The 288358-nt window shown below is 36.0% G+C and overlaps 2 protein-coding genes and 1 pseudogene across 7 annotated transcripts; 1 reads left to right on the top strand and 2 right to left on the bottom strand.

Annotated features, from left to right (window-relative positions):
• Positions 1 to 9615: 9615 nt before the first annotated feature.
• On the bottom strand, positions 9616 to 10770 carry LOC116751716 (annotated as a pseudogene).
• A 39674-nt stretch (positions 10771 to 50444) lies between these two features.
• Positions 50445 to 77066, top strand: CCNH (cyclin H). 4 transcript variants are annotated; one of them, XM_032625931.1, is made up of 9 exons: positions 50445 to 50708; positions 52622 to 52744; positions 61043 to 61116; positions 62187 to 62397; positions 65591 to 65754; positions 68900 to 68970; positions 70991 to 71102; positions 74167 to 74227; positions 74806 to 77066. In XM_032625931.1, the coding sequence occupies exons 1-9, from the start codon at positions 50592 to 50594 to the stop codon at positions 74842 to 74844; spliced, it is 972 nt and encodes a 323-aa protein (XP_032481822.1). In that variant the 5' UTR covers positions 50445 to 50591; the 3' UTR covers positions 74845 to 77066. The 4 variants fall into 4 exon arrangements, 3 of the variants coding, with proteins under 3 accessions (XP_032481822.1, XP_032481820.1, XP_032481819.1); XR_004349097.1 differs by having other exon boundaries at positions 50456 to 50708; positions 74167 to 75459; positions 75691 to 77009; XM_032625929.1 differs by having other exon boundaries at positions 50456 to 50708; positions 74167 to 74242; positions 74806 to 77009.
• On the bottom strand, positions 76562 to 186281 carry RASA1 (RAS p21 protein activator 1). Of its 3 annotated transcripts, none has more exons than XM_032625925.1 (25): positions 185180 to 186281; positions 135517 to 135669; positions 134389 to 134524; positions 133670 to 133740; positions 129826 to 129943; positions 126679 to 126710; positions 122301 to 122353; positions 119825 to 119975; positions 115868 to 115946; positions 109387 to 109507; positions 108622 to 108778; positions 97104 to 97191; positions 94983 to 95060; positions 93076 to 93233; positions 92495 to 92571; positions 90985 to 91157; positions 90294 to 90453; positions 89028 to 89170; positions 87472 to 87587; positions 86625 to 86711; positions 84156 to 84223; positions 82537 to 82625; positions 81191 to 81268; positions 78819 to 78953; positions 76562 to 77680 (listed from the first exon to the last, which is right to left on the bottom strand). In XM_032625925.1, exons 1-25 carry the CDS (start codon positions 185695 to 185697, stop codon positions 77597 to 77599), a joined length of 3123 nt encoding a protein of 1040 aa, XP_032481816.1. In that variant the 5' UTR covers positions 185698 to 186281; the 3' UTR covers positions 76562 to 77596. The 3 variants fall into 3 exon arrangements, with proteins under 3 accessions (XP_032481816.1, XP_032481817.1, XP_032481818.1); XM_032625926.1 differs by having other exon boundaries at positions 76860 to 77680; positions 133670 to 133736; positions 134385 to 134524; positions 185180 to 186273; XM_032625927.1 differs by lacking the exons at positions 76562 to 77680; positions 78819 to 78953; positions 81191 to 81268; positions 82537 to 82625; positions 84156 to 84223 and adding an exon at positions 84249 to 84579 and having other exon boundaries at positions 185180 to 186275.
• Between the last annotated feature and the right edge of the window lie 102077 nt (positions 186282 to 288358).

Here is a 288358-nt window from a genome sequence, read left to right on the forward strand (position 1 = left end):
CATTTTTGTATTAAGAATAAATGAGCTTATAACATTTCCTGCAGGCTAGTATGTGGTCTATCACAGCAGATTCAGGCTGTGGGGTCTGGAGGAAAGTGGAGGTGATGACAGTAGGAAAATGTCATAGAGGGAGGAAATGGGGAACTAAAAGAATGATCAGGGGATTCCCTGGTGGCGCAGTGGTTGAGAGTCCGCCTGCCGATGCAGGGGACACGGGTTCGAGACCCGGTCCGGGAAGATCCCACATGCCGCGGAGTGGCTGGGCCCGTGAGCCATGGCCGCTGAGCCTGCGCGTCTGGAGCCTGTGCTCCACAACGGGAGAGGCCACAACAGTGAGAGGCCCACATACCGCAAAAAAAGAAAAAAAAAGAATGACCAGAACTCCATAAATATAAAATATCTCTGTATGTTCACTTCCTTGGACAATTTAGGTTCCAAATCAATGATTTACTATAAAATGTTTTCATCGGCTAGTTGAAATTCAGTTATTTGAGGTTTTGGCAGTGAATTGTAAGACCTGAAAATAGTTTGTCTCAATTTTCCTCATTCTTAGAAACTCTCTCAATATAACCATTTTGCTCTCTTATCCCACTCCAGCCTCCATCAGCATCTCCTTTTATATGAAGCATCTATAATATTCTATATATGCATATAATCACATACTGTTATCTTTGCCATCTCTTTTCACTTTGCGTGAATCCAGTTTAAGCTCTTTAAAGATCTCAGATATGTGCTAATTAGAGTGGCCACCCTAAAGGTATCAGTAAATCAGGCTGCTGCTAATTCAGCCCTCTCAGTATATTTGAAATGCCCTAGGATGCACAAGGGTAATGAAAAATATCAACCCTAGAGAACAGGATTTATCACCCCTGTCAAATAACACTCACACTGATGAATTCTGACATTCACCTCAATATAAGTCAGAATCCACTTATTATTTAATTAGCCAAATCTATGTAACTTTTGCCATTAAATTTGACAACATACGCAGCCTCTCTCTTTTCTTGTATTATGGTGTAATCTAACATGAATTAAAGAGGAATTTTAAATTAAGAGTTCAGTCTTCAAAGTCATATATTCTTTGACCTGGAGCTTGGCAGACTTTGGGTGATATGAGTTTCTCTGAAGAACTAAACCCTGTTGTAGCATTATAAGGTCTTGTGGCATTTTTAAAACGCAAATTCAAATTGAGAATTATTTCTAGAAATGGGTAGCTTATGAGTACATAACAGTTCATGAGGTGTATCTGAAATATGATTGTTGTTATTTAAATAATCTTTGGCTTGAGTATTTGTTCATTGAGAACTGAACCAGATCTTCTACCTCTATGGGAATGAGTTTGGCTGTAGAATTGAAAGTGCTTCTAATTCTATATCTTGCATAGTTGAGGAAGTCAGATCTCTTAAGTCAAAAGGGAAAGTGGATAACCCTTCAAACCAATACCACTTTGCCCCTAAAGCTTCCTTTTTTAAAAAAGAGGAACCCCAAAAATCCCAGTTTCTAGAAATGCTTGCATGACATACTGTACAGCAGCTGATTTGTTAAACTAATACCCTGCCCTGTATTACATTACCCTAATAGAAATATCCCCTTCTTTTGTGGAATTTCTCCTTCCCTAATCCATCCATATGTTTCTAGTGGGAACTGCCATTAATATACCACTTCCCTAGCCAAAAGTTTGGTGGGTCCCTGACTGATACTGAGCCCAACATACTGCCCCATCCCTGGGGCTACAGTGATTGTCCCAACACAAATTGGTGACTTAAGCTGGACCAGAGGACCTCTTAGTAGGGTCTAATTGTAAATTGTCAGGATCTCCTTTTGATTTTTGAGTTATATAGATGAAAGATTTTTGGTCTGGAGTTGTCTAGAGCCATGTTACCAGTCAGGTGTTTTATTTTTACTTTTTTGGTGTTGCTACCAGAAAAATTTAAATTATGTATGTGCCTCATATTTTGTCTTGGATGGTACTATGATCTGAATGTTTGTGTTTCCCCCAATTCATAGGTTGAAACCTATCCCCTAATGTGATGGTATTAAGAAGTGGGGCCTTTCAAGGTGATTAGGTCATGAGGGCTCTGCCCTTATGAATGAGATTAGTGCCCTTATAAAAGTAGCTTGAGCAGGCTTCCTTGCCTGTTCTGACATGTGAAGTTACAGTTAGAATACTACTTTTTATAAACCAGATGCAGGCCCTCAACAAACACAGAACCTAAATATGCAGGCAACTTGATCTCAAACTTCCAACCTCCAGAACAGTGAGAAACAGATTTTTGCTGTTTATAAGACACCCAGTTTGTGCTATTTTTTTTATAGTAGCCTTAATGGACTAAGAAACATTGTATCCCATTGGTCAGCATTGATCAATAGATTTAATGCAGTTCCAATCAGAACCCCCCAGGCTTTTGTTGAAAATTGACAGACTCATATAAAATTCATATTGAAATGCAAAGAACTAAAAATAACCAAAAGAATTTTTTAAAAAGAACAATGTTGAAGAACTTATACTCTCTGGTTTCAAGACTTATTATAAAGCTGCAGTAATCAAGACAATGTGATATTTGGCATAAGGATAGAGAAATAAAGCAATGGAACAAAATGGAGTACAATAATTGACTCACGTAATATAACCTCAATTAATTTTCTGCACGGCATGAAGGTAATTCAATGAGGAAAGGATAGTCTTTTCAACAAATAGTATTGGAACAACTAGACAGCTATATTGAGAAACACTGAGTCTTGATCCTCATATGATACACAGCAATAGTTTGAAATGAACCATAGTACTAAATATGAACTCTAAATGATGAAACTTCTGGAAGAAAACGTAAGAAAAAACTTTGCAACCTTAAGGTTGTTGAAAATTTCTTAGGACAAAAAAGTACAAACCATAAAATACAAAAAAAAATGGTATATTGGACATTATCAACATTTAAACTTCTGCTCAATGACAGACACCAATAAAAAAATAAAATACCACAAACAGAGAGAAAATATTTGTAATAAGTATCTCTAACTAAGGACTATATCCAGAATATAAAGAACTCTTAAAACTGAATAATAAGAACATATGCAATCTAGTTAAAATTAGGCAAATATTTTAACAGAAATTTCATAAAAGAAAATAGATAGCAAATAAGGAAATAAAAAATGCTCTTAATTATTAGTGAAATGCAAATTAAAACCACAGTGAGACATAGCACAAGCCCATCAGAATAGGTAAAATAATTTTAAACTAATAATACTAAGTATAAGCAAATATATGGAATAGGAATTCTCATACATTGTTGGTGGGGATGTACAGTGGTACAATCACTGTAGGAAACACTTGGGCAGTTTCTTATAAAGTTAAACATCCATTTACCAAATGACCCAGCAATTCCGTCCTTAGATATTCACCCAACAGCAATAAAAATAGGTCTACACAAAGATTTGTTTATGAAGTTTCATAGATTTATTCATAATAGTGTTGCCAAACCTGGCCTCTGTACACTGGCACCAAATCGAATCTTGGAGACAGAGTTTTGGGTAAAGCAGAAAAGGATAGCTTTTATTGCTTTGCCAGGCAAAAGGGGCCACAGCAGGCTAATGTCCTCAAGACTGTGTGTCCCCATCCTGAAGCAGGTAGTGAGGGGAGTGTGATAGTAGTGGTTCAAGGGCTGGGCATGATCGGCTTGAAGACATTCTTCTGATTAGTTTGTGGTGAGGTAATTGGGAATCAGCATCATCAACCTTCTGCTTCCAACCAGTCTAGGGTCTTGCAGTCAGCAGTTTTCATCTGGTGGGTGTCTGCTTCCTATTAAAACAATTTAGGAATGTGTGTCAGGCCTTTATATCTCTCAGGGAAGTGTGAGTTCGGTGATTCTGCTCTGTGGCGTATTTATGATCTAAATTGTGACCAGTTCCCCAGCCCAACAGCTATTCTTTGCTTCTACACCTTCACGTTTCCAAGTCATTAATTCTTGAGTCAGCCTTTTACTTTAAAAGGCAAGGACACAGGGGCTTGTACACAGTTTTAATAGCTCCAAATCAGAACAACCCACTGTCCATCCCCAGGTAAATGGACAAATAATGATATCCATACAATGGGATACTCCTTAGCAATAACAAGGACTGAACGTCTACTACATTCAACAACTGAATAAATATCAAAAACATTACGCTGAGTGAAAGACTTTAGATACAAAAGAGTATAAACTTTTGATTCATATATATAAAACACTAAAAGAGACAAATTTAATCTGTAGTGATAGAAAGATCACTGGTTGTCTGGGTCTAGTGAGGAGGGGAGGAACAAACTAAAGAAAAACACAAGGGAATCTTTTGGGGATGTTGGAAACGTTCTGTATCTTGATTGGTGGTTACATGGTTGTACTTATTTGTCAAAACTCACCAAACTGTTCACTTAAAATGAATGCATTTACTGTATGTAAATTACACTTCAGTGAAATTTAGGACATTTTTTTAAATTCAGTGAGAACAAAAAAATTTTAAGTAGGATTACAAGACTTCTTTTTTTGCATTTTATTTTAGTTTTTATTGAATTATAGTTGATTTACAGTATTATAATAGTTTTAGGTGTGCAGCATAATGATTCAAAATTTTTATAAGTTATGCTTCATTTAAAGCTATTATAAAATATTGGCTATATTCCCTGTGTGGTACAATATATCCTTGTAGCTTATTTATTTTACACATAGTAGTTTGCACCTCTTAATCCCTATCTTGCCCCTCCCCCTTCCCTTTCCCCACTGTAATCACTTATTTATATCTGTGAGTCTGTTTCTGTTTCATTATATTCATTTTTTTTGTTTTTTATATTCCACATATAAGTGATAACATATAGTATTTGTCTCTCTCTGACTTATTTCATTTAGCATATTGCGCTCCAAATTCATCCATATTGTTAAAAATGGCAAAATTTTCATTCTTTTTATGGCTAAGTAATATTCCATTGTATATATGTACCACATCTTCTTTATCCATTTGTCTGTTGAGGGACAATCAGCTTGCTTCCATATCTTGGCAGTTGTAAATAATACTGCTATGAATATTGGAGTTCATGTGTCTTTTCAAATCAGTGTTTTCTTTTTTTTTTTTGATATATATCTAGGAGTGGAATTGCTGGGTTATATGGCAGCTCTATTTTTAGTTTTTTGAGAAACTTCCATAAAGTTTTCCATAGCAGAAGCACCAATTTACATTCCCATCAACAGTGTACAAGAGTTCCCTTTTCTTCACATCCTCACCAACATTTGTTATTTGTGGGCTGTTTGGTGATGGCCATTCTGACAGATGTGACATGGTATCCCATTGTGGTTTTGATTTACATTTCTCTAATAATTAGCAATGTTGCGCATCTATGTGCCAGTTGGCCATATGTATGTCTTCTTTGGAAAAATGTCTATTCAGTTCTTCTACCCATTTTTTAAATCAAGTTGTTTGTTTTTGTTTTTGTTTTTGCGTTACATGGGCCTCTCATTTGTGGCCTCTCCCGTTGCGGAGCACAGGCTCCGGACGTGCAGGCCCAGCGGCCATGGCTCACGGGCCCAGCCACTCCGTGGCACGCGGGATCCTCCCGGACCGGGTCACGAACCCATGTCCCCTGCATCGGCAGGCAGACTCTCAACCACTGCGCCACCAGGGAAGCCCAAGTTGTTTGTTTTTTTGATGTTGAGTTGTATGGGCTGTTTATATATTTTGGCTATTAACTGCTTGTTGGTCATATCATTTGCAAATATTTTCTCCCTTTCAGTAGGTTGTCTTTTCATTTTGTGGATAGTTTCCTATGCTGTGCAAAAGCTTTTAAGTTTCATTAGGTCCCATTTGTGTATTTTTGCTTTTATATATTTTGCCTTAAGAGACAGATCCAAAAAAAATATTGCTACAGTTCATGTCAAAGACTCTTCTGCCTATGTTGAATTCTAGGAGTTTTAAAGTTTCTGGTATCATATTTAGGTCTTTAATCCATTTTGTTTATTTTTGTATATGTGTAAGAAAATGTTCTAATTTCATTCTTTTTCATGTAGCTGTCCAGTTTTCCCAGCACCATTTATTGAAGAGACTGTCATTTCCTTACTGTATATTCATGCCTCCTTTGTCATAGATTAATTGACCATAAGTATATGAGTTTATTTACAGGCTCTCAATTCTGTCCCATTGAGCTATATATCTGCTTTTGTGCCAATACCATACTGTTTTGATTACTGTAGCTTTGTGGTATAGTCTGAAGTCAGGGACAGGATTCCTCCAGCTCTATTTTTTTTTCTCAAGATTGTTGTAGCTATTTGGGCTCTTTTGTGTTTCCATATAAAAATTTAAATTATTTGTTCTAGTTCTGTGAAAAAAGACATTGGTATTTTGATAAGGATTGCCTTGAACTTGTAGATTGCCTTGGGTAGTATGGTTATTTTAACAATAGTAATTCTTCTAATCCATGAATACAGTGTAATTTGCCATCTGTTTGTGTCGTCTTCAGTTTCTTTCATCAGTGTCTCTTCTGAGTACAGGTTTTTTACTTCCTTAGATTTATTTCTAGATTCTTTAATTCTTTTTGATGTGATGGTAAACTGCATTATTTTCTTAATTTCTCTTTCTTCTAGTTCATTGTTAGTGTATAGAAGTGCAACAGATTTCTGTATATTAATTGTGTATCCTGCAACTACACCAAATTCATTGACAAGCTCTCATACTTTTTTGGTGGCATCTTTAGGATTTTCTATGTATAGTATCACGTCTTCTGCAAACAGTGAGTGTTTTACTTCTTCCCTTCCAGTTTGGATTCCTTTTATTTCTTTTTCTCGTCTGATTGCTGTGACTAGAACTTCCTATACTATGTTGAATTACAGTGGTGAGAGTGGGCATCCTTGTCTTGCTCCCAATCTTAGAGAAAATATTTTCATCTTGAGTATGATGTTAGCTATGGGCTTATCATAATGGCCTTTATTATGTTGGGCATGTTCCCTCTGTACCCACTTTCTGGAGAGTTTTATCATAAATGAATGTTGAATTTTGTCAGATTTTTTTTTCTGCATCTGTTGAGATCATACGATTTTTATTCTTCATTTTGTTAATGTGGTGTATCACATTGATTTGTGGATATTGAATCATCCTTGCATCCCTGGGATAAATCCCACTTAATCATGATGTATGATCCTTTTAATATATTGTTGAATTCAGTTTTCTAATATTTTGTTGAGTATTTTTGAGTCTATATTGATCAGTGGTATTAGCCTGTCATTTCCTTTTTTGTGATATCTTTGTCTGATTTTGGTATCAGGTGATGCTGGCCTCATCTAATGAGTTAAGAAACATTCCTTCCTCTGCTATTCTTTGAAATAGTTTGAGAAGGATAGGTGTTAACTCTTCTCAAATGTTTGGTATAATTCACCTGTGAAGCTCTTCCTGGATTTATGTTTGTTGGGAGGGTTTTTTGTTTGTTTGTTTGTTTTTTTACTGACATTTTCATTACTGGTAATTAGGCTGTTTGTATTTTCTATTTCTTCCTGGTTCAGTCTTGAGAGATTATACATTTCTAGGAATTTGTTCATGTCTTCTAGGTTGTCCATTTTATTGGCATATAATTGTTCATAGTAATCTCATAATCCTTTGTATTTCTTGAGCATCAGTTGTAACTTCTTTTTCATTTCTAATTTTATTGATATGGGCTCTCCTTTTTCTTGCTTAGACTGACTGAAGATTTATAAATTTTGCTTATCTTTTTGAAGAACCAGATCTTAGTTTCATTGATCTTTTCTAATTTTTTAGTCTCTATTTCATTTATTTCTGCCTTGATCTTTAATTTTATTGCTCTTGTTGTGCTACTAACTTTGGGTTTTTTGTTTTGTTTTGTTTTTAACAGAAGGAAGGTTTAATATTACCATAATGTATACCATTACATTTAGAACAGTTTTTCTTTCAAATGGTGACTAGGTATTTGAAGGATTTGCCAGGGAAATGTTGTGACTCTAACCTCAAAGCTCAATTTGTGGCCAATGGGGACAGGACATCATTTCAGATCTTTTAATCAAAGTTGTATTGCATTTTATTGGAGCACTGAAACTTCCACAAACAAGGACCCCCTTTTTTAATCCTATTTTTAATTGAAGTATAGTTAATATACAATATTAGATAAGTTACACATGAACAATGTAGTGATTCAAAAGTTTTAAAGATTTTACTCTATTTGTAGTTATAAAATATTGGCTATATTCCATGTATTGTACAATATATCTTTGTAGTTTATTTTATACATAATAGTTTGTACCTCTTAATCCCTTACCCCTGTATTGCCCCTTCCCTCTTGCCTCTCCCCACTGGTAACCACTAATTTGATCTCTATATCTGTGAGCCTGTTTCTTTTTTGTTATATTCACTAGTTGGTTGTGTTTTTTTAGGTTCTACATATAAATGATATCATACAGTATTTGTCTTTCTCTCTCTGACTTATTTCACTTAGCATAATACCTTTCAAGTCCACCCATGCTGCTGCAAATGACATTTCATTCTTTTTAATGGCTGAGTAGTATTCCATTCCATATTCCACATCTTCTTTATCCATTCATCTATTAATGGACACTTAGATTTCTTCTATATCTTCTAACTTTGGGTTTTGTGTTTTCTTTTTTCTGGTTCCTTTAGTTGTGAGGTTAGGTTGTTTACTTGAGATTTCTTAGACTTATATTTCTATACACTTCCCTCTTAGAACTGCTTTTGCTGCTTCCCATGGATTTGGATCTTTGTGTTTCCATTTTCATTTGTCTCCAGGTATTTTTAAAAATTTCTTCAGTAATCCATTGGTTGTTTAGTAGCATATTGTTTAGCTCCACGTGTTTGTGTTCTTTGCAGTTTTTTCATTGTAGTTGATTTCTAGTCTTATAGACTTGTGGTCAGAAAAGATACTTGATATAACTTCAGTTTTCTTAAATTTAGTGAGAGTTTGTTTTGTTGCCTAACATGTAATCTATCCTGGAGAATGTTCCATGTGCACTTGAAATGAATGTGTATTCTACTGCTTTTTGATAGAATGGTCTATATATGTGTATAAAATCCATTTGGTCTAATGTGTTATTTGAGGCCAGTGTTTCCTTATTAATTTTCTATCTGAATGATTTGTCCATTGATTTAAGTGGGGCTGTTAAAGGCCCTTACTATTATTGTGTTGCTGTCAATTTCTCCCTTTGTGTCTGTTAATATACGCTTTATGTATTTAGGTGCTCTTATGTTGAGTGCATGTGTATTTTCAATTGTTATGTTTTCTTCTTGGATTGATCACTTGATTATTAGGTAATATCCTTCTTTATCTCTTGTTACAGTCTTTGTTTTAAAGTCATTTTGTCTAATATAAATATTGCTACCCTGGCTTTCTTTTCATTTTCATTTGCATGGAATACCTTTTCCATGCAAGGAAAGGTATGCATACCTTTTCCAGCATCACCACACAGGCTACTTTCAGCCTGTGTGTATTTTTAGATGTGAAGTGAGTCTCTTGTAGGCAGCATATATATGGATCATGTTTTTGTATCCATTCAGCCACTCTGTGAAATTTTTTTTCAATTTGAAAACAGTCACTGTTTATTAACTGACTAGATTACAGAAATAATCATGGTAGATACCTTAGTTCATCCTTCTAATAAGCCTGTTGATCTGGTCTTTCCTGTTGCCAGCATCTCCACCTTCTACAAAACGGGTAGTCTTTTTCTTCCTTCTGCCTCATGGAGAAGACAATTTGAAGGGCCACAGAAGTTGTTTACTTCTTTGAAAAGTTTTCCAACAGTATAGATCTCATGAATCAGATCCTCCATGCAGATGATGCCATGTTTGCCAAGAGATCAAGCAATCAACACATTATACATCAGGGCAGTTTGCTTCTTGTTGATTTTACCAAAACCATGCTTGTAGATCAATTCATTTACTGACTTCAGTTTTGTGTACCCCCATGCAATGTACGGTTCCACAATTCTCAGCATGTTAATTGAAGCCTTGTTGAGCTTTACAAAGGTGCCATTGAAGATCTGACAGAGGTGAAAGAGCTGCAACACCTTTCAAACCTTTGGGCTCACACCATTGATACCTCTGATACTGATGACAAATGCCAATTTTGATTCTGTGGGTACCTGGAAGTTGCCGGCTTTTCTTGCCATCCTAGCCATTCAAATTTCAGTCTGCCTGTATTCCTTGTGATAGTGCTTAGCTTTTTCATAGATAAGCTTCCTCCTTGCCTTTCAAAACATCTTTTGGGCAGATTTCTTTCTTAGGCTCTTGATCTTAAGCTCTGTGAAATTCTTTCACTTTTTCTTTTTTTAAAAAAAATATTTATTCATGTATTCATTTATTTATTTATTTATTTATTTATTTGGCTGGATCGGGTCTTAGTTGCAGCATGTGGGATCTCCATTGCGGCATGTGGGATCTTTCATTGTGGCGCACAGCCTTCTCTCTAGTTGTGGCACATGGGCTCCAGAGTGCCCAGACTCAGTAGTTGCAGTGTGCAGGCTCTCTAGTTGTGGCATGCAGGCTCCAGAGCACATGGGCTCAGTAGTTGCAACACATGGGCTCTCTAGTTGTAGTGCACAGGCTGTAGAGTGTGCAGGCTTAGTTGCCCTGTGGCATGTAGGGTCTTAGTTCCCCAACCAGGGATTGAACCTGTGTCCCCTGCATTGGAAGGCATTCTTCACCACTGGACCACCAGGGAAGTCCCATCTTTCACTTTTTCTTAAGGGTTTCTGGCACAGCAGGAACCTTCTCTTTCTTCTCTTCTGCACCCTCCATGGTTCCAGCCAGGAAAGAGCACCGTATGACTTTTGATTGGAGTGTCTAGTCCATTTACATTTAAAGTAATTATTGATAGGTATGTACTTATTGCCAATTTGTTAATTATTTGGGGGTTGTCTTGTAGTTCTTTTTGTTCCTTTCTTCTTTTGTTCTCTTCCCTTCTGATTTGATGACTATCTTTAGTTTATGTTTGGATTATTTTCTCTTTTTTGTGTGTGTATCTTTTATGGATTTTTGGTTTGTAATTACCATAAGGTTTATATATAGCAATCTCTGTGTGTGTGTGTGTATATATATATATATATATATATATATATATATATGATTATTTTAAGTTGATTATCTCTTAATTTCAAACTCATTTCAACAAACCTACATTTTTACTCCCCTCACCCATGATTGCTGTTTTTGACATCATATTTGTGTTTTGTGTATCCCTTAACTACTTATTGCAGCTATAGATGATTTTACTACCTTTGTCTTTTAACCTTCCTACTAACTTTATATGTGGTTGATTTACTACCTTTACTGTACATTTGCCTTTACTGATGAGCTTTTTCCTTTTGTAATTTTCACATTTGTAGTTGTGTCCTTTCCTTTTTCACTTACAAAAGTTCCTGTAATATTTCTTATAAAGCTGGTTTGGTGGTGCTGAACTCTTAAATTTTGCTTGTCTGTAAAACTTTTGATCTCTCCATCAAATCTGAATGAAAGCCTTTCCAGATAGAGTATTCTTGGTTTTAGATTTTTCCCTTTCATTGCTTTAAATATATTGTGCCGTCCACTTCTAGCCTGCAGAGTTTCTGCTGAAAAGTCAGATCATAGCCTTATGAGAGTTCCCTTGTATGTAATTTGTTGCTTTTCCTTGCTGTTTTTAATATCCTCTCTTTAACTTTTGCCACTTTAATTACAGTATGTCTTGGTTTGGTCCTCTTTCGGTTGATCCTGTATTGGACTCTCTGTGCTTCCTGGACCTGGATATCTGTTCTCTTTCGCAGGTTAGGGAAGTTTTCAGCTATTATGCTCAAATATGTTCTCTGCCTCTTTCTTTCTCTCTTCTGGGATCCCTATAATGTGAATGTTAGTATGCTTGATGTCCCAGAGATTTCTTAAACTGTCCTAATTTCGTTTCGTTGTTTTTTTTCTTTTTTTCTGTTCAGCTTCAGTGATTTCTACTACTCTGCCTTCCAGCTTAATGATCCATTCTTATTCCTCTGTATCTTATAATCTATATTGATTCCTTCTAGTGTAGTTTTTCATTTCAATTTTGTATTCTGCAGCTCTTTTTGCTTCTTCTTTATATTTTCTAACTTTTTGTTAAACTTCTCACTGTATTCATTCTTCTCTGAGTCTCTGATAATCTTTATAATCATTACCATCTCCATTTTATGTAGTTCTTCTGGGGGTTTGTCTTATTCCTTCCTTTGAAATATGTTCCTCTGTCATCTCTTTTTACCTAATTTGCTGACTTTATTCCTATGTATCTCGTAGGTTGGTTACATTTCCCAACTTGGAGAAGTGGCCTTTTGTAGAAGACATCCTATGCATCTTAGCAGTGCATTCTCCTCTGGTCATCAGAGCTATATTCTCTAGTGGTACTCCCTATTTGGAATGTGTGGGTCCCTCTGTTGTGGCTGGCTGACTACTGTTTGCAGTCTGGTAGGCATGGCTGGCCCCTGGTCCAGTTGGTAGCCAGCCCTGCCTTGTGCAGAGGCTACTGGCCACTGGTTGGCAGGGCTGGGTCATGAGGTAGCTGGCTATGGAACCCTGGGGGAACCCAGGACTAGTGCTGGCCCACTGGTAGGCAGAATCAGGTTCTGGGGTGGGTGGTTGTGAGGCCAGGATTCCCAGATCTAGTGTCGGCCTGCTGGTGCATGGGGTCAATTCCTAATATGACTAGCTACAGGTTCTAGGGTGTCCCAAAGCTGGTACTGGCCCACTGGTAAATAGGGCGGGATCCTAGGCAGCTGGCTGAGGGGTCAAAGGTATCTCAGAGCTAGTGTTGGCCTGCTGTTTGTTAGGGCCAGGACCCATGGCATCCTGGGTCTGGTGCCAGCTTGCTGGTGGGTTGGCTGGGTCCTGACAAGGGAGGGTGAAGGGCTGTGGTTGTCCTGGGGTCGCTGTCTACCTGCTGATGGGTGGTGTCAGGGCCCAGGAGATCCTGGGCCTGGTACCTGCCCACCAATGGGCGAAGCCAAGTCCTGGTGTTAGTGCCAGCCCACTGGCATGCAGAGCTGGATCCTAGGGTCTCTGGCTGCAGGCCCTGGGGGTCCTAGAGCTGGTGTTGGCCCTCTTGTGGGTGAGACCTATTCCTGACATGGCTGATTGCAGGGTGCAGGGTGTTCCAAAGCTTGTGTCAGCCTGTTAGGGGTTGAGGCTGAATCCTGGGATGGCTGGCTGAGGGGTCCAAGGTATCTCAGAGTTGGTGTTGGCCTGATGGTGAGCAGGACTGGAGCCTAGGTGGTCCCAGGGTTGATGCCACCCTGCTGGTGGATGGGCTGAGTCCTGTCATGACAGGCTGTGGGGTTGCTGTTGTCCTGGGGCTGGTGTCCACCTGCTTGTTGATGGGGCTGGGGCCCAGGGGGTCCCAGGGCTAATTTCTATCCACTGGTGGGTGAGGCTGGTCCTGAGGCTAGTGCCAGCTCGCTGGTGGATACGGCCAGGGAGCAGGGGGTCCTAGGGGTGGTGCCTGCCCACTGGTGGGCAGAGCTGGGTCCTGAGGTCTCTGGCTGCAGGACCCTGGGGGTCCCGGGGCTAGTGCTGTTGCACTGGTATGTGCTGCTGGGTCTTGGTCCCTGTGGTGAACAGGGCTACGTCCTGGGACAGCTGTGGGCTCAGTGGGTCTTAAGGCAGAAGGCCTGTTGGTAGATGGTGCTGTGTTTCTAGCTGCTTGGCCTGAGGCATCTGAGTACTGGTGCCAACAGGCTGGTGGGCAGAGTTGGGTCCTAGTATTAATAACCTAGGGGGAAGATTCCAAAATGACGCTTACCAGCAAGAGCGTCCACATGGTAGAACAAGCTCCCCAAAATAGCTGCCAGCGGTATCATGTCCCCAAGGTGAGCTCCAGTTGCCTCCTGCCTGTCTGGAAGGCTCTCCATGATGAAAAGGTAGGTCTGACCCAGGATCCTTTCAAATTACTGCTTCTACCTTGGATCCTGGAGCACGTGAGATTTCTCTATTTCCCACAGCCCTCTGTGTCTCCAAAAGTAAGTCCATCTGGCCTTCAAAGCCAAACGTTCTGGGGGCTTGTCATCCTGGTGAAGCACCCCTGGGCTGCAGAGACCCATTGCTCCTTGGGGCAAACATCTGCAGTTTTGATTGTCCTCCTGTTTGTGTATCGCCCACTCGAGGGTATGGGTCTTAACCCCTACCTGTCTCATCATTGTGTTTCCTTCTTTATATCTTTAGTTGTATAATAGAAGATCTTTTCTGCTAGATTCCAGTATCATTCATCAATAGTTGCTCTGTAAATAGTTGTAATTTTGGTGTGACTATGAGAGGAGGTGAGCTCAAGGTCTTCCTACTCTGCCATCTTGCCAGGCACCTATAAGACTATTTTAAATTTGTATTTAAAGCTCTTATTATAATCTTTATTTAAAGATAAATTCTTACCAATAACATTCCCTTTGCAGTATTTCACTTTCCTATAAAATAATCTGGTCTCACTTTGTGGTTTTGGTCCATCTTTTGATATAGCGACAATGTTAAGATAGAGTCAAGTTTTAAGGATGCAAAAAATGAAGAAATAACTTGAACAGTACTTCATAAACCTAAGAAGTTGATGACTCACTAGCTATTTGCAGAACAATTTTGTTTTAAAGAAGAAAGGAAGAACCTCCCTCCAGAGTTCCAAGTTCCTGATGCATATCTATAAAGTAAAAGTTGCTTTTGTACATAGTAGGCTGAGAAATAATTTCCGGGCAGTCAAGTGCTATAACCCACAATGGTACATCTTTGTCGAAGAATGAAAATTCTATCTATAAGAAAAATTTTTATAGCTATTGTGTGTTTTGTCCACAAGAGAAAATAAAGTTATAGAACCTCAAGTCATAAATACATGGATCATAGCTTGTGAGCTTTGTAACATTTTATCAGCTATAAAAGAAGTCTAGTGAAGCTAAACATGTGTTTTTTGGTTACTCTTTTATGGTATCCTCAAACTATTATCTGTCAGTAGCCAAACAAAACTATTCATACTAACCAGCAGTGAGAATGTTCAACTTGTTTATCAAGAGAGAAATATTTTATTGCTTATGTTTTCCACACTGAAGCCAACTGATAAGCTTTAAAAGACGAAATCCACTCATGCTAAGAATATGATAGAAATTATCTTTAGGCTTAAAGTTCCTTCTTGGTAGAGGCATAAAGAATAAAATTTTCAAAATGTATCTTTTACATTATGCTAGGGTTTACATTTCTATACATTTAGCAAATAAAGAAAAGTCAAAAAAGTTTTCAAACTGTGTTGATGGATAAAAACAAATAATGTATATCCCTGTCATTTTTATTTGGCTATAGGGCTACTACCTTCACAAGTCTGACTTAAACTATAATCACAGCTTTGCCCCTAATCCACCATGTATCTTTTGGGTAGTCACTTCATATCTCTGTTTCTTCCATGTATATCTGACAAGATGAAGGAATTAAAGTAGACAATAAATAAAGGTCTTCTTAAAACATATATATTTTAAAGTTAAGGTCAGATGGTTTCTGATTCCACATTCAGGCTTATGAATATCCTGTACATTACAAATGATTCCTAGTTAGGATACATCTCACTGTCTCCACCCTAACTGGACACCCATTTCCTTTTTGTTTTTTCCTTTCTTCTACCCTCTCCCTTTCAATATAGCATTGAAAGTTCTCTGCAGTGGAAATCATTCTTCCTTCTTTTTCATAACCTCCACTAGCTGTTCAGCTAACAAAAAGACTGAATGGCTTCTGACTGTTGATATATTTTTATGCTTATGACTGCATATATACCTCCTCCTCTTTCTAAAGTTTCAGATTTAACAGGAATACTTAGCAATAGGTACAAAAACTTAGTGGTGTCTTTATTCTAACATTGATAGAATAATTGATTATCCATGTGGAAGGAAAACGCAATTAGGTTTCTACCTTATGCCATATGCAGAAGTCCATTACTGAAGAAATAAACATAAGTGTGAAGGATAAACCATAAACATTTTAGAGAAAATATATTTGTGACATCATAGGAAAGAATTTCTTAAGACATAAAAAGAAATATCCATAAGATAAAAAGTTTAGGAGAAAACTATGACCTCAGGATAGGGAAGAATTTTTCAAGCAATGCACAAAAAGTAATAATTATAAAGGAGGAGACTGCTAAGTTTAACCACATTAAAATTAAGAATCTCTGTTCATCAAAATACACATAAAGGAAATAAAAAGATACTACAAACTGAAATAAGATATTTTCAACAAGTAGGCAGAAAAGGATTAGAAAATAGGTACAGAAAAACTCTTGTAAATAAAAAGAAGACAAAAGAAGATTCAGAAGAAAAATTGACCAAAAAAAGAAAACAGGTATTTCATAGAAGAGAAAACATGTATATCTCATAAACATAATAAAAGAGGTTCATAACAATTATTAGTTGTTAGGAAAATGTAAATTATAAATAATTTGCTATCATTTGACATCATAACATCATTGGCATAAATTTACAAGCCTGACAATGTCATGTATTGGCCACAGTACAAATCATCAAAGAGACCTTAGACACTGTTGGTGTGAACATAAACTGGCACTACTACTCTGAAAACAATTTGGTAACTCTCTTGTTCTGGTGAGTAATCACATTCCTCATAACCCAGCAATTCCACTCCTGGGTACAGAGCATCTGTCTTACACACATGAAAGAAATACGTACAACGAGAGCAGCATAATTAATAACAAAAGACCTGGAAACAAGTTAAATGCTCTCAATAGGAGAATGAATAGATATGTATATGTATAGTCGCTTAGTGGAATATTATGCCGTAGTGCAATGAATGAACCTTACCTGCTTGCTTCAGTATGGATAAATCTTAGACACATACTGTTTAGAGGGAAAAGTCATATAAAACTATATACCAAATGATGCTATTTTTATAAAGCTCAAAAAAGCACAATGTATTGCTTAATTATATATTTATATGTGATAAATCTGTTAAAAAGCAAGTAGTTGGTAAACAAAATTCAGGATAGTATTTACTTCTTGAGGGGAAAGAGGAAGATAGAAGAAGGAGAACGCAGGTGGTTGCAAAGGTATCTATAATGCTCTAATTATTAAGCTGAATTGTGATTTCATTGGTGTTTATTTATTTACATGTATCAAATACTTTGTAACTAAAAATTTAAAGATAAATATGTGTTATGGGCTGAACTGTGTCCCTACCCCCAAATTCATGTGTTGAAATCCTAACCCCAAGTACCTCAGAATGTGAATATATTTGGAGATGGGGTTGTAAAAGAGATAATTAAATCAAATGAGAGCATTTGGAGCCCTAATCTAATATGCCTGGTGTCCTTATAGGAAAAGGAGATTTGGACACAGACATGTACAGAGGGAAGAACATGTGAATACACGGGGGAAAGGCGGATCTATGAGCCAAGGAGAGAGGCCTCAGAAGACACCAACAATGCCCACACCTTGGTCTTGGACTTCTGGCCCCCAAACCAGTGAGAAAATACATTTCTGTTGTTTAAGTTACACAGTCTTTGGTATTTTGTTATAGTAGCCTCAGCTAACTAGTACAGTGTGATTCCAGAAAACAGGATAAATTAAATTACATCTACTACTTAATATTTTAAGTTATTCACAAGCTTAATTCATTTCTGTTAACTGGGAACCGAGCCATCATTGTGATGTGTTTCCATTAGGAAATATATTCCAGGTTTAAAACAACTGATTTATAAATTAGCCCTTTAGTTACAATCCATTCACGCAGTGGGACTCAGGCTTTCTCATCTCAGCTTTCTTCTGAGGGGCTAAGTTCTTTAGTCATTTTGTTACTCAAACTTGATTTTCTTTAAAAAGTACCTACTTTTTTATGGGAATGGTGATATTTGGTTCTTTCACAAAACTGAGCCCAAAACAAGGACTTGGGTGCAGATGGTTTATTTGGGAGGTGATACCCAGAAGCAGGAGTGAGGGGGCTGGAGAGTGAGACAGGGAAAAAGACAAAGCCAGTAAAGGGTGCAGTAGTGAGCTATTAATGTTGTGGACAGCTGTGGCTCTGTACAGTTAGGGACTCTCTGAGCCCCCATGACCTTAGAACTTCCCTCCACATATGATGGAGGGAAGATGATGGCTGAAGCTTGTCCATCACCTCCCCTTCTCCACTAGTCGAGGTTTGCTCCCAGAGGTGTTAATTCCCCTGCAATTCCATACTGCCCTGCTCCTGGCTGAATGGTCCTTTGCTTGCAAAAATCCTAAACTATAAAAGTAGAGAGACTTGGTAGGCACTTGAGGTAGGGCTGTGGTGCTATGCATAGAAACTATCCACCATTGCTTGTTGCTTAAGTTAGAGGCAGGCTGAGGGGATGTGACATGGGGGCACAAAAGGCATCCCTTACCATTACATATCTCAACAATCTAAAACCAGTGTCCGTCCTGAGACCATAAAACTCATAGAAGAGAACATAGGAAGAACACTCTTAGATATAAATTGTAGCAATATTTTTTGGATCTGTCTCCTAAGGCAAAATAAGCAAATGGGACCTAATTAAAATTAAAAGCTTTTGCACAACAAAGGAAATCATCCACGAAATGAAAAGACAACCTACTGAATGGGAGAAAATATTTGCAAATGATATGACCAACAAGGGACTAATATCCAAAATATATAAACAGCTCATACAACTCAATAACAACAACCAAAAAGCCTAATCAAAAAATGGGCAGAAGACCTAAATAGACATTTTTCCAAAGAAGACATACAGCTGGCTAACAGCTGGAAACACATCACAATGATGGCTAAGTTCCCAGTTACATGAAAATATGCTCACTGTTGCTAATTATCAGAGAAATTCAAATCAAAACAACAATGAGATGTCATTTCACACCTGTCAGAGTGGCTATCATCAAAAAGTCTACAAATCACAAACATTGGAGAGGATATCGAGAAAAGGGAACCCTTGTACGGGTTGGTGGGAATGTAAATTGAGGCAGCCACTGTGGAAAACAATATGGAGGTTTCTCAAAAAACTAAAATTAGAACAACCATATGACCCAGCAGTTCTACTCCTGGGTATATATCCAGAAAAAATGAAAACATACATGATTTGAAAAGATACATGCACCCCAATGTTCATAGCAACACTACTTACAAAAGCCAGGATATGGAAGTGTCCATCAAGTGTCCATCAATAGACAAATGGATAAAAAAGATGTGGTATATAAATAGATATAGGCACACACATATATATATACATAAATACTATGGGATATTATTCAGCCATAAAAAAGAATGAAGTTCTGCCATTTGTAGCAACATCAGTGGACCTAGACAATATTATGCTTAGTGAAATTATCTATAGATCTGATATAGATAACATAAAAACAAAGTATCAGCAATAAAATATAAAGCCAAAATTTACTGGATAAAAATTGCCTGTATTTGTTACTGATAATAACATCAAATTCTAATTCATATTATTTTAACTAAGCTCCTTTCCCATTTGATATAAATAAATTATTTTCCTTTTGCTGGCTAAACCTTAATGTGGTAGAACTTTTTTCCATGCAGAACAGGATCTTTGAAAATGCATAGACATACATCACTACTTCTAGATCAAATTTTTCCTGTGTTCTCGTAAGAGTCTTGCCTTTGCTAACATTTTCTCTACCTAAATGCCTCCTCCTTTTTTGTAAGACTAAATTCGTTCCATTCATCAAGGCCCAGCTCAAATCTACTTCCCCTGGGAAGTTGCTCTGTCTACTTACCTGACAATACCAGCTCCTACCCTTGAAGCTGATCTCCCTTCCTCAGATCTCTCAAAATTCTTGGGCTTCCGTTATAGCTATTTATGGTCTTTTTCCACCCACTACATTATAAATCCTTAAATGTAGAATTCACATCCGATTTGTCTTTTGAGTTCCTGCTTCATCTAAGACAAGCAATTTGCTTATAGTAGGAGTTCTAAAAAATATCTGTTGCCTCAGTAAATTAAATAAATGATGGTATACCGGTAATGTACCACCAGTTATTTGTTGCTGCTTGCCTCTATATCTCACAAGCCACTTTCATCCCTGTAGAAATCTAGTTCTTCTATTAGTCTGATCCATTTTATAATAGATAATTTTTCACTTGAATTCACAAATTGGTTACTGTTAATTGTTGACAATTTGGACTTGTTCAAGTTGTCTAATGAGAATAGGTTCTCAGAAATCTCATTGGGCTGTTGATAGAATTAATAAATGGTAAGAGGCAGAATCACCAAATGAAACACTTGTCTCGAATTTTTTTGAAAATAGAAAGCTTATAAATGAGTTTGTGAGCTCACATAATAGTTCCTTATTTATTCCAAATATTTTTGTAATTATGATATCCATGGAAATTATTAAAAATTTACTTGTAATTCCTGCTAGCCAGGCTTTCTAAAAATGATTTCTAAATATTACAGCAAATTGGGAGAAAAGGACATTTTCTTCACTCAGCCCATTGGCAGAGATAAACCATTCATACCCTTTCTTTCTCTATTTCTTCTCTGTAATGTCATTCAGAAGAAGGCAAGTATATCTCTGTAATTTAGGAGACTGGAATGAAACCTCCTTTAGAAAAACTCATGGTTTCCTCGGTTTAGTCACTCAGTCCACAGTGTATATTTACATCCCCAAAATTTTGGTTATAATGAAATTCAGCAAAGAGCTGGTTTCTGTAAGATATTCTCAGTTCAATTATTCTAATACAACACGCTGATATACTAAATCTGCAAAGAATTTTTTCCCAAGAATATCTTATGGGATTAACAGAATTAGCTAAATTTGTCAGTGCTTTCTAGTCTCTGAAATCATATTATCATCAACTTAATTAATGTCTCTGGGAAGAACCTTGGAAAAGTTCTTATGATTATTGATTATTTAAACATTTTTTCAGGAGCACCTAGTATTTGAATCCAGAAAACACTGTCAATCTATTAACTTTTCCAAACAGCTCAAGAGATAGATTTTTACTTATAGGATCAGCATTTTAACTTTTAAGGAACTGAACCTCAAATGACTTGGGTGATATTTTATGTTCTAGACCTGTGCTGTCCCATATGGTAACCACTAGCCACATGTGGCTGTTGAACACTAGAAATACGGCTGGGCCAAACTGAGATGTGCTTAAATGTAAAATACAAGTCAGATGTTGAAGACTGCGTATGAAAAATATAATGTAAAATCTCACTAGTAACTTTTATATTGGTTTTATATGGAAATTATAATATTTTAGATGTTTGCTTAAATAATAGATTATTAACATTAATCTCACCTGTTCTCCCTTTTTATAAAAGCAACTATTAGAAAGTTTAAAATTTCACATGTAGCTTGTATTTGTGACTTGGGTTATATTTCTGTATAGTATAGAAATATAACCCAAGCATTGGTAGCATTGTCCTATACTTTTACCCAGTTTAGCTCAAATTAGAATTTTTTTCAGGAATGTATAACTATTCAGTACTTCAGATTTTACCAGTTATTAATAATAAGTCAGAAAATTTAAGAAAGTAATGGATAACGACTGATTTTTCAAAGATGGGTCAGCGTTTGAGGGGTAGTATTTTAAAAAGTGACCATTTCTTTCAACGATAGTTAGTTGTTTTTAGATATAATGACAGTTTTTTGACTTTAGGCTGTGTGCAATACTCTGATACCAAAATTATACCTGGTTGTGTGGGATGATACTAGATAGATAGATAGATAGATAGATAGATAGATAGATAGATAGGTAAATGTAAAGTGCTGACCAGCAAATATGGAGAGCATTATTCAGCACACTCCTTCCCATTTAATTAATATTTAATCAGCAATGACTAATAATCACATCAAAATGTTAATAAACTAATGTCAAGATACCAATAAAATAAATGCAGAGTTCAGAAAAGAATAATTTAAAGACTTTTTTAAAAAAAGCACTATAAAGAACTAGGATGAAGTTATTAATTTAGAGTGACTTTCTTGCCTTTCTTATCATATCATTTCATCTACAGATTGTTTTTGGCCACTGGTGTAGAAAGGATAATTTTGAAATGTTAAGAGATATAATTAGAGTTTTCTTATAATTTTTTAAAAATCTGGTATTTTTGCAAATTCTTTACCTGCTTTGTCTTTGAAAGAGAAAACTATTTCTCAGCTTCATGTCATGAAAAGTGCAAAAGCAATGACACACTAATAGAAAGGAGATACTTTGGGAGGTGTCTATTAACATAGAAAAAGTATATGGCACACTGGTCAAATATCCAAATTCTTTTTAAACTGTGCTGGTTTTCTGTAGTTCCATCCACTAGAAATGATTCAGAATCAGATACATAGCATTCAGGTCCTCTGTGTTATTTAAAGCAGAGAAAAAGTGACATGCGTAGTGGATAAGTAGTGTGGCTCCCCTCGCATGGTTATTGTTGCCAGGGAAACCACTTTCTTCTAATCCTTGTGTTCGGCCTGTCCATCCCAGTATCTGGCATCACTGCCTCTCAAGAAGGGCAACATCACAGCGTGGCATAAGAACAGGAAACAAAAAGGACAGAAACCAGTACATTATCCTGCTACACACAAATGTTTCTCAGAAAATCTGCATGGTAGTGACTTCTGGGAAACGAAAAACAGAATCAGTCCTCTGAAGCTGCTATGTGTACATGTGCTAGTGGCTACAAGTTACCACATTCACACATTCAAGCATGCAAAAACACCAATTTCCAAGTCAGACTTGTGATTGAAGAAGAGAATATCATGTGTCAGGCCCGGACAGGACAGGGCTTGGCAGATCAGAGTCCCAGGGCTTTCTGGGTCAGTATGGAGCCCTGTGATCTTTCTGAGAGGCAGAGTCCCTGGCAGGCAGTGTGATCAGTGAAGGGGCTTTATGGGAGTAGACTCTAAAAACCAGTATAGGAAGTACTGAGATTCCTTGGGTCCTGGGGTCAGGCTGAGTTATGAAACAAGCCAGCTAGCCAAATGAGAGCATCGTGAGTAAATAAATAAAAAGAAAGCTGATATGTGCTGGTAAAAGAACCATATGTCATGAGGGTAACTATTATTATAAATCCAATATTGGCTTCCTCTTGGACCCCTTAGCAACACACTCAGAGACCCAAACTGGTTCTACGAAACAAACAAAAACCAAAACTCTAAAAAATGATAATACACAGTAACTACTTTGGATGAATACAGTTAAAAGCACAGTTCTGTTATCACCTGTGCATCTATAAGATGCCATATAATCAATTCCTCTACTGCTTTTTGTTTTTGTTTTACTCTGGTTTTCTAGCATTTATTGCTGTGTTCTGCAAACATCCATTAAATTGAATTGAATGTACAAAATTAGTATGGCAGAGGGCAAGCAATGTTTACCAAATTCTGACGTCAGTGGTGCTATAAAAAAGCTGTAGCCATAGTAAATAATTATGCAAGTAGCTCACCTACAGGATTCCAAAAAAAAAAAAAATTTAATCTGAAAGAACCATAAAAATCAAAAGTTGCTTATGTGAACCAGATGTAGTCATGGGTACAGCTTGGTAAAAGACACTATTCAGTCAGTCAGCTTCCTTTATTCTTTTATAAACCTGGAACTTCATCTCATACTGCACTTACTGCCTTATAACATATATATATACTTGTGTCTTCTTGAATGATAATAGACGGTGGTCTCTGAACATTGCTACTATGCAGAGTACCTTAGAAGACCTCCCCAGATAACCATACTAACTTAAAATTTGTTTCGCTTAGGCTCTCAAGAGTGACCTTCTATGCAAACCTACATCCCCAAATGTAATAGTAACCTATCAAATTTACAAAAACGGAAGCAAGTTGTCTCCAAATCTTTGTCAGCCCAGTCAGAACCAAAATTCATCCATCAGTTTCTTGACTGCTCTTATAGGCAGTCTCACAAAACAAAGGTGCCCTCAAATTTTCCTCCTATAGACATCTCCAAATTATCTTCTGGAACTCCCTTTTTACATGTTTTTCTCATCATCTTTGAGAGTTTTAGATATACTTGAGGTCTCCGAGAGATAAATCTAAATTTATTTTTAAATGATTATGAACAGGAAAATAATAAATTTCTATTGACTGTACTAATTTTAATTCCCTTTTTTTTCTAGATAAAGATTATCTTCCCAGTAACCCAGTACTAAATACAGGATTCCCTTCCTGAAAATCTGAGAAATTAGTTGCAAATGTAATAAATACCCAATTCCCATGTAATGTAGGAGCTACTTAGTCATGCATGCCAATAGAGAGAGAGAAAAAAAGAGGCACGTAACATTCAAAAGTGTCTGTCTAAATCTGACCTGTTTCTGCTCCCCAAAATGTAGCTTTAATATCACAGCACCAAAGAGAGAGCCATATGCAACACGAGCTACAAAGTTGTCTGCCTTTATTTTAATCCATAATCTGATGCAAGTGTACAGCCCTTTGTGATGATGTCTTCCTCCTACCCATAATATTCCTAACATGAGTATAATCTTATCATTTTAATGTTAGGCACAAACCACAAATAAAATTTAGGAACTTTGTTCTGATAACCATCCATCATAAGGCATCAACTCTGTGCTTTGACGAATCAGGGCATTGACAAGTTGCGAAGGGTTGAATTACCTTTGTGGTTTGTTTGATTGGTTCAAAAGTCAGTCACCAACGCCTAAAACAGAGCTAATCAGAGTCAGCATATGTGATTACATAATGTTTGATAGTTTACGTAACCTCCAGCGGGACAAGCATTTATGAGTGAAATGTGTACCCTTTCCTTCACCATCTCGTGCCCCACGCCAATCCCCAGTGAAAATGCATTTGGTCATATCCCATTTAGCTTCCCCTGCTCCCTGCTCTCCGAGAGAAAGAGGTCTAAATCCACTCAGTCAAGTCTTGAGGGAAACAGTAAAAGACAAACTACCTTTCACAGGAGGCTGACAGTGGTGGGAGGTAGTGAAGTGTCTGGTGGGTTCCTTGTAGGAAAGCACAGTAGGATGGACGGTAAGTGTAATCACTGAGTGTAATCACTGTGTTGTGCTTATATAGAAAAATGTCCTATTCTTCAAGTTACATGAGAAAACATTTGGAGGTAAAATTTCATAATTTGAGAGTAAGTTACTCTCAAATGTTTCAAGAGTAAATATATATATATTAATACTTACATAGAGAGCTAAAGCAAACGTTGCAAGGGAACGTGGACGTTAATTTACTATTCTAGTGGATATTATGTAGGCTTGACATATTTTATTTTGAAATAAAGTGTTGGCAAAAAATTGATGTCTTAGTCCTAGCAGCCAAATTTTTAATTTAATTGATTGGGGTGAAGCCTAACCTGGAGAATTTTGAAGATCACCAGATAATGCTTAAGTTGAAAACCACTGCAGTGGTTCAAAAATATTATTTTACAGTTATGTCGGGGGTGGGGGATTACAGCTGCTTGAGCCTAGCAGTTCTTGGGCTCTGACTACATGCCACTTTTATAAGTGCTTAACATATATGAACTGGCTAGATTAATTAATAACACAGAAGATAGGCTTGAATAGATATTTGATTTTGGTCTGTTGTTCATTTTTACAAGATATATTTCTGCGTTATTTACTTTGCACCAGAAACCCAAACCATTCCATCCCATAAATAGGACCAAACCATTTAAAAGAGGATCTGCCTGGAATATACAAACATCCAGGACAGATAGTTAAAATCTGAGAAGCTTGTGTGAAAAACACTCAAAATTTTATGCAGTCATGATATATATCAGTGAAAGGGCAAGAGTTTTTCACACAAAAATATATTAGTGCAAGAAAAGAGATGATAAAATATGTACACAGTTATCCCAAACACAGAGTGATGGAAATATAAATTTCTGAAATCAATAACTTAGTAAAAAAAAAAAATCAACCTTTATATCTGACCCCAGAATAAGAGTTAAGGTGAAAATCTTAAGTTCAGTTATTATTTTATGTTACATTTCTCAAAGGTTTAAAGGATGATATAATATCAAAGGAACTTTATATCTCCCTGGCCAAGTATAACATTTAGATTTCATTTGGCCCTGATTTCAGGAAGTTGTGTTACTTGCTATGGGAAAATTAGACAACACCTTGAGCTATAATTACATCTCTTGTTTTTTGCCCGGATATTTGTCAGCTAGCTAGTCAATTCCTTGCTATTTCTATGATTTTGCGTGTCAAAAATTAACAGCAATGTTTCTATATAAGGGAAATTCACATGAAAAATAGAAAATATTCTACTTTTTAAATTTATTTGTTTGTTTATTTTTGGCTGTGTCGGGTCTTAGTTGTTGCATGCAGGATCTTTCATTGTGGTGTCCGGGCTCTTGGTTGCCGTGCGTGGGCTCTCTAGTTCTGGCGCGCGAGCTCCCGAACATGTGGGCTCTGTAGTTGTGGCCGGAGGGCTCCAGAGTGCATGGGCTCTGTAGTTGCAGCACGCAGGCTTAGTTGCCCAGCAGAATGTGGGATCTTAGTTTCCTGACCTGGGATCGAACCTGTGTCCCCTGCATAGGAAGGCAAATTCTTTTTTTTTTTTTAACATCTTTATTGGAGTATAATTGCTTTACAATGTTGTGTTAGTTTTTGCTGTATAGCAAAGTGAATCAGCTATATGTATACATATATCCCCATATCCCCTCCCTCTTGTACCTCCCTCTCATTCTCCCTATCTCACCCCTCTAGGTGGTCACAAAGCACCAAGCTGATCTCTCTGTGCTATGCAGCTGCTTCCCACTATCTGTTTTACATTTGGTAGTGTATATATGTCAATGCTACTCTCTCACTTCATCCCAGCTTACCCTTCCCCCTCCCCATGTCCTCAAGTCCATTCTCAGCATCTGCATCTTTATTCCTGTCCTGCCCCTAGGTTCATTAGAACCCATTTTTTTTCTTTTTAGATCCCATATATATGTGTTAGCATATGGTATTTGGTTTTCTCTTTCTGACTTCACTCTGTATGACAGACTCTAGGTCCATCTACCTCAATACAAATAACTCAATTTTGTTTCTTTTTATGGCTGAGTAATAGTCCATTGTATATATATGCCACATCTTCTTTATCTATTCATCTGTCGAAGGTTGCCCACTCTCACCACTATTATTCAACATAGTTTTGGAAGTTTTAGCCACAGCAATCAGAGAAGAAAAATAAATAAAAGGAATCCAAATTGGAAAAGAAGTAAAACTGTCACTGTTTGCAGATGACATGATACTACACATAGAGAATCCTAAAGATGTTACCAGAAAACTACTAAAGCTAATCAATGAATTTGGTAGAGTATTAGGATACAAAATTAATGCACAGAAATCTCTTGCATTCCTATACACTAATGCTGAAAAATCTGAAAGAGAAATTAAGGAAACACTCCCATTTACCATTGCAACAAAAAGAATAGAATACCTAGGAATAAACCTACCTAAGGAGACAAAAGACCTGTATGCAGAAAACTATAAGACACTGATGAAAAAAATTAATGATGATACAAACAGATGGAGAGATATACCATGTTCTTGGATTGGAAGAATCAACATTGTGAAAATGACTATACTACTCAATGCAATCCCTATCAGACTACCAATGGAAGGTGGATTCTTAACCACTGGACCACCAGGGAAGTCCCAGAAAATACTCTTTAATATAGCAGATTCACAGACACTCTCTGAGTTCTTCTAGTCTCAAATGACATTACTTCTTCATTGTTATTTCAGTAATTAAATTTATCATTTAAGAGAAGTTTATCCTTTAACAAAATGCAAATAATTGGTTCTGCCTGTTAACTACATTTGTGTTAAAAGGGTTACAGTTGCATAGCTAAAATTCAGTATCGAGTTTAGTGCTTACCTTATACTGTTAAGTACCCAAATAGTTTAGTTTCCAGTATTCCTAAAAAACAAATTTTATTTGGCTATTACTTCAAACATCATCCCTGTAAGTTCATTAGCCAAAACAATCGGTTCTACAGTTATTAACTAGAAAAAATGAAACCTCTCATCCCACTTCTTGCCTCTTCACTACGTCTACCCGCCACCCCACCCCCAGACCAGAGAGAGGAATGGTACATTATTTATGAGCAATAATGTCCCTGTTTTGGTTTTGTCATACATAGCTAAGGAAGCAGCCATAAGAAACATGAATCAGTTACTTACTAATCTCTAGTAGCTTTCAGAGACACAATTTGGAAATGGGAGTTAAATGAAAATGAGAGGTAAATGAAAAGAATTAATGCTAAGAAAAATTTTGGATAATGGGAAAAATTATAGGGAAGGAAATCAGTCCTCTTCCTCTTTATGGGTTTGGTCTTTCCTATCCATGAACATTAATATTTGCCTTTGGACAGGGGTATGTGCATATGTGACTGAGTGAGAGTGTGTGTGTGTGTGTGTGTGTGTGTGTGTGTGTGTGTGTGTGTGTATGTATGATTCAACAGCTACTCACTGAACATTGAGTGAAAATGCCCATCTTCAACTCACACCATTTAGGAGACTCTTAGAGACAAAACTTGGACCTTTCTATGAGATGTGGGCTGTGAATGCCAAATTGGAACTTCCTTCCTGAGCTCCCATGGGATTATTCTAACTCACACTGGGAAGAATACTCCAGAATCTGTTTCCTTCTGGAAGTGAAGGAAATAGATTCTGGAGTAAAACTAGCCCTTGTGGATAATATACAGAGTTTCTAACAGTTATTGGAGAGATTGTAAAGGAGAAACTCTTAAAAATCTGGGGATAGAATGAGGTTGGGAACTGGGATACCTTCCCAAGAGGACCCTCAAGAAAGGTGAAAATTCTTGGGTGCTTTCCCTTTGGACTAAGGGAAAGCCATATCTAACATACTCATTTACAATTCTTTCTCCATTACTTTTAGTTTTTGTTAACCCTTTAATAAATCCAGATTGACTTAATCACTTTGGTTGTGATATAGAAGTAAGGAAAAAGTAGGATCATAAAGACGATAGGCATGCACCACTTTTCTCACACACATCTTCTGCAAAGGACATTAGCAAGTAGCATCATTTTCCTGAGGGGGACCTAAAGTGCATCAACATGATTAAAAAAAAATGTCAAAGTAAATTCTCGCATCTGTTTTTTCTAATGTACATTGCCGGCCATGCCTCTTCTTCCTATATACTACATTAGGTATCATGGAAAAAAATGGTTTTTTTTAATTTTTATTGGAGTATGGTTAATTTACAATGTTGTGTTTCAGGTGTACAGCAAAGTGAATCGGTTATACACATACATATATGCACTCTGTTTTTTACTGTTTTCCCATATAGGCCATTACAGAGTATCAAGTAGAGTTCTCTGTGCTATACAGTAGGTCCTTATTAGTAATCTATTTTATATAGAGTAGTGTGTATATGTCAATTCCAATCTTCCAATTTATCCCTCCCCTGCTTACCCCTGGTAACCATAGGTTTGTTTTCTACATCTGTAACTCTATTTCTGCTTTGTAGATAAGTTCATTTGTACCCTTTTTTTAGATTCCACAAAAGAGTGATGTCATATGATATTTGTCTTTCTCTGTCTGACTTCATTCAGTATGACAATCTCTAGGTCCATCCATGTTGCTACAAATGACATTATTTCATTCCCTTTTATGGCTGAATAATATTCCATTGTATATGTATACCACATCTTCTTTATCCATTCCTCTGTTGATAGACATTTAGGTTGCTTCCATGTCCTGGCTATTGTAAATGGTGCTGCAAGGAACATTGGGGTGCTTGTATCTTTTTGAATTACAGTTTTCTCTGGCTATATGCCCAGGAGTGGGATTGCTGGATCATATGGTAGCTCTATTTTTAGTTTTTTAAGGAACCTCCATACTGTTCTCCATAGTGGCTCCATCAGTTTGCATTCCCACTAATAGTGTAGGAGGGTTCCCTTTTCTCCACACCCATTCCAGCAAGTATTGTTTGTAGACTTTTTGATGATGGCCATTCTGACTGGTGTGAGGAAGATGCTCAACATCACTAATTATTAATGACAAAAAATGTTTTTAAAACTGAACTTTTACCATCAAAAAGGGGAGGGGAAAAAAGAACTAGAAAGAAATAGTGTAGAACGTTGAACTTTTGTTCCCAGAACTCACTGATCTTACTTCTGTCCCAACCTTCTGCTGATGAACATGGGCTATCCTAAAACCACTGTTAGAACCTTGGAGATTTTGATGCCAAAGAAGCCAGTGTTTCAAGTCATTTCAAGAGGAAAGCGAAATGGTTTTCATTTGGGAAATTCTGTTGGAAAAATACATGTTGATGTGAGTACAAATGGATGTTAAACACATGACTTGACCATAACCCACAATTAGTAAATAAAGTAAGAGTCTGCTCAGTTTCATCAATTCCAGAACTCTTGCTGTACCCCACTATGCTGTACCACCCCCTAACTATATAAAGTCGGCCTGCACACCTAGGAGATCATCATGAACCTATCAGTTCCCTAGGATCTTATACAGTGACAAGAAGCTGTGCTGGAACCCGAAGGGCAGGTGTGACAGCATCACTTCTTTTGAAAATGTGGAGCAGAGCTCTGCTTATCAGTTACCAAGCCCATAAGGATACTAATACTCTTTGTTCTTTATGCAGACTTAAGAAAGGGGCATGAGGGCATCAAATCTGACATGCAGCAAGGTCCTCCTACCTGCAGCCCTGAGAAGCTGTGAGATTTAGGTGGTTAATAGGTGACTGGCAAGGAGGATCCACTGTGTTCATTGCATTGACATACATATCAGAATGTTGAGTAACAATAAAATTCTTAATGCAGGATATAGATTTCTTGTCATATATCATGTTTAATAGGTGTATTTAATATTCACTATTGAATATTAAAACTATATTCCCTTGAAGCAGTAGAGGCATCAAGAAAGAAAGAAAAATGACATGTTATCTTCTTTGATGTAGTGAACACTGGAAAAGACTCAGAATAAATACTAACCTTACTCGTGACAGGTGTGCCTGGGGAAAGCAAGTGGTAGTTACTAAGAGAGCAAGAGCATCAGATGAGGAGGTCCAGCAAGCCCAGTTCTGCTCATGACTGTAACACCAAACATGTAACCTTGGACAACCTTAAGTAATTTTCCTTAGTTTCCTCATCTGTCAGAAACAGCTCATCATATTCCCTATGATTATTGAGAGGAGCAAATAAGGTAATGGGCACAATCACAGCAAACTATTATAAAAATACAAGTTAGTCTAATGGTTTAATGAAATAATACATCTATTATAGCCAAATTCCACTCATTAACCACAGAATTATTTTAATTAGCAACTACAAATCAGTTGAGACACACATGTAAAATTAGAAAACACAAATATTAAATATGAGCATTTAAACAAGAGTGAGAGGAACATTGAAACACTAAGACAGTGCTCTCTGAGCTCAAATCATGAACCACAAGGGGCTTCAGTCTCCATTTCTCTTCTTTGGGGAATTCTCCAACCTTCCTCCCAAGGTGTAAAGTCAACCAAATGCCCTGAGGAGCTCTGGGCCTCACACTGATTCAGTTGTCCTGCACCCCAGAGTTGGTCACTGTTTCAGGAGGGTGGCCTGGTGAGTGGATAACTCCCAATGGTCAGTACAGCATTTCTTTTTGCAGGATCACGTGAGATTGGGTTGTCAGAATGGCAGTGACAAACAGCAGATGTTGGTTGACTCTATCATCAGATATAAGACAAGTTCAAGACTGGGGTAACAAGGATCCATTGGCAAACTGTGGAGTTGAGCTATGTGTGTGGGCTTGTGAATGAGCTCCCACTCATCTCTGCTCTGACCACAATGCCATGTCTGGTCTAGCATCCGAGGGTGCCCTTTACCCTGTGCACCTCTGGCTACTGGCCCCTAGTGCAGTCACCTGTCCCCTCTGCAGACTCCATGCTACATGTCTGACACATCTATGGAGGTGGTTGTACTTATCTATCCAAGGGATTTAGATGGATATTGCTCTTGCCTTTGATCAAGGTAATGCCATTCTCTTTTTTTTATTTATTTTTATTGGGGTATAGTTGTTTACAATGTTGTCTTAGTTTCAGATGTGTAGCAAAGTGAATCAGTTATACGTATACACATATCCGCTCTTTTTTAGATTATTTTCCCAAATAGGCCATTATGGCATATTGAGTAGAGTTCCCTGGGCTATAGAGTAGGTCCTTATTAGTTATCTAATAGTAGTGTGTAAATGTCAATCCCAGTCTTCCAATTTATCCCTCCCCTGCTTACCGCCTGGTAACCATAGGTTTGTTTTCTACATCTGTAACTCTATTTCTATTCTGTAGATAAGTTCATTTGTACCCTTTTTTAGATTCCACATATAAGCGATATATGATATTTGTCTTTGTCTGACTTACTCCACTTAGTGTGATAATCTCTAGGTCCATCCATGTTGCTGCAAATGGCATTATTTCATTCTTTTTTATGGCTAAGTAATATTCCATTGTATATATTGTACCACATCTTCTTTACCCATTCCTCTGTTGATGGACCTTTAGGTTGCTTCCATGTCCTGGCTATTGTAAATGGTGCTGCAAGAAACATTGGGGTGCATGTATCTTTTTGGATTACAGTTTTCTCTGGCTATATGCCCAGGAGTGGGATTGCTGGATCATGTGGTAGCTCTGTTTTTAGTTTTTTAAGGAACTGCCATGCTGTTCTCCATAGTGGCTGTACCAGTTTACATTCCCACCAACAGTGTAGGATGGTTCCCATTTTTCCACACCCTCTCCAGCGTTTGTTATTTGTGGATTTTTTGATGATGGATGCCATGCTTTTCTGAATTGAATTTCCTTGCACAAATTGGACTACTCTTCTGCTCCCCCTCCCCCAAGCCCCTTACCTATTTGCCGATGGCAGTGTATGGAAGGAAGACTGGCAGTCAAAACTGAAAGAGATCGCACTCTAGGAATGCAGTGATTGTGGCATAAAGAATTCAAGAGAAGACATGTTTGGAAGACATGTTGTTCTGTGTTTATAACATTCTAAATGGTAAATTTAACATGAGTGGGAAATAAATTGTTGTTCACATTTTCCTGCATGGGCTGAGTAAAGCTTACATTGTAGTCATTGAAGTATAGTGACAACATTTGAGAGAGTCCTCAGAAGCTGGCAATAATGAAAGGCACTGTGGATGATGCAGTCATGAGTAATCATGTAACCAGAATTAAATAAATGGTATTACGGAACTGCAGAGGCAAGAGATATATTTTTCAATATAAGCAGGTTCTGAAGAGCTATGACCCGTGAGTAATAACAACGTTAATGCCTTTTTTCTCAAGGAGAGATATGAAATTAGCCACAAATGAAGCATTTGACAATACAGAACATGAAGAGATGGTCCTGAACCTGAACAGGAAGAAATAATGCCTGGATATTATTGGGAAAGGCCGTTGGCCATGGGCCCTGAGCCATCCTGCATGTTGTTGCTCTGTGTGCTAGATTGCAAGGTTACCCAGCTCCTGATCAGTTTCTGTAACTAGTCACATACATACTAAGTAGGTCAAGGTGACTGCAGCAAGACTGGAGGTGGAGGTAGGGCTGAGTGGTTTGCTGCTTGCTGCAATGATTTTCAACTTGCTCAAAAAGTTCTGCACTCTTGGCCCTTGGGTCCTCTCCTGTAATGCAACCCACGGCACGTGCAGGTGTCATCTGGGCCCATAGCATCATTTGGTGGGACTTGGCAAAACAACCAGTACAAATATGCTGATGATCATGCTGTTTTCTATGCTGTGAACCAGTAAGTCCTTTGTCTCTGGACCAGGAGTCTTCTGTCTTCTGCTAGCACCCTTGAAATAGAAACAAATTAACATGTTAGATTGCAAGGAGGGTAAATTCTTCACAGCCTTCACAGGCTTTGGCAGATACTAAGAAGAATTTTCAGGTGCCTGGATTGGAGAGTAAACAAATTTAAAAAAAATCTCTTCTCTGCTCATTATCCTAAATTGTTATCAATATGTCACTATAACTTACATGGGCCTATGAATTTCGTAATACATTTTAAAATCAAACTAGCCACATAGAAGCCCAACAAAAAAATATTTGCCCTGGACTCTGTACACCCTAGGGATAGCCCTAGGTAGGTTTCCAGGATTTGAATGGCTACTTATGCTAATAAGTAGAAAATGTATCCAAGTCAGCTTTTTGTCCGGTGAAACTAAGAGTTCCAAAATAATATAATCATATTATTAAGTATTATAGTTCTCAAAATGTGTAAGTAACCAGGAAAGTAATAATTTTAAAATAATAACTCACATTTTATTGAATTATATTTCAGCTACTGATCAAATGTTTGATATATATATTATTTCATTTAATCCTAAAATCTTGTTATCCTCAATTTTTTTCAACCAGTTAACAACATGTCTGATGTTTCATCCTTAGTTAATATTTTAAAATATTTACTGAAGGATATGGGTAGATTGAAGCTTAGGGTAAGGAGGGTGTTAAAGAAGAGGGGTGTATCTTGTGGATGTATTTGGAGGACATTGGATTAGCTCATAGATTGGAACAATGGACCAGGAACTGCAAAAACCAAGGTTTTCAAGGACATCAGGTATTGGAAGGAGAGATGTGAATGTCCTCCTCAGGACTCAGTTTCTTGCCTTCTTTTCTCTGGTTCATTCTTGTCTTTTATTTCCTCTGCTTAGAATTCACAGTCCATGCCGAATGACCACCACTTGCAACTCCTGGATTCATATCCTCATGTCTTCACCACTTGAGATAAAATGGCCTATCTCTCTAACTTATTTTAAATTACTAGGAAGGAGTCTGATTGGCACAATACCTATCAGGTGCTCACTCCTTGGCACAGTGTACTATAATTTGCAACCTTTGCTGAATGGCAAGTTTAAATCCCAGAAGAGAAAGATGCTGGGCAAACCAAGCAAACAAATATCCACAACAATAGATTAGATCTATCTTTACTTTAAAATTATGAACTAATCTTACCAATATCGTTGGTTTAGTTTTTGCAAAGAAAGAAGTTCAACTGTTCCTCAAGTATGTAACTTGAATGCCATCTGGGAAGTCCGAACCTAAATAGCTAAGAGCCTCCTCATATTTTTGAGCATGATACAGGAGGTTAAAAATAATAATAATGCTCTATATAGCCAAGAAATATATTCTAAGCACATTGTAGTTATCAAGGATCATGAACCCTAAAATATTCCTATTACCAAAGAGGGATTGCCTGATAAGGCCAATAAAGGCAGTAGAGTTTTATTATTTATCTTTAATAAAAAACTATATTAAGCCTATCCAGTGTCACAGACACACTAGTTAATTGATTCAACAGCCTATTTGAATTTACATTAGAAAAGCAAAACCACTTGTTTGGGATTGCACACAAATAGCATCCATATTCTAATCACAGATTTTGATATCAAAGGTGCTCAGCTAAACATGAGCTCTTTGCAATGATGAACACTTTCAAAAACATTTTCATAAACTTGAAAACTTTGGCAACCTCTTTCACTAGAGGCCATTTTAGAAGACTGCTTTTGAAGGCTGAGTAAACATGACAGGACTGTATTTTTTTATGACTGTTTGCACCTATTGCTAGTATTGGCACTTTTCATCAGAGTAACATCGAGATGTGTCAGTTCAAAAAAAAGTGGTTTCTACATGCCAAATGCCTCACTTTTATCCAAAAGAAAGGTATATGCCATAGTAAAAATGCAGGTTAAGGGAATGACTAGAGGGACATTTTATAAGTTGTCTGGCATAATGAGTGCCAGCAGTGATCTCCACCTCTCCCCCACAAAACAAAATTGTATTGGGATAGATATTGATGGCTTGAAAGAGGCCAAGATTCACTGGTAGCCACTATAAGCATTTATGTCAGCTGGTAGGCACGAATGGGGAGACAGTTGAGGGCTGGAGACCCCTTCTCTAGTTTCCCTGAAATCAGGGCTACATGACATTCTGGGGCCCCAGAATGTATTGTATTGTATTTTATCACTCTGCTGGCATAAAGATGAGTATATTACTATCTCACATTAAAACACTTTCTTTGACCTGAAATTCTGATTTAAAAGACATTAAAACATGTTCATGGACCACTAAAAGCATTGTGGCCACCAGGCACTGTGCCCTACCGTGCCCAGTAGATAAGGTGGTCTTCCCCCAAACCACACCTCTTCTCTTCAAGAACATCCAACCTTGAAACTCTAGTTCAGTTAGGTTCTTGGCACTTCTGGGGTGAGAACTATCATAAGACCAAAGATTCTAAATGACTAGCCATGAGTCCAAGGATCCACTAATTTAAAAAGAGTAACTGAAAAGCATCATCACTCACAGGCAAGCAGTCCATTTTGCTGTTGACTTAAACACAAATGTTAGAGTTGAAAACTTTAGATGGAAAAGAAGTACAATGTAGAAGCAGCTATTCCTAGGGAAGCTTTCAAATGTTCCCTTTGGATCAAATAAGTTGGCAGAACACAGTTTCTACTTTAGAATATACTTAACATTTGTTGGTTAATCCAATGCCACATTCTGTAGCCCAAGCAACGAAAAATAAGCAAACACTTGGGAGCTGTTTGACAGAAATAAACATCCCTGTCTCAAGTAAGACGAAGCCATTTTACAGTATTCATTTAGTCATTCAATGAATATTAATTAGTGCTTACTGTATTCGTTGCTAGGGATATGAGCCCAAGCCTCAAGGAGTGAAAAACCTGGTGATTGTAGAGGCCTGCAAGTAATTCTGCAAGCTACGTCTTTGTGTGTTGGAAGGTGGGAGACGGTGATAACACTTAGAAAGGCAATGGTCAGTCTTTGATGGGGCTTGTTTGCCTTGTTAAGGAAGTTGATTTTATCCTAAAGGAGCCAGTGAATGATTTTAATGAGGAATGATGTGATTAAATTTATAATTTAGAAAGATATTTATAGTAGTAGTTTGGAGCACTGGTTTACAATCTTGATTTCAAGATTGAATCACTTGTGGAACCTTGAAACTTGCCTATGCAAAACCTCACCCTGCAAAGATTCCTGTTCAATTAGTCTCCGGTAGGGCCCCAAAGAGAAGGGCTTTTAAAAACAGCCCAGGTGATTCTAATGTGCAGCCAAAGTTGGAGAACCACTGCTACGGAAGAGTGGGATGGAACAAGACTGCCCTATGCTAAGTAAGAGATAAAAAGGAACTAAATTAATAGTACCAGAGAAAACTGTATGCAGGAACAAAAAATTTGGTTGGTTGGATTTACCATGACTTATTTCAAAACGGTGAGTATAAGAAAACTGGTGTCTCCAGGATCTAGCCACATAGCTCCACCATGTGGATGAACTGTGATGTATCAAATTAGCTGATTGCTTTTTTCCTTCAGATGCTGCTCGCTATAACATGAGAAAATTAGTAGAAATAAGTTAAAAAGCCAAAAATAATGTGTTGACTAGAAGAAAAATATGTATAGGCACCTGAAAAGATTTAGAACTCAAGTACTTCATTCAAATATGATATAATGCTTTACAAATGAAATTACTTTAGAATTTTTCCTTGGGCACAACCTTTATGAAAAAGGTATTTATTTGTTATTTATTAAGTCTAAAAATCTATTGAATTGTGAAATTATCACATTTGTTTTTGGGAAAAAGATTTGTAAAGAGTGTTGAAGACTTGAAATGCTAAACATTTATAATTGCTTTTTATCTTGATAGGATTCCATGAAAGTAGCTTCATAATCATACCACTCTTATTCTTGGGATATACTGAAATAATTCAGGTAGAAATTTTAAAGTGATTAGAAAAAGAGCAAAATAAATTGATTAATTTTTATGACTGCGGAAGTTTCTCATCTTATTTAACTACTCACATAATTCCCTTTAAAAGCTTGAAATGTGTGATTCTTAATGGCAAAATAAAACATCTTCATAGTCTGTAAACTTTCATACATGATTGGCTATTGTCATTTATCAATAACTCTTCAAGCAAATTCTGAAAATGAGATTATTAAACTAGTGAAATTAACATTGCATTTCTAATTCTCTAGCCTCCAGTCAATTTGCTCAGTAAGCAGTTTTTCAGTTCATAATTAAGTTGTACTTTTCATCTCAAGGTTTGAACCAAGTTTAAAATTTCAGTTTTATAACCTCGTTTAATACATCAATTCAAAGATGTATACTTTACTTCAAAATTGTCTCTGTTTTGGAAGAAACATGATCCTTACCACTGAAATGTATCAAAATCTATCAAAGAAAAAAATAAATTAGTTCTAAAAACATGAATGGATAAGAATATTGCCTCACTGTGATGACATCCTGTTAACAAAAAATGTCTTTTCTAGATGTGAGACAGTAATTAAGTCAATAAATATTTCTAGAATATCTGTCAGATGTAAGGTACTCTATGAGCGTCACAGGTGACAGATGTCTAAAAACAGGATCCCTACTTCAAGAGAGTTTAAGTCTTTGAGGGGAGGTAAGAGAGTCACACCTCCAGGAGTCAAAACAAACGGATTACATAAAAAAGCCAAAAGAGGGAAGTAAACTAAGTGCAATGAGGAAGGAGAAATCACAGTCAGCTGGAATGGTTAGGAGAAGTCATAGAAGTAACAGGGTTTAAGTTAGATGGACCTAAAAGAAATTTGTATAGGCAGAAGGAGTTTGGGGCATTGTAGTCAGGGACACTGACAAGAGCAAAAACTGAGAACTAGGATAGAATTTGCAGGGAAGCAGCATCGGCCTCACCCAGGAGCATGTTAGAAATAGAGAATCTTGGTCTTGGCCTCCTGAATCCAATTTTGCATTTTAGCAAGAATGCTAGGTGATTTGTACGGAAGTTAAAACATTTTAAAGCACTCTCTCAGAATATCATCAGTAAACTTTTTTCTGTAAAGAGTCAGATAATAAATATTTTTGGCTTTGCAGGCTACTCTGCTACTTAGCATGAAAGCAGCACAGATGACACCATGTAAATGGAAAAGCATGGATGGGTTCCAATAAAACTTTATTATTGTGATGGTTAATTTCATGTATCAACTTGACTAGGACAGGGGATTCCCAGGTATTTGGTTAAACACTGTTCTGGGTGTGTCTGTGAGAATGTTTCTGGATAACATAACATTTGAATTTGTAGACTGAGTGAAGCAGATTGCCCTCCTCAATGTGAGTGGGCCTTTCCAATCTGTTGGAGGCCTGAATGGAACAAAAGGAGAGGTAAGGATGAATTTGTTCTCTCTGCCTGACTGCTTAGAGCCTGGGGCGTTGATCTTCTCCTGTATTCACACTGCAACTTACAGCATTGTTTCTACTGGGTCTCCAGTTTGCAGACACCTGATCATGGAACTTTTCAGCCTCCATAATTACCTGAGTCAATTCCTTATAATAAATGCATATTATTATATCCTATTATAATAGGATATATAGGTGTGTATACATATATATATATATATATATATATATATATATATATATATATTCTATTGGTTCTGTTTCTCTGGAGAGCCCTGATTAATACAGTTATGGACACCAAAATTTGAATTTCATATAATTTTCATGTGTCGTGAAATACTATTTTTCTTTTGAGTTTTTTCAACCATTTAAAAATTTAAAAACCATTCTGAGTTTGCAGGGCATACAAAAACAGACATTGGATGGATTTGGTCTGTGAGCCATAGTTTGCCAACTATGTCTTAGAACATTGAACATAGTAGAGATCCCGAAAACAAGTTAGCCCTTCAATTATTTTTATTGTCTAAATTCGAGAGTCTACAACAATAGAATAATAATAACTATAGAGGTGTTTATTACTCTATAGCCAAAGGATAATTTTTATTACTCTATAGCCAGGGATATTTAATCCAATAATAGGAGAATAATATTTTTCTTCACGTTTTTTTTTAAGCTAGTAGGAATGTGGTTATTAATTTTTTTTCAAATGGGTATTTAAGCATCTTCCATTTTTTTCTCTCACAAAGGCAACCTGGAATATAAATATGGTTTCCTTCAATCAACCTAACAGAAAAGGTAAAGACTCTCCATGATAAGATCACTGTCATTCTCCCTATTACTTGGGCTTTAAAAATCAATCACATTGAAGCAATTGGAATGGTAGTTCTTGAAGCTTATCCAAGTTCCCAGCATTAGCTGGGAACTAGTTAGAAATGCTAATTCTTGGGCCTGCCCAAGACAGGAAGGTGGGGTGGGGGCAGACAGGAGGGCTGGGGTGGGAGGAAGGACGGGGCCCAGCAGTCTACATTTTAAAAGTTCTCCAAGTGGGTATGTTGAACATTAAAGTTTGAAAACTGCCAAACTCAAGACAACTATTGATAAGAATCCAGATTCCTGGGTTTCTTCTCCAGACCTATTGAGTGGGAATCTCTGGTTTGCATTTTAACAGGCTCCCAGATGATTGTTATGCTCATTCATATTTGAAAGTCACTACTTTATAGAGTTGCTGCTTCTCTTTCATCCCACCACCCCATCCAGCCTATAAGACCTTTGCCAAGTCCTATAAATTTTACATTTGCAAAAACTTCCAAACCTAATGATAATCGTCAGAAAAACCCCAGATTTTTAAAAACACAGGTTCCCAGGCCCTGCTCCAGAATTACACAGAAAAATGTAATATATAAATGTATTACATCTCAAATAACATGTTATATGATACATATGATATACATGCTATACTATCTGTCCATCTGGGAACATGGTGAGGAATTTACCCTTATAATCTTAAATCTGGTGTAGCTACTCAAGAGTAGACATTTGAGCCTCACTATTAGAACTGACCCCCTTGTTGTGTTTTAATATGTTTTAATTTAGACCTTATAAAGTCCTCATTATGAAAACAATCACAAATAATTTCCAGATTAAAGTTATGCAACTCTGATAATTTTACTCTCCCACTCAAAAATTTTTGACTCTATTACATACAGATTATTCAACTTGATATTCAAGACCCTCTGCTAATCTTCTTACAAATTCATATCTCAGTTAATTCACCTTCTTGTCCAGCCAACCAAGCTATGCTCTTTTTCTGGTCTCTGGATACACCTTGTACTTTGTGTTCCTCTACTTTGCCCAGTCACATCCCATCCACCTACAGCGTGCCCTCCCTCAGTATCAATAACAAATACAAGTTCATACAAATGTTATATCCCCCAACTAACCTATTCCATGTGTCAGTTAAGTAATAACTAACATTTATTGAACAATTTGCAGAGGCCAGTCACATTGCTATAATCTTCACATGCAGTAACTAATTTACTCCTCAAAACCACCTTATCAGGTAGCTACACTACTTTCTTCACCATTCAAAGGATGAAACTCAGGGTAAAATAGATTGAAGTAGCTCTCCCAAGAATACTCAGTAGCAAGCAGTAAAGCTAGAATTCTGATTTCAGAACCTGAGCTCTGAAACACTAGATCTACTGAATCACAAATGAGATCTTTCCACCTGGTTAAATTGCTGTAAAACTGTGTTGGAAATGACCATATGGTACTTTATATAATATAGTTCTATTCACTTTTGATGAATTGGTATAAAAAAAGGGATAAGGTGGTAACAAATCACTCCCAGTCATGGTTGTAACAGAACTAAGGCCAACTCTGTTTATTCATTTGTTTGTTGTTTTAACAGTGATTTTAAAAAGACCCCACAGGAATTACCTTCATGTTTACCACATACCCCTGGCTAGCAGAAGAGACACTGAGCCTTTGGACTAAACCATGGCTAGTTGGGGCTGAATGAACCCTGGGTCTTCCATTGGTTTCAAGCCACCTAAAGGGTCTTATCTACACTAGTACCAGGTATCAGTACTCAGGGATAAGAAATATTATTACCCAGCTCCCTACTGGGCCCTACTCAAGGTTACTATCATTGAGAAGGGGCTGTATTTGTCTATGTCATAATCGTGCCACTACACTTTAAGGACCCTGAGGTAGGACTGCGAAATAGCCATTTTCATGTCCTCATTGTCATCATCACCACCACCTAACAATTAGTACCAGGTCTGCAGTATAGTGGTGATTTAGTAAGACATTTTGAATTGAACATGGATTTATAGAATTTGCTCCTCAATATGTTGTCTTTACACCTTAATTTTCAATAGTCCTAAAAAATAAAAGAAAAAATGTTTCAATTTTGGGGGGTTAAATTTAGATCAAGGATATTTTTTAAATGCTATTTCTTCTTTTTTTACTTCTTTTCCTTTAGTAGTACTATGTTTTGGAGAAACTAGGTATTTACTGCAGGCAACTCCTTTTCTTCTCTTAGTTGTAACCTGACAACTGGTTAAAAAAAACTAGGAAAGGATATTAGAGCCAATGCTAATTATATAAATCAAATAGAACTGCAAGGGGCTTAATTGTTTTTGAATATCATTGCAATGCTATATTTAGAATGTGAGAAACCTGTGTCAGTAGCTGAAGGAGTAGTTTCATGTCAGATCTTAAAGTAAGAAAGACATTGTATGTTTTTGTGAGCATAGATGTGGTTTATTCCCATCCCCCACTACCACCCCTTTTTGTCTTTGTGGCCCTGCAAACTAAAACTATGAGGATATGAGTATGCTAATGTGTTTGAGAAATAAGAACTATAAATTAATCAGGGAACTTAATCATTTGTTTTATTAGACTGCAAAATTATTCCCAGTCCCACACATATTTATTGGTCACTCGCTCACCCTCCTAATTGCCCTTCTCTTCCTTTACTCCTAAGATCAGGCAGTCTGATGTTCTTTATTTTTCCTAAAACATTAAGATCACTGGGGCAGAGCCTGAAGAAGAGAGAAGATTGTCCTAAAGCAAGAGAGGAATTCCTAATACTCTCGTGGGAAACTTTGGCAAAGCATGTGGGTAAGTATAGAGCCTTTCCAATTTAATAACTGTAGCACAATGAAAGAGATTATGTTTATGTAAACAAGTCACTGTAATCTTTCCTGTTAACATTCACTTCAGGGTAGTGCCTAATGAAATACTACACCTTTGTTTTCAAGTTTTGAATATTTCCATTACTCTTCTAGGAAGTTTAGATACTGTCTGTTTGGGTTTTTGTTTCATTTTGTTTTGTTTCTTTGTTTGAAATATCTCATTCTAGTAGCAGGGAAATTGTGATTTAAAGGTAATGGGGATGCCCCATCAGGAAACTTGCTCAAGCCTCTTAGATAGCCTCATCCACCAGACGGCACACAGCAGAAGCAAGAAGAACTACAATCCTGCAGCCTGTGGAACAAAAACCATATTCACAGAAAGATAGACAAGATGAAAAGGCAGAGGGCTATGTACCAGATGAAGGAAGAAGATAAAACCCCAGAAAAACAACTAAATGAAGTGGATATAGACAACCTTCCAGAAAAAGAATTCAGAATAATGATACTGAAGATGATCCAGGACCTCGGAAAAAGAATGGAGGCAAAGATCAAGAAGATGCAAGAAATGTTTAACAAAGATCTAGAAGAATTAAAGAACAAACAAACAGAGATGAACAATACAATAACTGAAATGAAAAATACACTGGAAGGAATCAATAACAGAAAAACTGAGGCAGAAGAACGGATAGGTGACCTGGAAGACAGAATGGTAGAATTCACTGCTGCAGAACAGAATAAAGAAAAAAGAATGAAAAAACATGAAGACAGCCTTAGAGACCTCTGGGACAACATTAAACATAACGTCATTCACATTATAGGGGTCCCAAAAGGAGAAGAGAGAGAGAAACAACCCAAGAAAATATTTGAAGAGATTATAGTTGAAAACTTCCCTAACATGGGAAGGAAATAGCCATCCAAGTCCAGGAAGCACAAAGAGTCCCATACAGGATAAACCCAAGGAGAAACACGTTGAGACACATAGTGATCAAATTGGCAAAAATTAAGAAAAAGAAAACTTACTGAAAGCAGCAAGGAAAAAATAACATATAAGGGAACTCCCATAAGGTTAACAGCTGATTTCTCAGCAGAAACTCTACAAGACAGAAGGGAGTGGCGTGATATACTTAACATGATGAAAGGGAAGAAAGTACAACCAAGATTACTCTAGCCGGCAAGGATCTCATTCATATTCGATGGAGAAATTAAAAGCTTTACAGACAAGCAAAAGCTAAGAGAATTCAGCACACCAAACCAGCTCTACAACAAATGCTAAAGGAACTTCTCTAAGTGGGAAACATAAGAGAAGAAAAGGACCTACAAAAACAAACCCAAAACAATTAAGAAAATGGTAATAGGAACATACATATCAATAATTACCTTAAAGGTGAATGGATTAAATGCTCCAATGAAAAGACACAGGCTCACTGAATGGATACAGAAACAAGACCTATATATATGCTGTCTACAAGAGACCCACTTCAGACCTAGGGACACATACAGACTGAAAGTGAGGGGATGGGAAAAGATATTCCATGCAAATGGAAATCAAAAGAAAGCTGGAGTAGCAATACTCATATCAGATAAAATAGATTTTAAAATAAAAAATGTTACAAGAGACAAGGAAGGACACTACATAATGATCAAGGGATCAATCCAAGAAGAAGATATAACAATTATAAACATATATGCTCCCAACATAGGAGCACTTCAATACATAAGGCAACTGCTAACAGCTATGAAAGAGGAAATTGACAGTAACACAATAATAGTGGGGGACTTTAACACCTCACTTACACCAATGGACAGATCATCCAAAATGAAAATAAATAAGGAAACACAAGCTTTAAATGACACAGTAGACCAGATACATTTAATTGATAGTTATAGGACATTCCTGTCAAAAACAGCAGATTACACTTTCTCCTCAAGTTCACACGGAACATTCTCCAGGATAGATCACACCTTGGGTCACAAATCAAGCCTCAGTAAATTTAAGAATATTGAAATCATATCAAGCATCTTTTCTGACCACAACACTATGAGATTAGAAATCAATTACAGGGAAGAAAACATAAAAAACACAAACACTTGGAGGATAAACAATACATTACTAAATAACCAAGAGATCACTGAGGAAATCAAAGAGGAAATCAAAAAATACCTAGAGACAAATGACAATGAAAACACGACAATCTAAAACCTATGGGATGCAGCAAAACCAGTTCTAAGAGGGAAGTTTATAGCTCTACAAGCCTACCTCAAGAAACAAGAAAAATCTCAAATAAACAATCTAACCTTAAACCTGAAGGAACTGGAGAAAGAAGAAAAAACAAAACCCAAAGTTAGCAGAAGGAAAGAAATCATAAAGGTCAGAGCAGAAATAAATGAAATAGAAACAAAGAAAACAATAGCAAAGATCAATAAAACTAAAAGCTGGTTCTTTGAGAAGATAAACAAAATGCATAAACCATTAGCCAGACTCATCAAGAAAAAGAGGGAGAGGACTCTAATCAATAAAAGTAGAAATGAAAAAGGAGAAGTTACAGCAGACACTGCAGAAATACAAAGCATCCTAAGAGACTACCACAAGCAACAGTATGCCAATAAAATGGACAACCTGGAAGAAATGGACAATTCTTAGAAAGGTATAAACTTCTAAGACTGAACCAGGAAGAAATAGGAAATATGAACAGACAAATCAGAAGTAATGAAATTGAAACTGTGATTAAAAATCTTCTAACAAACAAAAGTCCAGGACCAGATGGCTTCACAGGTGAATTCTATCAAACATTTAGAGAAGAGCTAACACCCATCCTTCTTAAACTCTCCCAAAAAATTGCAGAGGAAGGAACACTCCCAAACTCATTCTACAATGCCACTATCACCCTGATACCAAAACCAGACAAAGATACTACAAAAAAACAAAATTACAGACCAATATCACTGATGAATATAGATGCAAAAATCCTCAACAAAATACTAGCAAACAGAATCCAACAACATATAAAAAGGATCACACACCAGGATCAAGTGGGATTTATCCCAGGGATGCAAGGCTTCTTCAATATATGCAAATCAATCAGTGTGATACACCATATTAACAAATTGAAGAATAAAAATCATATGATCATCTCAATAGATGCAGAAAAAGCTTTTGACAAAATTCAACACCAATTTATGAGAAAATCTCTCCAGAAAGTGGGCATAGAGGGAACCTACCTCAACATGATAAAAGCCATATATGACAAACCCACAGCAAACATCATTCTCAATGGTGAAAAACTGAAAACATTTCCTCTAAGATCAGGAACAAGACAGGGATGTCCACTCTCACCACTATTATTCAACATAGTTTGGGAAGTCCTGGCCACGGCAATCAGAGAAGAAAAAGAAATAAAAGGAATACAAATTGGAAAAGAAGAAGTAAAACTGTCACTGTTTGCAGATCACATGATACTATACATACAGAATCCTAAAGATGCCAACAGAAAACTACTATAGCTAATCAATGAATTTGGTGAGGTTGCAGGATACAAAATTAATGCACAGAAATGTCTTGCATTCCTATACACTAATGATGAAAAATCTGAAAGAGAAATTAAGGAAACACTCCCATTTACCATTGCAACAAAAAAGAATAAAATACCTAGGAATAAACCTACATAGGGAGACAGAAGACCTGTATGCAGAAAACTATAAGACAGTGAGGAAAGAAATTAAAGATGATACAAACAGATGGAGAGATATACCATGTTCTTGGATTGGAAGAATCAACATTGTGAAAATGACTGTCCTACCCAAAGCAATCTGCAGATTCAACGCAATCCCTATCAAATTACCAATGGCATATTTTACAGAACTAAAACAAAGAAATCTTAAAATTTGTATGGAGACACAAAAGACCCCAAATAGCCAAAACGGTCTTGAGGGAAAAAAACAGAGCTGGAGGAATCAGACTCCCTGACTTCAGACTATACTACAAAGCTACAGTAATCAAGATAATATGGTACTGGCACAAAAACAGAAACTTAGATCAATGGAAGAAGGTAGAAAGCCCAGAGATAACCCCATGCACCTATGGTCACAGTCTCTTCAGTAAGTGGTGCTGGGAAAACTGGACAGCTACATGTAAAAGAATAAAAGTAGACCTCTCCCGAACACCATACAGAAAAATAAACTCAAAATGGATCAGAGACCTAAATGTAAGACTGGACACTATAAAACTCTTAGAGGAAAATATAGGAAGAACACTATTTGACATAAATCATAGCAAGATCTTTTTTTACCCACCTCCTAGAGTAATGGACATAAAAACAAAAATAAACAAATGGGGCCTACTGAAACTTAAAAGCTTTTGCACAGCAAAGGAAACTACAAACAATATGAAAAGACAACCCTCAGAATGGGAGAAAATATTTGCAAATGAATCAATGGATAAATGATTAAACTCCAAGATATATAAAGAGCTCATGCAGCTCAATAGTAAAAAAACAAACAACCCAATCCAAAAATGGGCAGAAGACCTAAATAGACATTTCTCCAAAGAAGACACACAGATGGCCAAGAAGCATGTGAAAAGCTGCTCAACATCACTAATTATTAGAGAAATGCAAATCAAAACTACAATGAGGTATCACCTCACACCAGTTAGAATGGGCATCATCAGAAAATCTACAAACAAATGCTGGAGAGGGTGTGGAGAAAAGGGAACCCTCTTGCACTGTTGGTGGGAATGTAAACTGACACAGCCATTATGGAGAACTGTATGGAGGTTTCTTAAAAAACTAAAAAAGGAATTACCATATGACCCAGCAATCCCACTACTGGGCATATACCCAGAGAAAACCATAATTCAAAAAGACACATGCACCCCAATGTTCATTGCAGCACTGTCTACAATAGCCAGGTGAAGGAAACCACCTAAATGCCCATCGACAGACAAATGGATAAAGAAGATGTGGTACATATACACAATGGAATATTACTCAGCCATAAAAAGGAATGAAATTGGGTCATTTGTAGAGACATGGATGAATCTAGAGACTGTCATACAGAGTGAAGTAAGTCAGAAAGAGAAAAACGAATATCATATATTAACGCATATATGTGGAACCTAGAAACATGGTACAGATGAACTGGTTTGCAAGGCAGAAATTGAGACACAGATGCAGAGAACAAACGTATCAACACAAGGTGGGGCAAGCAGTGCGGGGTGGTGGTGGTGGTGGGATGAATTGGGAGTTTGGGATTGACATGTATACACTAACATGTATAAAATGGATAACTAATAAGAATCTGCTGTATAAAAAAATAATAAAGGTAATGGGGATGAAAGATGAAGGTAGTCAAAAGGTACAAACTTCCAGACAACTAAGTGCTTGGGATGATAAATATACATTTATCAACATGATAAATATAATGAACACTGCTGTACGTTACATATGAAAGTTGTTAAGAGAGTAAATCCTGAGAGTTCATATCACACACACAAAATTTTTTTCTGTTTCTTTAATTTTGTGTCTACATGATATGATGGATGTTCACTACCTTATTGTGATAATCATTTCATGATGTATGTAAGTCAAATCATTATGCTGTACACCTTAAACTTTTACAGTGCTCGTGTCAATTATCTCTGAACAAAACTGGAAGAAAAAAAGAAGTAATGGGGGTGGAGGCAGGGGTTAGGTAGGAATTGGCCATGAATTGATATTGTTGAAATGCATTTCTCTCTATTCTTTATGTTTGAACTTTTCCATAAATAAAATAGAGAGAAACACTTGCTGCTTTTTAGTTGGAAAGAAATGGAGATAAGTAAGGCACCATATTCTAAGTCCACAGTCTGCTTTCCACTGTAGAAATAGCACAAAAAGTAAACTTATGCTCAGTAGGCTGAACAAGGGAAGGTCACTCAGGCAGACTGAAAATGCAGCATCCAGCTTGCTCACTTTAAGAAGAAGAAATCATGTATGAGCCTTAATGTCAGGACATCAGCAACAACTTTATTCTGTAGATGGTTGATTCAGCTACAATTTCTTCTACATTTCCCCAGATATGGTCAATGCTTATTTTCATAGACTAAGATTTGTTAAAGGCTTAAAAAAAATAGCTATACCAGCAACACCAGGTTTTCATATTTGCCTTCCTAAATGAACTATGACACTCAGCAATTTTATTCTTATGCCTGTGGAAATCATATTCTGTCATCTCTCAAATGCCCATTTTTATTTCCCTTTACATGAAACTAAAGGAGTTGTCAAATGACTTTCAGAAAAACAAAATAAAAAGAATTGACAGGGTATACATAACTGTCATGGTTCTAAGATTTTATACATACATTTATTTATCTAAATCACTTCTGTTCCTGTCTTTCTGTTTTTCCTTTTAAATTATTCTTTCCAATTATACAATCTTAGGGTTCTCACAATCCACTGGACTCATAACTTGCCATGTCCTTCCTTAACATCATCACATTTTCTCCTTCTTTCTCTTTTTTCTCAGCCAATTTACTAGACTAAATCACTAACATATGTTTAAGGAGCGTCTGGATCTCCAAAGTTATTAACTACAAATGGTATAAGTTTGAGAAGGAATTCAAATAACTCTGGCAAAGTCTACCCTCAACTGCACCCACCCAAATTAAACAAAAAAGAATAAGTGTTCTCTTTCTTAAGCCTTTAAAAATATTTTCATTAAAAGCAAAGTTGGAAATATTCTGCCCCCTTTGTCCTGTGTGACCTTTTCAACTCTCTGTATATCATGTTTATCTCCTTTTTTGTTTGTTTTTAGAAAAACAATTTGATGTGGGTAAATCCACCTTTCTAACCCCACGTATGATGCATAGGTATGGCTAAATGGGACAAATTTCAAAACCGGTAAAGGCTTTTGTAATCAATGTAAACTTTGTATCTCAAATGCAATTTTGAAAGCACTAATAGTTTAAAAAAAATCTCTGAAGTGTTAATAATAGCTTATTGTAAGGTGTAAGGCTCCCTTGGGGTCAATAATAAAGATGGGAATCTCAAGGAAACCCTAAAACTACTATATATAGTGGCTTCAGAGATGGAAATGGGGGAGAAGGATTGGCTAGTTATCAACAGAAGCAGAAGGAAAAAGGCACAGAAAAAGAATAGACAGGGACACAGTGTCAGAACGATAAAGAACGATACACATGCACTGTTTCTAGTTTTCCTACCATGTTTCAGTCTCTCTCAGGTCAAGAATTTAGGTAGCGCTCCAGACACACTCTTCCTTAAAAGAGCCAGGAATGCTTCTGCCTTAGGATCTTGGCTGTTTCATCTGCCCCAAGATCATCCCCACATGATTACGTAGCCTACTCCCTCAACTATTTCAAGTCTTTGCTCACATGTCACCTTCTCACTGGGGCCTCCTCTGAACATCCTATTTAAAAGTTGACCTCCTCCAGAGTGCTTTCCTAACTTCTGATTATCCCTTGTGGATTGTTTAGGTTAGCCTCCACATGCTCTCAATGTACTTCCCTTTTGGACATCCCTGTCTGTCGTGTCTCCTTTAAATCTTGTCGGAAAGGGGCGGAGCTAGGGCCGAGGCTCACAAAAAGGGAGGAGCGTGTCGGTTGGCTACGCCCATTTGATTCGCGGGCCGTGGTCAGAGACCCCGCGAGACTTTCTCTTAATCCGCTCCGGAAACGCGATTGCGGACGGAATTACCACGTGACGTTGACGTCGCGCCCGCGCCAACCGGCCTGAATCCTTGGGCTTCCGCGGGATCCTGGTGGTGATTTAGCTGCTTTACGTTCCGGTTTTGTGCCGTTGGCGGTCTTCTCTGCAGACTCCCTGGGCCTTGCCTCCGACCTCACCATGTACCACAACAGTAGCCAGAAGCGGCACTGGACTTTTGCTAGTGAGGAGCAGCTGGCGCGATTGCGGGCCGACGCCAACCGCAAATTCAAATGCAAAGCTGTGGCGAACGGGAAGGTGAGGGCTCCGGCTGCCGCCCTTCTCCCTCGAGCTCTATAAACTCTTGCCCGTCCCTCTCCCCCGGGACTTCCCGCGCACCTCCCTCCCACCTCCTCTGCGCGGCGTGCGTTTATCTGTTTAATAAACAGTGAGCACCTTGCTAGGTGCAGTGGCTACGGAGGCGGACAAGGCCATCTATCTCCATAATCGAGTGGCAGACAAATAACCAGTAACATGGCGAAGAAGACTTTGTAGCATGCTAATGTAGTGGGGGGAGGCTTTTCTTAGTGCCTGTTGTGGAGATGATGGGGAGAGGACTTTCCCGGTGGACAGAGCCACAGGTGCAAAGTAGGAGGCCAGAAGTTTCAGGGTTGGTCCCCGGAATGCTCATGATTGTGTGTGGCGGAACCTGAGTATTTGTGTATGAAAGGTTGGAGAAGGTAAGCAGGGAACTTGTAAGCGGAGATAAATAGTTTGAACTTTGTGATGGAGGAATAGGGAAACCTTTGAAAAATTTTAAATGGGAAATAAACCTTATCAGAGTCTGTCCTAGAAAGAGCTTTCTGGGAAGGAATGGATCGACTGGATGGGGGCAGGGTGGAGGCAGGGGCATGAGAGACGGTTAGCACAAACCAATTGACCACAGATGGTTTGGACTATATGGTCTGTCAGCCACGTCCTTCCTGCTTTACTTTTACCTGGAAGTCTCGTCTGTTTCATATCACTTTATTTTTGTGCTGCACAAAATACTGCATATTGTGCTAAATTCTAAGTATTTAGCAAGTGTTAGCTCATATAATCCTCATAACTACCCCATGAGGTAGATACTATTATTATCCTTGCATTACATCTTAGGAAACTACAGAGAGGTTGAATAACTTTCAGGCTATATTGCTGGTAAGTGGCAGAGCCAAGATTTGAAACCATGGAATCTAGTTTCAGCATTCCTTCTGTAAACCACAGTGCCATGCTGTCTCTATAAAATTAGCACCTGTGTTAATTTACTAGGAAACTAGGAAAAATAACTCCATAAAAAAATTACGACAAACTGGGTGGCTTAAAACAACAGAAATTTATTGTTTCACAGTTCTGGAGGCTAGAAGTCTGAGATCAAGGTGTTGGCCGAGTGGTGCTCTGTGCAGCTTCTTTTCCTCTTCCAGCTTCTGGTAACTCCAGGTGTTCCTTTGCTTGTGGCAACTAACTCCGGTCTCTAGCTCCATCTTTACATAGTGTTCTCCCTGTGTTTCTGTCTCTTCACATGTTCTTCTTATAAAGCTACCAGTCTTGTTGGATTAGGAGCCCATTCTACTTCAGTAGAACCTCATCTTAACTAATTACATCTGCAGAGACCTTATTTCCTCCCATTCTGAGTACTGGGGGTTAGGACTCAACATACCTTTTTTGGTTGTCGTAATTAAACCAATAACAGCACCAAATAGATATTTGTTGTAAAATTATAGTATTTATCAACCGTGTAGTGTATTCTGTAGAGATTTTATAAAGATGGAGAAGAGTTAATGTGTTAAGGGTCAAAATTATCCTTGAGGCACTTGTTGATTTTTACCTCAACCTGTGTGACTTAATAACTGACTGAGAAAGGGATATTGTCCAACCATTGACAATGTGTATCTTCTTTTTGATTTATAAATAGTGACATCAAATCTGTGAACGTATGCACACACTCCTCACGATTGCTTATACATTAGTGAAGCAAATATTCAGCCGACATTCCGAGAAGTTATGCAATTACAGTATAGTTTTAGTTTATTAAATGTTTTCTTAAAAGCTATTTTGTGTAATATTAGCAATTCTATAAAGAGAAAATGAGGTGTGGTATATTTCCCTTTGATTGGAGATATAAACTTAATCTAGAAAGAGAAAAAAATATTAAGATTATCTAATTAAATTTTTGTTGTAACTTCGACCCAAAGGTTCTTCCAAATGACCCAGTCTTTCTTGAGCCTCCTGAAGAAATGACGCTCTGCAAGTATTATGAGAAAAGATTATTGGAATTCTGTTCGGTGTTTAAGCCAGCAATGCCAAGGTCTGTTGTGGTAAGTTATAGTGATGAAGTATAATGTCCTTTAGCTAACTTACAAAATCTGTCTTCTTATAAATATTTAAATCAATTTGCTATCCACTTAAAAATGCACCTGAGTTATGTATTTATATAAATATATAATTTATGTATTTAAGTTTTGTCACATATTTTTCAATAAAGGCATTAAATTATGAACTCCTGTGTTGTATCTTACACAGTGTTTCAAGAATCATTCCATATCTAAAGAATTTTGAGGTCGGCTAGATAGGTCATGACATACTCATTTTATATAGAAAGAAAAAATCAAATTACTTTCCCTCTAGGTTCTCATGTGGTTGTTTCAGATGTGTGGTTCTGAGGACCCTATTTGTGTGTGCGTGTGTGTGTGTACTGTGGTGCAGTAATGGTGAGGAGAAACAGGTAGTTAGAACTTCTTGGCTATATGGATTTGTGTATGCTGTCCCTGTAATTGTTCCTATTGTGTGTGTTTTTTTGTTTTAATTGCAGTATATTTGATTTGCAGTGTTGTATTAGTTTCAGGTGTACAGCAAAGTGATTTAGTTACACATATACATATATCCTTTTTAACATTCTTTTCCCATATAGGTTGTTACAGAGTACTGAGTAGAGTTCCCTGTGTTATACAGTAGGTCCTTGTTGATTATTTTATATATAGTAATGCTAACCTCTTAATTTATCCCTCACCCCCCACCTTTCCCCTTAGGTAACCATAAGTTAGTTTTCTAAGTCTGTAAGTCTATTTCTGTTTTGTAAATAAGTTCATTTGCATCATTTTTTTAGATTCCACATATAAGTGATATCATATGATATTTGTCTTTCTCTGACCTACTTCACTTAGTACGATAATCTCTAAGTCCATCCATGTTGCTGCAAATGGCATTGTTTTGTTCTTTTTTGTGGCTGAGTAGAATTCCATGGTATATATGTACCACATCTTTATCCATTCATTTTTCAGTGGACATTTAGGTTGTTTCCGTGTCTTGGCTATCGTGAATAGTGCTGCTGTGAACATAGGGGTGCATGTGTCTTTTTGAATTATAGTTTTGTCCAGGTGTATACCCAGGAGTGGGATTGCTGGATCATGTGGTAGCTCCATTTTTAGTTAGTTTTTTTTTTTTTTTTTAAAGAGGAGAGTCTTATAACACAGCGGTCCCCAACCTTTTTTTTTTTTTTTTTAAGATTTTGGGGGTAGGAGTTAATTAATTAATTTTTGCTGTGTTGGGTCTTCGTTTCTGTGCGAGGGCTTTCTCTAGTTGTGGCAAACGGGGGCCACTCTTCATCACAGTGCACGGGCCTCTCACTATCGCGGCCTCTCCTGTTGCGGAGCACAGGCTCCAGATGCGCAGGCTCAGTAGTTGTGGCTCACGGGCCTAGTTGCTCCGCGGCACGTGGGATCCTCCCAGACCAGGGCTCAAACCCGTGTCCCCAGCATTAGCAGGCAGATTCTCAACCACTGCACCACCAGGGAAGCCCCCGTTTTTAGTTTTTTAAGGAAACTGCATGCTGTTCTCCACAGTGGCTGTACCAATTTACATTCCCACCAACAGTGTAGGAGGGTTCCCTCCTCTCCACACCTTCTCCAGCATTTATTGTTTGTGGATTTTTTGATGATGGCCATTCTGAGCTGTGTGAGGTGATACCTCGTTGTAGTTTTGATTTGCATTTCTCTAATAATTAGTAATGTCAAGGATCTTTTCATGTGCTTTTTGGCCATCTGTATGTGCTCTTTGGAGAAATGTCTATTTAGATCTTCTGCCCATTTTTTGATTGGGTTGTCAGTTTTTTGGATATTGAGCTGCACAAGCTGTTTGTATATTTCAGAGATTAATCCCTTGTTGGTTGCTTCATTTGCAAATATTTTCTCCCATTCTGATGGTTGTCTTCTCGTTTATGTTTCCTTTGCTGTGCAAAAAGCTTTTCAAGTTTAATTAGGTCCTATTTGTTTATTTTGTTTTGATTTTCATTACTCTGGGAGGTGGGTCAAAAAAGAAATTGCCATGATTTACGTCAAAGACTGTTTTGCCTGTTTTCCTCTAAGAGTTTTATAGTGTCTGGTCTCACATTTAGGTCTTTAATCCATTTTGAGTTTATTTTTGTGTATGGTGTTAGTGTTCTAATTTCATTCTTGTACATGTAGCTGTCCAGTTTTCCCAGGACCACTATTGAAGAGACTGTCTTTTCTCCATTGTATAGTCTTTCCTCCTTTGTCGTAGATTAAGTGACCATAGGTGTGTGGGTTTATTTCTGGGCTTTCTATGCTGTTCCATTGATCTATGTGTCTGTTAGTGTGCCAGTACCATGCTGTTTTGATTACTGTAGCTTTATACTATAGTCTGAAGTCAGGGAGCATGATTCCTTCAGCTCCATTTTTCTTAAAATTGCTTTGGCTGTTTGGGGTCTTCTGTGTTTCAATACAAATTTTAAGATTTTTGGTTCTAGATCTGCAAAAACTGCCATTGGTAATTTGATAGGGATTGCATTGAATCTGTAGATTACTCTGGGTAGTACAGTAAGTCCGCTACATATGAACCTTCAAGTTGCAAACTTTCAAAGATGCAAACATGCGTTTACATGTCCAATCACATTAAGTTAGTTCCCATGTCTGGCATACATTGTCATATGTGTGCATCCTCTACAAGTGGTTGTGCTTTTGTGTACTTTACAGTACTGTATAGAGTACAGTGGTACAGTATCTTTATTTCAAACCCAGGATGTCCAGAAGCAAGCGAAAAAGCAGTGGAGATGTAACTGGTACTACTGTACTTTTCAAGGCACTGTACTGAAGATTAAAAATGTTTTATTTTTTGTTTTTTATGTATTATTTGTGTGAAAAGTATTATAAATCTATTACAGTATAGTACTTATATAGTTTCCCAATCGTGTTAGTTGGGTACCTAGGCTAACTTAATTGGACTTACGAACAAATTGGACTTACGAACGCACTCTGACTGGAACTCATTCAGATGTAGGGGACTTAACTGTGCAGTCATTTTGACAATACTGATTCTTCCAATCTAGGAACATGGTGTATCTTTCCATCTGTTTGTGTCATCTTCCATTTCTTTCATCAGTGTCTTATAGTTTTCAGAGTTCAGGTCTTTTGCCTCCTTAGGTAGGTTTCTTCATAGGTGTTTTATTCTTTTTCGTGTGATGGTAAATGGGATTGTTTTCTTAATATCTCTTTCTGATCTTTCATTGTTAGTGTATAGAAATGCAAGAGATTTCTGTATATTAATTTTGTATCCTGCAACTTTACCAGTTTAATTGATGAGCTCTAGTAGTTTTCTGGTAGCATCTTTAGGATTTCCTAAGTATAGTATCATGTCATCTGCAAACAGTGACAGTTTTACTACTTTTCCAATTTGAATTCCTTTTGTTTCTTTTTCTTCTCTGATTGCCGTGGCTAAGACTTCCAAAACTATGTTCAGTAACAGTGTCGAGGGTGGACATCCTTGTCTTGTTCCTGATCATAGAGGAAATGCTTTCAGCATTTACTTTTTAACATCCTCTATGATGTTAGCTGTACGTTTGTCATTTATGGCCTTAACTATGTTGAAGTATGTTCCCTTTATGCCCACTTTCTGGAGAGTATTTATCATGAATGGGTGTTGGATTTTCTCAAGCTTTTTCTGCATCTATTGAGATGATCATATAGTTTTTATTCTTCAATTTGTTAATATGGTGTATCACACTAATTAATTTGCAGATATGGAAAAATCCTTGCATCCTAAGATAAATCCCACTTGATGATGGTGTATGATCTTTTTAATATATTGTTGGATTCAGTTTGCTAGTATTTTGTTGAGGGTTTTTGAGTCTATGTTCATCAGTGATACTGGCCTGTAATTTTCTTTTGTGGTATCTTTGTCTACTTGTGGTATCAGGGTGATGGTGGCCTCATAGAATGAGTTTGGGAGTGTTTCTTCCTCTGCAATTTTTTGAAATACTTTCTGAAGGATAGGTGTTAACTCTTCTCTAAGTGTTTGATAGAATTTGCCCGTGAAGCCATCCTGTCCTGGACTTTTGTTTGTTGGGAGTATTTTAACCACAGTTTTAATTTCAGTGCTTGTGATTGGTCTATTCATATTTTCCATTTCTTCCTGGTTCAGTTTTGCTTGATTTTACTGTGCAAAGAATTTGTCCATTTCTTCTGGGATGTCCATTTTATTGGCATATAGTTGCTTGTAGTCGTTTTTTATGATCCTTTGTATTTCTGTGGTGTCCATTCTAACTTCTCCTTTTTCATTTCTAATTTTATTGATTTGAGCCCTTTCCCTTTTTTTCTTGATGAGTCTGGCTAAAGGTTTATCAGTTTTGTTTATCTTTTCAAAGAACCAGTTTTTAGTTTCATTGATCTTTTCTTTTGTTTTCTTCATCTCTATTTCCTTTATTTCTGTTCTGATCTTTATGATATCTTTCCTTCTGATAACTTTGGGTTTTGTTTGTTCTTTCTCTAGTTGCTTTAGGTGTAAGGCTAGGTTGTTTGAGATTTTTCTTATTTCCTGAGGTAAGATTGTATTGCTATAAACTTCCCTCCTAGAACTGTTTTTCCTGTGTCCCATAGGTTTTGGATCGTCATGCTTTCGTTTTCATTTGTCTCTAGGAATTTGATTTCCTCTTTGATTTCTTCAGTGATCCATTGGTTGTTTAGTAGCATATTGTTTAGCCTCCAGGTGTTTGTGTTTTTTACAGTTTTTTTCTTGTGGTTGATTTCTAATCTCACAACATTGTGGTTGGAAAAGATGCTTGACATGATTTCAGTTTTCTTAAATTTATCTAGACTTGCTTTATGTCCCATCATGTGATCTATCCTGGAGAATGTTCTGTGTGCACTTGAGAAGAATGTGTATTCTGCTTTCAGGTGGAATGCTCTAGAAATATCAATTAAGTCCATCTGGTCTAATGTGTCATTTAAGGCCTGTGTTTCCTTATCGATTTTGTTTGGATGATCTGTCCATTGGTATAGGTGGGGTGTTAAAATCCCCCACGATTTCTCCTTTTCTGGCTGTTAGCATTTGCCTTATCTATTGAGGTGCTCCTCTGCTGGGTGCATATATATTTACAATTGTCATATCTTTTTCTTGGATTGATCCCTTTATCATTGTGTAGTGGCCTTTTTTGAATCTTGCAACAGTCTTTATTTTAAAGTCTGTTTTGTCTGAGTCTTGCTACGCCAGCTTTCTTTTGATCTCCATTTGCATGGAGTATCTTTTCCCATCCCCTCACTTTCAGTCTGTATGTGTCCCTATGTCTGAAGTGGGTCTCTTGTAGACAGCATATATATATGGGTCTTGTTTTTGTGTCCATTCAGCCAGTGTGTGTCTTTTGGTTGGAGCGTTTAATCCATTTACATTTAAGGTAATTACTAATATGTATGTTCTTATTGCCATTTTGTTATTGTTTTGGGATTTTTTTTAAGCTGTGTACTCTTAGATGGAGTTTGAATATTTTTTAAAATTAATTATTTATTTTTGGCTGCATTGGGTCTTCGTTGCTATGTGCCAGCTTTCTCTAGTTGCAGCAAGCGAGAGCTACTCTTGTTGCAGTGCATGGGCTTCTCATTGTGGTGGCTTCTCTTGTTGCGGAGCACAGGCTGTAGGCACACGGGCTTCAGTAGTTGTGGCACAAGGGCTCAGTAGTTGTGGTTTGCAGGCTCTAGAGCGCAGGCTCAGTAGTTGTGGTGCACGGGCTTAGTTCCTCTGTGGCATGTGGGATCTTCCTGGACCAGGGATTGAACCCGTGTCTCCTGCATTGGCAGGCAGATTCCTAACCACTGCACCACCAGGGAAGTCCCTGGGATTGTTTTTATAGGTCTTTTTTCTTCCCTTCCTCTTTTGTTCTCCTCTCTTGTGATTTTATGACTATCTTTAGTGTTGTGTTTGGATTGCTTTTTCTATTGTAGATTTTTGGTTTGTGGTTACCATGAGGATTTGGTATAGTAGTCTACACACACACACACACACACACACACACACACACATAAAGATTAAGTTCCTGGTCTCTTAATTTCAAATGCATTTCCAATATCCTTCATTTGTATTCTCCTCACAATTGCTACTTTTGATTTATGTGTGGATGATTTCCTACCTTTATGTTTGCTTTTACCGGTGAGCTGTCCCATTTGTAATTTTCTTGTTTCTAGTTGTGGCCTTTTCTTTTCTGATAGAAAAGGCATTCTTTTGGCATTTTTTGGAAAGCTGGTTTGGTGGTGCTGAATTCTTGTAGCTTTTTCTTGCCTGTAAAGCTTTTGATTCTTCTGTCGAATCTGAACGAGAGGCTTGCTGGGTAGAGTATTTTTGGTTGTATGTTTTTCCCTTTCATCACTTTAAATGTATCGTGGCACTCCTTTCTGTCCTGTAGAATCTCTGCTGAAAAATCAGATGATGACCTTATGGGGATTCCCTTGTATGTTATTTGTTGCTTTTTCCCCCTTGTTGCTTTTAATATTTTCTCTGTCTTTAATTTTTGTCAGTTTGATTAGTATGTGTCTCATTGTGTTCCTCCTTGGGTTTATCCTCTGTGCTTCCTGGACTTGGGTGACTGTTTCCTTTCCCATTTTAGGGAAGTTTTCAGCTATAATCTCTTCAAATATTTTCTCAGGCCCTTTCTCTGTTTCTCCTTCTGGAACCCCTATAATGTGAATGTTGGTGGACTTAAATGTTGTCCCAGAGGTCTCTTAAACTGTCCTCATTTCTTTTCATTCTTTTTTCTTTAATCTGTTCTGTGTCAGTGATTTCCACCATTCTGTCTTCCAGCTCACTTACCCACTTTTCTGCCTTATTTATTTTGCTATCGATTCCTTCTAATCTATTTTTCATTTGAGTTAAGGTATTGTTCATCTGTTTGTTTGTTCTTTACATTTTCTGGCTCTCTGTTAAACATTTCTTGTGTCTTGTGTGCCTCCATTTTTTTCCCGATCTTGGATCATCTTTACCGCGTTACTCTTTTTTTTCAGGTAGATTACCTGTCTCCACTTCACTTAGTTGTCCAACTGGGGTATTATTTTGTTCCTTTGCGTGGATTTGTGTATTTTTGTTGATAGAAAATTAAACTGAAATTTAAAAGCTGAAAGATTAAAAAGGGGGAAAGGTGTATAAAATATTTTTCTCTTATCTCACAGGTTTGTTGTGAATATCAAATATGAAAGTTTTGTCTTAAGTGAAAGTAGATCATACATTTTAAAGTTATACCAAGTGAATAATTTATGGCCCAGAAAAGAATAAGCTCCTAGAAAATATTCTCCATTTTTATAGTTGAAAAAACTGAAGTATATTGAAAATACCAAGTCCAAAAGTATTCATAGTGTTTTCTGTTTTTTACTGGACCTTTATCTAAGAGATCTGATTCATGAAAAATTTTAGATGTGCTTGCTTTCTATTTCCAGATTTGATCTTAGTCTTTTCTGATAAGAAAACTGTAACACAAGGTGGTAGGTTTAAGTGATCTTTTCAGATGAAGAAACTGAATGAACTTCTTTGTGGAATTTGTCTTTATATAACTTGCTTATTTATAACTGTTAGTTTTGGTTTTTGTTTCACATAAAATGACAAAACTAAACTTTTAAAATATTTAAAAAGAAATGTATTTTTTTCTATTCTAAAGTAGATAAATATTTATTTCATTGGTTCTAACCAAATGAAATAGTTTTTTAAAAAGTACAGGCAGACCTTGGTTGAAAACAGCCTTGTCCCTTATTAGATTTGTGACCTTGAACAAGTCAGCTAACCTCATTGATACTCAGTTTCTTTTTCTATAGAGATAGCAGTACCTCACCAAGCTGTTATAAGAATTAAAATAAATGATAGTTTTATACTTGGCACAGAGTATGGCACATGGGGTGCAGTCAGTAAATGGTAGGTGCTGCTTCTCCTGTTTGGTGTGGCAGCAGGTTAGATCACAGAACCAGAGTGGATTTAGAGAGAAGGCTCATTGCCCTGACCATGTTATTCTGCCAGTATTTTACTAAATGGACTGCTTAAGCTGTGATCATTTGTATAAATTATACAAATATATATAATTGTGTAAACCCCCCACACACATTTTTAAAATTAAGCCAGTGACCATAGGAAGGATAAGCCAGGATAGGTGGGGAAGGACAACAAAGGCTTGGCTGTGGTTTTTCTGTTGTAATTTATCACAATTTATTTTGACTTAAGAAGTAGTAAGTTTTGGGGTTTTTTTAAGGTGACTTTTTCAAAGAAACCTTGGCATAAATAAGTTTTTTTTAAAATACAAAATTTAACTTGTACGTGTGAATAGGTTCTGATAATAAATGTATTTTTAATCTTAGGGTACAGCTTGTATGTATTTCAAGCGCTTTTATCTTAATAACTCAGTAATGGAATATCACCCCCGGATAATAATGTGAGTATAAGTATAATTTATTGATTTTCATTTAAGAAAACTTTTATACTCTTTGAGCATGTGTGTGTGAAAAAATGACTTCCTAATAAAGGGTAATTTAGACTTGCATTCTATTCTGAACTTAAGATCCCTCCTGATACTCATTAATATACCTGTATAATTCTTCCTTCCCTGTAATACTGATGGCATCAGTTTTGGCACTTGTCCAAATTCAAATTCTGTTTTTCTTAAACTGGCTTCCATAATATCCCTTTCTGTTAGCTGAACCTGTCTTCGCCCATTTGCTCTGAGAATCATTTACAGTAACTCCTCTTCCTGTACATCCCGTCAGTTTACAAGTCCTATAGTTCCATAGTCATTTCACTTGAACAAAGGTCTGTTTTGTTTCTGCCCTCTGCTAAGCACTGTGCTTATCATTAAAAATAAGGATGAAGTTAGTATGAGACTCATCAAAGAACTTGCTGTCAATCGTGCTGTCCCTGTATATTTTCTCTTTTTCATTTCCATTTCTACCAGTCTAGGTCAGGCCCTTGTTACTTCCAGTCTTGGTTTTTGTGGTAATCTTATCACTACTAATTTCTCACTCTGAAATTTATGTAGTAGCCATGAGAGTTTCATAGGTTTGTTCCTGAGGTAATAATCCCCTATTTAAATGTCCTTGGAGACTTCCACTGATGGCTTTCCATAATGTTTCTTTAACACCTTTCTTCTCAGGCCCATATGTACATATGTGTGTACTATTTTTTTTCTCTTCCATCTATATTTCATGATGCTGAGTACCCTTATTCTTCAGTTATTTTGTTTTTCCAGATACTTGGGCTGAACTATATAAAACTGGCATTAAGTTACTAATGATTGAATGCTGTAGCACTGTTATACAGTTCAACCTAATTTTTATAGTCTCCGTATGGATAAAAAGATTAAACAGGAAACTTTCTTTTTTTAAATCAATTTCCTTAGATGTCTAGTATAGTCATTGGTGAATATTAGGCAATTTTAGAACATATTTTAGAAATATTTTGGTATTTTTCAAAGTATATACATATCCTTCCCCTTATTTTTTCCTCTAGGCTCACTTGTGCATTTTTGGCTTGCAAAGTGGATGAATTCAATGTGTCTAGTCCACAGTTTGTTGGAAATCTGCGGGAGAGTCCTCTTGGACGAGAGAAGGCACTCGAACAGATTTTGGAATATGAACTACTACTTATACAGCAACTTAATTTCCACCTTATTGTCCACAATCCTTATAGACCCTTTGAGGGCTTTCTCATTGATTTAAAGGTAATCTTGCTGACTAAAGTAAACTGGTGGAGTAAACTCCTTTGCTATTGTTCTTTAACCAAAATAATCAAAATTTTATTATAACTAGTAATGATCCTAATTGTTACACAGTTAGGCTTGCTAAAATGTGTTTGGCCTGGACTTCTAGGGCAATAGTTCTCAAACTTCAGTGTGCATCAGAATCACATGGAGGGCTTATTAACTGAGAGTGTCAGACTGTAGTTCTTGAGCTTCTGATCTAGTAGATCTGCAAATACTGGTCCAGGGACCATAATGAGGACAATTGTAATGCTTTTAAAGACTTCAGGTAACTCTTCTAACTCCAGTATACTGTCTTGGATCTTCATACATACAAAATTCTTAATTTGAAACTACAAGATTGCTAACTGACTTCTATTTTTAGAAATTTTACAAAATTCTTAATTTTAAACTACAAGATTGCTAAGTGACTTCTATTTTTAGGGCGTTGTGAACTGAAGTCAATATGTGGGCATCAAAAATAACAGTAAATAAATGTTTTGTCAGAACATTGACAAAAGCAGCTTGTTTTGTTTTGGCCCTGAAGAAGGACTTTAGATAGTGTGAGTTAAGTGAACAGAAGTCAAAAACTGGTTCATTCATCTTGAGTGGCCAAATTTGGGTGCCTTCTATATGTCAAACATGGTGCTTGAGGATGTAGTCAAGAACAAGACAGGAACAGCCTCCCCTTTATAGGCCTTACAGTCTAATGGGAAAGACAATCATATATTCAGTGTGCTAAGTGTTAACAGAAGGGGAAATACAGGGTACTTTAGAAGGGGATAGCAGATTGAGAAGAAGGGGAGACAGTTCTGAGAAAGTGTAATTTGAAGTAAAATTCAGAGCAAGAGTAGGGATTGGGTGGTGGAAGAGCATCCCATTCAGAGAGACTTTTCTGGTCAAAGGCCCAGACGTAACAAACCATGGTGTACTAAAGAACCTAAACAGAACTTAGAGGTAAATGGGGAGGACTGCCACGGAGTGCTGCCTGAGTGGAAGGCAGAGTGTAGACTGTGGAGGTAACATTACAGATTTTGAGTAGAGCAATGGGATGCCAGTGAGAGGGTCAAGTCTGATGAGTGACGTGATTAGGTTTGCAGCTATAAAAAACATGTTGGCAAATTCATGCATCAGCCTGCGTCAGATGTTTATTGCACACCTGTATGTGTCAGGCATAACGTGCAGAATGGATTCGAATGGATGAAGGGATACCAGTTGGGATGCTGTTACAGTAGTTCAAGCAGAAAGACAGTGGTTGGTTTGACTCATGAAGTGGTAGTGGGTACAGAGAGAGCTTCTTGGGCTTTAGAATCAGTAGAGCTTGAGGAATGATTGCATACAGAGAGCGAGGACAGTGGAAGAACCCCCAGGTTTCTGGCCTGAGTGTATTGGTGGATGGTGGTACACTTATACAGGAAACAGTGGCACAGGAGAGATTTACTGATGGTGGTGGGGTAGGGATTTGATGAATCTGGTTTGGGACATGATGAATTTCCATTGCTTGCAAGACATTCAGTTTGGTACATATTTGTGTCTGGAGGCCAGAGAAGATGGCTAGGCTGGAGGCATAGATTTGGGCATCACTGCTGCCCCAGGAAGATTTAAAGTGGATTGGCCATAAGGACCATTTAAAGGGTAGCTAGAGAAAAGTAAGAAGCTAGTAAGAAGACTGAAGAATATCCAAAGAGGTAGGACTTTTGGAGAAGTGAAGGGAAGTAGAATACTTTTAGAATATGATCAGGGGAAGCTCTCCAATCCTGCACAGAATTCAGGCAAAGTAAAAGTTGACATTTGCTAGATTTAGTGCCAGAAAGGTGACTTGTGATCTTGGTGAAATTAGTCTTCTTGGAGTGTAAAGGAAAAAAACAGATTGGAGCTGGTTGGGGAATAGAAGGTGAGAAAACAAGTGTGTATATAACTTGGATTAAACAGCTTGTCTTTGAAGTGGGAAAAGAAGATGGGATGATTGAGAAGATGGGGGAACTGCTAGAAGTAGAAGAAAGGAACAGTTTTTTGTCATGTTTTGTTTTGCATGAGAAACTTTAGAACACTAGTAGAGAAAGCTTAATGGAACATGTGTAGCTCAAGTTTTCCTTTGGAGTGTGGTAGAAGGGCCTGGCATGGGATTTTGAAGCAAGGTAGAAAAACTGGCTATTTCTCTTAACGGAGGGAAAGAGGAAAGCATGGGTGAGGATAACGTTATGTTTGGGGATTTGGCCATAGCAGGAAATACAGTGTCTTTGTTATCAACAGAGATCATTTTCTGAGAGCAGTGGAGTTTCTGAGAATTATCAAAGATACTGAGTCAGGTAGAAAGTGTTTAACATAATCACTGAAAAATGGGAGAATATATTTTCTGTGGAATATTTTAGCTAGGCAGTGTTGAGCCTTGTTGAGGTCAGTGAACTTGAATTTATAGTAATATTACCAGACCTGTTGGTTGTATTGTTTTCTCTAGCAGCACCCAGAAATCTGGGTATAGTTGCAAAGCAGAAGGTTGGTTGAATTCGACCACTATTGAAGTTTTGCTGGAAATATGTTGGCAGCATACTGGGGCAGGGAATAGAAGAGGGAAATGAGAACCAGTAGACACTGGTGAGTATAAGCAAGTATAGGGATAAGGAACCAGAGGTCCTGAGGAGGAAGTCAAAGAACAGCTGTGAAGTAACTGAGCAAATGTACGTACTGGGAAAGGGAATGCTGTGGTCAGAGTAGAATGTTGGATTTGTCATATCAGAGGTCAGGCATTTGGGGATGACAGGACCTGTGTGTGATTGTACAGTTGACTCTGGCTATTTTGTTTCAGAGTATAGAAAAGATTTCTTACTGCTTTGGGACTTGAATGTAGATATCTGAAATATATCTGAGGGTTTAGGATTTAGGGTTCATTTTAAAGGGTAAGAATGGTTAGAAAATAGGGGATTATCCATACTTCTTGGGCATATACTAAAAATAGTTCTGTAATCAAACAAAGATTCATTTCCCAAAAGTAAACTTTTAGTAGAAGGAATTTCAAATCAAAATGAGGTGGTGCTTTGGTTTCTAAATGTGATCTTACAGGAGTTAACTAAAAGTATCCTGTGTTAAGCACTTCCTGGTTTATAGGAATAGTTTTGTACTGTTATTACTCCATGAGACCCTCAGAAGTGATAACATTTGCAAACTTTCTTTCTAGACTCGCTATCCCATGTTGGAGAATCCAGAGATTTTGAGGAAAACAGCTGATGACTTTCTTAATAGAGTTGCACTGACGGATGCTCACCTTTTATACACACCTTCCCAGATTGCTCTGACTGCCATTTTATCTAGTGCATCCAGAGCAGGAATTACTATGGAAAGGTATTATTTTGTGTTTTAACTTAGATTAGACTCAGTCCCTCAGTTTATTCCTTCCTGGAGTACCAAGTTTTTAAGTAAGGTTCACTTTGTAACATTAGTCCTTCATATCTCCTGTGGTTGAGGGTTGTTGAGGGCAACTGAGGGAAGAAATGGAATCACCTTTTAAGGAAATATTTAAAAATTCAGTAAAATATTTTTGAGCTAAGAGGATCCATTTATGACTGAAGTAGAATTAAATCAGGTGATCCTCAAAAGACTGATAACAGCTATCAATATATGGCAAATTTAGAAGTTTTATGAACTGGTAAGCAGCATGAGTGCAACAAATACGTCTGCCTTGTTTTATCATTAATCTCCTGCTGTGGAGCATGTATGGCACATGGAATTCAGTAAAGATTTGTTGAATGAATAATACTTTAGGGAATGTCCAAATGAATTTTAGTGAACTACAGATACTAATAGCTGATACATAAGTGCACACTGAGAACCAGGCTCTGTGATAAGCACTTTACATGAATTAAATTCACTTGATTCTTAGGATAATATCTTGTGTGAAGATTAATTACATATCTATTTTATTCATTTATAACTAACTCAAGCACAGGCTAGCAGTAAGTTAGCCTTTAAAAATCTTTACATTTAATTTCTTTCTAGCGATTTAATTTCTTTATACCTTCAAAGCTCTGCTTGATTCATTCGTAGAAATAGCTGAGGAGGAAAGATGATAAAACTTTCTAAATTTAAACTTTTCTGCATGTTTGTAATCCCTCGTCTGTAATTTCATAATCCATTGATACAGTGGCAGGAAACATGAACAGATGTGATTTAGTCTTTATTCAACTGAATGGGAATAGTTTTAGGTTTCTTTGCAGAAATATTAATGTTACTGGTTACATGATACTGCCCCAAAATATCACTGAAGTATTTCACATTTCATGGTATATGCACCATGTTAAGTTTCTAAGACATGAATAATTCTGAATTTCAAAACAAATCCAAGATAAAGGATTGTGGGTTTGTATTTTGTTTATGGTATGACTCTTCTGTATAAACACAGCTCACCAACTGTATATAAGCATATACATTTAATCCCAAAGTGATCTCTACCTTCATTTGTTTACTAAGCAAACCTTTATGGAGGTTTTTTTTACATTGCGTTCTATGTACCATGCACTGTACTATACTGTGGAAATGTAAGAATGAACAAGCTATCCTTGTGGGAAGGGTGGCCATACAAATTGATACCTATGGAGTTTGCGGGTTATGGAGCTTCCATAGTGTAAGGGAAAAAGCCTCTTTTTCACAATTCAAACAACCAGTTGTTTGCTTAATCTGTTTAAGCATTGTATCTTATGCAGGTATATGCTAATTTTTCAGTGGTGAGATTTTTCTTATGTCAGTAGAGAGGGATGAAGGATCCTAAGGTCCAAATTAGAGTGTATTTCATCTTAGAAGTTTAGTTAGTTATAATTTCAGATAGGCAGGTGAAAGTGAAATTGTGGTACCTTGGGCTCATTGCAAATTGAATACACTTTTGTTGCATTCCCAGGGACTATAGACATTTGGGCATTTTTTTCCCTTGAGGAAATGCTTTCAAATCATTTTTAGCTTCTGAAATCCTTTGCAAATTTTGAGATACATGGAAACTGCCTTTATATTTATTACTGATTTCAAAAGGGGGGAGTCCTTGTGCTGTTGTTATATTCTGAATGAGGCTTTAAGATTATTAGTCATAGAATGTTACCTTGTTGATTAGAGGTTTCTTCTTTTTCATTGGATTTAGAGCTTTATTTTGCATCTCCTAGTTTGACTTCTTAGGTCGTGAAAAAAAAAGATGTCAAAAGTGTGAGGAGTTTTAGGGAGAAAAGTGAAGGGAAAAAAACTAATTGTTATTTTGAATTACTGATAACAAGAAATGTATTAGTTGTTAGGGGAGGTATTTTTATTTTTTATTTTTTTTTGCGGTACACGGGCCTCTCACTGTTGTGGCCTCTCCCGTTGCGGAGCACAGGCTCCGGACGCGCAGGCTCAGTGGCCACAGCTCACGGGCCCAGCTGCTCGGCGGCATGTGGGATCTTCCCGGACCGGGGCACAAACCAGTGTCCCCTGCATCGGCAGGCGGACTCTCAACCACTGTGCCACCAGGGAAGCCCTAGGGGAGTTATTGATTTCCATATCTAAAATGAAACTCCCACAATAGACGATGAAGATGTAACAGCAAAGGTAGTTATCAAAACTTTGTAATGTAGTTTAAATGATTTTGATATTTTAAAAGACATACAGCAACAAAATTTCTTAAAGAATCGTCTTTCTAATTTTTGGAATTTTATTTCACCCAAGAGAAAAATTAATAGCTTTTTTTACATTCATGTTTGAAAGATTACGTTGCCTTGAGAATATGTTCACTTGGGCTTTTATCAGTTATAAATCAAGTTCAAGTATATAAAACCTCAGAGTAACTAAAAATTTAAAAATAGAAATTACATTTTTATACTGTCATTAGTTCCAAGAAAACAGATAGTTGGGCTTTATGTACATTTATGGAATAGTATTAACACCTTTGATCTGGACTTGATGCAAAAAAAGATGTAATAGATTTGTAAAGCGTGGGGTGATGTTCTTATTGGTTTGAATACCTGTTTGTCCCAAGAAGAGCAATTATAGTTAACATGGACTTGATATTAAGGGGAGAGAGAATCCTTACTAGTGCCAGGTTTTAGCTCTGCTGCTACCTGACTTTATTCATAACTTCTCTGTCCCTGTGACTCAGATTCCTCACCTGTAAAATGAGTGAGATTAGACTCATAGGTCTAAATATTAAACACTTAACGTTAAAAGTATTGAGTATTGCTCCTGTTAGTTTCATATCATTTTCTCTCTGAATATGTCATGGAAATTAAATTAACTTGAACATTAAATGTTTTGAATCTAGTATAAATTGTAGTCAATCCTTAAGACTGTAAGAGATACAGATTATAGTTTAGTAGAGTTCAAAGTATTGTCATTTAACAGTTTTAAAGTAAATTTATTTAAAAACTGATCTTGATGATGAAATGAACATGGAGGAAAATAATTTATGATGTCATATTTTCTCAAGATGCTATATGTGTTCAATAGATTTAAATTTTTTTCCTTTCTTTTCCAGTTATTTATCAGAAAGTCTGATGCTAAAAGAGAACAGAACTTGCTTGTCACAGTTACTAGATATAATGAAAAGTAAGTAAAACAGAACACTTTATAAAATACTCTTCTATCACAAAGCTACTTTCTAAGTAAATAACACCCTGGTATTTAACTTGAGATAACAGATTATTGTTTAGATTTACTTATATTGAATTATTGTATCATGGATGCATGAAGGATACATTGGTGAAGAACAAATAGAAGGTACATGAAAGAAAGTAGTTTTTACACAGAACTTTTTAGGAAAGTGAAAATATAATCAGATTCAGAAAGGATTGAGATTCAAAACAGGGTCCTTTTAAAGTATACCCAAATATGATGAGCACTGAAAAAGATCTCAGGGAATTAAAGCCTAATTAAATTTGAAACTTCCGTTTTGTAGGTAAATTAGCTTTAACTAGTTAATATGTGTCATTTGCTAGTTCTGCCAGTATTTTGAATTTGGCCCAATGAAACTGATTTCAGGCTCTTGGGCTTCAGAACTGTGGGAGAATCCATTCTGTTGTTTTAATAAGCCTTACTAAGTTTGTGGTAATTTTTAATAGCAGCCTCAGGAAACTAACACAGCTCCTCACAACAAAGAATTATCCAGCCCAAACTAGTGTCAATGCTGAGAAACACTGTCTTAAGCGTTTTTTTTTTTCTTCTTTCACTTTTTAAAAATATAGTTGGTTTACAGTGTTGTGTTAGTTTCAGGTGTACAGCAGAGTGATTCAGATTCCTTTCCATTATAGGTTATTACAAGATATTGAATATAGTTTCCTTAGCTGTACAGTAGGTACTTGTTGAGTCAGAACCTCCACTAAACTGGTTGGCTAGGTTAGCCAGTCCTTTCCATTTTCATACTTGCTCATGTCACGCTGCATGCTCATGGCTGCTAGACTACTCGTTAGGGTTAAAAACAGTGTGTTTGTTTGTTTCCAAACCTTTTGTGCCAATTGTCCTTGTTAATAAAATTTGTGGTTTAAATACTGAATAAACCAATAAAATACGAGATTGAATATCTTGATCTTGGATGACAGGGAGTACTTCTTACATGTTTTATGTTTCAAAAGTCAACATGCTTCAGGGTGTGGAAGTATTATTTGTTATTTCTTTGCTTGAAATGATCTTTGATACCTTCCCTCTTTGAGAAAAATGGATTTGTGATTTACGAATCATAAGGTAGGTTTTCAGTTATACCACTAGAGGGTTCACTTCCAAAGCTTATTGCAGTTTGGCCATAGACATTTGGATCAGGGAATTTAGTAAGTAGAAGAGGTCTTAAAGGTAACTCACTGTGCTCATTTTATAGCTGACAGTTTTATTACTGATTTTGTCTCAGTACCTTTATTTTATTCCATTTGTTTTAGTACAAAATAAGAATAGCTCTTGATAAAACATTCAGAGCTTTAGCGATATTAAGGTATCTTATTCATCATTTTTCACAAAAAGATATTGTCCTAAGGGTGTTAATTCACTAGTATTAATTCAGTTGCAAACACTGCTTTATTTGCATTATGAAATAAGTAACTCATTTGGAGCACGTGGATGGCTAATAGTAAGCCCTGGATCTCTCATCATTTCCCTAATAAATCTTGACATGTTTTTACTAAGCGTTTTCCCTTCATTACATGTTATGTAATAATGGTTTTCTTTGTAAATAAGTAGTACACTCTTGGCCTGCCATCTGTAGGATAGAATCTTATGAATCTGGTTGGTGGCAGGGAACAAAGCATGTTTACTAAATCACGTAGGGATTTTTAAAAAGCCTTATTAAAACAAAGCAAAAAGCGACCATGGTAGGATTTTAAAAAAAATACTGACTAGTAGAGCATGCTTATCTTTAGGCTGTACATGATGTGGGCTAAGCAGCAGACAGCTATAATAACTTGAACTAGAAGTATGGTGTTCAGTGGATTTTAATGTGGAACAGTATTAATCCTGGTAGGAATAATCACATTTCAAGAGTGTTTTTTGTTCCCAAAACTAGATGAGAAAACATCATTCAACTCCTTTATGAGAACAAGGCTTTTTATTATCTGGTATAAAGCCTTTTTTTATCTCCACATAGGCATGAGGAACTTGGTAAAAAAATATGAACCACCCAGACCTGAAGAAGTTGCTGTTCTGAAACAGAAGTTGGAGAGATGTCACTCTGCTGAGCTTGCACTTAACGTAATTACGTAAGTAGATGTGAGACTGTTAATTCAAGAATAGATATAATTGTTACTGTCTCTAGCTAGTCTTTAAATTACTTAATTGGTAAATGTTTGCTTATGTGGGGAAAACTGACTTACCCATTAAATCAGATTTTTTTTATTGACTGGAGATTTCTAACAGGATTAAACATGAGATAATAAATTACGAATTTGGCTTTCATAGTACATTCTGCTCCTGCTATGACTAATGTGTTCTTTGGCTTGTGGGCCCTGTCCCGTTCTGTTACTCCTTGTGGGGTCCCGTGGGCAGAGTTTTCCTAGGGAATTCCTGCACCTCTTCTTGCCCTTCTAATCTTTCGGTTCTCTGTAGGTCTGGTATCTCCTCTGAAGAACAAGTATACTGTTCCACACTTATTTCTGTTAGCTAGGGTGGGGAAACTTGGCATATTTTCTCTCAGTGGTAACTTTATATTGAAGACAGAACCAATAGGAAAATGTGCTGGCTGTTCGATCTCTTCTTGCAGCCATAAGGAACACTGTTAATGTGTCTTATTGATTTGTAGGCTGAAAGTGGAAATCACCATTTTCAGATTCTTTATGCTTTGCAGTTTGAAGGATCTACTTAACCCTTTTAGACATTTAAAACAATTGAGGATATGGGCAGGTATAGGAATGGTAAAACTATTATTTTCTATTCTGTGGAATTCATTCTGTAAAATTTACTGGGGGTTAGCTCTGGCATCTGAACAGTAAGATGCATTTGAGATGTTTTTGATCTCTAATCGGGGACTGTATCCTATTGCATAATATATGAGAAGCCAGAACAGCATTCCAAGGTCTTCAAATCAGGTACACATGACTCAAATTCTTTAACTATAAAGTTGTAGTAGTAGAATATCCAAGGACTTATCAGGTGTGCAACATACGGGACTATATTATATTTGTAGCTGTAACTGTAAAACATGGCTTAGCATAGAACTTTAAATTGGTAAATTTCATTCCTGGGTTTCAGTGGTAACTAGGAGGAAGGAAGGAGTGGTGGCAGAGAGGTAAAGAAAAATGTTGACCTTAATGAATGAAAGTATTAAAGCACTGATTTATAATCTTTTCACATTGATTTTGAAATGAGCTTAGACCAGGCGTTGGCAAACTATGGCCCATGGGCCAATCTGGGCCACTACCTGTTTATAATAGTAGTTTTATTGGAACAGAGGTACACCCAGTAGTTTGCATTATTGTCTACTGCTGTTTTCACACTATAGCAGAAGAGTTGAGTAGTTGTCACAGAAACTGCATGGCCTACGAGGCCTAAAATATTTACTCTCTGACCTTTTCAAAGAAAATTTTGTCAACCTCTGAATTAGACCATTGAACTATTAATCCTACCCTTCCACCTAGGTAATGGACCATAATCCAAAATTCCTAATTGCCAGAATTTACATCTTACTCCAGGTGACCATTTGCTTTGCACTGTGTCAAGCAAATCTTGCATATCTATGAGTACTTGAGGGGTGCTTCTCAAACTGTCTGTACAGGACTGTTGGGTTTCTTTTTAACCCATTACAGACCTATACTTCTGTAAAATATAACAACCAATTACTTAGAAAAACAAAATAAAAAGACAAAAAATAAGCTTAAATTTTATTAGAATCAACAGTCACAAATTCATCTATCAAATTGCTATAAAAGTTTCTAAACATACACTTAATTTCTGTACTTATCTCATTGCACACTGGAAATGGTTCATGGAGCAGCAGCATTGGTCCATGGACCACACTTATAAGTACTACCTCAGGGTAAAATATCTTTCCTTGGTCTTTAAAATTCTTTTATCTTTTTCAACACACAATAATATATTGTCATTATTCAAGCCAGTTAATACAGGTAAACCAAAGTTCTCTTTGACCAAAACCTAAATTCCAGTTTCAACTGAGAGGTAACATATAGTTGGTGTTTTACCTTTGCCAAGCTTTTCTCTGTGTATGTGTATATGAAATAAGTTTTCTTTTCATTGTTTTCATATAAATTGTATAACATTTAATAGTATCAATCTTTAACTTTTGCCAGTCTGGGTGAAAAAATAGTATCATGTTGGTATTTTAATTTGCATTTCCCCTAACACTTTGAAGCACTGATATTTCTGTGTTTAACAATCATTTGTGTTTCTTCTGTATTGCATGATTATAACCCGTGCGGAACTTTCTGGTGTTATTTTCTTGTAGTTCTTTTTATTTACCCATCTTTCTATATATATCATACAGGTATTTTCTTCTGTTGTTTCTTTCACTTTATTATTTAGGCACCTTGTCTTTTGCTTCACACTCTTACATCTGAACACCTTTCTTACCCTAAATTAATCAATATTTTATTTTGCCTTTTGTTCAGCTGTAAAAGCAATTTACAATTGTTTGTGCCTGGTTTGAGGTAGAAATCTCGTAATATTAATTTTTGTTCAAATAAGTTAACTGTTGTGCCAGCCATTTAAAAATATTTCATGATTTTTTCTAGTTATTTTAAATACTCATTTACTACAGATTAAATCCCTATATATACTTTGCTGTTTTTTGCCTGTCTGCTCTGATCATTGGTACTTGTAACTCTTTGCTGATAGTCAGCCCTCTGCATGTGCAGATGCAGAGCACCAACTGTCCTGCTGCCATTTTATATAAAGGACTTGAGCATCCAAGGATTTTGGTATCTATGGGGGGTCCTGGAACCAATGCCCCTCATACCAAGGGATGACTACCACACTTTTAATTTCTTAGTTTACATATATAGTGTGTGTTTTGATGTTAAGTGGGGCGAGCTCCCCATGCTTTGTTCTTTTTCAGATTCTTTTGCTATTTTTGCAGCATCTTTCCCAGGTCAGAGTTTGACTTGATAAGCTCCATGAAAATTTTTTTAGGATTTTAATTAGAATTGCATTGAATTCAGAGGAATTTGAAAGATATTGTCTTCCTGTCCATAATTTTTCACCTCTTTCCCTTTATCCAGGCTTTGTTCTCCAACAGATGTATCTCATAGCCTTGCTAGCTTATAGATTCTGTTGCCAGTATAAGATTGCTTGTTGATGGTTGCTTAATTACAGGAAAAAGAGGAAAGGTTATGAAGATGATGATTATGTCTCAAAGAAATCCAAACATGAGGAGGTATGTTCTCCAAAGGTAAATTTTAAGTTATCATTGCTGTATATTCTGGTACAACCATAATGTTAGGATTTTACTGTTCCAGAGTGCAAGCATTATAGACAGAGGTGTTGGGTATTGGAAAGCTTTCATTTCTTTTTTTGCATCCTTTATGTACATTGTCCATTATTAGAGGAATTTTTCTCACTTCTGTCTTGGCCTTTTCTGAAGCAGTATAATAATTACTTGATGAAGAATCCCTCCTAAGGTCATAGAAGGCAGTAGGGATATATTTTTTGATCTTCAAGGATTCTTCTCCTACCTTGTTTAAAAAAAAAATTGTACCTGGCAAGTCAGATAAAAATGAATAATCAGAGGCAGAAGTTCACAACTGTAACGTTTGTTCCTGTCACTGGACTAGTCTGGTGAGACCATGCCATATTATTATAAGGTTAAACTGCTACACATTTTCCTGGTTTATTTACCTTTTATAATCAGCATAGCGAAAGGAGAACATTTTCCTAAAGGGAGGCAAGAAGGTAAACAGTACTGGTTATGCTTCAGTATAATGTTATCCTTATAACATTTTCTTTCCTTCTTAGGAAGAATGGACTGACGATGACCTGGTAGATTCCCTCTAACCATCTGAAATTGATTTGTCAATGCTAACTACTCAACAGAAGGATGAAGCATATCTGGCATTTAACTTTAAAAATGAAGTAATGTGAAAGCATCAAAATATATTAAACTTTTCTATTTATGTTATTTAAAAGTTTTTCCTTTCAGGGTAGCTTTATGTGAAATAAAACATCTTCAAAGGAGCCAGAATAGCACCTGGTTTGGGTAATCTTGCCCCACCATGACTAATATCAAATCAGTCTTTCTGTGGTAGCCAAATTAAAGCTGTAATTTATTTGCCTATATTGTTTATACAAATTGTTTATACAAGATGTCATTAAGCAAACTTATCTTTTTCTGAAAAGGCACCACAAAAAATAAAACTTAGTTACTAGTCAGTTTTTAAAGTGCTAAGGAATGTTGGCTACTATAGCATTTATTCAGTTATTTAACTGTGATCTTATTCAGTTCCTAGAGTTGGAACCAAAGTATGAAGGTCTGTCAGTCAGATTGTTTCTGGAAAATGGGGTTGAAGGAATTCTGGGAAACTCAACTGCCCTAAATCGATTAAGTTTTACAGATGCAAACCTCTCCTCACCTTTCCTCAGTGCATCCCAGGATGTACTTTTCCATAAAGTGTAGGTACCATTTAATTACATTTCAGTATTTGAAGGTAGTATTTACTCTATGTATATCCTTTAATAATGCTTTATATTTTAGGTTTGCGTTGTTTTAATTTCCTTCTCACTGAGGAATAAAATTCACGAAGTGTGATTTTATAAACGTGGAGGGGAAGAAGCCGAAATTGACAGTCCTTCACTGCAGTCCCGGTGAAGCAGTGGTCCGAATTTATCTTGTTTCTTTTTTAGGTCACTAAAGTTGGGCGTCAGAGCAATCTCTGAAAATTTTCCTACCCAGCCCCTTTAAAAAAAAATGTTTAGAGGTTTCATTTCATCATTGACCAGCTAAGTTACTCCAAGGCCTACAAAGGTAAATGACAAGTTTCCTATTCCAGCTTAACAGAGTGTCTTTAGGTTTGTGGGGTTTTTTTAGAAGTAAAAGGCAGGAGAAGCAGTTCAGATTGAGAAATGGCAGGTCAGTATGGTTAAAACTGAGATGTGAGTAGTGGGAGAGAACAAATTGCTGGGCACTAGAATCTAGACCTTTTTGCATATTGTTGAAATGTTTTCGGAGATGTCCATATCCCTTTTAGTCTAACCTGGAAGGAGACCAAATGGCATACTATTGTCTAACTGAAAAGCAGAGGGGAAAATATGGAATTGGGTTGACCTCAAGAAAAAGCACCTGGTGTGTTTGTGTTTTGCTATCACTGTTCAGCTGTGATCGCAGCTACTTCAGGGCTAGCTACCTCTATATAAATAACAGCATTTAATACTTGCAGCTTACTGAGGGTTCACAAAATTTCTGCATAGTATAGTTTTAACACTTTAATGCTTAAAATACAGGAAGAAACAAAGTGTTGTTCTTAGAACCTAGGCCTTTAGAAGATTTTTTTTTTAGTGGGGAAATGCTTTTCCCAGTACAACCCTGTCTGGTTCGCCTTGTATGCCTTCCCTACCCTGCACAGTTATGGGAGGGAAAGAATCGTTAACAAATACATAATGGAATCCTTCATCTCCCTGGGCCTTGCTCTGGTACTAAATTTGAACTGCCCCTAAAAGGAGGAAGAAAATAATGAAATTAAATGTTTAGCTGTATTTAGACAGAAGTAATCAGATATTTATGATATCCCTTGGTTTTATTTTAACTTAACCCTTGTGAATACGTCACAAAAATACACATACAGAAGCAAATAAGACTATACAGTCAAACTAAATATCCAGCAGATACAACAAGTAGTCAGAAGGGCAAAGATGGATAGCTGTTCAGTGGCTGATGAAATTGTTTGCATAATTTAAAAAATCAACTTGGAATTAATGAATACTTTCAATGAAAGCATTCTAGGGTTTTTAAACATATATCATATATAAAAGAAATCGGTTATCTATAAAACAGTTGAATGGGTAACATGCGTTGATCAGTACACAGTGACCAATAATATTTATTGAATTCAAACTATTTACTGTTGTAAACATTTAACAAAAAAGCATTATGAGATCTAAATACAGTCTTTGACAATTCGAACAAAATAAGTGGCATGTTTAAAAAATAAAGCTGATGAGCAATAGATCCATTCTCTGTATTTTCTTTCAACAGTTCCAGCAAAGAGAAATAGCAGTTATTTTAAAAAAGTATACAGCAAAGATTGTTCCTATTGTAATGGTAAACTCTGGAAACTGTAAATACAAATAAAGTCATTGAACAGTCAAACGGTCATATTCCTAATTCAGGAAGAAGTAACAGTAAGAGCAGTCTGCAATCCAGTTATACTCAATTGTCAACAGAGAATGCTTTTTTTCATCGTTCTGTTTCCAAGAGACAGCAAAACTTTGGCAATTGAATGTATTGAAAATATATTTTCCAAGTTCAAGATACAGTCATAGCATTGTGTGAAAGGTGATCTGTACACCAAGGCTCAGAGGTTGGTAAAGATTCCATATGTGGAAAAAGTGCAAATATCCTGCACAGATAGCTTACAAAGCTGCTGGCGCAGTTACTCACCAGGAGAATCTCGAGTTTTGTTTGCATAGTTCACACATCACTGGAATGTGGAAAGGTGTGCTATTTTTTGGCAAGAGCAAAGGAGACGTTATACTGATGTGAATTACCATGTTGGGCATGCTGAATCCATGCAGAACACTACGGCGAAGGCTGCTACCTGACATCATTAGTTTTTGTATACTGGTTTTGTTTTTGCTGAAGCAGCTCTGTTATAGCCAGAAGCTTTTTCAGTACGTGCTAGACAAGGAAAAACAGTATGAAAATAATTAGTAAATAAATGAAAGCTTGATCAATCTCAGGGATGGGAACCTGGATTTGAAAAAAGCCATATAAATGCAAAGGAATAAATAAAATAATATTACCATTCTACTCAAAAAAAGCATAAAATTTTAAGTATGTATCATTCAGCCCTTGACTAGGTCATATTATTTTGGTCGAGATAGAAGAGAATTTTTGTACACTAAAGTAAACAGAAACTCGTTTGCGTTTGGCATTCTCATACCTACTTAGGCCAGAACACTCTCTAGAATAGAACACCTTACAGAAGAAAGATTTATCATTATAAATGACACATCTTAAGCCCTGTAGGAGCACATGAGGGCAGTCAGGTTACAGCCTAATAATTCTCCAGAAAGTTTTTTTTTAATACTTAAAGCAAGTCAGTGTGGCAAGAAGGCATTGTACATGCCAAGGGCATATAAGTGGGTCCATGGCACATATTCTGCATAAGTTTCTCAAGTGACTGGAACCTAAATGATCCATGCTGTTATCTAAACTCGAAAAACCTTGAGAATTTTAGAATCTCAGATTGAGAACTCAGAATCACCACTCTCAATGTGTTAATCTCTTCTATAAGGTCCTTGCCAAATGGTTGGCCACTGTGGTGACCGTCCTTAGAAACTGCCATTTTTGATAAGCTCTTCTAAGGCCACACTAAACAATCTCTGGATCTGGAGCTTAAAATACTTTTACCAATCTTCCTGAATAATTCTCGTGTGTTTGACAGTTTGAAAAGTACTTGGCCAGGCACCATGTGTGTGACAGAAGAGACAGAAAAAGCCACATCACTACTGACATCAGTAGCTCACTTACCATTTTCATACATGCCACTGAGGTGCATGAACACCACCATTTTTCAGTAGAGTTCACATTAACTTAAAAGCAAGATTTGATATTTTGCAGTATCAAAAATATGTAATCTTAGTCTGGGCTCATTATTCCTGTTTGCTGAGATCTTTGTGGATTATGATTCAGATTCTCAAAAACAATATAATAAGACTAATTCAGCTATTTATCACCTCCCAAAGAATCCTATGTTGACATTCTGCTTAAGTGTGAGGAACATCATTGTTAAAAAAGGTTGGCAAAAACCTACCTGCTGTGCACCACGCTCATTACTGAGCGTTCGCAGTTCATCTGAATGGGCCACACAAATCTCATGCAATGCTGCTAAATCACGGGAAAGGTCAGTTCTAGAATGCTCTGTAGTGTCCGGAAGTTCAGGTACATTCTTTAAGGGAATCATAAAACTGCATTTAGAAATACAACTCTTTATAATCTCTTCTGAAAAGATCCTAACTGGTACAGTAGATAAAATTTAACACATAATATTCTCTTAAAATGTTCTTAAAATTCAACTTGATAGATTTTGTGACCTCAGTATTCACACAAAACCAAGTTTCGTTTTCTTCAACCACATGGCAGAATACTGTGCAATATTATTTTTTTTAAACTGGAACATAAATAATGCAAGCATTAACTGCCAATCTGGATTAAACGCAACCTAAACTTAAAATTCCTCCACTCCTTCAGACTGAGTTTCATTATTAAACTGCTATAGTTTGTCCAAATTGATCAGCATATATAAATAAGAGCTACATTACGAAAGCATTGATGAGAACCTTTCGGGCCTATAATTATCTGCCCAAAACACTTGCTAATGTGTAGAAATGATGTGTTAATTACGGTATCTTTAGATAAGGTTCATAAAGTAAATTAGTGCCAATACAGTACTACCAACTTGTTATAGTAACTAAGTATTGATTTTATTTTGAGCACTGGAATAAAATTTAACATGAGTTTAGATTACCAGTGGTTTTAAACAAATCTATTCCTCTCCCTAATGGTGACAATATTTGCTATACACTCCTAAAAACTGCAAACACTCAGTTTTCTATGGTCTAAAAAACATAATTAGAATATAGTTCATTTTTATTCAGTGAATGAAGGCTTCTAGAGATGGGATGCTTCTAGAGATGGGATGAAAGACAACCACATTTGCCTTTAAAGAGTTCACAACCTAGTAGAGAAGACACAGACTAGATGTGAACTGATCACAGAGTTATATATATCAAAGGATATGCAGAGGATACTTAGGAAGCAGAACAAAAGGTATTATTTAGTTCAGGTTTAGGGCTCAGCAAAGCCTGCCTGAAGGAGATGTTTGAAGTGAGTCTTATTTGACTTATATAGGTGTAAGAGTGGAAGAGTATGAGGAGACTGGAAGAGTATTATAATACTGGAATTCTAAGCAATCTGAAAGGCTAGATTGTGTGGCATAACTAGGAAAGTGATAGAGAAAGCTGGACTGTAGACATGTGATTATGGAAAGTAAATGGAATCCTAATCTTGAATCTACACCTAGAAATGTGTCTTGAGATAAACTAGCTAGCCTTAAATATTGGACAGTTTCATACAGCTCCTTAAACATCACTATAGTAAAAAAAAAAAATTTCAGTCATGGACCAACTATATTTTTTTGGTAATTGGAAATACTTATATTCTTCAAAACTTCCCAGGAGTTCACATATAGGAACATGATGGACATTTAGCATCTGCTCCTTTATTTCTCAATTTCATTATCAATATGGACCAACACTATAAATTTCTTATACCTGAAGCTGCAAACTAGGGGCCCACAGGCTGTCCTGACTGGTTTGACTATACAGTGGTGTGGTGGTTGTTTACTTGTGCTTTTAAGTGAATCTGACTGTATTAAAGCAGAACATTCTCCTACCCTAGGATTCCCTAGTGCCATACACCTGGCTAAATTCACATCTCTTTTCTGGTTTCTATATATATGAACTGAATTGCTAATAAATTTATTTAGTTTTTAATTGATGCAGTATCTGAAAATCTATAACAAGAAAATTTAACTTAAGAAATCCAGGGTCTTAAAAATTATTTTTAAAATCCCATTCTTAATTTTATAATCACAACTTATTTATAAATGCCTAAGTAAGGCATATGTAGTCCCACTGAATGAAGTTTAACACCAAACCCAGGTATTTTATTCTTAGAAAAGCCACAGGAACATACATTCTCCAGTCCATTTACTTATTAACCTGGCCAGAACTGTGGGTTATCCATCTTGTTTCAAATTCCACACAGTAGCAGCAAAGTTAAAGTAGCTAAAGCAGCAACAGAATGTCATAGTGGTAAGGTGGGACAAACTAAAAATTGACACAGGCAGTTCAAAAGCCACAGTCCTCTATTCTTGGTGTAAATCATTCAGTGTAAGAATAAGTTGTTATAATTATATCAAATGAAGTAATTTGTTTAAGAAGGTAGACAAAAATATGCAGCTTTTTTGTTTTGTTTTGTTTTAAGCTCTGTATAGAAAAGCTTTCTAAAGGTTGTTGCTTCAATGAGTTATACTCAGCTATATTAAGTATAGATGTCAAAGTACTTGAAAAATTATATGCATAAAGTATAGATGTCAAAGTACTTGAAAAATTATATGCATACCCCAAGTTCATCTAAAAACATGATCATACGATGTTTGTTACTTTTGATGAATGGATTGACACCTTCCATGTAAGGCTCCTAAAAATATAAAAATAAAAAGCTTACTATATATGAATCAGAAACATTATCTGGTCCATAACAAAAACCATACATGTAGCAAAAATTCTTATAAATCAAATTATCAGTAGCAGCACATTATTCATAAGAATTAACGTAATTATACAATGACCATATTTTTCCTTCTAATATAAGCAAGCAGCTATTCTGAGGAATAGGAGTATGGAGTACTTTAATAAAGTACTCCTGGATGAAAAAAAGCACACATAGCCTAGCAAACACAATTTCTTATATGTAGGTCATTCAAAAATAATTAGTGAGAAACTGTCAATATTTGCCAAATACCCAGAGGTTACTAGAACCTAGCAGAGAATACAGGAAGTTAAAATATAGTGTGGTAGGGACTGCAATAAAAAATTGGTACTCATAACGTGCCTCAGGGTTCAGATAAATTCAAAAGCTGAGTCATACTATAAACTGCTTCATTCTAAAATCTTAAACCAATTCGAAAATATGCTATGTTGTAAAACGGGGAAGGGTTAGTATTAATACACACTCTCTTAAAATCAGTAAGATGAGATAAGGACCTCAATAGATGATTCCAAAGAAACAGACGTGAAAAGTCATACAGTTCTAAGAGTAATGAAATAATGATACAAAAAGTAACATGCTTATCAGATTGTCAAAAATAAAAAAATAATACTAGTTGAGTTTTGCCAAGGCTGTGGGGAGCAAAATGTCTTCTTACTTAGTACTTTTACTCCAAAGTTCATTTAAAGAAATAACTGGACAAGTTTGAAAGGAAGTACATATAAGGATACTTGTTATCTGTTAATATTAACAAAAGCAGATGACATAGTATTATCCCTACCAGAACATTAACAGTCATTATCTTTGGATAGTGGGATCACATATGGGTGTTTTAAAAACTCATCTGAATTTTAATATTTACAGAGAATGTTTATTATGCAATACATAACAAAATTGATTGGGTGCATTTAAAAATATGCTCATTGATTTTTATATTTAAAAGTGGAAGAATCTGATTATACTGGAAATTATACTGAAAAAATACCTTTCTATACTACTAGCGAAAATGGTGGTTTTTAAAATTCCACTATTAAAAAGTAAAATCTAAAAGCATCTAAAAATATGAACATATCAACAAAATCATAAATTATCTTTATGAAATATCCACTGTTGAAAATTTACTTATGCCATATTTTATGGTTTTATCGTGTCAAAGTTTCATTCATAAATGACATTTTAAAGTATCAAAATGTTTTTACCTTAGCTCCAAATTCCACAAGATTTGCTAAGTTCTGCACAGACTTAGCCACTAATATCAGTGTTCTTGCAGCAATAGGAGATGGGGAATCTATAAGAGAATTGGGCACAGCTAATGACACCAACTCCAAAGGTACTTCCAAGTAAACCATTATAAATTTAGCACTTTAATATTTCTTTACTGTTAAAAATACTAATATTCTTCCATTCAGAACTCAATGTTTTTTGGAAAAAGTATGACCTGTATAATTCAAAAGAGCTTGATTTAAAGGGGGAAAAACTGAATACACTTATCAGTGCTTTTAGTTTGTGAAAAGGGTACTACAGGGTATTTCAAAATACTTCAAAGCTTTATCTTATTGCTAAAAAGACTCGTTACTCCACATACCCTACAGGACAATTCACAAAGCTAATTTCAACCCATCCAAGGTTAGCAATTTGCAATATGAGCAATTCCTTTCTCCCAGCCTCCACTGACTCAAATAATTCACTTTAAAGCTCAATAACAAAGTCTGGAATCTCTGCTTTATTTTGAGGAGAAAAACATGCAATTTATTAATTTTTAAAAAATATTTTAAAGGTTAATCAGGAAGCACTGCCCTATATAGATAATAGGATGTAAATGAAAATTATTTGTCTCTATTAATTTTAAGCTCTGAAACATAATTATTTAACAGTAAAAACCTATAGATAGTCTATCTGGCTGCCTGATTTTAGACTGTATTCTTTTTATCTGAAGTTGCTAAACTATAAATAATATTGCCTAGTGGTTCAGAGTCTAACATTCAGATAAATAAATCTCTCCAAAAGAATTCTAAACCCTTAATTCTTAGTAGACCCATAGATTTAACCATTTTAGTAGCAATTGGAGATAACTACAGAGATATGATGGCTATAAAGGTAAGATACTCCAAAAAATTTTAATACAATTTTGAGCTTCAAATTATCAAGACAAAAATACTTCAGATTCCTTCTGCTAATGATGGCTCATGATTACATTTGTAGTCACAAATATCATTCTTACCCTTTATTTGAAAAGTCTACAACATCTGAAAGTCAATCCATAATGGGCATTTGGGTAATAAGCAAAACTGAATCTGGTTTGTTGGAGTTTAAAATGCCAATTAACATTATATAGCTGGTGACAAGAAATCTCTACTGGGAAATCTCAAAGGGCTGCTTTCTTCATAAGTATTCACAGAGTACTACTGCAACTGCAGCTATAATTTTAAAATCCGACTTGCAATGGTAGTGACAGGGTCTAGCATGGGTTAAAAGCACACAGGAAGCTCTTCTTCCCAACTTGAAAAAGCCAATGTTGCAGGCTGGAAAAAATCATCATCATAAGAGTTTGAGACATAGGTAGGGATGGGAAAAAAATGATTTGTGTCTAATCATGCCATCTCAGGCTTCAAATATTAGATGGAAAGAAAGGTTAAGAAACAAAATGGAAAGAGAAGGTAAAGTACCAAAAGGAAGAAGAAAGGGGTGCTTTGGAATGTTTTATACCAAGTCTTATAATTGGATTAAAAAAAAAAAGATTTAAAAGGAAAAATGAGTAACCTTACTAAAGAGTATGAAACTATTTTTTTAATTTCAAAATTTATCAAAAGCTGATTACCTGAGATGATATTAAACATCCGTGGGTTCAGGATGGCAGGACAGATAAGTCGAAGAAAAACAAAACCACTGAATGGGAGGGAAATTTTGTTTTTTTTAGAAAACTACAATATGTGTTACATTAAAATAATATATATAAACAAAAATGTTAGAACCATGAACTTTGAACTAATGTAGGGAAGACCAAATATGCAACTTTATGAAAATAATAAGCTAAAGTATCTTACTTTAAGAACATATATTTGCTGCTTAAACATTATTCACTTTTCTCATATTTAGATTTTTAGATTTACTTTGGGAAGATTTAAGTTGTATCTGTAACATTTACTGTTTTGGCTACTATTTACTTATTCCAAGCTAGTAGTGCATTTTATACTTACTTTGAGGAAGGTGTGTCCTTAGGAACACTAAGAATTTCTGAAATACTGTAGGAGTACAAATAAACCCTTTTAATAGACACATAGTCCTGTAAGGTCCTAAAACTAACATTCTCTAACTGCTCTTTCTTTCTTTAAACAGAACAGCTCAGTAAAGTCTGTTATAAATGAAGTTGGTTATACTGATTTTGTTGAGTTACATAAAAATTAATCCATTGTACTAGGGAAAAAGTGACTTCTTGATAAATGAAAATGTATACAATGTTGAAAAGCTTTTAAGGCAATGAAGAAAAAGACATCAAGCTTTCTAAAGTTAAAAAAAAAGTTCTCAAATTACAAAATATTAATAGCAAAGCCAAAAATTAGTATAAAAACACATGGCTTAGTAACAGTTGTCATATATGATTTTACCTGCTAATCTTACTCTGGGAACAAAGTACAAAGTAAAACTACAAGTGTATATAGCTATTCCTAGTCTGCTCCCTTCTTTGGTTACTGGTAGAGTTTATGTTTTTGTGTAGATAATATTTCTCTAATTTCCTCTTAAGAGGAATCCACACTAATAATTGACCTCGCACCTGCCCTTGTAAAGACAAGCATTATTTCCAAGTTGATAAAATTCCTTTTAGAGATTAAAATAATTGACATAGTCTCTGTTCTCTATTAGAGAATAACGCAATTTCTCAGCATTTACCTCCCAATGATGTTGTTTGCTAATTTGGGGGAGTCTTAGAAAAATTAATGTGTTGCTTCTCAGATAGCATTTATTCTTAATATACAATTATTAAGTCTTTAGATTTCTTTATAGCAGGTAATTTATGAAGAATCTTGCACAAATTTTGCTTGAAAACATTGATATGTTTGTCTTTGGATCTGAAATATAACCTAGCAACACCAAACCATAAAAGAATTTCAGTGTGCAAATCCACTTTCTGGGAATTTTTAGAGGTGATTTTAAATTTAAGAGGGATACTAGGTATCTACACATATATTTAAAAGCTTAACTAGGGATAGAAATCACCACCTTGGCCATAAATGCCCCTTAGAAGACCCTGTAGTATCAGATAATCCACATAGCAGAATTTGCAGCTATTTGCTTAACAAATATACTTGTGTGAAACTTACAGAAGTTTTCATTTACATCACACACAACTGTGCTGCAACATTATATGCTTGTAATACGTTTCTATTCCTCTCAATCACTACTAAAGTCAAGAAATACGGAATCTACAATTCTTAAACATTTATGTCATATCATTACTAACCAAGAAAGATCTTACAAAACTAATTATATGATATTGGTGCCTTCAGTAGTTGCCCAATTTTTTTTTAATAGTGTATAACATGATGGGCAGCATATATTCTATATGATAAATTTTATTATTAGACTCCTGAATTCTCTGATGCTTTTGCACTAATTTCCTACTGTCTTGAATGGGTTGGGGTGTGCTTAACAAAAGCGTACAGGAGTGTTAAGGATATTAGATTGGGTCTTAGATGTTTTGCCTTTAGTTCTGCCTTAGCTACTAACTTTCTGTATAACCTTAAGCAAACAATTTAATCTCTACAGATCTGCTTCCTCATTGGAAAAGTTACGGAAATGACAACAAAGTCCCCCTATATAAGCTACAAAATGCTGTGACTTGACAAAGCAATTCCTCCTAATTACTGCACAATGAACACACTGTAACAGCTTCAGAACTAAGTAGACTCTGGTTGGAGATCAGCCCTGAGTCACAAACTGTTACAAACCAATTAATTAATATCTAAATTGTACAATTATTGCTTTTCGTTCTCAGCACAAATCAACCAGTCTTTCTCTCCTCCCATCATTGAATGTTGAGGTTTTTAGAAAATGCAAAAAGTAGCTTGCTAGTTAAGTATCTCATAGTAACTTCAAAACAAAAACACAAAGTAAGTTAAAGTTTAGGAGCTATCTGAATTCAGAAAATATTCAACAGGACTCTGACATAAAAGTCAAAGAAAAAAGGTCTTGAAATTGTATACTGTATACTGTTAGTCTCCACATTTTCACAGTTATCCATTTGGCTCTCAGTGCAGGCTATATGATTTAACAAAACAGTAAGTCTTACCTAACAACTCTTGTTCTCATGGTGGTATTTGTAGGCCACTTGTACTGAACAGATTTCTGTAAACATCCATAAATATACCTCAGTGTCCTGCCAAAATAACACAACCATCTTAATACAGAAAGCACTTGAAAATACTGATCTCACTGCAGCCTAAAGCTTAATTTACGAAATCCATGACATTTTTAAATGCAACTGGCCATTTTCCCCAAAAAAGTTCTCTGTTACAAGTAGTGATATTTAGCAAAGGATAAGGAAAACTTTAAAAAGTTTGCATCATCAATTCATTTAACCAGTTCTTTACATCTACTTCGGAAGAAATCCTACCATTTTTAGATTACTTCTGTATTAAAGAAAAGTATGAAAACGTACTGGAATGCAGATATAGAGGAACTAATGAGTACAGGTTCCAGGGAGACAGATTTTAATGTAAGTTAACTTCTACCTGAATAAGCGAGCTAACACCGGAAGCCGCTAAGCAGACACCGAGTAATTATCTCGTGTACATTTTGAGCAAGATGTTCAACTACATACTGGAGAGATACATGTCTTTTATGACCTCCTCAAACCTGAGATAAGCTTCTATTCTTTCCCCAAGTTACTATATAAACCAGACATACTGGCCTGTATAAAAACATGATTTGTTTTATTTTAATGCAAATATTATACTTTGGTTTCTTCAAGTCACTGTTTCCTTAAACACAATTCATCGTGTAAAGATTAAAAACCCTAACTTCTTCAGAGTATAATAACATCAGGACAGTGGAAAAGCTTACACATGTTTTAGAAATACAATTTTTTTTAAATGCAAATATACAATTTCTTGTCAAATTAAAATTTCACCACTTACGGTGGAAGTATTTCTGAAGCCATGAATATTTTCTCCACAAGCTCTGAAAGTATGTTCAATAGGTGTGCTAAATTAGTGTTCACATCTTCATTTTTTTCTAACTTTGATGGACTTAACTAAGAGAAGGAATAAATCAATATAAATGCATCTTGGCAATGATAAATGCAAATGAATCAAGGTAATCAAGCAGTTTTTTTCAAGGTTCTCTATTTTTCCATTTTTCAAACTGTATTAGTCTTTTGGTGGTGGTGTGGGGCTAACTAGGGTTTGCTCTGTGGAACTCCTAATGGACTTGTTACCATTAATTCCCATCTACTCAACTGAAGAGCAATGATTATTCAACAGTTTTCAGTTGCTTTGGGTTAAATACCATTAATGAAGTTTTCTTTTATTCATTTACCACATTTTACCACAGATTTTTACAGGCACATAAAACTGTATTAGACTTTATTTTAAATATAATATTCCCAACCAGAAGACAAAAAAATCCCAGCTTCAGTGGCCACATGCACAAATATACTAGAAGTATTTAATTGGAAAGAAAGATCACCGTATATTATTATAAAACCTATCTTAAATCTATTTATTTGAGGAAAAAAGCTGATTAAAATAGAAAGGTTTTTCTGAATTAGATGACTAATAAAATACCAAATGCCTCAGAGGCAGCATCATGAACCCTTCTAAAAACTTTCCAGTAACTTCTAAAATCTAAGAATTCTTACCTAGAATTAATGGAGTAGATTTATCTATAGGAATCTAAATTCCCTAGCCTGGATTTAACGTCCAGACTTTCTGCAGACTTGCTGCATTTCTGTATCCTTTACACTTATTAGACCAACTATGGTGTTAACCCCAGGTTTCCAACACTAAATTATCCATTTCTTCCTCTTAAGTTAATTAGTAAAAATGGACAACCTGGTGCAGAATTAACATTTTGAGTGCTCCCAGTATACATTATCAAAAGCAGTTCCTTTATTTTGTATCAGACATAAAAAATATATTTAATATCCTCCTTCTATAGTTGCTCTGCCTTCAAAATAAAATGATGGAATAGCCATATACATGAGATTCTACTCCTTTTCTTAATGGTTTGTTATGAGTTTACACTGAAGCCTCAATAATCTAAAAGGATGTTTTTATTTGCTTTTGAAGGGGTTATCTTGTACCTCTGACCCTCCCACCACCACCCCCACTTCAAAAAAACCTTTGAGGAGAAACCTAGATGTTATTAGCAAGTGTCACACAAAACTTACACAACAGAAATCTCTAACAATAACTTCAATTTATGTTTGCACACTTTCTGAAAGTAGCATACACTTTTATCATTAGTACAGCAGGAGTACTTTCATGTATTTCTGGTGCAATTTGAGGTTTTTAATCTCCAAATAAAGTACATCTTTTTAAAAAAGTCTGTTTTGCATAACATTTTTCTAAACGTATTACAAAAGGTATAACTGTTCTGATGAACAGTTTCAGACAGCTAATATATTTGCCTTGAAGTGCAGTTAGCTATAAAGCATTACCTATTAAAATATGCTCTTTGCTGCAATACTCACCTCGCAAGACTGCTTGCTTTCCATTATCTTTAAGATACAGTCTTTCAAAGCGTGATGAACAAATTGTGTAGCAGTGGCTTTCATATACTGCTCCATCAAGGTACTCGCAAGTGTTGTAGCTCGAAATAGGGTAGTGGCTTCATCTACATAAATATATATATATTAAAAAATTATCTGTAAAGGATTGTACTAACGTGAATCAAATTGGAAATTAAGTGAATTCATTTTTTCCTCAAATAATTATAGCTCTTTATGTTTATTTGCATGTAGCATTAAATATTGATTATAATGACATCCTATATTACTATAAACTTAACTCTTCAAAAGACTTTCTATTCCTTCACTTCATTAGATCATAAACAGGAGAAGGAATTAACACTGCCACATTATATGAACAAAGGCTCTGGATGGTTATATGGATGGTTATATGACTTATCTAAGACTAAAGAGCCAAATAGTGACAAAACTAGGACCAGAATCCACCTTTGCTGTCCACTGAGCCCACGCTTTAAAAAATCTGAGTTAATTTACAAACAAGAATGTAACGTAAAACCCCCGTATAAATTAACTTATTTGCCTAAAATATGGCTATTCATGACTTCTAATAAAATCCTAAAAAAACACAAATATTGCCAGAAAAGACAATCTCAGTGTAAAATATGTACCACCACTTTATCTTTCCTGACAAATGTTTATATTTTCTATGATCAGGAGGAAATAGTTTTAGATTTTACAGTTTATTTGGGGAACCTAGAAGCAAGTACTGTTATTGAGTCAAAGGGCTGGTTTGAAATGGGTTATTCTGACATATTTATAAGCTGTTACAAACTACTGTGGGTCCAGCTAAATGGCCTGGAAACTACCTACCTATAGAAGGCAGAAATAAAATGCAGCTAACACCCAACTTTTGTGCAATGAATTTATAAGCAAAAAACAAACAAGAGAACATGATAAACATACCAAACTATTCTTAATAACCAAGCAGTATGAGCCATTGATCTGGACACGAAAGTCACTTTCTTACGGCTTCTAATTTGCCATGACAGAAAGTTGTATTAGAGATAATACCCCCCCCCCATATTAGCCAGCCTAAGAATCAGAAATGACATTCCAACTGTAATTTTTAATGAATGAAAAACTGAGTAACTTTGTAAAATGATTTACCTATTTAATATGTCCTAAGATAGAGTACATATATACTTGATATATAAAATCTAATCATTAACCAGTTTTTAAAAGTATCACACTAACACATCCATACTGTACCTTCCATGCTTATTTCTCTGTCATTTAGTGTACATAACAACAACGATTCAAGCCTTTCATGAAGAAAAATCCTCAGTAGGATGCTAGCCAGTAGTGTTCGGTCCTGTCCACATACATGTGATAAAGCATAGACTACGTGAAGCTCCTTTTGCAGTATAAGCTAAAAATGACATCAAGAAAGATTGTTGAAAGTACACAGCACTAAGCATTCTCAGTAACATTAACAGGAAATATGTTCTTCTATATGTATACATTTAGGAATATGTTCTACTGAATAAATTTATTAAAAACAGAATGAGTTTGTAACCTACATACTTATAGTCTCTTCAAAGCAATGTCCTACTGTTGCAAGGCTTTTCAACCTTCTATGCCTGTCACTGTGCCACTAAACTATGAAATTACTATATTTAACTCAATGGGTATGGTGGGAAGCAGCACATAGCACAGGGAGATTAGCTCGGTGCTTTGTGACCACCTAGAGGGGTGGGATAGGGAGGGTGGGAGGGAGGGAGACGCAAGAGGGAGGAGATATGAGGATATATGTGTGCGTGTGGCTGATTCACTTTGTTGTACGGTAGAGACTAACACAGTATTGTGGAGCAATCATACTCCAGTAGGGATCCTGGGGGGATAAAAAGTTATTTTTCTTAATGCCTTTAAAAATAATTGGACTGGTAAATAACTTTAATACCTCTTTAAATTCGCTGTACTCTTCTTCTGGCATGATTTTTTCCATAGAATATCGTGCTCGGACCCGCAGGGATCCTGGCTCAATACCTTTCAATGGTATATGGGAGCTGAGCAAAAACCATTCATCTGTGGCATGCCCTTTCTGCAGCCGGCTCAACTGGCAGCGCATAAATACTGTGACAGAAAAATATCAAATGATTACTGTCTGAAAAGATGACACTGTAATTAGTCACACAAATTTTCCTAATGTTCTATCTTATCTATAGTGTTAAATGCTTTTTATTAAAGTACTTTACAGTAATATCATAAATTTAATACTAAATGCTTACTTCATTCATTTACTGAATGCCTACTATGTGCCAGACTCTCTGATAGGCAGGGATGTAGGATACAGACATGATAAAGATACAGTCTCTGACTTGCATGGAGGTAACAGTCTAGCCAAGGAGGCAAGAAATCAATTATGATACCCCATGCTAAGTGCTGTAAAGTGGTGTATGCTAATGAAGTACAGAGCAATAATGTCTAATTCATTCTGTGGAAGTTAAACATCCATTCCAAACAGGTACCCCCTTAAGCTGACTTGTAACAGGATCTGGAATTGTAGCTAAGTAGAAACAGAGAAAAAAAGAGAGTGTGTGCAGTCCGAACAGAAGGTATGGTGGATGGTTTTAAAAATCCATGGACAATTTAAGAGCTATAAGAAAGCTGGTGTAGCTGGAGAGAAGGATATACAAAAGATTCCACAGTGAAAGTAAGAGTGGGGAGGAGTGGATCAGGAAAGAGCCTTCTGTATCATTGCTAGGGCGTTAGAGTTTATCTTAAAAATAATGGGGGACCACTAAAAATGTTAAGCATTTTAATAGTAGTACAGAAATTACAGAATAAATATATTTATAGCAAAAAATTCAGGCTTTGATTCTGTTAACACATATCACTTTTTTTTCCCCCTAAGCCTGATTTTTAAGAAGGTATTTAAGGATTAACCTAATTCACTCTGGTGTGAATTGCTAAATCCCATTGCCACCTGTTTCAGAAACAGACTGGGAAAAGTTGTGCTGCCGAGAACCAGTACTGACTACCAGAAGTGAGCAGTGTAATCTAGTTTAAAGAAAAAAATTTAACACAGTGCTTTTTTTCATTTACATGCAAAGTATAGGAAAGTAGGAGAAACCTAGAAAGTAGGAAGAAGGGATAAGGAAGCACCACAGAAAGATGACCACTGTTACTGTTTTCTTTTTCCTCCTATACGTTGTGGAGGGAGCGTGAGCAGATCCTACTTTAATCCTAAGGGCTTAAGTTTACAGTATATACAATTTAGCCTTTCTGGTCTTTTTATTTTTTCTTCTTTAGATACAGCAATCAATACTTGTAGAAGTATAAAAAGAAGCTATCTCAAGTTACACTGCTTACACACCTTTTTAATTTCCATTTTAGACTATACTTCATTATGAATTTCCAAAGTATATAAAACATGCTTTTTTACTTTAGAAATTTCTGTGTCAACTTACAGATATCAGGATCTTTGCTTTTCTTCGTTTTATTGCTAAGAGTTATTTCAAATCTGTTGATGTCAGGAGGAAGATCACTAAAGCAGCAAGGAGAAAAAGAATTTTAAAAAGTCCTGGCATAAAACTATCTAATTCCTTTATTAGTATTGAATAAACCCCCTATTTCTGCTGCTAACCCAGCTGAAAGTGCTAGATTTAAAACTAGATTCAAAACATGTTTTATTATTTGGTACACAGGAATACAGACAAGCAAATTACACTTTCCCTACTGTCTTTACCTTCCTGGAGTAAATCCTGGAAACCCTTGTAAACATTTTGTCTGTGTATGTTAGTAAATGTTTTTGGATTCATCAGTAATGGTAATTCATATTAATAACTGGGTGAAAAACCAAGGACATAGCACTTTACTAGTAAAAGTGAACAAATACAATAGAAAAAAAAAGTGTGTATTATTAAAATGCCTGAGCTTGGCACTGTGTTCTGAGTGATTTAGATACAGAGTTAAAAAAAAAAATAAAAAGGAAAGAAAATGCATTACAGCAAAAGAAAATCATCTAATGTAATGATAAAATAAGACTTACTCAAAGACAAACTCTTCTGACCATACAGGGTTTTGCCCTTCCCTTGCATGAGTTTTTGCTACCTGGACACTATTCAGGTAGATGTTACAATATGGATTAGTAAAATGTTTTACTGGGAGTTTATGGGCTTCTTCAATATGTAAAACAAGACTGCTGACCTAAAGAAAACACAGAAATCATTATCCCAGATTTCAAGAATTATGCATTAGGTTTCAAAGGCAATTATTATAAAAACCCAAAATAGTGACTTATTTTCCCCTTTTTTCAGAAAACATGACCTTCAGTTATATTTTCCCTTTTAATAAATTCTTCCCACTTAAAAAAATAAATACAATTGTATTTTACAAGTTATTCCTCCAATTACATTCCTGCAAAAATAATGAAATACACCTTTTCTGCTATAAAACAATGGTTCAGAGAAAATGAAGTTGAGGATTCTTTTTTTTCTTTTTTTTGAGGATTCTTTATTAATTTAAGTAAATAACTCTTACCACCCAAATCAAAATCTAACATGCTATATAATGCTCATCTGGAAGATTTTCTTTCTATACAGAGTTCCACAGCTAGAAAATATTTTTAAAATACTGATTCTACCTTCTTATTTTACAGGAAAGGATACAGATCCAAAGAAGCGAAGTTATTTTTCAGTTTTGATGCAAAACTTAAACCACCTTCTTCTAGTGTCAGGTTTTCTTTCCCTCTTGCCACGTACTACTTGTGTGGCCTTGCACAAGTCAGTTTCTATGAGCCCCAGCTTCCTCAGATATAAAATTAGGATAAAGTCTACACTGCAAGTTGCTGTGAAGATTAGAAATGATATGTATAAAAGCACAAGCAGAGTACCTGGCACATAAAAAGGGCTCAAGACATTGTTAGCTATTTTATCATTATTATTATATAATATTATTCCTACAAATAATAATTTCATGCCTGAAATTTCTCACAAGATACAATCTACAAAAATTGAATATGATTTTCCATAGCTTTCAAAATGTTAAAACATGCTTTGAGAACACATAGTGATTATGCATATAATTAAATGTCCCTGGGGAAAGTATCAGACTTCTGGTTACACAGAATAAAACTTTCAGTCATCTAAATAATAACCATTTATCCACTTCCAATAGAACAGTATGTTAAATTCACCAAGCTTATTGGAAATTCCCATAAGTAAAACAAGAGTCACTTTAGTCAGTAAATACTGTACAAAAAAGAAACTTTCCTCAAAACTCCAAGAATATTAAATTTACCTAACTTTTTCCAATTATCTGGGGATAACTAAAAGAAAAAAGCAAAGAAATGGAGGATATAAAGTTGAGTTTACATACCTAGAACGAAAGAGAAAGCCTAGCTTAACTCTCCATAAATGAACATGCAGGCATGTGAAGGTTTCAAATAAGACAGGATACTACCCATAAGTTATGTAATAGGTTTCAAAAGCAATTACTATAAAATGAAAAATCCTAAAGTTTACCAGTATTAGTACTTTCAGTCAGATGATTTTTTCAGTAAGTACCTTTCTGACACAGGCCAAAATAACTTTTTGAAGAAAAAAAATAATAGTGCCGAACAGAATAGTTTCTGTTGTTGTTGTTGGCTTGGTATTGTTACTTTAAGTGGAAGAAAAAAAGTCCTTGATATGTATTCAAAAGATGGCATTATGGGCTAAGTACCCAGCAAGTATATAAAGAATATTCTCTTTCATAAAGAAGTAACTATTTCTCCTGCTGCTGAAGCAAGTGGGAGCATGTCTTTAAAATGCCTGAAAAGATTCACCTCTCAAGAATTCTAAAGTGTTTGAAATGTTGCCCAAAATAGGTCATAGAGAAAAATAAAGAGCAAACTGATAAAGCAAAATACAATCACAAATTTGTGACAGTCACAAATCAAAGAAAATCAAGTTTCACCTGACGCAGGCGTTTATTAGCTGTCCCTGGACTACTTTTCCGTAAATTGCAAAATGCCTGCAGACCTTTCATCCAGTCCTAGGAAAAATAACAGCATTTCAAAGAAATATAGTATACAATAGTTTATGCAGTTTCCAATCAACAGTTTGGGTTTTTTCCCCAAATTCAATAGTTCCTTCCTTCTCTAGACTGCCATTTCTAAACTCAGAGTATCCTGTGCTTTAAATACATCTGTGCTCCAACAAAATAAAACAGTGACCAAAACAATTAATTATGTAAAATATTGATTGTATTATTGTAGAATCTCTATATTAATCTTAAGTACCAATGAGTGATAATTTATTAGCCAGAAAATAAGTTTACATATATTTAAGCAGTTAAACTTGAGGCACCCTAAAGCAGAATTGAACTTGATACATTTTGTGAAAGGAAGGCTGACTGCAAAACCAGTTGATAATGTGATGACTGATTTGATGACAAACATTCTAATCTTTACCTTAGACCATGATATAGGTAGAAATGTATAAGGGGGTCTGGGTGATTTATAAGCCTTTTAAATATAACATTATATTTAAAACAATATTTCAGCCTAATATTAAGTTGCAGCTATATTCTAAAATGTTTAATGATCTAGTACTCTGGAGAAAGGAGAGAACAATTTTAGGTTTACCAATAAATCTAAATATTTTATTTGGCATACATGTTTCTAGAAAGCTCTGTACTACTGCTTCACTCAATTAGGTCTTTAGTTTGTTGGCTATTTCAATGAATCTGAACTCTGTCAGTGTTTAGAGAACGTCTTTTAATGGAGCAAACTTAAGACTAAATCAATTACCATAGCTTTCAGAAAGAGAAGACAATAACCAGAGATACCACAGGCCACCAAAGTAATAAAAAACTGGGACTATCAGTGGTATTTTTGAACTTTAAGGGATATATGGAAACAGAATATGGAAAAAGTATAGATAAATCCAATAAGGTAATGTTATATTTATGTGAGGCATGCAAAACACATTGAAATGTCATCCAGGTATGTAAGTTAAACACATCTTTAGAAAGAACATGATAAAATAACTGGAAGATAGGATACTCAAGTTTAAGTTTCTTTTCTAACTCAATATCTAACATTAAAAAAAAAAAGTCAAACAGCAAAATATTATGAGCCCTATTTTTGCAAATTAGGGCTACACACCCACAAAACAAGGTTTTATGTGTATTATTAGTTAATAATGAGTATTCAATTGAGATATTTTTCCATGATGGAAAAATGATATTCAATTATAAGCCATGAAACACAATGGCTCATTCATCAAATTTATTCTACACCCTAAGTTATTTTCATAATTTATGAGTCAGGGGCCCATGCCAGGATCCAGAGTTTTAGAAGCATTTGCCTCATATCCAGGGTTGGCAAATTATCTTTTTTTTTCAACAAAGTCACTTTCTTTCATCTCTAAACTACCTTCGGGTTCCTTCCATAGAGTATAAGCAGAAGAAATATAGCCATATTTCTACAAAATACCTTTAAACACCCCAGAAATATTATGGTTCAAAGAAATCAAAGTACTTTTAAAAGGAGATTTTTAAAAACGTTTCTTCACAGCATTACTTAACACTTAATAAAAGTTTTAATAAGGGCATTGCACATGGATCAATGGCTAGTGCTGAAAGTAAACATTATATCTAGACTTAGAGAAAAACAGAAAATTCCTCAAAATTTTTTCCTTGTGATGACTGAATTTCTATTTTTAGACACAGTTCAACCAGTAAATAACAACAATGCTTATTAGCAAAACTAACTGGCTTACCTTTTTGACTGTACTTAGAATATAACCTTTCTGCAGAGAGGATTTTCAATGAACATTCTCAGTTGGACTCAACATCATAGCCTATTTAAAGGTCAATTTAAAATGGAGTTTTCCTAATAACCCTACACTGTGTTTTTCTGCATTTCTTTCAAAAAAAATTTTTTTACACATGAAAGTTTCTCATTCCTTAAAATAAAACATGATTAGATTTCAGGCATCCTTTTTATCCCATTATCTTAAATGCAACAGCTTTCTATTCCAGAAAACAAGAGCTGAATAAAGTTGACAGTAGTTGAAAAAACAGTTAACTTACCTCTGCTTGTTCTGGAGTTTCTCCTGCAAAGTAGAAGATGTAATGTTCTTCACTAAAGTGCTGAACCACTATCTGAAAACAGTTTGGCCTTTAAAATACAAACAAAAAGTTATTAGGAAGTTTAACATACCAACTTTACACTAACTTAAGAAAAAAAAATCAATATAATTATGTAATTTATATAAACTTAACAAAATTCTTAATTTAGAGAAATAATCCATTGTACTAGATTACTAAAAAGAAAATGTCAGCTGCATATATTTTAGAAAGCTTTTTGTCTGCACTATTGAAATTTTAACAAACTATCAAAGTTTAAAATATCTCACAGTACTGTGCAGATTAATTTTAAAAGGCATTAGAAATAGAAAAGTTACAATAAAATTGAAGCAGGAGTGCTAGAATTGCATATAGCTAATTTAAAGACTTCAAAGCAAATAAAATGTTACTAAACTCAGTGCTTCAGGATGATATATAATATACATTTATATGTACTGGGAAAAGACTAGACATGTTCTTTAGGCCTAAAATGTTCTTAATGGTTATCTCCCAGTAGATTGTGGGTGATTTTAATTTTCTTCTTTATAATTTTACTTACTTTCAAATTTTTTTTTACAACTGGCTGTTTTTCCTCATTCCATTTTAATGGAAACATCATCAGCTTATTCTGAGGATCAAATGACCTAACAGTGGTGTGCAATAAATATTAGTTCTTATCTTCCTATAGTATGCACTGTGGTATAATTCATTTGACATGTAAGTACAATATTAGATGGTAGCTTATATCTTTTTTGAAGATGTGCTGCCTTTCCAACTAGATTTGAAAATGTTTATAAAATGTTTAATAAGGGCCTTCAAGTTTTTGAAATTCAATAAATATTTCTATTTCTTGCTTTAACCAAAGAGTATATCTTACACTTTAGTGTTAGAAGGTCATAGCAAAGTATCCAGAGTACAAGCTTAACATCTATTAAAGATAAAACCATCTCTTCAATGCTTTGAGAATACCATAAAATAATGGAATATGTCAATTGAAAACTTCTGATTCTGAAAGTGGTTTGTACCAGACTAACCCTCCTGGCAGGATAAAATATAAACCAAACAAAACACAACTGTTTGAAGTCACTGGAGAACAAGCAGCTCAGACTGAAGGGACCAAGATCATAGTGAGGTGAGACTGACATTCTTCACAGCTTTTCTTTTCAAGGTGTTTGCCAATTCCTAAACCGTGTAGGGCAGGACTCTGGGGCGATAAGCAGAAAACAGCATCTAAGAGGCTAAAAAGCTAACGAAACACATTCAGTTTCACAGTGCTGGGAGAGAGAAATGAGTTCAGGGCCTTTAAAAGAGAAAGCTTTCAGTTGAGACCCCTGAAGAGCTATGCCTTCAGAATAAGAGCAAACCAGAAATAGTACAGCCTTCACCGATACCTCCAGTTGATCCCTGAGAGGATCAATATGAACTAACCCTACTTTAACTTATCTGGCAAAAGAATAGTCCTTTCTGGAGACAATAACATTATCCAAGCTTCCACAGTTTTTCATACACTGTATCCACTATTCAGTCAAACATAAGTAGACATTACAGGAATCAGGATCAAATGACTGAAAAGCCGAAAGAAAAACAGACAAACAAGAAAGACCTACATATGATCCAGATATTGAGGACAGATACAACTTTCAACTATCTGTAATTAAAGTGCTTAATAAAAAGATAACAAAATAGAGAATTCTGCCACATAACTAGATATTTAGAACAAGAATCAAATGGAAATTCTAAAGTGGCAAAAGTAATAAAATTAAGACCTCAACAAATGCATTTAACTACAGAAGAATAGATTTGTGAGCTGAAGGCAAATCAGAAGAAAACATCCAGCCTGAGGCACAGAGAGGAAAAAAATTATGAGAAACAGAGAAAACCGTTTAATAGACACATGGGACACAGTAAAAGGAATATAACATGTAACATGAGTCCCAGAAGATTAAAGAGAATGTGGCAGTAGAACTGTTTAAAGAGATACTAATGAAGAATTTTCCAAAACTGACAACAGACATCAGGTCTCAGATTGAAGAAGCTCTACAAACATTAAGATACATTTTTAAAATATATATTTTTACAGTAGGCATATTTGGTTTAACTTTTGAAAATCTAAGAAAAGGAAAAATCTCAAAGCTTGCAGAGAAAGATGAAATACAGTACATCGTGAAGGAAAAAAGATACATTATCTCTCAAAGAGAAACAGAATGACAAAATGTTGAAAAGTAGAAAATCTTTAAAATGCTGAAAGAAAATAATTACCAACCTAAAATTTAATATCCAGCAAAAACATCCTTCCTAAACATAGATAAAATAAATACTGCCACACTAAAAGATTCAGCCTAAGAAAAGATACAGGTATGAAATTCCCACATAAATATTCACTACAGTAATAACTCTGTATGATTCAATGTCTTCAAATTTGTGCTTCTGAAATCATTTATATTTAAAGTAAAGCAGGGAGGAGCTTCAAGATGGCAGAAGAGTAAGACATGGAGATCACCTTCCTCCCCACAAATACATCAGAAATACATCTACATGTGGAACAACTCCTACAGAACACCTACTGAATGCTGGCAGAGACCTCAGACCTGCCAAAAGGTAAAAAACTCCCCAAGTACCTGAGTAGGGCCAAAGAAAAAACAGACAAAAGAATAGGGACAGGACCTGCACCAGTGGGAGGGAGCTATGAAGGAGCAAAGCAAAGGTTTCCACACACTAGGAGCCCCTTCGTGGGCAGAGACTGCGGGTGGCAGAGGGGGGAAGCTTCGGAGCCACGGAGGACAGCGCAGCAACAGGGGTGCGGAGGGCAAAGCGGAGGGATTCCCACACAGAGGATCGGTGCTGACCAGCACTCACCAGCCCCAGAGGCTTGTCTGCTCACCCGCCGGGATGGGCAGGGGCTGGGAGCTGAGGCTCGGGCTTCGGTTGGATCACAGGGAGAGGACTGGGGTTGGCTGGGTGAACACAGCCTGAAGGGGGCTACTGCACCACACCTCGCCGGGAGGGAATCCGGGAAAAAGTCTGGAGCTGCCGAAAAGGCAAGAGACTTTTTCTTGCCTCTTTGTTCCCTGCTGCACGAGGAGAGGAAATTAAAAGCACCACTTAAAGGAGCTCCAGAGATGGGCATGAGCAGCGGCTATCAGCGTGGACCCCAGAGAGGGGCATGAGACACTAAGGCTGCTGATGCAGCCACCAAGAAGCCTGTGTGCGAGCACAGTTCACTATTCACACCTCCCCTCCCAGAAGCCTGTGCAGCCAGCCACTGCCAGGGTCCCGTGATTCAGGGACAACTTCCCCGGGAGAACACACAGCACACCTCAGGCTGGTGCAACGTCATGCCGGCCTCCACCGCCACAGGCTCACCCCGAACTCCATACCCCTCCCTCGCCATGGCCTGAGTTAGCCAGAGCCTCCGAATCAGGTGCTTCTTTAACCTCGTCCTGTCTGAGCGAAGAACAGATGCCCTCAGGCAACCTACACACAGAGGCGGGGCCAAATCCAAAGCTGAACCCCAGGACCTGTGCCAACAAAAAAAAGAAAGGGAAATCTCTCCCAGCATCCTCAGGAGCAGCGGATTAAATCTCCACAATCAACTTGATGTACCCTGCATCTGTGGAATACATGAATAGACAACGAATCATCCCAAATTGAGGAGGTGGACTTTGGGAGCAATGATATTTTTTTGTGAGTGTGTATGTGTATGCTTCTGTGTGTGATTTTGTGTGTATAGATTTGCTTTTACCATGCCCTAGGGTTCTGTTTCCTTGTTGTTGTTTTGTTATAGTATAGTTTTTAGTGCTTGTTATCATTGGTGGATTTGTTTTGGTTGCTCTCTCCTTTTTTTCTTTTAATTACTTAAAAAAAATTTTAATTATTTTTTATTTATTTTAATAACTATTTTATTCTATCTTCTTCTTTCTTTCTTTTTTATCTCCCTTTTATTCTGAGCCATGTGGATGACAGGCTCTTGGTGCTCCAGCCAGGTGTCAGGGCTGTGCCGCTGAGGTGGGAGAGCCAAGTTCAGGACGTTGGTCCATAATATCAAATGGTGAAAATCTCCCAGAGATCTCCATCTCAACGCCAAGACCCACCTCCACTCAATGACCAGCAAGCGCCAGTGCTGGACACCCTATGCTGAACAACTAGCAAGACATAAACACAACCCCACCCAATAGCAGAGACCTGCCGAAAATCATAACAAGGCCACAGACGCCCCAAAACACACCACCAGACATGGACCTGCCCATCAGAAAGACAAGTTCCAGCCTCATCCACCAGAACACAGGCACTAGTCCCCTCCACCAGGAAGCCTACACAACCCACTGAACCAACCTTATCCACTGGGGACAGACACCAAAAACAACGTGAACTACGAACCTGCAGCCTGCGAAAAGGAGACCCAAAACACAGTTAATAAGCAAAATGAGAAGACAGAGAAACACACAGCAGATGAAGGAGCCAAGGTAAAAACCCACCAGACCTAACAAATGAAGAGGAAACAGGCAGTCTACCTGAAAAAGAACTCAGAATAATGATAGTAAAGATGATCCAAAATCTTGGAAATAGAATGGAGATAATACAAGAAACGCTTAACAAGAACCTAGAAGAACTAAAGAGCAAACAAACAATGATCAACAACACAATAAATGAAATTAAACATTCTCTAGAAGGGATCAATAGCAAAATAACTGAAGCAGAAAAACGGATAAGTGACCTGGAAGATAAAATAGTGGAAATAACTACTGCAGAGCAGAATAAAGAAAAAAGAATGAAAAGAATTGAGGACAGTCTCAGAGACCTCTGGGACAACATTAAATGCATCAACATTCGAATTATAGGGGTCCCAGAAGAAGAAGAGAAAACGAAAGGGACTAAGAAAATATTTGAAGAGATTATAGTTGAAAATTTCCCCAATATGCGAAAGGAAATAGTTCAAGTCCAGGAAGCACAGAGAGTCCCATAAAGGATAAATCAAAGGAGAAACACGCCAAGATACATATTAATCAAACTAGCAAAAATTAAATACAAAGAAAAAATATTAAAAGCAGCAAGGGGAAAATAACACACAAGGGAATCACCATAAGATTAACAGCTGATCTTTCAGCAGAAACTCTGAAAGCCAGAAGGGAATGGCAGGACATATTTAAAATGATGAACGGGAAAAACCTACAACCAAGATTACTTCTACCCAGCAAGGATCTCATTCAGATTTGATGGAGAAATTAAAACCTTTACAGACAAGCAAAAGCTAAGAGAACTCAGCACCACCAAACCAGCTTTACAACAAATGCTAAAGGAACTTCTCTAGGCAAGAAACACAAGAGAAGAAAAAGACCTACAATAAAAAACCCAAAACAATTAAGAAAATGGTAATAGGAACATACATAACAATAATTACCTTGAATGTAAATAGATTAAATGTTCCAACCAAAAGACATAGACTGGCTGAATGGATACAAAAACAAGACCCGTATATGTGCTGTCTACAAGAGACCCACTTCACACCTAGGGACACATACAGATGGAAAGTGAGGGGATGGAAAAAGATATTCCATGCAAACGGAAATCAAAAGAAAGCTGGAGTAGCAATTCTCATATCAGAGAAAATAGACTTTAAAGACTATCAGAAGAGACAAAGAAGGACACTACATAATGATCAAGGGATTAATCCATGAAGAAGACATAACAATGGTAAATATTTATGCACCCAACATAGGAGCACCTCAACATAAGGCAAATACTAACAGCCATAAAAGGCGAAATCGACAGTAACACAATCATAGTAGGGGACTTTCACACCCCACTTTCACCAATGGACAGATCATCCAAAATGAAAATAAATAAGGACACACAAGCTTTAAATGATACATTAAACAAGATGGACTTAAGTGATATTTATAGGACATTCCATTCAAGAACAACAGAATACACTTCTCAAGTGCTCATGGAACATTCTGAAGGATAGATCATATCTTGGGTCACAAATCAAGCCTTGGTAAATTTAAGAAAATTGAAACTGTATCAAGTATCTTTTCCGACCAAGACGCTATGAGACTAGATATCAATTTGAGGAAAAAATCTGTAAAAAATAGAAACACATGGAGGCTAAACAATACACTACTTAATAACCAAGAGATCACTGAAGAAATCAAACAGGAAATCAAAAAATATCTAGAAACAAATGACAATGAAAACACGATGACCCAAAACCTATGGGATGCAGCAAAAGCAGTTCTAAGAGGGAAGTTTATAGCAATACAATCCTACCTTAAGAAACAAGAAACATCTCAAGTAAACAACCTAACCTTACACTGACAGCAATTAGAGAAAGAAGAACAAAAAAACCCCAAAGTTAGCAGAAGGAAAGACATCATAAAGATCAGATATATAAATAAATGAAAAAGAAATGAAGGAAACTATAGCAAAGATCAATAAAACTAAAATCTGGTTCTTTGAGAAGATAAACAAAATTGCAAAACCATTAGCCAGACTCATCAAGAAAAAAAGGGAGAAGACTCAAATCAATAGAATTAGAAATGAAAAAGGAGAAGTAATAACTGACACTGCAGAAATACAAAGGATCATGAGAGATTACTACAAGCAAGTATATGGCAATAAAATGGACAACCTGGAAGAAATGAACAAATTCTTAGAAATGCACAACCTTCCGAGACTGAACCAGGAAGAAATAGAAAATATGGACAGACCAATCACAAGCACTGAAATTGAAGCCGTGGTTAAAAATCTTCCAACAAATAAAAGCCCAGGACCAGATGGCTTCACTGGCGAATTCTATGAAACATTTAGAGAAGAGCTAACACCTATCCTTCTCAAACTCTTCCAAAATATAGCAGAGGGAGGAACACTCCCAAACTCCTTCTACGAGGTCACCATCACCCTGATACCAAAACCAGACAAAGAAGTCGCAAAGAAAGAAAACTATAGGCCCAAATCACTGATGAACATAGATGCAAAACTCCTCAACAAAATACTAGCAAACAGAATCCAACAGCACATTAAAAGGATCATACACCATGATCAAGTGGGGTTTATCCCAGGAATGCAAGGATTCTTCAATATATGCAAATCAATCAATGTGATACACCATATTAACAAATTGAAGGAGAAAAACCATATGGTCATCTCAATAGATGCAGAGAAAGCTTTCGACAAAATTCAACACCCATTTATGATAAAAACCCTCCAAAAGTAGGCATAGAGGGAACTTACCTCAATGTAATAAAGGCCATATATGACAAACCCACAGCCAACATCGTCCTCAATGGTGAAAAACTGAAACCATTTCCACTAAGAGCAGAAACAAGACAAGGTTGCCCACTCTCACCACTATTATTCAACATAGTTTTGGAAATTTTAGCCACAGCAATCAGAGAAGAAAAAGAAATAAAAGGAATCGAAATCGGAAATGAAGAATTAAAGTTATCACTGTTTGCAGATGACATGATACTATACATAGAGAATCCTAAAGATGCTACCAGAAAACTATTAGAGCTAATCAATGAATTTGGTAAAGTAGCAGGATACAAAATTGATGCACAGAAAATTCTTGCATTCCTACACACTAATGATGAAAAATCTGAAAGTGAAATTAAGAAAACACTCCCATTGCAATGAAAAGAATAAAATATCTAGGAATAAACCTACCTAAGGAAACAAAAGACCTGTATGCAGAAAATTATAAGACACTGATGAAAGAAATTAAAGATGATACAAATAGATGGAGAGATATACCATGTTCTTGGATTGGAAGAATCAACATTGTGAAAATGACTCTACTACCCAAAGCAATCTACAGATTGAATTCAATCCCTATCAAACTACCACTGGCATTTTTTACAGAAATAGAAAACAAAAAATCTCACAATTTGTGTGGAAACACAAAAGACCCCGAATAGCCAAAGCAATCTTCGGAAAGAAAAACGGAGCTGGAGGAATCAGGCTCCCTGACTTCAGACTATACTACAAAGCTACAGTAATCAAGACAGCATGGTACTGGCACAAAAACAGAAATATGGATCAACAGAACAGGATGGAAAGCCCAGAGATAAACCCACACACATATGGTCACCTTATTGTTTTGTGTTTTGTTTTTATTTTGGCAGTACGCAGGCCTCTCACCATTGTGGGCTCTCCCGCTGCGGAGCACAGGCTCCAGATGCACAGGCTCAGCGGCCATGGCTCACGGGCCCAGCCGCTCCATGGCATGTGGGATCTTCCTGGACCGGGGCACGAACCCGTGTCCCCTGCATCGGCAGGTGGACTCTCAACCACTGCGCCACCAAGGAAGCCCGGTCACCTTATTTTTGATAAAGGTGGCAAGAATATACAATGGAGAAAAGACAGCCTCTTCAATAAGTGGTGCTGGGAAAACTGGACAGCTATATGTAAAATAATGATATGAGAACCCTCCCTAACACCATACAGAAAAATAAACTCAAAATGGATTAAAGACCTAAATGTAAGGCTAGACACTATTTAACTCTTAGAGGAAAACATAGGCAGAACACTTCATGACATAAATCACAGCAAGTTCCTTTTTGACCCACCTCCTAGAGAAATGGAAATAAAAATAAACAAATGGGACCTAATGAAACTTAAAAGCTTTTGCACAGCATAGGAACCCAGAAACAAGACAAAACGACAACCCTCAGAATGGGAGAAAATATTTGCAAATGAAGCAACTGACAAAGGATTAATCTCCAACATTTACAAGCAGCTCATGCAGCTCAATATCAAGAAAACAAAGAACCCAATCCAAAAATGGGCAGAAGACCTAAATAGACATTTCTCCAAAGAAGATATACAGATTGCCAACAAACACATGAAAGAATGCTCAACATCATTAATCACTAGAGAAATGCAAATCAAAACTACAGTGAGATATCGTTTCACACTGGTCAGAATGGCCATCATCAAAACATCTACAAACAATAAGTGCTGGAGAGGCTGTGGAGAAAAGGGAACCCTCTTGCACTGCTGGTAGGAATGTAAATTGATACAGCCACTATGGAGAACAGTATGGATGTTCCTTAAAAAACTAAAAATAGAACTACCATACGACCCAGCAATCCTACTACTGGGCATATACCATGAGAAAACCGTAATTCAAAAAGAGTCATGTACCACAGTGTTCACTGCAGCTGTATTTACTATAGCCAGGACATGGAAGCAACCTAAGTGTCCATCAACAGATTAATGGATAAAAAAGATGTGGCACATATATACAATGGAATATTACTCAGCCATAAAAAGAAACAAAACTGAGTTATTTGTAGAGAGGTGGATGGACCTAGAGTCTGTCATACAGAGTGAAGTTAAGTCAGAAAGAGAAAAACAAACACCGTATGCAAACACATATATATGGAATCTAAGAAAAAACAAAAAATGGTCATGAAGAACCTAGGGGCAAGACGGGAATAAAGACGCTGACCTACTAGAGAATGGACTTGAGGATATGGGGAGGGGGAAGGGTAAGCTGGGACAAAGTGAGAGAGTGGCATGGACATATATATACTACCAAATGTAAAACAGATAGCTAGTGAGAAGCAGCCGCATAGCACAGGGAAATCATCTGGGTGCTTTGTGACCACCTAGAGCAGTGGGATAGGGAGGGTGGGAGGGAGGGAGACGCAAGAGGGAAGAGATATGGGGATATATGTATATGTATAACTGAATCACTTTGTTATAAAACAGAAACTAATACACCATTGTAAAGCACTTATACTCCAACAAAGTTGTTAAAAAAAAAAAAAGGTAAAGCAGTATTTAAAGTCAGAAGTTTAATACAAAGAGATAGAATGCTTAGAGACCTGTTAATAATACTGAAAATAAGCTGGAAAAATTGTAGAGCTGTGCAACTAAAGTGCCAGGGAAAACAGCCGAACGAGCAGTGCTGTCCAGTGTTCCACAGGCTAGGCGTGCATACCAGTCATCTCTACTGGTGAGGGCTGCCATTAACTTTCACATTAGACTTCACCTAAATGCTCAAGGTCAATCAGTGTATTGGGTTCTATGCTTACACAAAGCGAGAAATATTCAATGACTGCTATCTATTTGATAACACAACAGTGTATTCTCAGAATTTTCATTAGTTACTGGAATACACAATAGTGTATTCTCAGGATTTTCAATAGTTCAACTTCTCCTTTCTCTGGTACTGTTTGCCACCTCACTATCATGAAGGAAGCGGCTTTGTGAGAGGAATCCAGTACACACAAAGTAAGGCAGAGTAGTAAGACTGAAAAGCCAGAGGTCTGATCCAACTACATCTAAAGGCCAAGCTTCCCATACTGTAAAGGGAGGGGAAAAGAATCCTATGAAATCCTACCTTGCCCAAACTTCTTTTGCTTTTTTTTTTTGGGGGGGGGGGAACGACAGCTGTTTTTAGGAGATATTAAGAAGGGTTTGAGAGAAAAAAAGGGAGAGTATCAAGGTCCAATGAATTCATGAAATACTGCATATTATACTCCCCTCTTGGTGATTCACAATACAAACACTGGCTAAAACTCCAGAATGCCCCTCTGTAAGGAAAATTATTTGTTCAATTCAGCATTTCTCAAACCTATCTGACCATTTAAAAAATTAACTGTTAAAATCACTAATGCGATCTCCTAAACACACTTTGGAAAAAAAGAAATGACAAGTTTTATGCTCCACAGGTACTTCTCTTGAAGCTTTCCCAACTTAAATAGGATAAACTAGGGTTGCCTAGTAGAAATGCCATCCTGCCGCATAAGTTGTTTAACAAATTTGTTTTAATTGCCTGCATTTTATTCATCATAGCAATAGGTAATAAAAGTGCTAAATATATCTAAAAACACTCTAGAATGGATTATTGATAATTCTGATGGTGAAATACAAAGAAAGGCCCTTATTACAAAAAACTAGATGTAATCAAGAGCTGAATTTGCCTTGTGCTGTTCAGTATTTACCTTTAGTTTATACAATTATTTTATTTTTTTAAAAACTCTAACATTAAGAAAAAATGTTTTTATTTCTAATCTGAAATACTCCTCTTTCCTACTGAAATAATTGTTTTTATACTGTAGTTGTCTCTCAGTGTCAACTTTCTTAGGAATCAAGTTAATAGTACAACTGAGTGTATCTACTACCATCAGATGCACTGAGTTAACCAAGAATGATAAAATAGGGGAAAGGAGACAAGACTCAAAGTAAGTCACTCAAAAGAGTGGTGGTAGGTGCAGGCAGGAAACACACTACATACAGATCAAGTCTTACTACAGGAGAGGCATAGATTCCAAAGGTTTCTATGTGATATAGTGGAGTAGAATTTTATGCATAGGTTAGTCTAAAATAAGTAAGGAAGACAGAAATTACCCTAGAGAGTATATGTGAAATTTTCAGATGTCACAAATTGGTTTGCTATGCTTTGAAATGATCTGAACATACTATTTTTTTTATTAAAACAATTCCAAAAAGAAATAGGAAACCAATTTCTTACCTGCCAAAGAGACTATCATGAACAACATAGACAGAACACACGCTGAGATCTATTAATCCTTTTGGTTTTGTAGCTCGTTTTTCACTTTCAAAATAAATAAGTTGGGCATCACTGCCCTCTAAGATAAAATATAAATTTTTCCACCTTTTTCCTTTGCCTGTTAAAAAAAATTGTTTCCCCTTAGCCAAATAATGAACTATGAAGTCACATATAGTAAAATCATAAAAATTATTGTTGCTAAAACTAAAAATTAAATATTTTTATTCCAAAGCTTAAATAACACCAATCCTTACAAAATGAGAAAGTGTCTGTAATATATCTGTAGAAAAATATCTTTTGTTATATTGCTTGCTTTAATGAGTCACTGAGTAAGTGACAAGGGTACCTTAACAGTATGTTTAGAGATTTCATTATGATAAAATCTTTAAAATTCTTGCTTAGGATTCATTCTTTTCCAGTCATGAGAAAAAAAACTCTTCTTCTAATCATGCACCCCTCAATGCCCCAACATTTCTTAATGCCAAACTGAGGCAAATACATAAAATAGAAACATCAATACTATGAATGTGCCAAGTGCTGATAAGAATTTTCTCTTAAAAAAAAAAAAAAAGTTATGGGGTAGAGAGGGGCTCAAGAATCAGATACCAACTTATTAAATACGTATCTCAATGATAAGTTTTATGCCCAGTATTTACAATGCTTCTAATAAATGTTAACGGTAAAATACTGAAATTGAATCTTTAGTCTTAAAAGTTTCACACTTACCTTTTTTTAGAAGATAACCTTTTTTAACAATGTTTTTATAAAAGGCATCCTTCGTTTTACGACGAATTGTATTATAAATTTCCTTGCCATCCACTGTATCATTGAGTACTTGTTCTTGATCCTGAATTTTCAAAAATACTAAAATTATTTCATGAATTCTTGATGGAAATGAAGTAAAACCTACTAAACTACCAATTTAAAAACCAGATTATCTGTCTAGACATTAAAAAAATTTTAATACTAAAATCTAAAATAATGTAACATATTAAGAGATCTTTGCTTTCCAAAGAAATTTTCAAAAAAGTGCACTTACCATTTCTCAAGAATATGGACAACTAATAAGCTTTTTTTTTTTGAAAAATACAGGGTTTTTTTATGTTTTACAAGCAACATTGTTTTGAAAACATGAATTTGTCCAAGCATAACTGATAGATTAGAACCAGTCTAAGCATAAAGCAAATTCATGTTTGCTTACGGACAATTACATCCATGAGAAACTCTATGTGAATGCAGAAAATTGCACCCAGCTGAACTGAGATGCCTAGGAATATGCAAAATACATCTCAAAAGCCTAAAAGCCTCCCCAGCTTCACCGAGTGTTACACGCCATACCCATCCATTCACATCTGGTGTTCTAACGTATCTGATTTCAGATAATCCTCCTTGTACCACTTCCCGCTATTTACAGCCCTTCTGATGGCCTCTTCCACAAGTAAACTTCAGGTCTTTTCCAAGGTAGAGTGCCTTATTTATTGTAATATTTAAATATTTCTTACCCATTTAGCATGTATAAAAACTACGCTACATTTTTACTAGCTTATCTTTATGTGTCACTGATGAAGTTTTTGAGTGTTGTACCTTTAACCCCCTTTTTTCCATAATCCTGTGGTTTTTATTGCATGATTTCATATAACACCGTGACTTACAGGAACGCATGTGTGTTAAATGCTAAATCCCTGCCCCCCCTCCAAGTAACAAAAAGAATTATGATGTCAGGAAGAATACAAAGCGAAGAGTGCCTTTATAAATGATCTTCCCAAAATAAGTCAATCTTCAATATTACCACCAAGGTCCAATGGACCCAATTTTAGTTTTTTAGTTTCTTTCTTGAGCAGCTCTTACTATTTGCAAGAATTAATATTTTATGACTTTGTTTTCTTAGAGACTTATGGATCCAGCTGATCATTTTATAAGTCTAAGATATGCTATGGGATTTTCACGAATCATATTTTTCCTATATCTTGAAACACTCTGCTATTTCATCATCATAGGAACCATTTCATCATGACTTAACAATTATTCTGAAGTATGCCGAAGAGCAGGCACTGGCAAACCACAGCACATGGACCAAATCTAGCCTACTGCCTGTTTTTGGACATAAGGTTTTATTGGAACACAGCCATGGCTCATTCCTTTACATGCTGTCTGTGGTTGCTTTCACACTACAAAGGCAGTTTAGTAACCGAGACAGAGACTGAATGGCCCACAAAACCTAAAATGTTTATTATCTGGTCCTTTGCAGAAAAGTTTGCCAGCCCTTGGTCTAGAGGGTGATCCAACAGTGAAATAAATCATCTCTATTGCATCACCCTTTGGCATTTTTTACTGTGTGGCCAACTATTGTACCATCTTTCAAAAAAGTATAAAAGGCCATCTTTGTTATATTTTTATTAGTTTTCATTGAACACATAAGAAAATTCAGAATTCTTAATTTTCTGATCATAACAGCAAAGAGAAAAAAATTGACAAAGAAAGATGCTTGACAATTATAAAAAGACTCAGATGATAAATGCAAAGAAACAGCAAGACTCTGGGATCTATTGTGATAATAAAATTGATTTTGATAAGCAAAATCTCAGATTATAATTCTTCAGATGGTAATCTCCTTGGTGATTTTTTCTCAAACTAAGAATCGCTGAGTGAATGATATATTTCTAGGGGAAAAGAAATATAGTGCTCTCATATAGTTAGTGATTCAATAGGAAGGACATCATCATGCAATAATTTGTAACAAGAATCTAGATTATCCTGTTTCCTAAAAGGAAATGAGGATTCTTTAAATTTTTATGATTGTGCACCAAGATTTACTCAGTATGATTTGTAAATGGACAAAGGTTACTAGAAGGAAACATATAATGTAGAAATTTAAAAATTCACCATATTGATCATTCTGATGTTTATAAACCTAAACATAAAAATGTATTACACTTATGAAGCAATAAAGACTGTACTATCTAACAAAATTATGAACCATCAAATTTTTCAAAAGTATTGCAGTTGATGATGCAAGAAGAGCAAGAAAGAATCATAAACTAGAACCCAGTTGAAATATATTTAAAATCTGGAATCAGTACTGCATTTTGACAGTAAAAACGTAAGAAGAACCAGAGTAATCATAAGCAAGAACTTATAAAAGATGTATCTGAAATTTGGATTTACAAGATGAATATGTTCCAAGTTGTGCATGATAGTGGATGAGCAGTTAGCTGCCTTCTATTTCAACTATGTAACCCTTTATAACCAAGGAAATATGGGACAAAAATGGGGTTTGCTACATTTAAATTCTTACTAAATTTTCTAATAGTTTTTTCGTACTAAACCTTTATTCTTCTACAAATTATTCAGAAAATGACTAAGAATATAAAAAATTTGAAAAGATACATTGCACCCAGATGATAAATAGTGATGGCTACCTCCCTAGTTGTATAGATTTGTGCTTACCAGTCTTTATTACAGTAGTGATAATATTTACTGTTAGGTGCAGAATGGGGCACATTTGTAGTTTATTATTTAAACTATTATTACTACACTAACATTTGGATTTAAATATCTGATTTCAAGATAATCTATATAAGTCTTCCCTACTTATTTTAAGATAGGGGCTGATCAACTGATCTGTAACTCCTACATTAGAAGACACTACAGGCAAGGACACAACCTCACGGTCCAAGTTCTAGTAGATTACTGGATGACAGTAGGGAAGGCTTCTCAGCCTACTCTTTGTACACAGTTCTGAAGAAGGAAGTCTTATATATTACTCCCCAAGGGAAGTAGATAATCTGACGGGTGAGAGTTTAACAGCCACTGAAGCAAGCTTTTGCATAGCGGTTAGGTGTGCAGGCTCCTGTAACCAGACCTCAGTTGTAAATCCTGCCTTTGTCACGTAATGGCTAAGAGAACTCATTTAATAAATAAATTCAATAAATGTTTGTTGAGTGCCAGGTACTGTTCTAGTTCTTGAGATACATCAGTAAATAAATATCTTTACCCCCAAGGAACTTATATACCAATGAAGAAAAGACATAATAAACATAATAAGCAAATTGTATGTTAATAGGTGGTAAGTGCTCTACAGGGTAGGGCAAGTAGCAGCAATAAATAATGTGTACAAGTAGGTCTCAATTGTGAAGCTAATTTCTGAGCCAAATTTCAAAGAAATAACAGAGCGAGGCGAGTGGATATTTGAAGGAAAGTCATTTTGAGCAGAGTGAACAGCTGGAACAAATATTCTAATGCCAAGATCCTGGCATATTTTTTAAAATAGCGGAGAAGCCAGCGTGAGTGGAGACGAGTGAGAGAGAAGGATGGCAGAAAGCGTTCAGAGGACCACCATGGGATACCACTCTAGGGTTTTGCATGCCACTGCAGGGACTCTGGCTTTTACTCTGAATGAAATGTAGAACACCTGTAAGTGTTAAACAGAGGCGTGAAATGGTCTGACACATTTTAAATGGATCCCTCTGACTGCAGTGCAGTGTTAAGGAGGGGCAAAAGTAGAAACAGAGAGATGAAGCCAGATTCTGGTGATGGTTGTATTCTAGATATATTTTGAAGGCAGAGACAGCATGATGTTCTTGACAGTTTGGATACAGAGTGTAGGAGAGAAAAAGAAGAGTCAAGGATGATCTGATGCCTTAAGTAATTTACTCTCTGGTTCCAGTCTCCCTCTCTGTAAAATGGGCATAACTACAGGATCAACCTCATCAAATTGTTTAAAAAGTTAACTAAATTAGGGCTTCCCTGGCGGCGCAGTGGTTGAGAGTCCGCCTGCCGATGCAGGGGACACGGGTTCGTGCCCCGGTCCGGGAAGATCCCACATGCCACGGAGTGGCTGGGCCCGTAAGCCATGGCCGCTGAGCCTGCACGTCCGGAGCCTGTGCTCCGCAACGGGAGAGGCCACAACAGTGAGAGGCCCGTGTACCGCAAAAAAAAAAAAAAAAAAGTTAAATTAATACGTATAAGAAACAGTGCCTAAAACATAGTGCTCCAAAAATGTTAGATATCAATATTTTTAGTGTGGGGTGCATTGTCTCAAAAGGCTCCTTCTTTTCCTCTAATTCATCTGAAGTGTTAGTTCCACTAAGTAAGCACACCTAGCTAGGACTCTGCTCTTTCTCTTCCAGCATCTTACCCGGAGTGGGAGTATGCAGGATCACCTCAGGGGGAATGAGATGATTCTGCCAGCTAATCACTTTTACATTAATAGAAGGACATTATTAGCCTTTGGGTTCTCTAACAGTTAGAATCCTGCTAGGAAGGATAGGTAAGTGTTATGATTCTCAAACTTCTACTGTAACCTACTTTTACTCCAGGCCCAAAATAATTGACTTCAAATAGCATTTAATGGTTTTTGTGAAGTAATCAAATTGCTCTGTAATCAGCATTTGTTATTTCTGAAGTATTCAAAGCATTATAGGCATTTTTGCAGATGACAATAATCTGAGGTTTGTTCAGTTATGAAATAGTAACACAAGTAAGAATGAGGCTCACTGTATATTTGAAGTAATTCTTAAAACTATCTCATAACATAAGTATAAAGTTTAAGTTTACTAGATGTCAAATGCTATTTTTCCAACTGTAAAAAATTAAATTAGAAAATTCTAAGCATAAATTCAGGATGGGAAAAAAGCATGACTTAACTTGTGGGCCAATAAAATAAAATTTGTTTAAAAAAATTTTGTTGACTTAGAAACAATTTAAAATCATCATTAATTCAAACAGCCAATGTGAATCAGAATTAATGATATAGCAATGGGACTGAGTGGCAGGATCTGTCATTTGTAGGTAAAGGCACCTCTGATTCCTAATAAAAAGATCCTAAGCTGTGGTTTCTAGAAAGCACATACCGCACTATGTGGTTTTAAAAAAAATTGGTCAAAGTCCGCCAGAACTGCCAACAAAAGTGGTCCATCAATGCTAACTAGATACTAGGAGGGTGTCAACAAGGAAGTAAAACTTGAGATGGATCTTAAACTTGCAGGATTTAGATAGGCAGAGAGGAAGAAACTGACATGGAGATGGCAACAAACACAATAAGACACATTAGTGATAATTCAGAGGATGAAGTGAGTGCTTCCTGTTGGAGAGGAGCTATTCATTCAATTAATATTGATTGAATACCTAATGCCTAGTACTATTCTAGGCACTAGGAATACAACACAAAACACTTGTCCTCCTGAACTTTACATTCTACCAGAAAAGCATGAGGAAGTGAAGCAAGATACATTAAAATGTTTCAAGATGATGATTCTTAAATTTATATTAAGCATCAGAATAATGATGCCCCCCCCCTTCAGCAGCTGCAATGAATAGTAGGCTATAACCATCAGAAACTAACTTGTTCGGAGGAAGAAATATTGAGAAGCTCGAGACACTACAAATCACTGTGAAAGTTTAGTGGGGTACCCAAAACCTCTCACAATCCTTCTTTATGTCCCTAGAATATCACTACCTCCATTTTCCACATAGGAAAATTCTTAATCACTCCTTTGAAGTACCTTTTTCTAACCCTTGCTACAACCTTTTCCCACCACACTTTAGGAAGTATCATGGGCAAGAAACAGAAGCTAATCAATCACCCTATGCATTAAGCAACTAGTATTCAACAGGCCCTCTTGTTCAAGGCTAGTCTTATGTTCTGGACTTCAGCCACTCTTGCCTTCTCTAGGACCTTGTACGTGGGGTATTGCCATTACCCCATCCCTCACCCACCACTGTCACTCTCCTCCCGAGTACAGAGACATGCTCAGAAATTTCTCACCATAAAACTATGGGCAAATAAAACAAAGAAATAAAAAGTTTAAAGGCCTTTTGGCCCTACATCATCTTCTAGCTATCATTTTTTATTTATTTTCTTTTCTTACCAATCTCACCTAGATAAGCCTGGCTGTGATTTATCCTGGCTGTCTCCACTTTTGCCTCCAACAAACTCACTCCTTGACCCAGTGCAACTAGGCTTCTGTCCCCACCACTGCTTCTATTCTCAAAAAGCCACCAAGGGCTTCCTAATAATTATCTAGAACCAACATAAATAAAAACTAAGAGATTCGCTTACAAGTATTCACTTTCTGAAAGAATCTGAATAATCTGCAGTTTTAAATTTTATCCAATTTCAAATGCATGGATGTGTGCATAAACATATCACCAAAAATGCATTTTAAAATAAAATGCTAATTATTGTTCAAAGAAAAACAACACTGACCTGCATTGGTACAGGTTCCTTAAGATAATACCCTTCAACAATTTGTTCTTTTCGATAGTGATCTATGATGTCCCCAATGCTGTTAAAATAAAAATTACTAACATTGACATAATTTGTCTCATAAAAGTTGCAAATCTTAAAGATACACCAAACCTTGTTAGCAAGGATTCTATTTGCAAGTCTTTTCCAAAGCATATAACCAGAATACATTAACAGACTATATGATCATTACAGTCACATTACTTTAGAAAAACAAGAATGTTCCTAATATTGGTTTACAGATCAGAAATACTTGAGTCAGAGATTTCAATTTTCCATCAACGTACTCAAAGCACCACTATACGTGAGGAAATGATTAAAAGTCTTTTTTTTTTTTTTTTAAACAAAAGTATTTGAGAGACTGAGAAAGAAAAACCGACAGACAAATGGCATTTATTTTTAGCAAGTAGTGAATTCAGGTAAACTTCAAGAATTTTTATCATCAAAACATTTACATATTCTGCTTTTATATTAATCAGATGGAGTTAGGTCATGAGACATAAATAGCAGGTGAAAGCAGAAACAAATTAAAAAATAAAAAGAAGAAAAACAGACAGAAAGACCAGGAGCTAACCTTATAGGTAGAATTATCACTACAGTAGGAAGGGCCTATTGATGATTTTGATAAAACGTGCTATAAAATATTCTTAATATTTGGGAAATACTACAAATAAAACAAAACTGAAAGTAACATTATATAATGTATTTTAACACAAATTTTAACATGACATAATGAGTTTTTTAAATATAAAATGTTTCTCATAATCAGTTTGTCATTTTATTGTCCTGAATATGTAAATCCTAGAATTTTAAACTGTCCTTTAATACACTAGAGGAATTGGTATTTAACAACAGCTAGGCAACATTTCTCAAAAGAGATCTCATTAATTTACTCCTTGGTTTTTTTCATGTTCTTCCTACTGATCCAATACTTTGAATACACACACACATATATATTTATATATATAATTGGATATATATTTATCACTTGATTTTTTTTCACAGTTCTTCCTACTGAAAAAATAATTGGAACATATGTTGTCTTTTATCTTTGGAGATACATATACATATATACACACACATATATATCTCTGATAATAAAATATCTGCTATACTACAAAATTATTTTAAACTAAAGTATAATGTTAAAAAGCAAACAGAAGATTTGAAAGATTAATAAAAAAGTTATGGATGAATATGAACTAAATACCAGATGTAGCATTTAACAGGAGGGGGTAGGGGAATGAGAAAAGTAAAAAGGTATTATCACAGAAGGACAAAGAAGGTTATACGTTTTTAAAGGAAAAATGTTAACACTAGAGAAAAACGAAAATCAGAAAGAATACATTTGAAGATACCTAGGTACCACAACAGAGATGACTGACTATGTGTTTCAAAGCAAAAGGCACCAAATCTGAGAAAATATCCAAGGTCTCTGGCTCTACAACTGTAAATGCAATCTATTCTGTGTAGCACCTCAATGTTATGATATAATTCTTGACCATGAGCTGAAAGAACAGAATACTACTGCACGGAGTACATACAGTTCAGACTGTCCAGGAGCAAATTTACAAGCATGTGGCAACCAATCAGATATATTTTTTACCAATGACCTGGACTTCCAAGAAGTTTTTTTTTTTAATTACTCTTTAGTTCATAGTCTACCCAGATATGCCTAAGGAAACAGTCAAGAGAGACACAACAAACAAAAATTTCCTAGACATTCCATAGTTCTAGCCATGAAATCAGATTTACAACTCAGAAAATTAAAACATGCTAACTATAAATCTGTAAAATAACTGTGAGTTTCTAAAGATACTATATCCTGTACTTTCATTTTAATAATTTACTTTTTAATAAATACAACTCTCTCTCTTCTTGAACACTACATGTTAGTAATCTTAAACGTCTGACCAAAATCTTCCCTCTCCCTTCTTAATCACCATCTCAACTACTCTCTTCCCACTGATTCTCCTATGCATATTTGTACATCCTTGAACTTATCAGTCAGCTTAACATCTTTTCTAGAAGACCTGAGCACTAATAACGTAGGAACAGTATCTTTTTTCTTTACTATATATGCACAGATCTGTATAATACACTTCAAAAAGTAGACCACTCAATAAATGTTTACTGAATTATATTTGTTGTTAAATGCCTCTCCTACTTTTCTAAAATTTAAAATATAGGAATATTAAAGTTATGTCTCAACAATGTAGTTTCTAAATGAAACGGACATAACTGCTACTTCTCTTTGCCCGAAGACTAATGTAGAGTTAATGTGGAGACAGGTCAGCAGAATTTGGCTCTGTTACATAGATTTATTGGATAATCCAACTTTACACTTCCATATCTAAACAATAAGTGATCATCATAAAGGTGTATCTTCTTAGAAATTACTTCATTACTGACATTAATGCTGAAATGGAGTATGTATTTCCAAAACAATTATAAAAACTGCCATTTTCTAGGCATGAGGGTCACATAGTTCCAGCTTTCCTTTAAAAATGATTTTTTTAATATTAAAGCTAACAACAACAATACTCCTGAACTTTATAAGATGAACATATACAAGGGGAATAAACAGTCTAATTTGGGGGAATGACCACGGACACTACATTAACATATATTTGAAAAAAATTTAAATCATAATTTTGCAAGCAGACTAATAATTTGGAAAGAAATATACTTCAAATATGTATTTCTTCCTGTTTCATTCTGGTCTTTATCAACAAAAGAGACTACCTTTATATATTTTACAGGCTGCCTCCATTATGGAGGAAGAATTTTCATCTTTACAGAATGTGTATCATAAAGAAGTTTAAATCAAGCAAAACAAACTTCCACCAGAATTAATGTAAAATACTTTATCTTAAAAAAAACTCCATGCAAACATCAATTCAGTTAAGAATGTTTTCAATTTATTGTTTTATATATTCTATGCCCCTAGAAACCTGGACAATGGGAAAATTTAATTTACCTTCATAGAGAGCTCAAATTGCACCTAGCTAGATTTTCAGTGAGGATGTCTAGATCAGACTGTAATGCTAGAAGGGGTTCAAGCAGCTCATATATGAGGTGTGTGAAAGGGTCCAATCGTCTACATTCATCTTCCATTTGATGTCGTATCACTATCCACTGAATAACTGGCAAGCAACAGAACTTGTTTTAGGTTTTTTGCTCTGTTTTATTTTAAGGCATTAAACTAGGAAAATGCCAGCATTTTAGCTTACACTAGCCTCCAAAAGAGGAAAATCATGCTACTCCAGAGTTATCCGGAATGGGAAAACATTTACACTCAGAAATAAAATGAAAGACTACTTTCTATTATGCAGAAAAAAAACCAGCTGACATTCTATCATATGTTTTTTTCTATTAACTGGTTTTCCTAATCAAGTGAATGAAGTCCAACCTGAGTTTTGGGACAAGCAAAGAGTTTACCAAGAATTTTAAAGGTGAGAAGTAGGAACCAATAATTACAAATAATACCAACTTGAGAACAACCCAATTATTTTGGGGTAACATTATTAATAAGTCTCAGGTAAAAAGGTTCTTAAAGAGTGACCTATTAAAATGTCTCATTGATAAAAAACGGTAATATATTTTCTTTTTCTTAGATTAAATGTTCTGCTGTCCTACAGATAATGTATGGATTTAGCAAATTTGCTGCAAATAACTTGTGCATAAATAATCAAAAAATTACATAATTTTGGAAGGAAATAAAAAGTTATTAATTTATATTCACATTTGACACTAGCTAAAGAATTCTTGGATATGACTACTACTAAATTATATTAAATGTCTTATAATTTTAAATATTACAAAGTCAGAAACTTTTATATAATTTTGATTCTGATATATTATCAAGATTTCAACTCTCCTTGCCAAAAGTAAAACTAAAAATTTCTCACAACTTACCTGTTATAATATCGACCTCCCATCATAAACTGATTGTTTGGTGTTGGACATATTTTAAATCGCTGAATATTTTCATTGGTCCGAAAATAAAGTGAATAGTCACCAGGAGTATTATCTGATGGCCTCACAAGAAAACTGCAGACTTGACCAACTATAAAAATTAAGCTGTTAGTTTTATTCCCTAATTATCAAATTAAAAAAGAAAAAGCGTTAAGTAGTACAATTACAAAATACATTCAAAAGTCAAAAACATATGTAAAATTTTCACCAGGAACTTTTGATTGTTTTGGTTTGTTTTTTTTTTTTTGGCTGCACTGCACAGCTTGCAGGATTTAGTTCCCCGACCAGGGACTGAACCTAGATTTCATTGCCAGGGCAATGAAAGGGCCGAGTCCTAACCACTGGACCACCAGAGAATTCCTGAAACTTTTTAAAAATAAAGATAATTTTAAGGCAATTTCTTTTTGTATTTTCTGGTTTATGAGGCACAACCATCCATGATGTTGCTTGTCTTTATTACATAAAAATACAGGGCAGAAATGTGCAGCACTGACTTCTGGTTAACAAGTCTACACCTGTCATAACTTGGAAAGAACACTCTAACCACAGATGGGGTTACTGGCTAAAACTACTATATTCTGTTTGCAAAAGAAAAGTCTAAAAAAGTTAAAGTGAATTTTACTTAAGAATACTCTGTACTTAAGTAATGCTTCTGATTAAACATTAAAAAGTCATAACTATAATAAAATAGTACCAAAAGCTTACAAAAGTAGATTCAAAACAACTGAAATATTTGTGTACCCAATCAAAATCAATACACATGCACTATATTTCATTTAACAGGCACGATCTTGAATAGTCATACAGAAGCAAATTATCATGTATTAAATATTTTCATATTAATTTTAGAGAAGTCTTTTTGACATCTGCAATTGGCAGTGACTTTTACCACTAAGATGCTTTTTTACCTTTTCTCTGTTTAAGTCCTAATAACAGAAAAGATCAGAACTTGATGGCTTTTAGGAAAGCACAATGAACACTTAGAATATCAGACATCATTTTTATGTAAATTACTAATAGTTCCAATCATCTATCCAAGGCATTTACTACCAAGTAATTTCATGTTCAATACAAAAAATAGGAATTACTGCAAAACTGTGCATGCAAGTGCTTATGTGTATTTTTCCTGGGAGAAAATCATCAGACTCTTAAAAGAGCACATGACCGAAAGAAAATAAAAACTAACGTAAGGAAATTAAGTTTAGCTCTTTTTCAATTTACATGTCTAAAACAAGACTGAGTGCCTCAGGTATTCGGTGGTGCAAGTACAAAATCATAAGTGTATATTCAAAATTCAGTAAATTCACTAAAATAAATATTTTGGTCCCACTTTGAAAGCAGGTACCATGTCATTTTGGTTGAGCATTTGGTCTCTGTTACTACCATATAGAATTACCATGTTCTTTAATGAATTTTTAACCTATATCCCCACAATAAAATTGAATACTTCCTAAAACTGCCATAAATCTTTCAAAAGAGCTAACTATTAATTACATTAAAGGCAATGCCTTATGGCTTGAACAGTAACTCAGATAAGATCTTTAAATGATCAGTGGTTTATTCATCATATACATTGAACTCTGGTCATTTTTAAAGAACTAAGATCTTCTAAATTACAGATTACTGCTTAAACTTCTCTCAAGTCCTTCTAAAGTATGGTTTCCTGAAGAGATATTTGGTAACTAAATTAATTCAGTCTTAAATTTTAGTTAGGATAAGTGATAATGAAATAGTTTTTGTTTTAAATAATAAACCCACAGTACAATTCAATTTTTATTTTGCATATCTCTGTAACCGCACAGTTTTAGGAAATGTTAAAATCAACATATTTTAAATAAGGCCCAATTTTAAAATTCTACAAGTATACAAAGATAAATGCAAGAACATTTGCTGCACCTGAACAGCAAGAAAATGAAAACAACATGATATTCCTCTATAAGAGACTGATAATAAATTATGGTATTTGTACAATGGAAAGCTTATGGTCATTAAAAAGAATAATGAAAATTTATATATGCAGATACGGAATGATTTCCCAAAATACATCTTAACATGAAAAAAGTGTGTTGTATGTTCCTGTGAGAGCATGTGGGGGGGTATGTGTAGCGGGGTAAGTAGGGGTGAGGAAGACAGACATGAAACTTCTGGAAAAAACACTCATCTGGCACTGCTTCTAAGGAAGAATACAGGGACCTGGTGCAGAAGGAAAACGCACTGCACTGAATTTTATACTGCATGTTTTCAACTAAAGAACACCCAAAACCAAGAACACCAATTTCTCTATGCTGGGCAAGAAATTACAATATACATAAATATCAAGTGAATGCTAAAGGCAAAATACATGATAAATGGTTGGTTCACTTTTTTATTCTTTTTAAATAACAACATTAGAAAAGGAAAGTGAATATATAAATACCTGTCATTAGTAAATTATAAGCTTCTTGTTTGGAAATTTTCCCATGGAACCATCTTGAAAAAAGAATATATTAAATATGTAAATCAAAAGTCTTTTTTGCTGTTATACCATCAAAACTAAACAACTAACATAATAAGTTTAATTCAAGCTGACATAATGAAATAAATGCAATGCAATTGATCAAATGACCTCATTCCTTTTACATTTGTTACTACACTTTGTAAACATGCCTAAGTTCAATAAAATATAGAAAAATTAGGGACTATCTATTATGAACTACAATTTCCATGTTATTTACCAATACAAAAACAGCAATGATTTTAATTCTGATAATGACAAATTGTTAAGCTTACATCATAGCTAGCATTCTTTTTTCTTTTTATTAGGAGGGGGGAGTGGTGGAGGTAGAGCCCACCAGAACTGCCCAGAAAAAAAATTAGTGGATTAATTTTTCTCATACTTCTCTCAAAGTGAATTTCTCTATAAGTTCTCTCTTCAAATCAACATGGTTGATTCATACTTTACTGAGAGCCAGAAAATAAGACTGAATGATGAGAAATAATAGATACCAACATCAAGAACTGAAAGAAAAGAATGACTTAGTATTACTAATTCTATTTGAGCTAATGGCCTATCATATCAGATTGCTAGAATATTTAATATTCTGCATACTTAAAATAAGCCTTTAGTAATTATTATAAAAGGCATTATAGTCAAAATCTACTGCATATAATAACTAAAGTATTTAAATAATTTACCTTAAAATGATATATCTGGTTTAAAAAATTAATTACTAGTAATTACTTAAAATCTCTCATCTGAAGAACTATTATCTATCTTGCTGATTAAGACATGTTATATGTTAATACCAAGCTGACAACTCCAGATTACCTCTCTACCACTTTGCCATATATTCTTAGGGTCTATAATTATTTTAATTGTGGCTTAAAGAACCAGTTGGAAAGTAAAAATACTACAAGACTAAAATATATAAATGCCCTAAAATCCAAAGTTACAGGTTTAGAGGCTGTTCATACTGTTTTAAATTATCCATATTATTACTGGTCAGAGTATAAAATATAACTGAATTTTTACCTTTTCACATGAATAAAATGTTAAACTTTTACTTTCTCTCTTTAACTTTATTCCAACCCTTAACTCACTAATTCAGATTTCCTGAGGCTCACAAAGCTAATTATGAATAATTTAAAACAAGTATACAATAACTGGAGCAGTCCAGGCTGCCTTAAAAGGCAGTAAAGTTCCATACTGCATTCAAACACAGCTGAAATGACCATTTACTACAAATGCTAAAACAACATTTCTATATTCTAGTAGATAGTTGATCAGATGACCTCAAAGGCCCATTCTATATTTCTCTATAGCTAGAATAAAGGAGAAAGGGGGAATCTGAAAGGGGGAAGGGGCAAAAAATAGCGTTTAGAGAACAAATTGGCAATACTGTTTTCTGAAAGGATTGGATCTGAGTTTCCTCATTCAGGCATTACCACATGTAAAATGAGTATATTTCAAGCACATGGTTTGTACCAATAATAGAAAAATGAGACTGTGACCTTAGGAAGTCCCCATTCTAGTAAGAAAAAGGAACATAAATACTGTATAACTATAAAAAGAATGTAGAAAATATAACAAAGCACAGTGATAGGTACATGCTGAGGGCATTTTTAGAATAACAGAGAAGGGCACCAATTCTGTAGGGTGTATAAGGGGGAAGATAACAGAAGACTTCTTGGGAAGAGTGATAAATGGGTTAAGTCTCTAAGTCAGAATAGGCACTAACCAAACACAATGGAGGGGAATTCTGGCCTAGGAAGTAGCTTGAGCGAAGGAGAAAAACAGTACTGAGCATTTGAAGATCTACAAGCCGGAGAGTAGAATATAAAACTGGAAATGACAAGAGATAGAGCTTATAAAGGACACAAGACCTGGATCAGATCTTTTCAGACTCTGCTAAGGTAAAGAGAATCAGGCAAGAATTTTACGTGAGAAAGTAATACAGTCAGACACATGTTTTAAGTAGATTATTCTAGCTGTTAGAAGAAAGGATTTGATGAGACTAAAGTGTCAAGCAAGACCAACTTAGAGGTTTTCGCTACATCAAAGTCCTGGTACGAGATGAAAAGGGCCTGAACTAGAATATGGTTGCTTAAGACTGAGAAGAAGGCACACATTCAAGACATATTTTAGAAGATAAAAACAGCAGGACTTGGTACTTGTGTCATGGAAATATGGAGCTGAAAAGGAACACAGCTAAAGTTATACCATCTATTTAGTCTCAAAAGGCACTCGGGGATGTTACTGAGGATGCTTCACTGCCAGTCAACACCTTAAGAAATCAGAGGGAGCTGACAAATACATAAAATAAACCAACAATGCAAATTTAGCTTATGCTAAATACCAAATAAGTTGAAAACTATAAAGTTCAGAATATGGAATGATCACAAATGTATTAAATTTTAAAAAAAGATTTCCCAGTGAAACTGGGATTTATATTTTATAAGAAAACTGGATATAGCTTTAAATGTTTATTGGTATTTGACCTCTCGTTTTTTTCTTTTCTTTTTAAAAAGAATTTATGGTATTATTTTAAATAGGGATAAAAATATAGATTTCTTGCTTCTCTTGAAAATCAGGAGGCTTTCATAACACTAGACTCACACACTTTCACACATCAGTTAGACGGGTCACCTCACTGCCGGCAAACACTGTCTAGTTTTTGACTTCCTGCAGTCTTCTGTGATACAAACAGTAAATGTTAGTTTCCATTTACTACCACACTTGCAGTGTTATTTTCTTACAGTAGCCAAACATTTCCATGTTCCTTGATTGCTATCAAAGTGGGAAAATAAGAAAGATCAAGATTATTGTAATTTGAGAAAAATGGGAATATATACACCTGACCCAGTTCATTTGCTTACATTATCTGTACGCCTCCTCCAAACATTAATTAGAATTTGCAACTCCTCACATAGGTAGTGAGAAGACTTCAAACTAGTACTATCAACAAAGTACAGTCTCACTGATGAAGCCTACTTTGCAGCTACACAGAACAATAAGGAAAATGAACTCAGAAAATCTCATATGTTCCACTTAAGAAAGGGTGGGAACTAAATTAGATGACTGAAAGTGGAGTATTCAGTTTGTTTTCATGTTCTGATGGTTAGAATTCAGAATAAGCAAACCCTCGAGAGGCAAGCCTTAAATTCCATCCATAATTGCCGACAGGAAGGAAAGAAAAAATATTCCACTGAAAACATTAGATGAACAGTTTATTAAAATAATATGAGCAAAACAGAATTTGGATTAAGAGTTAAGCCCTTTAGATATGGGGAGGGGGAAGGGTAAACTGGGACGACGTGAGAGAGTAGCATTGACATATATACACTACCAAATGTAAAATAGATAGCTAGTGGAAGCAGCTGCATAGCACAGGGAGATCAGCTCGGTGCTTTGTGACCACCTAGAGGGGTGGGATAGGGAGGGTGGGAGGGAGATGCAAGAGGGAGGGGATATGGGGATATATGTATACATATAGCTGATTCGCTTTGTTATACAGCAGAAACTAACACACCATTGTAAAGCAATTATACTCCAATAAAGATGTTAAAAAAAAAAAGAAAAAAAATTTTTTTAAAGTTAAGCCTTTTAAAAGAAAACATATATACAAATAAATATCAAGAGGGATGAGAAGGACACTAAAAATATCTTCAAGGACATTAATAAAATTAGAGCAAAGCTGAAACACCATGTGGAGTGATCTCCCATAAAAGCAACTAATAACTTCTGGAATATAAGAGAAAAATGTAGCAAATAGTAGGAATATAAAATAAGAATGTGGCAAGTAGTAGGTGTAGTAATACCTGGTCTTTGAATTAGTCCTTATACTTAAAATCAGCCTGAAAAAATTATGAAAATAAAGTCCTTGCAGAATCTTATTAATATGGTAAAGAACCATAATTTGGGGGAAAAGCTCTCTGACTTTAAAAAAACAAAACAAAAACGGAACCATAAAGTACATAAAAGATAATGGCAATAAAAACAAGAAACACTATGAATAAATCAATAAGAAAACCAAAAAAAATGTGAGGAATTATGACATTCATAATGTTATTAATGTACTGTTTATCAAAAAGTCTTTAGTTTGGTGATATAAGAGTTATATGTAGGTATAAGCCACCTTCATTATCACTAGGTCCTTAAGAAAATAGTTAGAAATCAACTTAAGCCAAATAAAAAAAAATGTTTAAGTCAGCTCAAGAAGTATCAATTTTCTTTTAAAATATTTTTAGATCAAAGTTTTCCAATTAGTAAGTTTACAATATATTTTTTTCCCCTTTAATAGTTAACACAGACTTACATTTTGCCTTCATGTGGATCTTCTTCCCGGCCCTAAAGGGAAAAACATTAAGACAGTTTTTATGTAATTATTAATATATTTTTATTAAAATTAATAAAATCTTATCTTCAAACATATCTACACCCTGACCTTCATATTTATTTATGTATATACAAGAAAAGGTGCTTCTATTCATGAAAGGTCTTTCCAAAACTCTCCCCCTTAGTCCTCTTCTCTTTTTGTTGTGATTACTCTAATCCAGGCCCTTCTCCTCTCTTTTCTTAAACTATTAACAGCCAACTAGTATAATTATCTCTGTGCCCCATCCCACCCCACCACTCCAATCTGGATTCATCAGTTTCAACTGCAACTTTGCCCTGCATTAAGAAACACCAAACCACACCAAACAAAAATAAACGAATTTTAAAAACCAGACCTTTAGTACCTCTCTACTGCCCACAAACTCCTCAGTTTACAACCAGAATCCTTTACCAAATGACTCAAGTCTACGTTTCCTGTCTCATACTACCATTTCTCTTTAGGTATCTAGACCATGGTCACTCATAAACTACTTCTTTGCTAATCTACATTTTCCCACCACTGTAGCTTGCTCTTTTTTACTTAGAATGTCCTTTCCACTCACTACTTCCTACCTGTTAGTTAAAACCTAAACCATCTAGGCAGGATCTATCTCAAACACTACCTCCTCAGTAAGACACTGAGTCCCTAAAACATAAACATGAACTTTTACTCTGAATAGAAAAGACATCCTTCTTTTTCATCTTTTGAACTTTACCCTACTCTATTTGATATTGCCATTATTTAAGATATACTAGGTGATACTCATTCCATTATCGTGGCTATAAGCATCTTAAGACCTGAGCCATTTTTTTGTTAACACTGACTACCACAACCACTAGCACAACGCATGGCACATAATTTTCACTGAATATCTGTTGAATTGTAGTCCTAGTACCCAGCACAGTACCTGGCATCAAGTTTCCATTGAATAACGAAGGAAAGGGTAGAAAAATGAACTAAGTACACATGGATTTACTTCTCTAAATTTGGTCCTCACTCAAATATCAAATATCTAACCAAATTAAAATCAAACACTTGCTAAATGCCTTCTATATTACAAAATGCTAAAAACAAATTACATAAAAACAAAATGCATTATCCCTGCCCAAAAGGAGTTAATCTCTATATAAGAGGTTTACAGAATAAATTAATTTTAAATGTAATGGGATATAAAGTTAACAAGGTGCTATGGAAACACAGGAGGAAACAACTTAGCCTAAGAAAGGGTGTGAAAAAAGGGGCAACATCTGAGCCGAATTGATAGATGAATCAAATTTTACAAAGCAGTTTAGCAGGGCAGGAGTGTCAAGGAAGAGGGAAAAGAATAGGCATAGAGACATCCATTCATTCAACAAACATTTACTGAATGCCTGCTAATGCCAGACATTATTCTAGGCAACAGGGACACATTGAATCAGAGACAAAAATCCTCACAGAGCTTACATTCTGGAATTAAGACATAATATAGTACAAATGTGCTTGGAGAACAGTAATGAAAATTAGAATTTCAGGGTGGGAACTTCCTTAAATCCATCCAGCAACCAAATGTCTGAAATCTAGACAATCTCCAAATGGCTCTCCAATCTACAAGGATTCACTATGTTTCAATGAAGACCATTATGAAAAATTATTCTAAATACTGAAGTAAAAACTGTTTATAATTCTAACTTGGAACCATTCCACTACTAATTCAAAGTATGACCATATTCATTTTTAACAGCCACATCACATTGTTCACTCACACTGAGTTGTTAACTTGTTCTCCTTTTTTTTTTCTTTCCTTGTATGTTAGGTCATGTCTCCTTATCTTAAACTGGGCTTTTGTTTTCCTTTTTCCCCTATATTCAATGGATAACTTTCACTTATCCTTATTAAAATTTATCTTGTTAAATTTGACCCAGAGTTCCAAGAGCTTGAGAGAAAAGTTCAACTACACCTCAATTCCTTTAAATAATCAGAATAATGGGGGTAGGGGGGTTACAGCAGAAAGAAAGTCCAACATACTACTAAGAAACTTTGTAGTAAAACTAACGTAGATGTTAAGATTCTTCAGTTTGAACACTTCCTGTCCATACAGAATAAACATCACTCTTGCTGTAGAGTACAGAATTCTAATCTAGGAATTAGTTCTAATCCCAGCTCTTCCACTAAGTAACTATGTGACTATGAGTATGGAACGTATCATACCATTTCCTCAACTCCTCCCACTTTTCCTCAGTATGTTTTACTGCTACATATCAAGATCTGGCTGCCAGAATAGGCAGACAAGAGAATTAATAGCAAAGAAAAATATTCTCCACTGCCGTCCTCCTGGAACAATAATAGAGCACACGTTTCAGCATATTATCAGGTTCAAGGCATAATTTAAAAACAGTCACTCTGAGGGTTGTAAAAAATAACAGACAACCATTCCATCCTGCTGGACAAATCCAAAAGAGAAGAGTGAATTCCAAAACTATAATACAATGTTTAATATGTTTCAGTGATACTCAATACTGTATCTGAAATGCATATGCCGCTTGAACGCTGATCTGTATCTAAAAATGCACAAACACGATTATTTATAGTGTCTAAGACTACTGATAATGTATTTTGTGATGACATTGAAAACAAGGGAAATATTCAAAATACAGAACCATGTGATAATATATGTGTAATATAACTCCATTTTTCCAAGGTTACTAGAAAATTATACATATATTTGGGAGATAAAGTGTTTGAAAGCAAACGTGCAACCATTTGAGATCCCATGATCAGTTGGACATAACATCATTTATAAGGAAGACCAAGAAGACAAAAAGGGATACAAATAAGCACACATGTTAATACATTTTTAATTCTTAGAAACTCATGAAAACATCCTGAAAATTGGCAACCACAGATTAAAACATGATAGCTTGGTTGTGCTATTTACAAATAAATAGCATTACCAACAGTAAATACGTTTTAATGAAAAATTACTTGTACTTATGAATTGAGGTTTTTCATAAAAGAAATATATCCATAGCTAATTTCCCTGATTATGGACAAGTTCCAAAATTTAAAAAGTATTTAGAATTCTGAGGAGAAGAAAAGAACAAAACTTACCACCTCTTCTACTAGGTCTTCAACAATAAGACCTTGTTCATCTGTTCTTAGATTTGTAACCCACATCCATCCATCTTCTAACTCGTTATGAACAATGAACATATCTCCTTTTAAGAAACTGAAAATAGCAATTATGAAGTTATTAAAATTAAATAAAATTTTTAAACATGGAAATTTAATTGATTATGTAACCACCTCACAGAGATAATATGATACTGGAAAATGCAAGGGGTTAAAGTCAAATACTCTAGATTTTTGTCCTGTTTCTGTCATCATCTACATGTAAAAGACACTTATCTGAATCTTAATTTCGACACGCATAAAATGGGTTTAATAAAGGTACCTATACTATCTGTATCACTGGATTATTGTTAGATTCAAACTGGAATTTATGTAAACAGTAATTATACATATATTACAGGCTTTAGGGTGTAACTACAAGAAAACTGAACTTTAAAATTTAAGTTTCAATGTTATTACTCTTTTAGATATAGGTTAGACATAAAATTATAAACATAAACTAAATATTATTAACTCATTCCACATATACAAGATAAGGTTACTTTAGAAGAAGTTTATTTTAAATAAGCATAATTAGCCTTATCACACAGATGCTTATGAGAGTAACGTTTTTCTCATAAAAAAGCATTAGGGTTTATTTAATTCACTCAGCTATCCATGGTCCAACAAGTATAGCATTCTTTCTCCAAAAGTGGTACCAAGGGGTATATATAATGAGAATGCATGCATGTTTTTTCTGTTACCAATACCTGAGTGGAGGGGTGTATACACAATCTAGTTTCTTTTAATTGGAATCTAGATGTTTTCAACCTCCACACAATCACAGGATTAAAAAGCTGTTGATGTATGTCATCAATATAAAACCATCAGTAATTCCTTGAACTTTTCCTTTTAGGCTTGAACAAATGCCTTTGAGTGCTTAAGGTTTTAAGATTGACTGGATGCTACCATTGACCCTGTATCTATATCCCTATCTGTAATATATATGTATTTTTAAAATAGATTTTCCTTTAAGTCTTAATATTCACAAACCAAAGTTATAGTAAGTAAATCTCTTCTCATACCTTTGAAAACTTTGTTTTTCTCTAAAATATCTGAAGCTTCACTGTTACTTGGACCAGTTCAAGGATAAAAACTTGTACACGATGCTTCAGATGCACTCTTTTTGAATAAGCACAGAATACTGCATTCTACCTTGATTCTACAACTCTTAACAATGACCAGTATTTCACTAGCTGAAAGGGGGCAGACATTACCACTTAGCCAAGCATAAATTGTTCCTTTCTGGAACCAACCACCTAAATAAATACATTAAAATAGAAGTCAGAGAAATGAGAAATGACAAGTTTCACTTTTGGTCAAAAGCAGTCCTAAGATTTTTTTTTTTAATTTTGACTTGTTTCTATACTACAAACTTTTTATGATGCAAAAAACAAAAACATGAAAAATAAAAAGCTTACTGGCAGAAATATCATAATCCTAAGATTAATTATGCATTATTTTGCATTTTTCCTCAAAACAGGTTAAAGTGCTTTATTAAATCTCATTAATCTTCAGATGTTTTTACTTTAAAAAAAAAACAAAACACTTCTCAGGTATATATAAATTTAAAAAGACTCATAACTTCATACATATTTCTGTCATTCTAATTCTTGTTTAAATTTTCATCTTCCTAGATCAGAAGTACTCAATTTTTGGAAGGTCTCTCAGGACCCCTTCAGTTTTAAAAAGTGATACCCTACCTAACAGGCTTTCATTTATTCACTTACATGGATTATATCTATTGATAATTACCATATTAGAATTTAAAATGTAAATGTTTAAAAATATTAATTCCTTTTAAAATAATAATATACCCTATTAACATGGTAACATAAAAAATGAAAAATAATTATAATCTTTACAAGTTTAATAAGAATGTTATTGTCTTGCATTTTTGCAAATCTCATGTCTGGCTTAACTGAAAACTATTGGATTCTCATATCCATTTCTTTATTCAATCTGTTGCTATATCGTTTTTTTGCTTAAAGTATATGAGGAAAATCTGGCTTTATACAAATATGTAGTTGTGAAAGGGATGAGTATTTTAATAGCCTCTCAGATAATTATAGATATTCTATTACATTAACCCCAAAACTTGACTAGTGGTACTTTCTTGGAGCTTGGTTGTAATGTGGAATCTAAAACTATGTATCAATGAACTTTCTGTACCATTCTAATAACCTCTATTGGTCTATTTTGCACTGTGAATGGATCTTTTACCCAGCCATAATTTTGTAACATCATGCATTGATCATTTAGAAAATACTGGTTCACTGAGCTATGCAGATCATCCAGATATAAACACATTATACAGTATCAAAACATCACATTCTTCAACATCAGCACATTTCATCAGAAAAGTCATTAAGTATCTAGGAAGCTGTCAAACTCCTGATGGCAAATATAGGGTCTCCAAAATACTAATTTTTCCTCGAAAGCTCAAATTGTCATTGGCAACAAATATTGCCAGTTATTTCCCTTGAGGTAACAGATTCACTTTGTTCTTTAAAAAAATAAAAAAGTCAGATATTCAAGTCTGAATAACCATAATTTGCCTGTCAGCCATTCTCCTTAGTGAAAATGATGTGCACAAAAAAAAAAAAGCAGCTAGTTCAGCTCTCAAAGCACCTCTTTTCCTCAAGACATTGAACCGTGGTACACGGTAGAGGTGCTTTATGAGTATGTCCCATTTCATCACAAAGATATTAAAAAGATGTGTAGCCATAGGTTGAGATTTATAAACAAATATTTTTTATTGTCTCACCAGGAACATTCATAAGCGAAACTGGATTTTTTTGTTTAACTGCAAGCATGGGGCAGTGAAAAACGATATACATTTGTTACCACTGCCTTGATTTGTGCTAAGACACCAGCAGTTTTACTATCCATGGCTTCTGAACCATCATGTAAATGTCACAGTGAAAAAGGCAAATTATGTCCTAGTATTATTATAAAAATAGTTTTGATCTTATGAATCTTCTGAATGGATCTCAAGGATCCCCAGGGTTACATGGATCACACTTTGAGAGCTGCTGTCCTAGATGATCCCACTGGGAATTTACAAATTACCCAAAATTCCCGAATTTGCAGTTCAGTGCTGTTTTTCTTTCCCTTCTCTTTCTTTCACTGGCTTTTCCAGCTTAGATCACAAAAAAAGGTGTGCCAATAAGAACTAAATGAGAAGTTATTTTGAGGACAATCATATAAAAATGGAATGCCTACTTGGAGATTTCAGATAGTTGAATCTTTGTTTTTTAAAATACCATATTTCCAGAAATTTTTAGTACCTCCCAAAAGTTATCACTACATTTTAAATACTGCTGTTGATTTCAGTGAGAAGCTGTAAACTCAGAATCAGTAATTATTCAAAGTAGCCTTAACATTTTACCAATAATAAACAAACTTTCTATCAGAAAGCTAAACTTATAGAAAGATACAGATAATTTGATAATAATTATCCAATTATATAATAAATCAAATTCGATAGAAATAATAAAAACAAATTATATATAAGAACTCTCCTCACTTTGTCACAGATAGTCTAATGAAAGCTAAGTTATTTCTCCTGTCATCTTCACTGTGGCCTCTCTGATCCAAATTCACAGTCTGAACAGATAAGCCAACACAGGGGGACAGGAACAATGGACTTGATATTAAGGGCATGCTTTGCTGGATGCTATTTCCTCAATTTCCAAAACCTTCCTAGTCCAAGAGCAACAGATTTTCAGTCTTTCAAATGCCTGTTTCAAATGCCTATAAACGAGATTATATTATAAAATACCTTATTTCATCAGTGTCTGGTACTTTTGTGTAAGGGAGAATGGCTCGAACACGCCTTCTATCTTCTACTGGCTAGAAACCATAAAAAAATTGATTTACAAAAGATAACCTTTCAAAAAAAAAAAAAAAAAAAAAAAAAAAGATAACCTTTCTATGTCAAAGTCAAATTGGGTATGTCCACACAAAGTTAAAGCCAGTAAAACTCCACATTATAAATTCTGTAGGATCATTCAAACTATTTTTTACTGAGGCTCTAAATACCCAAACCCTGGAAATGCTCATCTTGTTTTGTTGTTGTTTGGACAGAAATTCTTTTAACAGTATAACCAATATGTTTTTAATCAGGTAATATGAGTTATCATTTAATTTTAAATACACTACGCAACATATAAAGTAACCTTTCTCCAATGATACAGAAGACATTTCAGAATCTTGCAGCAACTTCAGCATTAGCACTGTGATATCAGTAATTACTCCTAATTCATTCAGAAATATTTGTTAGGGTATCACCATACAGTACGATAAAAAAAATCTAGTAACTTAAATACAAAGTAACAGAAAAATTACTTTCTTTTTTTAAAGAAGTTGCCAGTTATGGTCTGACACTACAACCAGAATTAAATCTTGAATTATATTACAATAAACGTCACAAGAAACTGAACAAGAGCTAAACCCATTAGTAAAATGAAATAATAAAGTTTTGAAAGGTATTTTACTTGCCTCTGGAGGTGCAACTGGATAAAGCAATTTTTCTCCTTTAAGCAAACAGGAAACATGACTGTAATAACCTATTAGGTCTGACAGAGAAGAAAAACGTCTTCCACCAATGTAGTAATCCCCACACATAGCAATAATCCTATTTGTACAGGAAAAAAAATACAGTAAAACAAAAACCTTTATAACCAATTTTTAAGACCAAGTTCCATATAAATTATAAACCGATAATTTTCATACTTTTCCTTTATCTGCATCCTTATATTAAAATACCACTTATTAATACCTTCACCATATGCAAATTACTTGAGGTTATTATTTCTTTTGAAAAGATATATGTATGCATTTGATATGAAATACATATCTGACTTATAAACCTCAATTACATAATTCATTAAAATATTTATAAATCCATCCTCAGATAACTCTTCTTACTTTCCATATTTAAGACAAAATAGCAATTTTAATTAGTTTTCTTTGGCTAAAAGTAGTTTACAGATCTCTTGAAATATTTACAGAGTATAATAATAATTTCACATTTTACATGTGATATGACAGTACTCTTAAAGTCTATTTTAAAATCTGAAAATTAAGGGTATACAAACATTTTATCAGTTAACTTTACAGGCACTAGATAATTTTTTTTCAATGGCTCCCATAAAAATGAAATCAAAGACAATAATATATGTAAATATATTGATACAGACTTTGATATCTGTACTTGAAAATCTAGACGCCTGTTTAATTGAAATGAATGCAAAGAGTTTCAGAACAGTGAAGCTAAAATGAATTAAACTGCACTCTTAAAATACTGTTTCTATATTTTTCTGTTACTCTGTGGTCTGAAAGTATACATTTCCTTTGTCTCTGCTTTACCACTCAAAGTTTCTTTGTAATTCTTTATACTTTAAAAGTGATAACTACACTTATGATTAGCACAAAAAAGTCCAATGATACTGTTTTTTAAAAAAAAGTAAGCATTCAATAGTATCTACTCTAAATCACTTATTAAATCATTTCATTGAAAACACATTTCTTTCTCCATTATTTAAATGTCACTAAAGCAGGTATATTTATGAATACTACAGCAAAATAGCTACAGTATGTAGCCTCATAGTAGGAATAAAGACTTACCTAAAATGGTTGACAACATTTGTCTGGCTAAGAAATGAAAGTACAAAGGACCCTGGCCTCCGATCACTCTCTCTTATAAGGTAACTTCCGGACTTCCCTGCCTGCCTGAGGCGTTCTTCTGCTATAGTTCTATCAAGTTTTCCATGATACCACCTAAGAAAAAAGGTTTAGAGATTAGAATAAAAATAGCAACCATAAAATTACTATTGGCAGTTGAAAAACATACTACTACAGATTTTACATACCTACATGTAACTTAGACATTTACATTTTACTCTGAACCAGTCATTCCAATTTTAACTCAATTGTTTTTAATTTCTCAGTCTCTCAAAAATAATTCATTTACTCAGTTTTTAATCTGTTCGATAAGCTCAGGTCTAATCACCTCACATATTCACCTCTTCTATTTCTGCCCATCTCTCTACCTCCAGGACTGTCTACCTGTTCAAGATAAAAACATTTATTACAATCTAATGCCTACCTAGAAAAATGAGAGTAAGATGGGCAAATGGAAACAAATGGTTCATTTACTACCTCTCTATATACTAAGGAACCAAGACTTGATATAACAAGGCACATGGTACCTGGGAGAAAATAAAACTTTATTCCATTTTAATGTTTGTGCCCTAAAATAGAAAAACAGAATGACACTGTCTAAAGGCTGCTATTCTAATTTCCTATTTCAATATGAAGCTGATTATTCTCTTTTGTCTTAAGATAATCCATTCCATAACCACGCATTTGAACTCTTCACATTTATTTAAAAAACATGTGGGAAATACTGGGTTGGCCAAAAAGTTCGTTTGGTTTTCCCATAACATCTTACAGAAAAACCCAAACGAACTTTTTGACCAAATCAATAAATAATACCTTTGTCCCTTTAACTTTCCTGCTCTCAATTTAACTATCTTCTACCTACCAGACTACTAGATGATTTGCTTAAATGACTGGCTATACCATGGCTACAATTCTAGCATTATCCATACTACCAATCTACGCCTATAAAAGCCACATGGATTGATATAAACAGAAGCACACTTAGAAACAGACTGGAATTTTCATATGGTCATGGTAACAAATCTACAAAGCAATTGTTATGAAATATTTTTACACTTTCCTTTGGTACTTGTCTAACTTGAAACATTCAGAGGAAAATAATAAACATTCATATTACATTGATATACTTAAATATCTAGCCATAAGTTGACAGTCAAGACTATAATAGAACTATGACTATTTTTGTAAGATTGCTGTAATGAAAGCTTACATTGACTCCTTAGTTTATTTAAAAAAAAAAAAAACTTAGAACTTCCCCGAAGAATTATTGTTAATTTTCTTCTAAAACCCAACCCATTTATTTGACAGTTTGTGTATAAGACAGAAATAAAATAAATGATGAAAAACAATCATGAAGCTTCAGTATAACTCAATAGAAAAAAACATAATTGTAAACCATTAGTATTAGAGGAAGAAAGGAAAGAACAATAAACATTGCATTCCTCTAAAATTCTAGTCTAGTTCAACCACTGTCTTTGAGGCTACTGACAAGCAAATTTAGCTTTTAAGAGCTGTTTGTAGTTTTTTTTTTTTTTAATTCTAATAGGAAAAGCTTGGACCAATGATCATTAAAAGTTCCTTGAAGAGCTAAAATTTAATGGTAGATGATCAGGACAATATTTTGAAATTCTAGGCTAGAAATTTATTTAACTGTGAAAATATATGGGACAACCTTGGAATGTGAAGCTGGTACATTCCTTATTACCTTAAGTAGTGGAGCTAACCCACAGAGCAGATTTACACATTGAACAAAGACAAAATTAAGGACAATTTTAAACAAAGTACCTATTTTTGTATACTTGATACTTGTTAAATTTCTGGTGTGTTTTAAGCAAAATGTCAAGATTAAAAGATTTTTTAATCTCATTCATCTTGTGAACTCACCATAAGATGATACACAAAGGTGCATGAGGCATTACACAACAACTAATTTATAATAAATACCTGACTAAAGACTTTTATATATTTGTGATTTTCAGTTTTTACATCTATGTACTTTCTATAAGATTCTGGCATTAAAACAGGTATTCAGTTCAAGACAGAGACATAAATCTTAATAAACAACTTTGTTTCCTGATTATTAGTAATTCCTTTTATGCCCAAAACTCTTAAGTTTTGAACACATTAGGTAAAACATGTCAATTCTTGATTATGACTATAAACTGAAATTAAGTTATCCAATAATAGGCTTATGAGCACATATGTAGTTGAGCGTGATCCTCAAAACATTCCATTGTTACAAGTCTCCAGCTGTTCTAGGAAAAAACTGAATGGTCTTAATCAAAACTTAGAATTTCTTGAATTATCTTTATTGTTCACTTCAAATTATCAAGGTGAATCATACTAACAAGAATATTTTAAATATCTGCACAGATAGGATGGCTGCACTGATACCTCCTAAACGTCTTCAGAAGAGATTAAGCTGACTGGTGAGACTAGGACTTATCAGAAACCTCCATAATTATGGTCAAGTCTCTATACTTTGTACCTCATTACTATCACTTGTAAAAAAAAAGGAACATAATCTCCATCTCAGCCTTAGAACACATTAAATATTTGTCCTAAACTCCTTCAAAGAAAAACAAAACTGAAAAAGCACTATATAGGCTGTATAGTATAATGGTTAAGAGTAAAGACTCCAGAGTCACTGCTTGTGTTTGAATCCTAGCTCTGCCACTTGGCTGTACAAATATAGGCAAATTTCTTAATTTCTTAGCCTGAGTTTCCTCATCTAAAAAAGGCACATAATAACAGTACCTGGTTCATAGAAGGCTGCATGATATTATTATAAATGAACTAATACATATAAAATTATATACATATAAATTATATACAGTATACACAGACTATGGGGCTAATTCAGCTTCATCAATGAAAATATCAAATTTTATACTGTTGCATAATGGATGATTAGATCACCTAAGCCTCTGTTATCTTCCTACCTTCCAGTCCTGTTTACACTGCATCTAATTTTGGGAAGAGAACGGGAGAAACAAATCTTCATTTCTGCTAAAACATTGATTTTTAAGAGGAAATTTCTTTTTCCAAAGCGCCTTTTTTGAACAGTAACAGATCATACATATTAATTGACATTGGAAGCTCCAAAGTATTCACAAACTAGAAATTCTTCCACTTCTGGCAATTCTAAAAGGAAACCCTCAAATAGCCCCACTCTTTCCCCAATGTGGATATATTCTTTGGAGGAATGGCAAAGACAATATGCATTTGAGATACTGTGACTTAAATTTGCCTAAACTAATAATAAAATATCTAATGTTCTATTTAAAAGTAAACTATCCCTCTCTCTTGTTCTCTCTCTCTTTCAAGGAAGATTGGGAAAAGAAACCGCAGGAAATTTAAGAAGTAAATACATTTTTCTCAGCTAGTTTTGCAATTTTTGGTTGCGAAATCTTACAGACAGATATGGAGTCTCTTGATTTCATTTTCTTAGACACTACACAATCAGTTTATATAAAATAAAACATCCAAGATGAAACTACGTATTAAGTAAGTCAACAAGAAAAGAGACAAGTTGGAGAAGCTGCAGGAAATCATTTTACTTTTAAATTTGGAATCACATGAATGTTTTTATAAACATGTTGTACATTGGTGCAGTATATTTAAGGGGCCTTGGGAGGGCTTTTGTGTTTTTTAGTCTCTCCTAATCAGGTAGAATAATATAGAAATCTATACAATGAGAAAACAACCTGGTGTGAATATAGACAGATACAACTCAAACTACACAATTATTTAAAACTAACGTGACAATACTAAATGGAAACTGTCTACTACAGTAGAAAACAATTAAAATAGCACTACCATCAACAAGCTTCCTTTGTCTAAAAAGGAAACTAAATTGAAGTTCCCAGCAGATCACTTTTACTTTCCACTATGCTCTTCTTCCTAGTTATGTCACTGACAGGCACCGAAGTTCTCAGAGAGAAACGTTAAGTGCAGAAATCTAATTGCCAAACAATCTCTTGTCACCTGAATTACCTGGAACTCTGTGTGCCTGATCATACCATGAACTTTTAAAGTTTTTCTGTAACTCTCAAAGATGTTAATCATATTTTCTCACACATGCTGTCCTTTCTGAAATTAAATTGGTTATTTCAGTCTGGTTAAGACATATACTAAAAACATTTGCTATAACTACTATAAATCTCCTGAAACCTCCATATTTCTTTTTTTTTGCGGTACCTGGGCCTCTCACTGCTGCGGCCTCTCCCATTGCAGAGCACAGCCTCCGGAGGTTCAGGCTCAGCGGCCATGGCTCATGGGCCCAGCCTCTCCGCAGCATGTGGGATCTTCCCGGACCGGGGCACGAACCCGTGTCCCCTGCATCGGCAGGCAGACTCTCAACCACTGCACCACCAGGGAAGCTCTCCATATTTCTTTTTAACTAACATAGTCCCCACAGTCATACAGTCTGAGCTGGTGGTCAAGAAAAATAAACTGACTTTTTAAAGTGAAGGCAAAGTAAAGATACCTTATAGTAAATGATTTTATTGTCTTTTTTTTCCCCCACGTTGTTATGCAGACAGGCTAAAATTTGGTCACTAGTAAATTCACCTGAACAACCACTGGACTAAGCATAAGAGGTGTAGTGCCCCTTAGACCACTGCATTACTTAATAAATATTCATGTGTATGTTTGACATCTTGAGTATATTTGTGTGTCCAGGCAAATAAGAAGTATGTATGTATGTATGTGTGTGTTTGTCTATGCATTTAGTTACATATCTCAGATCAAATTAGCTCAAGAAAGGAAATTGTATTTCCTTTTGCCACAGGTAACATATTTATAGGGTCCAAAGAAGGAGTATTTTTTAAAGAAACAACACTGTTACATGTCCATCCACCCAAAAATTCAGTTTACTGAAAGACTAATATACTAAAGGTGGGACCAACAACACAATGCTTATGCAATCACAAGTTTATGCTGGACTTCCCTGATGGTCCAGTGGTTAAGACTTTGCCTTCCAATGCAGGGGTGCGGGTTCAAAGCTTGGTAGGGGAGCTAAGATCCCATATGCCTCACAGGCGAAAAACCAAAACATAAAACAAAAGCAATATTGTAACAAATTCAGTAAAGACTTAAAAAAAGTTTATATTGAAGTACACTTGACCAAGATAGTCTCATTCTCACTAACCTTAACTCCCATCACCCTAGAAAACAGATAATGAAGAGTAGAAAGAGCCACACCCTCTCCGAAAAATGTTATACACTAATCAAACATATTTATTTAAAAAACCAAAGAAAAAGCACAATACTTACTAGCCCGAGGCTAACATCAGTTCCTACCTCACAGCCTCTAGCCCTTATATCAGTGAAATTTCATTTCTCAAAAAAAACTACCAATTCTTACAGTTGACCTTTTCTTAGAACTTCAACAATTACAGGGTCATATCAGTAACTAAGTACATGAAAAGAGGGCAACGAAATGACTTGTGACCATCTGGTCCAATGAATGCATTACTGCAACATAGTTGTAAACTATCTTGAAGGGTAGTTTTTCTACTTAAAGAGAAACACTGTGATTTTTTTGTTTTGCTTTGTTTAATTTCACAATGTTCAATCTAAAACTTTGGAGGGTATGGTGATTCAGTGGCTACCTACTGCAACCATAACATTTCTTAACCTGTATTTTAAGATATACCTTTAAAACACTGAATCTGAAGTTGAAAAGCAAACTTTAGTCTGGCATGGCCTTTTATTTCGTCCATCTCCAACAAACTATGTGTCAAGCATTGGGCTACATGGTAGAAAAACAAGTTAATACCACAGAACTCCACGACATAGGTCTCATGGAGAACACAGACAAATCAGGGAACTGCAATCTGTTACAGCAAGTACTAGAATGCGGGGGTATATGGAAAAACTTCAGTCTTAGCATTTTAGTATACACTTCCTGAAAAAACTGATGGCTAAACGGAAACCTACAAGCTAAGTAGCAACTAATTCAGAGAAAGCAAGGGACTGAGAAGGTGAGAAAGATGTCACTGGCAGAGGGAAAAAGTAAAGACAAGCAAAGGCCAAAAAAAATTCATATACAGATATGGGAATATGAGAATACTTTAAACTTTCAAAATATATTTTGCAAGCCTAATTCTTATCAGATAATATGGAAAGAATATAACCTTCTGAATTAGACTAGATTTATAACCTTACTTGCTGAACTTCTTTCCGTACCTCAAAGAGAAATGTATCTCAAAGAACATTTTAAAAGTTCAAAATATTCTCAGATCTATCCACTCATTTGCTCCCAGCAATAACCCAAGGTGGGGGCAGTGGGCAGGCATTAGAACACAGCACTCAAAGTTCTCCACCGTAAGTCCATTTTTCTCTCCTATGTTCCCTATATCCCAGACAAATTGCATTTATTCATTCAACAAATATTTTTTAAGCACCTGCTATGTTTAGGCACTGTTTTAGACATAGGTTTTCTCCCTATGCTTTCTCAAAATGTTTTTCCTATGTAACATTTTTTTAAATAAGGTGAAAAGATTATGCAATTTAGCCAAAAGTCATCCTAAAATTAAGGTATTTTCTATGTTTTTTTTTCCCTCAGAAATTTCTATTTCTCTATTCTCACTCATAGAAATATCAGTATCTCTTCAGCTCAAATTATAACTTCTCTATGAGGATAATTCCCAAATTGTTCTCCCTAAAGCTGGCTTTCCTCCTAAGCTTCAGGCCTAAGTTACCAAGTACCTGCTAAGAAGCTTCACCTTAAGATGACTATAGCCAAATCTAAAATATCAGCAACTATCCTTACAAACACACACATGAGCGCACACACACACACACACACACACACACACACACACACACCCCTCTTCCTCTTTACTCCTCTATCCTGTTAATGGCACCAGCATCTTTCCTAGTGTTTAGACTCAAAACTTCAAAAGCAACACTGATTCCTTCCTATCTCTCTACCCATAACACTACTGCCAACTTGCATACTGCATCTCCAACCTCACCAATTACTGTCATTCAGGCCCTCTTTTTCTCTTTCTAGTTCAACCCGTCCTACAACTGTGCAAAGATTATACTCCAATAAAGATGTTAAAAAAAAAAAAAAAAGACTTCCCCATCATTCTTTCCCACATCCCTTCTCTTCTTTCTCTCCTGCTTCTCATCTTGACTTATGTCACACATCAATCCACTCACCCAAACTATTAGGTAAAACTATATACTGCTGTGTTTTTTAAGGTCAAAAAAACAATTACATATGGTTCAACCTAGTGGAAACCTCTCATCAGTACCTCTGACTTATTCCTCTATTCTGTTTACCTCATATCCAATTAGTCAAAAAGCCTTAACAATTCCAAATTCTCAATACCCTTTTATCTATCTAGTCTTTTCCCTTCTCACTGTCAACATTCTTCCTCATCATGTCCTGTAGTAATTCCTGCATTAGGTCTTCTAGCTTCACTGCTCTTCTATTTCCTTATACATCTGTAATAATACCTCCCCAAACAGCTATGCTTGAAACCACATCTCAAAAACTGAAATGGTCCCATTGCTTATAGAATAAAATCCGAACTTTTGACATGACATTCAGTAATTCTTATGACTTTTCCAGTCTTCACAGGACTACTTGTCACTTCCTAAACACATCAAGCACATACTTTTGAAGCCTCTATCCCTTTGATCATGCTAGTCTTTTCATTTGAAATGCCCTTATTGCCTGCCTACGGAAATCCATGTCATTCTTCAATGCCTACCTCACGTGCTATCTCCTTGAACCTCTGGGCATAATTAATCTTCTTCTATCGTACTACCAGCTTATTTCTTATATTCTTTTTTGATATTTTATCTTACTGTAATATAGTTAGTCATTTTCACATCTCTTTTTTCCATTAGATTGAAAAGTACTTGAGGACACTGGGCACGTTAAGTCATCTTCACATTCTCTACTCTAGCCCTTGGCACAATGCTTTCAGCATGGTAGGCATTGACAGGTGGGAGGCCAAGAAAAACAAATTTGTCAAAAATTCCTGCCTACGCTGAAATTCTCAAGTCATAATCCCTTACTGGAATCCACACAGAGAATGCCTTGCATTCTCTCATTCAAACTATTTCCTCAAGCTGCACTGTCCTCCCACCTGCATTCTAGAGATCTTTTATCACTCTTCCCTCCAGGGGACACCGTGACTCCAGGCTGAGCCCAAATGCCAACCCCTCAAAGGAATCTTCCAAAGACCATTCTGCCCAAAGTGATGTTTCAAGTCTAAAAATCATCTAGTATATGCCTTGTAGTCACATCTATTTTCTCAGTAGAAAAACTGAGTAGAAATATTAGTTCCCTCACCTGAATACCCCAATACCCCCAACCTCTCCTACTCTGAACTTTCACAATATTGGCAATTTATACAAATTGCTGACACTCAAAGACATTGATTTGGTTGTTGCCTATTCAGCACCCATCCCATTCGGGGAAAACATACTCACACCACCCTCTGGATACTCTTCCTCCCCCACTTCTGAGGAAGCTTTCATTTTCTTTGAAGAATGCAGCCTAGTCAAAATCTATCATTCCATGATGAGCATCTGAACCAAGCAGAGTTCTTCACGCTGAAACTGACAGTCAGTCTTTTTCTGAAGGCAAAAGCTACAGGAAGTAAGGTCAAAGAAAGGGTTTTTGTTTATTTACTTGCTAGGTTTTCCACCACTTGGAAGACCCAGTCTATAATAAGAAAGAATGAAGGTGACAGGGCCAAACAGATAAAGAGATGGAACTAAAGATTCATGAGAACATTCAAACCCCTGTTGCACTTATCTCTGAGATCCCAGTTACAAGCCTACCCTTCCCTTAGTTTAGCTGTTCATCTCACCCATCTATTACCTCTAGACCAGTTTTTTGATCTCCAGGTCCTTTCACATATTTAAAAAATTACTGGACCCCCAAGAAATGTGTTTATGTAGGTAGTTTCTATCAATATTAATAGAAATTAAAACTGAGTACATTCTAAATGTTTACGATTAATTTTAAATTAACACATAGTGGAGTTAATATTGTCAATATAGAAAACATATTCCTTATATAAGATAACTATAATTTCCAAAAAACATTTAGTGAAAAGAGTAGCCTTGGGCTTCCCTGGTGGCGCAGTGGTTGGGAGTCCACCTGCCAATGGAGGGGACACGGGTTCGTGCCCCGGTCCGGGAGGATCCCATATGCAGCGGAGCGGCTGGACCCATGAGCCGTGGCCGCTGAGCCTGCGCGTTTGGAGCCTGTGCTCCGCAATAGGAGAGGCCACAATAGTGAGAGGCCCGCATACCACAAAAAAAAAAAAAAAAAAAAAGAGTAGCCTTAAATTTTATATACTCTTTCATAGCTCACTGAATAGAAGACAGCTGGATTCTCATATCTGTTTCTGAATTCAATCAGTTGCTGTATATTGTTTTGGTTCATAGGTTACGAAAACTGCTACTCAATGAAGCTACTTAAAAGTTAAATAAAATGTACAATCTAACCACACCTATAAATGTTCCACTCTGCTATTAAAATCCATTGGTGTACCATTTATTCATGCGTATTTTGTAGCATTATGCAATAGCCACTTGGCAATGTTGGGTCACTGAGTTATGAAGATCTCCCAAGTGTTAACATGTTTTATAATATCAAAATATCACATTCTTTATATCACCACTACACAATAAGGTAGGCTTGGGTTGTCTAAACTGCCTATCTCCCCCTTGCCCAGCTCCTAGGAGATAACCTCGAAGCCCTTAAAATATCCTGCCCAGTAAGAGTCTCTTTGTTTACTGAGAACCTTGGGCCATGCCAGATCATTTATGCTAATATGATTTTATGGTGGGGGATTTGGTCCACCTGTAGTCAAACTGATGCAGTAACTAAGGTCTGCCACAAGGGGGCGCCAGGCCCACATGACTACACCTTAATAAAAATTTTAAACCGCAAGGCTCAGGTGAGCTTTCCTGATTGGCAATACCTCACATGTGTTGTCCCACACTGTTACTGAGAGAATTAAGCACTGTCTGTGTGACTTCACTGGGAAAGGACAACTAGAAGCTTGCATCTATTCTCTCCTGGACTCTGCCCTATGCACTTTCTTTCTTAGCTGATTTTAATGTGTCCTTTGGCTATAATAAACTGCTACTGTGAGTGTAACAGCTCTGCCGAGTTCTGTTTGTCCCTCTAGAAAATCACCGAAACTGAGTGTGGTTTTAGGAACCTCCAACAACAGGCATCAATATAACATGGGTGTCACAACTCTTTTCAGGTAGTAAGTGTAACCTTGAAGAAAAAGTGGCACTGTCTTCAAAAAAGTGATCTGACCCTGGGTTTGGTGGGGTGTTCTTCAAGAAATAAAAAGCATCACATGTGTACATTATATATCCTTTCTAGGTGACCACAGATTTGTTCTAGAGTTCAGCATAATAGTTCTAATTTTTGTTTTGTTTTAGTGAAATGTCATGTCCGTTGCTAATTCTAGCTATTATAGTTGCACATGTGAAAAATATCTATATTGTAGTTTATGGATTAGTAGCATTTCAAATAAATGGTATATTTAAATACTGACCTGAATTTTTTTGAGATGCTTATCAATTGACATTTTTTCTCAGATCAAGAGTCTGGATTATTTTTTTAATTATACCTTTTAATATTAGATTTATTCTTTTAAATATATTAGGAATTTAAATATAAGCATGCAATTTTATCTTGGAACAAGAAAAGAATTCCTCACAAATGATTTTTCTCTTTGGAAAAAATAAGCTGCAAAAATACCTGTTAAACTATATACAGTCTGTAAATGAGCACAGCTCATGGAAGCTTCGTATACCTTCATAAGGTATATGAAGCTTATAGGATGTAATATTTCATCCAACTAGTTCTTATATTTTGAAAAAATGTTAAATAGTTTAATAATGCCATAAGAAATCTTTGCCCAGAAAGAAAAATATCATCAGAAAAGACATTAAGTATATAGGAAGCTCTCAAACTTACAGTTGCAGATAACAAGGTTTCCAAAATTCTAATTTTTACTTGTATGCTCAAATTTTGCTTGAAAGCACCAAATACTGTCAGTTATTTCCCTTAGAGTAAGAGGCTCACTTTGTTCTTTTCCCAAAAAAGTTTCTTCCAAATACTCAAGTTTGACTAACCAAGGTTTGTCTGTCAATCATTCTTTATAGTAAAATAGTGTGCCATAAAAGAAGGGGCCAGTTCAGCTCTCAGCTCAAATAATCACACAACTTCTTTTCAAGACAAAGTACTTAGGGATGCAGCATTATGTGAATTTTCCATTGCATCACACTAAATATTAAAAAGACATATGCTCAAGAATTGTAACTTAATAAAATTAATAATTTTCACTGCTCCATCAAAGACATTCTTAATTGAAACTGCCTTTTTTCTTTTTCTTTACAAGTGTATGGCAGTGATAAATAAAATGCCTAGTAGTATATAGTTTGGTGACACTGCATTAATTTATATTGAAGTACCAGAAGTTTTTACCTCCTATTGCTTTGCACCATCAGTGCAAACGTCAACAAAATGGAAATGGTAAATAATGACTTAGTATTATGAAAACCTTTACAGACCTCCGAAAGGGTCTCAAGGAACCCCAGGGTTCGAAGCCAATATCCTAGTCAAAGCAGACTACAAGAGTCCTAGGGAAGCTATTCCAACTTCTTGAAGCATCTCAGCTAAGCCTGTCACCTTTAATATGGAAGACAAAGTCATTGCCAATATTATAACCAAAATTTTAATTCTTCCCTTTCTATTTCTTTATGCCAAGCTCACCCAGCCTCCATTAGTTATGAATTTTCCGTTGTCATTGTTTTTATATAAGATCAACTCTGTTATGAAGCACCCTATTTCCAAATATTTTATTAATTCAAACATTATTTTATTTTATTGACGTTTCAGTTTTTTTTAACTTCCTAGCTTTGACATCTTTCTCTACTAATATTTTGATGAATAATTCCATTCTCTTTAGATTAGTAATTATTCTTTAGTTGAATTACAGGCTTATGGAATTCTTTAAAAATTCCTTAGTTTCCACTTGATGGTTTGATTCCTTACCTTTAACATAATTTCAGCAATTATTTTGGAATGTCTTACAGATCACTCTAAATTATGCTCAAAGAAATCAACTTCAAGCCAGCCAATTATCATCTAATTGACCTTCAAAGTCAATAAGTTCCTTGACATGACTTGCCATAGTGAACAATCTGAGCCTTTCCTCTAGTCAAAACATTACATATGCCTCTTTCCTCTTCCCCCCCTAAAGCCTTCTCTCCAGATCACCCAGCCAGCAGCACATCTGTCAAGCACCTCACACACATCAATTCCAGAAAATGACCCTGTGGCACATAAAAACTGAATGCAGTGGGAGGCATATTACAAAAAGTATTCATTAATAGTCCTGCCACAACCAATTAGCTGTTTGGAAAGTCATCAGGCAAAGATTTCCAAACAAAATACACAAAATAAGTGGAGAAATTAAATAATTATTTTTTAAATCAAACTATAAAAACTATAGGTTTACATATAAATCTTAATATGATAATCCATGCTTAAAAGCCAAAAAAAAAAAGCTACAAAGATTGAGATTTGACAGCACAAAAACTTAGTATGTCAAAATAAAAGCAAAATTTTAAGTGCACACATGTGCTCATATAACACACACAAGGAACATCACTGTAGTTGTTTTCAATTCCAAAAGATTAGATAAAAATTAATAACTAGAGATCTGAGTAAATAAACTATGTACATCCAATAGAAAAGTATGTAGCTACTTAAAAGAATAATCCAAATGTATACAAGTACAAAATCTCCTCAATGAGTCCTATTCTGACTACCCTAATTAAAATTTGCACCCTCCTTTCTGGCACTATTAATACCTCCTTTATCCTATCCAATTTTTTCTGTTTTTTTTTTACCATAGCACTTATTACCGCTAATATTTTGTATGATTTATTTACTACGTTTATGTCTTTCCCCCAGCAAAATGTAACCGCCAAAGAAGCAAGTATCTTCATCTGTTCATTCATTTATCCTAAGCATCTAGAACAGTACCTGGTATATGATAGGTTCTAAAACGTTTATCTGTTAAATAAATAAATACACAAAAAAGTGACATAGTTGAGCTTAGAAAGTGTAACTAGAGAACTGAGAGCCAATGGTAGACAGGGATTTTTTTTTTTTAACTAAAGAATAATTCTGTATACATTTCTATACATACTGCATTTTTTAACCTGTGTGCAAGTATATATTGCCTACTGAAAACTTAATAATCTTAATGCTCATAACAATATGTATTCAATATTATACATAAATGTGTGTAAATAAAAATATATATTATGTATATACTATATAATAGCAATGGCTACTACTAAGAACAGTGAGATTAGGGAGGTATGAAGAAATGGAGTAGACATTTTCCTTTTTTTTTTTTTTTTTTTTTTTTTTTTTTTGCGGTACGCGGGCCTCTCACTGTTGTGGCCCCTCCCGTTGTGGAGCACAGGCTCCGGACGCGCAGGCTCAGCGGCCATGGCTCACGGGCCCAGCCGCTCCGCGGCATGTGGGATCTTCCCAGACCAAGGCACGAACCCATGTCCCCTGCATCGGCAGGCGGACTCTCAACCACTGCGCCACCAGGGAAGCCCTGTATTTTTTTTTTTTTTAACAAGAGGTATTTACTAATTCTTGTCACATTACTTGCAGCAGAATAATCCTCCAACTAAGAAAACCAGAAATGGCAAATAGAATACAAGAAAAAAAAAAAAGAGGTTTGTCCATTTGAAGTCATCGAAGAACTGGTAAGGCAATTAGAATCTGAGGAGCCAAAATTTCAGAGAAAGTCAGAGTGCCGTTCAGTAGCCACTTGCCTACCTTTCCCCTCTGAGTATTTGCTGATTGCAGTCACAAAGCAAGAGGCTGATAAGCCATGCAAAAGACCACTTCTTCTGCCTGGGTCCTAGTAGGAGGAAAGGGATCCAGTAGAGCTTTTCGACAGTCTCACAAAGCTAGTGAAACATTAGAGACTTGAAGGGCCAGGATTCCCGTTATAAAGGAAACAGAAAATTGAACCATAGTCTGAACTAATTCCCTCCCAGAGACTGAATTCTGAAGCTACAGGGATAAGAAGCTCAGCAAAAACTGCAAAGCAAAATGAAGTACTGGAAAATTTTGTGATTAAAGTAATTTGACTGCATTCTATCTGCTTAGCAGAGGAAAAGGTGAGGCACCTTCTCTATCAAATTATCATTCATATCTTCTATAAATTGTCAAACAGGTCTGGCACTTAATTAAAAAATTAACAGCATGCCAAGAGACAGGACCCAATAAAATGAAACAAATAAGCAAAATAAAACAAAGATACAATATAAAACTTCAGAAAAAATTCAAAGTTGGTTCTTGGAAAGACTAATAACTTGGAGAAATTCTAAAAAGACTGATCAGAAAAAGAAAAATGTCACAAATTATCAATCTCAGACTCACAAGTGAATTAATTTGAAATTAATAAACAGAGACTTTAATAATCCAAGAAAATATGTGAAACGGTAATGCTGGAATTTAGCCACAAAATTGGAATGATTAAAAAAAGTAGTTGAGGGGCTTCCCTAGTGGCGCAGTGATTGAGAGTCCGCCTGCCGATGCAGGGGACATGGGTTCGTGCCCCAGTCCAGGAAGATCCCACATGCCGCAGAGCAGCTAGGCCCATGAGCCGTGGCCGCTGAGCCTGCGCGTCCGGAGCCTGTGCTCCCCAACGGGAGAGGCCACAACAGTGAGAGGCCTGTGTACCGCAAAAAAAAAAAAAAAAAAAAAGTAGCTGAATTTACAAAATTAAGGACTAAGTATATATTAGAGTAACAGCAGATTAGGTATATTTTTAAAAAGCTAATAAATGGACAACTTTCATAGAAAGTATCCTTACTGAAGCACAAAAAGAAAAGGACAGAATATAGAGAAAAGAGCATATAAGATAAATGGGACAGGGACTTCCCTGGTGGCGCAGTGGTTAAGAATCCGCCTGCCAATGCAGGGGACACGGGTTTGAGACCTGGTCCGGGAAGATCCCACATGCCGTGGAGCAACTAAGCCCGTGCGCCACAACTACTGAGCCTGTATTCTAGAGCCCGTGAGCCACAACTACTGAGCGGTGTGCCGCAACTGCCAAAGCCCACGTGCCTACAGCCCATGCTCCGCAACAAGAGAAGCCACTGCAATGAGAAGCCCACGCTCACCACAACGAAGAGTAGCCCCCTCTCACCACAACTAGAGAAAGCCTGTGCGCAGCAATTTAGACCCAAAGCAGCCAAAAATAAATAAATAAAAAATTATATGAAAAAAAGATAAATGGGACATAACTTTTTAAGTGGTTATTTATGTGGCATCTCAGAAGGAAAAGGAAGAGGAAGAGAATGGAGCAAAGGCAAAATATGAAGAGAAAATAGCCAAGAATTTTCCAAATCCAATGAAAGATATCAACCCAAAGATGAGACACAGAGACAGATATAAAGAGAAAAAGAGAGAGAGAGGGAGGGAGGAAGGAAGAAAGAAAGAAAAAGACAAGACTGCCTCATCTAGGTACATTACAGTAAAGATGCTAAAAACCAAAGACAAGACTAAATTTTAAAAGCACTCAGAACAAAAAGACATTATATTCAAAGAAAGAATAAAACTCCTCACTGACTCTGCTGGAAGCAAGAAACTAGACTATCTTTACATTTTTAAAGGAAAATAACTGCAAACCTAGAATTTTATGCCCAAGACAATATCCTTCAAAAACCAAAACTAGCATGCTTTTAGATAAACAAAGCAAATTTGTTGACAGTTGATGTTTAGCAAAAGAAATACTCGAAGTTCTATAGGAAAAAAAAAAAGATTCCCACGGAAAAGCATGGAAATGTAGTAAAAAGAAAAAAGGTAAACATATGGGTAAATCTAAATAAACACTGACTGTATAAAGCAATACTATCTAATGAGTACTGAAGCATAAATGAAAATTCACAACAATAATGTAAAAAGCAGGAGAAGCACATGTAGTGTTCTAAGTTCTTAGCGTTGTTAAGGAAGTGGTAAGAGTAAATATTTTACGTAGATTGCAATAAGTCAATGATATGTGTTGTAATCTCTAGGGCAACCACTAAAAGATCAAGATTGTCAGAAAGGATAAAAAATAAAACACACTTGTAAGAGATATATCTTAAATGAACAAACACAAGAAAGTTGAAAGTGAAAGGATGGAAAAAGTTATACCATGCTAGCAAAATCAAATAAAAAATGATGTCAGACAAACTAGATTTTAAGGCAAGAAGTATTATTACAGATAATAAGGGGCATTTCATAATAATTAAGGGACCAATTCACCAGGAATTTAAGCTAAGCTGGTGGTGCATATACACGATAATGGAACATCAAAATATAAAGCACAGTAGGTTGGGAAACTTTAACATGCTCCTCTTAATAGTTGTTAAAAGAAGCAAACAGGGCTTCCCTGGCGGCGCAGTGGTTGAGAGTCCGCCTGCCAAGGCAGGGGACACGGGTTCGTGCCCCGGTCCGGGAAGATCCCACATGCTGCGGAGCGGCTGGGCCCATGAGCCATGGCCGCTGAGCCTGCACGTCTGGAGCCTGGGCTCCACAACGGGAGAGGCCACAGCAGTGAGAGGCCCGCGTACCGCAAAACAAAACAAAAAGCAAACAAACAAACAAAAAGAACAGTAAACATATGGCCAAGATTCATAAATATAATGTAAAGACCTACACAGAAATAACATCTGATTACAAAAAAACATACATTCCTTTCAAGTGAACATGCAACATTTATCAAAACTGCCATATGCTAAATCAAAAAGGAAGCCTCATTTCAAAGGACTGATATCATTCAGAGTATGTTCTCTGGACTTAATGATACTAACAAGTCACTAAAACAAAATTTAAAAAAACAAAAAACACTACATACAGCTATTTGGAAATTAAGCAATATACCTCCTAACTACTGAATCAAAGAAGAAATCACAATGGAAAATAGGGAGTATTTAAATAAATGATAATGAAGATAGGACATATAAGAAGTTGTGACATGCAGCCTAAGCTATACTTAAGAGTTAAATCTGTAGCCCTAAATGCTTATATCAAAAAAGGAGAATGACAATAATTATTTAAGTATCTACCTCAAGAAATTAGAGGAAGAACAAAAAGTTAAATCTGAAAAAGACAGAAAGTAGAAAATAACAGAATTAATGAATTCAAAAGCAAAGGTATAACAAAACTTCAGACAGCAAATCAAAAGTTGGTTTCAGGAAAGAGTAACAAAATTGTTAATTCTAGAAAAACTAATCAAAAGAAAAAAGTCATAAATTCTCATTTTCAGTAATGAAAAGGGAGAAAAGCAAAGGTCCTACAGAAGAACAATTGATACAAATGATAGTTACACTATCATTTATCAAGACTTATTGAAAAGACAAACAAGTAAACCAAAGGAATAAAATTGAGTTGTAACAGGCTCACACATAGCCTGCCATTAATTTATGACAATAATAAACCTGAAAAATATGGTCATTCAGATAATGTTGCTGGGTCAACTGGATATCAATATTTTAAAAAGGAGGAGGGGGGAATGAGGGGGGAGGGGGAAGAAAGGAAGAGGAGGGGGAGGAGGTGGAGGAAGGAGGATGAAGCAAGGTACAAAATTGCTATCTATAAGATGTATATCCAATGAAGGACTCAGGCCCAGGAAAAAGACCAACTAGAAATCAGGAAGGAGAAAGAAGAAAAGCCAACAGAAAAAATGGCAAAGGACTTGAACAGCCAATTTATGGAGGAAGTGATCCAAATAAGTCAATAAATATGAAAAGATACACACCATCATTCATCATTACATCTGGAAAATACCAATTAAAACCACAAGGGCTATTTCATTACACACCCACCAAAATAGCTACAATAAAACAATACCAACCATTAGCAAGAATGTGGAGTAACTGGAATTCTCATATATTGCTACTGAGAATGTAAACTGGTATAAGCCCTTTGCAAAAATAACAGTATCTACCGACCTTATCATATGAACATCCTACGACCAGCAATTCTAATCCTAACTGCATATATATGTTGATCAAAAAATACAATAAAAATTCATAGTAGTACAACAATTTGTAATAGACAAAACTGGATACAACCTAAATGTCACGTCTATCTATAGCAGAAAAGATAATAAATGTGTTAGTCACAGTGTAACAATACAAGCAATGAAAGAGTGAAATATTGCTACATGCAACAACATGGATAAACCTCATAAAGTTTATGAAGTAACACTAAAGAATTCATATTATATCACTCAATTTATATAAAACTCAAAAATTCAAAAACCCCAAAATAATCTCTGGTATAAGAAGTTAGTATTGTGTCTATCTTTGGGATAAGTGGTATGGGTATTAGACTGGGACACAAAAGGACTTCTAGGATGCTGCTAATACTGTTCCCTGATTTAAAGCTGGATTACATAGGTATTATCAGCAAATAATAATGCATTAATATGTATTAATACATAATATTATGTACATACAACACCTATTAATAACATTGCTAAAATTCATTGAGATGAAAACTTACGATGCTATGTACATTTTATGTACATTATATGTCAAAAAAAAGCATACTTAAAAAGAAGTAACTTGATTGGGATTGACATATATACACTAATATGTATAAAATAGATAACTAATAAGAACCTCCTGTATAAAAAATAAATAAAATAGAATTCAAAAAAATAAATAAAAATTTAAAAAAGAAGTAACTTGAAATACAGAAAAACTCTTTACACTAAAACTTTAATTTTGATATTAAAGGGGAACATGCTTAAATACATTTTTATACACATGCAAACAACATTATGTAGTCAAAATTATATCTATATTACATACCTCATACCAGTATACTGTACAACTGTCCAGCATACTGTTGCCCTCCCCCTCATCTATTATATCTTGGACCCAAACTCCCTTAACCCCCAATACCACCAAATGTTTGCACAGGTCAAGACTGTGGTAACTTTTGCAAATTTACATTATCTTCTGCTCAACAGCCTGAGAGTCTATGGTCAGTACTAGCAGAGTCAATGGATGACACAGAGCCAGGCTCTAGCCCCATCTCACCTGTTGTCTTCCCATGACTTATGACCACTGAGGTCAGAGATATGATGGGAATACATGCTTTTGCCTCTTTGGCATGCGTATTTTTATACCTCTAGGGATTTTGTCACCATTTTTCACTTTATTCATTAAGTAATTATGTAAACGTTACTCATATCCATCACTTTTAAGCTTTTTCAATAATAAAAAAAATTGTGAATACTTCAGTCTCTCTCCATATAGAAAGCTCTTCCACCCCAAATTATTGTAGGCATTATTCTAAAACTCAGTTTTAACTTCCTTAGAACAAAGCAATTAAAAGTGTGTAAGTCATCTCAAAAACAACTGCATGATTTTACCCCAAAATGTTCTATCCTGTTTCTATCATATTTGTGTCATTAATAATTAGGATAAACTTCCTTGCTAAGGAAACTTCCTCTTATCCCTGTAAATCTTAATGAGTAACACTAAAATGTATATTTACTCTTGCTTTATTGTCATCTTATTGTGGTCACATGTTATAGTATGTACAAAGAAAAAACCTACATGAAACCATAAGTTCTTAGCACTCCTACTTCGACTTAACATTAACAAGCCATTCACTTATGTACTTGATTCATTTACTATTTCAATATTTATACAGGTTTCTGGTTTCTATGACAATTCACATCAACGTCACCTGCCCCCAGAAGGTAGGCGTCAAATGTTCACCTTCTATAAGAACCATATACAAACCTTATATATGTTTTACTAAAGCTTTTTTGATAATTATAAAACATCAACATCACTGAATTAGAAAAGGAGAAAAGTTATCATATTTCACAAAAGGAAAATTAAAGCATGAGGAAATTAAATAAACTTTCCAATACAGTGATTCACTAAAAGCATTAAAAACAGAAACTCAACTTTTCCAAAGACTAAACTATGGGTTCTTCCTCTATACTACACTTCCCCTATAATCACCAAGAGGACAGAAACCTAGCTACTTGCTATTACTATGTTTCTCAAAGCATGCTCTACAAAGAATGTTCATCAAGCGTGTACTTAAGTTTAGGAAAAGCAGAGTTAACAAAAAGCTTTGCTTAGTTTAAAGACTCAGGAATCTTGTACTGTGTGCATTCTGGAATTCCAAAAACACAGACCCAAATTATTTAACTGTCAAAAAAAAGTCATAGAATACCAATTCCTATAATTGAACAATGCAGTGTGCAATTTATAAAACGCTACAAGACACAAACAGTGGACTCTTGTTGGCTGGCTAGTAATTACCTCTTTTTTCAAACTACTTTCTTCTAATGATAAAGTCTCTGCCTTAATTCTCTAGATTTTGATTAAATGTATTAACATAGATTGAAAAATAAAGCACAACTTGCTTTTGAATATACTTGAGTAAAAACAAGAAATTCAACCCAAGTGATTGCTTCAAAAGACACCTAAATATTTACTGTTAGGAATAAAAATATTCTCATTCTGCTTCTACTTTGAAAAAGTTGCTCCCCTTACTTTGCTATCTCCTCTAGCTACCATTCTCTTGAAGGATTTATCCTCCAAATTCCCATAAACCAAACTATTTAACCTCTTTAAAACTTTTAACTTAAGGACTTCCCTGGTGGCACAGACATTAGGAATCCGCCTGCCAACGTAGGAGACACGGGTTCAAGACCTGGTCCGGGAAGATCACACATGCCGCGGAGCAACTAAGCCCGTGTGCCACAACTACCGAGCCTGCGCTCTAGAGCCCATAAGCCACAACTACTGAGACCACATGCCTCAACCACTGAAGCCCACACGCTCTAGAGCCCATGCTCTGCAACAAGAGAAGCCACTGCAATAAGAAGCCTGTGCAACGCAACAAAGAGTAGCCCCTGCTCACTGCAACTAGAGAAAGCCCGTGTGCAGCAATGAAGACCCAATGCAGCCAAAAAATAAATTAATTTTTTTGAAAAAGAAAAAAATGTTTTTTTAATTGCTAAAAAACTTTTAAGTTAAAACCTCTTTAAGCCACTTCCAGTTTCCAATCAGGCATATTATGAACTAAGAAGTTGCTACTCTGTCCTAACAAGTAAAAAGCTGCACAAACTGAGAAATCAACAATTCTTCTTAGATCCATCAGAGAAGTGAAGCCATAAGGCAAACTGCTGCCCCGCAAATTGAGAGACAGCCAGCCAGATGAAGCGAATCATACTTTACCTGAGCAGAAATCTCCCCAGGGAACCAGCAACAGAGTAGGGAAACCTGAACTGTATCTGACAAATTACTGAAGGTTCAGTGTGGACAACTTATGGAGTTTTAACTCCAGGGTGACCCAGGCATTAAGGGGGCACCCCAACACTTTCAGAAGCTCTACTAGGTCCTCACAGTGAATATCTGAGAAAAACCACCTCATGCTTTTGGGAGGCAGAAGGAAAGAAACCATTTTGAAATATACCAGAGCATTCTGTTTTTCTTAACAAGGCCTGTCCCCAGGAGAAATTAATTTACCAGAGGCTAACTTGCTAGGATTTTATCAGGAGTCCCAACCCACCTGAAGGAAGGGAAATACCCAAGTCCAATCCTCTAGAGCCATCCTGTTTTAATAAAACAACTGAGAGGCACTGAATTTCACAATCCAGGGGCATGAGATCACCAAAAGACTAAGACTTAACCATAGCACTATAGAACACTTCCTCCCTCTGCCTTCCAGACCTTAGCACTACCTAATTAAAGGTTTATGTACCACAGTTACTTTTTCCCAGTACATCATGTCCACCTTTCAACAAAAAATTACAAGGCACATTAAAAGGCAAAAAAAAACCAATTTGAAGAGATAGAGCAAGCCCCCGAACCAGAGTCAGATATGGCAGGAATGCTGGAATTATCAGACCAGAAATCTTTTTTAAAAAACCATGATTAATATGGTAAGAGTTTTAACGGAAAAAAGTAAACAACATGCAAAAACAAAAGAATAATGTAAGCAGAAAAATGCAAATTTTACAAAAGAATCAAAAAGAAATGTTAGAGATCAAAAACACTGTAACAGAAATGAAGACTGCCTTCGATCTTTGATAGGTTCATTAGTAGACTGGAAACAACTGAGGAAAAAATCTCTGAACTTGAAGATATGACAATAGAAACTTCTGAAACTGAAAAGCAATGAGAAAAATAACTGGGGAAAAAAAAAATTTTTTTAATATCCAAAGAACTTAGTTGTGAATTTAGTTTTTTTTTTCTTTTTAATTTTTCTAAAGGATATATATATATATATATATATATATATATCATGGGCAATAAAGTGCTTCTATGTGTTTATAAGCCGTCATTTTGTTTAAGCAAACACAAGTAGAAAGTAAAATAAAACCACAAAACAATGAACTGCATGTTGCCACCTACAGCATTCTAATTCCTAAATATATTTATAAATTTACATTTTCAGTTAAAAAAATAGACTTTTGAGAGTTCAGATTTTTAGATTTAGTTGTGAGACAAATACAAAAGATATAATATACATGTAATGGGAACACCGTAAGGAGAAACCAAAGAGAAAGGAGGAGAAGCAATATCCAAGCAATAATGACTGAGAATTTCCCTTAATGTCAGACATCAAACCCTAGATCCAGGCAACTCAAAACACCAAGCAAGATAAATGCCAAAAGAACTACACCTGGGCATAGCATATTCAAACTTCAGAAAATCAAAGACAAAGAAAAAATCTTGAAAGAAGCACGAGAGGGGGAAAAAAATAAACACCTTACACCTAGAGAGGAGCAAAGATTAAAATTAAATCTAACTTGTCCTCAGAAACCATACAAGCAAGAGGAACACGGAGTGAAATATTTGAAGTGCTGAGAGAAACAACCAACCTAGAAATCTGTACCCTGCATAATGTGCAAGAGAAACACTTTCTCAGACAAAAATTGAGGGAATTTGTTCACAATGGATCTGCTTTGAAAGAAATGTTAAAAATTCTTCAAAGAAAAGAAAAATGATATAGGTCAAAAGCTCAGATCTACATAAAGAAAGGAAGCGTATGAGTGAAGGTATGGCTGAAAGTTGTATTTTTCTTATTCTTAACTAATCTAACAAATAAAAGTCTGTCCCAAATAACAGCAACAATATATTTGACTATGTATGCTTATGTACATATCATATATATAAGCTTATATATAAATAAAATGAATGATACAAGGGACAGGAGGGAGGAATTAGTAATACTTTGTTATGGTAAAGTACTTGCACTACCTGTGAAGCAGCATAATATTATTTGAAAGTGGACCTGGATTAGTTGTAAATGTATAGTGCAACCTCTAGGGCAAAAACTAAAAAAAGTAAAATGAGAATTATGACAGACATGCTAAGAAAGGAGAGAAAATGGAATCATATAAATGCTCAGTTAAAACCACAAAAGGCAGGAAAAAAATGTGTTAGACATAAATAGAACAAAAACAAGGGCAACAAATAGAAAACAGTAACAAATATGGTAGATACTAATCTAATCATAGCAATAATTATCAATACTTTAAAAGTCAATTGTCTAACGTACCAATTAGAAGACAGAGATTGTCAGAGCAGATCAAAGAGCAAGACTCAACTGTATGTTTCCTACAAGAAACCAACTTTAAATATAAAGACACATAAAGACTAAAAGTTAAAAAGATAAAGAGATGGAGAGCTTAAACTTTCTCATTACCCACCCCCACAAAAAAGTAACTAGGTAAATATGTGTTAAAAAAAGAAAAAAAAAAAAGTAAAGAGATCCAGAAAGATATACCTTGCTAACACTAATCAAAAAAAAAAAAAAAAAAAATCTGGAGTAGCTATATTACTTTCAGACAGAGCAGGTTTCAGAGCAAGGAAATTTATTAAGGATAGAATAGAGAGGGGCATTAAATAATGATAGAGATCAATATTCCAAGAAGACATAGCAATCCTTAGTGTGTACATGCCTAACAATAGAACAGCAATATTTGTGAGGAAAAACCTGATGGAACAGCAAGGTGAAACACATGAATTCACAGTTACAGTTGGAAGCTTCAGCAATCCTCTATCAGAAATGGACAGACCCACCAAGCAGAAAATGAGGACACAGTTACACTCAACAACACCATCAATCAACTGGATATAACTGACATCTATACACTACTTCATCCAACAGCAGTTAACATGTTCTTCCCAAAGCCCACATGGAACATTCACCAAGACAGACCATATTATGGGCCATAAAAACATCTTAAATTTAAAATAGAGATCATACAACAATGGGATTAAAAACAGAATTAGTAACAGAAAGATAGCTCAAGAATTCCAAAATGCTTGCAGACTGAACAACACACTTCTAAATAACACATGCATCAAAGAAGAAATCTCAAGATATTTAAAAATATTTTTAACTAAATGAAAATGAAAATACAACTTATTAAATTTTCAGGATGTAGTATAAACAGTTCTTAGAAGGAAATTTATAGCACTAAATGCATAAATTAGAAAAGATATAAAATCAGTGATCTAAACTTCCATGTTAGGAAACTAGAAAAAGAAGAGCAAATTAAACCCAAAGTAAGAAGAAAATAATATAAATTAGAGCAAAACTCAGTTTTTTTGAAATTGAAATTGAAAATAGGAAATCAACAGAGAAAAATCAATGAATCCAAAGCTGGTTCTTTGAAAAGATCAATAAAGCTGAAAAACCTCTAACCAGGCTAAGAAAAAAGGAAAGAAGACACAGACTATTAATATCAGAAATTAAAGATAGGATATCATGACTGATTCCCTGGACATTAAAAGGATAATAAAGGAACACTATGAAAAACTCTACACCCACAGTTTGATAACCTAGATCAAATGGATCAATTCCGTGAAAAACACAATTTGCCAAAATTCACACAAGAAAAAACAGATGATATGAATAGGCCTATATCAACTAAAGAAACTAAGTCAATAATTACTAACCTTCAAAACCAGAAAGCACGAGACCTAGATGGGTTCACTGATTAATTCTACCAAACATCAAACATTTAAGAAAAAAATTATACCAATTCTCTACAATCTCTTCCAGAAGACAGTAGAGGGAATAGTTCCTGTTTCTATGAGGCCAGCATTATCCTAAGACCAAAACCAAAGACATTTCAAGAAAAAACTACAGACCAATATCTCATGAACACAGATGTAAAACTCCTTAACAAAATATTAGTAAATCAAATCCAACAATACATTAAAATAATTATACACCATGGCGAAGTGAGATTTATCCCAAGTATGCAAGGCTGGTTCAACATTTGGAAATTAATCAATGTAATCCATTACATCAACACACTAAAGAAAAAAATCATACGAGCATATAGATTCAGGAAAAACATTTGACAAAGTCCAACACTCACTAATGATAAGAGAAAATTGCTCAAATATCTAGAAACACAATTACTTCCTTTACGTAATAAAGATCTCACAACTTTAAAGAACTTTACAAAAAACCTACAGGTGACATCACACTTAATGGTGAGAAAATTGAAGTTTTTCACTAAGTTTGGAACAAGCCAAGGATGTCTTTTCACACCACTCTTTTTCAATATTGTACTGGAAGTCTTAATGCATTAGACAAGGAAAGGAAATAAGAGGCATACAATTGGGAAGAAAGGAATAAAACTGTCTCATTGTTCACATATGGCATGATTATCTATGAAGAAAATTCAAATCAATCAACAAAAAACCTGCTAGAACTAATAAGAGATTTTAGCAAGATTTCAGGATACAAGGTTAATATAGCTTTCCTATATACAAGCTATGAACAAATGGAATTTTAAATTTAAAACACATTACCATTTATATTAGCAAAAAATTAAATACTCAGGTATAAATCTAACAGAACATGTGTAAGATCTATATGAGGAAAACTACAAAACTCTGATGAACAAAATCATGGAGGAGCTAAATAAATGGAGAGATATTCCATGTCCATAGATAAGTAGACTCACTATTGTCAAGATGTCATTTCTTCCTAACTTGATGTATACATTCTAGGAAATCTCAATCAAAACCCCAGCAAGGGGCTTCCCTGGTGGCGCAGTGGTTAAGAGTCCGCCTGCCGATACAGGGGACACAGGTTCATGCCCCGGTCCAGGAAAATGCCGCAGAGCAGCTGGGCCCGTGAGCCATGGCCGCTAAGCCTGCGCATCCAGAGGCTGTGCTCCGCAATGGGAGAGGCCACAACAGTGAGAGGCCCGCGTACCGCAAAAAAAAAAAAACACAAAAAACCAAAAAAACCCAGCAAGTTATTTTATGGCTCTCAACAAACTAAAGTTTATATGGAGGGCTTCCCTGGTGGCGCAGTGGTTGAGAGTCCACCTGCCGATGCAGGGGACACGGGTTCGTGCCCCGGGCTGGGAAGATCCCACATGCCGCGGAGCGGTTGGGCCCTTGAGCCATGGCTGCTGTGCCTGAGTGTCCGGAGCCTGTGCTCTGCAACAGGAGAGGCCACAACAGTGAGAGGCCCGCATACCGCAAAAAATAAAATAAAATAAAGTTTATATGGAGAGACAAAAGACCCTGAATAGCCAACTCAATATTGAAAGAGAAGAACAAAGTCAGAGGGCTGACATTATTTGACTTCAAGATTTACTACAAAGCCACAGTAATCAAAACAGAGTGGTATTGGTGAAAGAATAAACAAACAGATTAATGGAAAACAAACAGAAAACCCAGTACCAGACTCACATAAATATAGCCAAACTGATCTTGGACAAAGGAACAAAGGCAATATAATGGAGGAAAGATAGTCTTTTCAACAAACGGTGCTGGAACAACTGAATATTCAAATGCCAAAAAAAACAAAATAAGATAAAGGAATCTAGGCTGATTTTACATCCTTCACAAAAATCAACTCAAAATGGATCACAGACCTAAATGTAAAGCACAATACTATAAAACTCCTGGAAGATAACATAGATGAAAATCTAAATGACCGTGGGTATTGTGATGACTTTCAAGATACAACACCAAAGGCATTAAAATAATAGGTAAGCTAAACTTCATTAAAATTCAAAATATCTGACCTGTGAAAGACAATGTCAACAGAATGAAAAGACAAGCCACAGACTAAGAGAAAATATTTGCAAAAGACATTTACCAAAGGACTGACAACTATTAGAATGGACAAAATCTGGAACGTTGACAACACAAATGCTGGCCTGAATGGGGAGCAACAGGAACTTCCATTCACTGATAGTGGGAATGCAAAATGGTACAGCCACTTTGGAGGGCAGGTTCAGGGTTTCCAAAAACTAAACATACCTTTACCACATAACCCAGCAATTACGCTCTTTGGTATTTACTCAAATGAATTGAAAACTTATGTCCATACAAAAACCTGCCCACGGATGTTTACAGCAGCTTTATTGGTAACTGTCAAAACATGGAAGCAACCCAGATGCCCTTCAGTAGGTGAAGGGATAAATAAAATGAAGTACACCCAGACAATGCAAAAATATTCAGCACTAAAAAGAGATGAGCTACCAAGCAATGAAAAGACATATAGGAACCTTAAATACATATTACTAAGTATAAGAAACCAAGATGAAAAGGCTACATACTATAGGATTCCAACTATATGACCTTCCGGAAAAGGCAAAACTATGGAGATAGTACAAAAGATTGCCAAGGATTGAGGGGGGTTGGGGAGGGATGAACAAACAGAACAAGCAATGAAACTATTCCCTGTGTTACTACAGTGGTGGACACATGTCATTTACGTTTGTCAAAAACCATAAAATATACAATACCAACAGTGAATCCTAATGTAAACCATGAACTTTGAGTGATAAGGATGTGTCAATGTAGGTTCATCGAGTGTAACAAATGTACCAATGTGGTATGGGATGCTGATAGTGGGGGAAGTTGTACATGTGTGGGGACAGGGGATATATAATAACTCTCTGTACTTTTTGTTCAATTTTTCCTTGAACTTTAAATTACTGTAAAAAAAATAAAGTTTATTAACTTAAAAAAAATGAGTTGGAAAATAATACTCCTTTAAGCCTATCTAAAAGCATTTACTATTTTCTAATATCCAAATAGCATTCCTATTAATTACCCATCACCTTTAATATTAAATCCAACACCTTTTCTGATATGCATTCTTCCAGCCCTTATTATTTTGAAAAGATCACTGTAAAACACTGAAACAAAAGGGTAAGGTGCTGGCTGCCAAGAGACTCATAGAGTAGCAATAGCCAAGGTGACTTCTCCAGGATCTGCTACTCAAATTCAAATTAGTCAAGTTTCGATAGTAGACTGGATTCGAGACTGTTGATCCATCCTAACAAAGCTCACAAGTGACTAATACAGAAACCAAACTAACAATTTTTCTATTAACAACAACAAAAAATGCCTCAGGGCTTCCCTGGTGGCACAGTGGTTGAGAATCTGCCTGCTAATGCAGGGAACACGGGTTCGAGCCCTGGTCTGGGAGGATCCCACATGCCACGGAGCAACTAGGCCTGTGAGCCACAACTACTGAGCCTGGGCGTCTGGAGCCTGTGCTCCGCAACAAGAGAGGCCGCGATAGTGAGAGGCCCGCGCACCGCGATGAAGAGTGGCTCCCGCTTGCCACAACTAGAGAAAGCCCTCGCACAGAAACGAAGACCCAACACAGCAAAAATAAATAAATTAATTAATAAACTCCTACCCCCAACATCTTCTTAAAAAAAAAGGAAAAAGCCTTCACACATCTTTTTCCAGCTTACTTTACTCCTGAAATCCTGTTAAGTGGGAAGCCAAATTATAATCACAAGGTTGTGTAATGAAGAATGCTAACTAATACATTTCAAAGGAATGATAAATAGGAAAAAATAATAATCACCTTTTTACCATACCATTACAACAGAGTAATAACTGATTCAGGTAAAAATCATCAATGAATACTAAAACCCCTGGGTACTTATTATTTATTAATTACCTTTTAATAGCAAAATATGGTAGAATCTACCTAAACCAAGCTCAAACTTATCTACCTCATCCATAAGACAACTGACATCATACGCCCTGGACGTGATGTACCAAGAACCAATGGAGTATTCCTGCCAAGAATGGTTAACCTGAACCTAATTATGAGGAAACAATCAGACAAATACAAATAGAGATATATCCTGCAAAACAACTGTCCTAGACTCCTAAAAAAGGTCAATATCGTGGAAGAAAAAGCAGTTGACGGGACTGCTCTAGGTTAAAGGAGACTAAAGAGATATAACAATTAAATGGAATTAAACAAACAAAAATAAACATATATAGGACATTACAGGAATAATTGAAGATACATGAATACTATGTTAGTGTTTAATTCATTATATTTGACTATGTGAGCTACTGCCCTTATTCTTAGGATATGTAAGATAAGGTATTTAAGAGGAAAGTGACATGATCTCTGCAAGTAACTCACAGTTTAGTAAAAATAATATACAATATGTGGATGTATAACGATAAAAGGATAAACGAAATGTGGCAAACTGTCAAGGTAAAGGATATATAGTTACTCAGGGCACTATTCTTATAACTTTTCTGCAGATTTTTCAACTTAAAAAATTGTGGGGGGAGGTTGCTTACTGAGCACAAAATCTGCACAAAGGATATATATAATTCATATATAGCATGAAAACATTTTTTAAAAACATTAAAAAAAAAAACTGCACCAGAAACAAAGGGGTTTCATCCTTGGGCTCCCACTCCCTTGAACGTATAGATGATCACTGACACACTTATCCTGAATAAGGCTCCATTTTCTATGAGTCCAATATGACTATGTCACTTGCTATAATCCCCATTCTTTAAATATGTCAATACCACCAACTTGTTACTGTCAGATCTTTCTAAACAGAAAGCGTCTTTAAGTCACCACGTTAATTTGAGATATTGTGGTTTACTTCTCTAAGAAAAGATTTCTTTCCAAGTTTGTCTGATGAGATCCCTGTCATCATTTCTTGAGAAGAAACTTTTATTTTTGTCATTCTCCACCACCTTCAGTAACATCTCAGCTAAATTCAGAAGAATGAACAAAGTTTGTCACACAATCAAGGAAGAGAGAGGGCACCCCATACAGAATAGTAAATGGAGTAACAGAAAATACCATAGCGGGGCTTCCCTGGTGGCGCAGTGGTTGAGAGTCCGCCTGCCGATGCAGGGGACATGGGTTCGTGCCCCGGTCCGGGAGGATCCCACATGCGGCGGAGCGGCTGGGCCCGTGAGCCATGGCCCCTGAGCCTGCGCATCCGGAGCCTGTGCTCCGCAACAGGAGAGGCCACAACAGTGAGAGGCCCGCGTACCGCAAAAAAAAAAAAAAAAAAAAAAAAGAAAATACCATAGCAAGTTTAAGGAATAAACAGCATAGTATTGATGAAAAATTAAATATTGGAGAACAGTGTAAAATGGCATTATATGTCGTAATAAAGCTTTAATTTTCTGATCTCAACCTGCAGGTCTCAAGCCATTGGGTCAAGAAATCAATTTAGTAGGTCACAATCAGTTTTGTTTTTTTTTCTTCTAATGAAGTGAAATAGAAAAGAACAATAAATAGAGTGCATCCCAGGTAGTACTGTTTCATTAAACTTTGTTTCTGTTATATATGTTTGTTTATATGTGTGCGCTGGGTCACAAATGTAAAATCTATTTCTTTTGGTGAGTCATGGTCAAAATTAGGTTTGAAAGCCACTACTCTCTTAGACAATGGAGACTCACAGAAAGGTCTCAAGAGAGTGTACAGTAAAGTCTATATTTAAAAAATCATGCTGGCAGTAATATAAAGCAGTTTTGAAAACTGCTGGGAGTCTTGAATTCAATTTACTCTCCACCAATATGTCTTTTTTTTTTTTTTAAGTAGAACAGAGTTTAAAAAATGACAGCAAAATGTATCATAAGTAGTCATTAAAAAGGGTATTTTTCATGCAATTTTTGGTTTTCTTTGTATTTACACACACCCAAGTTTTGTCACAATGTACAATAAATTTCTTAATTTTTACTTGGATGAAATTAGAAAATTCTGAAAACCACTGCAAAACGAATTATTAATTGGCAAAGAGAGAGATCAGGGACAGGGAAAAATTAATGACTACCCCAACAGAAGGAAAGAGAAAATGAGGGTTTGAAGCCACAGGAGGTTTTAAAAAAGTTAGATTCCAAAGCAATTTAGGAAGTAGAAAAGAACCATCACAGTAAATGATTACATTGAAGTGGGAAAGGAGAAAAGGGCAAATTGACTGAAATCTTAAAAAAAAAAGTTTTGAAAACTTTAGTAGAAAAAGATTGCTTTCTATGGATTCCACATGCCTACAGGACAATGCTCAGGCTCCGCTCCTTCCTTACCATGGCATTTACAACATATCAAGATATGTCTGCTAGCTATTACATTTCAACCTCTCGTCCACTGTACTCATTCACAGGCCCTGTGCACTAGGCAAAATAATATTATTTCCATGAAAGTTAATACTAATTTATTAAAACGTATTGTACTATTTCTCCATAGCACTCTAAGACTTTGTATGATTTCTGACTCTGTAGTGATAAATGTCATTTTATCAAATTACACAGAATAGGTCCCTAAAAAAGTGTCAAATAAAATGATTAGGTATTTTAAATGCTATTCACTTTTATAATTATTTCAAAATGGTTTCATGATGAAAATATTCTGAGGATAATATTCATGAATTCTACTATTAACTAGAGGATACAGCCCCTGTCAGTGTGTTCCTTTTTCCTGAATTCCATGAAAAGTCACATTTATGTAATGACTAAAAGCAAACATCAAACCACATCGTTAACTCATCTTTAGTTGCCAGCAATGACAAATGTAGAGAATTCTAATAGGATTCCAAAGAATTGCTGAAGATTTAATTTCTCTTGATATTTAATTTCTCTTACCATCATGCTACCATTGCTGTGTCCCATAAGTAAATACATACAGTAGCAATTGCACTTTAGATAACTGGATTAGTTTTCTTAGGTAGAAACTAAAAGGTAGTGAGTTATTCCTAAGCCCTCATACAGTCACTATTTAACCCAATAATTAGGAATTTCCCCTAAATCAATTCTTAGACAGCTACCCTAAAACTCGCTGATATGGATAAACAACCAAGCTCACTACATACACGTGATGGGTGACCTTACAGTCACCTAAGTGAAAAAATGCGTGGAAGAACTTCTACACAATTTGTTCCTCAATAAATGAGTAAGGAAGCTAACAATGATTTACTTAAAACAAAAACACAACTTTCTTTTCAAGGAAGATAAAAGCCTGTAAAAAGAAAAAAAAGCCTGTTATTGCTTCCCATTCAAATGGAAGGAGGTATTCATTTATTTAAATATTCCCAAGTGGATGCCTAACAAGAGGTATCAAAACTCCTTTCTCTACTACCTAAGATAATCTTCCAAAATGCATATGTGTGTGTGTGTATATATATATATATACACACACACACAAACACACATATGTGTATATATATGTATATAAACACATTCAAGTATCTATAGACATATTTATTGAACTACTTAAACACTATTCAAAATGCCTTTTAGAGGGCTGTTAACCTATTGATTATCCCTCCCAAAATAAGTTAATTCTCCTACTGAAACAATTTTTCTGAAGTGGTACAGGGGGAGAAAAAAAAAAAAAAACAGAACAAGAGAGACTGTACCACAGTGGTTAAACACATAAACCCAGGAATCAAAAGTTTGCGTTGAATCATTTGGTAGTTTTGTGATCTGGGAAAGTTACCTAAAACCCTCCTTACCTCAATTTCCTCATCTGTGAAAGTGTTAGCTACAATTATATTTGAGGGGATGGGGATATACACAGGCATATCTCATTTTATTGTGCTTTACTTTATTGCCCTTTGCAAATAATTGTTTTTTTACATATTGACGGTTTGTGGTAACCCTGCATGGAGCAAGTCCATCTTTCCAACAGCATTTGCTCACTTTGTGTCTCTGTGTCACATTTTGGTAATTCTCACAATATTTCAAAATTTTTCCTTATTACTGATTTGTTACGGTGATCTGTGATCAGTGATCTTTGATGTTACTACTATGACTTGCTGAAGGTTCAGATAAGGGTTAATTTTTTTTTTTTAGCAATAAAGTATTTTTTAATTAAGGTATGTGTATTTTTTAGACATAATGCTATTGCACTCTTAACAAACACTATAGTTCAGTGTAAACATAACTTTTTTTTTAATGATCGCCTGTATTCTCTGAATTCATATATAATTTTCTGTACCTTTTTTTGGAATTTTACTTTATTTTTTATACAGCAGGTTCTTATTAGTTATCTATTTTATACATATTAGTGTATATATGTCAATCCCAATCTCCCAATTCATCCCACCACCATCAACATAATTTTAGTATGGATAAATTAAAATTAATTCAATAGGATATCAAAAAAATTCCTGTGACTTGCTTTATTGTGATGTTCACTTTATTGTGGTAGTCTGAAATGGAACTTGCAATATAATACCTCCAAAGCATACCTGTACATATTTCCTTTCAGATAAATGTTATGTATTATTCATAACAGGAACTATCTTTGGCAATAGAAAAGTGATTTTTTTCTTTGTATTTCTCAATAGTCTCCAAATTTTCTACAGTAAATATATATTAATCACACTTATTGGGGGAGTTCCCTGGTGGAGTTCCAGTGGCTAAGACTCTGCGCTCCCAATGCACGGGGCCCAGGTTCAATCCCTGGTCAGGGAACTAGATCCCACATGGTGCAACTAATAGAGCCCACATGGCACAACTAAACAGCCCACATGCCACAACCGAAAAATGATCCTGCATGCTGCAACTAAGACCCAGTGCAGCCAAATTTTTAAAAAAAAATCATACTTACAGGACAAACTGATTTTAAAAACATTACATGGAAGACAAAATGTCCAACATACAATCAAAAATCATCCATCATGCTAAGAACCAAAAAAATCATTACTTGAATGAGAAAAAGATAATTAACAGATGCCAACACTGATATGAATCAGATATTGGAATTATCTGACAAAGACTGTAAAGCAGCCATCATAAAAATTTTCCATCCATCAATTACAAATTCTCTTGAAACAGACAAAATTCAACCCAAGAAATAGAAAATATAAAAAAAAAGAACCAAAAAGAAATTACAGAGCTGAAAACTACAATAAGAAAGAAAACCAAAAACTTATTAGATGGGCTCAATAGTAGGAATTATGGAGAACAGAATCAGTGAACTTGAGGACAGATCAACAGAATTTCCCCAATATGAACAAAAAAGAAAAATCACTGAAAACAACAAGGTCTCGTAGATGGATGGGACAATAATGAAAGATCTAGATCCATATCATTTTGAGCCCCATGAAAAGAAGACAAAAAGAGTGGAGTTGAAGAGTATTCAACAAATGGCTGAAAACTTCCAAATCTGGAGAAAGACGTACAGCTACAGATTAAAGTGAGCAAACCACAAACAGGTAAACCCACAGAAGTTACACCTTGACATACATATCTGAAACGAAAGACAAAGAAAAATCCTGAAAGCAACCACATCGAAAGGATGCATTACCTATAGGGAACACCAACTCAAATGACAGCAGCTTTCTAATCTGAAACCACAAAGGTCAGAAGAAAGTAACAAAAAATTTTTCAAGTGCTGAAAGAAAAGAACTGTTAACCATGAATTCTGTATCTGACAAAATTATCTTTCAGGAATGAAGCAGAAATAAAGACACAGCAGACAAAGGAAAACTAAAAGAATTTGTCACTACCAGATGTATCCTTCAAGAATGGCTATGGAAGTTCTTCAATTGATAAAACAAGGACTCTTGGAACATCAGGAAAGAAGAAAGCACAATGAGAAAAGCAAAAATATAGGTAAATACAATAGACTACCTTTCTACTCAAGAGGTTTTAAAACCATAACAGATGAATGGAATAAAAATTATACAGGCATAAAAAACTGGAGTTCATCAAAATTAAAAACCTCTGTGTATCAAAAGACACTATCAACAGAGTGAAAAAGCAATTCCTTAGAACAGGAGAAAATATTTGCAAACCATTTATCTGAAAAGGGACTGATATCCAGAATATATAAAGAGCTCCTACAACTTAACAAAAACAAACAACCTGATTAAAAAATGGGCAAAGGACTTGAAAAGAGACATTTCTACAAAAAAGATATAAAAAAGGACAATAAGTACATGAAAAGATGCTCAACATCACTATTCATTAGGAAAATGCAAGTCAAAACCACAATAAGAAACCATTTCACACCCATCAGAATAGCTATTTCATCTCCAAAAAAATCCAAAAAACAAACAAAGAAAAAAAAAGAAAATACAAGTGATGGTGAGGATATGGAGCAGTTAGAACCCTCATACATTGCTAGTGAGACTATAAAATGGTATAGCTGTTATCAAAAATGATATGGCAATTCCTCAAAAACTTAAACACAGAATTACCCTATGACCCAAAAATTCCTATTCCCAAAATGAAAGCAGTGACTAAAACAGATATTTATATACTATGTTCAAGCAGCATTATTCACAATATCCAAAAAGTGGAAGCAACCCAAGCGCCCACAAATAGATAAATGGATAAACAAAATGTGCAATAAGTCTAGAATGTTATTCAGACTCTAGAAACAAGTTCTGACAAATGCTACAACACAGATGAACCTTGAAGACATGCTAAGTGAAACAAGTCAGTTACAAAAGTAAAATATTCTATGACTCCATTTATGTGAGGTACCTAGAGTAGTCAAATTCATAGAAACAGAAAGTAAAATGGTGGTTGCCAGGGGCTGAGGAAAAAGGGATTGGAAAGTTAGTGTATAATGGGTACAGTTTTAGCTGGGGAAGATGGAAAAGTTCTGGAGAACGATGGTGACAATGGTTGAACAACAATGTGAATGTACTTTATACCACAGAACTATACACCTAAAGATGATTAAAGTAAGTTTTATGTCATGTATATTTTATCACAATAACAAAAATATTAACACCATCTGAAAAGCTGCCCAATGTATGTAGAAGAAATAGTCAAGAGAACAATATTTACAAAGTGGGAAGGTAAAGGGATCTAAGTGGAAGAATAGTTTCCCCACTTCACTCGAATTGATAAAATGCTTATACCCACAGACTGTGGTAAATTACATATGTTATTTTAGTATCTACAAAGTGATATATTGAAAAAACACTATAAATACTTCAAGATGAAATCCTAACAAATGTTTGAGTAACCCATAGGAAAGCAAGAAAAGAGAAAAAGAGAAATGAGAAAGAGAACAAACAGAAAACAAAAAGTAAAATGGCAGACTTAAGTCCTAAAATATCAGTAATTACTGTAAACATATTTAATACAGCAAGTAAAGACAGATTAACAGCATGAACTAAAAAAAAAAAAAAAAAAAGACCCAACTATAAGTTCTCTATAATTAGATCACTTAAAATAAGACACACTGAAAGTAAAATGATGGAAAAATGTACAGGCAAACAAAATAAAAGCAGGAGTTGCTATATTACTATTAGATAGACTTTAGAGCAAAGACAATTGCTAGAGACAAAAGAGGGACATTAGATAATGATAAAAGGATCTATCCACCAGAAATACATAATAATCCTAAATGTGTACACCCAAACTACAGGGCCCCAAAGTACATGAAGCAAAAACTGATAGAGCTGAAAGAAAAAATAGATAAATTCAAAATTATAGTGGGAACTTTAAGATTCCTATCTCAGAAACTCACAGAAATACTAAACAGAAAATGAGGAAAGATTTAAAAGTTCTGAACAAAACAGAAGAATCTAATTGACATATATAGAACATTCCACCAAAGAACAGCCAAATACACATTTTTTTCAAGCATCCATGGAACATTCACCAAGATAGACCATATCCAAATCCCGGACTATAAAACAAACTTCAACAAATTTAAAAGTACTGAAATCATAAGGGTATGTCCTCTGACCATAATGGACACTAACGAGAAATCAATAACAGAAAGATTATTGGTAAATCTTAAAACACTTGGAAATGAAACAACACACTTCTAAATAATTCATGAGTCAAAATGTAAGTCTCAATGTAAAGTTAAAAAAAGAAACACAGAACTGAGTGAAAATGAAAAGGCAACATATCAAAAGATGCAGAATATGGCTAAAGATGGGTTAAGAGGGAAAAGTATAGCATTAAATGCTTACTCTAGGAAACAGGAAAAGTCTCAAATCAATCATCTTAAATTCCTTCCTCAAGAAGCTAGAAAAACAGGAACAAAATAAACCCAAAGCAATCAGAAAAAAAGAACAATAAAAATAAGAGCAAAACTTAATGAAATTGAAAACAAGGCCATAAGGAAAAAAAATCAATGAAACAAAAAGCTAACCCTTTGAAAAAATTAATAGAAATGATAATGCTTTAACAAGACTGACAAAACAAAAAAGAGTTAAGACACAAATTCAAGTATCAAGAGTAAAAGAGAATATCACTATTCTACAGCCATCAAAAGGGTAACTAGGTAATAATGCAAACAAGTTTATGCTGCTATGTTAGACAAATTAGAAGAAATGAACCCACTTACTACCAAAATCCAACCAAAATAATATAAATAAGATGTATAACCCTATAACCATTTTAAATGAATTCATAATTTAAAATCTCCAAAAAAAAAATAAATCCCATGCTGAGATGTTTTCACTAGAGAATTCTACCAAATATTAATACCAATACTTCACAAACTCTTCCAAAGAACAGAAGAGTAGGGAACATTTCCTACCCCATACTATGAGGCCAGTATTATTCAAATACTGAAACAAGACAAAGATATCACAAGAAAACTACAGACCAATATCTCTCACGAACTTAGACACAAACATTCTCAACACATCAAAAACCTGAGTTTCAGCAATTCTTGAAAAACATTATACACCATAACCTACTGAGATTTATTCCAGCTATGCAAGGCTGGTTCAACATTAAAAAAATCAGTAAGCTACCATCTCAACATGTTACGGAAAAAATCATATGATCATATAAATTGACCCAGAAAAAAGAATTTGAAAATAGCCAGCACCCATTCATGGTAAAAACTCACAGTAAACTAGGAAGAGAGGTGATCAACCTCAACTTGATAAAGAGTATCTATCCACTCTCCCCACAAAACAGCTACTGTTAACATCATATTTAATGGCAAAACACATTTAAATGTTTTCCACCTAAGACAAGGAACAAAGCAAGGATGTCTGCTCTCACCACTCTCATTCAATATAGTACTAGAAATTCTAGCCACTGCAATATGACAAAAAAAAAAAAGTCATACAGATCAGAAAGAAAAAAACAGCCCCTATTTGCAGTTGACATGATTGTCTATGTAGAAAATCCCAAGGAATCTGTAAAAAGTCTCTTAAAACTAAAAGAGAAGTTTAACAAGGTCACAGGATATAAGACCAACATACCAAAAATCAATCAGCATTTCTATATACTAACAAGAAACATGTGGAAACTTAAAAACATAATAACATTTACAAAACTGCTCCAAATAAAACAAAACCAAAAAAAAAGTACAAATTAAACAATAGGCATACAGGATTGATATATTAAAAATTACAAAATGCTGATTAAAGCAATCAAAGAACTAAATAAATGGAAACATATCATGTCAACATAGTAAAGATGTCAGTTCTCCCAAAACTGATCTATAGGTTTAATGCAATTGCTATGAAAATTTCAACAAAGTTTTTGTAGACATGGACAAGCTTGTTCTAAAATTTATACATAAAGACACGTCTTAGAATAGCTAAAAACATATTGAAAAGAGAATCACTCTACCCAATATTAAGGCTTACTACGTAGCTACGGTTATCAAGAGTGTGATATCAGCAAATGGAGACATACAGACCAACAGAATACAATAAAGAACCCTGAAGTAAACCCACACATATATGCCCGATTAATTTTTTATCAAAGTGCAAAAGCAATTCAATGGAAGAAAGATATTTGCCTTTCCAACAAATGGTGTTAGAGTAATCATATATTCCTGGGCAAAAATATGAACCTCAATCTAAACCATACCTTTTATAAAAAAGAAATCAAAATGGATCATGGACTTAACTGTAAAACATAAAAATACAAAACTTTTGGAAACAATCATAGGAGAAAATCTTTGTGATCCAGGCTAGGCAAAGAGTTCTCAGACTTGCCTCTAAAAGCACAACCTATAGAAGAAAATATTAATAACTTAAGCTTCATAAAAATTAAAAACTTTTGCTCTGTGAAAGACCCTGTTAAAAGGAGAAAAAGACAAGCTACAGAATAGGAGAAAATATTTGCAAACCACATTATCAGATAGAGGACTAATATTTAGAATACATAAAGAACTCTTAAAACTCAATAATAAACAAACAATCCTACTGGAAAATGGGCAAAAGAGATGAACAGACATTTCACCCAAGAGGATATACAGATAGCAAATTAGCACATAAAAAGTTTCAATATCATCAATCATTAGGAAAAATGCATATCAAAACCACAATGAGATATCACTAGGCATCTAGTGATCACTAGGCAATGAGAATTGCTAAAATAAAAAATGGTTAGTAGTGAGGACATAGGGAATCAGGATCACTCATGAATTGTTAGTGAGAATGTAAAAGGATACAGCTATTCTAGAAAATAGATCGGCAGTTTCTTATAAAACTCAATATGCAATTACTACACGATCCAGCAGTTGCACTCTTGGACATTTATCTGACAGAAATGAAAACTTATGTTCACACAAAAACATAAACACAAATGTTCATAGCAGTTTTTTTTCATAATAGCTAAAACTGGAAATTACCCAAATGTTCTCTGATGAGTGAATGATTAAACAAACTGTAGTATATCCAAACCATGGAATACTACTCAGCAACAAAAAGGTACAAAGTATTGATACAAGCAACAACTTGAATAAATCTTGAGGGAATTGTGTTCAGTGACAAATCCTATTCCAAAAGGTTACATGCTGTATGAACTATTTATAATAGCCAGGACATGGAAGCAAACTAAGTCTCCATCGACAGATGAATGGATAAAGAAGACGTGGCACGTATATACAATGGAATATTACTCAGCCATAAAAAGAAACGAAATTGAATTATTTGTAGTGAGGTGGATGGACGTAGAGACTGTCATACAGAGTGAAGTCAGTCAGAAAAAGAAAAACAAATCTGTATGCTAACACACACATATATATATGGAATCTAAAAAAAAATGGTTCTGAAGCACCTAGGGGCAGGACAGGAATAAAGACGCAGATGTAGAGAATGGACTTGACGACACGGGGAGGGGTAAGGGTAAGCTGGGATGAAGTGAGAAAGTGGCATGGACATATATACACTACCAAATGTAAAACAGCCAGTGGGAAGCAGCTGCATAGCACAGGGAGATCTGCTCAGTGCTTTGTGACCACCTAGAGCGGTGGATAGGAAGGGTGGAAGGGAGACGCAACAGGGAGGGGATATGGGGATATATGTATACGTATAGCTGATTCACTTTGTTATACAGCAGCAACTAACACAGCAATGTAAAGCAATTATACTCCAGTAAAGACGTTGACCAAAAAAAAAAGGTTACAAGCTGTATGAGTCCATTTATATAGTCTTTTGGAAATGACAAAATGAAGAACAGATTAGTGGTTGCCAGGGATTAAAGATGGAGAAAGGTGGGTTTAGTTATAAAAGGACAACACAAGGGATCCTGGGAGTAATGAAATTGTTCTGTATCTTTACTGTGGTGATGATTATACAAATCTACCCATGTGATAAAACTGCATAGATTTAAATAAACACCACACACACACACACACACACACACATAGTGTATGTAGAACTGGTGAAATCTGAATAAATGAACTATATCAATGAAATTGACTCCTAGTTGTGATATCACGAGATATTGCCATATATCTGGAAAAATAGGTGAAGGAAACATCTCTGTATTATTTCTTACAACTAAATATGAATCTACAATTATCTCAAAATAAGAAGTTTAATTGGAAAATCTGAGAGATAAATCAATATTTAGGTAGATAGACATGGATGGAAGAGAGGTATGGTTCTCCTATTATACAAGTATCTTAACTGTGAACCCAGTGTAGTGGGCTATACCTACAAAGAAGACTTAAAAGAATTGAGAGGGATATCTCTAGGTCTTTCCCTTAGCTAGACACAGATACATAAAAGAGAAGAATTTTAAAAGTAACACTGAATGTTACAACAATGAACACAGAGTGAATACAGAAAATCTCCTGGAGCAATGTCTCACCCATAGGTTTTCTACAGCTACCACCCACAGTCTTCTGTAGGATCTTTTCACACTATAATAATCAGACATGCATTTAAATGCTTTCCAACTTTCAACACAAGTATAGCCAAAAGAGGAGATGTTAAGTCACGAACTCATGAAGAATGAAGCTAAAGTATAAGGAAAGGTTTTCTTTCCTACAGTGAAAAATAGGAAATAAAAGCATGAAGACCCTGTTTCTCAAGTAGTAAATGAGCATTTAATCTGCTCCAAATCCTCCAAAGCCATTTTTAAAGATGCAGGTTTATGCAGTGTATCAGTCAGCTCAGGATATCATAACAAAATTCCATATACTAGATGGCTTAAACAACAGAAATGTATTTTCTCACAGTTCTGGAGGCTGAGTCCAAGATTAAGGTGCCAACAAAGTTGGTTTCTAAGTGAAGCATCTCTCCTTGGCTTATATATAGATAGCCACCTTCTCACTGTGAACTCATATGGCCTTTTCTCTGTTCACATGTGCTCCCATTTGTCTCCTCCTCTTCATATGAGAACACCAGTCCTATAGAATTATGGATCCAACCTTTATGACCTCATTTAACCTTAATTACCACCTTAAAGGTCCTAACTCTATACACCGTCACACTGGGGGTTAGGGCTTCAATCTATGAATTTTGGAGAGATAAAATTCAGTCCAACACCCCATGACTAGCCAGTCCTGGAGTATATTAAGTTTCGTATGGGTGCACGTATATATGTGTGTGTTATATGCACTGGAATGGAGCAAGTATTTGCATGAGAATTCCAGTTCTACCAGTTTTCTCAACAAAAAAAAATGTGGATAATATCTACTCTCACTGTATAGTTATGAGAATTAAATGAGATAACCTATGTAAACTGCCTAGAATCTAGTAAATGATTATTCAATAATGGGCCTGTGCCTCTCCACTTCCTCCCCCCGCAAAAATTAATTAAATATTACTCAAATCGAAACATATCTAAAAAATCATGGGAACTGGATTCTGTCCCAGATCCACCTAGCTCTTTGACCTTAAGCAAGTCACTCTACCAGAGTCTGCTTCTGCAATGGTCAATGAAAGAGTTTCCTCGTTTACTAAAATACTATGTATCTATGCATATCACTCTCCTGACTACACAGTAGTCTTCTCTTATCCTCAGGGGATACATTCCAAGACTCCCAGGCATGCCTGAAACCTCAAATTAGTACCGAATCCCATACATACTCTATTTTTCCCATATATAGATACCTATTTATAAATTAGGCACAGTAAGAGATTAACAACAATAACAATAACATTTATTATATGTTCTATAATAAAATAGAACAATTATAACGATACACTGTAATAAACATTACATGAATGTAGTCTCTCTCAAAATATCTTTCTGTAAAATGTAACGCCTTTTCCATCTCAACTAAGCACTATCACACACTGTGGTCATAACTTTTGCAGTTTGAGGTGCAATAGCAAAACTATCATGAATTTCTTTTTCCTTCACAATTTCACAGATAGAAGATTCGTTCTTCCTGTAGATCTTAGTAATCTCCGCATATGATTTTTTTCATCCCCTATTAAGTAGGAAACTTTCACCTTTTCACTTAAAGTAAGCACTTTACAGCTTCTCTGGAATATCCGAATTGCCAACATCACTACTCTTGCGCTTTGGGGCCATTATTAAGTAAAATAAGGCTTACTTGAACACAAGCACTGTGATAGTGCAACAGTCAATCTGACGACCACGATAGGACCACTAAGTGATGGCAGGATACGTTGGACAAAGGTATGGTTCATGCCTGGGCGGGATGGAGCAGGATTTCATCACACTACTCTGAAAGGTGTACAATTCTTAAAACTCATGAATTGCTTATTTCTGGAATTTTCCGCTTAATATTTTTTGTTTGTTTGTTTTTTTGTGGTACGCGGGCCTCTCACTGTTGTGGCCTCTCCCATTGCGGAGCACAGGCTCCGGACGCGCAGGCTCAGAGGCCGTGGCTCACGGGCCTAGCCACTCCGCGGCATGTGGGATCTTCCCGGACCGGGGCATGAACCCATGTCCCCTGCATCGGCAGGCGGACTCTCAACCACTGCGCCACCAGGGAAGCCCCGCTTAATATTTTTGAGCCATGGTCAACCGAGAGCAACTGAAATCGTGGAAAGTGAAGCCGTGGATAAGGGGGAACTACTATAACATCAAATACTGATGCTACAAAAGCTAATTAAACTTGCTATAAAGCTTTAGTAAAAGAGAATTACAGTATAAAATTTCAAAATCACTTTCATACACTCTCATTCTTTCAACTCTTCCAAAACTATCCTCTAATTTGAAAAATTAGTACAATGTGTCCGTAGATTAATTTTATCATCTTATTTCTATATCATTAATGCCTTATTGTCCAGCTACATTGTACTTTCTTTTATATTTCTTTCTGTCCCCCGCAATGTTCATTGTTTTACTCACAAAATCATGTAATCACTGGAACACCTAAAAGCATACTCCAAATCCCACTGAGATGTGATTAGACATATGGAGAAGTTATCCATACATTTTACCTGATAACTATTTTTTATTTAGCCCACAACTGAAATGTACTGCAGGTGATTTCAAGATAACACACCTACCATACATACATTGGCATATTCAAACAATGAGCCATAACCAACATCCATATTCAGTATCTTTGGTTTAAAATTAAGATAATGGTGGTCAGAAGCAAAATATATTGTGGGGATATTTGGACCATTCGATGAAAGACAATTTACCATGTAGACCCTAAGGGAAAAACTTCAAAGTACTTGCCCTTTCTCCCACGCTCTCCCTAACCACTAGTATTCTAATATTATCTAATATTTACTTGTAAATGAATAATACATGCAGTAGGCAGCTACTCTGATGTCCCCAAGAAATCTCACCTTCTAATATTGGTGCCCTTTTATAGCCCACTCCCACACTAAATCTAGACTGACTCACGTGATTAGCATTTGCCATTGAAACGTTAGCAAACATGAAGAACAGAGAGGCTTAATACGTGTCGGCAGGTGAGGCCTGTCCTCTGGGAATGCTCCCTCATGGAACCCATCTGCCATGCTGTGGAGAAGTTCAAGCTAATGAAATGGAGAAGTTGGGGTGGGGGGAGACATGGACACAGATACACACATACACACACAGATGCCCAGCTATCCACCAGCTGTTCCAGCCATCCCAGCTGAGGTACCAGACTTATGAGTTAAAAAGATACCTTGGACATTATAGCCAACAGGTGACACATGGAGCAGTCCCCAACAAGCCCTGCCCAAATTTTAGAATCAAGAGCAACTAAGCAACTAAGTTTTGGAGTGAAGCAACAGGCAACTACAACAACACATGTAAACCAATTAGAACAGTTCCTGTTAGGTAGTAAGCAACCAAGAAATGTCATCAGTAATACCTGACAATAATCGCTCTAAGTTCCATCACCTGCCCCCACCAAGGTACTGTTTGGAGTATTTGAGCTGCTCTTAAAGGCATTCTCTCAGTTCCCTAATGGCTAGTAAAGAGATAGGGAGCAAAGCAACCAAAAGACCTCTTTATTTTCCCCTTCTTCTTCCTAATTTACCCCTGTATGGTTTTTTTGTTGCTGTTGTTTTGGCTTTTGGGTCTTTTTTTTGGCTCTGTCGATAATGTTCACCTGGTTTCCCCAGAGTGGCTAATCAATGATCCAGACCAATTCAAGCCTTTGGTAGTGCTGTGTATTCTCAGTTAACTGTAGGCACCCCCTTCAACCTACCCCAGACCACAGGTAAATAATTAAGAGTTCAATAGGGGCTTCCCTAGTGGTTCAGTGATTGAGAGTCTGCCTGCCAATGCACAGGACACGGGTTCATGCCCCGGTCCGGGAAAATCCCACATGCCGCGGAGCAGCTGGGCCCGTGAGCCATGGCCGCTGAGGCTGCACGTGCAGAGCCTGTGCTCCGCAACGGGAGAGGCCACAACAGTGAGAGGCCCACGTACCGCAAAAAAAAAAAAAAAAAAAAAGAGTTCAGTAGGACAGACTCCTCACTAAAGGTCAAAAGTTTATACTCATTAATTTGTAATTCTTTTCTACCTGACAGAATCTTTAGGCAAAGGGCATAGGAACCAATTACCTCTTGTTCAGAATAAATTAAGCAGCATTGAAAACATACCTGCTACTTTTCCTCTAAGACTTTACTGATTCTAATTATATAAATATCTTATTCTTTTAACCCCCATGACCCTTTGCTCATAGTTCACTCATGATATTTATCTTAAGCTAGCCTGAATGACAGTAATTGGTAACTTAACTTTCTACTAGAGAGACATTAAGAAAAGGGGTATCTTACTCATTGTTGTATCCCTTAAATTAAGCTCCTACTACATTGCTCTACTACTCATATAGCAAAAATATCTGGTCCTGGTCAGAAACCACTTTGTCCATAACTAATCTCTTCAATTCTCACCCCCATTTTTATTAAGAAATAATGACTCAGCCAGAGTTACAATGCAATCAGTGACAAAGTTAATGAATGCTACATGTCTTAGTACTAACATTTAACAATTATTTGACTTAAGAATGATTTTATTTTTGTAGAAACAGTAAGATGATTCTTAAGGAAAAGAAAGGTATTATTTACATTCCTTATTTCTTTTTTCCTTCGACTTTCAGGCTTGAGAAAGCCTGCGTTTTAGGTCCAAGGTAAGATCTAGTTAAGCCAGATGCCAGGCAAATAACATCAAAGGCAAAGCAGGCCTGGTAGTAACCACAGTTAACTGTAGAGCTCAGAATTCACCTAAATGGGGCAATCACTACTCAGCTCTAGAAATCTATTCTCAAGCAGGAACAGCAACCAGGTAGAGCCAACTCCTCTGATTTCTCAAGTGATGCTAGAAATCGAAACTTCTTAAACATGAAGTTTTCCTATTTTTAAATGGTGGCAAGTAATCACTAAATGCTCCAAATACACTACGAGCAAGCAATATATATCTGTCAGTTGGATTCAGCCCAAGAGCCTCCTGCTACTGCAGGCTCATAGTTAAAAATCTCTGTACATAACTGATGGTGGACTAAGGGAACTTCTCCTTTCCTATCACCCCTCACCCCTGGGGAAAAGAGAAAGAAATAACAAGGACCACGAAAAGCAGCTACATAACAATACAGGGAGTACCTGTATTGAAAAAAAACTTTTTCAGCAGTTTTAGATACAGAACCTTTTATAGCATAAAAATATATGGAGAGAATTCTTTTTCTTTTTAAAATTTTTTCCTCAAAATTTGCACCAAAAAAAAAGAATATTCAAATACATGTAATAGTTAAAATTATACAAACTTTTCTGGCCTTAACCCAACTAATGAAAATGCTCAGTAATAAACATGAGACTAATGATTCACCATGCACACAGAAAAGCAAGGTACAAAATACTAATAGTGTTATTATATTTGCACTGGTCTATCTACATATTGTCACTTGACTCTTGTGACCAACAGCACTGAACCAGCTGGACACATGGTTGAACTCCATGATCAGGGAGCCCTGGTCTATCTAACAAACCCACTGTGGATGCGATCCTATGACCTGAACCTCCTTAATATCATGCTATCAATAACTAAGGTGACCAGTCACTAGTAATCATGTATTAGTCCAAAAGCATTTCTTCAATACTTTTATGAAAGATTTGACATTATTTAACAAAGTCGTTAAGGCTTTTCCTTTTATTTAAAAATAGGAATTTATAGAAAACACTTGAATTCCATCTCTAAACCTGCTTAGCCTGCAAGAAGCCTTTATGAATTTAAAATAAAATTTTTGATATAATCAATCATAGTAGACAGACCTTCGGAGTTCAAAACATTCTCTCAAATAGTTATTAGTAAGGGAGTTCCTATAGCAATAGAATTAGTAGGCAATTTAATGACAATAAAATAATATATTATTATTTGGGGAGACTACTAATTTATTGAACACTTACTATGTGCCAGGGACTGTGCTGAATATGTTCAGGGGGTTCTCATTAACCTTAAAAACGACCATATGGGGCTTCCCTGGTGGCGCAGTGGTTGAGAGTCCTCCTGCCAATGCAGGGGAAACGGGTTCGTGCCCCGGTCCGGTAAGATCCCACATGCCGCGGAGCGGCTAGGCCCATGAGCCATAGCCGCTGAGCCTGTGCTCCGCAACGGGAGAGGCCACAACAGTGCGAGGCCCGTGTACCCCAAAAAAAAAAAAAAAAAAAAACACACGACCGTATGAGGGAGACACCATTATTGTCCCCATTTTACAGATGGGGAAACTGACCTTTCCAAGATCACACAGCTAGTTAGTAGCAGAGTCAGGATTCCAACCCAAATCTTGTCTAACTTCAGAATTTGCACACTTAACCACTACACTGTATTGCCTCCAGTGACTTTGGGTTGATATCTAAGATAAAGAAAAGAGGGAAATTTGTACTTCTCAGTGGCAAATTTAAAAAACATACTAGAAATGGAGGATACCTTTTAGAACAGGTACAATTCTTGTATACACAGTCACACAAATAATATTTTTATTCCCAAATATAAACAATAATGATGAAAATCTCAAATGGACTTCCCAGAAACATAATTTTTCCTCTTTACTCACTCATGTTTATTATTAAAAATTTAATGGGAACACTATGTGTTTTCTGCTTAATTCTGCCGTGAAGCTAAAATTGCTCTACAAAATAAATTCTACCTTTAAAAATATTTAAAACTGCAATATACTAAATATGCCTAATTCAATTTAGTTAATAACTGGCATAAGCCTATATTCTTTCATAATGAAAAGTTGCACTTTATCGTAACCACAGGAACCTTAATGCTTAAGTGATTTTTTCAAGAAGGCTTGATTGAAGGTGTGTAAGCAGTGCAGTATATTTTAAATTTTTAACACTCTCAGAACACCTTCAGAAAAGTCTGCAATATACAGATGTGAAATGATAAGTTGGTATGAAATCAGACCAAAAAATTGAACTCACAATGAATAATATAAAAGGAATACAACACCCCTATACCATGCCTGACCCAAGTAAGACTAACTTTACTTTTCCATCAAAAGATGTAGCCTTAAGTCAAAAATGTCCTAATTCGTTAAGTCCTTTTTAATTCTTCCAAAGAAGCTTATCAAAAAAAACAAACGAAAACAAAACCCACGAAAAAACAAAAAAACCTGCAATTGTCTAGAGTGACTGTCAACACAGAAACCAAATCTTTCTTCTTCTGATACTCACCAAGGTTGTCAACATTCTAAAGGAAAATTAAGACAGATATGAGGGATCTATAAAGCAAGTTTTACCTACTATTACCTCTTCCCATCAACATTTTCCTCTCATCAAGGTCCAGCTTTATAAATACATACCTAAGTTCACTTATGAAGAGAACAAGGGGGAGGTACTATATATAGAAAAGTCATTAGTCATATATATTCCGCAGTAGACTGGCAAAATTAATTTTCAAATAGAATACTGTATTTGCCACCAACAAAGTGTTGAAGGGAAGCACACTATTGATTTTGTTTTGCTCCAATACTGTGTTTAGAAAGCTTCAACTTATAGAAGAATTACACTAATATTAATAAATGGGAATTCTACGGCACAAGTTACAAATATTGTTGGAGTATGAGCCCTTAACCACACCTGTAATTATCAGAACTCCTTTCCTTTCTCGCTGACCCACGTTTTCAAAAGTGATCCAAAGACTTCTCTGCATCGCAATGATTTCAACAGGCAGAAGCTGGGATTTGCAGTGCAACAAAAACAAAGCATTCTGACCAATGCATGTTTCGAATGATATTAACACAATACTCATTTAAATGCTTGTATTCCAAGCTTCTCACTAGTCATCTAGCTTCAACAGGGAACACAACCAGGTTAATATAGACTACGACTGCCTTGGTAGCTGCAAGCTCAGCTGAATCCCAGGACGCCACCTCAATTTGGAAGGGGCAGAACCATATCCGGTTCTCACTGGATACACATTTTCCCATGCTTCCCATCTTTAAAACTTTACATCTTCCCAGAGGAGCAACAGATATACCAAGCCGCCAGGGAGTGTGCCTGTAGGGAAGATGAGTGATCAAATTAAATCCCTATGCACAGAACCATAAGCTTCAAAACTTTTCACAACGAGTAACAGCTGAAAGAACGAGGCATGTTTTCCCACTTCTTTCCAGGAGTCAGCTTCCCCCAAAACACCGGTCTTGACTTACTGGTTGGTTGGCGGAGCGGTCAGCGGGATGGCCACCTCTTCCTCCTCGTATTCTGGTCCATCCAGAGAGTCACCTTCGTCCACTGTTCCCAGGCCCGCGCCCAAAGGGGGCAGCTGAGGAGGAGGCGGCAAAGGAGGGAATCCGCCGCCTGCCCCGAAGGTCTCAGCAGGCAACGAAGTGGTCCCCTTGGTGAAAGCCATCTCCCCGCCAGGTCCGGCGGCGGCAGCACCAGCCACGCCAGCAGCAGCACCTCCCCCTGACAGTCCGGCTCCCCCCAGTGCCCCCGCCACAGACCCGGGTCCCAGGAACCCTGACCCCAAAGCGGCTCCGCCACCCAGAGTCCCGGCCACTCCAGCCTCCGCCAGCCCAGGAAAGGGGGCGGCTGCCACAGACAGGGCGGCGGGTATCTTCACCCGACACACTGCCGGATAGGCACTGGAGCCCGCGGCCCCGCCGCCTCCTGCTGCCCCGGCGGTGACCGGGCCGCCCTCCTCACTGCCGGCCTCGGCCGCCATCATGTTGAAGCCCGCTCTACTCTGCCCTACCCTGCCCGCCCGGGAGCCCCGGGGGCCACCAGGCCCGGGCTCCGAGCCGCCCCACCCAGGCGCGTCCCCTCTTCAGCTCCCCAGGCGGAGGAAACAACAACAAAAGGAGAGAGCCCGCCGCCGCGCCCCCTCTTCGGGCCACAGCCCAGGCTCGGGAGCTACCCGGGTTACGGGAAGAGAAGTGGGCAAAAAACCCAACGCCTGCACAAACGCCGCCCAAATCTTCACCTTACACACCCACACTCACGCACACACACATGCACAGAAGCGAAAAACTTCCTGGCTGCACTCAAGAGGAAGGGAAGCACAGGGGAAGCGGCTGGGGCGGCTGCTGCTCCTTCAGCCACCGCCACGGCCGCCGCCGCCACCGCTTCTTCACCACCCCAGTTCCGGCCACCCCCACCGCAGCCACCGCCGGTGCCGCTGCTGGGGCTGGGGCCGCTGCAGCCGCTTCATCCTCCACGGGGCTGAGACGCGAGGGGTGGGGAGAAAAGAGGAAGGGGGGCGGGGTAGTGGGAAAACGGACTGAACTGCTCGCAACCTGGAGCGCTCAGTGAAATCGACGAGAGAGAAAGGAAGGCGGGGCACGGGAGGAGGAGCAGAGGGAAGGAAGGGCGGGGAAGGAGGAGGGAGAGGGCAGCTTCTGCGCAGGCGCCTTCCCGGAGCGGGGGTTGGGGGACTGGGCCTGGAGAAGGAAAAGGAAGAGTCGGGAGGGAAGGAAGCGGCGGGGACGCGCGGTGCGCGGCCGCGCTCGCTGACCCGCTTTGGGTGGAGCGCGTGGCGGCGCGGCCGCAAATCTCGCGCGCCGGCCTCCCTGGGCTTTGTTTGAAGGGCCGGTGAGGCGGAGGAGGGGAGGAGTGGGTCCAGAGCGCGCGGCCGTTCAGCGCGGTGAAAACCGGAGAGACGGGAGAGACAAGGAGGGGTTGAAGAGGGAGGACCGGGGAGAGGGAAAGGAAGATGCCGCGAAGCCAATTCCTTGCTTCCTGACCGGTAGAACAAACACCCGTGGCCGGCGGCGCAGAAACCAGACATTCAAGGCCCTCGGAGGTGGGGTGTTGGAGGGGGCGGCCCGCTTGGAAGGTCGAGACCGTACTGTTACTGTTTCCGTTTTCTTTTCATAGTATAAATTACTATATGACTCTTACAAGCTAAAAAATAAAATGAAATTTTAAAAACTGGGTTCTGAAACTCAAAGGAAGCGAGATGGATAATGGGGGGGCCATATGGGGAGGGCTAAGAATTTTAGTAGAAATAGTGGTTGTTTGAAGTCAGATTTCTACCACCGTACACGTTTTTTCTTCTCCCACTCTCCCCCTCTATTCCCTTTCTCTTTTTCTTTCTCTTTCACACACACTACCTTGCCATTGCAAGTCTGTTGGGTAACTAATAAGGTGTGGAGAGGAGAGGTGCCCCAGACATCATTAATCAACGCCCTTTTGTCCTCGTTTGTGTGCAAAACACGGCAGGGCATACTCCACGATGTACATGTGAATGCACAGAGCACTTTCAACTGGCAGATATCAAGGTCCCAAAGTGTCAGTTACAATTATGTATGGTTTCAAAAATTATCAATAAACTGAAATTTCACTCTTAACATATAGCCGAAGAGAATGGTTTTTGTTTTGTCTTTTCTACTGGAATATGTATAAACATAGGTGGAGGAATCGTTCCCATTTTTTGAAATTCCAGTATCTGATTTGCCCTTTTGGATTCATATATTATTCTTATATTTTGCATCTCCCAGGAGGAATCCCACATCAAATACCATTAAATATTGATTTTTGAGATCAGTATTTTCTCTGCTAAGGATAGTCAAACCAACAAGAAGCACATTAAGGATGGGAAGGGTCTGAAATAGAGGCCAAGGGAAAAAGGAAAAGACCAGTAAACGAGGTGGCAAGGTGCACACAAGACATTTTCCTTTAGAAATGTCTATTTCCATAACCCTATTTGCCAAATCAGTGACAATGTGATTACCAGTAATCCTAAGGACTCCTTCATTCTGCTCACCTCTTATGCAGTGTACTACCTGGGAGAGTGAAGATGGACTGACTAATCGCAAGAGTGGTCTCAGACCAGCAATATCCTAGGAACTTGTTAGAAATGCAAATTCTTGGACCCCTCCAACCCTAGACCCTCTGAATCAGAAAATGCAGTAATCTGTGTTTTAACGCGCCCTCCAAGATTTGCACACTTAAGTTTAAGAACCACTATATTATAGTACGCTAAACAAGAAAATGGTATGCAACACCATCATCAGCCTTTGAAAGTAAGACATTGGACTGGTAGGTAATCACCAGCTCTGGGTTATCACTGATATTTTCTAAGTGCTCACACACCATAGGTATTCTTCCTGAGATTCCAGGTAAGATTCACTACCCTAATTTGCGGAATTATATCCTTCCCCTTTTTTGAAAATTCTTTAGCATCTAAAGGCCAATATTTAATGTAGTCCAACATCGATTACATACTGATTTATATTGTTTTCTAGTTACTACAAAGGTATACTGCAGATACAACCTGTAGTCTATCCTACTGCCTAGCCCAATGCTTGCCAACTGCTTTGAACAGGTCTCCATTCTTTTAACAAATCCTGGATTAGATCAGCTCACATCTTTAGACATCAATTGCTCAACCAGTGGGATCTACTATGTCTATTTGTGTATCAACCTAATACCAATATCTTACATTATATTCAGTCTTAGAGTAGTGTTGTCCTTTTCATCTAAAGAGATTACCAAATATTTTTGATGAGATATTTTCAAATTTTTTTATATACTCCATTTATTGGATGGATCTAGGCCTTGATCTTTACTGTTCTTTGTGTATTTCCTTAATCTCAAATCAAGTCTTCTATCTTCACTGACTTTCAATTTTTTCCAAAAGGGCTAAATGTTTTACCTCCTTTATTTTTATCTATTGCCTTTTTTCTTTCTCTATTCACCTTGACCTGCCCATCTCTCATTTACAGTCTCTATAGTCTCATGTTTTTGTTTTTGTTTTTCTGCTAATTTCTCTCTCAGTTTCTTCTGTGTTTCCCTTTCCTTTTCTTCCAAGCCCCTGAATTTCCTGACATAGATACACTCCTTGAAGTTTCATGAGTCAAAAACTGAAGAAAATTTTAAAAGAACAAAAACCTATGAAATATTTATTTGAAGAGGGGCATTACAGGGTTTCTGCAGGGACTGGTGTTAGGTGTGGTGTTATGTAACATTAGTTAACAAAGGGAAGTAAACAGTCTGTTAATTAAATTCACAGATAATATTAAACAGGGAGGCACTGAAAAACAGTATACAAAAGAGGAAAATTCAAAATAGCTTTTACTTTTAGTAAAACAATTTTTGATATCTGTGATTTAAGAAAAGTGATTCCAGATATGGAATTAAACATAGTATTTAATGAAGAATAAACAATCAGAAATGCTGGGCAAAGACATGGGTAAAAGAACCTGAACAGGGGCTTCCCTGGTGGCGCAGTGGTTGAGAGTCCGCCTGCCGATGCAGGGGACACGGGTTCGTGCCCCGGTCCGGGAAGATCCCACATGCCGCGGGGCGGCTGGGCCCATGAGCCATGGCCGCTGAGCCTGCGCTCCGCAACGGGAGAGGCCACAGCAGTGGGAGGCCCGCGTACCGCAAAAAAAAGAACCTGAACACAATTTTTTAAAAAATGAATTTGGCTCATTCTGATTTTATTGGCCACTCAAATATGAATGTAATACATTCCAAAACATTTTGCAGTTTTGATAACTCAATATGTGAAAAGGTAACTCTGACTCAGTAATACAATTTTAGAGAAACTCAAGGAATTTAGATCAAATATCTGAGTAGTTTCTGAAGGGAAAACTAAGCAAGAAGTCATGATGAGTATTATTGTGTTTCATGCCCTAGTGCATACTCAGCTAAACAAATAGGCTTCCAAGTTTCTCTAAAGAGTGTCAAAAGGTTTCATTGACCTCAGAATTTTGAAAAGAAGCCTTTTCTCCTAACCCCTAATATCCTTACTGCATTTGTTGACCTCATCTTAAAATTTTCAAGAGCACAAATTTCCTTATTAGGGAGATGTTTTGAGCAAATAACATTGAGGAGATACAGGTTAATGGAAATTATTTTGATGAAAAAGTAAATAGCTCTGCAGAGGTTACAGTATGTGGTATAATAACTAAGCTTGATGAAAATTATAAACACCATGGAGAAATTAAAGAAAAGTACAATCTCTGAGGCAGTAAAATAAACTTCAAAGAAAATTATTAGGAGCCCTCTTAAAACATTTAAACTTACATATGGTTAAAGGAGCTTAGATCAGTTAGATCTAAATATCCCTTCTCTTGAAAGAAGAGTAGAAAAATATCTTTATTTTTTATTATTTAGGTTATTTTTATCCTTTGGTCTTTATTTTGCTGATTTTTCATTATTCTATATCAGAAATTTTTCCCCTTCATCAATTCTAGTCTGTTTTTCTTTGCCTACTAGTTTCCTCTAACCAGGAATAGTTCTATTTTTCCTATCTGCACCAGGTTCCTTTACATGATAGTGCTCCATGCTAGAAGTAAGAAAGAAAAGGAAGTGGAATGGTTTCAGGGCAAGGGAAATGGGGGACTCAAGGTGGTATAGGACTCCAGTTCACATTCTCCTCATCATTACACTCCCATTCTTTGCCTCTGTCTGTAACAATTTAAATACCACCTGAAACACAGTCATGGAATCCAACTAACCTTTGGCCTCTTCACCTTAGGAATCTTGCAAAGTCTCTGAATTCAGGTTGCATTCTTGGGTCTACCTGAGAATCTCCCAGTAACCCATTCATCTCTGAATTTAGTTAGTACATCAAATACACAAACCTTTTTAATAGGCTTTAAAGTAACTATACAATGAAAGGGTTAAATAGAGCCTTGAGATAATTACAGATAAAATAAGGTGAGTTTTATGTACATCAAAAGAAATTGTGAGTAATGTAACTTTACCTAACTAAAACTACCTTTCTAAGATATTTCTAACTATAATTATTTCTTAATTCACATTTTCGAAGAACTCAATTTCACTTATCTTAACACAACTTTTTAATATTTTAACTTTCTCTTCATTCTTTAATTGTGAAAATAACAATGAAATATAACATGTAGTACAGCAGTAACTTCCAGATCTCTGGATTTTACAGACAACTAAAGCTTCAACAAAATTGAGAGACTACTAAATTATGAATTTTGTGAAGTGAGGAGTATTTTGTTATTATTAACTATCATTTCCTACAACTCTATTTCATAAAAGGAAAAGACATTTCTAGCAGAAATAGTGAAAAGCAGGGTCAGGGAATAGGGGACAGGAAGAGAGAAAGGAAGGGAGAGAGGGAAAAAAAAAGAAAAGGGAAGGAAATAATTTCAGCAAAAAAGCAAAGCCTTTTGAATTACATAAATTTAGCTTCATGAAATGTGCATGGTATATTATGTCCTTCTTTTTCATTTTTCCATGGATTTTTAAAAATTGGCATTGGTTTGCAGACCAGGTATCCTAGTTTGGGTTTTCCCAGAAGCAGACTCTGAAACTAAGACTTGAGTGTTAAGTTGTTTATTTGGGAGGTGATCCTGGGAAATTTCAGAAGGAGAGTAGGGAAGGGAAGGAAGTTAATACAAGATGTGTTAAGGATCTGGTCACTGCTGAGAGCAGCTGGGGCTCGATCCTACCGGGGAGCTCTGGGAGATAGCACAGAACTCCTCTGAGAGCTGACACACCTGAAGGACACTGAAACTGGTTTTTATTCTTGAGCTCCTGTTTGTCATTGGTTGAGGGCTGCTTCTGAAAGCATCTCCTTTCCAACACCTCCAGACTGCCCTGTGTGCAGCCTGAGCATCTCCCCTGGCCAGAGAAAGCCCACAGGTAGAAAGGAACTGGTGTTTGCAGTGAGAGACCACTGCCTGCATAGAACAGATGAATGCCAAAGGGTAGGGGCTTCGCACTACTTACACCAGGGTTTGAGAACCCCTGTGATGAAGAATTTATTTCTGTTAAATATAGGCATGTTGTTTGTTATACTGGAGTCGTTTTGTATTTCAGTTATCCTATTGTATGGCCTAACTAAGGCTATTTAGCACAAATGGCTAAGAAGCTTATTCAGTGTTAGTCATGGTGTGGCTGGGATGAGAACCCATTTCCCAGTCATGAATGTTATCACTGGAGCAATGCTGACCAGAGGGAGTGACTTTCTAGGACTATTTATTGCTTGATTCAAATATATTTTGTCTTTTTTTTAACATGTATTTTCAGCTAAATAATAGGATAGAAGCAAAAGTGGTTATGCATTGGACATAAAAGAGCTCATTGACGACCAAATGGGAAAAATTCAAGAAAAACTATCATGGGTATTACAGTGGCATTCGTGAAGAAATAATCTGATAATATGTTTTGTTTTGTTAAAAGTTGTACAAAATTCATGCCTTATATTTGTATTGATAGAAACTTTTAAAGTTGTCAAAGTGTTCTCTTGTGCACTGTCTCTTTCACAACTCTGAAAAAGTATGACAATATTATTATCTTCAACAGACAGATCTGTAAGCTTTTGAGTTCCAAAGGTGTGGTCGATTCACCTTAAGTGATGAAGGTTTATTATAAGGATTTCTAGGGAAGTAAGGTAGGAGAAGCAAACTGTCCCCCAACGAAACATCTAGTCTTATAGGGAACCGTTAAGATCACTAACAGCCATGCTTGTGGTCATGTCTGAAGAATGGGGACCATGTTATTATCTCCTTTCACGGTGCCACCATTCCCATGGCTCAGGAGCCCTGTCACTCCTTCACTCTATTTCTCTGCTCGACACAGCCACTGATTCTGACTCTGCCCCCAGTATCAACCACCCCCAACCACCTCTCTCTCACACCTCTCTATCTCAGGATTCCTGCTTACTCATGGCTTCCATTACATCTTTCCTTCCACTTAACAAATATTTATTAAGTTCCAAGGAAACAATGCTGAGCCAAAATAGGCATGGTCCTTGCTCTCATGGATCATACAATTTAGAGTGAGGCAAACATTTAATCATCTAATAAATAAATGCAGCGTTTAACACTAAGATAAATGATATTAGGGAAAGAAAAGCTAAACTGACTTGAAATCTTTATGGTTTTTATAGTCACTTGACAGATTCTTTGTTGGGTGTTCACAGAGCGTTACAGTATGATAACATAGATAGTAAATCAGCTCCAAACCTGAGTTGCTTGGACAGAGAGATTGTATGTAAATCCCTCCTCTGCCACTGCTAGCTCTATAACTCTGGTCAAGTTGCTTAACCTCTCTGAGTCTCAGTTTTCTCATCTGTTACCTGTGTGGGTAGCAATACCTATTGTGAGGTTGGGTTCCCCCAGAATCAGACTCCAAGACTAGAACTGGTTTATAAATTATTTGAGAGATCATCCCAAGAAACTCCACTGCAGAGGGAAGTGAGACAGGGAAGGGAAGGAAGCCAATAAAGGGTATGTCATCAAGTAGGTAATCAGTGTGGGCAAGGGGTGCGAGCTCAATCTGATGGGGAACTAGGGGAAATCTTGTTAAACACACCTCAGAGTTATACTACATGAGGAGTGAGGAAGCTGAGGTACTTATGCCCCAACTCCCTTCCACCTTTGGTGAAGGCTGCTCCTAGATTCTTTAACTCGCTGTACTTCTGAGATGTCCCATGCTCACAGGTGAGAGAAAGCAAAGCTGGGAGTTACCAGGGAGATTCCATGGCCATGCACTAGAATGGTGAGTGACAAGGGAATGTGGGTGAGGCGATGAGAGCTTCTACACCCTACCTTCAGGAGGTTTTTATGAGGATTTGAGATAAGAAGATAATGGAACAAAGTAGGAACTCAATAAACTGTATCTATTACAATGAATAAAATTCTTGTTGAGAGGATGAGATATGACGTGGTAACATAATAACACACTACAATGTAAAATTCAATATGTGATTGTTAACATGAGCTAACATGTTATATTTCCACAATGGCAGTTCAGAAGAGTCTGATAGATTGTGTCCTAGAGAAAAAGGGCAAAGCTTTTCCTTGAGTTTCTAACTCCTTTAATAGTGAAAGAAAAGGGACTGGATCTCTCAGGCAAGGAGATAAGAAAAGGTAAGAAGACAAGATGAACATTTTTCTGTGGTAGAGAAGGAAGAAGCAGCCTTACTAGAGCAGAGAATTCATAATCACAAAGGAAGATGAAGTTGTAAGTTAGGGCAAAGTTAAGGAAGTTTTTAAAAGTTAATCAGAGGCATTTGGATTTTATCTTGAGGCAAATAGGCACCTTCTGAAGATTGCTGAATAAGGAAAACCATCATGAAAACAAAAATTGAAGGATGAACATTGAGTCTTAAATCTTGAAAAAGACATTGGAATTTATATAGAATAAGTCCTACCCAATACAAAAGGCCTTTCTAGAAAGTCTGTGACTTGGTGAAAATATGAACATTTGCAGTGATTCCATGTTCATAAGATATGGCATTAGCTATAAGTGTTAAAAAGTGGTTCCCTTTATTGAACAGAAATGTGCTCCTGGTGACTTCCTCACATTAGTCCTGATTCATGTTTCTAAATTTATATTAAACATAGAGCCCTTATAATACTTGAAGATAACTAATAATTCCTTCAAGACACCTTTTTAAGTTCTAAATGTAAGGAGTACCCTTGGCTTTTTCACTGTCTACTACTCTTCCTAAATAATTTGATCTAGATCCATGACTTTAAATACCATATATATGCAAATAACTCCCAAATTAATATCTCCAACCCCAGCATCTCCTCTTAACTCAAACTGTCCCTTGGCAGCTCCATTTGAATATCTCATGTTCAAACTAGAACTCTTGAATTTCCTATGCATAAAAGCTCCTCGCCCAGTATCCTCATGTAGCAAATGGTATCTCCGCTCCCTTACTGGCCAAAAACCTAAATAACATCATTGATTCCTCTCTTTTTCTCACATCCCACATTTAATTCATCCGCGTGTCCTGTCAGCTCTGCCTTCAAAAGATACCCTGTATTTAACTACATTTCAATCTTAATTGCTAACACTCCAGTCTAAGCTACCATCATCTCTTACCTAGACTTTTATAATAGAATCTTCTAGCAATCTTCCTGTTTCCACTTTTACTCCTCTTGCCTATTCTGCACACATTAGCCAGAATGACCTTTTTAAAATGTAAATCAAGTCACCTCACATCCTTTTTTAAGATCCTCCTATCACACGTAATAGAATGCAAACTTCCTCCTTACAGGAGGATATGTAAGGTCCTCCATGACATGACCTCTTCCTCTCTCATAACCCTAAGACCTACCACACTCCTCTACCCCTCTACTGTAGTCTTCTCACACTGAATGTCTTGCTGTTTACCGAATACACCAAAAAGTCTACTATCTCAGAGTCCTTAGACTTACTATACGCTCTGCATGAAATGCTCTTCAACAGAGCTTTGCCTGTCTTACTTCCTCCCTTCCCTGAAGTCTGCTCAAATGTCATATCCTCATAAAGTCCTGCACTGACTACTTTAACCTCCACTTACACTGTTTGACTTTCCTTCTTAGTGCTTTTCAGTGCCTGAAGTTATGGCATATTTTCATTTGTTTACTTGTTTCTTGTCTACCTCCACAAATAGATCATAGGCTTCATGAGTGCAGGAATTCTGCCTGTATTTACTGCTATGTTCTGCTTGCCTAGGGCAGTGCCTGCCACCTAGTAAGTTCTCAACAAATCTCTGTGGAAAGAGAGAAGAATAGTAAAAAAAGGAAGAAGGAAGGAAGAATGGAAGGAATGAATAGAATTCTTGGCAATTCACACCCATTGTTGAAAAACATTGAGTTTAGAGTCATTACTATTGAAATATTTTCCCTCTGAGTGCTCACCAAGTGAAGTCTCCCCAGTGCTGTGTTTATGCAGCTCATAGAATTTAATCTGGTGCATTCTTTTAATTTAGGTTTAATATTTCAAGCTTTCAAGATATTTTTTAAAAATCCACATTATGTAATAAAATATGTTGACTGTTTCTTCCACATTTTTGGTATCTGTGCTGACTAATTTTATGTGTCAACTTGGCTAGGCTATGATACTTAGTTATTTAATTAAATACTGTCTAGGTGTTGCTGTGAAGGAATTCTGAAGATATGGTTAACAGCTGACTATAAATAAAGAAGAGTACTCTTAATGTGAGTAGGCCTCATCCAATCAGCTTAAGGCTTTAAGAGCCAAAACAGACTTCTTGATGAAGAAATTCTGCCTCAAGACTGCACTGTCAGCCCCTATCAAGTTTCCAGCTTGCTGACCTGCCCTATAGATTTTTAGCTTGCCTTCTCCACAATTATGTAAGGAAATTCCTAAAAATAAAATCGCAATCCCTCTCTCTGAGATATATATATATATATATATATATATATATATATATATATATATATACACATATATACACACATATATACATCATATATATCATATCACATCATATATCTTATATAGATAGAGATAAATACAGATTTATAGAGAGATCTCTTTAGAGACATATAGAGAGATATCTAGGTCTATTTATCTATCTTTCTATCTATCTATCTATTTATCTATCTATATAACTATCATCTTTCTATTTCATATTAGTTGTTTCTCTGGAGAACTCTGGCAAAAACAGTGTCCAAATATGTGAAAAGCAAATCATGTATATCATCACTCAAATCCAAATCAATAATACAATGAAAGACTACAAAGCAGAAACCTTTCTGTGTGGACATGAATCCATTTTTAAATACTATTTAGGAGTATTTTTTCAACAAGCAATATATCCTCTTAACCTACCTTTATCTTATTTCTATGTATATTACAAGTGATTTTGAAAAATACCTTCTAATTTCAAAAAGAATGTCTATAGCATTTTTCCATCTATCAATTTAATAACTTTATCAAAATAAACCCAAAATAAAACAAAGGAGAGCTTCATATATTTTGTTATGAATTTCTTCTTGGTGAACATAACTAATCATTGTTTTCATTCTAGACTCAAGACAATTGGTTAATGATGTTTTCTAAAGTTTTGTTAGGCACTGATATATTTATTATGCATTTCTGGAAACTTTTTTTTTTAATAGAGGAAAGAGCTAATATTTTAAAATTCTACTCTGTGTTACATCTCATCTCATTTAATCCTGTCAGTGAACTTATGGAAATAATACTATTCCCATTCAGTAAATAAGAAAACCAAAGCTCCCAAGTTTAAACTACTTGCCAAGTCACCCTATACTACAGTACTCTTCTAATCAGAACATATATCCAACATCTATCTTCTGGTTTCTCTTGTAATCATTACAACAACTCATTCAGCGTATCAGGGAATCCATTATCACATCTGTAAATTCTTTCAGTAGACTAAGATGTAATTTGTATGAAGCTATTTGTTGGAGTCCATTCAAAGCAACCATGTTCCCATTTAGTATTCTCTAACTTGTCTTGGATTATAGATCCTTATTAGGATGATCTCCGAATCAAGCAATACTCCAGGGGAAGAATTAAAGAGAGTTTGTAACTGACTGGGTGTGAGAAGCAAAGAAGACAAAGGCTTTTCTTTTCCTTTTTTTTTTAATGACTCCAATATATTAAGCCTAAGAGGATAGGACTGGTAGATTATATTCCTCCTGAGTTGCTCCCTGCTTATCTGTAAGAGGGATTATGTGTCCCTACTCATTACCCTGGGACTTGCAGTGCCCCCTGCTCAGTGAAGTATACTTTCCTGACCCACTGTCAGGTTTGGTCATGTGATTTGCTTTGGCCAATGATGTGTAAACAGAAGCGACACATACCACTGGACATTTCTGCCAACAATCTTGCTCTTTCTCATTGCCAATAAGAACAGAGTGTTCTACCCAGAGACTGTTCCTCCAGTCGAGGTACCAAAATATGAATAAGAAAATATACATGGAGTAAAACTACAGGCAAACTTGTTGGCCAACGTGTAATGTGAACAAGAAATAAGCCATTGTTATTTTAAGTAACAGATTACTAGGATCATTTGTTCTTGAAGCAAAGTTGACTGATAAAGGTGATGGGCCTATAATGAATAGAATCAAATATAGTGAAAAGTAATGGTGATTTAGGATTATGTTAATGGACTGAGAATGCTGCAACTTTATACAGCCTAAAATCTGAATTATAAATGAGCTTTTGTTACCATATGGAATAACAAAAAGTATCTTCCATAAGATTATGAAGATTATTGAAGAATGAAAAGGCTTTAAAATCTGATTTATCTACATAACTGTCTACAGAGCCATTGGTAGGTCAAGATGCATTAATTTTCTACAGATTTTGAGCAATCGTAATAGATACCATAGATAATTAATTTTTGTTTGGAATCTAGATTTTTTTGTTCTTTTAGACCTTGGTATTCAAACTGATTTTATGTTTTCAATTTTGCCATATCTCCATTCACTTTGCTTATTAATAAGTCCTAAAGCTATTGAGGGTTTCTGAATTTGTACTTTGATATTTGGTATAAATACTTTTTATGTCTTACCTAATAAAAAGGATATCCATTAAATTTCTATACTTTTTGGAATGCTTGAACAAACCAGAAAATCTGGTCAAGAACTTTTTTGCTGAAAGATCAAAACAAACATAGTAGGTTGAAAAATACAGTGCCATGTTATTTTCCTAGTAGTTAAAAATTTATGACTTATTCACATAGTCTGATTTGTTTAAAATTGTGCTTTCTTCAAGTAAAATAAACAGAATTTTAAGACTTGGCATTAACCAAACCATGAGATGATTTTGGCCTGAAGATTCTTAAATGCATTATATATTGATGAGCTTATTTCCTGACCTTTCTGACGGAAGTCATGGACAATATGCTGCTTATATAATCTTTGTTCTTAGATGATGTAAATATATTTAGCTTTATAAAATGTTCTACTAAACCAATCATTATAACATCACAGTAATAAATTTAAAACTAGTTAAATAATTATTGGAAGATTATATGGTTATACTTGTTTTCTTTTCTATATTTTGCAGCTATAAAGTTTTCATATTATATTATTCCTCTGATGTGAAGAAGAGTTCTGAGATTTATTAAAGGAATTACTTTTCTGTAATTCATTTTTATCTGAAACAATTTGCTCTTCCTTATAGTAATTATTTTTAAATTGATTTGAAATTTTTCTTTTTTGGTCAAGTTGATAAAATATTAACATTTTCTTTCATTTTATACAGACTAGGTAAATATATTTTCTTTAATTAAGACTTCCATTGTTCCATGTTATAACATTAGTACTTATCTAAAACTTTTATGTTAGTCTCATATTCTATCATAGCACATATTTTATAACATATTTTTGATTAATTTTTTGATACAGTAGCATTTATTTCTACCTCTGTAATTAAAATATTAGGAGAAGATAAGATCAGGAAATATTATGACAAAATTTAAGGATTCTGCAGGGAACGGACACAGTGATTATGGCAGATCCTGTTAGTTGTTTATCCACAAACCTCTTCTCACCTCCTTTCCTGCTAATTGAATCATGAATTCTTCAGGAGAGCAATGAGCCCTCTTGAGCAAGGAATCCTAACTGCTCCAAGCAGTCTTTAACAACCCTGTTCCCATTTGACAGAAACTTAATTCCCACACACCCTTACAACTAAACACAGCCACGTGATCCATATGGGTTTCTTAATGGCTTCTAGATTTTTGTCATTGTTAAAAAGACCTCCTTCATTATAAGACTATTTTTAGAAATTCTCCCAAGTTATCTTCCGGTGCTTTTATGGTTTCAGTTTCTGTGTTGTTCAAATCTTTAATTCATCTGGAATTTGTTTTGGAATAAGGAGTGAAGTAGTCATCCACCTTTTTTCTCTCTCTCTCTCTCTAAATATAACTTCCTCCTTTTCTGCACTTATTACTGCCTGCTTTTTCTCCCATTACACACCTACGCTGCTTTAAAAACATCTTTGATTCTCAGAGTGAGGTATTATTAAAAAGAGGAAGCACCAATAAGCCTCTCATATTATAATTATCTTTGGCATTCGGGAAAGCTTTTATTATATTTAAAAGTTTGGATAATGGGAGATCAAAATCGACCTTCTCAAAATGCCTCTTCCTTCTTCCACCTCATACAAACATCCACTTTAGAGTGAAAATACCAAGGAGGAAAAGAGAAACTTCCATAAATATATGTGAAATATATTGATTTATCCAAAATTTTGTTGAAAATTTTTGTGTGTGTCAAAAAGATTTCTGGCACTGCACTTTTTGAAAATTAAACAGGGGCTTTTTGTAGTTAAACACTGTATTTTTTAACAAAAGAAGGAATCACTCACTGCTTTCTGCAGTGGAGATATGCTTCATGCATCCCCTTTTCCTCTGAGTGGATCACGATTCTCTTTACAGATGGACTACAACCATTTACAGTTTTGTTTTGTTTTGTTTTGTTTTTTTGCGGTACGTGGGCCTTTCACTGTTGTGGCCTCTCCCGTTGCGGGGCATAGGCTCTGGACGCACGGGCTCAGCAGCCAGGGCTCACGGGCCCAGCCGCTCCGTGGCATGTGGGATCTTCCTGAACCGGGGCACGAACCCATGTCCCCTGAATCGGCAGGCGGACTCTCAACCACTGCGCCACCAGGGAAGCCCCCCATTTACAGTTTTGATCTAAGTTAGGCACATAGATTATAGGAAGAGCTCCTTTAAAATATTATGCATCTTTATAAATAGATTTGAGAAAACATAATTTTTTATAAAATTGGCAAAACGTGAATACTTGTTGAAGCTGGGTGATGATGGTACTTGGAGGTTTATCATCCTATTCATTCTACTTTGATGTACACCTGAAAAGTTCCATAGAAATAGAATAAAAAACAGTAACATTTTAAACTTCGATTAGTTATTTATAACTCACTTTGTATAAAGACCCTTAGAACAATGGGGGAGGAGGTTCCAGCAAGAGCTGAGAAGGGCTCACCTCAGAGAGATGCACTCATATCAACCAACAACTGAAATAAAAAAATTATCATTTCCCAAGCATTTGGAAATAACACTTGCCCAGCCCAGAAGAAGGAAAAGCCTGAAAGGAGGACAGTACAAAATGGATCTGAAGACATCTACCAAACGTTCTTGAAAACACAAGGTCTTTTCATTACACTGAGGTTACATTACAACACTCCATTAGTGTGACTGACTAGATGCTATGAGTCAATATCACACCCCACTTTTAGGACATTATGTCATAGTTTTGTAGCTATTTATTATTTCTTTTGGGTCTTTCTCTTCACTATACATTTGACTCGTTAAGGCAAATTGAGAATCTAAAATAAAATCAGCATGACATTTATATTAGTTAAGAACCAAAATAAATAAAGCAATTAACACACACACACATATATATATATATACCTCCTCTAAGTTCCATTTCAATTCTAAGATTCAAATACTCTTTGATTTGAAATGAAATAAGACAAATAGCATGATGTACATTAAAGCCACGCTTGTACTGAATTCTCACTCAAATTTTTCTAATCATATAGCTTCATTTTTACCAGGATTCACTTCTGCAAAAATGTTAATTAAAAGAACAAGAGGCAAGGGTTATTGAATGTGGTATGGTTTGATGCTAAGCCAAATCACTCCTGTGCGTGATTCAAACCAAAAGCTAAATAATGTTTATTTTCATCTCTATCTAAGAAAACAATAAAAAAAGGGAGACAGTGGGGTAGAAGGGACCAAGTAAAATCAAAAATTAAACATCAAAATTGTTTTCAAGTATGTCACAAAGATGTAAATGAGAGGAACTGGAATAAGATTTTATACAATAAAGAAATGGCATCATAATGAAGGAATAGACAGGAGAGAAAACAATACGAAGGGGAGTAGAGTTGTGTTTTGTTATTGTTGCTTGTTTCATTTTATTAGGCAGAGAAAGTAGTTTGGGGGAAAGCAAGATGTGTAAAGAAGGTTATAATGAACTTTTGAAGGGTGATCAGAATACGCATAATTTGCTTTTAGAGTTACATCTACATTTATTTTGGATGTGTTTCCAAGTTGATATGGGTCTGAAGTTGAAATAAGGTAGTCCCAGTTTTATTCGAGTTTCAGTTCTATAAAATGAGCTTCACTCACATTAGCCTAAAGCACGTGTGTTAATGCTGCTTTTTAAGGCCACCATTATAAAGATGTTATGTTAATTTCATTATCAATGACTCAAATATTAGTTAATATAAAATCAAAAGACTGGAAGGAGACATTATATATGGAAAGCCCTCTTTGCTCACTCATTTTCCCACTAAACTCAGGATTCAGTATAATAAAAAGATCACAGGCATTGTTTTCAGATTCACCATATACAAGTAGGGTGATTTTAAGCAAATCAAACTTAACAAACTTCTATTTCTACATATATAACTAAAATTACTATATTTTTTAGTTCTAGAAGTTCCACTTGGTATTTTTTCAAAATTGCCTGATACTGTTTGAGAATGTCATTTTTTCTACTTAAAAAAATCATGAATTATTTGAAACATACTTAAGTTGTAGTCAATATCTAATAATTCTACTTTCTAAAGTTGTTGGGGTATAAGCATGCTATTTCTTGTGTGTGTTGACTAACACACGATGGATTATTTCCTCATGTGTTTTGTAATTTTGGATTGTGAGTGCATCATAATGAGAATTTTATTTGTGGTAATCCTACATGGTGTGTCCTTCTACCATGGACACACCCTGCCTGTCCCAATCCTTGTCCCCCCCATATCTATGCTTATGCTTCTAGAATAGTTTGTATTTTTACATGTAGGCAAGATGAAGTAACAGGGACTATATTTATCCTCCTGCCTGAAACAACTAAAATTCTGGACAAAATATATGGAGCAACAGTTTTTAAAGACAACAGACATTAAGAACAAAGACAATTGACCTCTGAGAGATAGGAAATGAATGAGGTGAGCTCCACAATTAAGAAGGCTTCCAGAGAAAGGGCACACAAGAGGAGCCTGGCAGTTTTTTGAGGTAAAGAGGTGGAACTGGGAATGTAAAAGGCCAAGGAGACTGGAATTTAAACAGCACAGTATCAAGGAGGAGAGAGCTTCATAGAGAGAGTTCTAGAGACCTGTAGAGTCTCCTCAACTCTAAGAACCCTAATTACAATAAAAGGCAGAGATTGACAGATTGGATAAAAAGCAAGACCTAACCATGCACTATCTACAAAAAGCCCACTTTAAATAACAAGACAGTTTTAAGGTAAAAGGACAGAAAAAAAATATACAATGCTAACACTAACCAAAGGAAAGAAGGTTGGAGTGGCTATGTTAATACCAGATAAAATAGATTCCAAAGCAAAGAATGTTACCAAGGATAGAGAAATTTTATAGACTGATTCGGTGTTTGCTTCTGCAAGTCCCCCTATGAGTATTATTAGCTTTGATATTAATGGACACACAGGGAGAGGAGAGTGGGCCTTAGACAAATAAGAGGCTGGGAGTTGGCACTGAGGCTGGGAATTTCTTGGCTTAAAGTTTTCCAGGCCCTACAGAGAGTAAAAATTCAAATCTCGAATCTGAGTGCTGTTCTGAGGTAAATTCTGGGGAGGCTATTTTCTCAAGCAGAAAGCAGGGAGATGACATGCTTTTCTGTCTCTTAGTGTTACTGGGTTAATTTTTTCTACATCACCCTTTCCCTGGATGACCGTTAGTCCATCTTTTTGCAGAGGATCAGTTCTAACCCCCAACCCTGCCTGGCCCAATCCTTGTCTCCCCCATATCTATGCTTATAGTGAGTGAGAACAATTCCTGTGTCCTCCCTCAGACAACCCCACCATCAGCTCACACTTTGAGCTTTAGTTTTTAGTTTTCTCTTCACGTTTGACCTCTAGGGATTTCCTCTACTTTGTTGCAAGCTCAGTTATGTGTTTAAAAGGAGGTTTCTTATATTTTATCAAGCATTTTTTGGTGTGTTCTTTTGGAGGTTTTTCAGATATAGATTGCCATATTGCTGGTAACAGAAGTCTGTCTTTATGTGACTTGGCGGTAATAGCAGATATCTTAGGATGAGTGTAAGATTTGAAGACAATATTCATAAAATGCTTAGAACAGTGTCTGGAGCATAGTTAGTGCTCAATATAGCTAGTTATTATGGGGTGAGTGACTAGGGTGTCAAAGTGATGGTGCTTTGGAGATGACAAAATTCTGGAAAGAATGCACTCTGGGGAATACAAAAATAGGTTGGACACAGAGGTCTTGTTATTTTTATAGACTTTCTATAGGAATTTTTCAAGACTTTTTTCCCACAAATTTTTTATTTTTGTATTAGTGATTGTAATTGTTTTCTTTACATGAAGTACCCCTCCATTTTTGTGAGGAAAAATTATATATAAATGATTTAATTATCTGACAATGACTACTGTCTAAAGGGACTATGTATTGGATAGGAGATTAATTCTGAAAGACAGAAATGTTCATTTGTATCTTCAACAAAATTAGTATTAAAGATTCTGAGACACAAAAGAAACAGTTCTTACCCTAAAGGAGATGGAGACCTGGTGGAAATATGAAACATATATACTTGCAAAAAAGCAACTAACAATATTACCAGAAAATATGAGCTTTAATACTATGGGTAGGTCAGAAGAGGGAAAGCACCTTGAGTTGAATCAGTCAGGAAAGATTTTGTAATGAATGAGAGAATGTTTAGGTAGAATTAGGTAGAGGGAAGAAGGAAGCCAGAAGAGAGGGAGGAAATGTAGGCATGGGCTTGTAAGCTGTAAAATGAAGTCAGAAGGCTAGCCTAACTAAAGGGGATGATTTGTAAAAAAGAGCAGTGAAAAGGAGGAAAAAGCACACTGAGGAAGGTCCTAAAGTTAAGGACTTATTTTTTAAGCATTAAAAGCAAATGAAGATTGAGATGGGGTGACACAGTGAAGGAGACTCTATAGAGTAATTGTGGCTCTCCGATATTATATGATACACTCTTTTACATATGTATCCTCCTACTTGCTAGAACGTATGCTCCCTGAGGGCAGGGACTTTCGCTGTCTTCTTCACTGCTGTAGTCTTCGCATTTAGACAGGTGCCTAACAGAGGGGTCACTGAATGAATGAATGATTCATCTGGCAGCAGTATGCAGAGCAAACTAGATAAAAGCAGAATTTAGAGGCAAGGCAACTAGTCCAGAGGTTTTTGACATAAAGCAGGAGCAGTGACAATGGGAATTAAAGGAAACATTGTAAAACCACTATACTGGGCCCTGAGGTCCTAGAAGCAGGAGTTATGACTTACTCATTGTGCCAGTTTTGATGCCTGGCATGGTACCTAAAGACAGCAGGTCCTTGGTAAGTGTTTATTTAATGAATGAGGAGAATGATATAACGAACTGACTCTATTTGTTATGGGGATAAGGTAGGGAAGGGCATGGAAGATAACTTTGAAGTTTCTATTATTAGTGACTGGGAGGATGGTGATGCCATGAATAGAAATAGATAAATTAGGAAGGAACAGGAGTTTCAGGGAAGAAAATGCTGCATTTTATTTTAGAAATGTTGACTACAATTTAAGATATGTGTAAATGCTTGTAGTTATTAAACAAATTCAATGACAGTTTATGTTTCACAGATATGTTAGCTACAACAAAATTAGTCCTATTTTTTTGTGAATGATCTCTAGAGTTATCCTTTGTGTAAGATATTAGAAAAATTCAAAAACATCCTTGCATGGCTTATTTCTCTTAAAATGAACTATTTTAGGGTAAAAAGTACAAATATTGGTAACCCAAATGGGTTTCTTTTCATTTTAAAATTGTATTCTGTACTTTAGGACAATAATGTTCAATTTATATCATTTTATGTTTGCGTTGTTTTATCTATGTAGTTTTTAACTTTGAGCCATCACTGTTTCTCCTCCTTTTCCTCCTTCTTTAAATATGTCTCTCGCGTTCTTTTCTAATCTTCACATCATGACAGAGTGGCTTATTAAATTTGCTCCTTGTATTGGAAATTCATATATGATTAATGTGCGCCTATGTAAGCAGGATTCTAAAACAAACCTTAGGATCCACTCTCCCTGGTATACAGACCCTCCTCTCGAGTATGGGCAGGACCTATGAATATGACAAGATATTTACTCCCTTGATTAGGTTATATTATATATGACTCCACCTAAGCTGACTAATTCTCCTTCTGACCTTGAAGAATTGCCATATTGTGGAGAGAACCATGTGGTAGGGAATGGTGGGCAGCCTCTAGAAGCTGAGAACAGGTCCCAGCTGACAGCCAGCAAAAAAGCAGGGAACTCGGTCCTGCAATGGCAAGAAAATGAATTCTGCCAATAACCAGTGAGCTTGGAAGAGGATTCCAGAGCTTTATATGTGATCAGAACTCCATCTGACACCCAGGTGAGAGCCTGAGTTGAGGATGCAGTTAACTCATACCTTGACTTCTGACCCACGGAAACCATGACAAAAAGCTTGTGCCTTTTTTAAACTGCAAAACTGGTGACAATTCGTTATGCAATAATAGAAAACTAACACAGGACCTATAACTCTATTATAATCCACCAGCTTCTTTATCTTGCATATTAAATGTTAGTATCATTATCCTACTTTTGAAATTTTGGGGCACTGATTACCCCAGTTTATATATTTCTTTGTCCTTAATTATCCAAACCTTAGACTTTATGGCCTCTGGCATAGATTAGTAGTTGAATTGCCTCTGGATTACTATCATTTTAATTTTTTAGAACATCCTATTAGAAGATTAATTATCACTGACAAACCATAACCTTCTCCTCAATATTTGTTAATCATATAATTTGATTGATAATACCTTTAATCACATGTTTAAAGTACAAATTAATGTCCAGATATTAATTAGTTATAAACAATCATCTTTGGTACTACAAACAAAGGAGTGAAAATGTTTGTGCGTATGTGTGTGATATCTATAGATTAGTAGCATGCTTTTTGATTTCAAATGAATATTTAGTGCTTATATAGTTTTATCTGAAGTTTTAGCAATAGGCTTAACAACATTTTTAAAAATTTTCTAATAGTTATTGAGTATATTTTAATTTTTTATTATTTTTTATTGAAGTATATAGTTGTATAATAGTATATAGGTTACAGGTGTACAATATAGTGACTCACCATTTTTAAAGGTTATACTCCATTTATAGTTATTATAAAATATTGGCTATATTCCCTGTGTTGTACAATATATCCTTGTAGCTTATTTTATACCTCACAGTTTGTACCTCTTAATCCCCTACCACTATATTTCCCCTCCCTGCTTCCCTCTCCCCACTGGTAACCACTAGTTTGTTCTCTATATCTGTGGGTCTGTTTCTTTTTTGTTATATTCACTAGTTTGTTTTATTTTTTAGATTCCACATATAAGGGATATCATACAGTATTTGCCTTCCTCTGTCTGGCTTATTTCACTTAGCATAATGCCCTCCAAGTCCATCCATGTTACAAATGGCAAAGTTTCATTCATTTTTAATGGCTGAGTAGTAGTCCATTGTATATATGTACCACGTCTTCTTTATCCATTCATCTGTTGGACACTTAGATTGCTTCCATATTTTGGCAATTGTAAATAATGCTGCTATGAACACTGGGGTATGTGTATCTTTTTAAATTAGTGGGGGGTTTTTGTTTTGTTTTGTTTTTGGGGGATATATACTCAGGAGTGGAATTGCCAGGTTACACGTAGTTCTATTTTTAGTTTTTTGAGAAACCTCCATAATGTTTTTCCTGAAGTGGCTGCATCAATTTACATTCCCCCCACCAATAGTGTATGAAGGTTCTTTTTTCTCCACACCCTCACCAACATTTGTTCTTTGGGTTCTTTTTGATGATAGCCATTCTGACTGGTGTGAGGATGATATCTTATTGTGGTTTTGATTTGCATTTCCCAGCTTAACAAGATTTTAAGTTTAATTTTCAGTTAATCTACATTTTCAGGTACATAGAGACAGGTAAGTGAAGTGCTATTCTGTTGAAGTTTTTTGCTGGTGAGACGGATGGTGCTTTAGTTTTGCTTTTTAATAAAATATTACTGACATATAACATATGCATAGAAGTATACAAATAACTGTACTGCTCAGTTGACTTTCACAGAATGAGCACTCCCAAGTAACCTGTGACAAGGTCAATAAATAGAACAATGATAGAATCTTAGAAACCCCTTTCCAGTTCCTACACCCTTTATCCCAGTGGTAACCACTAACTTGAATGCAACACCACAGATTCATTTTGCCTGTTTTACACTTTTATCAATAGAATCATAGAGTATATTCTCTTTAATATCTGGATTCTTTTACTCAGCATTTTGTTTGTGATATTCATTTATGTTGTTGTAGTTGTAGTTCATTCATTTTTATTGCCATATATTATTCTATGGTATGAACATAGAATTATGGATTCCACTGTAGATGGACATTTGGCTTGTTTCCAGTTTCTGGCTATTATAGATAGTGATGTTACATTTTACCCATTTCTTTTGTTGAACATGTATATACATTTCTGTTGAGTTTATGCCAAGAGGTGGAATTCCTAGAACATATGATATGCATATATTCAGCTTTAGTAGATGCTGCCAAACATTTCTAAAGTGGTTGCTCCAATTTACACTCTTAACAGCATGTATGTGTTCCAGTTGTTCTGCATCCTCACCAGCACTTGATATTGTCTCTTTTTAATTTTAACAATGTTGGTGACATAGAGTGTTGTCACTTTATGGTTTTAATTTGCATTACCCTGACAAATATTTAAGTTGTTCACCTACTTCACATTTTATTGGCTATTTTTGGTGAAGTGTTTTATTAAGTCTTTTGCTCAGTTACCTATTGGATTATCAGTCATTTTCTTTTTTATTTGTATACGCTCTTTATGTATTCTAGATATGAGGTATTTGTTAAACATATAAACAGCAAATACATTTTTCCATGCTATAACTTGCCTTTTTACTTTCTTAATGGTGTCTTTTGGTAAATAAAATTTTAGGCTTTAAAGAAGGCCAAACATCTTTTTTCCTCTTAGTTTATCATCTTTTGTGTCCCATTTAAGAAACCTTTGCCTACTCCAAAGACATGAAGATATTCTTCTATGTTTTCTTCTAGAAGCTTTATAATTTACCTTTCATATTTAGCTCTACAATTCATCTGAGATTAATTTTGGTATGCTGTCTTTTGGATATTCTGTGTACACAATCATATCTGCAAACAATGGCAGTTTTATTTATTCATGATCTTTGTGCCTTTTATTTATTTTATTTCATAGGCACTTGAAAATAATTTGTATTCTGACATTGTTGGATGCAGTGCTCTATCTATACTGATTAGCTCAAATTTGTTCATTGTGTTGTTTAAATTTTCTATACCCACAGTGATAGTCTATCTTCTCTTTTTATTGACTCTTGAGAGAGTTTTATTAGTATCCTATTATGTTTGTGGCTTTGTATATTTCTCCTCTGAGATTTGTCAATTTTTGCTGTATATATTTTAAATATATATTCTTAGGTGCATACAGATTTAGAATTATGATATTTTTCCGGTGGATGAATCCCTTTATTGTTATAAAATTTCCTCTTTATCTCTAACAATACTTCTTGCCTTTATATCCACTTTGTTCTGATATCATGACAGGGATATTTTAGTTCCATTTCAGGATCTCTAAAGCAAGGCTGTTTTAATCCTAGATTTCCACAAAGCGAAAGGTAAGTACATTTTCTGGTACTATGGGACAACATAATACATTTAAGTGCAATAATAGTAATATCTTGTTTTACATGATATTTTTAACTTTTTTCAAAGTACTTTCACATATGTCATATTATTTTCATAACCTACCTTTTTAGGCCAGGCTTATTTGAAGGTACTAATACCCAAGTAACTGCAGTCAATATATTTAACTACTAGTAATGCATGGATGGCAACCAATCAGAACAGATATTGTTAAATAGAGCATAAATAACTGAATAACAGCTCTGGTTACACTCCAAACACTCTTTCTTCAACTATTGAACTTATTCTAATAAAACCAGAGCAGTTTGTATTTCTGTATAATGAAAGATAGGATCAAGATAGGAAGTTAACTGAAAGTGAAACAATGGAAGACCAATGGTATAAAAAGAGAAATTTAGAGACCAGAACAAAATTTATTTTTTACCTGTCCTTAATGATAGCTTTCAGTATTTTATTGATGAGGACCCCACTGACTAGCCTTTATAGTCAATATGCTTTATTCATATATATATACTGTTAAATAAAGAGTATATATATATACTTATATTAACTGTTTAATGGAATATAAGTATTATTCTGTATAGAATAGAAATCCTTAACAAATCTTTTTTTCCTTTAAAACAATCACAGGTAGGACTTCCCTGATGGTGCAGTGGTTAGGAATCCACCTGCCAATGCAGGGGGACACGGGTTCCATCCCTGGTCCAGGAAAATCCCATATGCCAAGGAGCAACTAAGCCCACACACCACAACTACTGAGCCTGTGCTCTAGAGCCTGCGAGCCACAACTACTGAGCCCGTGTGCCACAACTACTGAAGGCTGTGCAGCCTAGAGCCCATGCTCTGCAACAAGAGAAGCCACTGCAATGAGAAGCCTGTACACCGCAACGAAGAGTAGCCCCCGCTCACCACAACTAGAGAAAGCCTGTGCACAGCAACGAAGACCCAACACAGTCAAAAAAACAAAAAAACAAAAAACATCACAGTTAAAGAACTCAACCAGGCATTGTTATATTTAAATAATTCAAATAAGAAAATCTTCTCGTAATCAGTGGCCAAGACAAGGGGAAACATATCCCTATCAGAATGTTGTTTAGCAACTTTTCTTTCTGCCTTTATGTTTTATTAATGTTTTTCATTGTACCATGTTGTCACTTTCATAACATGTTCTTTGACTTTTCTTCCCAATTACTACATATAAAGTTGCTCAAAATATATCTGCCAAGGGTGGTAGATCTTCTTTCTTGATTAAAAAAAAAAGGAGGTCATAAGAGTGGCCAGATCAAAGGGAACTTGTAAGTTCTGTAGGTCAGAAGTCCAGGCACGACATGACAGGATCCTTTGCTTAGGGTCTCATGGGCTGAAGTCAAGGTGTTGCCTGAGCCTGCACTTCATATCTGGGGCTCAGGTTCCCATCCAAGCTCATTCAGGTTGTTGACAGAATTTAACCCCTTGTGGTGGCAGGACTGAGGACCCTGCTTTCTTGCTGGCCTTCAGCTGTGGGTTGCTCTTAGCTCCTAGAAGCTGCCCACCATTCCCTGCTACATGGTCTTATGCACAGCTGGCTTTTGCCATCTTGTAGACCAGTCAAAATGTGTCTCTCTGACTTCCTCTTCTGTGATCAGCAGAGAAAAACTCTGTTATTAAAGACTCATATGATCAGGTCCAGCCCACCAGGGTGGTTTCCCTATCTTAAAGTCAATTGATTTGAGACATTAATTACATCTGTAAAATCCCTTCAAACCAACACATGGTTTTTGACTGAATAAGTAGAAGAAGATATGTGTACATCAGGAGCCGGGAATCTTGGAAGGCCATCTAAGAATTCTAACTAAGAATCAGATATTTACTATGTGGCCAATTACATGGGACACATTAGAGGAAAACAATATAAAAATACCATACCACATGAAGCATGTGAAGCATACATTTCTAGAAAGTTTAGGACATATATATATATGTAAGATACTAGTATGTTACCATTTCAGAAGCTTTAGGAGATAAGCAGATATAAATTGTCATCAGAATAGGCCAATATAGGTGTTTTACATGTTATTCTCTGCTAGTATTCAGTCAAATAATTTTAATAGATGGTATTTTTTAATGTGCTTATAAATATGTATGTAATGAAAATGTATAAGTTGTCATTTTACTATTTGAGCACTCCTTTTTTATTTCAGATTCATGGAATTTGAGAGAGGGACCTCAGAGATCATGTCATCCTTTGTTAGCACTTAAGGGTAAGATAGTTGAAAGGAGATTTTCCTGTTTATAGTTAATAAAATATCAAGGCTCTATTATATGTTTTTTTAATATGTGTACTTCTTTTCAAATGATAACAGATGTGACCATCCTAATGAGTACATTTCTCGAAATAGAGCAGAAACTTAAATAGCTAGAATGGGCAGGATACCAAGGAAACAGACTAATCAGGCAGATGGTGACTGTTTCCTAGGGAAAGTCTGAGTAAACCAGTAACTTTGCAGCAGTGATCTGAAAATAAAGGAACATTTGTGGGCATGGAAAACTTACTGCTTTTTCATATTTTTTTTTCCTTATAATAAATAATTAGATATACGTACATATTTTTATGTATTACCATTGATCATATGAAATTTAGTCATTTCCTTCATTATAATGTTTTCTTTTCATATTAACCAAATTTTGTCAAAAATTTTTTGTAATTAAGATTTCCTTTTTTTTTTGCAAAACCTTTGGGGTATTTCTATTAGTCTTTTAAAATTATTTAATCATTTTGAAATGAGTTGATTTTTAAATTTAATAAAATAGATTTACAAATGACAGAACTCTGGTAGTATAAAAATAAAAACTACAATCAACTGAAGTGTATTTGCTAAAGAATGAAATTTTGCTTAAAAACAGAAGTAAAAAAACACATCCTAGCAGGAAACCAGGAACGGAATAAAAACACAAAAAGGTATCTCTGGCACAATGCCCTGAAGGTCAACAACCATGGCCAAGAGCATGAGGTAATGTCAGAAATAAGAAAACACCCTGGATCAGATCCTTGTCACTCTGATCCTAAGACCATTAGTGATCATGTAAAAATGTAATCTGTATAGTGATTTATAAGGTTGTCATATATTGTATTTCATTTCTACTTCATAACATCCTGGTGAGGCAAAGTAGTTCTTGTTATCCCCATTTTACAGATGAATAAATTATATAGAGAAATTAGGTTGCCAAAATTCAAGTTACTAAGTGGCAGAACAGGAACTAGAACTGAGTCTTCTAATTCTGAATCCAATACACTTTTGGAATCCCATACACTTTTGGATTGAAGAATGGAACAGTCAAGACAGAGTGGCTATAGTTGCAAAAATGAATTTGTTTCCATTTAGTATCTTAATATATAGACAGCCCATAATTTGCCTGTATTCTTACTATAGCACGCTGTATTTCATTTATAAAGATAATGCTTGGAGGTTAGCATTATTAAAAAATTGTATTCATCTTCTTTCCAAAAGTGGTGAAGGGTTTGCATCTTCATAGAAATTTCTTTGCATGAATTTCTTTGCTTTGTCTCTCTTAGTGTCAACTGAAAGAAATCAAAAGGAGCAACTACAAAACAAAGGGAATCTGATGGATCTTGCAAGGGATGAATCCTTCACATTGATTTCATGATGCTTAAAATACTTCACACAACATCCAAGTTCATTACAGAAGGATAGGAAGGATGAATTTGAAAAAGGTAGTGAAGAGGAACCAACTTTGGGGGGCTTGCAATCCAGTGCAAGCACCAATACCCTCTCATGGTCTGTTCTTCTAAGAGAGAACAACTCTTAAGGACTACACATATTTCGTACTTTGTCTGACCTCCTCCCCATCTGTCATAAAAAAAAGCTATACCTTAGGAAGAGTAGGAGTAAACAGAATGCTTCCAGTATCCCAACATCTATAATCCCTGTAGTCTTCTAGAGAACAAAGACTCTGATATATATATATATTGCACCTAGAAAGAAATGGTAAAAATTTAGTTGTTTACAAAGCATATGCGTGTATGGGAGTCTTTGGCACAGGCACAACCTCTGCTCACTATGACCTTTTCCTTTTATTCCAGGACAAACCACTAAGCACTACCCAGCATTCCTTGCAATTAGGTATGTCCATATGACTGAATTCTAGCCAGTGGAATCTAAGAAAGTGTGGTGTGTCATTTTTAGATCAGGTCCATGTGATCCTACATTCTCCTTTCCTCTTTCACTTGCTAAAGGATGATCTTGGAAGGCGTAAGTGGAAGTAGGCAAAGTCTGCTACAGTTTGAAGTGCTGAATGACTGTGGTGGGGCAAATAAACCCCAATGCAACCTAAAAATCTTCAGCCGCCTTGGTCTGTTTATGTATGAGAGAAATAAATTTCCATTATGTTTGAACCATTATAAATTTGGGTCAAATTATTACAGGTCTTAGTCAGTTTAGTTTACCTTAACTAAATTCAGTACCCTAGACAAAGTGCCCCATCAGAGAATACACTTCTGATTTTCTTTTTTAACAAATGAGAAAAGTCATCAACTCTTTTCTTGTAGCCCATCCTTTCCACCTGAGAGTCTTCACTATTGCCTCCTCTCTGAGCTTGTATCACTTATACAGAAAACGATGTGTTCGCATTTCATCTTGGGCTCAACAGCACTGGTCCACTCTATCCCTAATCTCAACTGTTCCATGTCCTTTAACTCAAAGGACCCTGATTAGTTCAGGTAAAAATTCTGTTAACTGAATATAATCCTGGATTAGGACCAGTCAAGATTGCTGGAGACAATACGACCTTAGAATCTGAGGCATTAGAAAACCCAAGACGTCACCCAGCTTCTATACTGCACTCTTCTATAGCTAATGCTTGGAGGCAGACTGGACTTCCCTGTCTCTCCAGACACTAAAGAGTCTGAGAGGAATACCGGAGACATAACTGAGAGAGTGTGGGTACTTCCAAACACGTTAGATTCGTGATCTGGATGCCTGCTATTGCAGGACTGTTAGGGATTAAACACTTATATTCTCAGGTAAACGTGTGTGTTAGCTACACTCCAGAAAGGGTAGGGGTCACCCTAGTTATTAAAAAAAATCACACGGGTGCGGCTAATCTAATGATACTCTAGATATAGGATGAAAAACAAAGAGTAGTGGCACCTGAGTGGTCTTCACAATACTTTTTATGTCAGACAACAGCTGTCCATCTGTGTGGAAGCATGATGGGACTTAATTTGCTTATTCATTAAAAATTTTTTTTTCATTTTGGAAAATTTTCAGGATTATAAGAAATTATTAAATATTACAAAGAATTTCTGTATTTACTTCACCTAGATAGTTCAAATGTTAACATCGCAGGATGATTATAGAGCAGGAAATTAATAACTATTAATTAATCTGTAGGTCTTATTAAAATGTCATTAATTGATCACACATTACATTTAGTTGTCATGTCTCCTTGGTCTCCTCCAATCTGAGAGATCCTTGTCTTTGATGACCTTGACACTTTTGAAGAGTACAAGTCACATATTTTGAAGAATGTGACTCAGTTTGGGTTTATCTGACATCTCCTTAGGATTACATTCAGATCAGGCATTTTTGGCAAGCTCACCACAGAAGTGATGTGCCCTTCTCATTGCCTCATAGCAGGAGGCTCATGACGCTGACACGTCTCATACTGATGATATTACTTTGAGACGCGTCAGCATCATTGCCTCCTGCTATGATACATTGAGAAAGGCACAACATGCTCCTTTCCTCCTCACTGGATAGATGTTGATGCTCAACGTGGAAGATATGAAAAAGCCTTCTTCTGCCTGGGTCCCTGAATGATTGCATGGAGCAGAATCCCTTTCATCTCCACCCAGGAACCTGCAGCTGTCTTGGTCGGTTTTACTGTGAGAAAAATAAAGTTTTATTGTGTTTGAGCCATTGTACACTTTGAGTTCTTTCTTCAGAGCTGTTAGCCTACCTTACTATATTACCTAGAATTACTCTGATTCATGTCCGCTAGAGAAAGTGCTTCATCCAAAAATACTCCTGTGACTTTCTTCCTTCTTTATTAGTTGCCAAACCTATTCCTGTAGCCCACAGTTTCCACAAATATTTTTCTTCTGTTCTCTCCAAAGTCAACTACTTTGAAATATTTTAAGCTTGATATCCCACTCCTATATTTAGTTATACTGTATTTTAAGTCCTCCTTGTTTTTAAGCACTCTAAGATTAGTCATTTTTTACAGTGCTTAGTAAGATTTATCAACATGTTTACCACGTTTTTTAAAACACAAATATTGCTTCTTGCATCCCATATACTTTAGCATTTCTTTTAAGGAGGGTCTGCAAGTGGTAAACTAGGTTTCTTTTCCTGATAACTGTCTTTATTTTGCAATAAATCTTAAAAGACAGTTTTATCCTTTGAAGATATTTGTTTCCTAGCACCAAACTTGTAAAAATGAAAATGGATTAACTTCACCTGAAAAAATACAGAGATTCTCAGACTAGATTTTTAAAAATCTAAGTTTAAGCTATACTTGTTTTTTTTAAGAAACACACCTAAAATATAATAATCTCAGCAAATTGAAAGTAATGAGGTGATAATAATGGGGTGAAAAAGGTTACACAAAGAAACCAAAATAAATCTGGCAGAGTAATATTGATATTAGAAGAAACACTTTATAGCTATATCATTATTAGGGTTAAAGAAGCTGACTACTTAATGATAAAAGGATCAATTCACTGTGAAGACAAGGACTGCTGGAGCCTATCAATATTCATTTTCTTCTCTTCTTTTTTGGTGGGCAGCTAAAATCCTTCCATAGGCTTCTTATAATTTTATTAGAACAGTGTAGCTGAATTTTAGCCAATGGAATATATCCAATTACATTTGCCACTTCTAGGTCTGGTATATTAACTCTTTTGATGTGTGACCTTTCAGACTCTTCCATTCTGCAGTGATATTTGAGATTTGTTGTTGAAGACAGATATGCTTTATGTATTGCTACATGTCTTCCATTTCCCCCCATACTGATCAGAGTTTTTATCACAGTTATCCTGTTTGTGATCCATTATTTTATACTAGATGTGTGTTTGTGTGTTTGGGAGTGGTCGTGAAGATAAGCTTGTCTTTCATTCATAGGATTCCATTTTAGGAGAAGCCAAATAATCATGTATTGGAGAAGACTGCACATTCCTCGGATATTTTGGACTTAGAATGCACTGACTGGAAGGCACTTTGTGCTGTCTTCCCTGGAGAGAAGATGAGTATATTCTTCATGTAGAACTAAGAGTGAAATGATCACATAACATTCCTTTTCTCCTTTTCTTCCGGACCAGCAGTTCAAATACATTTCTCAGATGTCTTACACTTGGGTTGGGGTGATGTGGACAGAAATGACCTATGCCACTTCTAGTCCTAGTACACAGAAATAATTTATGTGCCCCATCCTCCATTTTCTGTTCCCATTTTGGGGTGATCGTGGAGACCACATGATGAAGATTGTATGCCACAAGAAGAAAGATGACTGGGTCCTTGACTAAGTACATTGATCAATAAAACAAAAGCTGGATCTTCCCAAAGAGTAATAAAAATAAAAGACTATCAGAAAGAATGACCAATAATGCAAAGAGAGGACATTAATAAATAATATTAAGAATAGAAATAAGATAATGACAGGTATAGTACAAATTAAAATACCAAGATCATAAAAAAATTATATGTTAAATTTTATAAAAGCAAATTTTAAGACTAACTCAAATGGAAAATTTTCTATAAAAATTTAGATTACCTAAATTAACTCAAAAGGAATAAACTTGTATCTGATGAAACAACCACCAGAGAAAGTGAATTAGCAGACAAAAATCTATAGCAAATAAAGACACCAAGTCCAGAAAATCTTACAGGCAGGCTTTACCAATACTTCAGAGGACAGAAAAATTCCTTTTTTGTGCAGAAAAATTTTTTAAAAGTACAAAAAGAGGGAAATTCTACAGCTGCTTTTATAGGGTTAATGTATTTTAGGTACCAGAACTAGAAAAGCAAGTAAGAGAAAGAAAAATGATAGCTTAACCTCCGTTATGAGTACACAAGCAAATATCTTAAAGTGTTGACCAATTGAATCAAACAAATATTTTAAAAAATACATTATGGTTGAGGATGGTTTATCCCAGGATTAATGTTTGAGCATTATAACATTCCCATTAGTATTAGGAATGAGCAAATAATACCTATTATCTCCACCAGTAATCATCATTGCTCTGGAGTTTCTAACCAGTGAAATAAAATAAGAAAGAAATAACAGTTGTATGAATTAGGAAGAATCAAATATTTATTATTTGAAGATTATTTGTATAGAAATCCAATAATATCTACAACCAAACAACTAGAACTAATATGACAGTTAAGCAGAGTTCCTGAATATAAGAGCAAGGTACCAAAATCAATAGAATATCTGTATGTCAGCTGTTAATGAGGTTTATACGATGACTTAATGTTTTCCCATGCAATGTGTAAATGTGTCACTGATTTTGCCCTACTAAATATTGATATCCTAAAGTTAAATTAGTAAAGCTGTGTTGTTGTTTCATGAATAAATTTATAGACCAATAAAACAAAACCCAGCGATAGGAAGAGACACGCATATGCGAGACCTTGGTATATGACAGGCATGATGTTACAATTCAGGGCTAAAAAAACCCAAAAACAACAACAACAAAAAAACCCTACTCAATAAATGATGCTGGGATAACTGTTTACTACATGGGAAAAAATAAAATCTTTGCTTTACATTATTTCTGAGAATATAATCCAGATGAATGAAATTTAAATGTAAAGAGCAAAACTTTAAAAGTTTTAGAACAATACAGGAGAATTTATGACTTGAGGATAGGGAAGGATTTCATAAACCAGGCACAAAAATGAAAATATTGACAATTAGATAACATTAAATTAATAATCTATGTTCCAATAAAGACATCAAAATAAAATTGAAAGACTAGTCACAGACTTGTTATATTTACAATGTATACAATTTATAAAATACTTCATGTCTAGACTACATAAAGAGCTCCTCAAACAGATGAAGAATAACAAAAGAGACATAAACATGGTTCACAGAAGAGACCAAGATGGCTAATAAACATATGAAAAAATGCTCAACTATTTTAGTATCAGAAAAATGCCAGTGTGAACAATTGAGTTTACCTATAACACAGAACAGATATACAAAACTCGAATTAACTAGAAAACAAAAAGCCTTAAAGTGTCAGCATGTAAAACACACACACACATATATACTCCCAAATCAAACAAAACCAGAAAGTCACTAATAAAAGCATGAATTTGAACAACTACTATAGCAGACACTGTTAACTGCCTATCCAATATTCATCCCTCCTTCTTCCTAAAGAATAAACACACAATACTGTCCAGAACCAAAAGAGGTAGGGTCCCAATGATGACTCATGACTAGTCTGACCCAGACATGACTTCTCCCCTCTCTCTCAGCCATCCTTGCAGATAGCAGCTCTGTGTGAAACTTTTCTGGCCAATGAGACATAAGGAGAAATATTTTGGTGTTGTTTCTGTGCAAACTTTTGCTGTCTCTGTCCTATCCACTCTACTTCCTTATTTGTACTTAAAAATGATGGCTGGAGCTGTGGCAACTATCCTGTCACCAAGAATAAAGACAAAGAGAATTGCAAACATATCAGTTGCTATAGTTAGGTTCTTTTACACATGCAGCCAAGTGCCATCTTGTAACTGAGCAGGACCCTATGGGGCCTTCCCAGGACAGGACCCCGCCCCTCCCCATTTCCTCTACCTGTCTGTTGTTTGCAGAAAAACTTTAGCCTCCTAGGCCTTCCCCAAGTTCCAAAAAATAATTTTAATCAGAGAAATGAGAAAATGCAGAAAGGAAAACAGTCAAGCAAGACCTTTAGTTCTCCCTCAAGGGATATAGATAATATTCTGAGCCATGTCCTCTGAGCTGTTTTGCAGATACTGAAACCCCCACACAGTGGAAGAATTTAACTGTGTGTTGCCCACAAGCACCTAGACCCCAGACGGGTTGGAACCAGAAGGCTGATGATACTGACTCCAGACTACCTCACCACTAACCAATCAGAATGTCCACGAGCTGATCATGCACCCCACAACCCCTCTCCCTTACCCTGTCTTTAAGAACCTTTCCCTGAAAGCCAGAGGAGAGTTTGGGTCTTTTAAACACTAGTTCCTTGTACTCCTTGCTTGGTGCCCTGCAATAAATGTTGCACTTTCCTTCACCACAACCTAGTGTCAGTAGATTGGCTTTATTGCATGGGAGAGTTGACTTAAGTTTGGTTGGATAACAACCCTATTTGGCAAACTGTATTGGTGAGCAATTTGTCAATATATAGTAAAGCTGAACATGTTCTTATCCTAAAAACTGGAAATTGGGTATCTATTTTATAACCTATAGGAAATCCTGCACATGTGTACAAGGAGATATGCATAAGGTCCACAATGCAACATTGATCATAAAACACTGCAAACTATCTAATTGTCTCTTAATAAACAAATAATACATCTTTTAATATTTACACAGTAGAATGATACAGGTCAAGTTAAATAAGTGAACTAGACCTATATGTATCCATACAGATATTTCTCAAAAATGTATTTTTGAATCAAAAAAACAAGTTGCAAAAGGATAATATATATAATATATCAAACCTTTTATATAAATTTTAACATACAAACTAATTTTCATATTGTTTAGGCTCCCATATTTATCTAGAAAGCATAAAAATATGGGTAAGAAGGAATATCAACTTCAGACTAGTGATTAGTAATGTTGTGAAGGAAATGGAATTTGGGGACAACTACCAAAGGAGTAGCAAGTGTATTCAAATGTTTTATTTATTTAAATAAAAATTTAAAACAAGCATGGGAATACATTTATATTGTTTACATCTGAATTCTGAGTATATGGTTTTTATACTATTCTACATATTTGACAGTATGCTTGAAATATTTATGATTTGAGAATAAAAGTAAAGAAGAGAATGTGTATAATTTCTATTAAGAAAGTTACAAAACTTTTGGAACAACATACATAAAGCTCTGAATCACTGGGAAGATTTGCCTTATTTCTGGAGGGAAAAAATAATTTTGAAACAATATCAATTATTTAAAATACAAATTTAATGTAATCCAATTAAAAATTCTAATAGTATTTTTAATGAAAATTCACAAGATAACTTTTAATTTCATTTGGAATATGAGAATAACCATGAAATATTTATGAGAAGAAAATAATGAAAGAATTCCTACTACTGTAGTAGTCAGGATTCTCCAGAGAAACAGGATCAACAGGATATATACATAAAAAGAGAAAGAGAGAGAACTTTTAAATAAATTAGCTCACACAACTGTGCAGGTTTGGCAAGTCCAAATCTGCAGGTAGGGCTGGCAGGCTGGAGACCCAGGGAAGAGTTGTGATTCAGATAAATCCAGCCAAACCAAAAAAAAAAAAAAAAGAAAAAATTACAATACAACTCAGGAATGGAGAAATTGTGATAAAAGGACTCTAGTGAATATTAAATCCATTTAAATATAGAACTAAGACTAAGCAATGTGGATATTATGTCAGAGGACAGAGGGTAGATATTATTCAAACTGATGGAATAAATACCAATAGGATTGGGAGATGATAAAAAGGAGACAGGAGGAAGCTTTTAAGCATGCTGGTTTCCTCTATTTATTATTAGGGAGTCAATCAAGAAATGGCTAAAATTAAAACAAGGAATTAAAAAAAATACACAATGACTTCAAACTCAATGATTTTAATATTTCCTCAAGCTAGAGTGATTTAAAAAAACCTTAATATCTTTTGGAGATCAAGAAACATTTATCTGATGTTAATTGTTTCAGTCACATTAGGACCTTTCACCTTTGGTAAATTCCAATAAAATTAACTTTAATATTTTTACTTGAAACAGGCTGTGTCATCCCATTATAACATATTTCTTCTATCAAACTATTCTCTCATTTGTATATATTTGTGTAAAGAGATGTCTGGGATGATTTTTATTCCAATGTTAAATATGATTTTTGACCTTCTAGAATATAAGTACCATGAGGGCAGGAAAATTTATTGGAGTTATTCACTGCTAGATCTTCAGTGTCTAGTTCAGTGTACAAAGTAGGCACTCAATGAAAATTTGTTGACAGTGGGAACTGGGGTGATGTTTTTATTTCAACTTTCCTTATTGTTTAAACTTTTTATATTGAGAATGTATTATTTTAATAAGAAGTCACCCAAGTGCCCATCAACAGACAATTGGCTTAAGAAGATGTGTTTTATATATATATATAAATGTATATATATATATAAATCTTATGTATATGTATATATATACATATATATAAAACGAGATATTACTTAGCCATAATAAAGAATGAAATATTGCCATTGCAGCAACATGGATGGACCTAGAGAATATTGTGCTTAGTGAAATCAGTCAGACAAAGACAAATACTATATGATATCCCTTATATGTGGAATCTAAAAAATAATATAAATAAATCTATATACAAAACAGAAAGACTCACAGACAAACTTACGGTTACCAAAGGGGAGAGGGAAGTGTGGACAGACAAATTAAGAGTATGGGATAAAGAGATACAAACTACTAAACATAAAATATCAATAGATAAGCAACAAGGGTTTACTGTATAGCACAGGGAATTATATTCAATATCTTGTAATAACTGATAATGGAATATAATCTGCAAAAAAATGAATCACTATGCTGTACACTTGAAACTAGTGCAATATTGTAAATCAAATATACTTCAATAAAAACAAAAAATTATTTAAAAAATTTAAAAAACAGTGAAGGAAAAGCAGAAGTGGAGAATTGTTTATGTGATTATATTAATAGATCAGTGAAACAATTAAAAATCTTGAAGCTTAGGCCATACACACAAAAAACTTCAAGACAAATTAGCATTAAATAAAACCAATGGATATAAATATATTAGAAGAAAATATAAGAAACTATTTTCATAATTTTTACATAGGGAAATCTTCACTAAGCCAGACCCAGAAATCAGAAACCATAATGGAAATGTTGGTAGATTTGAGCACATAAAATTAAAATGTCTGGGACATCCCTGGTGGTGCAGTGGTTAAGAATACGCCTGCCAATTCAGGGGACATGGGTTCGAGCCCTGGTCCGGGAAGATCCCACATGCCACGGAGCAACTAAGCCCGTGTGCCACAACTACTGAGCCTGCACTCTAGAGCCCACGAGCCACAACTACTGAGCCTGCGTGCTGCAACTACTGAAGCCTGTGCACCTAGAGCCCATGCTCCCCAATAAGAGAAGCCACCGCAGTGAGAAGTCCACGCACCGCAACCAAGAGGAGCCCCCGCTCACCGCAACTAGAGAAAGCCCGCACACAGCAACGAAGACCCAACGCAGCCAAAAAGTTAATAAATTAATAAATAAATAAATTTATTTTTAAAAAATTTAAAATGTCTGCAAGATAAAGGAAACCATTGAAAAAACCTTAAAAGACAAACCACTGACTGAAGAGAAATATTTGCACTATACATATCGATTTTTAATATCTATATTATATAAAAAAGACCCACAAATAAGATCAAGACAACTCAATGTAAACATGGCCAAAGGATATGAACAAGCAATTCACAGAAGAAGTATAAATGACTAACAGCTATGAAAACATGATCCAAATTTACCAGTAATCAGGAATATGCAAGAATAAAGTATTTTTTTATTCATTGCACTGACAAAAATTAAAAGTGATAATATCCAATACTGACAAGATGTATGGACTTGGGCACTCTCATACATTGTTAACGGCAGTTTAAATTGGTACTGCTTTTTTGTGGAGTAACTTGGCAGTATCTATACAAAGGTATAATGCATATACCCTTTAACTATCCATCCTACTTAAGAAACGTATCTACAGAAATACTTGCATGTAATAATAGCTAACACAAATTGGATGCTTCCAACGTGCTAGAAATTTTCTGAATGCTCCAAACTTATTCTCACAACAACTATCTATCAGGTAAATACTACTATTGTTTATTCTACAAACGAGAAAACTGAGGACCAGAGAGGTTTTCCACATGTTCATGGTCACACAGAGTTAGAAGTAGGAGAGCTGGGATTTGTCAGAACCCATACTCTTAAAAAATAATGTGTATAAAGACACACATACAAAAATATTCATTGAGGATTGTTTGCAATAGTGAAAAACTGAAAACTTCACAAATATTCATTAAAACGTTACTGCTACATCCATTACATGTATTCATACTATGTAATACTTTAAAACTATTAAAAAATTGGCATATTTTGAGGTATTCTAACATGGAAATATATCAAAGATGTAATTGAGTAATGCAGGTCACAGACTATTTATGTATATAAAATCTTACTTATTAAAAAATAAAGTGTATAATTTATACACTATATGTGTATATATGTATATATATGTGTGTGTGTATATATATAGAAAATGGCTTGATAGAATCCTACACCAAACTATTATTTTGGACAAGGGTGAGGGTTTGGGGCAAGAAGGCTAGAGAAATGAAGGTTGCTTTCTCACTTGTAGCTATATTTTTCTGTATTTTTGAAATTTTACCATGAGACTGTATGTTTATATACTTAAGTAAATAGTTTTAGAAAAAGTTAGATATCCATTATGTGAGCAATATAAAGAAACTACAATTTTGGAAGAGAATTCAACTAAACATAAATAGTAATTTTTGGCTGTGTTTTTCTTTCTAAAATATTCCTTTTCTATGTTGGGTCTGTGTTACTTTTTGAATTTTTTTTTTTAAAGTGAGGAAAATAGACACACAGTTGGCAACTCCATAAGACAACTCTTTGGCATTTCCTCAAACATTCTTGTCTTACCCCAGCCACTGCTGCTGTCATGAACTCTCTATAGGCTGTGCTCTGCTGCATCCACATAACCAATTCCTCAGGGCTACAATGCAACATCACTTCTCCTCAAGCCTATGTCATTTGCCTCTCACCTTCTACACCAGGACTTCCCTGTTACCTCTGAATCATAAGAGGCTATAGGACCCCCTCATAACCCAGGCAGGCCCAGCTTGGGAGAGCAACAGAGTAATTTCCTGTGCAGAGAACTTCTTGCAATGGGAAATAAGAGCTGGCGTGTAAATTCTTCTCCCTTCTTTTATGGAGTGTCTGGAGAAGAAGTGATTTATATAATATCTTGGAAGACAGTCCTATGACAAGCAATCAGTTGTGCTCAGTACCAAACAATGGCAACTGGGTAATGCACTCTTCCTAACACGCTCTGCCTCACACCCTATTTTTCGCACTCTTGCTTCCTTGGAACTGGAATCGAAGATAAAGTAATAGCCCATAAGATGTTACCAGGCCATGGTTTCCGGCGAACCCACGCTAAGAGAGTGGCCTAATTATGAACCATCTTTCTGGAAGGTTTAATCTGAAAACAGTTTGTTTGCTTTATAAATGTTACAATGAATAGTACATTACTTGTAAAAACAATACTATGGCTGCATAGGGCAGTCATCTTAGACTAGAAAGATGAGAGTGAACAAATGAACATTTTTTAAAAGATCTACATAATATTCCTTCTAATTGGAGGTTATGATTGGAATGTCATCTGTTGATATACAATTATTTAAGATAAACATCAAACTTGTTAATATACTTAATTATGATTGGTATTTAAATTATAACTTTAAACAACGGTATTTACTTAATCTGTGATTTTTGATCTTTAGCCAGTATGTAGCTGTTAGAATTTTGCCTGTTTTCTGAGGTAAACTTTCCCTAATGTCTGCAAAACTTATTATGAAGTAAACACATATTCTTAAAAATTTGTGAAATAATATTACTTTTTATAGAACAGAAAATATCAGTTTAAATGCTAAAGTATAAATGAGTTGAGCAGGAGATGACTAATATCAGAGGAGATATAATTTGAATAAGTCCGGGTATAATGCCAAATATTTTCAATTGAGGCTCAGAATTAATAGCTATACTTAAAATATGAAATTAGTGGTAGATGATACACAAAATCTTTGATAGAACAATTTATCTCAAAATGAACAATTAATTTATATTTAGATGTTGAGTAAGAAATTAGCAAATACTGTTTAAGAAAATAATCCTCTGCTCTAAAAAGCATTGCCTTGTATCATTTCAGGAAGCAATTAAAATTAATTTTGGCAATTTCTGAATATGATTTTTCCCACCTATTTGGCTATAACTCTTTCTTTGTGGGGAATAGATGACTAATGACTTCACTACTATCATGGAGGTAACTGTTGCAATAGAGACATTGACTGTAACTTCTAGAACTCTTATCTCCCTAGTGAGATGTATGTCCCCAAGAAGGGGTGCGTAGTCAACTCAATACAGATAGAGATATTAAACTTTACTTATGTTTAATATATGGATTGACTGGAGATCCATATATATGTATCTGACTAAAATCAGACCTTCTGACAGATATTCACTTTACTTACAGAATGTGAGGTATGACTGAGGAAAGAGTCCCACAGTGTGGAAGATTTTACGCTGGCACCCACATTTGTGTAAAATCATATTACCACGTAGTGCAGTTTATATGTTTTTGGCTGGATAGATCAGGTGGTTATACTTCCTATATTATCTGAAATAGTATATAATTAGAAGTATTACATGAATATATTTTATACAATAAAAGGTTCATAACTTATCTCAGGGAAAAGTATTTATATTACATTAGGTTCAGAGTCTGAAGGGAAGGTTTATGTGTTATAGTGTCATGTGACAGAACAGGGGAGTGTGGCAGGGAATGAGAAAGAACCAATACAAAGTTGCATTATCAAGTTTGTCACCATTAGTATCAAATGCCACAGCTCAGTCTATGAGATCATCTTCCATGAAACAGTATAAGTGACTTCATCCTCCATCATCCCTTGGGAAGACAAATTAGGAAGTAATAGTCTTCTGGCCTCCTTCTTTTAATGAAAGATTGTGATGGTTATCTGTCCACTTATCTAGCCACTGGATGTCCAGGCACCTGGTTAAACATTATTTCTGGGTGTTTCTGTGAAGGTGTTTCTGGAAGAGATTAGATTTGAATTGGTGCACTAATTAAAGCAGATTGTCCTCACCAGTGTTGGGGTTGGGGGGACCATCTGATTTGTGGAGGGTTTGAAAAGAACAAAAGGCAGACAAAAGTTGAATTTACTTTCTGCCTGAATGCATACATGAGATGGGACATGGATCTTCTACAGCCCTTGGCGATCCTGGCTCTCAAAACTTCAGACTCAGGGCTCCAGCTCTCAGGCTTTCAAACTGCACCACTGGCTTTCCTAGGTCTTCAGCTTGCAAATAGCAGATTGTGGGACTTCCTAGCCCCATCATCACACAAGCCAATATCTTATAATAAATATCATTTTATATATGCATATATACTATTGATTCTGTTTCCCTGGAGAACTCTAACTAATACAAAGGTTCAGCCTGTGGGGCTTTAATTCCCCCACACTCTGACTTTTGCATGACTGCCAAGCAGTCCTGTGGCATCTTACGCTTCAGCATCAAAAGAGAGTCCCAGGGCTGGAGGAGAGGCACTGTTAGCTTGTATGTGTGTGAAGTTGGTTGAAGTCCACAGAGAATGTTGCTGCAATAGCTGCTGGAGTAAGTGCACAAAGGTCCCAAGGACTGATGAGGCCAAGACGAGTAAGTCATTTTTCATCACAAAAAGACAATTGTTCCAAGTATGTATTTTACCCAGAAGTTTTTTTAGAAAAAAAAATGCTTGTATTTAATTTGTTCCTTAAAGATAAAAATAGTACTTTAGCAGTTAGTGAAAAATCAACTTATTTTTGAGAGAAATGTGTGTTATAGGGAGAGAATTTTGAATACAAATCTTTGCAAAATTTTCCATGTTTATGGGATATCATGGCTGAAAATGATTAAGTACAGCACCTATAAAGCTCCTTTATCTGCACACTTAAAAAAGAATTTTCCAACTTATTCTAAATGATTCAAATAATTTATTGAGTTTTAAATTCATTTGCTACAAGTGTTAAAATATATCTTTTGATTGGTTTATAGGAAAGCTGATTGATACCAATGTAAATTGAAATTTACTGTCAATGATGAAGTCAAAGAGGAAATTTAAAAATACCTTGAGACAAATTACAATTAAAAACACAATCATACAAAATCTATGGGATGCAGTGAAAGCAGTTCTTAGAGGGAAGTTCATAGCGATACAGGCCTTCCTCAAAAAACAAGAAAAATCTCAAACAACCTAACCTACCACTTAAAAGAATTAGAAAAAGAGGAACAAAACCTAAAGTCAGCAGAAGGAAGGAAATAATAAAGAACAAGAGAGGAAATAAATAATATAGAGATTAAAAAAACAGTAGAAAAAAAAAATCAATAAAACCAAGAGCTGGTTCTTTGAAACGGTAAACAAGACTGACAAACCTCTGGCCAGGCTTATTGAGAAGAAAGGAGAGAGAACCCAAATGAACAAAATAAGAAATGAAAAAGTGGAAATAACGACCAATACCGTAGAAATACAAAAAACCATAGGGAGTATGATGAACAATTATATGCCAACAAATTTGACAACCTAGAGGAAATGGACAAGTTTCTAGAAACGTATAGCCCACCAAAATTGAATCAAGAAGAAATAGATAACTTGAACAGACTGATTACTAGAGGTGAAATAGAATCTGTAATTTAAAAACTCTCTACAAACAAAAGTCCAGGACCAGATGGCTTCACAGGTGAATTCTACCAAATATACAAAGAAGAACTTACTATACCAATCCTTCTCAAACTCTTCCAAAAAATTCAAGAGGAGAGAACACTTCTAACAACATTCTATGAAGCCAACATCACCCTGATAACAAAACCAAAGACACCACCAAAAAAGAAAATCACAGGCCTATATCTGTGATGAATAGAGATGCAAAAATTCTCAACAAAATATTAGTAAACTGAATCCAACAACACATAAAAAGATCATACACCACAACCAAATGGGATTCATCACAAGTTCACAAGTTCAATATATGCAAATTAATCAATGTGATACACCATATAAATAAAAGAAAAGACAAAAACCACATGATCATCTCAATAGATGTAAAAAAAGCATTTGACAAATTCAACATCCATTCATGATAAAAACTCTTACCAAAGTGGGTACAAAGGGGATGTATTTCAATATAATAAAAATTATTTATGACAAACCCACAGCCAGTATAATACTCAATGATGAAAAGCTGAAAGCCTTCCCACTAAAATCTGGAACAAGACAAGAACGCCCACACTTACCTCTTCTATTCAACATAGTATTGGAAGTCCTAGCCACAGCAATCAGACAAGATAAAGAAATAAAATGTATCCATATTGGAAAGGAAGAGGTAAAACTGTCATCATATGCAGATGACATGATTCTATATGTAGAAAGCCCTAAAGACTCCACACAAAAACTACTAAAACTGATAAATGAATTCAGCAAGGTAGGAGAATACAAGATTAACATACAGAAATCAGTTGCATTTCTTTACACTAACAATGAAATATCAGAAAGGGAATGTAAAAAAACAATACCTTTCAAAATCACACCCCCCAAAGTAAAATACTTAGGAATAAACCTGACCAAGGAGGTGAAAGACTTATATGCTGAGACCAATAAAACATTAATAAAGGAAACTGAAGATGATTCAAAGAAATGGAAAGATATCTCATGCTCTTGGATTGGAAGAATTAATAGTGTTTAAATGGCCATGCTACCCAAAGCAAGCTACAGAGTTAATGCAATCCTTATCAAATTACTCATAACATTTTTCACAAAACTAGAACAAATAATCTTAAAATTTATATGGAACCATAAAAGACATAAAATTGCCAAAGCAATTCTGAAGAAAAAGAACATAGCAGGAGACAAAACCCTCCCAGACTTCAGACAATACTACAAAGCTACAGTAATCAAAAACGTGTGGTATTGGCACAAAAATAGACATATAGATCATTGGAACAGAATAGAGAGCTGAGAAATAAACCCACATACCTATGGTCAACTAATCTTCAACAAAAGAGGCTAGAATATACAATGGGTAAAAGACAGTCTCTTTGGCAAGTGGTGTTGGAAAATTTGGACAGTCACACGTAAATCAGTGAAGTTAGAACACACTCTCTCACCATACACAAAAAAACCCTCAAAATGGCTTAAAGGCTTAAACATAAGACATGACACCATAAAACTACTAGAAGAGATCATAGGCAAAATATTCTCTGACATAAATTGTACCAATGTTTTCTTAGATAAGTCTCCCAAGGCAATAGAAATAAAAGCAAAAATAAACAAATCTAATCAAAATTACAGGCTTTTATAACAGCAAATGAAACCATAAACAAAATGAAAAGACAACCTATGGACTGGCAGAAAATATTTACAAATGATGTGACCAACAAGGCTTAATTTCAAAAATATACAAAAAGCTCATATAACTCAATAACAACAACAAAAAAACAACACAATTGAAAAATGGGCAGAAGATCTAAACAGACATTTTCCCAAAGAAGACATACATATGGCCAGCAGGCACATGAAAAGATGTTCAACATAACTAATTAGTAAAGAAATGCAAATCAAAACTACAATGAGGTGCCACCTCACACTGGTCAGAATGGCCATCATTAAAAACTCTAAAGATAACAAATGCTGGAGAGGATGTGGAGAAAAGGAAACCCTCCTACACTGTTGGTGAATATGTATATTGGTACAGCCACTATGGAAAACAGTATGGAGGTTCCTCAGAAAACTAAAAATAGAATTACCATATGATACAGCAATCCCATTCTTGGGCATATATCCAGACAAAACTCTAATCCAAAAAGATACATGCACTCCTATGCTCATAGCAGCACTATTCACAATAGCCAAAACATGGAAACAACCTAAATGTCCATGGACAGATGAATGGATAAAGAAGATGTGGTACATATACACAATGGAATACTACTCAGCCATAAAAAAGAATGAAATAATGCCATTTGCAGCAACATGGATGCAACTAGAATTATCATACTAAGTGAAGTAAGAGAGAAGGAGAAAGACATAGACCATATGATATCACTTATATGTGGAATCTAAAATATCACACAAATGAACCTATCTACAAAACAGAAACAGACTCATGGACATAGAGAACAGACTTGTGGTTGCTAAGGGGGAGGGGGTTGGGGGAGGGGTGGAGTGGGATTAGCAGATGTAAGCTATTATATATGGAACAGATAAACAACAAGGTCCTAGTGTATGGTGCAGAGAACTATATTCAGTATCCTATGATAATCCATAATGGAAAAGAATATTAAAAAAAGAATGTAGGGCTTCCCTGGTGGCGCAGTGGTTGAGAGTCTGCCTGCCAATGCAGGAGACACGGGTTCATGCCCCGGTCTGGGAAGATCCCACATGCCGCAGAGCGGCTGCGCCCGTGAGCCATGGCCGCTGAGCCTGTGCGTCCGGAGCCTGTTGCTCCGCAATGGGAGAGGCCACAACAGTGAGAGGCCCGCCTACCGCAAAAAACAAACAGAAAAAGAATGTATATGTATGTATAACTGACTCACTTCGCTGTACAGCAGAAATTAACACAACATTGTAAATCAATTATACTTCAATAAAAAATAAGAAATTTACTATATAAAATTATTGAAAATATTTGTATACTTGGTAGATGAGATTAAAAAATGAGTATCAGAATTTGGTAAACAGCCAACAAAAAACTTCTTTCATTTGGATATAAATATTTTTGTGAAGTTTCTCTTTCAGTTAGGAAAGTCATTAAAAAATATACTGATATAAACTAAACTTAGTACCAGACTGTCAGATCACTCAGTTACAAAGTTTAAATCAGGATGTAAAAAAAATATTTTTTACAGGATGTAAAAAAATATTTTCAATTATAAAATGATTAATAGTAACGTTCTAGTGAGAGCAAAAAGATTTTATAATAGTAATAATGAAATAGGTTTAAGTATAGTTTATTTCATGTAAATTTCATCCTTTAAAATCTTTCATAATAAATATCTTTAGAGTAGCACATATGTAATTTATAAATAAATAAATATTATAGTATATGCTCAAAATTCTTGATTGATAGGAGTATGTGATTTACAAAAATAAAGACACTCACTTTAGAAAACATTATTGGTTATGTAATAGTATATATATATATATACATTTTTCTTTATAGAGCCATGCTGCATTGTCTTCAGGACAATAGACTTATAAACTTAGCTGAACATGTACTCTGTGGGTTCCTATCTAGCTTTACTACCTATGACTTCTTGGTGATAATTCCTAGCTACCTTCCTAATCACTTCTCCTCATTCATTTAAGATTTCAACTACTGACTCACTGCCTTCCTGTATATCTTAATTCCTGTCATTGTTCTTAGTGATTGTAAGAACCATGTGGATGAAATACCCTTAACTTAAGCCTCTCTGTTCCTTGACCTCTCCTTCACTCTCTTCCTCAACTCCACCTTTGCCACCTACTCACATGAGCACTGGAATTTGTCATCATCAGTAAATAAACCACCTCCTAAGACTTTATTTAAAGTATCTTACTTTATGACCATCACCTCCTGCTCTATTTCACTCATCCTGTTCTCCCATTGCTGCAATTCTTTAACCCACTGTAATCCAATCTACAGACCCCTCTCCTTGCTTGCACTTCAGTAGGTGAACATTGATGGAATAAAGCAAGACTGACTGATAGTACTTGAAATTCATGACCAAAACTTCAAATGCCCATTCAATCCTGCCTAGTACTCTTGTATGTTTTCCTAGTAAATTTGCTTTTCACTTTTTCAGATGACTGTTTTAAACCTTCTCTTTACCCTTAACACCTGTTCCCTGAGCTTAACTGAGAAAATAGGATGCGTCAATGGCAAACTTCCTCATCTTCCCACCCTAAATCTAGCCAAACAGAACCTATGCCCTGTGGTTCCAATGAAAGAAATACCTCTGCCCCGATCAAGTGCAAGCCCTTCTATTTTTCTCTGGATTTAATCTCCTCTTGCTTTCTTGTGAACTGGGATCTACATCTGTCTCCTCTACCTCTCACCCTCTCTACTGGATCATGCCAATAAACATACTAACATGTCCCATGTTAAAAAAATAAACACACTTCTGCTGATCTCACATTCTTTTGCAGATATTGCCTAATTTCTCTGTATCTTTCTGTTAAACATGTGGAACATGTTATCATTGCTCACTATCACCTCTTTATTACTTCTAATTAATTCTTCACCCCATTCTAATCTAGCTTCCATTTCCACCTCTGCACTGAAACTCCTTTTGTCAAGATCTCCCACAATCTCCATATCGCCAAACTTAACTCCTCTGTCATCTCACTAGATGCCTTGACAACATATGGCACAGCCAGACACACCCTCCTTGGAATCTTTTCTTCTCTTGGCTCTCTGACACCACGCTCTCCTGATTTTTCTCTTACCTCACTGTTGTTCCTTCTCTTTGCCAAAGCTCAGAGCTAGTCCTCTTTCAAATTCAAATAACAGAACTTTTTTCTTAAGTGATCTTATTCACTTTCATAGATTTAAGTATTTTTACAGTTGTCCCTTGGTATCCACGGGGGATTGGTTCCAGGAGCTCCCACAAATACTAAAATCTTCAGATGCTCAAGTCCTTTATAAAAAATGCCATAGTATTTGCATATAACCAACACACATCCTCCTGCATACCCTACATCATCTCTAGATTACTTTAATACCTGATACAATGTAAATGCTATGTAAATAGTTGTAAATTAAATGTAAATACTATGTCAGAGTTGCCAGAGCAGCAAATTCAAGTTGTGTTTTTTGGGGCTTTCCGGAATTTTTTTTCTGAATATTTTTGATCCATGGTTGGTTGAATCCGTGTATCCAGAACCCATGGACAGAGAGGGTTGACTAAAGTATGCTAACGGATTTCAAAATTAAATTTCTTGCCCAATGTTCCAAACTGAGATTTTGATTTTCTTCACAAATCTATCTTCACCTACTCTTCTTCATCTCAGCATTTGGCACCACTATTCATCCACTTTCTTGCATAAAACTTAGTTATCAGCTTTAATTCCTCTCTTTCTGCAATTCCCCACGTCCAAACATCATCCAGTTCTTTTGTTTCTACGACCAAAAAATATCTGACTTTGCCACTTCCCTCAACCTATATACCATCATCCTAAATTAAGCCACCATAATCTTTTTTCTGTGCAATTTGAAATAGGTCTCAACTGGTCTCTTTGATTCCCATCTTGTTCTTATTCAAAAATATTTTTTCACATTCTAATCAGAGGTGTCACTTAAAAACATGAATCAGGCCATGTCTCTTGTTCCTTAGATCCATTCAATGGCTTCTCAGCATCTTAGAAATAGAGCCATACTTCTTAGGCTGGGCTACAAGATTGTATGATGTGGCTTTCATCTATCTCTCCATCACATTCTCCCTTGATTACATATGCCAATCCCATTGGCCTCTTTTCTGTTTCTCAAATTCCCCAAGTGCGTTTTGACACCACAGCCTTTGCACTTCCTGTTTTCTTTGCCTACAAAGCTCATACCTCAGCATTTTGCACATCTAGCTCGGTTTCATTCTTTAGGTCTCAGCTTAAATGTCATCTCCCCAGAGAGTTCTTCCTTGACTATTCAAGACATACCTACATCATATGTAGTTATTCTTTATTGCATCTCCCTTCAGAGTACTTATGATCTCTATCTGGTTATTTATTTGTCTATTATTCCTTGTTTGTGATTCATCACAGAATATAACTTTTATGTAGGTAGGAGTTGTGCATTATTTATTATGTATTATGTCTTATACAGTGTCTGGAACAAGATAAATTCTCAATAAATATTTATGAATAAATAAAGTCTTTTTCCTTGGCTTCCTTGCTGTTACATTATCTTGGTTTTCTTCTTACCACTCTCTTATTCACATTTCCTCATTTGCCCTCTTATGATCATCTGTATTAGTCTGTTCAGGCTGCCATAACAAAGTATCACAGGCTTAAACAACAGAATTTTATTTTCTTAACAGTTTTGGAGCCTAAAAGTCCAAGATTAAGGTTTCAGTTGATTTAGTTTCTGATGAGGGCCCTATTCCTTCTTTGCAGATAGCTGTCTTCTCACTATGCCTTCACATGACTTTTCCTTGGTGTGTACCCAGGGAGGGGGAAGGCGGGTAGAGAAAGGGCTCTCTGGTGTCTCTTCTTATAAAGATCCTAATTTTATTGGATCAGGGCCCCTCCTTTATGACCACATTTAATTTTAATTACTTTCTTAATGGCGCCACCTCCAAATACATCAACATTGTATTAGGACTTAAACACGTGAGGTTAGGACTTAAACACGTGAATTTTGAGGGAACACAAACATTCAGTTTATAACACCATCTGTTTCCTCAGAGATCTCATTTACACTAACAAAGTGTGCATGCTGGGGAATCTATATTAAACTCTTAAATGCTGCTTATTTTTCCTTTCTTATTTGACACAGGCACTTTTTTCTGTTGTTCCCTCTATGTAGACATAAGCCTTGACTCTCCAATAATTTGCATGTTAGTATTCACTCCCTTCCCTTTCTTCATACAAGGCCTTAAAAGCATTTGTTCTATGTATATTTGTTGGTTGACTGATTAAATCTAAATTCACATTTCCATTCATGAACTTTTACCCAACATCAAATTCTTTATCTCCAGCTACTGATTATATTTACACTTGAGTTATCCATTTTTGTCTCAAATTTATTATGTCCCAAATTTATCGTTTGCTTAACCACCAGAAAGCTTCCTTTCTCATTTTTCCTCTTTGTCACTGGCATTACATTCTCCTGGCCATTCAAGCCTTATCTATGACTCATTCATTATTTTTTCATCTCCTTTATTCAATTAATCACCAACCCAGATTTTACTTCCTCTAAAATCTTGCATAAAACATTTCTTCCTATAAAGTCTCTCTGCCATTAAAAAATAACCCTTTTATCTTAGAATAGCTTTAGAATTACAGAAACATTGAAAGCTAGTACAAAGAGTTCCATTATATCCTATACCAAATGTCCCTGATTATTAGCATTTAACATTAGTATGGTACATTTGGTACAACTAATGAAACAATATTGATGCACTATTAACTAAAGTCCATACTTATTCAGACTTCCTTAGTTTTTACCTGTCTTTTCTGTTTCAGAGTCCCATCCAGGATACCACGTTACATTTATGTCTCCTTAGGCTCCTTTAGGCTGTGACAGCTTCTCAGACTTTCCTTGTTGCTGATGACCCTGCAGTTTTGAGGAATACTGGTCAGGTATTTTGTAGATTTCACCTCAGCTGGGGTTTGTCTGAAGTTTTTCTCATGATTAGACTGAGGTAAGTTTTGGAAAGGAAGACTACCAGAATAAGGTGCTATTCTCATCACATCGCAAGTAGATGCTGTCACACGGGATGGGGAAGGGTAAGCTGAGATGAAGTGAGAGAGTGGCATGGACATATATACACTGCCAAATGTAAAATAGATAGCTAGTGGGTAGCAGCCACATAGCACAGGGAGATCAGCTCAGTGCTCTGTGGCCACCTAGAGTGGTGGGATAGGGAGGGTGGGAGGGAGACGCAAGAGGGTGGAGATATGGGGATATATGTATATGTATAGCTGATTCACTTTGTTATACAGCAGAAACTAACACACCATTGTAAAGCAATTATACTCCAATAAAGATGTTAAAAAAAAAAGTAGATGCTGTCAACATGACTAAACTACTGTCAGTGTTAACCTTGATCATCTAGGTGAGGTTGGGTTAGTCAGATTTCTCCACTATCAAGTTACTCTCTTTTCCCCCTTTCTATATTTTTTGGAAGAAAGTCACTATGTGCAGTCCACACTGACAGAGTAGGTAGTCATGCTCCCCTTGAAGACAGAGTATCTAAAGAATTATTTGGAATTCTGCATGGAGTGTGGATAGTCTTCCCATTTATTTATTTAATTTATATCAACATGGACTCATGGATATTTATTTTATACTTAGAGTTATAATACTACACTATGTTATTAATTTTCTTGTTCAAATTGTTCCAGCTTCAGCCATTGGGAGATCTTCTACTTAGCTCCTATTCCCCTTTGACATATTTCCTTGATGTGTGTGTGTGTTTTAAATGCCTACTTACTTTCTTAAAAAAATTGTTTTTTATGGAAGTATAATTGATTTACAATATTGTGTTAGTTTCAGGTGTACAGCAAAGTGATTCATAATATACACATACATATATGTATGTGTATATATATATATATATATATATATGTATGTATTTTTTGGTTTCTGATTCTTTTCCATTATAGTTTGTAACACTTCCTTACTTTCTGACACTAAGATGCGCTAGGGTCATCTTGCATATTTTTTGTGGTACTAGTTTCAAACTACTATTGCAAAAACTTACCACAAACTTACTGGCTTAAAATAACACAAAATTTATTATCTTATAATTCTGGAGGTTAGAATTCCAAGATGGGTCTCATTGGACTAACATTGATGTATAGGTAGGGCTGCATTCCTTCTGGAGGCTCTAGAGGAGAATTTGTTTTTTTCTTTCTTTCTTTTTTTTTTTTGCCTTTCCCATCTTCTAAAGTTTGGTGGCATTCTTGACTCACAGCCTCATTCCTTCATCTTGAAAGCCAGCAATGTCAGCTTGGATCCTTCTCATGCTGTCATCTCTTCGGCTCTTCTCTTCTGCCTCCCTCTTCCACATTTTATGACCCTTGTAATTACATTGGGCCTACCTGGAAAATACACGATAATCTCTGCATATTGAAGTCAGCTGATCAGCAACCTTAACCCTGTCTGCTACCTTAATGCCTCTTTGTCATTTAAAATAAGATTCAAAGGTTCTGGGAATTAGGATGTGAACATCTTTGGGGGGCGCATTATTCTTTCTATCATAATGCCATAGCTATTGAATTAACCATTTCTCCAAGGAGTCCAAGTTCCTTTTATTGGAGAATGGTATTAGAAACCAAGATTTGGGCACTTGGTGTACCCATTGCTGCTGGGATATTGTTGCTTTTAGAACCTCTCAACTGACAAAGAAAGGCAATATATGTATGTATACTAGTCTATGTATATACACATATCTATAAATATTTCTATATGTATCCACCTGTATCTATATTAAGCTAAACCTGAGTACACACTAATGTCTCCAACTCTAGTCTAGTATCTGCCATTTTTTTGAATCCAGCCTTAGGCACTGTAAGCATAAGTTACTCTAAAACCTCCTGCAGAGTGGTTGCCTTGGCTCTTTCCCTCATTTATTGTACATATTGATGGCAGATCAATGTCCCTTAAAGACCACTTTTATCAGGTTACCATGCTGAGAAACACCCAATAGCATTCCATTCAACAACAATTTGTCCACAGTTTGGGCAAAAGTCTTTGGCAGGCAAAACTTTCTATAATCATTAACCATCTGAATTTATTTCCCAGAATTCCCTACTATCGCCACTGTCTTCTCACAGCTTCATCAGCACCCCTGCCACATGTTAATCAAGTTAGTTTCACAGTCCCTCAAAATGCAACATTTCAGTTCTTAATAGTGTATATTTGCTTTTCTAAATACTCTCATTCTTAGCACTTTATGTTCAATCCCACTTGTCCTTGAAAATCCCTTTAATCTTTCCCATTTATTCCAACTAACATTAATTGTTCTCTCCTTTAAATTCTATTGCACTTGAATAGAGAATACATAATATCGAATCCTTTATAAAAAGTTTAATAATCCTAGTAAAAATTGTTCAGTAGAGACTTTCAAGATGGTGGAGGAGTAAGATGTGGAGATCACCTTCCTCCCCACAAATACATCAGAAATACATCTACATGTGGAACAACTCCCACAGAACACTTACTGAACGCTGGCAGAAGACCTCAGTCTTCACAAAAGGCAAGAAGCTCCCCACCTACCTGGGTAGGGCAAAAGAAAAAACAGAGACAAAAGAATAGGGACGGGACCTGCACCTCTGGAGGAAGCTGTGAAGGAGGAAAAGTTTCCACACACTAGGAAACCCCTTCACTGGTGGAGATGGGGGGTGGGAGGAGGGGTTCGGAGCCATGGAGAAGAAAGCGGCAACAGGGGTGTGGAGGGCAAAACAGAGAGATTCCCGCACAGAGGATCTGTGCCAACCAACACTCACCAGCCAGGGAGGCTTGTCTGCTCACCCTCTGGGGTGGGTGGGGGATAGGAGCAGAGGCTCAGGCTTCGGAGGTCAGATCCCAGGGAGAGGACTGGGGTTGGCTGCGTGAACAAAGCCTGAAGGGGGCTAGTGCGCCACAGCTAGCTGGGAGGGAGTCCGGGAAAAAGTCTGGAGCTGCCGAAGAGGCAAGGGACCATTGTTTCAGGGTGTGCATGGAGAGGTGATTCAGACCACTAACTGCTAACTTTGGTTTTTTTTGTTGTTCTTTTTTCTCTAATTGCTTTAGGTGTAAGATTAGGTTGTTTATTTGAGGTGTTTCTTGTTTCTTGAGGTAGGATTCTATTGCTATAAACTTCCCTCTTAGAACTAATTTTGCTGCATCCCATAGGTTTTGGGTGGTCGTGTTTTCATTTTCATTTGTTTCTAGGTATTTTTTGATTTCCTCTTTGAGTTCTTCAGTGATCTCTTGGTTATTTAACAGTGTATTGTTTAGCCACCATGTGTTTGTATTTTGTACAGATTTTTCCTGTAATTGATATCTAGTCTCATAGCATTGTGGTCAGAAAAGATACTTGATACGATTTCAATTTTCTTAAATTTACCAAGGCTTGATTTGTGACCCAAGATATGATCTATCCTGGAGAATGTTCCATGAGCACTTGAGAAGAAAGTGTATTCAGTTGTTTTTGGATGGAATGTCCTATAAATATCAATTAAGTCCATCTTGCTTAATGTATCATTTAAAGCTTGTGTTTCCTTATTTATTTTCATTTTGGATGATCTGTCCATTGGTGAAAGTGGGGTGCTAAAGTCCCCTACTATGAATGTGTTACTGTCGATTTTGCCTTTTATGGCTGTTAGTATTTGTCTTATGTTGAGGTGCTCCTATGTTGGGTGCATAAATATTTACAATTGTTATATCTTCTTCTTGGATTGATCCCTTGATCATTATGTAGTGTCCTTCTTTGTCTCTTGTGATAGACTTTATTTTAAAGTCTATTTTGTCTGATATGAGAATTGCTCCTCCAGTTTTCCTTTGATTTCCATTTGCATGGAATATCTTTTTCCATCCCCTCACTTTCCGTCTGTATGTGCCCCTAGGTCTGAATTGGGTCTCTTGTAGACAGCATGTATACGGGTCTTGTTTTTGTATCGATTCAGCCAGTCTATGTCTTTAGGTTGGAGCATTTAATCCATTTACATTTAAGGTAATTATCAATATGTATGTTCCTATTACCATTTTCTTAATTGTTTTGGGTTTGTTATTGTAGGTCTTTTCCTTCTTCTGTGTTTCCTGCCTAGAGAAGTTCCTTTAGCATTTGTTGTACACTGGTTTGGTGGTGCTGAATTCTCTTAGCTTTTGTTTGTCTGTAAACGTTTTAATTTCTCCATCGAATCTGAATGAGTTCCTTGCTGGGTAGAGTAATCTTGGTTGTAGGTTTCTCCCTTTTGTCACTTTCAATATGTCCTGCCACTCCTTTCTGGCTTACAGAGTTACTGCTGAAAGATCAACTGTTAACCTTATGGGGATTCCCTTGCATGTTATTTGTTGCTTTTCCCTTGCTGCCTTTAATATTTTTTCTCTGTATTTAATTTTTGATAGTTTGATTAATATGTGCCTTGGCATGCTTCTCCTTGGATTTATCCTGTATGGGACTCTCTGTGCTGCCTGGACTTGATTGACTATTTCCTTTCCCATATTAGGGAAGTTTTCAATTATAATCTCTTCAAATATCTTCTCAGTCCCTTTCTTTTTCTCTTCTTCTTCTGGGACCCCTATAATTCAAATATTGGTGCATTTAATGTTGACCCAGAGGTCTCTGAGACTGTCCTCAATTCTTTTCATTGTTATTTCTTTATTCGGCTCTGTGGTAGTTATTTCCACTACTTTATCTTCCAGGTCCCTTATCCATTCCTCTGCCTCAGTTATTCTGCTATTGATTCCTCCTAGAGAATTTTTAATTTCATTTATTGTGTTTTTTATCATTGTTTGTTTACTCTTCAGTTCTTCTAGGTCCTTGTTAAAGGTTTCTTTTATTTTCTCTATTCTATTTCCAAAATTTTGAATCATCTTTACTGTCATTATTCTGAATTTTTTTCAGGTAGACTGCCTATTTCCTCTTCATTTGTTTGGTCTGGTGGGTTTTTACCTTGCTCCTTCATCTGCTGTGTGTTCCTCTGTCTTCTCATTTTGCTTAACTTCCTATGTTTGGGGTCTCCTTTTCGCAGGCTGCAGGTACATAGTTCCTGTTGTTTTTGGTGTCTGCCCCCAGTGGCTATGGTTGCTTCAGTGGGTTGTGTAAGCTTCCTGGTGGAGGGAATTGGCGCCTGTGTTCTGGTGGATGAAGCTGGACCTTGTCTTTCTGGTGGGCAGGACCGTGTCTGGTGGTGTGTTTTGGGGTGTCTGTGACCTTATTATGATTTTAGGCAGCCTCTCTTCTAATGGGTGGGGTTGTGGTCTCATCTTGCTAGTTGTTTGGCATAGGGTGTCCAGCACTGTAGCTTGTTGGTTGTTGAATGGAGCTGGTTCTTAGCGTTGAGATGGTGATCTCTGGGAGAGCTTTTGCCGTTTGATATTACGTGGAGCTGGGAGGTCTCTGGTGGATCAATGTCCTGAACTCGGCTCTCCCACCTCAGAGACACAGGCCTGACACCCTGCCGGAACACCAAGACCCTGTCAGCCACATGGCTGCTAGTGTTGGAGGGTCTCCTGCAGCAGCGGGGGTGGCTGTGGCTCACCGTGGGTACAAGGACCAAAAATATCTTTAACGTTTAAAAAAGGACTCAAGTCTAGTGTTAGAACTCAAAATAGCATTAGGTTTTCAAATGTTAGAGTACAAAGGAATCACCTGGGAGAATGATAAAAAAGCAAATTCCTAGGCTTCCCTGGTGGTGCAGTGGTTGAGAGTCCGCCTGCCAATGCAGGGGACACGGGTTCGTGCCCCGGTCCGGGAAGATCCCACGTGCCGCGGAGCGGCTGGGCCCGTGGGCCATGGCCGCTGGGCCTGCGCATCCGGAGCCTGTGCTCCGCAACGGGAGAGGCCACAACAGTGAGAGGCCCGCGTACAGAAAAAAAATAAAAAGCAAATTCCTGTACTTCATATCCAGAGATTTTGATTTGGTAGGTATATTATTTTCCTGCTGCTATTATAATAATTTCCCACAAATTTAGTGGCTTAAACAACACAAATTTATCTCTCAGTGTTGTAGGTTAGAAGTCCAACACTGGTCTTACTGGGTTAACATCAAGGTGTCAGCAACACTGTATTCCCTTCTGGAGGCTCTAGAGGAATGTCTGTTTCCTTGCCCTTTCCAACTTCTAGAGGCTGCCCACATTCTTTGGCTCATGGCCATGTCTTCCATCTTCAAAGCCAGCAACAGTGCATTGCTTTGTACCGTTCTTCCATAGTTTTTCTCAGACTGGTTTTCCTTTTCTGCCTCCTATTCTACTTTTTAAGCACACTTGTGATTACAATGGACCCACCTGGATAACCTAGGATCCTCTTCCTACTTTAGGATCAGTTGACAAGCAACCTTAATTCTACCCACATCTTTAATTCTCCCTTGCGTGTAGCATAACATAGTCATTGGTTCTGGGGATTAGAATGTGGGCATCTTTAGGGGGTCATTATTCTGCCTACCACAGTAGGATTGGGTGGTGGAGCCCAGGAGACTGGCCTTTTAACAGTCGTCCCAGCTGATTTTAATAAAAACAGTCACAACAACACACTTTGAGAAACACACCTTCCTCTAGATATTTAAACATAACAGGAATATTTGTTCAACTTTGGAATTCAAACAAACACAGTAGAGGTGGTTTAAACAGCAGAGTTGATGCAAAGAGAAAATTAAAATTAGACTCCAATCTTAAACATGGTTATCTAAAAAAAGCTGTTTACATGGGAAAAAGGTATTGGTAGATTTCTTGATTTTTATACGGGTTTTATTCTGAGGTGCTGTAGTATGAAAATATAGTTTTACAATTCATTTTAAGAAATATTTTATAGCCCAAATACCAAACATCAGAAAGACAACTATAATATAATTAAGATATGAAAATAAAATCATTACTCAGTTGTAACACTATACTTGGCTAGATGTTCTTTATTCTATGATTGGTCCAACTTATTTCCACATATACATATTATTTACCTCCCCTCCCCATATATATTCAACATTCTCGGGACATCCTGAAGTACTCTTTTCTATTTTCCCAAATCTGTAAATGTGCTAGGAATAGTCTCTAATCCCTTAATATGTATTATTGAAAAGATTGAGTTTGCTGAGAATTATATTATTTACAAAGATGAATTCAGCAATTTGTTTGTAGAGTTTATCCCAGTTTAACCACCTACTTTTGTAGAGTCTGTTTATTAGTCTATGGTTCACAAGTCATATTTTTCAAAACTCAAGTAAAATTACTTTAAAAAATTCTGTTTGGAAAAGTGGTCATGAGATTTAGTAAGAGATGAATGATAACAATAAGCATAATATGTTTGAAGAGTGGGTTTCAACATTTTAGTTCCCCTATTGTTTAAAATATAAAATATTTAAATCTACTTATATGCTTAATTTTTATAAAGTAAAGTATCTTGTTAGAGCTAAAGCACAAAAAAGCTATTTATAGTATTGCTGTGGCAGAATAAGAACTTTAAAGAACCAGTGAAGTTTTAATGAATGAACACATCAAGTAATTTAACCAATATTTAGTCAAATCCAACTAACCTGAAATGTTAACTCAATTTCATTCTCATAATAATCCATGAGTAAAGTATAATTATCCATAATTTCTTAATGCAGAAATATGCTATGTTGAGTGATTTCTCCTAGCTCTCATAACTATTAAGTGGTAGAGCTAAGTAACTGTTCAAACTTGGGTCCCTGATTCCAAGGTAAATCTCTTAATAGTATAGTCAAGCTTCTATATGTTTTTTCACTATGCTAATTATTATTATTATAATTTGGAGGAGAGACAAAGTTTCATTTTATTTATAACTGAATGAGTACTCACTAATACACAAGAATAGAAGGCAGATTCTGGGTGGGGAAAGGTTGGCCAATATTTGGCCCAGGAGTTGAGAGGTGATGCCTTTTAGGGCTGGCTCTGTTACATGCTGAACTAAAGAGCTCATTTCCAGAAATTAGTAATCATTATAGAGTTAGTATTAGGGCTTTTAGTCCATAATTTCAAGTAGTTCAGTATCCTGCAAGTCACTGGAAAAAAAATGTCCTTTATATTTAGTGATTACTTCCATAGGAAACTTTTTTGGGTAGTCAGGTATTTCAGTTATCGAGACATACGTTTACTTTTACTGTTTTGTCATCTAGCAGCTGTGCTGTTCCCAGCTGTAGAAAATGGAGCCCAGCAAAGTCCAGTTCCTGAGAGCATGGGATGTGAACATATTTCTGTACCAGACCATGGCCTGGTCAGTAGCCATGACCCCATCAGGATGAAGCATCTGGAACAGGCCCTCCCACAGCGCCTCACGCTAGGTGCTTTGAGGGCCACAAATCAGTTCCTAAGATGCTGATTATCCAAACAATCAGATTAGTATAATTCCTGAAGCCCTCTAAGGTGGTAATTAAGAAACTTTTAAGTCAGCACCAAATAAGTCAAATCAGGTAATTAATATGTCTTTTGGACCTGGAATTCAATCAGCATTATCCTATGAAATTTAAGTATTATATAACTCAGTTTATCAATCTAGAATACCGTTAAGCAGTGTCTTTTTGGAAGTATGGGACATTTGCCACTGATAACATCCAAGATGATATTAAGAGGCACCAGACATGACATAAAATTCATGAATATGGCATTAACTAGCACTGGGTCACATGAGGACAACGTTATTTTTCTCTGCAAACATCTTTCAATCCTTGTGATTATATCAAGGAGGAAGTTGTAGTTTGGTGTTAATCTGAATCTAAGTTTCTCAAATCCTCCATTTTAACAAGGCAGAGCAGGCTCTGACAGAGTTTTCGTCAGGTAAGATAATAGCTAAAATATATTACCATGTTTTGTTATTTTTATTACATTGTATTAATATTTACTGTTACTTTCTATTTATGGCAAATGGTTCTGGTTTTCTATTTGTGGTAATAATGCAAAGTTTCTTATTTATATAAATGTATTAAGTAAAGAACAGTGAATAAATTTCAGAAAAATATGATAGTACTGGTGATAGTAAGATGAGGCAAAAAGTAACAAGGAAATAGAAATGACTGAAGATTAGCAAACAACACTGGCATAGAATAACAGGAAGAAAGCTGACCTCATTGTCTGGAGCAGATTCTGCCACAAACCTCTTAGTAAACTTGGGCACATCACTTAACATTTCTGGGTCTCAGTTTTCATGTCCTCTATTCGAACAGTTTGCAATAACATCTGAAATATAATTTTAGTGGTAAAGCTAAAAGTGAGGTTAAGATTAATTCTGTTGGCTGGAAATATATTTTCAGGCCTATTAGATGTTGTGCATATGTGTTTTCATCCCTGATTTTGGAGCAAGTCTCTCTAGTGATCAAGTCTCCAAAGTCCATTTTCTGTCTTCCTTTTCTTTCTAATCAATGTTTATCAGGAGATTAGCACCAATTGGATTTCCTCTCAGACAGTTGCTACTATGGAATGTGATCTGGTGTACACATCATATGGGAAAGGGGTACACAGTACCCCTACTGTGTACCCTTAGGAATGACAATCCAATGAACTAAGGGATGACTATAATGATGGAGTATTGGGCCCGTGGAAGAAATTTTGAGAGGATTTTCTAATGCTCCTTAAAAAATATCATTTAGGCAACTATCCATGTCATTTACATATAGCAAATCCAAATTCATCTTATTGCAAGACAAGGAGAAAATGAATACTAGAGTTAAAAAGATCTTGGGTTCTAAATAGGAGAAAGAATTGGGATTCTGAATAGTAGAATATATACCCTCTCTTCTGTTAGACAATGTCTTTTTTATCCCCTAAATGAAGGCAGAGAATCTTTGTTTTTCTTTTCTTTTTTTTTTTATGACCAGGTAAAATTTATTGCAGAAAATAAGGAACCATATTAATGTAATTCACTATATTATAAATTCAAGTAAAAACATCAAACAATTATCTCCATAAATGGTAAAAGATCTTCAACACAATTTAATACTTATTTAAAAAACCTATTATATATACATTTACATAATGAGAACTCACTAGGTGTCTTCCATGTCAGAAGTAAGGCTAACATGCCCTCTACCACCACTACTATTTACAGCTGCGCTGGAGTCATGAGCCATGGTCATTTGAAAAATGAAAACAATTAAAAGCATAAAAAATGGGTGGCAAACAAGTAAAATTATCATTATTTTGTAGAAGACATGATAGTGAACTTTCCAAACCTAGAGAATCAAAGATAAAACTAACACAAACATTAAGGAAATTAAATAATCTCTCAGGATATAAGATTAGCACACAAAAGTAAATAGCCTTCACAAACACAAATTGATACCAGTTAGAAGATATATTGAAAGAGAAAAACCCACTTACAGTAACAAAAATAAAAGACACTTAGATATAAAGTTTAAAGAGAAACTTCAAAACTGTCCTGAAGCTGAGAGAGAGGGAGAAGGAGAGAGAGAGACCCCACAACAAAAAGAAAGACATTACCTCCTCTTGGATAGGGCAATTTAGCATCATAAATATACACCAGTGAGAATCTTTGTTTTTCACCTGCTATATTCCCATGATTTCAGAGTTTATATGAAAATATCTTCATGTTTTCCATAGGCTCAGTTTCTCTGCAAATTTTTTGAAAGATTCCATCTAATGATATTGTCAAGGTCCATATGTTAGTATTTATTGGAAAGTGGAAATGAAAGCATCATTTCTCTTCTTAATTTTAGCCTAGAATTTCCAGTTCTAGCACTACCTCTGCCTCAAACATACTTTTTTTTTTTTTTTTTTTTTTATAACGGAGCACTCTCTGCCACTAGGCTAATCCCAACACGGTCCCATCACACAAGTACTAGCCTTCAGGTATGGGTTGGCAAAATACTTGCCAGAGATTCTTCTTGTTGCTTTTGGCATTGAGCCAGGCCTTACATCTGAAGGACTCACCAAACAATTTAAAGAAAGGCAATTTTGGGCTTCCTTGGTGGCGCAGTGGTTGAGAGTCCGCCTGCCGATGCAGGGGACACTGGTTCGTGCCCCGGTCTGGGAAAATCCCACATGCCACGGAGCGGCTGGGTCCGTGAGCCGTGGCCGCTGAGCCTGCGTGTCCGCAACAGGAGAGGCCCTTGTACCGCAAAAAAAAAAAAAAAAAAGTCATTTTTTTCTCTTCCCACATACATGTTTCATTGTCCTCTTCTCTTCCACACCATTAATCAAAAGTTGATTTTGGGACTCCTATAATTTCAGCCTACTTTTTTTTTTTTAATTTTTTTTGCGGTACGCGGGCCTCTCACTGCTGCAGCCTCTCCCGCTGCGGAGCACAGGCTCCGGACACGCAGGCTCAGTGGCCATGGCCCACGGGCCCAGCCGCTCCACGGCACGTGGGATCCTCGCGGACCGGGGCACGAACCCGCGACCCCTGCCTCAGGAGGCGAACTCCCAACCACTGCACCAGCAGGGAAGCCCTCAGCCTACTTTTGACTGAGAGCAGTGTGATCTTCCTTAACTACATTTTCCCTTGGCTCTGCTCTATGTGATTTTGTCTCTCCTACACTAGAAAGTTATTTCTTCTTGGTTGGCTGGCTTTCTAGTAGATCCTGATATTCGAAAACAGGTTAGATTCGTTTAGTCCATGTCTGTCAAGGTCTGGTTCTTTGGGTGGAGGAAATTATTTAAATGAATCTCACCCACTTGGAAACAGCTCCATCAAAGGCTGCTTACAAAATAAGGTAGATGGATTTCAAAATTGCTGTCTTGAATGTATACTATGGCCAAGTATACTGCCAAATTTTTCATTACCTTAAATGTCTATTTGTCAATTCTAAGTTCCAGCTGTTTCTCACCATCTAGAACATGAGACTTCAATGAGAACTATTTCTACATATTCCACTGTTTGCCCATTGAGCATTTTTATTCATAATTAAGAAAAACATTGCAAGTATAAGCCACCCTAAAAACACAATTTGTATTAGGATTACCTCCAAAAGACACTGGCAGTGGGAAAAGTAGCCTCTTTTCCTTTTATATATTTGTCATGCTAAACTGTAACTTCATCTTGAGTAAACTATTTTTCTGAAGTAGGGGAGCAAGATACTGTAGGGAAGAGGAGGAGTGGAATTTGGAAACTGTTTTTACATCCAATTACTCAGCTGTACTTGGTTGTAGTTTAAGATACTACAAATCTGGCTTATAGTGTGTATGTATGTATGTATTTAATTTAGACCATTGGTCACGTTATAGGATTTTCTGGGACTGTTTAGCTAACTCAAAGAATTCAAGAGAAGGTTATCTCCAAGTACATTCATAATAAAATAACAATGACTAAGGGCTTAGTTGTGATTATCTGTGTTTTCAGGCTCATTCCTTTTATGGATTAATGTGAAGAAAAGTTAAAGTAGAAAGCTGAGGAAATAGGTAGCTTCTACCTAAAATATCTCAGACACTAATACAATTAAAAATTTTTTCAAATCATTTGTGTTGCTCCAGTTGACCGAATTATATGCTGTACTACAGACTTTCTACTTTGACATCCAGGCCTGATTTAGTGTGCTTGGTAGGCTAAATAGTTACCAGTGAGTTTGGTACTTTGGGGGCAAATGAGCCAATGGTTCAAAATGCACATCCTGAATGTTGTCTTTGCTCTATGGTTTTGAACAGGTCACTTCACCTGCCTTAGTTTCAGTTCCCTCATCAGCAAAATGGGAGAATAATGCCCATCTTGTAGAGAGGCTTACTGTAAAGAAAAAAGATGATGTATATGAAATGTACAGTGCATGGTAATATTGGTATTTTAAAAATGTTATTAATTATAGTGATTCATTTTATGTAAGAGTAAGATAAAGTCTGGTATATATTATTTCTAGATGTCAGTAGAATAATTATCATTGCTCAAACCAAAGCCAATTCCCAGTTTCTAGCCCTATGGCTGGGCATTTTTTCCTGCTACTGTAATAGTGTTGGAGTCACAAGCCTTGCTTTTAATTCTATGTTTGCAAGTGGAACAATTAGTAATGGCTTTATAAAGATGACAAGTTTGTAAAGATTTTACAAGTCTACTTGGAAAATAAATCAAGCACATAGGAATGCTTTCAATACTCATTTTCTTACCTTGGTAACTGATTCTCTTACTTTTAAGACTCATAATGTAATTTCAGTTCTATAAAAGCCAACTAACAAATAATACCTCTGACTCACAGACATCAATCTGGATTATCATGTATATTGTTCAACAAAAAAAGAATGGAAGGCTTTCTCTTTCTAGGACTTATTAGACTCCTTGATGGATATTTATTAACAGTCCATGGAGTATGACATATGGTCTGATTGCAAGATGCATAATCGAAGTTCTACGAGCCTATGATAAAGATAATCCAGAAAACTACAAGACTGATTCCACAGCATTGCATTATAGTGCTAAGTTCCATGAAGGCAGGATCTCTGTTTAGTTAACTGCTGCATTTCCAGGGCTTAAAACAATTCCCGGAACAGAATAAGGATTAAATAAATATTTGTTGAATAACTGAGCTTAGACTTATGATATTAATAAGCAGATCTTTTGCATTTTGTGTTTGTGTCTTAAAGCCACACCAATGTAATATGTGAATTTGATATTATCACTTAAAAAAATCATTGAATAAAAAATGCACTTTTGTAATAGAAAAGTAAGCCCTTCTTAAGTAAGCCTTTATCTATCTGAAATAAATTATAACAGCATAGGTTTTCTCCAGAAAAATAATAAAATATAAGTAATTAAGTAATTTTAAAGTGTTTTATTTTGGCATTCTCTGTGTGTGTGTGTGTGTGTGTGTGTGTGTGTGTGTGTAGGGAATATTCCCTATACACATACATACTAAATACTTAGGTATAATAGCTAATTACTTGATGAGATGAAGATACTCTCTAAATAAACATTTATTTGAAGAGATCTATCACTGTGCCTAGAACATGGTAAATGCTCAGTGACTATTTCTTGGCTGGATGAAATGTCTTTTATGTGTGTACACGTTCTGTTTCCAGTATACCTGTTTATAATACATATAAATTTTTGGTGTATTCTGAGAGTATAGAGTAAATCAAATAATATTACAAGTAAAACTGAAGTAGAATATTCTGGAACACAGAACACATTAGATTAGCCAAATTATTTAAATCACTAGACTTTTAGCCTCTAGGATATAGAATGTAGATTCATAAGTTTATTTTTAAGGATGAAATGGGTAATTAAAAAAATATTACTCTAACATTTCCAGTGTTAATTTAATTTATTTATTTTTATAAACTTATTTATTTATTTCTTTTTGGCTGCATTGGGTCTTTGTTCCTGCGTGCGGGCTTTCTCTAGTTGCCGCAAGCAGGGCTATTCTTTGTTGCGGTGTGCGGGCTTGTCATTGCAGTGGCTTCTCTTGTTGTGGAGCACGGGCTCTAGGCGTGTGAGCTTCAGTAATTGTGGCTCATAGGCTCTAGAGCACAGGCTCAGAAGTTGTGGCATACAGGCTTAGTTGCTCTGCGTCATGTGGGATCTTCCCGGACCAGGGCTCGAACCCGTGTCTCCTGCATTGGCAGGCAGATTCTTAACCACTGTGCCAACAGGGAAGTCCTCCAGTGTTAATTTTAAAAGCCAGTAAGAATGTATATATTCTAAACTACTAAATGTAACTTAGAGCAGGATTTAATAGTTGATACATCTTATTTTTAGTCACATTTTTTCCCTCATGAATGAAAATACGCCTGACTATTTTTTCATCACAATGTTAGGGAACAAATTTAAATTCTTTTCGTCTGAATTTTTCTGTTTTAGCAATAGCATTCTAGCACCCTTGAAAGCTTAGATAGAACAAGTGAAAACATTCAAGATGTTTTTAATTTATCTCATTGGATTGAAGCAAATGACAGCAGTAATCTTTGTTTTTGCCTCTGCAACTCTAAACTTTATACATTTTAAGTCTGAATCAAATTACTACTTTTGATGTTCTTGATAACAGGTCCAGGAGATTGTCCCCTAAATGTGGCTTTGCTTGGATTATCAGCTATTGAAGTAAGAGAATTGCATAGCTTCCTTAAACTCAGAGTAATAGTAAAATATTACGGTTCTCTTTGATTCTCTCTCTCCCTCTCATGATATTAAAAAAAATTAGCTGCTGCTCTTGAGGAGAAAAGAAAATTCCCTTTTCTCCATTTTGGCATTGTGTGTGTGTGTGTGTGTGTGTGTGTGTGCACAAATGTACTTAAGAAATTGGGGGATATGTTTCCACACACCACCAAAAGCCACAGATACTAACTTCTTTAGGCCTTGGACAATGTATTTCAGAGTTTACATTAGAAAATGATGATACTGTTCTAATCTATAAACCACTTTCTTGGAATTTGGATTTCTTGGTAAACTGTAGTAATTAACTCTTTCAGGATAGGAAATCAGTTTCTTAGACTGTGAAGAAATGTCATCTAATGTCTCATTGTTATACTGAGTGCAAAATTTCTCTGCCCGGCAAAATTACTATAGCCATATCTCAGTTTAACCACAGGTACTGTCCCAAAGTTGTGAGTCTGCTAGCTGAACATGGAACAAACATATTTTCTCAGAGAAGCACATTTTCTAATATTAGCATCAACAGGAGAGGTGGTATACAATTGGTGATCTTTCATGACAGAAAGCTAAAGTATGCAAGATAACAGCATTAAATATAGGGCTTTCTGTCTTATAGACAATTGGGTGGCTAAAACCCTGGGAAAAGACTCCAGTGTTGGATTCATACTCAGAGCTCCAGCAAGGTCAAGTTTTACAAAGATTTTCTTCCCAGAAAGAATAGAATGTTGTTGACTGTCTATAGGAGCTGAGTTTCATTACTACTTAAAGAGTCTTTTTCACAATCCACTTGTGGTCTCTGTATCACAAAAGATGTATTGCACAAGGACCCAAGTTCATTTCTTTTATATATTCTTTAATATTTTTTTCTTATAGCTACAGGAACATTTCTGGATTTGTAAGTACTTAGTTCTTCAGAGAATGTAATGGGAAATCTATTGAAAACTGCCAATAATGCATTTTTTAAACAGATGGCATACTTTGGTTACAGATTATTTACCAAATAGTTTTTGTGTCATCCCCTTTGAGAATGACTAGAAGATGCTAGGACTACATGTCTTCTTTTATATTCACAACTTTCTTTATCAATACTGTGTTCTCTGTAAACTTTAAGGGAACATGGGAGCTTCAGGAAGAATACAGCTGGCCTCATGAGAAATACTGAACAACGCTTTGTGAATTTGGGGTTCAATTCTGAGCAGTATACTTTGTCAGAGGTATCCTTCTGACAGAGTGTGTTCCCTGCATCCCCCACAGTGTGCACTAGGATTGAAGGGATTGTATTTCTATGCATATATTCTGAACATACAGTTCCCCTATTCTGCTGTCCTCCTGGAAAAATCTGTCTCAACATGCTCTGGATGACATTCAGAGAAATTTATTCTTTCAAGTTTGTAATGAGTAGGAGAACAGATTCTACCTAAAACCTCTCTAAGGGCATCGTAACTGACAAAACTGGTACACTCATTGAACACTATTATAGTGTTTGGTTAATAAATGTAAATGCAAAGTGTAGTACAATACTGTTACCTAAGAAATCCTCAAGATTTTAGTGTGAAGAAGGTAGCACAAACATACCCTTCAAAAAGCTGAGGCTACAAAATGTTTTTGAGAAATCTGTGGAATATTCAAAAAAACAGTCATGTATTAGGCCAGGATGAAGCTTTAACATGTTCCAAATATTAACATCAGGTCAACTATAATCTCTTACCATAGTATAGAATAATTAGAAATCAGTAACGAATAGTTTTTAAAATTCTACATGTCTGCAATATAAGCAGCAATATTTTCTCTAGACTGCTGCTAACGCATAAGAAGAGAAGTCTTTTAAAAATGATAGGTAATTAGTGTAGCCTTTAATAATATGATAAATTTACCACTGACATAACATAGCTGAGGCACAGTTCAGTAGATAATCTTATTACTAAAGGGGAAATGCTTGGGACCTACAGTCAGAATGATATTGTGTTATTTTTTCTGGACAGGTATTTAGTGGAACCAATAAATTATTTTATCTTTCTTTTCCTCATGTATTTTATAATGTTTCTATAATTACCATCTTTCTCTTAAAAAAGAGAAAGATAAAGTCTTAAGGAAAATGAAGAGTATATTGCTGACAAGACTCAGTTTCCAAACCTACTCTTGGCAAGTAGCCTATATCAGGAACAATCTAATTTCTTCATGAGATTAAAAATTTTTTATAACTCAGTAATTCATGGAAAATCAAATCTGATACATACTTTGGTTTGGTAAAGAAATTATACTGAGAAAAACACCTTCAGTTTCCTTAGAAAAGAGTAAAGTCAATACTTTCTCAGCATTTACATATCATTAAGGGTAGTAACTAGATTTACTTGAACTAAACAGGTTAAGTAAACTCAGCAGTAACCATTTATGGCCCTGCAGCTGATGCTGTTGCTGCTCTGTCTGTGTCCTTCTGGCCCACCCTGAGGTCATCTGCAGCGGTGGTGGATAAGCAATACCTGTGACAGCTTCCTGGCCTAGAGCTCTTGTGTCTCTGCCCCAGGGCCTTCTCTGGCTACAGGGAGGAATACCCGGCTGGCCAGCTGTGGCTTGCAGTTAACCCCCTAGGAGCAACCCTGAAACAAGGAGGGCAGAACTGTGGGCTTTATACCTCAGTCCCTCATCTCAGGCATGTTCTACATGGTTTCTCAGAGGGTCCCCAGCAGGACTGGGCCCTGACTTTCCACAATGGAAACCTGTTCATTATTTTTTCCCCAGCTTTACTGAGGTATAATTGACATATACAATTGTACATATTTAAAGTGCAATAAGATAATCTGATATGCATAGACATTGTGAAATTATTACCACAATCAAGTTAATTAACACCTCCATCCCCTCACATAGTTACTATGGGGTTTTTTTTGGTCATGAGAATGTCTAGAATGCTTAAGATTACTCTCTTAGCAAATTTCAAGTGTACAATACAGTCTTATTAACTATAGTCAGGATTTGCACATTAGACCCACAGAACTTATTCATCTTATAACCTAAAGTTCGTATCCTTTGACTAACATTCCCCCCACACACCGCTTGTCCTACCTCCCAGCCCCTGGCAATCCCAACTCTTTGTTTCCACGGAAACCTGATCACTAATAATGTGTCCCTTTTGGCTTTCTTTCCTTTACTATCTCACTTCCTCACTCCTAACTTCTCAAATAAACTACTAGCATCCAAATCCTTTTGTCAAGTTCTGCTTTCTGACAGGGGAATATAACCTAAGTCCCCGTGCTAGACATTAGATAGTTTCTTGAAGCCAAGGCCCTGTTCATTTGACTCTGGAATCCCTGATACAGCATGTCCCTAGCACGTATAAAATGAGATATTTTCCCAGGCCTCACATAGATTGGAATGTAGCAGGGAAGGCACCCAGGTACTCTACAGAACAAGGTAGACTGGATTAATATCTCAAAGAGGTACAACCAAAGAGTTACGGGGAGTAGTTACTAATTACAAATTTGCAGATCAGCAAGGCTTTAAGGAGGAGGTGATATTAAATCAGGTGTTGAAGGATGCTTAAGATTCTGGCAAGTGGAGAAGAAGGAGGGAAATGACATTTCAGGCAAAAAAAAAGAGCAATGGCAAACTTGCAGAAATTTTAAGGTACATGGACTATTGGAAGAAAATAATAGTGTTCTTGGGTTGAATCTTGGGGTGCATGAAGCAGGAGGTGGAAAAGCAAAGTAAATCTAAATTAGTCCACGGCAGCCTGGACATTTGAGGAAGACTTTAAGAGTGGAGGAAGAATGTTTCAGAACTGTACACACATAGCTATTTTTTTAATGTGACTTCTAAAAAAAAAAATCTCTCCCACACATTGACAGTCACTTCCTTTGCTAACATTATTTTGAAAGTCTGACTCACTAATAGAGCATTTTTCCTGAAACTCAAGAAATTTAGAATTTTTTCTTTTCTTTCCTTTCTTTGTTTTGTTTTCGATTTTGTTTCCCAAAGAGGACAAGGAAAAGAGACAGGAGAGCCTCTTCTTGCCTGAAATTTTAACAGATATTTATATCTTATGTTATCTGTTTTATTAGAATTCAGGTCTTAAGCCTTCCACTTTGAAGCTATCATTCAGCCCCACTTTTTCCTGAAGGGGACTATGATGTGAGTAGCTCATTCTCCTTATCCTGTAAATACATTTGTGGACGGGAAGATGGAAGGACGCCATTGAAAAATAGTGGAGTTTGGTTGGTTGGGACAAGCACTGGTTTGGAAACCAGGAAACCTGGGCTCTAGCTCTGGATCTGCCTCAGCCCAGCTTTTTGGCCTTGGGAAAGTCATTAAAATGTTCACTGTCTATAAAATGAGGTGTTGGACTAGAAGATCTCTATGATTTCTTCCAGCCTCTGTGATTAAGTCAAGGTCAGAAGATAAAATGAAGACTCTTATGCATGTCACAATACACACACACACACACACACAAGCTATTTGACAGCTGATGACATTATAATTTTTTGAAAAAAAATTGCAAACATCACTGCCCCTAGTTCCTTTAAAATATCTATTTTCTGATGAGTTAATGTAAACCCCATCAATTAAAATAAGCATAATAGTTCTCATAAAACAGTAAAATAGTAATTTTCTAAAATGCATCTGATGGCACCAGGTCTTGGGGTATTTTCCATTAGTTGCTGGAATGATAATAGCATTTCATTAAAAAATGAACCACTCAGCCACTGTGGAGAACAGTATGGAGGTTCCTTAAAAAACTACAAATAGAATTACCATATGACCCAGCAATCCCACTACTTGGCATATACCCTGAGAAAACCAAAATTCAAAGAGAGTCATGTACCAAAATGTTCATTGCAGCTCTATTTACAATAGCCAGGACATGGAAACAACCTAAGCGCCCATCATCAGATGAATGGATAAAGAAGATGTGGCACATATACACAATGGAATATTACTCAGCCTTAAAAAGAAATGAAATTGAGCTATTTGTAATGAGATGGATAGACCTAGAGTCTGTCATACAGAGTGAAGTAAGTCAGAAAGAAAAAGACAAATACCGTATGCTAACACATATATATGGAATTTAAGGGAAAAAAATGTCATGAAGAACCTAGGGGTAAGATAGGAATAAAGACGCAGACCTACTGGAGAACGGACTTAAGGATATGGGGAGGGGGAAGGGTGAGTTTTGACAGGGCGAGAGAGAGTCATGGACATATACACACTAACAAACGTAGTAAGGTAGATAGCTGGGGGGAAGCAGCCGCAAGGCACAGGGATATTAGCTCGGTGCTTTGTGACAGCCTGGAAGGGTGGGATGGGGAGAGTGGGAGGGAGGGAGACGCAAGAGGGAAGACATATGGGAACATATGTATATGTGTAGCTGATTCACTTTGTTGTAAATCAGAAGCTAGCGCACCATTGTGAAGCAATTATACCCCAATAAAGATGTTTAAAAAAAAAAAAAAAAAAAAAAATGAACCACTAACAAATAACTAGATTCTGAACGTTGTATTCCCCACTGAAACGTAGATATTATTAATAGATGATGGTCTGTTTTGAGATCCAGTGTTCTTTAAGATATTGTTGTAGCATAAAACAAGAGGTTAAAAAAGTACGGTTGCTCCTATATCCTTAGACTCTGCATAAAGTAGTAGCCAGAGAAGCTGCCAACATTATTTTACTACTACCCTCTTTTATCATGTACTTTCTCAATCAAGTTGTTGTTGTTTTTTAATGTTGGAAAATAATTGAGATTGTTCTATGAGTGGTTTTTTCTCCGCATGATGATGATGGAAAAATTTTAACTTACAGAGAAATAACTGATGGAAGCAAGAACTGTAGAAGCGGTGAGCCCATGGACAGACGAGAGCATGAGGGAGGAAGTCGTTTTGCCCAAGGGGAGCTCTTGGTTGAGAACACTGAACACAGCATTCCAATCTCAACATTTTGCATTTAGAAGTCTGAAGTAGAGAACCAGTATTATCAAGGGAACCTGGAGAGGAAAACTGCTGTGCTCAATAAATATTTTCTTAAAAATCATATTGGATTTTAGAAACCTTTAGCCTGATTGTTTACTTTTCAGACATCAAACAGTTCAGGGGAATACAAAACAAACTATACTTTGAACCTAATAGTCCAATGACAAAATAACTATTTTCTTTCTAAAACATTGAAAATATGTTCAGTATACTTCTTAAGACAAAATTCTAGATCCACAAATGTTAAAGTCACAGAAATGATTTTGGTGCGAAGTGGTGAGGAATCCAGGCAGGCTACGTGAAGAGGGAAAGAGAATCAGCACGTGCAGCACCCCCATTCTGTGCAGGTGCCTGATTTACACTTTATACATATTAGTTTATGTAATCCTCACAGACAATTCTATGCGATAGATATTATCTTTATTTTATAGTTGATAGAACTGAGGTTCATTAAAGTTAATTAACTTGTTCAAGATACTATAATTGTTAATGTCAGAGACCTCATTTGATTTTAAGAGCTGTGCTCTTCCTAACACCATGATTTCTTCTGCATCAGGTTATCCATCTCTGCTGTGGAATTAAAAGTATACACTGTATATCTATTTTCCAAGAATCAAATCACCATCATTTGATTTTAACACAGTATGGAAAATGTCCCAGAACATAAGCCTAACTTTGTTAACTCACTGCATGCTTGAGTATCACAGAGTCCACCCAGCAGGCTGGTGGGACCTCAGGTTAGTCTGACTGAGGGTTTGATTCAAGTGATGGGAGAGACTGGGGACTGTACTATTGGGGGTCAGTTACTGGCCGCTAGGAACCATTTAGAACCTGAGTTCTCAGCCTGTTGCTTATTGGCAGAGCCAGAGTAAAGGGAAGCAAATGAACCTTTGCCTCAGGAGTAAAATTTAAGGGGCATCCAAAACTCAGTAATCAAAATAAATATTATTTAATGTAATTTCTTAAAAAATCAAATCAGCAAATTACAGCCATTGGACAGCCACCTGTTTTTGTAAATAACACAAGGGCTCTGAGTTCCACACTGTTGCAAATAATAGCCTTCCTTTATCTCTCAGGAGTCTAAAGAAGAAGAAAGATCTTCCTCTGAGTGAAATCAGAACTAAGAATTACCTGCTGGGTTCAGGCACCCTGTTTTGGGGACGTGATGGCAATATTTTCTCCAGTTCCATCCAGGAGGAATCTCCTACCTTCTTAGAGTAGGAGTTAGACTTACGGTGACAAGGTGTCCCAGTTTGCCCGGACTGTTAGGTTTTAGCACAGAAAGGACTGCATCACCCCCAAACCCCTCAGTCCTGGACAAACCACGGCAGTTGGTCATCCTCATAGAGGGGATGTGCTTAGAGTCATGCTATTAAAAATGAGAATACATGAATACTCTGCATGAGACTGACTCTTAGAGTTTAACATTGGTGGAAGAAGAATATTTTAGTCTAAATTGACTATTAGAATTAGAGTCATGCTAACTTGGGTGAGGTCACAAGGGGATGTAATTCGTGTGCCCCCAGGATTCACCAGTTCGGGAATGGGGTATGGAGAATCACAGTTTCAGTGCCTTCTCTGGCAGATACCCCCACCTGCTATATTTGGCCTTCCAATTCACTTCAAAACCTGTTCTAACTATTTCTGGAGTCCGTAGGAGGTACTGCATCTGTGATATTGAGCAAGTCCTCTTAGCCTCCATTTTTGAAATGGACATTAGTGATCACCACTGCAATTGAGGGCTTGGGGTTTCTGAAGCATCCAGAAGCAGCTGTTGTCAACATTTCCTGCAGGAGTGGCCTCCTGCTTTATTCAGTCATGCTCACTGAACTAAGATAAGTCTGCCCAAGTCTTCTTTTCAACAAGTTCCCTGCACTCTTTCCCCAACCCCTCCAAGTTAGATCTGAATGGAAGTCTAATGGGCCTCCTAAACAGAGGCAGAATTACTGTGAAGCTGTTGAAAGTACAGTTTCAGGGGCCTTTGAGAGGCCTGTACTGATTCTGTATTATTTTTCTTAAATAAGAATATCCCTTTTCTGTGATATCTTTGTCTGGTTTTGGTATCAGGGTGACAGTGGCCTTGTAGAATGAGTTTGGGCTATATTTTGGAAGAGCTTGAGAAGGATAGGTGTTAGCTCTTCTCTAAATGTTTGATAGAATTCACCTGTGAAGCCATCTGGCCCTGAGCTTTGGTTTGACGGAAGATTTTTAATCATAGTTTCAACTTCAGTGCTTGTGATTGGTCTGCTCATATTTTCTATTTCTTCCTGGTTCAGTCTCCGAAGGTTGTGCTTTTCTAAGAATTTGTCCATTTCTTCCAGGTTTTCCATTTTATTTACATATAGTTGCTTGTAGTAATCTCTCATGATCCTTTGTATTTCTGCAGTATCAGTTGTTACTTCTCCTTTTTCATTTCAAATTCTGTTGATTTGAGTCTTCTCCCTTTTTTTCTTGATGAGTCTGGTTAATGGCTTATCAATATTGTTTATCTTCTCAAAGAACCAGGTTTTAGTTTTATTGATCTTTGCTACTGTTTCTTTCATTTCTTTATCATTTATTTCTGATCTGATCTTTATAATTTCTTTCCTTCTGCTAACTCTGGGTTTTTTTTGTTCTTCTTTCTCTAATTCCTTTAGGTATAAGGTTACTTTGTTTAATTGAGATATTTCTTGTTTATTGAGGTAGGATTGTATTGCTACAAACTTCCCTCTTAGAACTGCTTTTGCTGCATCCTATAGGTTTTTGGTTATCGTGTTTCAATTGTCATTTGTTTCTAGGTAGTTTCTGATTTCCTCAGTGATATCTTGGTTATTTAGTAGCATATGGTTTAGCCTCCATGTGTTTGTATTTTTTACAGTTTTTCAGGTCAATATCACTGATGAACATAGATGCAAAAATTCTCAACAAAATACTAGCAAACAGAATCCAACAGCACATTAAAAGGATCATACACCATGATCAAGTGGGGTTTATCCCAGGAATGCAAGGATTCTTCAATATACGCAAATCAATCAATGTGATACACCATATTAACAAACTGAAGGAGAAAAACCACATGATAATCTCACACAGAAAAAGCTTTTGACAAAATTCAACACCCACTTATGATAAAAACTCTCCAGAAAGTACGCATAGAGGGAACCTACCTCAACCTAATAAAGGCCATATATGACACACCCACAGCCAACATCGTTCTCAATTGTGAAAAACTGAAACCATTTTCTCTAAGATCAGGAACAAGACACGGTTGCCCACTCTTACCACTATTATTCAACATAGTTTTGGAAGTTTTAGCCACGGCAATCAGAGAAGAAAAAGAAATAAAAGGAATCCAAATTGGAAAAGAAGAAGTAAAACTGTCACTGTTTGCAGATGACATGATACTATACATAGAGAATCCTAAAGATGCTACGAGAAAACTACTAGAGCTAATCAATGAATTTGGTAAAGTTGCAGGATACAAAATTAGTGCACAGAAATCTCTTGCATTCCTCTACATTAACAACAAAAGATCAGGAAGAGAAATTAAGGAAACAATCTCATTCATCACTGCAACAAAAAGAATAAAATACCTAGGAATAAACCTACCTAAGGAGGTAAAAGACCCGTACTCAGAAAACTATGAGACACTGATGAAAAAATCAAAGATGACACAAACAGATGGAGAGATATACCATGTTCTTGGATTGGAAGAATCAGTATTGTGAAAATGACTATATTACCCAAGGAAATCTACAGATTCAATGCAATCCCTATCAAACTACCAATGGCATTTTTTCCAGAACTAGAACAAAAAATTTCAGTTTGTATGGAAAGACAAAAGACACTGAATAGCCAAAGCAATTTTTTTTTTTTTTTTTTTTTTTTTTTTTTTTTGCGGCACAAGGGCCTCTCAGTGCTGTGACCTTTCCCGTTGCAGAGCACAGGCTCCGGACATGCAGGCTCAGAGGCCATGGCTCACAGGCCCAGCCGCTCCACGGCATTTGGGATCTTCTGAGACCGGGGCATGAACCCATGTCCCATGCATCAGCAGGCAGACTCCCAACCACTGCGCCACCAGGGAAGCCCCAAAGCAATCTTGAGAAAGAAAAACAGAGCTGGAGGAATCAGGCTCCTGGACTTCAGACTATACTACAAAGTTACAGTAATCAAGACAGTATGGTAGTGGCACAAAAACAGAAATATAGGTCAATGGAACAGGATAGAAAGTCCAGAGATAAACCCATGGACATATGGTCACCTTATCTTTGATAAAGGTGGCAAGAATATACAATGGAGAAAAGATAGCCTCTTCAATAAGTGGTGCTGAGAAAACTGGACAGCTACATGTAAAAGAATGAAATTAGAAAACTCCCTAACACCATACAGAAAAAAAACTCAAATTGGATTAAAGACCTAAATGTAAGGCCAGACACTATCAAACTCTTAGAGAAATACATAGGCAGAACACTCTATGACATAAATCACAGCAAGATCCTTTTTGACCCACCTCCTAGAGAAATGGAAATAAAAACAAAAATAAACAAATGGGACCTAATGGAATTAAAACCATTTGCACCGCAAAGGAATCCATAAACAAGACGAAAAGACAACCCTCAGAATGGGAGAAAATATTTGCAAACGAAGCAACTGACAAAGGATTAATCTCCAAAGTATACAAGCAGCTTATTCAGCTCAATATCAAAAAAACAAACAACCCAATCCACAAATGGGCAGAAGACCTAAATAGACATTTCTCCATAGAAGATATACAGATTGCCAACAAAGAGATGAAAGGATGCTCAACATCACTAATCATTAGAGAAATGTAAATCAAAACCACAATGGGGGATCACCTCATAACAGTCAGAATGGCAAACATCAAAAAATCTACAAACAATAGATGCTGGAGAGGGTGTGGAGAAAAGGGAACCCTCTTGCACTGTTGGTCGGAATGTAAATTAATACAGCCACTGTGGAGAACAGTATGGAGGTTCCTTAAAAATCTAAAAATAGAAGTACCATATGACCCAGCAATTCCACTACTGGGCATATACCCTGAGAAAACCATAATTCAAAAAGAGACATGTACCACAATGTTTATTGTAGCTTTATTTACAATGTGCAGGACATGGAAGCAACCTAAGTGTTCATCAACAGATGAATGGATAAAGAAGATGTGGCACATATATACAATGGAATATTACTTGGCCATAAAAAGAAACAAAATTGAGTTATTTGTAGTGAGGTGGATGGACCTAGAGTCTGTCATACAGAGTGAAGTAAGTCAGAAAGAGAAAAACAAATACCGTATGCTAACACATATATATGGAATCAAAAAAAAAAAAGGTTATAAAGAACCTAGGGGCAGGATAGGAATAAAGACGCAGACAAGGAGAATGGCTTGAGGACATGGGGAGGGGGAAGGGTAAACTGAGATGAAGTGAGAGAGTGGCATGGAGTTATATGTACTACCAAATGTAAAACAGATAGCTAGTGGAAAGAAGCAGCATAGCACAGGGAGATCAGCTCGGTGCTTTGTGACCACCTAGAGGGGTGGGATAGGGAGGGTGGGAGGGAGACGCAAGAGGGAGGGCATATGGGGAAATATGTATACATATAGCTGATTCACTTTGTTATAAAGCAGAAACTAACACACCATTGTAAAGCAATTATAATCCGATAAAGATGTTAAAAAAAAGAAAAAAGAATACCCCTGGGTCCATGTTATGGACTAAATTGTTTCCCGTCTGCCAAAATCATATGCCCAAGCCCTTACCTTAATATGACTGTATTTAGTGATAGGGCTTTTAGGAGGTAACCAATGTTAAAAAAAATTCATAAGGCTGGTATCCTACTTTAAAAGGATCAGTGGCCTTATAGAAAATGAACAAAAATCTCTCTCTGTCTCCTCCAGCACACACACTGAGGAAAGGCCACATGAGGTTATAGCAAGAAGGTGGACATCTGCAAGTCAGGAAGGGAGACCTTACCAGAACCTGACCATACTGGCACCCTGATATTGAACTTCCAGCCTCAAGAACTGTGAATACATAAATTTCTGTTGGTTAAGTCAGTCTACGGTACTTTGTTATGGCAGTCTGAGCAGACTAAGACCATCTGTTTTGTCCATAAACCTGTGTTTGATTATTAGCAATGCAATTCGGAGTATTTTTCTCTGCCTCCTTCAACCCCAATTTAAGGCCCAGAAAGGTGATATCAACACAGAGATAGAAATATTTTTTGGCTTGGAGAATTGATAGCAACTTAGCTATTAGGAAGCTATTGTTGTGAACACCAGAGAATGAAAGCCATGAGGTGGAAAGGACAACAAGTTCCTTTTGTTTGAGCAACCCAAGGGCAACAAATCTGGGGGCAGGGCAGTTGGAGACATTTATGAACATGGAGGCAGCATAGTAAAGTGATTAAAAGCCTGGCTCCAGACTCAAAACCTAGACCATTACTTGTTTCTATTGTAAACGGACATGCCACTTAATCTTTCTTTGTTTCAGTTCCTCGTCTTTGAGATGGAGAAAACAGTAATAATACTTATATCATAGAGTTGTTGTAAAGAATACATTTTATGAAATGTGTAAAGGATTTAGAAAAATGACTTGCATAGTAAATGCTCAATAAATATTACCCACTGGGTTCATTGTAAGTTTCCAGTATTTCCCAAATGAATGGCATTCTCCTCTGTCCAGTTGTCAAAACCCTCGACTACCCCTTGTGCCTTGTACCCATATCCGATTCATTACTATGTCTTGTCAATTTTTTTTTTTTCGGTACACGGGCCTCTCACTGTTGTGGCCTCTCCTGTTGCGGAGCACAGTCTCCGGACATGCAGGCTCAGCAGCCATGGCTCACGGGCCTAGCCCCAGCAGAGTGTATGTTTCATATAAAATACTCAATAAAATGTTTGTTGAATGAATGAACTGATGAAGGACTGACCAGTAGAAAAAGATGCCATTCATTTTGCTGTTCGATGTTGTCTTTACTCTGACTCTGATACAATGCTTTAATTGTTCCCTCAGGCCAATATGACCTGGAAACATGGGTTATGAGTGCTATCATTTTCCCCAAGTCATATTAAATTATCCACCTCTTTAATATATTCAAACCTACATTATCTAAAAATTATATTACAAACTTTATCTGAATGCATGAATGCAAGGAAATACCACTGACGCTTCAATAACAGCGGGTTGAACTGCACAGGTCCACTCATATGCAACTTTTCTTCAATAAATACTTACTACAGTACTACACGATCTGCGATTGGTTCAATCTGCAGATGCAGAACAGCAGATACGGGAGGAACCTCAGATATGGGGGAACTGAGTATATGGAGGGCCAAATATAAATTATACTTGGATTTTGTGCAGGGAGTTAGCATCCCCTAATCCCTGTGATGTTCAAGGCTCAACTGTGTATTCAAACAGCCTCCTTAGGATATAAAACTCAGTTGCACTCTCTACATGGAGTCTTAGACTCATATGAGTCCTTAATTAAGACTCAGCTTCATATACAGGATTCCTGGAGCTACAAGCATTTCATTCATCTAAAAAGTGCCAACACCAATCTTTGAAGAGTTCAGAAAATAAAGTTTGCAACTGGAAATAGTTTTGATTGGTATGCACCTTTTCTTCCTTTGTAGCTCTGATAGAAGGAAACGTGTTATTTACTGAGTGGCACTTAGAAAAACATTTGTTAAGCAGAAAATATATTGTTTTACCCTATAAGGTATTACGGTATGAACAAAGCTCATTTTCATATGTAGAAGTGGAGACTTAAAAGAAATTATTTTGAACGGATGGTCTCAGCTGGTAATAGTAAAACTGAGTTTCAAAATTCTGGGGCTTTTTACTTTAAGGTTCATATTCCTGGTGTGCAATACTTTCTGCCTTCAGGGTGGCCATGAGCTTGTCTGCTGCCCACCTGGCCAGGAGGTAGTCAATACTCTGAAAGATGGTGGCTTAGGTACTATAAAAGTTCTTTCCTTCTGTCTGCCCTCCCTCTCTCCCTCTTTCCCTTCCTCCCTCCCTCCCTCCCTCCTTTCCTATTTTCTCCTTCCTAGAGGAATTGCTTGAGTTGTTTAAGGGAAATTTTCTCTTTCTTTCCCATCATTTATTTTTTCTTGTATTTTTTAATACATTATCCAGTTATATGACATTGAGAGATTCTCAGAAATTAAGTGGATTTAATTCTTCACGCTTTAAAAAAACTTCACTAATATTCCAATTCTTTAATATTGAAATCATTTTCTACCTCCTCCCACTCCAAAACCCTGAATAAAAGTTGCATGTGTGGGTACTTTAATCCTCCACACATCAACCCTTCCAATTATTGATTTATTGAATTTTATTCCTGGAGTAAGATAGGAATGTGTTACAATTTGTGTAAATAATGATTGCATTGTTCCCTCCTCATATAATTTACTGAAGATTGGCACATCTTAGAGTAAATTGCAAAGAGCAGAATTGGATTGAAGTGAATTGCAGCTGTTACTCTTCTGTGTGCAGACAACTTCCAAATGACAGTCTCAAATAGTTTTCCAATAACGTTGTGTGAACTGGCCTGCAATTTTTCTCATTGCCCTGGGATGTGATTGAGCTCAGCTAGGAGGCTTAAATTTAATAGAATGCCTTTTAGAACAGCTTAGTAGTTATTTTAATTGTATTAAAAACAATTACTTTTAAGGTATAGAAAGTTACCTGAAGTTTGGTATGTACATATGCATATATGACATTGATTTTCTAAACTCTGTAATTTTTTTTTTATAAATTCACTTCTAAACTCTGTAATTTTTATTTCACACTGTGGCAGTTTCACATGTCTTCTGGGATCCCTCTGACATAGAATCTGTTGGCTTTCCAAGCATCGATGTTCATATCAAATTTTAAATCTGACTTGAAACATTTTATCTTGTCTTACTGATTATCTTTACATCAATACTAACCATGGTTATACACTGAGATACAATTCAGTTTGTTTATGGCTGTGCCAATAGCTCTATCTATATGTACAAATGGACATCCCTAAATTCAGTTTGTTTTTGAAAGCCTAATTTAGCTGAACTGACAGATGGATTGAACTATTCTCATTATGTTTATGGGTGTGTAGGCAGTGGGAGGTGGGGAGAAATAATGATCTTAGTGATCATTATGAATTGCATGGTTGACACGAAGTTTCACTAATTTTACAAGTGTTAACTGAGAGCTTATTGGACCCCAATTATTATATTATAGCAGGCTATGGGATCTAAGATATGAAAATTCTTTGTCCCACTCTGAGCACTCAGTTTCTTAAGGAGATATCCATGGAAATAAAAAGAACCTAGTATGATGGCTGCTATAATAAATGTCTGTGCAAAATAATCAGGAAATAGGAAAAGGATTACCTAATTTGGGGCCTTTAAGTTTTCCTACCTTTTCACTTTTATAAAAAATATTTCAGTAACATGCTTTGCATAAAAACACTCCTCTATATTTTAGCCTATTTTCTTAGAATAAATTCTTAAAAAATGGAATTACTGGGACAAAAGGCATAAGAAATTTTAAAGTCCTTGATTGATATTGCAAATTGCTTTTTTGACGGTGTGCTCAGGTTAGATTTTCACTAACAGTTTATGAGAGTGCCCATTTCACCATGCTACTATCAAGGAAGTAGACTATTGCCTTTAAAATTAATCTCTTAGTGTTTCCTTCAGTGGAGACAACCACTGAAACACATTTCTTGTACTTCTTTCCAGAGACACACTTTATGTATTTATGATATTTTTGATATATAGAAATAATTTAGTTCCATAAAGACAAATTCATTATACAGTCAAATCTGCTAATATTTTTTCATTATTTTTTCCCCTTTCACTTTCAAGATATGCACTTTTTATTTTCCTCTATCCTTTATCATTGACTGACTGGTTAATATGATCATTTGGTCAAAGAAGAATCATGCTGGTCTTGAAAACTGGCAGAAGAGAACTTTGTAGCCTGTGTGCTTTGGCCAGATCCATTTTACTCTTCTCAAGGGAACCTGAAAGGTGACCCACACACAATGTAAACCTAGGGTTTTGCCAACAAGTAGAAACCATCAGCTTGATCTCTGGGAGGGTAGTGCATCAGAAACAATGTCTGGCTACTGCTGAGAGGGTTGGAAAGTAGTGACGATTCTACCCATTGCCATTAGGAAATATAGCATTTCCAGGAGAGGAAATGTGTCTACACAGAGGGAGGAGAGTGCATAAATCAGAATTAAACATACTGGTGGTAGCAAGTTAGGTAAGAATAGATGACTATAAAGTTTCAGGGTTCTTTCTTTGAATTGTACCAATTAATGACCCTGACTTAGCAAAGAAGGCAAGCTCTCTCAGATGTCCTCCTTATACTAAATTCCGCAGTGACAATGATCTTCTACCATATACATGATTGCATCCATAGAAACCTGCCACACTGGAGAAGGCTTGTTTTCTCTTTGTTTATTTTCCTTAAAACATTCTTTCAAGTTATTTTTGTTATTTTGACACTCAGCTACTTAAAAGTAGAATCATAAACAAAATCATTTAATGCCAATGTATATGATGACGGGATTTGGATAAAATGAATAAAAATAGTTTTTACCCAAATGTGCTATAAAACAGCATAGTGATGTATTACAGAGGTGTTAAAAAATAATTACAACTCTTCAAAAAATCCTGCCCTAAAGATCAGATAGTCTAAATTTTTAAAGATAATCTTAGTGGAAACAGTTTATGTTTTATTAAAATTTCTCAGAAAAAATCTAAACCTTTCCTAGTGCAAACCTGGCAAAATACAGAACAGGTTTATCTAATAAATATAAATTTGATTTTTTAAATACATGTGATCCGTGACTTGGGTTCGTCATGTTCTTCCCTCCCTTGTAATGAAACAGGAATGAGGACCCATTAAGTTTTCTCTCTGGTTAACAGGTGTTTTCTTTGGGCAGCTGGATGAAGGGCATAAAGCGAAAGAGAAGGTTTTCCCTCTGGAATAATCATTTTGAAAGACTTTGAGTAGAGATAAAACCTGGAGAGCAAACTATAACCTACTGGAAGCAGCTATTAAAGAAAATGTAGGGTGTGTGTGAGATGATTATAGTCATAAAGGGGGAAAGGGCTGAAGGAGAATAGTAAATGGCAGGACACCAAGTATGTTCTTCCACCAGTAAGGGGTAACACATAAGAAATAGTCACATATTCATTGAAATAATTCTGGGCACTGGAACAAAAACTGAAGTTTTCTTGCTTTAAAAATGTACAGAATAAAGAAGTTTATCTTTGAAAGTTTTGATAAGAGTCATGAGTTGTAGGTAAGGTGGTTTGAGGAAAGATGTAATTTTCCAATTTCCTTTCCTGCTACTCTCCCTGAACTCCTCTCCAGACAGAAGGGCTTAGTTGTGGTTTCAAACATGCCAAGAAAGCTCCATCTTGGGGCTTTGGCTTTTGGGACAGTTGTCCCTCGGTGTCCGTGGGGTATTGGTTCTAGGAATGGATGCCAAATCCCTGGATGCTCAAGTTCCTTATATAAAATGGCAGTAGAACAATGAATACAGTCAGCCCTCCATATCCACTTTTGGCATCTGTGGATTCAACCAACTATGGATTGAATTGAATGCAGGTGCTAAACCCAGGGATATGGAAAGCAGACCATATTCCCTTTCATGGAACTTTCTTCTCCAGATATTCTCCTGAGTAAGTCCCTCATCCTTCAAGTCTTTGCTCAAAAGTCACTTTCTCACGGACACATACAGATGACGTATCCAGCCCCCTCCTTCTATCAGCTGACAACCCCTTCCCAACAGCTTTCTGAAGCCACTCTACCTGCTCTACTCCATTTTCCCATAGCACTATCATCCTCTAACATACAGTCAATATTAATTATTTTCAATATTTATTATTTATTATCTGTTACATCCTCCACCTCAGTTGAATGCTGAGCTCCAAGAGAGCAAGAATCTTTGTTTATTTTCACAGATGTGTCCAAAATACCTACCACAGTGCCTGACATGTACAAGGTACAAAAGGTACTCAATTAGTATTTGTTAAATTAATAAGTGAAGGTTTATGTAATCCACATGAACTGGGAAGTATATATCAGCTTAAGTAAGGCAACACAGTGATTTTCATACATATCTACTTTTGCTGTAGCTGGGAGGTACAGAAACAGAAAGCCAAACAGACCAAGGTTTTATTTTGTTTTCTGGGAGAAAAACTACCGAGAAACTTATCCTTTTTACTACTCAGGTCACAGTATTTCTCAAAATAAATAATAATATCGTGCATTTGGATGATGCTTCAGAAATTTTCCTTAAAGGTCTGTGATAGATGTAAGCTCACTTTAATCCCTATTTTACAATAAGAAAACTAATGCTCAGAGAGGCAAAAAGTTATCCAATGTGTCACATTCAGCAAATGTGACCTCACAGAAGGCTACCCAGGCTTTCTAATTTCATAAGCTCTCTCATCACATAGAGAAGAGAAAAGGACTACACCACTGAGAAGAGGAGAGACAAAAGACTGATGTGTGTGTGTGTGGGGGGGGGTGGGGGTGTGGGTGTGTATGTGTGTATATGTGTGTGAAGGGGACTCAGTGTGGTATTTGTGGGTACACCAAGATCACAGGACAAGAACGGAAAGAACAGAGACTGATTATTAGAGCTAAAGGAGAACATTGCCATTTACTTGTTCAATTTCCAAAACATGTTTTGAAAGCTTAACATGATTGCTAAAGAATATTTCACAGTGTTCATTTATGCCTTAAATGGCATAAAATTTAGACTTTGTAGGGGATTTATTATTATTTTCCCTGTTGCGATTCGCATTGACTATAACACATTTCGAAAATTAAGGTCAATACTGAAATTTTGTCACTGTTTTTCAATAGTTCTCAGCTCTCTAGCTATGAATTTTCAGTATTGGATAGCAATTTTGGTCATTGTTATGATGTATTTATCAGATATTTTATTTCTGGGATACATAACTGTTAACGGCAAAACTATTCTTTTAAGTGTCAACCCTCAATCATTTAGCCATTTCATTTCTATTTTTTCCCCTGGCAGCTGTTCTATTGATTGTCTAGAAATTGTCCCTCTTACGTTTAAAATTAAAACAGGAAGTGCAAAATAAAAAGGTAATATGTAAAAAAGGATAGTAAAATTCTAAGAACCCAAGTGCTGTGCTCCAAAAAAACTAAGTATATGCCCTGTAAACACACAAACATATTCACACACATTTGCAATGTATCAATACATACACACACTTATTAACCAATATTGTCCTTAGTGAAATAATTCAGGAAAATATCAAATACATTAAGTGCATATCACATGCTTGTTACTTTGCTAGCTGCTGCTATACAGTTTCAGGAAGTAGGCATATTATTATTATCCTCATTTTACAGTTGAGGAAGCTGAAGTTCAGAGAAATCAAACAACCTAGTCAAGGTCCCATAACCAGTAAGTTGCAGAGATGAGGTTGGAATTGAGTTTTGTTTTGATTTCGAAAAGCTTGTGTTCTCTTTTCCTTTAATCTCCTTTTTTCCCTGAAATATTTCAGACATATAAAAACTGTAAAGAAACAGAAAATCATAAATACAGTTGGATCCCTAATTATACTTACCAATCCATTTCCCCTCTTTTTTCTTTTTCTCCTGAGCCCTGAATTTGTGTTTTTCATTCCTATTTATATCTTTACATGTTTACTACATAAATGTGTGTCTCAAAGCAATATTTGGTGTTGACATGTTTTACAATTCCATATACTGTTGTGAAAACTTATATTTTCACTTAATATTATTTTCATTGTTCTAGAGTATTTCTTTTTTTTTTTTGTGGTACGCGGCCTCTCACTGCTGTGGCCTCTCCCGTTGCGGAGCACAGGCTCCAGACGCACAGGCTCAGCAGCCATGGCTCACGGGCCCAGCCGCTCCACGGCATGTGGGATCTTCCCGGACCGGGGCACGAACCCGTGTCCCCTGCATCGGCAGGCGGACTCTCAACCGCTGCACCACCAGGGAAGCCCCTAGAGTATTTCTTTGTTTGAATTTAACACTATTTTTTGATCTGTCTTTTTTTTTTTTTTAATTTATTTTTGGCTTCATTGGGTCTTCACTGACGTGCGCAGGCTTCTCACTGCAGTGGCTTCTCTTGCTGTGGAGCACCGGTTCTAGGCACGCAGGCTTCAGTAGTTGTGGCTTGTGGGCTCTAGAGCAGGCTCAGTAGTTGTGGCGCATGGGCTTAGTTACTCTGCGACATGTGGGATCTTCCTGGACCAGGGCTCGAACCCGTGTCCCCTGCATTGGCAGGTGGATTCTTAACCACTCTGCCACCAGGGAATCCCCAAGATCTGTCTTTTGTTGATAGATGTTTAGGTTATTTCCAACTTGTAGCAACTGCTTTTAAGTTTTGACAAGTTGATGGGTGTAAAATGCTGTCATAGTGTTAATTTGCATTTTCCTGATTAGTACTGAAGTGGGAGTTTTTCATATTCTCACTGGTGATTAATATTTACTATGAATTGCCAGTTCAAGTATTTTGTCTCTTGGTTCTATTGAGTTGTTCATCATTTTCTCATTAATTTGAGGATGAGCACAAATTCTCTCTGTAGATATTTTATTGAGTTTTAAAATAAATTTTATCATGTCTTTTGATGTACAGACATTTTTCATATGTTTAAAGGCAAACTTTACTTCTTTTGCTGTGAATTGTCTGTTCCTATCCTTTGCCCATTAGCCCATTTTTTCCATTGTGACATTTTGTCTGTCCCTCAACCTTTTTTAAAAAAAATTAAGGGCAATTACTTCTTTTTCTGGGGTCTGAATTACATGTATTTTTTCCTGCTTTTGTAGTTTGTCTTTGACTTATGCTCCTTGTTTGCCTTATTAAAGATGATTTTTATGGAGCATAATTTTATCAGGTTTCAATGGCTTCTGGAATTTGAATCATAGCTAGACAGGCCTTCTTCATTCCAAGGTTATAAAAAAAATTACCTATGCTTTTGGGACTTCCCTGGTGGTCCAGTGGTAAAGAATCCACCTTCCAATGCAGGGGACGCAGGTTTGATCCCTGGTCAGGGAACTAAGATCCCACATGCCGCGGGGCAACTAAGCCTGCGCGCCACACCTACTGAGCTCATGCGCCTCAAAGAGAGCCTGCGTGCTGCAAACTACAGAGCCCATGTGCCCTGGAGCCCATGTGCCACAACTAGAGAGAGAAAACCCGCTCACCACCGTTAGAGAGAAGCCTGGGTGTCACAACTAGAGAGAAACCTGTGCGCCACAATGAAGAGCCTGCATTGCAACAAAAGATACCTCAACAAAGACCCCGCAAACCGCAACTAAGACCCAATGCAGCCAAAAAAATAAATAAATATTAAAAAAATTACCTATGCTTCTTCCAGTATGTTTTGTGATCTTGCTTTTTCATTTAAATATTATATCCTTTGAGAACTTATCTTAGTGTAAGATATTGATTTAAACTTATCTTGGCTACTCAACACCGTTTATTAAAAAGTCCACCTTCTACTGGCATAAAAACAAAAGTATAGATCAATGGAACAGGATAGAAAACTCAGAGATAAACTCATGCACCTATGGTCAATTAATCTATGACAAAAGAGGCAAGAATATACAATGGAGAAAAGACAGTCTCTTCAATAAGTGGTGCTAGGAAAACTGGACAGCAACAGGTAAAAGAATGAAATTAGAACACTCCCTAACACCATACACAAAAATAAACTCAAAGTGGATTAGAGACCTAAATGTAAGACCGGACACTATAAAACTCTTAGAGGAAAACATAGGCAGAACACTCTTTGACATAAATCACAGCAAGATCTTTTTTGATCCACCTCCTATCGTATATTAACGCATATATGTGGAACCTAGAAATGCATATATGTATATTAACGCATATATGTGGAACCTAGAAAAATGGTACAGATGAACTGGTTTGCAGGGCAGAAATTGAGACACAGATGTAGAGAACAAACGTATGGACACCTAGTGGGGAAAGTGGCAGCGGGTGAGCGTGGGGGTGTGATGAATTGGGCGATTAGGATTGATATGTATGCACTGATGTGTATAAAATTGATGACTAATAAGAACCTGCTGTAAATAAAACTAAATAAAATTAAATTTAAAAAATTTTTTAAAAATGGCTCCCAATGATCTCCACCCCCTGCAATTAATACCCTTGTTAATCCCCTCCCATATTATACCAGAGTTGGTCTCTGTGACCATTGAATATGGCAGAAGTAATAATATATCACTTCTGAGATTAGGCTATAAAGGACAACTTCCATCTTGGTTGCTGTTTCTCTCTCAGATCACCTGGTCTGGGGGATGCCAGATACCATGTTTATGACAAACATGCCTTTATACATTCAATTGAGCTCAGTAACTATGAGGCTTAGATCTTAAAAGATATGTGAAAGTAGGAGATAAGGCCCTGCCTGCACAAAGTAGGAAATTAAATTATACCTGTACATAAAGCTGACACTTAAAGGTTCTCAAAAAAGAGGGGGTTCATAGAATTTGCTCACCAGATGTCCCCTTATCCTCGTTTGGAGTTTGAATTCAAGTTAACTGCAAAGTCCAGGGAAACCATCTCCCCTGCCAAAAGAAAAGTAAATAATTAAGTAAATAAATATACAACGTCCTAGATTATTGGCTCTGACCAATATCACTCATAAATATCAATACATAAATCTTAAGTAAAGTTTAGCAGTTAAAAGCCAAAAGCACATTTAAAAAATAATATATCAGCACCGAGAGAGAGAGATTCTAAAAATTCAAAGTTGGTTGATATTAGAAAATCAATAAATAAAATCCATTACATTATAAGACTTAAGGAGAAGTATCATGTGATAATCTCCATTGATGCCAAAAAGGTTTTTCATAAAATTCAACACCAGTTCTTGTTAAAATCATTCAGATTGTTTTTTCCATAACATGGTTTACATATATGTATAAAAATGTGCATATACACACATATCTCAGCATATATATACAGATAATATTTATGTATAATATATAAATATATAATTTAATGCACATATATCAGTATATGTACACACATATATATTTATATGTATATACACATGTATGTGTATATGTATGTATATATGACATAAGCATATATAAATATATGTGCATATATACATATTTGTCAGTATATATATTAGTATTAGTATCATAGTAAAAGTAAAACCTTGGAGTTACTTGCACTGAACTCAGGAAAATGACAAGAATGTGCATTGTCATCACTGCTAGTTAATATTTTTAACATTATATTTGAAGTGTTAGTCAATGTAACAAAAAGGAAAAAAATGTATAAAAAATTTACAAAATTTAGAAGGAGAAAGCAAAACTATCACTATCTGTGGTTGTTATATTGTATAACTGAAAACCCCCAAAGACTTTACTGTAAACTATAAACAATAAGAGAATCAGTAGGGTAGTGAGGTATCAGATTAATATATCAATAGTCTGCATATATACAAACAGTAACCTCATGGAAGATAAAATAGAAGAAAAGACTCAGTTTAAAAGAGCAACAAAAATATTAAACAACTAGGAATGTTATTACTAAAATAAATTGAAACATAACTTTTAAAAAATGTATAATTTATAGTACAAAAACTTAAGTACTCCTAAAAAACCCAAAAGTTGATTTGAATGAATTGTGTCATTCCATGTTTTTAATGGAAAAAAATTATAAAAATATTAATTCTACCTAAGTTAATTCACAAATTCAACCAAATCTCAATAAAATCCCAAGAGGAATTTTTTAAAGAAATGGTCATACTGATACTAAAGTTCACACAGAAAAATTAAAAAGTAAGAATGACCAGGAAAACTATTATAAACAAGGGTGGTAAGGAGCAGCTAGCCAAGCAATATATTAAATTATATTATGAAGCCTTGATCATTAACATAGTGTAGTAATGATACATGAATAGACACACAATGGAACAGAATATGAAGGTCAGAAATATACTCAATGTACATAAGAATTCAGTGGCATCTTAAATCAGTGAAATAAAGGTGGACTTTTTATTTCATTTTATTTTTTAAATTTAATTTTATTTTTATATACAGCAGGTTCTTATTAGTTATCCATTTTATACATATTAGTGTATATATGTCAATCACAATCTCCCAATTCATCACACCACCACCAACCCCCTACCCCACTGCCTGCCATTTTCCCCCCTTGGTGTCCATATGTTTGTTCTCTACATCTGTGTCTCAATTTCTGCCCTGCAAACCAGTTCATCTGTACCATTTTTCTAGGTTCCACATATATGCGTTAATATACGATATTTGTTTTTTTCTTTCTGACTTACTTCACTCTGTATGACAGTCTCTAGATCCATCCATGTATCTACAAATGACCCAATTCCGTTCCTTTTTATGGCTGAGTAATATTCCATTGTATATATGTACAACATCTTCTTTATCAATTCATCTGTCGATGGGCATTTAGGTAGCTTCCATGACCTGGCTATTGTAAACAGTGCTGCAAAGAACATTGGGGTGCACGTGTCTTTTTGAATTATGGTTCTTCCCTAGGTATATGCCCAGTTGTGGGATTGCTGGATCGTATGGTAATTTTATTATTAGTTTTTTAAGGAACCTCCATACTGTTCCCCTTAGTGGCTGTAAAAATTTACATTCCCACCAACAGTGCAAGAGGGTTCTCTTTTCTCCACACCCTCTCCAGCATTTGTTGTTTGTAGATTTTCTGATGACGCCCATTCTAACTGGTGTGAGGTGGTACCTCATTGTAGTTTTGATTTGCATTTCTCTAATAATTAGTGACATTGAGCAGCTTTTCTTCATGTGCTTCTTGGCCCTCTGTATGTCTTCTTTGGAGAAATGTCTATTTAGGTCATCTGCCCATTTTTGGATTGGGTTGTTTGTTTTTATAATATTGAGCTGCATGAGCTGTTTATATATTTTGGATATTAACCCTTTGTCCATTGATTCGTTTGCAAATATTTTCTCCCATTCTGAGGGTTTTCTTTTCGTCTTGTTTACGATTTCCTTTGCTGTGCAAAAACTTTGAACTTACATTAGGTCCCATTTGTTTATTTTTATTTCCATTACTCTAGGAGGTGGATCAAAAAAGATCTTGCTGTGATTTATGTCAAAGCGTGCTCTTCCTATGTTTTCCTCTAAGAGTTTTATAATGTCCAGTCTTACATTTAGGTCTCTAATCCACTTTGAGTTTATTTTTGTGTATGGTGTTAGGGAGTGTTCTAATTTCATTCTTTTACATGTAGCTGTCCAGTTTTCCTAGCACCACTTATTGAAGAGACTGACTTTTCTCCATTGTATATCCTTGTCTCCTTTGTCATAGATTAGTTGACCATAGGTGCATGGGTTTATCTCTGGGCTTTCTATCTTGTTCCATTGCTCTATGTTTCTGTTTTTGTGCCAGTACCATACTGTCTTTATTATTGTAGGTTTGTAGTATAGTCTGAAGTCAAGGAGTCTGATTCCTCCAGCTCCATTTTTTCCCCTCAAGACTGCTTTGGCTATTCGGGGTCTTTTGTGTCTCCATACAAATTTTAAGATTTTTTGTTCTAGTTCTGTAAAAAATGCCATTGGCAATTTGATAGGGATTGCATTGAATCTGTAGATTACTTTGGGTTGTTTAGTTATTTTTACAGTATTTATTCTTCCAATTCAAGAACATGGTATATCTCTCCATCTGTTGGTATCATCTTTAATTTCTTTCAACAGTGTCTTATAGTTTTCTGCCACAGGTCTTTTGTCTCCCTAGGTAGGTTTATTCCTAGGTATTTTATTCTTTCTGTTGCAGTGGAAAGTGGGAGTGTTTCCTTAATTTCTCTTTCAGATTTTTCATCATTAGTGTATAGGAATGCAAGAGATTTCTGTGCATTAATTTTGTATCCTGCAACCTCACCAAATTCATTGATTAGCTATAGTAGTTTTCTGGTGGCATCTTTAGAATTCTCTATGTATAGTATCATGTCATCTGCAAACAGTGAGAGCTTTACTGCTTCTTTTCTAATTTGTGTTCCTTTTATTTCTTTTTTTCTCTGATTGCTGCGGCTAGGACTTCCAAAACTATGTTGAATAAGAGTGGCAAGAGTGGACACGCTTGTTTTGTTCCTGATCTTAGAGGAAATGCTTTCAGTTTTTCACCATTGAGAATGATGTTTGCTGTGGGTTTGTCGCATATGGCCTTAATTATGTTGAGGTAGGTTCCCTCTATGCCCACTTTCTGGAGAGTTTTTATCATACATGGGCGTTGAATTTTGTCGAAAGCTTTTTCTGCATCTATTGAGATGATCATATGGTTTTTATTCTTCAATTTGTTAATATGGTGTATCACATTGATTGATTTGCATATTGAAGAATCCTTGCATCCCTGGGATAAATCCCACTTGATCATGGTGTATGATCCTTTCAATGTGCTGTTGGATTCTGTTTGCTAGTATTTTGTTGAGGATTTTTGCATCTATATTCATCAGTGATATTGGTCTGTAATTTTCTTTTTTTGTAGTATCTTTGTCTGGTTTTGGTATCAGGGTGATGGTGGCCTCATAGAATGGGTTTGGGAGTGTTCCTTTCTCTGCAATTTTTTGGTAGAGTTTGAGAAGGATGGGTGTTAGCTCTTCTCTAAAAGTTTGATAGAATTCACCTGTGAAGCCATCTGGTCCTGGACTTTTGTTTGTTGGAAGATTTTTAATCACAGTTTCAATTTCATTACTTGTGATTGGTCTGTTCATATTTCCTACTTCTTCCTTGTCCACTCTTGGAAGGTTATACCTTTCTAAGAATTTGTTCATTTCTTCCGGGTTGTCCGTTATTGGCATAGAGATGCTTTGTATTTCTGTGGTGTTTGTTGTAACTGCTCCTTTTTCAATTCTAATTTTATTGATTTGAGTCCTCTCCATCTTTTTTTTTGATGTGACTGGGTAATGGTTTATCAATTTTGTTTATCTTCTCAAAGAACCAGCTTTTACTTTTATTGATCTTTGCTACTGTTTTCTTTTTTTCTATTTCATTTATTTCTGCTCTGATATTTATGACTTATTTCCTTCTGCTAACTTTGAGTTTTGTTTGTTCTTCTTTCTCCAGTTCCTTCAGGTGTAAGGTTAGATTATTTATTTGAGATTTTTCTTGTCTCTTGAGGTAGGCTTGTATAGCTATAAACTTCCCTCTTAGAACTGCTTTTGCTGCATCCCATAGGTTTTGGATCATCGTGTTTTCATTGTTGTTTGTCTCTAGGTATTTTTTGATTTCCTCTTTGATTTCTTCAGTGATCTTTTGGTTATTTAGTAACGTAGTGTTTAGCCTCCATGTGTTTGTGTTTTTTATGTTTTTTTTCCTTGTAATTGATTTCTAATCTCATAGCGTAGTGGTCAGAAAAGATGCTTGATATGATTTCAATTTTCTTATATTTACTGAGGCTTGATTTGTGACCCAAGATATGACCTATCCTGGAGAATGTTCCGTGTGAACTTGAGAAGAAAGTGTAATCAGCTGTTTTTGAAAGGAATGTCCTATAACTATCAATTAAATGTATCTGGTCTACTGTGTCATTTAAAGCTTCTGTTTCCGTATTTATTTTCATTTTGGATGATCTGGCCATTGGTGTAAGTGAGGTGTTAAAGTTCCCCACTATTACTGTGTTACTGTCGATTTCCTCTTTTATAGCTGTTAGCAGTTGCCTTATGTATTGAGGTGCTCCTATGTTGGGTACATGTATATTTATAATTGTTATATCTTCTATTTGGATTGATCCCTTGATCATTATGTTGTGTCCTTCCTCGTCTCTTGTAACATTCTTTAGTTTAAAGTCTATTTTTTTTTGCGGTACGTGGGCCTCTCACTGTTGTGGCCTCTCCTGCCGCTGAGCGCAGGCTCCGAACGCGCAGGCCCAGCAGCCATGGCCCACGGGCCCAGCTGCTCCACGGCACGTGGGATCCTCCCAGACCGGGGCACAAACCCGTGTCCCCTGCATCGGCAGGTGGACTCCCAACCACTGCGCCACCAGGGAAGCCCAGTTTAAAGTCTATTTTATCTGATATGTGTACTGCTACTCCAGCTTTCTTTTGATTTCCATTTGCATGGAATATCTTTTTCCATCCCTTCACTTTCAGTCTGTATGTGTCCCTAGGTCTGAAGTGGGTCTCTTGTAGACAGCATATATATGGGTCTTGTTTTTCTATCCATTCAGGAAGCCTGTGTCTTTTGGTTGGAGCATTTAAGCCATTCACATTTAAGGTAATTATCGATATATATGTTCCTATTACCATTTTATTAATTGTTTTCGGTTTGTTTTTGTAGGTCCTTTTCTTCTCTTGTGTTTCCCACTTAGAGTAGTTCCTTTAGCCTTTATTGTAGAGCTGGTTTGGTGGTGCTGAATTCTCTTAGCTTTCGCTTGTCTGTAAAGCTTTTGATTTCTCCATGGAATCTGAATGAGATCCTTGCTGGGTAGAGTAATCTTTGTTGTAGGTTTTTCCCTTTCATCACTTTAAGTATATCATGCCACTCCCTTCTGGCTTGTAGAGTTTCTGCTGAGAAATCAGCTGTTAACCTTATGGGAGTTCCATTGTATGTTATTTGTCATTTTTCCCTTGCTGCTTTCAATAATTTTTCTTTGTCTTTATTTTTTGCCAATTTGATTACTATGTGTTTCGGCATGTTTCTCCTTGGGTTTATCCTGTGTGGGACTCGCTGCACTTCCTGGACTTCGGTGGCTATTTCCTTTCCCATGTTAGGGAAGTTTTCGACTATAATCTCTTTAAATATTTTCTCTGGTCCTTTCTCTCTCTCGTCTCCTTCTGGGACCCCTATAATGCGAATGTTGTTGCATTTAATATTTTCCCAGAGGTCTCTTAGGCTGTCTTCATTTCTTTTCATTCTTTTTTCTTTATTCTGTTCCGCAGCCGTGTATTCCACCATTCTGTCTTCCAGGTCACTTATCCGTTCTTCTGCCTCAGTTATTCTGCTATTGATTCCTTCTAGTGTAGTTTTCATTTCAGTTATTGTATTGTTCATCTCTGTTTGTTTGTTCTTTAATTCTTCTAGGTCTTTGTTAAACATTTCTTTCATCTTCTCGATCTTTACCTCCATTCTTTTTCCAAGGTCTTGGATCATCTTCACTAGCATTATTCTGAATTCTTTTTCTGGAATGTTGCCTATCTCCACTTCATTTAGTTGTTTTTCTGGGGTTTTATCTTGTTTCTTCATCTGATACATAGCCCTCTGCCTTTTCATCTTGTCTCTCTTCCTGTGAATATGCTGGGAGCCATTTTTAATGCTTGCTACCAGAGTGCATTTCCATTTTTAATTTCTATTAATCCTATTATATACTGACAGTCCATGACAACAATGTATTCCCAGTACCTAAGACAGTGTCTTACACATAGTAAGGTCTCAGTAATTTTTAATAATTAACTAATTTTATATTATCACAGATAGAGATATCATAGTGTAGATGAGTGGTTTTTAATGTTTTCCAAGGAGGATTCATAGAAGTGCACCTTGGCTGCCATAATTTAGTAAAGAGAAGTCAAAAGCTCTTAACTACTATGTTTATGTGAATCCTAGACAATACTTCAAAAATTTATATCACTGAAAGAGGGAGGTTCAGGAGAATGGGCATTTAAAGCTGAATTCCAGATAATAAATTAACAAGAAGTATCAGAATAAAATAACTAATGTAGGGAACCATCATCACTGGATGCTACACCATCAAGTAAAATTTTGTCAGGAAACATCATAATGAAGGAATCGGGATCATACTACCTTAACCTTCTGATTTATTTCAGCATCACTAAGGTGTGCCAACCAGTCATTTTGTGCCTCGTGATGTAGTACAGCAGGAAATAACACAGAATTCTTGCCTATAAAAATGAACCTGAATCTAATTAAATCTCTGTATATAACAACTAGATTTTAGAAAATATTAAGGGGAAGATACTTCAAGAAAGCAATCTGCCAAATCCAGAATGTGCGACATGCTAGAGGACAAAGTTTTCCCAACACGTGTATAGAACATGGGAAAAGAAAGACTTAGGAGGAAAAATCAAGTGTAATGTGTGGATCTTGTTAGATCCCAGTGGAAATAAATCAAATGTGAATATACATTATTAATCAGAACAATTTGAATACAAACAGAATAAATAATACAAAAGAGTTAATATTAATTTAATGTGATAGTGCTCTGATAACTTTAAAAATGTCAAAAACACGGTCATATCAGTTAAGATACACACTGAAGAATTTATAGGTGAAATAACATGAACTCTTATGTCTAAGATTTGCTTCTAAATACTTATAAGAAATAAAATATGTCAGGGACATTGAAGAAACAAGATTGGCTAAATATTAAAAATTGTTAGAGCTGAGTGATAGTAGAGGTTCACTATAATATTCTTTCAACTATTGTGTACCTTTCTATAATTAAAAAACCCTCTGCTTTCATGGAGCTGACATTTTAATGGAATATAGAGATAACAAAAGTAAATAATAAAATGTACAGTATTTTAAATTGTAGTAAGTGCTATGGAGAAAAAGTAAATCAAACATGGAGGATTGGAAAATGTAAGATGGAGATGTATAATTTTTAATAGAGTGGCCAAGAAAGTCCTCACTGAGAAGGGACAAGTCAGTTAAGACCTGAAGGAAGTGAGATAGCCATCCATCCAGATATCTGCATGAAGAACATTTCAGGCAGAGTAAACAGCAAGTGCAAAGGCCCTGAGGCAGGAGCATGAGTTGCTCAAGGAACAAAGTGTGACAGGAACAGTGTGAGTGATGGATTGAGTAGGAGGAGATGAGGTCAGAGGAAAAAAAAAAAGAGTGGAGAGGAGATACAGATTATGTAGTTCTGTCTAGGTGACAATGAGGTAAGACTTTAAATTCCTCCTCACCAAGTAAAATTGATACTACCAGTAGATGTGATATATTTCCCTTGTGGCTTTAGGTACCCACCATACTATTGCGTAAATCACAGAATGTGTGTCTCAATTTAAGAAGCACAGATTTAGTCCATCCTTGTAATGTTATCAGCAAATAATGGCTTAAGGAATTATCTCAGCAAGGTATATTAATGTTAAAAGAGGGGAAATCCTTAAAAATTTGTCTTACAGATTCATATGATGCAATTAGAACAAAGCAAGCCCTAGGCCCAGTAGGGAAGAAAAACTCGTAGAAGGGGAATTAAACGATTATATTTTCTCACTATTCCAGATAGGTTACTAGGCAAGCTGGTAGTATAGAAGGAGAATGGGCACAGTCAAGGCAGCCTAGAGGCCCCCAGAGAAACTGTCCCTGTCTCATCCTGCAGGGAATGAAGAACAATTCTGCCCATGAGTCTCAGGTTTCAGTAACAGCAGCAGGAATACATGTCCTATTACCTCAGTTGCCTTGAAGAGAGGATCATGGGCCCTTATTTTTTGTGGGATAGTCAGGACTCTTTTAGCAAATAGGTATTTGGAGCTGGGCTGCTGTGCACAAATAACTCACTATTCCATTTAAATTATATTGCTGAAAGTCATCACCTTTTATTTCAAGCATAGCACTTACACCTAAATTCTAAGTGGTCTATTTTCAAGTAATATGAGTTTGTTTAAAAGTTTTAGTTCGTGCCTTACACGTCTTAACTAATTTAGAGGATGGTCTGCTGATCAAAAAAAAAAAAAAATTATCTTACAAAGGGGCCAGGCAGGTCCAAAATAGGAAAATTTCAGGGGAATACTAACAATATAAGACACTGTAAAATGTTTTTTAGGCTTTGTGTTCTTCCCGTTTTAACAATATCACAGAAATATCTCTGAGATCATAAATTCAGTTATAGTATTACTATTGTTGTTATTATTTACTTATTCACCATGCCAATACTCTGTGATTTGGGCTATATGATGAAGTGATGAACCATTCCATAATTTCCTGAGCTGCTCTCTGGGGTGAGAAGCAGCTTAGTGCTTTTGGCCTGGGCTGGAATTCTGGGATTCAGGTCAGGTATGAGAGTGGAAAAGAACTACAGGGCATGTTGGAAAGAAGAACTAAAGATAGCATTCTTGAAGAAATTTTCAGGAACTAAAGCTCAATTTCAAATTAGGAATTGGAGGAGAACAAAACTTGGTCAAAAGTAAGAGGTCTGCCTCTTTCACTGCTCCTTTTCAACATTGTATTAAAAATTCTAGCTGGGCTTCCCTGGTGGTGCAGTGGTTGAGAGTCCGCCTGCCAAGGCAGGGTCATGGGTTCGTGCCCCGGTCCGGGAAGATCCCACATGCCGCGGAGCGGCTGGGCCCGTGAGCCATGGCTGCTGAGCCTGCGCGTCCGGAGCCTGTGCTCTGCAACGGGAGAGGCCACAACAGTGAGAGGCCCGCGTACCATAAAAAAAAAAAAAAATTCTAGCTAATGTAATAAGACAAAAAAGGGGGAAAAAAAAGACATACAGATTGTGGAGGAAGAAATCAAACTGTCTTTCTTTGCAGATACATGATTGTCTACGTAGAAAATTCAAAAGAATAGACCAAAAAACTCCTAGAACTAATAAGAGATTATAGCAAAGTTGCAGGATACAAAGTTCATATACAAAAGTTAATTGCTCTCCTATATACTACCAATGGACAAGTGGAATTTGAAATTAAAAACACAATACCACTTACATAAGCATTCCCCCCAATGAAATACTCAGGTATAAATCTAACAAAATATGTATAAGATCTACATGAGAAAACTCAAAAACTCTGATGAACAAAATCAGAGAAGAACAAAATAAATGGAGAGATATTCCATTTATCTGGAAAGGTGGACTAGATATTGTCAAGATGTCAGTTCTTCCCATCATCTATAGATTTAATGCAATCCAAATCAAAATCCAAACAAGGTATTTTGTGGATATAAATGAACTAATTCTAAAGTTTGTGTGGACAGGCAAAAGACCCAGAATATCCAACACAATGTTGAAGGAGAGGAACAAAGTTGGAGGACTGACACTGCCTGACTTCAAGACTTACTATAAAGACACAGTAATCGAGACAGTGTGGTATTAGTGAATGAATAGACAAATAGATCAATAGAATAGAGAGCTCAGAAATAGACTCACATAAATTTAATCAACTGATCTTGAACAAATGAGCAAAGGCAACATAATGGAGGAGAGATAGATAGTTTTTGAACAAAAGGTGCTGGAACAACTGGACTTCTACATGCAAAAAAATGAATCTAGAGACAGATTCTACATCCTTCACAAAAATTAACTCAAAATGGATCACAGACCTAAATGTGAAATGCAAAACTATAAAACTCCTAGAAGATGACATAGGAGAAAACCTAGATGATCTTGGGTATGGTGATGACTTTATAGATACAACACCAATGGCACAAGCTACGAAGGAAATAACTGATAAGCTGGACTTCACTAAAATTAAAAACTTCTGCTTTGTGAAAGACAATGTCAAGAGAGTAAGACAAGTGACACATTGTGAGAAAATATTTGCAAAAGATACATTTGATAAAGGACTGTTATCTAAAATATACATAGACCTCTTAAAACTCAACAACAAGAAAACAAACAACCTGATTGAGAAAGGTCTTAACAGACATCTCCCCAAATAAGATATACAGAAGGAAAATAAGCATATAAAAAGATCATCAGGGAAGTGCAAATTAAAACAACACGATATCACTACACACCCATCAAAAGGGCCAAAATCTGGAATACTGACAACACCAAATGTGGGCTGGGATGGGGAGCGACAGGACTGCTCCTTTATTGCTGGTAGGAGTAGAAAATGGTACAGCCATTTCCACACCACAGTTTGGTGGTTTCTTACAAAACTAAACACACTTTTGCCATATGATCAACAATCCTGCTCTTTGATATTTACCCAAAAGAGTGAAAACTTAGGTTTACATAGAACATTTACACGGATGTTATAGCAGCTTTATTCATAATTGCCAAAATTTGGAAGCACTCAAGATGTCCTTCAGTAGGTGAGTGAATAAATAAACTGTGGTACATCCGGACAATGGAATCTTATTCAGTGCTAAAAGAAGTAAGCTATCAAGCCATGAAAAGACATGGAGGAATTTTAAATGCATAGTACTAAGTGAAAGAAGCTAACCTGAAAATGCTATATATTGTATGATTCCAATTATATGACCTTCTGGAAAAGGCAAAACTATGGAGACAGTAAAAATCAATGGTTGCAGGGGAGTCGGTATTGGGAAGGGATGTGTAGGCAGAGCAAAGAGGAATTTTAGGGCAGTGACACTATAGTATATGACACTATAATAGTGGATATATGATATTATACATTTGTCCAAACCCACAGCATACACAACATCAAGAGTAAACTGTAATGTAAACTATGGACTTTGGGTGTCAATGTAGATTCATCAGTTGTAACATGTGCCACTCCTTGGCTGGAGGGGTGGGCGGAATGTTGATAATGAGAGAGGTAATGTGTGATAATGTGTGGGTACAGGGGATATATGGTAAATTTCTGTACCTTCCTCTCAGTTTTGTTGTTAACCTGAAACTGCTCTAAAAAAATAAAGTCTTAATAAATTACAAAAAAGTACGAGGTCTGTGACTGGGGTCAACAATTATGAATAAACGTGAAATGGCACCTGGAGACACTGAGTTATCATTATACAGAAAAAAGGTAAATTAATAGTATTCCTGCCTTCTTGGCTAGGAGCTAGTTTGGAAAATATGAAGAGGCCTGTATATTCAGACTTGGTGTAGACATAGGTGTCAGCAGCCAACTATATTGCCCTTGGAATGACCCAGGAGCCCAGAGAACCACACTGGTCATGTCGTATTACATACGTTTTCCCTCCACTTATTTGATTCAAGCTCAAGATGGATTATCTGCCTGATTTGATTTACATGTTTGTCTTCCCCATGAAATTATTAAGTTTTCAAGATCAGGGACTGTGTCCAGTTCAAGTTTGTGCATCACTATTTTTTGAAGGGAAGAAAGAATTATTTTGGCTAAAGGTAAGAGAATTCACTTGGACTCACGCATCTCAAGCCTAAAGAAGCCAGGTTACCAGCTTATTTACAAAAAGTGGCAGTTAATGCCCACTTCACAAGCTTACAGATATGAAGTTGGCCGCAAAGTCACAATGTACAGCCTTTGTGGACTTCACAATGATGGGAAAATCAATCTCGTGAACATTCTCTCGGCAATGACAATGATAGCCCTATTCTCTTCCTTTTGCTCACCTGGATGTGTGTTACTGACTGCTTGAAGGTGGAAGGCTAGAAGCAGCTGCTCATGTAGTATTATATGAGAATTTCTTAAAGATTCTCTGTCCCAAATCATTTCCTCCCTTTTCTATGCCTTATGCTTGCAAATCCCATATTTTTAATACTAAGAAATGCCCTAAATGAATACAGAACAAAAATATAAAGTGATATGACTACAAACTGATAATTAACTTGGCCTCTATGCCCTCCCCACCTCGTTGTTCCCTACGCTTTCCTTTTCAAGCTGCACACCCAGGCAGGAAAGACAATCTTCTTAGTTAGAAGAGGGTTCCTGAGAAATGGGAGGACCTGCATTTTCTTCCTAAATACTCCAAACAAACTGTTAAGATCTATTCAGGGCACAACCTGATTAAATTCCTAGTGATGAAGAACTGATCAATAGGGCAGATCCAGGCATAGTGACCGCTCTGGGGAGCAGTGGGCTGCCATTAAGATGTTGGATGCTTCAGGGTGAAGAAAAATAGACCGGTATGTTTCCTTCCAGTTTCCTACTCATTTGGAAACTGCAGATACTTTATTTTCTTCTTTTAAATAATTAATTCTGGGATTTGGAGCAGATGATCTTATCCAAATTGCATCCATAAAATTTCTCATATGTCCTTTCAATTTCTGCATTTGACTAAAAGGCACAAGCATTTAAAATCAAGAGTATTTTCTTTAGAATCTCAGAAACGTACAGAAATCTCAGCTGAGATGCCTTTGTACCACATATGTTATAATAAGCAACACAATTCAAAGCTTTTGTATTTTATTCATCCAAGATTTTAACAAGAAATAATCTGAAGAAGCTAGTGATATAGGGATCTTCCAGGCAGGAAGGGTGTATGTATCCCCTGTTTTCAATTACAGAGTGAACATCTATGCAAGCATCAACCATGAAAGAACATGAACAAAGCCTTGGCAATTAAAATGTTACCAGTTACAGCACAAAAGGGATAAGAAGTACACTTTTCCCTTTTTGATCAATTGCTTTTTAACTATGAGAAAAACAGAGCATTCCACTGAACATCTGTCAGTACTATTTTGAGAACTTCTCTAGAATATTTTTATGTTTAATTAAAGGTTTGTTTTCATATTACCCTGAACACTGTTCATTGGTGTAGAAACACAGAACGGGGATTAAACATATTAATCGATATGCAGGAAAAGTGAACTTACAAGTTGAGCCCACTTGTGGCATAAACTAATTAAAAAAACAATAAACTTTGGAATGTATCCATAAATAAAATGAATGCAAAATGTAGTCTTTCAGCAAAAACTCAGGTTTACCATACTCTTAGCAAATGCAGTAAATGAGCATGGAAATATAAAATATATATAAGCCAGGCATTCAGTATTCACTTTACAAAAGGAGTTTTTATTTTAAGGAAGTTTTTTTTTTTTTTTTTTTTTTTTGCAGTATGCGGGCCAGACGTGCAGGCTCAGCGGCCAAGGCTCACGGGCCCAGCCGCTCCGTGGCATGTGGGATCTTCCCGGACCGGGGCACGAACCTGTGTCCCCTGCATCGGCAGGCGGACTCTCAACCACTGCGCCACCAGGGAAGCCCTAAGGAAGTATTTTTAAAGGACGTATTTTACTTGTATATTAAATATATAACTTGATTTACAAAAATTTTATTTATTACCACCTTTAAAGGATGCTGGTAGTTGCTCTACGTGAGATATTCTTATGTTGAACCAGGAAACACACTTATAAAAAAATTCTTGATTGTGACTCAGAAATATTTTAATCTTACATGTGTCTATTTCTTGACTTTCTGTGGGGCTGATGATAACAACAACAAAAAAGCCTGTCAAAAGTATCATTTTTCTAAATATGCCACATAAATCATTAATATGAGCTGATTTTATGATGAAAGACTGCAGGTCAAATTTAAGTATAAGAGGACAAATCACATTGCCAAGTATTAAATGATAGCGAACATTACACTTATCACCGCCATTCTGTTGTTTTATTTTAAATGCCTTTTCTGTACTTTTTGCTATTCTTACTCCTTTTTTTGTCTCTATTATACCTGTGTCTTTGCCCTTTATCTTACTTCTTCCTCTTCTTTCACTCCTTGCTGTCTACCCCTTATGTCTACAGTGGTGCCCAGTGACATTTCCAGCACTGCTTGGTTCTCTGTTAGTATACATTATTATATTTGGGTATTAGTAAATTAGTCTAGATGAGTATACTAGAGTATAGCAATATGG

Source organism: Phocoena sinus, chromosome 3 (genome assembly GCF_008692025.1).
Source record: "Phocoena sinus isolate mPhoSin1 chromosome 3, mPhoSin1.pri, whole genome shotgun sequence".
Taxonomy (NCBI): Eukaryota; Metazoa; Chordata; class Mammalia; order Artiodactyla; family Phocoenidae; genus Phocoena; species Phocoena sinus.

Bases quoted from the DNA above. Each gene is read 5' to 3' on its own strand.
- CCNH (XM_032625928.1), top strand. From the start codon at position 50,592: ATGTACCACAACAGTAGCCAGAAGCGGCACTGGACTTTTGCTAGTGAG. The intron at 52,745-61,042 runs GTAAGTTATAGT...TTTTAATCTTAG, and splicing joins CAATGCCAAGGTCTGTTGTG to GGTACAGCTTGTATGTATTT. The intron at 62,398-65,590 runs GTAATCTTGCTG...CTTTCTTTCTAG, and splicing joins GCTTTCTCATTGATTTAAAG to ACTCGCTATCCCATGTTGGA.
- RASA1 (XM_032625925.1), bottom strand. From the start codon at position 185,697: ATGATGGCGGCCGAGGCCGGCAGTGAGGAGGGCGGCCCGGTCACCGCC. The intron at 95,061-97,103 runs GTAAGTTAACTG...TATTTTTCCTAG, and splicing joins AAACTCCAGAACAAGCAGAG to GACTGGATGAAAGGTCTGCA. The intron at 89,171-90,293 runs GTACAGTATGGA...ATATTTATGTAG, and splicing joins CAGAGAAATAAGCATGGAAG to ATGAAGCCACTACCCTATTT.